Below are 288,358 nucleotides of genomic sequence, written 5' to 3'. Positions count from 1 at the left end.
AAAGCTTTAATTTTCTAGAAGGATTAATATCAAATTAAACTTAAACCATTTCCTACCTTAGTAGAAAAAATTTAAACTCTCCAAGAGCGTTTCGGAGTTACTGCCATAAAGTAAATTCCTTTTACTTATATAGCTTTATATGCAGTTCCTGGTGTGAATACATCTGTAAAGAATGTAGAAACAGTAATTTTATTCTCTATGTAGTGCATGCCTGTAGAGAGTGAGGAGTCATTTGGATTTCACTCACTGTTAGTATTTTTAAAGATTAAAGAAGATTAGTCAACAGGAATGAAGTAATATTTAATATAAATTTCTCGCTATAATGAAAATCTGCCTAAAAATAAAGACATCAGAAAGAAACGATAAATCGTTGATAATATTATCTACGCAGCGTGTCCATTTTTCTATGCAGTTCAGCCTTTTACACCTTAAACACTTCAAATACTATGAATACATTAATTGGACTCACACATTGTATTAGCATCGTGTCACAGTGATTTGACATTAGTGATTCAATTAACATTTAACATTATGACCACTTCCTTGTTTCTACACTCACTGTCCATTTTATCAGCTACACTTACCATAGAGAAGCACTTTGTAGTTCTACAATTACTGACTGTAGTCCATCTGTTTTTCTACATACTTTAAAAGCCTTTTTTCATGCTGTTCTTCAATGGTCAGGACTCTCCCAGGACCACCACAGAGCAGGTATTATTTAGGTGGTGGATCATTCTCAGCACTACAGTGACACTGACATGGTGCTGGTATGAGTGGATCAGACTCAGCAGTGCTGATGGAGTTTTTAAACACCTCACTGTCACTGCTGGACTGAGAATAGTCCACCAACCAAAAACAAGCGCCCCGTGGGCAGTGTCCTGTGACCACTGATGAAGGTCTAGAAGATGAACAACTCAAACAGCAGCAACAGATGAGCGATCGTCTCTGACTTTACATCTACAAGGTGGACCAACTAGGTAGGAGTGCCTAATAGAGTGGACACGGTATTTAAAAACTCCAGCAGCACTGCTGTGTCTGGTCCACTCATACCAGCACAACACACACTAACACACCACCACCATGTCAGTGTCACTGCAGTGCTGAGAATCATCCACCACCTAAATAATACCTGCTCTGTGATGGTCCTGTGGGGGTCCTGACCATTGAAGAACAGGGTAAAAGCAGGCTAAAAAAAGTGCAGAGAAACAGATGGACTACAGTCAGTAATTGTAGAACTACAAAGTGCTTCTATATGGTAAGTGGAGCTGATAAAATAGACAGAGTAGAAACAAGGAGGTGGTTTTAATGTTTTGGCTGATCGGTACTTCAGTTAATAAAAGCAAGTAACACCAGTCTACATATTTACATGTTGTTACTGATTGTGCACTATGAAGCATTGTTTTCTACTTTCAAGGCAAAGTTAGCTTCCTGGACTTTATGATTCCCTTTAAGTCTATCCAAAACAGGACAACAGTCCAGTGAACTAGATTCAGTCTAGACTTTTGTTCTGTTTGTAGAGAAATGGCAGTCTGTTACGTTCATACCTTCTTTGAATGGAACTTTATTGTGTGATTTATTTCTGTGCTTATAGTTTCTTAAAGGTAAAAGAAAGTGAGCAAGAGCTTCATGAAAAGCAAATTATTTATTAAGAAATCATGTTAACATAGAACGAAAGTCAGGTCAGCCGATTGCTTAAACATTCTAACAGTGATTTCTGATCCTGGTTTAACATTGAACAACTCACACTGCCAGTCACAGCATCTCCCGATTCTGATTCATTAACAAAAAATATGGTAAACTTGATTTCATGTTGCTGTTTCTGACGTGTGGTTAAGAAACAAAGTAAAATTCATGTTTGCTCTGATGCTTCCTTTGTGTGTCTGATGATTCCAGTAATAACTTACATATATTCTGTACATAATTACAGCAGGCTGAATGCCTGGCACATGACTCAAAAAGTCAGAATACAGGTGTGAAAAGAAGCATTTTTTACAGTGCTGACCTACAATGAAAGTCTGAAAAACACAAGCGATTAATAGTACACTTCAGCAGAATCCCTGAAACGAAGCCCTTTACACACAGCTTACCTGCTATCACCACGTGTCCTGAAGTAACTGCTGGACCTGGTTGTGTTTGGTTGATCTGTTCTAAAGAAAAAGGAATGCTGGGACAAGAAGTTCACTTCTGCATCACAGTACACAAGTCACTTTGGAAATCAGCACCCCGATACATTCAGCTTCAAGAGCGACACAAGCTAGCTTAGGCATGAGCGGTCATATCATCTTACCAAAATAAAATCAAAGATGAGATGAAGACGAGCACCAGAATCCGAGTCTCGGCGGTGACACCGGCCTGGGCGGGCGCTCTACAGACACAGTTGGTCGTGTACGAGGTAAATAAGGCAGGGTGGGGAATCACCTCTTTGCTCCTGCTGTTTAGTCAAGGTGCTGAAGCGAGCTGTGGATAAATACAGAAGACACAGTGTGTTCCTCTGTGTGAGTTAGGGGACTCTGTAGGAATCTTTTCACATGTCAGAGGAGACGTGTGCCAGGCTGTACGTGGGAAAGGGGCTGCCAAATTGGGACAGTGCGAAAAGGGGCGAAAATAATCAGCAGAAACACAGAATGTGTTACGTAAGCTTTCAGCCAAGCTTGAAATGATAATTACACTCTGATCACGTTAAAATACTGACTTGGTCTTGAATTGCACGCTTAGCTCAAAGATAAATAAAATACATGTACTAAAAACAGATATCAAACTGTCCACAGCTGTCAGGTAATTTTTAAGACTCATCCTGGAACACAAATTACATATTAAGTTCAATGACTGAGTGGTTGAATGTCTTCTTTGTTGGTATTAAAAGCAAAAAGCTGTACAACACTTCACGCAGCTCTCATGGTTTCCATTCACATATAATAGCCCATCTATAAAGCATAATGTTGTGACTGGATTGTTCCCCCTTTATCTCCCTATCTAGTCATTTCCAATTCCCCTTAACGTGTCCAACCTGTGGCTGCTTCCTATCACCTGCCAGCATTATGTATGACATACAGAAAGCCACACTAAGCTCTATATTGAACCCCTCTTTCCACTCACGCTGGTGCCCGGAAAAGTTCCGGAAATGTAATATAGGGGGGCAGGGGGAAGAGACCCAGTCTGACCTTCCCTCCCTCATACACAGTGGTAGCTCAGTGGTTTAGGTACTGGACTGGTAATCAGAACATTGCTGATTTAAGCCACACCACTGTGAAGTTGCCGCTGTTGGGGTTTGTGTGGACGTCAGATCAGGGTTGTGCAAGCGGCAGCGGATTCACAGTTAGGAATCAGAAATGATAAGATCAGGAGTTGGGGGGGAGGGGGGGAGTACACCTGCATTAATTGATGTGGGTTTCAAGTGTAAAATGGATCATAGCAGAACCAAATGATATATTACTTTATATGTGCTTAAATTAACACTAGTTATGTGTTGTAGTCTCTCTAACTAGGGTAGTGTAAGCTCAGCGGTTAAGGTTTTGCACTAGTATACAGAAGGTTGCTGGTTCAAATCCCACAACAACCAAGTTGCTTCTGTTGGGTCTTTGAGCAAGGCCTTCAACCCCTGATAGTTTGCACTACAATAAGCTACAACTGAATGTTGTAAATGTGTGTTTATGTGCAACGTTAATGTATAATGGCTTTTGTAAACAAGTGAGAAAACCTGCAAAATTGAGATTTAAACGTCAGCTTCACTACACAGCCAAAGTATGTGGACACTCCTTCTAATGATTGAGTTGAGAAGTTCAGGCAACTCTATAATAATCCATTGTATTAAAACCCAACAAGCTAATGGATAAGTATCCACATTCTTTTGGTCAAGTGGTGTATCTGAACAACGCTGCCCTTTTTCAGCTTTGAGTTTTGCCATATAATGAAGACAGGTTTTCTCACACTTCTCAGCGGTAGCAGTCCTGATAAGTGAAGACTTTTCTTCTGTTCAAGAGAACATTCGTCCTTTTACATTCGAGAATTGTAAAAAAAAAAAAGTGCTTATTTAGGATCATCATAAGTGTTCGGTAATGAAGAGTCATTGTAAATCCGCTCCTTTTTTTCCACTGATTTGGTGCCGGTGTCTATTCAGGGAACCAGATCACGTTTGTAAATACCGTCATGCATTTTTACCAGTTTTACAGCTGGACAATTACAAAATCAGGGACCTTTTACAAACTAGCTACGAATCAAATAAATGATTCCTTTCGGCTGCTCCCGTTAGGAATCGCCACAGAGGTTCATTTATCTGCATACTTAATTTGGCACATTTTGTACATCAGATGCCCTTACTGAGGCATTTCTCCCATTTATCTGGGCTTGTGACCGGCTCTATGGGTGCACTGATGTGCTTCTGTATTTGTAAGCCAAGCTCAAGAGCCAAACCCCCGGGAACTCAAGCATGGTTCTCACTATCATACCATAGGAGCTCACTAAATATAAAATAGGTTTTTTTCCAATTCATCAAAAATATTATTAGTTGGTTTGTCTTGTTGATGTGGTCACTAAGGTTTTTCACTGTCCACATAAAAGAGTAAACAGTGCTAAAAAGTGAAAGTGCTATTAACTGAGCTTATCAGCTAGCATATGCTCGCCTTCCATGTTTTGTAGTTGCCTTCGTAGAGTTCATCTATATGTACCATGTCATCCAGACCAGCAGCAGTTGTGCGCTGGAACCAATCAGATTTCACTATTTGTGTGGATTTATTTGTACAGAACTTGTACTGGCACCCTGTCAGTGGAAAAAGGGCATTTAGATTGGCACAGACACCTGACAAAACCCTGGCACAGACTGGTAACTTGGAAATAATGACAGGACAGAGAAAGGCTTGCCGTCAGTCGTTCGCGTGGATGAAATGAAGAGACACCGTTTCCTGTCACTACAGTCTTCATAAAAAACACACAGGCTGCATAGTTCATTCGTTATGTGCAGAACATGTCCGTCTCTCTGGCTCTCACATGTTGTAGGCCACGTAGATGGGGTCAAGCTGATCGGCGAGGAAGCCGTCGCGCAGGTGCATGCGCTGCTTCTCGCCTCGCGAGTTGATGGGAATGACGCCAGGGTCCACCACCACCACCACGCCCACAATCAGATAGTGCTCCTCCAGAACCACATTGGTCACAAGGGGGACTAGATCCAAAGCCTCCTGCTCCAAACCTTCCAGCTCTACCACCACCACCAGCAGGTTTGTCCATGTAAACACCGCACTGTGGGAACACAAATACGTCATAGGTACACTATATGAGCAAAAGTATTGGGGCATCCCTTCTATTTATTAATGTGTTTTAGCCACAACAATTGCTAACAAGGGTACAACATTGATTCAGGAATTCTGAAAAATCTTTCAATCTGTGTAGGGCAAGGCCAGAAGCCCACGTGACCTTTGGGCCCTCAGACAGCACTGTGTAAGAAACCGTCATACTACTGTGATAAATTTAGCCATAGCGGCTCAGGTGTACTTCAGAAAACCACTGTAACTTAACGCAGTCTACCGCAGCAATAAAGAAATGCAACTTGAAAACTCCTGAAAGCTGAAACATCTCTGGGTCTGAGTTAATCTCAGATGGACCAAAAAATTTGTGCTGTGGTCTGATTAGTCTGATTAGGTTGTGCCAGCTTGTTTTTGAGAAACATGAACAAAAAGGAACATCCTGATTTTAATCAACGAATGATGCAAATGGCAACATCTGTCCGGTTCTCGGTTCAATCCATTCTACTGCCAAATTGCCACTGTTGGACCCCTGAGCGAGGCCCCTAACCCTCAGTTGCTTTCATGCTATTCTATCATAACCTCAAGTTTCTCACCACTCAGCAATGCTCTTGTGTGATCTGATGACTGAGGTTTCGATGTCGATGGGGTGATAGCGCATCCCTCTGAGCTCCAAGGTCTCATCCAGAGAGCCCACCACGTACAGAGCATCATGTCGTTCTGCAATGGAACAAATCAAAGTCTGTCACTGATGTTATACACTATACGCATTTTACAGCGTATAGCACATCAGTTCAACATGACTTCAACCTCAGTGTAGCAGCAACGTTTTTACTTAAACAGTGACGCTGGTTTCTACATGTGGACATTTGTTTTGCTCGTTTACCTCCAAGGGCGTCTGTGAGTTCAGTCCTGCGCAGGAAGCCCAGGTAGCCCGTCCGTGCCCACACCGTCTGTGTGTCACCAAAACTTAGTTTGGTGCAGAAGTGATCGGCGTGCAGCGCCTCCTCACCATAAACCGTGTAATATCCAGTTGCATTGTGGGGACTGCTCACCCAGATCTGTTTAACAACGAAAGCACACACATCAGACATTTGTAGAGGTTAAAATGTTTATAGTGATGTATAATTTAATTAAGTTAGTAAGTTTTGGTTTCTCTCTCACCTCTCCGAGATGCGAGTCTCCCAGCGGCCCTTTGGTCTCTGTGTGGGCGATTATTACCCTTACACCAGGCAGGATCTGCAGGAAACAACACACAGGGTTTTACAGATTCTGCTCAGAGCTCACAATCGCCAACTGATTTTGGGGAGGCGCCTGAGCTTCTGCTGAATATATTTAATTCTAGATTGCAAAATTGTGCAGACATTTTTCCATCACTCAGTAAAAATCTTACAGAATGTTTATAGGAATAATGGACACTGCATTTTCTGGGCCAAAAACAAGAAAAAACACCAGTATAAGGTTTAAATTACAGGGTCTGTTATGGTAAGTGGTAACTGGCACATCTGTGCAACCACCATTTTTTTTATCAATTCTTTGATTCTTTAATTGAGCATTTTTCCTCCCAGTCCAATTTTTTACCCAATCCAATTGTAGCCAATTGGGGCTTATCTGTCTTACATCGCTGCCACCAACCCACCCCCAATCAAAGGGGCAGAGGCTTTTACATGTTCATACAACACATGCACAGTCGCTGATCGCTACTTCTTGTGAGACACGCACTGGTCAGCATTGATTGTAATCGCCCAGCAATGAGGAACCCTGTTTCAGCCATTGTCCCTTCTCTACATACACACAGCCAATTATGTGTCCATGTAGGCGCCCGACCGGCTAATATAAGAGCTGACACTGGTGGGCTAGCATGTTTTACTGCAGAACCAAACAGTGTGTGTGTGTGTGTGTGTTTGTATACTCACCTTTCCTGATTCCATAAATGGCAGACTGTGTGGAGAGCCTCGCTCAACCAGACGCACTCTGGAACAGAAGGAAACATAAAAAAACGTCACAAACATTTATTTAATTTCATTTTCATCAACAACTTTATCCTGGACAGGGTCACAGTGAGCCATGTTCCACCAGGAAACACTAGATGCAAGGCAGGAATACCCTGAACAGGGCGCAATAATGTCAGGACATGGCCAATCGTCTGAGCAGATGCCCGATTGGCAAACAGCACTGCTGAGATTTGATCGCAGTGGTAGTGCGCTTGCATAATAGATGGTTGCACCACCCACGTGCCTTAATTTAAATGGTTAAATCCTCGTCACAAGTGAGTTTGTTAGCTTGTATACAATAAACAGCAAACTGGCACACTCAATCCACACAGACCCTGCATTTGATTTATCCTGAGAAATGTGTTCTGGGCGTGAAGAGAAGGATTTACCGGTCATGTCGTAGCGCTCTCATATCCACATAGACAGTGGTGGGATCAGGACCAGCTGTACCCTGCAAGAGAAGAGTGTTTACAATCAGATCTATTAATATTAAAACATTATGAGTGATCTAAAAACAACCCATAATGCCCCTCGGAGAAGAAGCTATTTGGACAATCGTCTGTGTAGACACTTTACCCCTCAGTACTTCTGCTGTCCACTGTGGCATGTTAACTTAAAATTATTCACCGTAATGTGCAAATCAAACTCTGAACGTAGCTGTAAGCGTTAGTAGCGGCTGCATCTTACTAAGCATAATCGGAGCAGAAAAAGCCCAAAAGCACTCAAGCCACACTCGCATTCCTTTACTGTCTTTAACACACCCATGCCAACTTCCCATTAGGGTGACAACTTTTTCAATTTTCCCCACTTTCCCAATTTAGTCATGCCCAATATCACATTGCACTTTCGACCTTCACCCCATGAACTGACCCAAGCTGACTACAGAGGGTAGTACTAATGCCATCTCTGGCAGGAATAAAGCCACGGCCCTCTTTTTTTTACCAGCCAGCAGTGAAAATCAATGCTCTGGGTATTTCTCTGCTACTCCTGCAAGTGCCTGGACCAGACAGTAGGCATCGCTGTTCCAGCTACATCAGTAAAACGGCCTACCAGGCTAGTGGCACAGCATTAGCCCATATAACATTGTTCACTTCTTTTATATTTTTGTTTATGCATTTTCTTCCCTTTTTCTCCCTTTTTAGCGCGTCCAACTGCCCAACCGCGTCATGCTTCCTTTCCACCAATGCTGATCCCTGCTCTGATTGAGGAGAACGAAGCTAACCCACGCCCCCTCCGACACGTGGGCAGCAGCCGTATGCATCTTGCAATGCGAATCAGCACTGTGTATGGAGAGACACACCCTGACAGCACTCTTTTCCCGTCTCTGTGCAGGCGCCATCAATCAGCCAGCAGAGAAAGACCCTATCCGGCTATATCATATCCCCTATCTGAACAACAGGCCAATTATTGTTCATGTGGCCACTCAGCCTAGCCGGCAGGCAGAGCCGAAATTCGAAACAATGTATTCGAGATCCCAGCTCTGATTCCAGCGTGTGTTTTACCACTGCGTCACCTGAGCGGCTTTTTGTTCACTTCTAATGTGACCTCCACAATAAGGAGCCATTTTTTATTTCCACAGGCAGCACCTCTATTTATGTATTCTATAAATTTATGATGGAAAGTTAGACAGGGTAAATAAAGAAGAGCAAAGGACTGCTATGTAAAAAACGTAAAGATGGTAGCATGAACAAAAATGCGTTTAATAGCAGCCCAAGCTCCATCAGTGATTGACAGCATAGGCCTTAATGGATGCAGTCAATGTCCTCAAAAAATAACCATGGGTTTAAAACACTGGAGTGGCTTCTGTTTAATCATCTGTTGATTGTGGCAGTTCACAATCCCTTGTCATTTATTCTAACAACGCTTGAGAGGATCTGTTATAAAGAATGGGATAAACTGCCTAAATCCAGGTAGGATTGATCACAAACCATGTAGATGTGTATCAAAGAAGACTTGCAGCTGTATTTGCTGCCTACGGGGCTTCCACAAAACACTGAACAAAGGGTCTGAATACTGTAATAAAAGAAAATACATTTCCCATCATAAGCAAGAGACGTGAAGGAGGAATGCAGTAAATCAGATGTCCGGTGTGAAGCAGCTTTTGATGGTATGCAGATAAGCTACTCATGAAATACACAAAGAGACACACACACACGTAGAAAGCACTAACGACTGTCTACAACCGTCCCCCCAAACACACTGTACCTGATCAGCCAGGTTACCCAGTCTATTGGGCTGACGGAGTGGGACGGAGCAACACACACACACAAACAAAAACATCACAAGAGGACACACATTAGACAAACAAAAAGAAAAAAAGACATGTTGTTCAAACTGTAACCAGGGCTGTAATCACACTGCAAGCTAAAGTGTTTCTGTTTTATCAAATTAGTTTTATTTCATGTTTTACTATCACTTAATTCTGATCAGGGTTGTGGTGGATCTGGTTTCACCACAATCACTGGGCGCAATGCAGTAACATCATATTTTATTCTTACAGACATTCTGATTTCAGACCATGAAATTACTGACATAATTTACAAGCACACAGTGTGGTGTCACTGGTGTTTGAACAGTCTGTGGTGGTTTTGATTTAAGTTCATTTACAAATGCAGGAAGTCTTTTTTTGCAGGAACTGGCAGCTAGACCGGCTTAAAAGTTGCATAAATAGCCGTAGCTCCAGTGTTGATCAGATTTTAGTACTACGTATTGGAAAAATAGCCCAGATTGGAGTTAAAAATGTCATAACAAAGACAAATCAAGGTCAAAAATAAGGAAACTTATATTTGTGCACTTTTACCTGCCGTGTGAACACAGCATGACAATAGTCATTAGTTATTACGACTGGAACTCAAGGTGTTTTCACACCTGCACTTTTTAGTTCGGTTCAATCCGACTATCATATTCATACCGAGACCCTTGAGATAAGGAGGTGGTCTCAGCCCGGTCCCAAACAAACTCTGGAGCTATTTGTTTGTGGTGGGAATGTGGTCCGACCTCGATCCGTACATTCTTAACATTAACTTGCACGTCTTTTCCCAAAGTCTGAAGCAGTAATGCATTTCCAAGACGTGTCGTCAAAGTGAATTTTACATTCTGCAGATGTAGTTTAGCCTGGAATATCACCCAGATTATTACCACAGCTACAAACAAATATTATCTCTGCAGTTCCTCCATATTTCATTGTATAGTAACATGAGCATGAAGTCCAAAACACAGGATATTTTTTTCTGTATTTACTTTCCTGTTCCCGCCTCAGACACATCAGACCAATAAGCGGAATGATGAATTAACGCTCTCTTCGTGATTTGTTGTGATGGCGGTTGGTGCGCTTAGACCTTTCTGTGTGAAAAGAAACCGAAACGCTAAAAGCTAACAAGCACATCAACCATCAACTGATGTTGTGAAAATGCCCTTAAACTAATAATAGTACTGATTTTAATAAAAATAGTAAAACTTATATTTACAGTAGATATAAAGAATCATAATTTACAAGCTGTGGAATTTAAACATAGTTTTAAACAAGTTGCTCCATTTTCTTAGTAGGTGTTTAATGGGACTATGATTTTTTTAATCCACTGCTGACACTGAAGCAAGCAGTAAAAGCAAACAATTTTAAAATCAGTATATAACTAGTACAGCTTTAAAAATACATAAAATATTAATAAACAAGTCATTTGTTTCCTCCTCACCTGAAGGCAGATGGCTACATTGACTCTGCAGCCGAACGTGGTGCTGACGGCTCGAGGTGAGAGTCCCAAATCCTTAAAGATCTTTGAGAAGGACTGTGTGAGGGTGATCCGTGGCCTCTCCTCAGCTACCACCATACAGGTTCGAACACACGACAGGTTGATGTTACGTAACTACTCAAAGGAACACAGAAAAACACAGGGATTATAGAAATGTAGTAGCACTGACTGAAAAAAGTCGACTAGGGTGTTCTTAGGGCATACTTCTCTAAAACTGTATATAGAAAGTCAAATACATATTAAATACTAAATGTTAGAATTTTGTATTTATAAGGATATATTACTGAAAAAGACTTGGCCATCATATTAAGATCATGGTGATCATGCTATTTAACTATTTCTACACCAAAGCCTAAACATCTGCAACAAACATGCAAAATACAGGTGCTTTAAATGCCCAAATGCCAAACCAAAAATATTTCAATGTTTACAGCTTTGTTTGGTCTGAATGGTTGCCTATTATTGGCCAATTGTGCTAACTAGACAAGCCAAAGCCTAAGTCGCTTTCCTGGGCTTTCTTACAAACTGGACTAGGCCAGTATTGAATATGTTACCTGTAAATATAAAAAAATCTAGGTAAAAAAAGTTCTGTGTCCAGCATCATCTCATTTGTGGGCATGTTTACTAGTTCTATTATTCCTTCACTCCAACTTCCACCTTATTTTTGAGTTGATGTGGTTGAGTAGCTGGTTCTCAAGGGCGTTTCCAGAATGTGGTTCTGTTTCACAAGCATATGAAGTAACCACACTGTCTCAACATTTCTCAACAATGCCGGTTGTGTTCCCCATGTTTTATCTGTTTTATTATAGATTACGTCAAAACAGACCAACCCGTCCCCTATGTGGGCAGAGCTATAATGAACTGAAGTGTGTGAAGTGTGTGTGTGAGAGAAATACTGACCCTCAGAGCTTCAGTCTGGGAACCCAGACCTTTAGTACACATCTCCATCACTGAGTAGGAGCAGAAGGTGACGCGCACTTTATACTGACTCACAGCCGCCAACCACACTGATACGTTACTCTCCAACTCCAGAGGAGGAACCAGAATAGACTGATGTCCAGAGTATACACTACACACACACACGCATAAATATAAACTGTGTGTACTTTCAAGTGCTGAAGTTTTTGTGTTTTGTGCTGGAACTGGTTCTGACCTGCAGAGGCACCAAAGGGCAAAGCCGAGGCCGCAGTAGGGGTCCAAGCAGATGGCGATCTGTCGCGAAGGGTACAGCTCGCACTGCAGCTTTATAGAGCGACACAAGGCACTGGTGGCAGCATGGGACATCTGAAAGGAAAGAAAACACATGCGATAAACTGTACTCAACACAACATCACACAAAGCCACCAGTCACGTGTAGTATTCTAGATGCCCACTAAGGTCACTTTAAAAAAGGACGTGCTCAATGTACACAGGTAACATCTACACTAAACCGATGTACCCAAGCAGCACCCGCTGGTAACGCCCTTCTAAAATCAACAACAGCCATGAATGGACCCTACAATCCACCTACATTATTCTACAGTATAGTAACCGGCTACTTTTAAAAGTAATTGTGGTAGAAAAGCCAGTTTTTAAAAAGGGCAGACACGCTGTGTGTTTCCCAGTTGTTTTTGCTTCCTAAACAAACCATTCACACATTTCTTTACTAATTAACAACTACAGTTCCCTATCCATCACCTACAACACTATACTTACCAGATACAGATACAGTAAAATCTGTTTTTTCATCAGAACCCATCCTATCACAAACCTACAACACTACACACAATGATACCCTAAAAACACCAGGAGCACCCTACTCGCCGATTACAATATCCAATATCCAAAACATTAGAAAAATCACAAGGCACACCACCAAACAAAAATGTCACAAAAAGTATATTTATTGAAATATAATGAAAATCTAGTCTCAATTTACTCAATTTACTTACTCAGTGTGAAACCTGGGCCTGTTTAGTACGAAAGTACATAGTCATGCTGCGAGTGAGACAACGCCGCAGGTAATAAGCCTTAGAATACCAATCAGGTGAAATTGGATAATCTTCCCTGGCACACCTGATGATTTCTCACGGCACACTTATGTGCCGCGGCACAGTGGTTGGGAAACACTGCAATAGACTGTCCAATGTTGGCTTTGTGTTTCTTTATTTATTATAGCCTTGACATTCTTAGTTTTGTTTGCTTTAGTTACCTGTTTGTTAGTGTTTTGTCTAGTTGTAGTCTTGTTAGTTGTTTGTAGGGATTTTTATTCCCTTTGTACATTTCACTCCAGTTTGTATGTTCTTTCTCCTCTGGGAGGGTAGAACAGGTAAGACGTAGGTATTTATCACTGTATTAAAAACACTAGGTAAGAGGGCAGGTACCATTCCATGTATTTTCATTAGCCTTAACTTAGGGTATTTATATACAGCTTAGTGTAGTCTTGTTTTACTCTTTTCTTTTCTCTGGTATTGTCCACGTTCTCCCTCCTCAGGTTTGTCTCTCACGCTACATATTGTATATACACTGATTTGTTGTATATACACTTTGTTACAGTTTTGTACAGTTTGGGTATTCTGATTAAATGAGTAAGTATTATACTTACTGGCCTTGTTTGAGTTTGTGCACTGCCTCACCTATTACTCTTTGTCCACCTACACACCATAGTTACGGTCCCTACTATACCCTTAGACCAAGAGCCACATAGCAGGGGCATAACAATTACTTACCGCCCCATGACCACCAACAGTACACAATGATGCCCTTTTACACACCTTCTATTACGAGTCTCACTTAATTGATCCAAAATAATTGTACAATACCTTCACCCCAGCAAGTATGCCTGTGGTGGACACACTGAAGTCCAGATATGCCAACATGTCCGGTGATTGTGGCTTATAGATCTGGGAGAGTTTCTTTCTTGGGAGATCATCTAGAAGAACGAGAAGAATCAGAAATCAGAAATCTAGCAATATAAACCAAAACATCTTCTCTTTATGACACAGATGTGGGTGTGCAGGAGATGAAGCCAATAATGCAGACATTATACTCAGCCGTTTGTAACACTTCCCTTCGTACCTGTATCTAGAACCATCGGCCATGTCCTCACATCGACAGCGGCTGCTGCTTCTTTGGATTTCAGGAGCTTTGTTATTGCTTGTGTGGTCAGAATACAGACAGACTTACTGACCTACAAAATACACACACACACACACACTTCACCAACTACACATCATTACTGACCAACACCATATATAACTACACACACACACACACACACACTTCATTTACAACTAAACCACACACACACACCAACAGCTACACTTAGTTACTAAACAACCAGGTAACTATACTCACACCCACTCACACACATGCACACACACACATTTCAACCACACACAGACACAGTAAAAATACACATCTGCACTGAAACAGCTATACATTTATCATAGGGCTAAAAATATGTAACCGCCGAGGAAAAATGTTGGATGAGAGGTCCTGAATTGTAACTGACATTCCATTTTTTCCCAAAGCTGCTCTATGAGGTTAAGATCGAAGGTCCTGCACACCAAACCTATCAAACCTCATAGACCTTGCTTCATGCACAGGGGCACAAATTGTTTTAGTAAACTGATTTTACACACCTGTTAGCAATGTGTGGGTGTCCACATACTTTTGCCCACACAGAGTAGGTTCCACCCAGCAAAATAACTATGTACACATTAACAGGTCAAACAGTATACACGACTTACAAAGAAATAGGCACACCCAAATCCAGCTGTAACTTGTATTTACCTCGACAATCATCTTGACGGTTGGAAGGGTTGTGGCCAGATTCTGCGGATGTGGTGGACGAACTGTTACCGGAACAAAGCCGGCATACAGACAGCCATAGAACGTAGCAATCAGGTCAATACCTGCAGCAAAGCAATGAAAATGTTCTTCAGCACCGAGGACTAGTTTACACTTATTTCAAGTAGTATGTATTTGTACTGGTAAAGCGGTACAGGGAATTACTGGGGGACAGTATGTTACTGGTAAAGGAAAAGTTGAATGGCTTATATCTAGAACATTATTGTATATTAGAAAATGTTTAGGAAAATTTATTCAGTTCTCTTATATCCGTTTTCCACTGAGCAGTACCCTGTAATACAGTACATTTTTAAATGCGTGATCCCACACTGTGGTTGTTTTTATTGCCATGTGACCCAAACTGTACCCTTCTTAGCCAGGGACCCAGCGTCTGTCTTTTATACCCTGTGTAAAAAATTATCATTGCTATTATAAACTTTTGGTTAGTCATTAATGACAAGACAGGTTAATGACAGGACAAGTTTATTGCCTTTATTTTCATTTTCGTTTTATTAACAGCTTCCTCCAAATCAGGGTCACTGTTAGTTAAAAGCCAAATATATACAGTGAGTAGAGGGTGTAAATGTGTCTTGGTTAGGGTACCAACACTCATACCCACATACATATTGAGGCAGTTATTGCAGCCAATCAACTATCTGCATGTTGTGTAGAAAACCAGAGGAAACACATGAGGACAGAAGAGAACAGCCAGTGGTGACAAGGATCATGCCAACGTGTTTGTATATTGTTTTTTTTAATACAACGCTGCTGTTTATAAATGCATCTACACTGGATTATGAACGTTAAAAAAGTTGAATTCTTACCGGGTGGGTAAACAAGTGCTACATGATCTCCAATATTCAGTCTGCATCTCTCCATCAGAGCCACAGCAACACGTTCAGCTCGCTTATGAAGCTGCACACAGGACGCACTGCTCGCCACTGTACCCTGAACACACACCAAACATCACAATATTCACTGCTCGCCACTGTACCCTGAACACACACCAAACATCACAATATTCACTGCTCGCCACTGTACCCTGAACACACACCAAACATCACAATATTCACTGCTCGCCACTGTACCCTGAACACACACCAAACATCACAATATTCACTGCTCGCCACTGTACCCTGAACACACACCAAACATCACAATATTCACTGCTCACCACTGTACACTAAGCACACACTGTGATCAGTGTTTAGGACTGGATGGCAGCAGTAACGAACCTTGGAGTTAAGCAGGAGGAACAGCGGGTGATCTGGTGTGGCCTGAGCTCTCCACTGCAAAACATCCTGCATGTACAGGAACTGCAAAAACACAACACACACAATGTTCTTGTTTGTCAAATTAAAACCCTAACCGTGGTGCTGTTGCACTACTTATTAGCCACAGACATTTCGCTAAAGCCATTATAAGCTTATCATGCTGGCTAGCTAAAGGTACAGCTTTACTATCAAAGTCTCAAAAAACATCAGTAATTTATTAGTGGTTCATTTATATACATTAAGAAGTTAAAGAACATTGAGAATAACTGTGATTTACTTATAATAAATAACAAATGCTACCATCTTCTGCAAACCATCTTTTGCAAACCCTCTAGGAACATTCACACTGTTGGTGAGGGTAAAAACACTTCAAAGCTCTTCTGGAGTTAAACATGGGCAGGTTTAGGAAGACTGTGGGGGTAGCTGTGCTCATAACCAACTTTTACAAAAACTTTGACCAGACATGTATCAGAGATCACAGCTGATCCTGTGAGACTTAAGCGTGTGTTGCATACCTGGTCATGATCCTCCAGCTGACTCATGTCCCTCCCACAGGCCTGAGCAATTCGCTTTCCTGCTACCAGATTCCCAACAACCATGGAAGCAGGACCCACCTCTGAGAGGGAACAGATAAGGATAAGGTGAATAAGTCTGCAGCAGATTAGCAAAGACAGGTTCAAACAGAACAGTCATAGGAAAAGGTAAACTGGTTAAGGTCGGCAGGTACCTGGTTGTTTTTGGCGTGGTTTGGGCAGATTGGTGATGCAGGTATGGGGACTCATGAGAACGGTACAGGGGTGCAGCGCCCCTTCCAGGAAGCGCTGCTTGGTCTCTGAGACGTGGATCCCACCGAGTGCTGCTTTAGGAAGCGTGTTAGCAGGAACCAGTGCTAAGCAATACACCCCCACCTGATGGATACTGTCTATCGCCTATAACGCATAAACGAGAGGACATAAGGACACACTCAAACACATTCCAGTAAATAATTATCCTATCCTAAAAATTGCTATACAAATACATTTGACTTGATTTGGCTTCTTCTGACACATGAAGCAAGTCGCAGCTTTATTTTAAACTGCTGCCCTGGTCTGCTTTTCCCAAAGCATTGTGAAATAAACTAGTACAGAGAGCTTTCAATGTTTGCAAGAAGTCTTTCTGAGGTTCTAGATCTCAGGAATGTTTTAATGCTTTTAATTTTTCCTTATGTAAAGCACTTTGAATTGCCACTGTGTATGAAAGGTGCTATACAAATAAACTTGCCTTGCCTTGCCTTGCCTAATAATCACACTAAAGTTTATAAAAGTCTTGCCACTTCCAGTATCATTTCTGCTGTGCTTTTAAATACTACGTGGCAAAAATGGTTTGCACTGGCTCATTATCTGACTGTGTCAGCGTGAAGCCAACATACAGAGCTGAAACATATACTGAGGAACACACTTTACTCCTAATATTCCTCAGCTGAGTGATGTTGGGCTAGAGCAATGGACTGCTGCACCAAAAACCATTAAATAATGTGTTAAAAACTAAAGACTGTATGTGTGTAAGTGTGTGTGGTGTACCTGCAGCACTCGACTCATCCACTGAAAGCTGTCCTCCTCTGAAGCATCCGGTCTCTGCTCTGCTATCACCACAATCCTCTCATCATGCAGGACAGACACTGAGAACACTGCAATCCTGACCATACAAACACAAACACAACAGCAAGCATCATGTACAACTGCTTCACCATAACATTTTCTGTCCTGGACACACAGTGATCATCCTGGTCACAGTTACACCCAGTGCTTTTTAAGGTCACTGGTTTATGCCCCACCACTGCCAAGCTGCCACTGATGGGTCTTAGAAAGACCCTCAGGCTTCAATTGCTTGTACAGTATTGGTCACATCTCTCACAATGAGTCACTTCAGGATGAAGCTTCTGCTGAAAGTTGTAAATGTAAATTTAAAACAATATAAATGTTTAAAACGGGGTGGTTGGGTGGTGCAGTGGTAAATTAGGCTGGACCACTACCACAGGGATCCAGGGTCTAAATCCCCTGAGAGTCTACATACCGACATGACTGGCGATGTCTGATGGGGAAAGCAGACCCACTGTGATCTTACTGTGTATGTGCATGTGTATGTATCAGATAATTCTATTAAAGATCATACTGCTCACCGTCCTCTATAGACAAATTTCATTGGCTCCACTGCCAGTGCAGTCGCCACTACATCATCAGCATTGTGTCTCCGCCCACTGACGACCATCAGCCCGTCCATCTTTCCCACAACAAACAGCAGGTTGTCCTGGGAATAACAGGATGGGACAATTTAGACCAGTGGTCAGGGCACCCTAAAACAATTCTTTATAATATGGTAAAATAATAATAATAATAATAAAAAGAAGCAAATTAAAGATATTAATCACTTCGTAAAACATTAAAAATTCTTTAAATATATAATAAAACTATAAAACACACTGTAGGCCAGGATGCCGACTTTGGGGACCACTGACTCAGACATGTTGTTTGTACAATGCTTAAATTCTAGCTAGAGATTTCTATTGCCTATTAGCTACATTATAGTCTTGCAGCTACTATTAAAAGAACACTTTGTAAATCTGTGCCAATGTTTAAATGTTATTTTATGTTTAGCAACTTTAACTAAACAGTTACTATTATTAATTGCCATCCAAGGTACTATCAAGTCCTCACCAGCATCAAGGCTCAAAAGCAACATTATTCTTCCTGTCTCTTTTTTATGGTCCAATTTTCACATTCATAAAGAACCAGAGAGAAGTATATAGTCCAAAGATGGATAATTATATAGATTATTTATTATTGTATATTATTTTTGTATATATTTATATGGATTTATAAAGATCATTCCCAGTTCCTTTATTCATGTTCTGGGATGTGCCAGTCTATGTCGTATTTCCTGCTGGATCCTTCGCTGTTAATAATTTATCTAAATAGGTAAGAGCTGTCCACCATGTCCACATCTTCTTCGTTAAAGGTAAATTTAGTTGTTTTTTCTGTTGTCATGTTGAGCTGAAGTGCCATATTTTCTCTCTTTCTTATAACATGCCATATAATGAACTTCAGATCTTTGTAATATTTTGCTATAAGTGTCGTGTTATCCACATGAGTCATATTACTGAATCATATATTATTTCATATATTATTTTTAAACTGTTAAGTTGACTTGTGAACTGACCGGACCGATGAAGCCGAGTAGAGAGGTGCGAGTGTACGGCCGATCGCTGATGGGAGTGCCTGATGCAGTCATAGGGAACGTCTGTAGACAGAGATAGGAGAGCAAAGCCCTCATACACATCACATCTTACAGACCTTCACACAAGCAAACACATCCTCATCTAAAAACCAAAGACCAGCTCAAATCCACGACACAGAGTGTAACAATTCAACTCCAAAATCCAACAGCAGTTGAGCGTACTGATTTAAAACCATGATTAAATGTTTGACTGGGTGTAATCAATAGCTGTCCTGTTATAAAGAATTAATACAAACCTACCAGCCAATCAGGAACAGGCATTTACTGAAACCATGGTTTACATTAACATATTACAAACATCTATTCATAAGGGAAGAAAGTGTCCATGAGCAGGTGGGGTGGTGGATGGATTGCATAGACAAACAGATAGATAGATCATTCAGTCCTCAGTGCCTCCATGCCCCCTGCTGGATAGTAGTGACATGGCAGGTAGGCATGATACTGTAATCCGCACACCTACCAATGTTTAAAAATATAAACTGAAGTGAATCTTTTAGATCCATGGACTCAGGTCAGCTAATTGAGCCCAAAGTCCAAACTAAACATTGTGAAGTAGCATTTAGCTTTAATGCTGCATGCAAATAGAACAACCTGTCAAAAGATCTCAGACGTTCCCCAATTGTAGCACATGTGGTTTCTCTGAGGATGTCAACAGCTGTATTATTTCTCATTATTTAATGCTTTATTTTTCTGTGTTTGTGTAAAGCACTTGAGTGAATTTCCACTGTGTAAAAATGCTACAATACAGGTAAACTCGCTTTTAAAATTATTTCCACAACTCAAAATCAGTCTTGGATTTTGTATTTCTTCTTACCTCAAAGACATTTTTGGTGATACCTGACAGTCCGTAATAGGAGACACCCGTGGTGCAGGAGCTCACACAGATCTCGCCCACTTCATCCATTTTGCACAGGTACGGTCGACCATCCGGACGCACCACACAGACCGATGCTGCCACACAAACGGACATCATTCTACATCGCACCGATGCCACAAGCACAGTGTAAGATCTCGAACCACTTTTAAAACCTCTCTGATTCTCTCACCTCCAGGCATCACCTGTCCAACATCCTGCAGTGTAAGAACGGACAGTTTCTCCTCTGTGTCCACTCGTATCACGCCGTGACTCAGACTGCTCATGGAAATAACCGCTTTGCCCGGTGGGGGCACGCCCATCTCTGGAGGCCTGATAGCAGAAGAACCAAGTCCTTACAAATATACACTATATAGTCAAAAATATGTGGACATCACATTCAATAATCATGACCATTGATATGGAGTTGTCTTTTCACAATATTTGGGAATGTGTCTGTGGGAATTCTGGTCATACTGGATGAGAAAGGCTTGGCTCACTATGAAGGTTTCAATTCATCTCATAGGAGTATAGTGAGGTGGAGGGCAGGGTTACTGTGCGAACCAGTGGACGTCCTTTATATCTAACTTGTTAAACCATGTCTTTATGGACCTCACTTTGTATACAGTTAAGCTGGAACAGGAAAGAGCCTTCCCCAAACTGTTGCCACAGATTTATCAAAAAACATCAACATGTTTCCTGTGTGTGTCATTTTACAACTAATATGTTTTCAAAGAAAGTTGACTAAATATGACTAAATACAACTAAAGCAAGCGAGGTTAAGGGACCCAGCAGTGGCAACTTGGTAGTGGTGGGGTTTAATCCAGCAACCATCTGATTACTAGTACAGTACCTTAATCTCCAAACTACCACTGGTGAACCTTATCTGGCTAGTTAAGGTACCTACAATAATGGTGGGGCATTTAAGGACTTCACAGCGTGACTCTGTACACAGTACAGCTCTCTGTGAGACTCCACCTCAGGCAGGGGGAAAAGAAGCAGCCAGCAGCTGCACGTGTGTCGGAGAGGGTGCGTGATGGTCTGTGACTCTCCTCGGTCAGGGCAGGGGTGGAAGAGGCAGCGGAGTTGAAATCCGGAGTTTGAAATGTCTAGATTTCCTACCTGCGGATAGCGACAGTAAGAGCCTCGGCTGACGTAGCACACGGGCAGATCACTTCCGGTCTCAGACCTCGAGCCTGGAACATGTTCAAGAAGGCATCGCAGGAGGAGATCGACCCTGCACATACACACACACACAACATAGCATCGCAATGCCAATCATCATGCACATGCCTGCATTATCATATAGTCTTTTATATACACAGACCAGGCATAACATTATGACCACTGACAGGTGAAGTGAATAACTCTGATTATCTCCATCACGGCACCTGTTAGTGGGTGGGATATATTAGTATATATATAGTAAGTGAACATTTTATCCTCAAAGTTGATGTTAGAAGCAGGAAAAATGGACGAGCGTGAGGATTTAAGCGAGTTTGACCAGCGAGGGCCAAATTGTGATGGCTAGACAACTGGGTCAGAGCATCTCCAAAACTGCAGCTCTTGTGGGGTGTTCCTGGTCTGCAGTGGTCAGTATCAATCAAAAGTGGTCCAAGGAAGGAACAGTGGTAAACCGGCGACAGGGTCATGGGCGACCAAGGCTCATTGATGCACTTGAGAAGCGAAGGCTGGTCCGTGTGGTCTGATCCAACAGACGAGCTACTGTAGCTCAAACTTCTGAAGAAGTTAATGCTGGTTCTGATAGAAAGGTGTCAGAATACACAGAGCATCACAGTTTGTTGCGTATGGGGCAGCAAAAGGGGACCAACACAATATTAGGAAGGTGGTCATAATGTTATTCCTGGTTGGTGTAAATACACTTTTGCTTTTTGTGCTTGGTGTACTCACAGGGATTCGCTCCGTCTGCCACGATGAGCATGCGTAATGAACTCAGACTGACGTCCCTCTGATCTCTCTGAGACAGCAGAGACCAGTGCATGTCCCTCGACTTCACCACGGCAACGTCGGCTGTGGGACAAACCAAACACACGGAAACCACGTCAGCAGCGTGCACCCGCAACACACACTCCGACACACTGCGAGACGGCAACACACAACACTCACCTTTGTATGTGTGTACTTTCTGGATCCAGGACAGAGGGTTGACCTTCATTAGGGAGTAAGGGATGCTGATCACATGCATCCGGTTCATCACACTCTACCACATGTCACCATGGTTACGGGCACCAGGTTTCATCAGCACCAGATACAAAGATGTTAAGAATTAAAAAGACAGACAAATCACAAAACCTTTCAAACAAGACGAGCACTGTAAGTGTGTGTGTGTGAGCATCTGTGTGTGTGTGTGAACTCACAGTGAGAACACCATGCCAAAGACCTGCATCACGCTTAAAGTCCAGAACATTAATGATGGTCTCACCTGTAGAGAAAACACACATCAGAATACAGCCGTCATTGAAGACTGTTTTATGTCACAAACAGCCAGGAACACACCCTGGACGGGCACCAATCAATCACATGGAACTATGCATGTGCCCATCCACCTACACCTAGACCTAGTGGTTTTTAGGAGGTAGTCTGAGATTAGGGGAATCTTGAGAAAGGAAACATAGGGTGCTCTGGGAACATAACATTGTGACACTAAAGAAAACAGGTCTTTTTTTAATATATTTATATATATTTTTTTGTTTATGCATTTTCTCCCTTTTTTCTCCCTTTTAGCGTGTCCAATTGCCCGATTGCGTCATGCTTCTGCTCCACCAATGCCGATCCACGCTCTGATTGAGGAGAACGACGCTAACCCACGCCCCCTCCGACACGTGGGCAGCATGCCGTATGCATTTTATCACCTACACTTTGACGAGTGCAGTGCAGCTCAGCGTTGTGTACAGAGAGGACACACCCCGAGAGCACTCTTTTCTCATCTCTGTGCAGGTGCCATCAGCCGCCCAAATCTGAACAACAGGCCAATCGTTGTTCATGTGGCCGTCAGCCTTAGCCGATAGGTAGAGCTGAGATTCGATATGATGTATTCGAGATCCAGCTCTGGTTCCAGCGTGTGTTTTTACCGCTGCGCCACCTGAGCGGCCCTACAATTCAGGTGTCTTGAGTATAAAGTATGGGGTCCTGGCTAAGTAAAGGGGTTTTGGAAAATAGGCCCCTGGGAGTGTAGGACTATGAAAAACATAGGACTATGAAAACATGGTACCTTGGAAAAATCGTCTGTTTAAAGCGTTTTGGTACATAAGCAGTAAAAGGAATATGAAATCTGGGGTATATTTGGAGGGAGAGATTATATTTTGTTTGTAAAATCCCTGGATGAGTATTAAGTCCTATTAAAGATCATACAGACAAATACAGATATGGTGAATCTGACCCTCTGTGTAGCCGCAGGCCTGTGATAGTGCATGGCAGTGAGCCAGCATGGCAGCGTGTGATACCGTGATGCCCATAGTACTGCCCTCCTTACTGGTTTTATACTGCAGGGAGAGAGAGCGAGAAAAAGAGAAAGTAGAAGAGTGTTAAATGTCATGTATTGATTTTTCACCATTTATTAAAAGACATCAGCACACTCACCTCGATGTACGCCGTCTCATTGCTGCTGTCTCTGATTGGAGGATTCCAGTCTTTAGGAGGCTTTACAACATGCTTCCCATCAGTAACAAACCACAGCAGCCGAGGCCAGCCTGTACACACACACATAGCAGAATAATTCTGAATTATTTTAAAGTAATCTAGACTGATAGAGACATTGTAAACATCCCAACATACACTGATGAACCAACACATCAAATTCGCCTGTCTGATAGCGCTGGTGCATGTGAGGGTCATTAAACTTTTAGATGTTGGGCTGTTGGTGGTTCCTCGTAATTCACATGTTGAATGCTGGTGGTAAGATCAGTCAAAGTGCCATGCTAACTCCGCAGGCATTGGAATAGTATATCAAAGCAACAGAAGAAGGTCAACTGGTCCAACAAATCCAGTTTTGAATGGCCAGGAATGTGCACCAGGATTCACTGTCGGATGATCCACCACACAACGTACAAAGATAAAGGGCCTGATGGCAATATTCTGGAACAGTATACCTTCAGATGTCTTGTGGAGTTCCTGTCTCGGCAGGTCAGAGCGGTTTTGGCAAACTATTAAGCGGATAGAAAATGTTTTTAAGTATCATACTGACCTTTAAACGTAGCGACTTCTCCGGTGTGAGCTTTAGGAAGACCTTTCTGACACACGTCTGTCGTTAAAGCTAAAGTCACACCACAACTGCCTAGCAGAAATCCAATCTGCTGACTGCCAGCATCCTACAGACAGAGAGAATAAACACAGCAGTAAAGACAGGAGTCTCTGCAAAAGCATTTTCTACTGCCAAGGTCTAATCTGTCTGATGGTGTCCAACACATGCCTGAAACCTGACTGGTATTTAACATTAAACGTTCAGGTGGTGAGCCCACAAGATGGTGCCACATTGCACAACCAGTTTGTATTGGCAAAGTCTAATATGGGTACCAACAGTGGCATCTTGGTGATGGTGGGGCTTATATACTCACTTACTTTCTTAACCGCTCATCCAATTAGGGTCGCGGGGGAGCTGGAGCCTATCCCAGCTTTTCAATGGGCGCAAGGCACACAGTAACACCCTGGACGGAGCGCCAGTCCATCGCAGGGCAGACACACACACACACACATATACACACCCATTCACCTATAGGGCAATTCAGTGTCTCCAATTAACTTGACTGCATGTTTTTGGACTGTGGGAGGAAACCGGAGCTCCCGGAGGAAACCCACGCAGACACGGGGAGAACATGCAAACTCCATACAGAAAGGACCCGGACCGCCCCACCTGGAGATCAAACCCAGAACCTTCTTGCTGTGAGGCGACAGTGCTACCCACCGTGCCACCCCGGGGCTTATATAGTGTGCTTTAATATTATATAGCTATATAGTGTATAAACTGTTGAGTTGTAGCATTGGTGAAGCTCTGTACAGGAAGCAGAATAACAGGATGCAAACAGAAGTGCATTAAAGCACCTCCAAGAGGACTAAATTAAATGGTAAGTCTATTTCTGTAACATGCAGTTTGAGACATGGTTTGTTTACTAAAATGATACAAGTTTCAATAGACTTGTAAATGGACCAGACTCTATTTCAGCAGCATTCATAACCAACATTTAGATTTTACCCCAGATGTCAACTCTCTAGAAGAGCCTTTACAAAACCATCTTTATCTATGTATCTTCTCTTCCACACACATTAAAGCTAAACTGGTTCAGTGCTGGCATAAATTCCCCTTCTGTTGTCTCGTTCAACTTGGAGATGAGACACCCGGCAGACTGTTTCTCGCTGTTACCAGCTAAGTAGCAGTCAGCGTGGAACTTGGCAGAAGGAGAAACATAATCCAATTCCACTGCAGGCTCGAGAGCAGCATTAGTGTTTCCACCTGGTCACAGTATGACGCAGAACACGGACAGATGGATTCTTCAGCGTCCCAGTGTGAAGGCCCAGTCACAACAAGCTTTTGGATGCAAAATGCGACAAGCGAATTTACTTTTATTTTGTCAGGATTTGCAGCGATAAGCAGGTACAAATAACAACAACTTCAGGGGCAAATACAACTAGCTGGAGAGATCAGTGCTTGAAATTTACATTTGTTGAGTTTTGACCCAAATATTTCGGTCTCTGAAGAGACTGTTTCTCTGTGCTGACCTCCAAAGAAGCTGTTCTCATGTTGTCATGTTTTATACACAGTTGATCTAAGAAGGTCCTGGGTTCGATCCCCAGGCGGGGCGGTCCGGGTCCTGTCTGTGTGCATGTTCTCCCCGTGTCTGTGTGGGTTTCCTCCGGGAGCTCAGGTTTCCTCCCACAGTCCAAAGACATGCCAGTGAGGTGAATTGGAGATACAAAATTGTCCATGACTGTGTTTGACATTAAACTTGTGAACCGATAAATCTTGTGTTACGAGTAACTACCGTTTCTGTCATGGATGTAACCAAAGTGTGTACAACATGATGTTAAAATCCAAATATGTTTGTTTGTTTATTAGGATTTTAACGTCATGTTTTACACTTTGGTTACATTCATGTCCATGTGCACGTAGAGAAAAATAAAAATGTAAACAGATAAGTGTTCAGAAAAAACACAGAGCAGTGTTTTACATGATAAGTGTTATACACCTCTTCTACCAGCAGAGGGCGGCAGTGCATCTTACACGGGAAAAGCATTTATCGTGCGTGTGCGTGTGTGTGTGTGAGTGTGTGTGGTTACCTTTCGTGTAAGTGGCACTTCTATTGGCACAGGCACTAACTCTGCCAGAAGACAGCCATAAAACGCCACCATGAACATCACCGGATCATTGTTGGGGAAAACAAGGGCGACCTGTAGAAAGGTAAATAAAAAAGCATGTTCTGATTATACAGAGCTGTGAAAAAAAATATGCTGATCGTAATTATGCTGAAAAAAAGGGGGAAGACTGGTGTAAACTCCAAGGTTTTACAGTGCATATAACCCTGATAATCAGACTCCTGCCGTTCTGCGATTTCTGCACTTATCGGATCAGTGCAGATGTGTGTAGGATGAGGAGTCTCACCCGGTCTCCAGGTCGTAGCAGGGGTTCATTTCGGGTGCTGAGTTTGTTGAGGAGTGTGTAAGCGAGCTTCTGACTGCGTGTCCACAACTTTCCTGCACCACACACACACACATATACACACACACACACACCAGTTGTATGTGTTGTCTCATTCTTAAAATCACAAAAGCCTTGCATTGTAACAGGGGTGTGTAGACATGTTATATCCACGACATCTTTAAAAAACAAATGAGGGTTCGTGTAATTCCCACTAACCACTATTCATTTAATCTAAATAAATAAGCAAATAAAACATGTGAGAATAACTAATGGTAAATAAAGTGTGTTGGTTTACCGTATGTGAGTGTGTGAACAGGTTTGCCGGTGTTATCCAGCGAGGTAAGACAGGAGCTTTTGGGATGTGAGGTGCCCCATCTATGCAGACAGCCAAGGAGAGATGGAGGCCATTTGGACCCCACTTCTAAGGGCCCACCGTACAGAGGTGTCATCTGCACCCCTTCAGGTTTGGGCTGGTTAGGGTCTGGCTGCTGGACTACAGAGAGACAGAAAAACAAAAGTATTTATTTATATATGTTGTGTTCATATTTTTCATATTAATACACTTTATAATGTATACTACACATTACTGTACAGTCATGATGATTGAATAGATCAATGGATGGATGAGTGACTGGGTTAGTGGATGTTTGTATGAATTAGTGAGTTTATTAGTGGTTAAATAAGTTCGAACCGATTCAGCATTAGATAAATCATTTTAAAATTAGATGAACAAAATTGGTAATAAATAATAATTGGAGAAAAGAATAATGTGGATTGTTGGAAGATAAATCAATAGAAGAATGAGTAGATGTATGGATGTATGTATGGATGGATGGATGGATGGATAGATGGATGAGCTGGAAAAAGGGTAAAAGCAATGGGAGGATGGCTGAAGTGACGGATGGATGAATAGATGGATGGGTGGATGAATGAATGGATAGATGGATGTATAAGTGGATGGATGAATGGGTGGATGGATGGGTGGATGAATGAATGAATGGATGGATGGATGTATAAGTGGATGGATGGATGGGTGGATGGATGGGTGGATGAATGGGTGGGTGGATGAATGGACAGATGAATGGATGGGTGGATGGATAAATGGATGGATTAGTGGATGGATGGATGGATGGATGGATGGATCGATAAATAGATAAATCAATGGATGGACGGGTGGATGGATGGACGGGTGGATGGATGGACGGGTGGATGGACGAATTGATGGACGGATTAATGAGTGGATGGATGGATGGATGGGTGGATGGATGAATAGATGGATGGACAGGTGGATGGATAGATGGATGGATGGACGGATGGATGGACAGACGGATGGATAGATGGATGGACAGATGGATGGATGGATTGATGAGTGAATGGATGGATAGATCGATGGACAGATGGATGGATGGATGGATGGACGGATGGATGGACAGATGGATGGATAGATAGATGGATGGACGGATTGATGAGTGAATGGATGGACAGATGGATGGATGGATGGACAGATGGATGGATAGATGGATGAACGGATGGATGGACAGATGGATGGACAGATGGATGGATAGATGGATGAACGGATGGATGGACAGATGGATGGACAGATGGATGAATAGATGGACGGATGGATGGACAGATGGATGGATAGATGGACGGATGGATGGATTGGTGAGTGGGTGGGTGGGTGTTTGGGTGCTTGGATTAATTAACTGCATAAGCCAATGACTGAAGAATAAATCGTTGCCAGCAAGCCAAAATTGTAGATTAACAGAGCAAGAAAGATCTGAATGGTGAGAGCAGAGACATGTTGGAAAAAAACATGAAGGTTTGAAATAAATCTGTAAGTGTGAGACACGGAGAGAGAGAGAGAGAGAGAGAGAGAGAGAGAGAGAGAGAGAGAGAGAGGGGGAGGAGAATGTGGAGGATTTATGTTTCAGTGTGGTAGATCTGTCAGACGTTCTGCAGTGACATATGTGACCCTCAAACCAGATGAGATAGGGCACGGCTGTAAAAAAAAAATGTGTGTGTATGTGGTGTGTGTGCAGAATTGTGTGCAGGATTTATTTCAGGTGACTGCACTGGTTGTACCATGCACTTCATACAGCATCCTGAACAATAAACCAGTGCTTCTTAACCAGTTGGGACTGAAAGTCCAGAATAAGGTCCGACCAGCCACAGGCAGGAAGGAGAATTCGGACATTGGTTTGGTTTGGAACGGAGACAACTGGGCGAAGATTTATTATGAGAACGTTGTTCCAGTCAGATCAGTAGAATCAATGCCAGAGCAAACTGAATGTTCTGGCTTTTCGAGCTGACCCAACATCTACAGTCTCCAACACAAATACTGGCACCACAGAAAAGACTGTTTTCATGATTTTAATGGTACTTCTGACAAAAGGAAGGAGGGGGGGGGGGGCAAATGTTAAATATACCTGGGTGTGACGGGGGTGGGTTTTTTGGGGGGTTTCCTGCCATTCTAAAACATTCCTGGGATGGGAACACTGATAGATCCTAACATAATGCAAAGCTAGTGAGTGGAATATGTTTATCATTTTTAAATCAGTATTTGCAAGGGGCGTTTTGAGCGTACCCGAATATTAGAGGGGGGGGGGGGCAAGTTCTTAGATGTTTTTTTTGGGGGGAGATGTTTCCTACCATCCAGAAGCTCCTCAAAATCGTCCACAAAGAATTCTCGCAGCGGCGGCCGCTTGGGTCTTTTCAGAGTGTTCAAGAGCTGCTGGATTTTAGACGAGACACGACTGTTCACGGGGACACCTTCAGATTAAAGAAAAGACAGAGAGAGAGACAGAGAGAGAGACAGAGACAGAGACAGAGGAGATATACATGAGATGAGATGAGACATAAATAAAAGGACGGGTCACTATGAAGATGGTGAGGACGCTTTATCACTAGTCAGACAAACCCAGGCAGAACCTCATTAAGAGTCAGTGGTGTGAGAGGTATCGGTCTGTTACTGAGCGCGCTCAGCAGAGACACTTAGCTCCGCCTCTCCGGCGCTCTCGGGCTCTGTGATTGGACCAGTTCTGATAAGACTACACTGCCTGGCAACAAGCTGCTGCCCACCAGCGCATTCATGAGATCTACTGAGACTGAGAGAGGAGGATCTGTCATTATCAATGTGATGTAAAAAATATTCATCCCCCCAACAAACACTTTCCCCCAAACACTATGCGGCCAAAATTGTGTGGACACCCGGCTGATTATTCAGGTGTTTAAGCCACACCTATTCTTAACAAGTGGGTCAAATTAAAATACATGGTTTTAGTTTAGTGTAGAGAAACTCCACTGATCACCTTCCACCTGCCACTGTTTTCCTTTTAACAAATGATGCTACACACATTATAACTTAAATCACAACAACAAAATAACGTATCATAACAACACAAATCACAACAACAAAACAACACAACAACAGATTACAACAACAAAACAACACAAGAAAACATCACAACACAACAAGAACAACAAAACACAATAAGAACACAATAAAACAACACAACAAAACAATACAACACAACAACAGATTACAACAACAAAACAACACAACAAGAACACAACAAAATAACACAACAACAAAACAACACAACAACAAAATAACACAATAAGAACACAACAAAACAACAAAACAACACAACAAAACATCACAACAAAACAACACAACAAGAACACAACTAAATAACACAACAACAAAACAACACAACAAAACAACACAACAACAAAATAACACAACAACAAAACAACACAACAACAAAATAACACAACAAAACAACACAACAACAAAATAACACAATAAGAACACAACAACAAAATAACACAACAAAACAACACAACAACAAAACAACATAATAAGAACAACACAACAACAAAATAACAACACAACGACAAAATAACAAAACAACACAACAAAATAACACAACAAAACAAGAGATGACAACAAAACAACACAACAAGAACACAAAAAACAACACAACAGATTACAACATCCAAACAACAAAACATCACATCAAGAACACAACAAAACAACACAACAACAAAACAACACAATAAAAACACAACAACTAAACATCACAATAAGAACACAACAAAACAACACAAGAAGAACACAACAAAACAACACAAGAAGAACACAACAAAACAACACAAGAACACAACAACAAAACAACACAAGAAGAACACAACAAAACAACACAAGAACACAACAAAACAACACAAGAACACAACAACAAAACAACACAAGAAGAACACAACAAAACAACACAAGAAGAACACAACAAAACAACACAAGAACACAACAACAAAACAACACAAGAAGAACACAACAAAACAACACAAGAAGAACACAACAAAACAACACAAGAACACAAGAAAACAACACAGGAAGAACACAACAAAACAACACAAGAAGAACACAACAAAACAACACAAGAAGAACACAACAAAACAACACAAGAACACAACAACAAAACAACACAAGAAGAACACAACAAAACAACACAAGAAGAACACAACAAAACAACACAAGAACACAAGAAAACAACACAGGAAGAACACAACAAAACAACACAAGAAGAACACAACAAAACAAGAACACAACAAAACAACACAAGAAGAACACAACAAAACAACACAAGAAGAACACAGCAACAAAACAAACAACAACACAACAGATCACATCAACAAAACAACAAAACAAACACAACAACAAAACATCACAACACCACAACACAGATCACATCAACAAAACAACAACACTCAACAACAAAACAACAACACAACAACAACACAATACATAACAAATCACAATAACAAAACAACACAACACAAATCACAGCAGCAACAAAACAACAAACCACAAAGACCTGCACTGAACAGGTCTCACAATGTGTGTGTGTGTGTGTGTTTGTGTGTGTGTTTTTGTCTGTAACCACAGGTAAAAGAAACACCTACAGTGTGCACCCACAACAGCAAACACACACACACACACAAGCACACTGGCATGCATGCGTTCACACACACTCACACACACACACACACTCACACAGAGTCATATTGTGTAGACATGATGGAAATCACATGCTGTGTATCTCACATCAGCAGATCTCAACTCAGTTCAGTATTCATGGGAGGAATGTGTAGCGTCGTGCTCGGCTGCTTTCAGCTGATGAATGTTTTGTACTTTGTGGCAGATTCACGTGTAAAGAAGTGAAGCATAACAAATAAGTTGACTATAAATAAGAGATGTGCTTTTAAAAGCTTGTTTTATATGATAAACATGTTTTATAAAACATCGTATAAGATAAATCACTCCGTATTCATCTGTTTTCATCATATATTTCATGTCTATTTCATTTCATGGACACAATCAGTCAGATGTGTGGATACACTTACTTTAAAAGGTCAACGACAAACAGCGTCATAATTTAATGACATTGAACCTTAAACTAATTAGCAAAGTGACAAGGAGGTGAATTTAAGCTGTGCATCAAGGTCCAGAGGAATCATGGTAAACAGAAATGCTTCATCTGTAGGAAAACAATGACAGTCAGTGCAAAGCAGTTTTGTCATTTATCATTTGAAGGCAGAGTCTCCACCACCATGTGTTACAGAGACTTATAGACTCCATGTCAAGGTGCAATCAAGCTGTCATGAGACAGAGCCCTATTTCGCAGGATATTTAACCTAGGTAGAACAAAACTGTGACCAAAAAGGCACAAAATAAAGGTAATAAAGTAATAAAGTAATAAAGAAACACAAGAAAACCAAACCATGAGGCCAAAGTCAAAAGAGAGAAAAATAACCAGTGACAGTTGTCACCTATGTGCCAGCTGCTTAACCCACCAATGTGAAAAAAGAATAAAAAGAGGAAACACATAAAAACTGGCAGCAGCTACAAAAGGGACAAGAAGGCAAAACAGCCAATCCACCTACTGACACTGCTTATGCTGAGCGTGTATTTCTGTGTAGGGACTGCGTATTCTGAGGCTGTTCAGGTGGCGCAGCGGTAAAAACACACTCTGGATCCAGAGCTGGGATCTCGAATACATCGTATCAAGTCTATCGAGCGGCCACATAAACAATGATTGGCCTGTTGTTCAGATATGGGTGGGATTAAGCCGGATAGGGTCTCTCTTTCATAACTAATGCAATTACGACCTGATGGCGCCTGCACAGAGATGAGAAAAGAGTGCTCTCAGGGTGTGTCTCTCCGTACGCAGTGCACAGTCAAAGTGTAGGTGATAAGATGCATACGGCTGCTGCCCACGTGTCGGAGGGGGTGTGGGTTAGCTTCATTCTCCTCAATCAGAGTGGGGATTATCATTGGTGGAGAGGAAGCATGACGCAATCGGGCAATTGGACACGATAAAAAAGGGAGAAAAAGGGAAATGCATAAACAAAAAATATTTTAAAAAAAAAGACTGCATATTCTGATGCTGTCTCGCCACCCCTGAAGGCAGCTCACATCCAGGGCAGTTTCTCCATGATGACAGAAAGAGCCAGAGGCAAAATAGTGCCACATGGAGGGTTGAGTTCCCAAAAATGCCCTACTGTCTGGTCAAGGCAACTGCACGAGTGGTGGATCAGTGTGTTTCTCCACTGTCTGGTAAAAAGAAGTGCCCAATGGCTTCACAGTGACGAACGGGACGTGATAGTCTGTGGTCAGAGATAAAAATGCAGTGGGAGGTGGAGTGGGATGGAATTAAACTTAAGAGGGAAGGACGTTACTCACCATCGGCTGTTTCCATGACCGCAAGGGAAGGTGTTTGTGTGTGTCCACGGGATAACCCTCTCACCGACGCCACCTGTGAACGCTCCGAAAGTCCCGTCACATCCGGAGGAGCAAAGTGGTTTTCTGTCACAGGTCAAACAAAGTAATTTCATTGGTTAATTTGCCTTCATTAGTACATAGTTCATCAAACTAGCTTGGATGTCGGAGGACGAACTACATAAATCCAGTTCTGTGGGGTATTCCGACTGTAGCTGGCATTTATGGTGTACCATATGAAGTTAGGCAGATTTAACCAATGTAGTAAAGTGGTGTTTATGTATTCATTTATTTTATTAAGTTTTTAACATCATGTTTTACACTTTGGTTACGTTCATGACAGAACAGGTAGTTACTGGTTACACAAGATACATGAGTTCATCTCCAGTTTACCTCACTTGCACGTCTTTGTACTGTGGAAGGAAACCGGAGCTCCCGAAGGAAACCCACAAAGACACGTGAGGCGACAGTGCTACCCACCGAGCCACTGTGCCGCTAGTACAGATTGTTTGTATGTTTATTAGGATTTTAACGTCATGTTTTACACTTTGGTTACATTCATGACAGGAACGGTAGTTACTCATTACACAAGATTCATCAGTAGAGAAGGTTATATCAAACACAGTCATGGACAATTTTGTATCTCCAATTCACCTCACTTGCATGTCTTTTGACTGTGGGAGGAAACCGGAGCATCCGGAGGAAACCCACGCAGACACGGGGAGAACATGCAAACTCCACACAGAAAGGACCCGGACCGCCCCACCTGGGGATCGAACCCAGGACATTCTTGCTGTGAGGCGACAGTGCTACCCACCTAGCCACCGTGCCGCCCCGCTAGTACAGTAGTAAACTAGGTCGTAGAAGGTAGTAGAAACTGGTACTGACCGAGGTGTGTCTGAGCCATGACGTCAGCCAGAACAGTAGCTGCGGTGCCAGAGTTGGTAGCAGAGTTGGTGCTGTGCTGGCTCCGCCCCCCGGGGAAGGAGGAAGTGGAGGAGGCGGAGGAGGAAGTGGATGAGCAGTGATGATGGATGACCCGGTTGAACCAGTGTTCAACGTTGGGGTTCGAGGCCAGGTACGGCGAGGACGACGCCAACCGTCCCTCATCTTCCGAAGCCGAGGACGTATCTGAGGGACGGAAAGGACAGTGTTACAACATCCACACCTACAGTGTGTTTACTCAAAACCACACAATTAAAGGCTTAATCAGAGGTTTTCAAGAAAGCTAACTGTTTACAGCTGAGGCCCTCATTCATTTGAACACAGTCGACAGGTCGGTGAGCCCCACTGCGCTGATTGGTTGAATTTAGCTTTTTGAGTCAAACTTATATTTATACACAAACATGTACTGTGAGCAGTTTATCAAAAAGACCTTTCTGGTACATACATTCAGTGGTTATTTTATAAGTTGCACATACCACACAGACTGACTTTGTGTGTAAACAATTACTGCCTGTAGCCCATATGTTCCTCAATGCATTTTACAACATTGGTAATAACATTGTAGTGTTTGTTTTTCTGGTATGAGTGTAGAAGGTGCAGCAGTGTAGTTGGTATTTTTAACACCATTTCTCCGGGGTATTTTTTACCAATTCAATCATGGCCTATTGGTGCTTATTTGTCTCTCGACCCTGTCGCTACTTCCGATCGAAGAGGGCCAAGGCTGTCACGCAGCCCCTCTGAGAGCTTCTGATGAGTCGATCAAATCCACCTGCTGAAAGTTGTCTGATCAACAGCTTCAACAGACACGATCAGACTGAAGCAAATCTGATCAGTACAAAGCAGCTTTGTCGCTAATCATTTGAAAACAGAGTCTCCACCACCATGTTTTACAGAGGTGTTACAGAGACTTATAGACTCCATGTCAGGGTAAAATCAAGCTGTCCTGGCTGGTTTGGGGTGGAATGAGACAGAGCCCTAGTTTACAGGACATTTAACCAAGGTAAAACAAAACTGTAACGAAAAAGACACAAAATAAAAGTAATAAATAACAACAAAATACAAAATGGCCAAAGTAATAAAGGAACACAAGAAAACCAAACCATAATCCACAGGCCAAAGTCAAAAGAGAGGAAAATATTCTGAATTTTATATACAGTATTTTTTAAATATTCAGATTGCTTTGCTGTTTATATGATTTATAATAAAAAAAAAAACATTGTATGAAAAGTGCAAACTAGCAGTCTTTAGCCCCCATTGTGTATAATTACATTATTTAAAGGGCCCGGCTGAGTGTCCGAGGCCTGTAGAAATGTTCTAATAATGTAGTTGTTTAAAAACGGTACCGGTGGTCCTGAATGGTCATGTTCTAAAACCCCAGTAATTACTTTAACTCCATGTAATTGATAATATGCCACATGCTGATTAACATGAATTAACATTAAGCTAACGTGAGTGTAAAGACGGAGCGATGAACCTCCTGATCTGCATTATTAGAGAAATCAACCATGAACATGTTGGAGATGAAGAATCCCTGTGATCTGAAGCAGACGGAGACGACTCAGAGAAACACCAGAGGTTGAACAGTCAGAATTCACAAATACTGGAACTTTTCAACAAAACTGTTACAGTCTGCTACTTGTTTTACCACTTTCATCATGTCTTCTGCTAACTGGACAGTACAGTGGGCAGTCCATAATGGTTTGGGCATCAATCGTCCAACATCAGCGCCTGAGCTCAAAAATGCTCTTTTGCCTGACTAAGCACAAATTCCCAAAGACACTTTAAAATCTTGTTAATCTTGTTGAAAGCCTTCCAAGAGGAATCTGCATGTATGTCTGTGTTGGTACTCACCAGGCGGTGTACACGCTTCTACAGAGGACTGAACCAGAACTGATCGTCTCTTCGAGGGCATCGGCATCTTCCGCTCTTTGTATTTGGCCAAGGCTGCTTGTACAGCTTCAGTGTGCAGATCTGCAGAAACAGCAAACCCACAATCATCTGTTTATGGGACTGAATGATCATGTAAGAGGCATCACACCTCACCACTGAATCAAAAGGTAAAGGCATAAAAGTTCCAACAAAAAACTGGATTACGCCAATGGTGATCATCTTCCTTCATGCAATTTTCTACAGTTTTTTTTATGCACTTGTTCTTAAAAGCCTGAAAGGGTTTTTCTTCCTCTTTCTTCAGTGTCCAGGCTTCATATCCATACGTGGCTACTGGCCAGATCAAGACTTTCATAATTTGTAGCTTGGTGATGGTGCTAGCTGACTTCATTAATTTATTTATTGATTCAAAGATTCAAAGATTCAAAGTAGCTTTATTGGCATGACTGTAGGAAACAATATTGCCAAAGCATTACAACAATAATAAAATTACAAAAGAAGCAAAAGATTACAATACAACAATAAACAATAAAAGATAACAAATAATAAATAATTATTGTCTGTTTTACCACCGCTTTATCCTACTCAGTTGTGGTGAATCCAATTAACTGGACAAAAGGTAGTAAACACCCTGAACAGGTCACCAGTCCATTATAGGGCAAACCCACACACATTCACACCTAAGGGCAGTTGTAGTAGCTCCAATTAATCTGACTGCACGTCTTTGGACTGTGGAGGGAAACCGGACCACCCGGAGGAAAACCATGCAGCCACTGGGTAAACATGCAAACCCAGGACCTTCTTGCTGTGAGGTGACTGTACCCCTTAGCTGTTCTTGTCTGTAAGACGCAATGAATGGGATTTAAATAAGAGTTGAACGTGAGCATGGTATAATGCAACAAAGTAATGCTAGTTCTACATCCTGTACCCATCAGTACTGATTAGACTGAAGTGTCAAACACAAAGTGTGTTTACCAGATCTGAATCGTTCATCCCGTGAGTTCGCCGTTCTGGGTTTGTTGTGTCTGGAGCTGAGAGGACCAGGGTGAGGTGGGGTGGGGTTTCGGTGATCCACCTGTAGAGAAGGATCCACACCTGTGGAAAGCATGAAAGAGAAAAACATGACCATCTCCAGCGTGTATTAATGAAAGTAGGAATTCATGAGACATTTCAGACTGCAGAGAAACTACACTATGTGTTTCTTTTTCTTCTTCTTTTTTTCCCCCCTAGTTTCCCCAACTTTTCCCCCCAATTTTTCTCCCCTAATCTAGTCGTGTCCAATTACCCTGACTGCGTCCTCTATACTGATTCGAGTCGAGTTCATACACTGACGGGCACTGTGTATGGAGGGTCACACCCCCATCAGAATTATTCCTCAGCCCTGTGCAGGCGCCAACAGTCAGCCAGCAGGGGCCGCAGTTGCACCAGTTATGAGGACCTATGATCTGACTTTTTTACCCTCTAATCCTGAATAACAGCCAATCGTTGTTCATGCTGCCTTCCAGCCCAGTTGGAAAGGCAGAGCTGAGATTCTATCCAATGTATTCGAAACTCTGGTGCACTAGCGTACTTTACCGCTGCGCCACCTGAGCGGCCAACTGAGGCTTTCTTGACCAACATCAGTGCCCAGCCATACAAATGCTGTTTGTACTGAATTGGCACAAATTCCCATAGTTTAAAAGTCTTTAGTTGCTATTTCTGAAAAGATCATAGAGATCACTTTTTGACAAACTGGTTATTTTAAAATCACTGGTGTAACAGACTGAATAAAGATTCTGGTTCTGTCCAAAACTAGCATTCGTAGTGACAGTGGTTGCTGAGCAGTAATAGACTTGTAATCAGAAGGTCCCTGGTTCAAGCCTCACCACTGCCAGATTGCCACTGTTGGGTCCATAAGCAAGGCCTGTAATTGTGGGTCGCTTTGGATAAAACCGTTCACTAAATGCCATAAATGTAAATGTAGCACTTTGGAAATCTCTTACTAAACTAAAAAAAACTCAAAATCTAACTATTCTGGGAAAAATCCACACATCTGAAGCTAAATATAGAACACATACACACCCGCAGTATAACAAAAGGTAAAGATAAACGCACCAAAGAAACATTACATCACTGTCTCAGGAGTAACCAGCACTGTGGTTAGCTTTGTGTCGCGATGTGATGGTAAGTGTTACAGGTCACTGATGCATCCAAACCACAAATAACAGGCCAGTCCAAGCCAACAGAATTCCTCCGACCTCTAAATTTAGAAGAGGAACTAAATCCAGTTTACTCTTTAACCAGAGGATGAAGTCTGATGAGTCACACTGTTGGACCAGTTATGTAAGTCCTTCCTGAAACTCATGAGGATGAAGAAACCACAAGCGCTAACCAGCATTCATTATCCACCTTGATTTCTAGCCAACAAACTGGGTCAGATAAGGGCCATTTGCATTTTTATAATGTAATACCACAGTAAAATATATTGCAAAAGTAAATGGCCCCTGGGTTGTGCAAAAAATATTTTCCTCTGTTGTTGCATATTTGTTACAGTGAAACATTCATTCATTCATTTATTTTCTTATCCGCTTATCCAATTAGGGTCGCTGCGGGGAGGGGGGTGCTGGAGCCAGCTTTTCCCAGCTATCCCAGCTTTTCGATGGGCGCATGGCACACAGTAACACCCTGGACGGGACGCCAGTCCATCGCAGGGCAGACACACACACACACACACACACACACACATTCACCTATAGGGCAATTCAGTGTCTTCAATTAACCTGACTGCATGTTTTTGGACTGTGGGAGGAAACCGGAGCTCATGGAGGAAACCCACGCAGACACGGGGAGAACATGCAAACTCCGCACAGAAAGGACCCGGACAGCCCCATCTGGGGATCGAACCCAGGACCTTCTTGCTGTGATGTGACAGTGCTACCCACTGAGCCACCGTGCCACCCTACAGTGAAATTTTCCAAATAATTAAACAGAGCATTAAATGACACAAGTGATAACAGCACATTTTGTACAACACTGCTTTTATTTCATTTTCATTAAACTTTTTATCCAGGGTCATCACAGGTCCGGTTCCACTGGAAAACACTGAGCACAGGGCAGAAATTCCCTGGACGGGCCACCAATTAATTGCTGGGTTTTAACCACTGCAGGGTTCGACTTCGACTAGTACTCAGTTTGTCTCTCTGAAGAATCACTACAGGACTGGAGTGTCATGTCATGTCACTATGATCTCATTGCTTTGTGATGGTTGGCTGCATAGACCAGCGTTTCCCAATCTTGCACCACGGACCGGTTTCATATAAGATATAATTTCATGGACCAGCGGGGGCAGGAGGATTTAATAATATTGCTCACAAAAAATTTAAAATGAGCTGTTTTCGCTGCAACGCTGCTCCCACCTAGGGGTGACAATAAGACAATAACACCCAAAATAGAAGCAGTGAAAACTGCTTTTCTAGTGATCTCTAATTATTTATTCTTTCTGTGCGGCCCGGTAATAAATAGCGCACGGACCGGTACTGGTCCGCTGCCCGGTGGTTGGGGACCACTGGCATAGTTGAATCAACTTTTTCCAATGCCCTCTGTCTCATGTCACATGTAGCAAACATGCTCCTAATAATGAGATGCATGTCATGACGTTATCCATCCAGTTTATTCTTGACCCTCCTCGTCTTCTAAATGTTGTCATGTGGGTGAATCATCACAAGCCCAAAGTAATGTAACTAGTAGGACCTAATGTGGCTCAGTAGCTCCTTCTGTTCTGGCCCTCTTGTGCACTTGCTCAGTGGTGATCATCTTCCTGCATGAGATTTTCAGCAGTTTTCGGATGCACTTGTTCTCAAAAGCTTGAATTTGTCTTTCTTCTTCTTTCGTCCAGGCTTCACATCCTTATGTGGCTACTGGCCAGACTGAGGCTTTCATCAATTAAGAATGAAGACATACAAGCTAAACAGGATTGTAATGGTGGATAGAAATGGCTAACAACTTTGATTTGTTGAAAGGAAAAGCTGCTAGTCTGTGGCCATCCTTGCTACTGAGTAATTGTAAACTGAAACTGGAATTTGCTACAATATATTGTGAGAAGGGGGGGGGGGGGGTGGATACAATTGAAACATGGACTACCTAGGAACTGAGGGTAATATACAGTGTATCACAAAAGTGAGTACACCCCTCACATTTCTGCAGATATTTAAGTATATCTTTTCATGGGACAACACTGACAAAATGACACTTTGACACAATGAAAAGTAGTCTGTGTGCAGCTTATATAACAGTGTACATTTATTCTTCCCTCAAAATAACTCAATATACAGCCATTAATGTCTAAACCACCGGCAACAAAAGTGAGTACACCCCTAAGAGACTACACCCCTAAATGTCCAAATTGAGCACTGCTTGTCATTTTCCCTACAAAATGTCATGTGACCTAGTGTTACTAGGTCTCAGGTGTGCATAGGGAGCAGGTGTGTTCAATTTAGTAGTACAGCTCTCACACTCTCTCATACTGGTCACTGAAAGTTCCAACATGGCACCTCATGGCAAAGAACTCTCTGAGGATCTTAAAAGACGAATTGTTGCGCTACATGAAGATGGCCAAGGCTACAAGAAGATTGCCAACACCCTGAAACTGAGCTGCAGCACAGTGGCCAAGATCATCCAGCGTTTTAAAAGAGCAGGGTCCACTCAGAACAGACCTCGCGTTGGTCGTCCAAAGAAGCTGAGTGCACGTGCTCAGCGTCACATCCAACTGCTGTCTTTGAAAGATAGGCGCAGGAGTGCTGTCAGCATTGCTGCAGAGATTGAAAAGGTGGGGGGTCAGCCTGTCAGTGCTCAGACCATACGCCGCACACTACATCAAATTGGTCTGCATGGCTGTCACCCCAGAAGGAAGACTCTTCTGAAGTCTCTACACAAGAAAGCCCGCAAACAGTTTGCTGAAGACATGTCAACAAAGGACATGGATTACTGGAACCATGTCCTATGGTCTGATGAGACCAAGATTAATTTGTTTGGTTCAGATGGTCTCAAGCATGTGTGGCAGCAATCAGGTGAGGAGTACAAAGATAAGTGTGTCATGCCTACAGTCAAGCATGGTGGTGGGAATGCTATGGTCTGGGGCTGCATGAGTGCAGCAGGTGTTGGGGAGTTACATTTCATTGAGGGACGCATGAACTCCAATATGTACTGTGAAATACTGAAGCAGAGCATGATCCCCTCCCTCCGGAAACTGGGTCGCAGGGCAGTGTTCCAGCATGATAATGACCCCAAACACACCTCTAAGACGACCACTGCTTTATTGAAGAGGCTGAGGGTAAAGGTGATGGACTGGCCAAGCATGTCTCCAGACCTAAACCCAATAGAACATCTTTGGGGCATCCTCAAGTGGAAGGTGGAAGAGCGCAAAGTCTCGAATATCTGCCAGCTCCGTGATGTCGTCATGGAGGAGTGGAAAAGCATTCCAGTGGCAACCTGTGAAGCTCTGGTAAACTCCATGCCCAGGAGAGTTAAGGCAGTTCTGGGAAATAATGGTGGCCACACAAAATATTGACACTTCAGGAACTTTCACTAAGGGGTGTACTCACTTTTGTTGCCAGTGGTTTAGACATTAATGGCTGTATATTGAGTTATTTTTAGGGAAGAATAAATTTACACTGTTATATAAGCTGCACACAGACTACTTTTCATTGTGTCAAAGTGTCATTTTGTCAGTGTTGTCCCATGAAAAGATATACTTAAATATCTGCAGAAATGTGAGGGGTGTACTCACTTTTGTGATACACTGTATGTGTTGGATAATTCTGTCCGTGACATTAATACAATTATGTTTTACTCCAGTTTCCTTTGTGTAATTTCATACCTCCTCTAACCTTCTCACCACAGAAAGCTAAACATAATTCACACAGGACCATATAAACCTTTTCCTGACCTGCTTTCTGGAAACAAGCCCTAGCTGACCTTTGAGACCTTTGACCCAGAGTGCAAAGGCAAGGGACATCCATCTAACCGAGTTTCTTCATGGCAGATACGGACTTACTGACAGAGCTAATCACTTTGTGTTGTATTATCTACCAGGCTTTACAAATATCATACAAATTGCGAATTGCAATACAAATTATGAATATCACTCAATCTGACAGAGAAAAGAGAAAATATGAAGACAGTATAAGACAAGGAAACCCTCTTTCACCAGACTGACAAACAGGCCTGGCAACCACCACTTTCTGATTAACCCCAGATGTAGTGACAAATAAGGCTCTTTAGTGAAGACAAGGGGGTGTAATCGGAAGTGAAAGCAGGGTTAGGGTTATACTCACCCTCTAGTAAAACTGTAAAGAACTACAACAAGAAATGTCAAAGGAAAGCATCTACATCTACACTGTTCCAACCTCTGCAGTCTAGAAAGAGGCTCTAGAACAACAACCAGAACCACCAGATTCAAGAACAGTTTTTACCCACAAGGTGTTAACAAGGTCACACCATATAAACAACATCATTCCTGGGAATACAGACTGACCAGAACCCATGACACATGAAGGTGTGAGTCTCAACAATCCTGTGACCGCTGATGAAGGTCTAGAAGATGACCAACTCAAACAGCAGCAATAGACGAGCGATCGTCTCTGACTTTACATCTACAAGGTGGACCAACTAGGTAGGAGTGTCTAATAGAGTGGACAGTGAGTGGACATGGTATTTAAAAACTCCAGCAGCGCTGCTGTGTCTGATCCACTCATACCAGCACAACACACACTAACACACCACCACCATGTCAGTGTCACTGCAGTGCTGAGAATCATCCACCACCTAAATAATACCTGCTCTGTGGTGGTCCTGTGGGGGTCCTGACCATTGAAGAACAGGGTGAAAGCAGGTTAAAAAGGTATGTAGAGAGCTGATAAAAGAGCTAATAAAATGGACAGTGAATGCACAAACAAGGAGGTGGTTTTAATGTTATGGTTGATCGGTGTATACTTTCTATGAATCATCAAGACCCATGAGGACTGTAATCACTGCTGTGGCCTGTTGTCTCCCAGCTGAGCAAATTTAAGAACTACTTCCACAGGAGTCAGCAGTCAAGCCCTGTTCCATAGGAGCACTTATGAAGAAAAGCCTAGAGTGTTTAGGTGGTTGATGCTGGGGTGTTTGGTTATGGAGCAGTCAGTGAGTCTTGGCCGCCCATGACCCTGTCACCGGTTTACCACTGTTCCTTCCTTGGACCACTTTTGATAGATACTGAGCACTGTAGACCGGGAACACCCCACAAGAGCTGCAGTTTTGGAAATGCTCTGACCCGTCTAGCCATCACAATTTAGCCTCTTTGAGGATAAAATTTTCACTTGCCGCCTAATATATCCCACCCACTAACAGGTGCCGTGATGAAGAGATAATCAGTGTTATTCACTTCACCTGTCAGTGGTCATAATGTTATGCCTAGTCGGTGTACGTCGTACAGACTTGTATTCTGGCAGCTACCTTTGTTTGTGCTCTGACTCAAGAACCTTAGCAGGGAACACCCTCCAAACAAGGTTCGAAGTATCAATAATGTGAGATTCTTTAGCTCACAGGTACCTTATTTTTAAAAAATCACTTCAAATTCCAGTGATGTATCCTACAGAAAAACAGTGTGAAAGCGTCCCGCAAAAAGTTCAGCTGAGAAGTTACGTGTCCCAACAGTTTAAAACCACATGGTTCAATTCCAGCAGTCACAAGGCAAAGATTTGGAGAGCTCCTAATTCACATCTGACATTATACAGACAGGAAAAGGAGTGTATGGAAGGAGGGACAGAATGTAAACATAAAATGAAATCCTTGTTTTATTTTGGAGGAGGTTCCACTCAAGTCTCACTGGTCCTGTGTCAGTGGAAAGCATTTTAAGTAAAAACGTTGCAGATTGGAATGCGCCAATCCCATTTTTCTATTTTTTATACAACAGCAGCAGCAGAGCCCAGAGTATTCTTAGGGTTTAGAGTATCTTCAAATAAAGCTGAAGTTCAGCAAGTTCAGCAAGCTTCTGCCACCAAGTTACAGAAAACATCACTGCCAGTGCCAGTGAATGACACGTTTTAGAGATACTCGTACTTTACTCGGAATGTCACTTTTCACACTTTTGGATAGAGAACCGTCCATAAGTACAAAGGACATTAAACAGTGGTCTCCCTGCCAAGGTTGGAAAAATCTAAAATGTCTTTATATACTTAAATAGATTTGTACAGATGTCAAATGTAATTAAAAACAACTTGCATCTCTAGTGAATTTATTGCTATATTGTTGAAGCAGCAGTTCAGTCCACTATTTATGCAGGTCAGGTCCAGTGTATAGAAATTTGGGTTTGCATGAACTAAGAATTTGACTAAAATAAGAAACCTGAAGAGATTAGCTGCCTTCCACAAGGGACAACATTTATCTCAGAAGAACGGCCTTACTTATATTGTGATCTTCCCAGTTGGCTTGTTTTCTGAACTCACACACTCAGAGAAGTTGAGACTAGGGCTGGGTATCGCCACCAATTTCCTGGATCGATTCGATTCCGATTCACCAGGTCCCGATTCGATTCGATCTTCGATTTTCGATTTTCGATTCGATTTTCGATCCAATTTCGATTCAACACATTTAGGCATATTTGAGTTACATTAACAGGTTTTGTTTACATATGTACAGATGTTCAGAGAACGAATGTGATAATTGTACAAAGAACACTCATTATTAAAAATATTTGTGTATTTTGTTTACATAAATAATTAATCCAAAACAGAAAACAGTAACATTCAACAGCCAGGTGTATGTTTACATTACATTTACAATGTTGTAGCATGTCAGACAAATGAAATAATAATAAAAAATGAATGTTACTGTTTTCTTCCATTTGTCTGACATGCTACAACATTGTAAATGTAATGTAAACATACACCTGGCTGTTGTACAGCTTATGCCAAGTTTACACTACACGACACTCTGATTAACACGTGGTCGCTGTAATGTTCACACTACACGACTGATCGGCGATGGGGAGTTTTACACTACACCATCCATCACCAGGGGGAATCACAGGCGAGCTTCTCTGGTTTCCAAAACTACGTTTTGTCACGAAAACACACGTGAGAAGTGATGAAAGGTTTAATGATACCACGTCCAAACATGCACATCAACAAGTAGCGAGCAATCAAAGTTTGTGCGCTGATGAAATAAATGAATCTGAGTGGATTTGGCAACACGAGCAGCATGGATCGTTCTGTAGTGAGTTGGAGGTTAATAAATATTTTGTTTTGTAGAGAACGATCTCGCGTGTGCTGATGTATTCTGATAGAAACTATATTGCGCTCCACCACCTGTTTCCAACCTCTCCCCTGTGTTTCCCCTCGCTGTTTCTCACATTGATTGAGAGCCGAGTTTTGATCGCAGAGCGAACACCGAGTTCCTCCCGAATCCAGAGCCGAGCGAAAATCAGTGCAGAAAGTTGTGTAGTGGTCATAACTTGAGCTTCTGCCATGCTAAACTGATGTGCAGGTCAGATCTCGTTGCATGAAAAAACAGTGGCTGGTCACGCGAAATTAAAGGGGGTAACAATAGTAATAGATTTCCGTGTGCACCGTAAAAAGGGGCGTATTTAAAAAATCGATCTCGCATTTATATGAATCGATATCGGATCGTTCAAATAAAGATCGATTAAAATTTTATAAATTTTATAAACCCACCCCTAGTTGAGACTCTGAAGGAAAAGCAAAGATAACAAGAACTTTCTGCTCGCTGCAGTCAGAAACCTTATTTTAGTCAGGTTAGGGGAAAACTGTCATCATTTCTATACCAACCAAAGCTGTACTGGAGTAAAGACTGTAATTAGCACTCAGTGTGCTGGAGTCTTCACCTTAAATCAACTCTGCTTCTCTCACAAACTTCCTCTCTCACACTAACAAGAGAGAAAATAAAAGCTGTTATAGTTCTGCTAAATGTGAGTCTATATTCTTAATCAAACACCCACCAGTCACAATCAGTCACCTTTATTCTTAATCAAAACAACAGTAATGCCAGTTAAACATTCACATTCTCTACCAACTACTAATTCACACTAAAATTCTCCAATGAACACCCATCAGTCTTAATCAATCAGCTGTAAGCTTCATCAAAACACCAGCAATTCCCAAGAAACACACACATTCTCTATCAACCACTAATACACACCAATATTATCCATCAAACACCCATAAATCACAGTCACCAATATTCCTCATCAAAACACCAGCAATTCCCAATATCCACACACATTCTCTATCAGCTACCAATAAACAGCAATTTTATTCATAAAACACCCATCAATCTTAATCAATCTGCAGTATTCCTCTTCAAAACACTAGCAGTATTAACACCCACATTCTCTTTCAACTACCAATAAGCAGCAATTTTGTCCATCAAACAATCTTAATGAATCAGCAGTAATCTTCATCACAACACCAGCAATCCCCAACAAACACACACATTCTCTATCAACTACTAATACACACCAATATTATCCATCAAACACCCCTTAATCTCAATCACCAATATTCCTCATCAAAACACCAGCAATTTCCAATATCCACACATATTCTCTATCAACTACCAATAAGCACCAATATTGTCCATCAAACAATCTTAATCAATCAGCAGTATTCTTCATCACAACATTAGCTATTCCTAACAAACACACTGACCCATGGTGTCAGTAGCTTGCAGTTGTACAGAAAAACATCAGTCATCTTTTCCTCTGTCAATCATCCATTCCACTGCCATCAAATCTTGTGTACAGACATTAAGTAAGACACAGCATGCTGACACTGGGGTCCTAACACAAATTCGCTCTACCTTCACCAAATCTGTGTTCTGATATGAGTATAGTAAGAATGTAAATGTATAAACTTTCAATTTCAGTTTTAATGTTGCCATTCCTATATACCTATATATATCACTTTACCATTCTAAAGGAATTAAATTGTCTTATAAGCATCCCCAATATACCAAAATACAACAACAAAATAAAACAAAAAAAACACACCAGTACTCGTTATCTTCCACACCGTCTCTGTGAATGTGATGAAATGGTGTTTACGGATTCCATAGTGGAAAAACTAGTCTCCAGCGCAGAGTTAAGTTGAAAACAGTGGCCTTACTTCCTGTCTGATGACCAAACCAGAAGTCCAGGACTCTCATAAAGAATTCATAGCAATTCATTCAGAACTGAACTAAATATAAACACACACACACACACACACACACACACACACTGTAGCAGCTCCTGTACTTACGTCCCTGAGGAAAGGTTAAATCAGACAGTATAGATTGATGTGGGAGAAGAGATTCCCAAAAAATGCTATTGATCTCGTTCTGTGGTTCAGAGTAAGAAGAACCTGTACTCACTGGCCTGGACTAATTACTGCAATGACGAATACAAGTTCCTTCATAAGTTTAACTGCTGAGTCACTTTTAAAAACCATCAGCAAACTTCTAGCACAACACTGGTCGAATCAAATTAAATTTTTTACTTTAACTTGTTAAATTGTGGCTAGAGATGTAATAGGTCCACCTACTGTGGAGACATGGTTACAGAATAATGCCCATCTGCCTTGCCATTTATGGATGGCTGAGAAGGCTCAGAGCCGCAAGTGATTGACATGTTGGTTCCTCTTAAGTGACGGTCACCAATGTCTACCTGAGTGTAAATTCACTCCAGGTGGAAGTGTTTCTATTCATCATGGTTTCTTTCTCACAGAGTTGTTAACTCCTCTGTTAGCAATCAGCTTTCTCTCAGAACCATAATGCCAGACTCGATCCGCTCTAGTTTTCCACCCGTGCAGAACTCTCAAAGTCTGAATCTACACGGAGTTCGAGCAGCGCCAGCTGGTGGGGTGGGGTGGCGCTCTTTATTATGTAAAACTGCAAAATTGAGCATTCACTGCTCTCACCCACTTCATCTGTCTCATTAGGGGCTGATTAATCATCTGATGAACAGAATTAGCATGCTAGAGAAAAGATGCAAAGTAAGCTCAACTAAAGTGCATAACCTCCGTCCGCACATCATTTACAATCTGCAGCATCATTCAGATCTGCTCTGCCATGCAGATAATGTCTGTTCCCAGGACGAGAGAGAGAGAGAATGTGAATGTGTGTGTGTGTGAGAGAGAGAGAGAGAGAGAGAGAGAGAGAGAGAGAGAGTAGATGGAGAGTAGAGAATAGTGAGGAAAGCCAGACTGTATCAAGGTGAAGTAAAAGTGACAGGGTTGAGTGCTGTAACATAATGAAATTAAAGTCAGGACACGTCACTGCAGTTCACTCGTCCTCTCACTCGTCCTCAGCTCCAGGTCACAGATGATGATGGCGATTATGCTGATGTGTACAGAATAAGAGATACACGGCATATTTACCCTGAATGTGGGGTATGTAGGGCGCCAACAGCTTCCCTCGTTTCTTCTCATATCCCTTCTGGGTGATATCTCCTGTACAGACAGAGAGAATGTAATGAGTCAGTGTGTCAGGTCTGTTTACTGCTAGGGATGCAGTATTTTAACCTAGTGTGAAAACAACTTCAACCCCATGCCATTTTGAAGCAACACATGATGCCATCTAGACCAGGGTTTTTCAAAGCCAAGCTATACACCGATCAGCCATAACATTAAAACCACCTCCTTGTTTCTACACTCACTGTCCATTTTATCAGCTCCACTTACCATATAGAAGCACTTTGTAGTTCTACAATTACTGACTGTAGTCCATCTGTTTCTCTGCATGCTTTGTTAGCCCCCTTTCATGCTGTTCTTCAATGGTCAGGACTCTCCCAGGACCACCACAGAGCAGGTATTATTAAGGTGGTGGATCATTCCCAGCACTGCAGTGACACTGACATGGTGGTGGTGTGTTAGTGTGTGTTGTGCTGGTATGAGTGGATCAGACACAGCAGCGCATGTCAGTGTCACTGCAGTGCTGAGAATGATCCTCCACCCAAATAATACCTACTCTGTGGTGGTCCTGTGGGGATCCTGACCATTGAAGAACAGGGTAAAAGCAGGCTAAAACAGTATGTAGAGAAACAGATGGACTACAGTCAGTTATTGTAGAAGTGCTTCTATATGGTAAGTGGAGCTGATAAAATGGACAGTGAGTGTAGAAACAAGGAGGTGGTTTTAATGTTATGGCTGATCAGTGTATTTTGCATGTGTTATAATAGTGTGGCTTTGCAGGTGCTAGACTGACCTGCCTGCAGTCATAAACATGTAAAGTATTATGAAATGCCATAAACAACAACATAGACCCCAGACTGTTGAGCAGCCAAAGTGTTATATCAAACAAGAATGGGAAGAAAATCCACTTTCACAGTGACACTTGGTGTCCTAACCCTAGTGCCCAACCGATTACAGAACACTGTTAAAAAGAAATGTGATATAACTTGGTGGAAATAATACAGCTGTCCCAACTTTTTAGGACAATCCTATATTCATAAAAGCATCTTCTAAAGAAGTCCAGAACTGGTCCTGGGTATCAGGTACTCAAGTATTTAAACCAAGTGTAAAAATACCCTATACCTATAGTATATTTGTATGATGTGCCCGCAAAACTCTCCTTCAGAAAGGTTTTCCTTGACCATGTGATCTAAGCAAACTTCACTGGAGGTTTAAGGTGCAGATTTTGGAGCAGAAAACCAGACTGTAGCTGAATCAGTTGGTTTATCCCAAAACACACTGCCAGAGCAACACTGAAGACCATAATCCCCTTCTCCTACTAACAAAAGCAACATACTGCATTCCTCACATTCTGAATATGTAAGCCATTACTCTGTGTGATAACACTGCAAACAATTCCACCCTCCCTAACTATGTCTGCCCTGTACAGAGCCTTTAAAAAGTATTCATCCCCTGAACTACAAATTGCACATGGATACATGGGTGGGTGGATGGATTTTTGGATGGACGGTTGGATGGTATGAATACATGAATGCAGTGGAGAGACTGTAAAGTTTATAATTACACGGTAAAGTATTTTGTTGTCAAACATCATGGCCCAGAGATTCGGTTTATCACGATAACATACGGACACACAATTAGAACATAAACCTCAGTCATTTAGGCAGAAAATGAGAAAACGGAAAATTAAAGAGTTTAATTATAGTTTGTCACTTATTTCCAACTACAGGTCTTATCTAATCACATGCCATGAAAGTAAATCCCAGCTCAGTTTTTTTCTCTCTTTCTCTTCCTTGTCTATTCCACTGTTCCATTTGTTCTTGACCAAGGTAGGCCAGGTAGAGGATACTGTGCATGAGCCAAGTTACCACAGCATTGTTACCCACAACACTGGTGCTATAGCAAATTCTGGAGTTGTGGCTAAAGCAACCTCCACTCTCCTGTAAAAGCTTTCCACAATATTTAATAAAACGTCTGTAGGAATCCATGACCATTCAGACCATTTAGGAGTTCCTCCACACCAAGTTCATAAAACCGTGTCTTTATGGACCTCATTCATGCTGGAACTATAAGGGACCCTCCCTTAGGTATTGTGGTAAGATGTTTATTTCCTCTGTTCTCTCCTGACCACTAAAGACTCTGGTAGATCTTTATTGTCTTATTCTTTGAATCAATACAGCTTTTGTTTTAAAACATTGATGCAAATGCATCACTTTGGGTTACAGTGAAACATCGTCAGGTGCCTCAGACACACCCCAGTAACTTCAGTGGGCTGCACAGAAACCTTCAGACGAAAGTTCTTTATGAAAAGGACAATCAGAGACCGAAAATCTCCAGAGACTTTATTACAGGAGCACAAAGCAAGCAAAAATGCTGTTTACTGAAGTACCTGTTGCCTACTTGAACACAAAAACAGCATCCATCAGTATGTTAGTATTTACTAGGGTGATTATACATCCTCTTCTTCCCATTTTTTGGAGGGCGTGAGACTTAGTAAGCCTGCAAAACCAGAACAGATTTTCTGTTGGCTAATGCTAATATGCTAAGCTACAGCTATTTTGCTAACTGAAGCACAATGGTGGACTGTTTCTGACCACGCCCACTTTAAATTCCATCAACAGCACATTTTAATAGAATCTGAACCCTGTTTAACCTTCACATTCAGCACTCTTCATTCTACAATCACACGATATTCATTACACACACACACCACTGTACACACTCTTTGTCTCACACATGCACACCTACACATTCTCTCTTTCTCTCCTATACACACACTTTCATATACACTTCTACACACCATCTCACACACACCACTATACACACTGTCACACACACACCCAAACCTACACATATACACTCTCTCTTTCTCTCTTATACACACACACTATCATCCACACCCCTACACTCTATCTATTTTTCTCAAACACACACACACACAGTATCATAGACACACCCCTACACACTCACTCTCATACACAACCCTACACACAATCTCTTTTTTTCTCTCTTATACACACACATATCACACACACCGCAACACACTATCTATCTCTCACACACACTATCAGAATTACACCCCTACACAAACACACACTTCCTCTCAAACACAATCACACACACACCTACACAAGTTTTATCTCTCTCACATACACACTATCACAAACACACACCTACACTCATACAAATACTCTCTCATACACAACCATACACACACCCTTACACACACACAAACACACACTATCATACACACACCCTTACACACACACAAACACACACTATCATACACACACAAACACACACTTTCATACACACATCCCTACACTCATACAAATACTTTCTCTCATACACATTCAAGTCAAGGCAAATTTATTTATAAAGTGCTTTTTACAATAAAGCAACTTTACAGAATTCAGGACCAACAGACCAAAACCCCTGTTGAGCAGGCCGAGGGCGACAGTGGCAAGGAAAAACTCCCCTAAAATTACAGGAAGAAACCTTGAGAGGAACCAGACTCAGCAGGGACCTATCCTTCTTGGGTGGCCTGAAGAATACCCTTACACACACACACAAACACACACAAATTTTTACTAACACACAGACTAACTGACACACAGACATGAACAAACTTGCACACACACACACACACACACACACTGACACAAACTCTTTTGCACACATCTGTTGATGCATGCTCAATAATCCAGGTACACAAATCCACAAAGTTGAATCAGTTCATCTGGACACAAGTTTGTTGTAGAGATATTGAACTGAGATGTTGTAGAGATATTGAACAAAGTTGAACTGATTCAACTTTGTGGATCTTTTGCACACACAAAACACTGTTACAGTGGACTTTCAGCAGGACTGTGCCATGACTGAGCCAGCTATACCAACATGGTTTCACCAGTCTGAAGTGGAGGAATTCCAATGACCTACACAAAGCCCTCAGCTCAACCCCACTGAAAACTTCTCAGAGATAAATTGGAACATCCATCTGCGAGACACGCCATAACGTCCAACAGACATGCTTTAACAGACATATTTTCAAATCTTATGGAAAGTCTTCCCAGAATAGCTGTTATAGCAGGAAGAAGTGTGAAAGCCTCTGTGTCCTTTATGAGATACAGCTGGTGCAGTGGGTGTTGGTGCACTTGAGAACATGGGTTCGATCCTTGTCAATCCTTTTTGGTAGGTTTAGCATGATCTCGTTCTATTTCCTCTGGGTTTGTGACTTCACATTTGACTTTAAGAGGTTATTAAAATGAGTGAAAAGATAAATTAGGACTAATTCGTTGATGTTAGGACTGATTCGTTGAGTGTTTATGGGGGGTTTGGGGGCAGGATTTGGGGGGGGGGGGGTAGGGCTGCAGGGTTTGTCAGATTTATTTACAGACACCGCTGGAGTAAATTCTTTCCTAATTTGGAGCACAAAGTATTTCAGAGAGGAACGGGAGTCTGTTTATACACACACGGCACCCCCCTTACACACACACACACACACACACACACACACACACACACACACTTGAACATACACAGTCATAGACACACACAGTAATTTAATTATTTAAATATTATTAAATAATTTATTTTATAATTTTATAATAATTTTTAATTAATGTGTTCCAGCTACAACAACTGTAAACAGGTGTAATAAATCAATTATATAAAGGCAGCTGTAGCTAAGTGGTTAAGGTACTGGACTAGTAAGCAGGATTGCTGGTTCAAACCCCACCACTGCCAAGTTGCCACTGTTGGGCCCTTGAGCAAGGCCCTTGACCCTCAATTGCCTGGACTGTATAATGTACGTCGCTTTGGATAAAAGTGTCTGCTAAATGCCAAAAATGTTAAATGGAAATGATATGCTTTTTACTTTGCAGCAACAGTTTAGGGAAGGCTGCAGAGTGTCAGAAATACACTCACATATGGAAGGTCTGCTACAAAAACTCGGAAACTTCATCCTGAATTCTACACTCTCACCAACACCCAGAAACTGAGTATCATGTTGGCAGACTGAGTTCGATACGTGCATGTATTTTCTGATCTTTTATACCATGTTTTGCTGATGGCATTAAAAAGTTGGTACGAGGCCGGAAAAATGCATCGGAAGGTGACGATGTAGAAAAGTGATGTGATTTGTTTTTGAAATTCTTAACAAACAGAGTTTAAAAAAGTGTGGAAACCTTTTGAAGAACCTTCGTATATAATTGTCTTTTTAATGCTTTGACAATACTGGAACTACTTCAACAGTAAGGCTAATAAAGCTCTGAGAGTGAGATATACAGGGAGTGAGAGTGAACTGGTGAGAGAGAGTGAGAGTGAGAGATAGAGTGAGTTAATGGAGAGTGTGTGTGTGTGTGTGTGTGTGTATATATATAAAGTGAGTGTCTATGTGAGGAAGATGAGTGATTTAAACACACACTTCCACCATCTGCACTTCTCTTCTTCCAGAGGAAGCGGCAGCAGGGGAGAATCGTCTGGGCCGGCCTCGCCTAGTCTCTCACCCTCAATCACACACACACACACACACACACACGCACACACACTCACACACACTGACACACAAACGCAGTGACAAAGACGATTAATTCAGACTCAGATCAATCAAAACAGAAACCGCAACCTCAGCCAAAATCACGGCCCAATTCCTCACAGCACTGAAGGTGTTTTTATTTCATGGTACATGAAGCCCCGCCTCCAAAATCTGGTACTGGTGTATCTGATCCACGTCCAGGTAACACTGTATTTGCGCTATATGGTCAAAAGTATGTGGACACCCCTCCCTATTAATGAGTGTTTTAGTCGTACCCATTCCTAGGTGTAAAACAATCACTTTATGGAAAAAAAACTTTATGCCTTTGACTCTATGGCATCAGTTTAGGGAAGGTCTTTTCCTGTTCCAGCACAACTGTGCATTAGTGCTCAAAGCCTGATTCATTATGACAGATCTCCACAGAGCCCTAAACCTGACCTCACAAATACTGATTTGAATGTATCATGTGTGGAAAGCATTTCCACAAGAGTGGAGACTGTTATAGCTGCAAAAGGGGGGCAGGATAGGAATTGGCAGCCACGTTTGTCCATACAGAGTATAAAAAACACAAGCACAATGTGAGAGCCTGAGTAACTATTCTTTTGTGAGGCACAGCTGGTGCAGTAAATGCCATGTACTGCCCGAAACTGGATTTGATCCTTATCTCAGTGTAATGTCGGTTATAAATTTGGTATGTTCTCTTTCCATTTGGTAATCTGGAATTGTCATTATCCTCCATAAGAACACTATATGGACAAAAGTATTGGGACACCCCTTCTAATTTTTGAAATCATGTGTTTCAGCTACAACAATCGCTAGAGGTGTAACAAATCAATTATATAAAAGAAAATGATATGCATGCAACTGTGCAGCAACAGTTTAGGGAAGGCCCTTTCCTTTCCCAGCATGACTGTGCCTCTGTAACCAAAGTGAGCTCTATAAAGACATGAAGGAAAGTTTGGTTTAAAGAAACTCCAGTGTCCTGCACAGAGCCCTGACCAGAAGAGCTTTAAAATGAACTAGAACATCAACTGATCTTCTTGACCAGCATCAGTGCCCAGCCATACAAATTCTCTTTTGACCCTCTCTCTCTATTTCCTCGGCTTCTCCCGTTAGGGGTCGCCGGCGGATCGTGATCCGCGTTATTGACTTGGCACACTTTTTACGCCGGATGCCCTTCCTGACACGACCCTCCCTATTTATCCGGGCTTGGGACCGGCACTACAATGCACTGGTTTATGCATCCTAGCGCCTAGGTACCTATAGGACAATTCAGTGTCTCAGTTAGCCTGGCTGCATGTTTTTGGACTGTAGGAGGAAACCGGAGCATCTGGAGGAAACCCACGCAGACATGGGGAGAACATGCAAACTTCACACAGAAAGCACCCGGACCACCCCACCTGGGGATCGAACCCTGACCTTCTTGCTGTGAGACGACAGTGCCACTGTGCCGACAAATTCTCTTTTGACTGAATGGCACAGATTCCCACAGACGTATTTCAAAGTCTTGTGAGAAGCCTTCTCAGATGAGTGGCTGTTATTTTATCTGAAAGGTTCACACAGAGGTCACTCTATTTTAATATTGTTTGTTTTTTAAATGAGATGTCCAACAAGCTCACGGTCAGGTGTCCAAATACGTTTGGCCAGACAGAGTATCTGATAGGATGTAAAACAGGGATTGTGTTTCACATTTTCCTCAGCTGTGCTGAAATCCAGTTGGTTATTGACAGGTCGCTTCAGTCATCGTTTGCTTAAAATACAAATAAAAGCAGAAGCCAGTGGTTTGTGACTGCCTTTTACACATATCTAAAAAAAAAACTGAGCTGATGCTGGACTGACTGGAAAGAGTTTTGAGATATTTGGACAGTTTGGAGCAGTATGGTAAAGTTTGGGACCTTTTTTCTGGGGAAATGCCTATTATGTCATAATGTAATTTGGGGAGTGGGTGGTTTTTTCGTTGGGTCCAACATTAGGAATGTTTGGAACCTTTTAAATGGTTTGGAACAGTATTAGGCAGCTTTTCTGGGGGGTCTGGAGGCTTGATTTATTTATTTCCTCTTTTGTGTAGAATGTTGGGCAGCAGGGCAGGAAGTGTTTCTGTTGTTTTACCTCCTTCCTGTTGGCTGGACACTGCATTGTGCTGTACTCTGTTGTGGTGTGTGTGTCTACAGTGATGGTGTGTGCACTATTGTGTGTGTATGGTGTGCACATGAAGGAAGAATTTGTACTGTGTGTGTGTGTGTGTGTGTTGTGTGTCTGTTTGCCGTTTGTTTATTGTGGTGTGTGTGTAAGAGAGAGAAAGAGAGAGAGAGAGCAAATTGGTCTGTCCATAGTGTATTGATGTGTGTGTGTGTGTGTGTGTGTATTGCGCACATGGAGAAAAAGAAAGATTTATAGTTTGTGTATATGTGTGTGTGTGTGTATGTATGTGTGTGTGTGTGTGTGTGTGTGTGTGTGTTGTGCATTGTGATGTGTATGTAGTGTGGGTGCAAGCCTGTATTGTGGTGAGTGTGTTTGTGTGCGTTTCAGTGTGTGTGAGCGTGAATGAGAGCTGTGGTGTGTGTGTGTGTGTGTGTGTGTGTGTTGCAATTTGTGTGCCTGTGAGTGTGCTGAGCACATGGAGGAAGAAGAAAAGCCTGTGTTGTGTGTGTGTGTGTGTGTGTGTGTGTGTGTGTGAGCATGTAGAAGAGCTGTGGTGTGTGTGTTGCATTTTGTGTGTCTGTGAGTGTGCTGAGCACATGGAGGAAGAAGAAAAGCCTGTGCTGTGTGTGTGTGTGTGTGTGTGTGTGTGTGTGTGTGTGATTACAGGAAGAACTTCTTTACTGCTACACTGGGTCAGTGAGTGGAACTGAAGCATGTAGACATAAATAAACACACAGAGGGAGGAAGATGAGTGAACAGCAGGGTTCGGTGAGGTACAAAAGGAAACGGAGACACAGGAAAAATAATAATAACAATAATTATCTTTTACGTAGCACCAGGATTTATTTTAATCAGCGGGTGTGGCCGTCCTGCTAAAACCTTTACAAGGGCTCGGCAACAATTCAACCAGGAGGCCACAATAAAGATTCCTGGTGGGGTAGCAAAGATAAAACCCCTTCTAACCAAGAGATAAATGCAAACGTGAACTTTATGGACAGACAGGCAAATACATAAAACCAAACATGTTAAACACGGTGACTTTCTACTATTAAGATAACCATGATTTCCAATTTTTATCCAAAAAGTCTTAATCATAAAAGTAAAATCATCTGTCCATGAGCTGAAGTTGAGGTATAACTGTTATGCAGCAGATCAACCATTTCATACACAAACTGAGGGTTAAGTGCCTTGATCAGGGCGCCCAGGTGGCACAGCAGGATATTCTGCTAGATCTCCTCAGTTTGAAACTCGGTGTTGCCACCGGTCGGCTGGGCACCATCTAGCGAGCATAACTGGCAGTGACACGTTTCTGCCAGGGCAGGGTGACCGGACTATGTGGGTGGGGTCTTCAAATGCTGTGTAAGGACCCTGATTGGCAGATAGAAAGGGAACCTGTGCAGAGTGCATGGGTGAAAGAGGGTTCCGTTAAGGGTTGCGCAGGTCAGAGCAGGCGTGAGCAGCAATAAACCCACCTCGACTGCAATCAGGGATCCCCCAGCAGCGGAAAAAAAAAAAATAAAAAAAAATAAGAACCTTGATCAGGGGCCCAACAATGGCAACTTGGCTCCACTGCTTAAGTCTATTAATTCGAGTCCAGTGAAGATTGTGGTGAGACCAAGACTAAACAGCTCATGTTCATACTGTACAGCATCACATTCCTCCACACTGATGTGAAATACGAATCTGAAGTGTTTAGCTGAAGTGGGTAAATCGAGGTGTGAGGTTAGTGGGGCAGTAACCTGGCATGACTTTTCCACAGGGGTGGTAAAGGTCTTGAATAACTTTATTTCGTTTACTTAAGGAACCAGAACTTTGTTCAAACCATTTCTTCTGTAATAAATGATGAACAGTTTCAGTAATTATCTGCACATATTAATTCTTCTTTAATATTTATAAACAGATGTCACACTAAAACATGAGTTAATAACCAAAATGTTGATTAAATTTGTGTTTATTTTTCATTTATTTACAGAATAGTTTTTTCCCATTTCATTTCATTTTTATGGTTGTCCCTAAACACTGGATGTAGTCCAGTAACACTTGGTGGACACGATGACAATCCACTGAGGGGCCTCGGCCAACTCACATATAATAACTAGGGGTGGGTTTATAAAATCGATTTTTCGATTCGATCCGATATCGATTCATATAAACGCGAGATCGATCTTTTAAATACGCCCCTTTTTACGGTGCACACGGAAATCTGTTACCCCCTTTAATTTCGCGTGACCAGCCAGTGTTTTTTCATGCAACGAGATCTGACCTGCACATCAGTTCAGCATGGCAGAAATCTTTTTGCACTGATTTTCGCTCGGCGACGGGTCAGTGCTGGATTCGGGAGGAACTCGGTGTTCGCTCTGCGATCAAAACTCGGCTCTCGATCAATGTGAGAAACAGCGAGGGGAAACACAGGGGAGAGGTTGTAAACAGGTGGTACAGGTGGTAATATAGTTTCTATCAGAATACATCAGCACACGAGTTTTACAGTATTTCTGACCTGATCGTTCTCTACCAAACAAAATATTTATTAACCTCCAACTCACTATAGAACAAGCCATGCTGCTCGTGTTGCCAAATCCACTCAGATTCATTTATTTCATCAGCCCACAAACTTTGATCTCTCGCTACTTGCACACACACACACACACACACACACACACACACAATTAATAGATGTAGAACTTAATCTGATCTTAGACGTGATGGTGTGTTTATTGTGCTCCGTCAACTGTAATAATAATGAGACTTTTTAATGTCAAGCACAAACACAAAAGCCACGCTGTAGTAGCACGTAGAGGAAGAGGCCTGGCATTGTCTCGCTGAAATGGACTTCCCGGAAAAAAGACGTCATTTTATGTCAGCATGTGTTTCTCTAAAATCCCACTGTAAGTCTGAATGGTCTGAATTCACACATAAGCAAGTCGCCCAATTCGACGAGCGTTTTTTCATAAAAACAAGCTGAAACATGGATTCATCTGAACACAGCAGGTTTCTAGTTGCATTTCTTAATGCAGCGGTGCGCTGTGTTAAGTGAAAATAGTTTTACGAAGTACTCCCGAGCATATGTGGCTATATTTATCAAAGTAGCATGATGGTTTCTCTTGCAATGTTATTCAACCGTTGTTCTAATTCTTGCCCTAAAATAACTAAATAAATGTATCAATTTACTGTACACACACACACACACACACACACTCTGAAACTCAGACATGTCTAAATAATCAGACCAGTAACACACACACGCATACACACACTATCCGAAACTCAAACAGACACTGCTCGGACCAGACACACATACGCACACACAATCCGAAAGTCAAACATAAACGCTGCTACCTAACTAGACCTCACACACACACACACACACACAAAGTCTGCATGTTATTTTAATCAACAAATTATTAACAAACACATACTGTCACACATACACACACACACACACACACACACAGCTCTCACACTGTGATCTGCATTTTAATCTAGTTAAAATTCTCAACACACACACATGCAAACACAAACTTGCCAAACACATGCAAGCGCGCTCACACCCACACACACAAATACCCCCCTCCCTACACACACAGCATGCATGCTCACCTAACAATAATTCCTAACACACACACACACACAGACAACTACCAAAGATTCTTGCTACTCTCGTTTTGCTCAGTCTCAGCCACAGACACAAACCATCTGCCTCGACAGTGGCTGTTCCCCTCGAGCTGTGTGCTTTTTTACACAGAGAAATATGTTCACCAAAAATACTAAAACAAAGCCGAAGCTTTTCACCAAACCTGCACACAAAGTCTGAGTGTGTTGTTCTGAACGGTGTGTAGTTTTAAAGATGCAAGATTTCAGTATTTGCTCAGACTTGTTAAATACTGACTAACTCAAACTGGTCTTTGTTAAACTGGTGTTAGTTTTGTATGGTGCATTTGATTGGATCTTGTGTAAATACACTCATCTCACCTCTCAAGAGGTTCAAGCTGCAGAAGCAGAGATTGGTGACATGCTGATATTTACGGTCTGATGATAGGAAAGTGTTTACAGCACGTCACACTGCTAAATATCATCAACGGTTTCATGTCAATTACCATGTCTGGTAGCATCAGACCTGTTATAACTGTAATAATAAATAATTATATTTTTATATTATAATTATATATAAATAAATATTAATTACTAAATAATAATTTTTCCATGCTTTATAGGATTTCTCTGTGAGATGTGGACAGAATCATTTTAGAAACCATGACAAATGCGTCTTATAACAGTTTTTTATTTTAATATATATATATTGTTTATGCATTTTCTCCCCTTTTTTCTTCCGACTTTTAATGCGTCCAATTGCCCGATTGCGCGCTTCCTCTCCACTAATGCTGGCCCTCGCTCTGATTTGAGGAGAATGAAGCTAACCCACACACCCTCCGACACGTGGGCAGCAGCCATATGCATTTTGTCACCCACACTAGACGAGATCAGCTGCGGATCAGCTCTGTGTATGGAGAGACACACCCTGATTAACGCACTCCTTCCACATCTCTGTGCAGACGCCATCAACCGGCCAGCAGAGGTCGTAGTTGCATCAGCCATGAGAGAGTCTCTATCCAGCTTGATACCCCACCCCTATATAAACAACAGGCCAATCATGTTCATGTGGCTGCTCAGCCCAGCCGGCAGGAAGAGCTGACTCGATATGATGTACAGTATTCGAGATCCCAGCTCTGGTGTGCTAGCTTGTGTTTTTACTGCTGCGCCACCTGAGCGGCTTGTCTTATAACAGTTTTTAATTTGAAGACACAGCGGGGCGCGCAGGTCTGACACTCAAGAGAATCAGAGACTCTGCAGTGCAACCGGCCTGCTCGGGCACTCGACAGGACATAATTGGCCCTGCGAAAGGAAGAGGAGGGCGGGTGAGGAATCACCTCCTTGCAGCTATAACGGCGACCCTTACAGTCTGGTTGAGATGCATTTACATTTACATTGTAGGCATTTAGCAGAAGCCTTTATCCAAAGCAACTTACAGTACAGTTACAGTTTACAGTCTGATCAATTACGGGTTAAGGGCCTTGCTCAAGGGTCCAAAAGCAACAACCTGGTAGTGGTGGGGCTTGAACCAGCAACCTTATGATTACTAGTCCAGTACCTTAACCACTAGGCTACGGTTTGCATACACAAACAATAGAAGCATACAAACACAGTCGAGTCATGCTGTCTGTGCTGTGACTTTGTAAGAATCCACTGCTGGCAGGTGTAAAGAACTGGAGGAACTAAAACCAGAGAATTAGAAACAACTAAACAAGAGGAAAAGGAAAGGATGCTAAAACGTATTTAAAAAAACAACTGAGATGCAGGTATGACACACTAGCAGCATAGAGTGTGACTGTAGTGCTGAAGACCGACTTGCTTCGTTTAAGGCAAGGGCCTTGCTCAAGGGCCCAAAAGCAGCAACCTGGCAGTGGTGGGGCTTGAACCAGTGACCTTATGATTACTAGTCTAGTACGTTAACCAGTAGGCCACTGTTTGCATACACAAACGATAGAAGAATACAAACAGAGTAGAGTTGTGCTGTCTGTGCTGTGACTGTAAGAATCCACCGCTGGCAGGTGCAAAGAAGTGAAGGAACTAAAATCAGAGAATTAGAAACGACTAGACAAATGAAAGGAGGGGGGGCTAAAATATATATAAAAAACATGTGCTGCAGTGCTGAAGCCTGACTTACTTTTGTAGCTGTTACGCACTCGTGCTCTGACGTGTGTGCACAGGATGTCAAATTTCAGTTGAATTAGTGTTATCACAACCTTTCACACCTGATAATTAGGAGCCCGATTATGATGTATCATTTGAATCACAAATATAGAGATGATTGTGCATTTAAATCATCAACAGGGAAACTACTACAGATCACTATCAGTGGTTAAGGTACTGGGTTAGTAATCAAAGGTTGTTTAAGTCTAGTTGCCACTGCCTAGCTGCCACTGTTGGGCCCCTGAGCAAGGCCCTTAACCCTCAATAGCTCGAATTGTATTCAGTCATAATTGAAAGTCGCTTGGAACTGTAAATGTAACTCGTGTTGTGAGAACTTACTTTGAGGTACCGGGTGCATCTATATTTTATTAGCACATATAGCTGTACCGAGCTGCTAGCTACAGACTTCATCTACACACCTCTGAATCCTGAACTCGTTCTGGTCACGATGTTCATGATCATGTTCATCATCTCTGCATTATTGTCACATTAAACTGTTTTTATTCATAAAGCCTGAAACTCAGTAAGGTGTGAGTCGATGTGAGCTTAATGGATGACAGTTAAAATAATTGGGCAAAATTTGCATACCTAGTTTACACACACACATACACACACACACCACAAAGACACAAACACAACCACATGTTCTATCTTTACCATATACGGTTATAAAATGCTTTATGATCCATAAAGCAATGATTTGTTCTGGGCTACATCAGTGGATATTTTCACAAGGCCGTCAGAGCTTAAACACACACACACACACACACACACACACACACACACACACACTCCTTAACTAGGCTACAGCTCTCATGCTAGCCAAGGTCACGACACCTGATGACATCAGAGCTGAAAAACCTCAATAATAGAGAGTTTAACTCTCTATGAAAGAAAATGTAAAGATTAAAAAAAAAATCTGATCACCCAACCTGAGAAACAGTCAACCACTTTTACTGACCTATCTACATACCTACAGCTTCTACCTACTTCTCTACCATTTCTACCCACATATCTATCTACCTAACTACCTACCTACCACTTTTACCAATACACCCACCAACTGCTTCTACCTATCCACCTACCTACCTACCTACCACTTCTACCTACCTATCCATTGTTACTTCTACCTACTTACCTTCTAACATCTTCTACCTACCACTTCTACCTACCTATTTACATACCTACCATTTCTACCTACCACTTCTACCTACCTATTTACATACCTACCATTTCTACCTACCCACCAAACTGCCATCTTCAAGTTTATCTGCAGATGTTCTATGATCTTTAAATCTGGGGCTTGGCCTCTCAGGGACAGTCAGAGACTTGCATAAAGCCACAACGGTGTTGTTTTGCTTTTTGAAGGGTGAACCGCCGCTCCAGTCTGCAGTTTAATTTAAGGATGTTCCTGTATTTGGCTACATCCGTCCATCCCTCAATGTTTACATAATGCTGCCACCATCATGTTTCACCCTAGGTATGGTATTAGTATTCACCAGACATAGTGCTTAATGTTCAGTCGAAAGAGTTTTCATCTCATCAGGCCAGAGAATGTTTCTCCCCATGTTGCCAAGGTCTTTTACAAGCCGGCGGTCATGTGACTTTTACTCACACTGGCTTCCGTCTTGCCTCTCTGCCAAAAAGACCTGATTTATGGAGGCTGCAGAGATGGCTGACGGTACAACAGGTGCTCCCATCTCTGCACAGGATGTTCGGAGGTTCAGAGGTTCCTGACTCTACTTGCCTGTATGCCCAGTTTGGCCAGTTGGAAACTATAGAAAAGTCTAGGAATAATTGAGGACATGCTAAAGAGAGTTCATTGGAGGTCATGGTTGGGTTTTTGCAAACGGAATTCACCTGATTAAAATGTGGAGAGTCACAGCAAAGGGTCTGAGAAATTTTTAAATAAGATATAACATAACTAAAGATACACCGATCAGGCATAACATTATGACCACCTCCTTGTTTCTACACTCACTGTCCATTTTATCGGCTTCACTTGGTAGTTCTACAATTATTGACTGTAGTCCATCTGTTTCTCTGCATACCTTTCTAGCCTGCTTTCACCCTGTTCTTCAAAGGTCAGGACCCCTACAGATTAGGTATTATTTAGGTGGTGGATCATTCTCAGCACTGCAGTGACACTGACATGGTGGTGGTGTGTTAGTGTGTGTTGTGCTGGTATGAGTGGATCAGACACAGCAGCGCTGATGGAGTTATTAAACACCTCACTGTCACTGCTGGACTGAGAATAGTCCACCAACCAAAAATATCCAGCCAACATCGCCCCATGGGCAGCGTCCTGTGACCGCTGATGAAGGTCTAGAAGATGACCAACTCAAACAGCAGCAATAGATGAGCGATCGTCTCTGACTTTACATCTACAAGGTGAACCAACTAGGTAGGAGTGTCTAATAGAGTGGACTATGAGTGGACACTGTATTTAAAAACTCCAGCAGCGCTGCTGTGTCTGATCCACTCATACCAGCACAACACACACTAACACACCACCACCATGTCAGTGTCACTGCAGTGATGAAAATCATCCACCACCTAAATAATAGCTGCTCTGTGGTGGTCCTGTGGGGGTCCTGACCACTGAAAAACAGGGTGAAAGCAGGTAAAAAAGCATGCAGAGAAATAGATGAACTACAGTCAGTAATTGTAGAACTACAAAGTGCTTCTATATGGTAAGTGGAGCTGATAAAATGGACAGTGAGTGTAGAAACCAGGAGGTGGTTTTAATGTTATGGCTGATCGGTATATTACATCAAAATCGAACGCACAACACAACAAAGTGAACTGGAAACACTAGAAATATCTACTGTTCTACTTTCCTGTCCATCTATTTTCAGACTTCATGCTTGTCTATTCACTCATCCAACTAACCATCCATCATCCTGTCAGCTATTCTTCTACCAAGTCATTAATCCATCCACTTCACTACTGAACCAGCAAATCATCTCTCAAAGCAACTAAATCCAAGGACACGTTACAGATACAGTTCTTTATCTTAGACTTGTATGAAATGTGGAAAAAGTGGAAAAAGAGAGCTCATGTTATTCCACTGCTGGGTCGTTTGAACTGCAGACAAGGACCTCACACACACAAGACCCTCACACACACACACACACACACACACACGTTTGTTTTCGAACTTAAGTGTGTGGGATCACATAAGTTTCCATTATGTATGACACCTCTATTTTACACTGAACACACCACCGTGTGATAGGACCTCTCAGATAAAGACATACAGGCAAGTGTGTGTGTGTGTGTGTGTGTGTGTGTGTGTGTTGAACATGCTATATAAGGGCAGTGTGAGTGTAGGGATAGTCACAGCAAAAAGACAAGATAAAAAGGGTGGAAAAACAGCCTGTGAAGGGTTGCAGCTAATGAACCCCTGTCTACTCTGCACACACATAAAAGTGGTGACACAACTATTGCTATATGGCCAAAAGTATGTGGACATTCCTTTTAATTACTGAGTTCAGGTGTTTCAGCCTCAGCCAACATCCTGCTAACAGGAGATAAAAAATAATAAATGATACGCTGATATGAGTTTGGGGCGGCACAGTGGCTTAGTGGGTAAACACTGTCGCCTCACAGCAAGTAGGTCCTGGGTTCGATTCCAAGGCGGGGAGTTCCGGGTCCTTTCTGTGTAGAGTTTGCATGTTCTCCCCGTGTCTGCGTGGGTTTCCTCCGGGAGCTCCGGTTTCCTCCCACAGTACAAAAACATGCAGTCAGGTTAATTGGAGACACTGAATTGTCCTATGGGTATGGGTGTGTGTGTGTGTGTCTTCCCTGCAATGGACTGGCACCCCGTCCAGGGTGTTACTGTGTGCCTTGCGCCCATTGAAAAGCTGGGATAGGCTCCAGCTACCCTACCCTAACTGGATAAGCGGTTAAGAAAATGAATGAATGAATTATATGAGTTTGAGGAAGGCCCTTCCCTGATCCAGCATTACTATCCCCCTCTGCACAAAGCAAGGTCCGTAAATACATGATTTGACAAATTAACTGAGGAGAAACATCATTAAAAAATACCAGCTCATGGTCAGGTGTCCACATGCTTTTGGCCATATAATGTATGTATGTTAAATGTCTTCTAAGTTCTCGATTGCGCATGTGGTAGGGGCTGCACCGTCTACATTAGACTTCTAATTGAAGAACCAATGGAAAACCGTTTGGTGTCCGTTTCCGCAGGTTGCTTCCTCCGTGAGGATGTTTGTGACCTCGAGAGCCTTTCATCCTCATTAAAACACAGACATGCACTCAGTAAAGCTCGGGTCCGGTCAGGGGTTCGGGGGGAGCGTGTGACGAGGAGAGGAAATGACTTGGAGACTCTCAGAATCTGATCAAACAGCTCAATGACAGATATATCCTTCTGCTCAAGGGCTGATAACCCTGTTTATACCGCTCGCCACCATACTCACGCAGCGATGCTTCATGAGTCGGCCTCTTTGACAGCTTCCTCCTGCCTTTGTCACTCAGTCCTACCCCCTAAACCCCAGTCTTTAACCCCCAAGCCCTGGTCTCTTATCCCTCACCCTTGAGCACTAACCCCGGGTCCCCTGAGGTTTAGATTCTATAGAGAGGTCAGGAGTGTGTGAAAGGAGGAAGGGAAGCAGATTTGTTACAGTGTGCTATTCCCATCATGCACTAAGACAAAAGGAAGAGGGGGATCATCTTCATACACACCAGGAAAAAATCTTTATATGGCCAAAAGTATCTGAACACCTGACTCAAAAGCTTGTTAAACAACCAATTCCAAAAATTATTATTACTATGGACTTTCACTCTTTCTACAAAATTTTGGAATGTGTCTGTAGGGCTTTGTGGCCATTTAGTCAAAAGAGTATTTGTAAGATTAGGCGCCAATGTTATGAGGCTAGTAACTGACGTTCCAATTCATCCTAAAGCTGTTCAGTGGGGTTGAAGTCAGGACTCTAAGCATGCCACTGGAGTTCCACAGCAAACTTGTCAAACCATGCACAAAGAGACACACGGATTGTCATCCTGTCCAGGGTGTGTTACTGCATCGTGCATCTATGAAAGTAGTTTTACGGAAACTAGACCCACATCAACCCTGGCCAGGATAAAATGGTGGTAAAACATGAAAATGAATTGAAATTGAACATGAAAAATTTGCTCTAAGCGTCTACATGCTGTCACAGCAAACTCCACCTTATTTCACACCACTCGAATACCCAAAATGTAATTACACCCCCCAATTGGTACTACTGTAGTAAAATCTGCTTCGGATAGAAATGTCCGCTAAAAGCCTGAAGATGCACAACAAGCTTTGCCTGGCATTAAAAAGTCCTACTATGATGCGATGCCAACCTGAGCATCCTTCTCATCTCATGATTCACCAGCCATTCATCATCTCTCTCCAACCTTCTCACAAGCATCATGATCATGTTCTTCTCAGCACACCAAGCATCTGCTCTTCCTACAGTCTGAATGATACACTGGATCCTTCTGATGAGTCGACATGGACCAGCACAATTCCCAGAATTCCCTTCAATATTTTTCCACTCTGAACCTCTGTCACCATAAATTTTCCTTTATATGGGTCTAACTTGGAAGAACCGAGACAAACCTCAGGGGACGCACCCCCCCACCCGTAATGTAATGACCTGATGTGTCTCTTCATATCTGCCCTTGGTGTTAGTGAGTGAGTGGGTAAGTAAATGTGTTGACCCACAATAGATTAGCACCGGGGACAGTGGTAGCCTAGTGGGTAGAGCTTTGAGCTATCAATTGAAAGGTTGATAGTTTGAATCCCAGCTGTGCCATGCAGCCACTGTTGGGCCCTTGAGCAAGGTTCCTTAACCCTCTCTGCTCCAGGGGTGCCGTACGATGACTGACCCTGCGTTCTGACCCCAACTTCCAAAAAAGCTGGGATATGTGAAGAAAGAATTTCGTTGTACTGTACACCTGTATATGTATGTCAAATAATATATAATATATACACATCCATTTCCAAAAATAAGTAAATAAATTAATAAAATAAAAATACACTTTGGTTCTAACAGGTTTCAGCAGATTTGTGTTCTTCGACTGTTGTTTACTTAAACTTGAGAAATGATATGTTCACTATGGAAGCACTTCTGTAAGTCGCTCTGGATAAATGTAAATGTAAATGTAAATAAAGACATTCTATTCGCTGTCCAGGGTGTATTCAAGCTAATTATTTTATCCAGTATCATTATTCAGTTGCGCTGGATCACCCAAGACCCTGACCAGGATAAATTGTTTAATAAAATGAATGAATGATTGAATGAATGAATGAATGATAAAATGTGGCTAATCAACCAGTAAAATAAGAAATAACAGCAGGGTATTATGTGGGGTGCTCAGGCAGTGATTAGTGGAGATACACATGGACTGACAACTTCACACACGTCAGAGGGAGCAGGTGCTAGCCTTAGGCTCTCCTCGGCCACCCTAGGGGAGGTGCAGGTGGTAAAGAATTGATGATAACAAACTGGCAATGAATAAACTGGAAAAAAGTAAGTAGGTGTGGGGGGCAGAGGTGCAAATAAAGAAGAGTGTGTCATTCAAACCAAATGCCAGAGCTTTTTTTTCCCTCAGCATGTGTGTGTGTGTGTTCTACAATGTACTGACATGTCATCTGCAGGTCTTTCACACAACACATCTCAGTGTTTATAATCCCACCATTGGAAGAAATCAGACATCCCTGTGTGTATGTGTGGGTGATCTAGCAACCTCACACACGTCAGAGGGAGCAGGTGCTAACCCTAGGGGAGGTGCAGGCGGTAAAGAATTGATGAAAACAAACTGGAAATGAATAAACTGGAAAAAAGTAAGTAGGTGTAGGGAGCAGGGGTGCAAATAAAGAAGAGTGTGTCATTCAAACCAAATGCCAGAGCTTTTTTTTCCCTCAGCATGTGTGTGTGTGTGTGTGTTCTACAATGTACTGACATGTCATCTGCAGGTCTTTCGCACACCACAACATCTCAGTGTTTATAATCCCACGATTAGAAGAAATCAGAAAGGGGGCAAATAATTTTTCACATCCCTGTGTGTATGTGTGGGTGTGGATATCAGCAAGAACATGCCAGTCTAATCCTCTAATCTGGCAGTGCACATTGACAGCAGGCGCGAGATGTGTTACCCACACACACACACACACACACACACACACTTTCCACAAAGTTCCAGCTACCCTAAACTCTACGGTCTCTGCTCTAACACTGTACATAAAGAAGGTAGGAGTGTCACTCCTAATGATCAAAGACTTCATGATACACCTGCTTCAGTCCATAAATCTAATCTACATTCATAACAAAAATAGACTTTTTTAAGTGTATAAATTCTTCTTTCCATCATGTGATGCAGTGTTTTGCAGCATAGGAGTGTGGACACATTACCATAAGTCTGTGAAATACCACATTCCAAAGCAAAACTCCTAAACCTTAACCTGCCTGGGCAGCCGTTTTTGGGTAAGTAATGCAACTGGAGCTGCAAATGCGTTCATAGCGAAGAAGAAAGGTGGCGGAAAGCGGAGTAAGACAAACATTAAACATGTTATGATTTAGTTCTGAATAACGTTATGTGCAGCTTTGTGGACAACAACAACTAATTTTGTCTGATTTTAAAATTGTTATAACTGTGGCGATGAGACGTCATGCATCACGTGACGTTGGTAAGATGTCAGACGTTGTACGTACAGGTTGCGTGCATACTGCACACTTGCGTACTGAAGGAGCGGACTGCTTTACTGACCAAGCAGAGTATACTTCCTCGAATCTAGTACATACCTAGTAAGTATTCATTTACATTTACATTTAGTGGACGCTTTTATCCAAAGTGACTTACAGCACTGTGACAGTATACAGTCTAAGCAATTGAGGGGTTAAGGGCCTTGCTCAAGGGCCCAACAGTGGCAACCTGGCAGTGCTTAAACCTGCAACCTTTAATTTACTAGTCCAGTACCTTAACCAGTAGGCTACAACTGCCCTTATTCGATTTCGGACACAGCCCATGTCTTTTTGGACTTCGCTTCTTTGCACAGGGGCACAGCCATGCTAAAAAAGGAAAGAGCCTTCCCCAAATTGCTATCACAAAAACACCACAAAAAGGAGTGTGGATGGAGTGTCTACATACTTTTGATCATGTCATGCATCTTAAAACCAATTCTATAAATATCAATACATAGCCTGGATGATCAAGTACACAAAAATCCATTTTAAAAAGGACATGAGGCTAAATGACCACTTCTCAAAGATTAATGTCAATGACTCGTGTGTAAATGTGATTCATATTTATTATCATTTCAGTGTGTTGTATATAATGGATTTGCGTTTGTTGAATGGAGCTGAGCTTCCTTCCCGTCCACAGTAATGTCTCGACTCCTCTGCTGAGAAATGAACCAGTAACACACACACACACACACACAGTTTCATTTCAGGTATGTGTATATCATCTGCCAAGAATGTTCTCGCCGGGCTCACCTCAGCCCCAAGACACTCGGCAGTGTTTCAACTGTGTGTAAAAGGTTTCGACTCTGAGCTCACTTTCTCTTGTTCTGCCTTGAGCAGGATGAAGCTCGGGTCACGACAATTATTCACTTTCTGTATATTGTAGAATTTTAACCACAGAATTTAACCTCCTGAACCGCCGGTGGGAATCAAATCCGTGAGAAATAACAGATAACGTTTCAGCAAAGTGCCAATTTGTATCAGCCATCCATAGATGAACTGATCTACTGTGTGTCTGTTTAAACAGGACGTCCTTCAAGCTGCAACACAGCAGATCCAAATTTTACCCAAGTGACTTCATTACTCAATAAAATGCAGCAACGTGGTTCACAGTCAATCATACGATGAACTACTATACGTGAAATCAGATAAAAGAGTGCTTAGCTGTCTTTGATGGTTGTGCTTTTTATGACATACAGCAACTCCAAATGGCAAGGCAGATAGCCAAACGTCCAGTGTGCAAAACCATGTACAAGTTTCCCCTGCTACCTGAAAGTAGAGCGTTCCGATGGAATCTTTTGTAAGCCGAAATAGCAAACAATGACAAACCAAGGGTAGGAAAGATGGAAGAGAAGGTAAGAAATAGGGCTGTGTGATATGACTAAAAAACTCATATCTCGATATGCTTTTGAGAAGTGGCGATATATGATACGATACAATAGAATGTAGACTTAAAGTACAATGGCAGGCCACTGCCCGTATTTTGGTTTATTTTGTTTATAATTTATCTTAAAAACACAAAACACTGTAGTTCTGATGCATTCTGACAGAATTACAGTGTTCACATTTTGTATTATAACAAGGTATTTGTATTAATATTGACAATAGTAATATTATATCTATATTATATATACATTTTGACTTCTTCTTCTTCTTCTTCTTCCTATTAATCAAACCAGCAGAATCTCACAATCACATTTATGCTGTCCGTTTTACTTCAAATAATAAGCATAAAAAAACCACAATATTTGATAATGCTTTGCTATCATTGCAAAATGAAAGCGCACGGTAAACAGCAGAAAATCATAACCGATGCTTACCTGAGCTTCTCTTCTTCAAATTGAGACTATCTACAGTATAAAGATCAATCTATATCCGTATGTTGTTCCATTAGGGATATAATCCATTTTTTTTCTTCTTGGAGGCCATCACGTATGTTTCCAGAATATTTCCAGAATATATAAATCCATATCCAACTGTTTTTGTCCTCTTAACTAATGAAAACCGTTTTAGATCGTTGATTCTGTCGGCTTTCGCGGTAAAAAACTGAAACTGGTAATTCGTTCCCTAAACTGTCACTTATCCAACAACCAATAAAGGGAGAGATTGAAATTCCGCCCAAAATCTTAATTCGGATGCTCTGATTGGTTTATACAGCTGTTTATCAAGGCCTGGACCACGACTGAATCTCTTTAACAAATAACCTGATTCATGAAGTTGTTTACGCACAACACCATAATGAAATAGAGTGAACAAAATGAATGAATCTTTGCCATAGATAAGAGCACAGCTCCCTGATTCAATTCCAATGAATAATTCGTTTGAAAAGAGTCGTTTCTGACATATTGACTCAGTGATTTCGTAGTGTTTCAGTTTCCCTGTGTGTGCGTGCACGCGTCCACCTGCTCATATGCAAAGGAAAGCGTTCTGCACAGAGTATTTGTGCTCTGTTTTAAATGTTCTCAAATGGTAACCTGTGTATTCTATGCATACTCGATATATCGAATATGGTTATTTTAACATCGTGTAAAAAGTAATATCGAATATAATGATATTTGCGATATACCGCCCAGCCCTATTTGGAAAATAATGAAAGAAACACATGGAAAAAATGGAAGAAAGAAGAAAAAATAAAGCTTATGAAGAAAAATCTATTTTTCATAACTTCTGAATTCGAGTACACATGCACACACACACACAGCGAGAGAAAGAAAAAACAATTGATGAGTGTGCTGACAGCCATGACCTCCAAATATGAACCTGTGAAATCCTCTCTGACTCTCTGACCTTTAAACCCTTAACCTCTGACATGAAGTCCCTCAGGCATTCTTAAGTTATGTATAATATTTACCCACAGTTCCACAGGGAGCTGATAGTGTAATACAGTATGAAAGGAGAAGTGTGTGAGTTTGTATGTATAATGTGTTACGTATTGTAAGTTGTGTATAGTAGGATTTGGGATGAATTGGAACATTGATTGTAACTAAGTGGGCACAAATTTTCAAATCCTTCAAAATCCTTTCCAAAAGAATCTAAGTAAAATGTTTTTAGTTTATATTTTGGACAACATTACCTGCAATAATGACATCATACGTGTAATAATTAAGCTCTCACCATCCGACTACAATCTGTGGCACGTTTGAAAATGCCAATCATAACCATGTGGCTTCAAAAGGAAAAAATCGAGGTGAAGTTTATTGGTGCACAAGCCACCACAGATGCTGGTCTACAGAGAAATGCCTAATCTGGTCGTCCATTATCATAGACTGTGTGGCATACACCAAGAGAACAGTCCAGGCCTAAATACTTGACCCCTACAGTGGTGAGGGTCATTGAGCTGGCATAGTTTGGGTTCACTTGTCCAGTGTTGCTTTTGTGATACATCAAACGTCTATTGGCTGTTTAAGTTATCTGGTCATTGTAGGTGGATTTACACTATATGACCAAAAGTATTTGGACACCTGACCATGAGCTTGTTAAACATCCTATTCCAAAGCCAACAACAATAATATGGAGTTCCTCCTCTTTTCATTGTGGCTATAACAGCCTGCACTCCTCCAGAAAAGCTTCAAGATTTTGGAGTCTCTGTGAGAGTTTCTGCCCATTCAGTCAAAAGTGTTCTAATTCATCCCAATAAAATTCACTGGAGTTGAGGTCAGGGATCTGTGCAAGCCACTGGAGTTTCTTTACACTAAACTCATCAAAACTTATCTTTACAGACTTGCACTTAGGTAATGCAAGAACACAGTATAGTAAAGGACTTAACACAACTGTTAGAAATAGGTGTCTGAAACATCAAAACTCAATAATAAGAAGGGGTGTCCAAACACTTTTGGACATATAGTGCATGAAGAAGAGAAAGCTGCCATGTGAGATAAATGGAAGGAGACAAAGATTATTCACAGGATTAAACCAGGACATGATGTTCATGTCATCCTTTAACCACTTCATTCTTCTTTTAGTGTCTGGCCCTCTGATTGGCTCTTACAAGTTGTTCTGATGAGCTGTGGACCAATAAAAGAACATTTTGTGGTGTGACAGATGGTGACAGTGAGAGGTTCTGAGTGGTAGATGAATCGGAAACTGAACATCTCTCCACACCTTATGGTGCTCCGAGAGGGGTAAATAGAGCTGAACAGTGTGAGCTTCCCGAAATAAGAACCTGCTTCATGACGACTGTAGAGAGTTTTATTATTAGCAATGAAGAAAAGTCTGAGGGGTTCAGTGTGTCTGTAAAATGCAGGTATGTTTTTGTCTGGTTTGGTTTGGTTTGCAACTTTGTTTCCAAAAAACACAGGTTACTCTAACCAAGTACGTTGGGTCAGATTCTAGCCTTGGTCATCCTAAGGGTTCTTCCTTACAGTGTTTTGAAACTTTTTATTTCCCACTGTCACACTAGGCTGCTTATTTGGGGGTTGTCGACCTGGATTTATGTAAAAAAAAATATTATTATAAGTTCTGTACAAATACATTTAAATCGTCTGCACTAATGTAGATGTAGATCCATTGAATTTCCCCACTAATTTCTGGTGGTGGTTATGTATTCTAGATAGTAAATAACTTAAGTGATTTGGAACACATCCATAAAGGTATAATGAGTTTTTGCTAGTGTAATGTAAACCATAGAGTGAATAGGTTGACCTGATGAGTTTTTGTTGTTGTTGATGTAATCTATATAGTGATTTAGGACACGTCCACTCAGTGTGATTTAGGACACGTCCACTCATCACAGAGTGATGAGTTTCTGGTGGTGTATGTGGCCTGAACAGTGAATAGTGTTTGTGTTGTGCAAGCTGTAGCCTAGTGGTTAAGGTACAGGACTAGTAATCAGAAGTTTGCTGGTTCAAGCCCCACCACTGCCAGGTTGCTGCTGTTGGGCCCTTGAGCAAGGCCCTTAACCCTCAATTGCTCAGACTGTGTACTGTAACTGTAATTGAAGTCGCTTTGAATAAAGGCGTCTGCTAAATGCCGAAAATGTAAATGTAATGTAATGTTGTGGGGCACACCCGCTGAGTACTAATGATGTTTGTGATGTTGCTTATGTGACCTATATAGTCAACCCATATAGTCAAGGGTGTGCCTACATAGGTAAGTGGTTTGGGACACGTCCATTGTTGTTCACCACTTATGTTACTGTTGATCGTTCTCTCAGCAGGTGCATGAACACACACACACACACACACACACAACACGTACAAAATATATAAACAGCCTAATATAAAATCTTCAAAGTCTCTCCAGCTTGAAGAGGTGCAGGTCGGTTTGCTACAGCTACTGAGAATCACATCACTCACTGCATTTCAATCAGAAGGCAGTTCCATAAGTGTGCAGCATTCTGGGCAGCAATGAGGTCTCAGGATCAGACTCTACATTTCACCAACCGCCTGCGGACTTGAGATTGTTGATGCTTAATGGTGGTGCTAATTGGGGCATGTAGGTAATTAACGAAGAATGTCAGTGCTCGCCTAAGAACGTTGTTGCTTAATGGTGGCACTAATTGGTGCATGTTTGTAATTGATGGAGAATGTTGGTGCTTACTGGAGAATGTTGCTGCATGTTGGAGAAGGTTGGTGCATGTTGGAGAAGGTTGGTGCATGTTGGAGAATTCTGGTGCATGTTAGAGAATGTTGGTGCATGCTGAAGAATGCTGGTGCATGTTGGAGAATGCTGGTGCATGTTGGTGCATGCTGAAGAATGCTGGTGCATGTTGGTGCATGCTGGAGAATGCTGGTACCTTAATAGTGGTGCTAATAGCTAATTGGTGCATGTATGTAATTAACGAAGAATGTCAGTGCTTGCCTAGAAATGTTAGTGCTTAATGGTGGCACTAATTGGTGCATGTTTGTAATTGATGGAGAATGTTGGTGCTTACTGGAGAATGTTGCTGCATGTTGGAGAAGGTTGGTGCATGTTGGAGAAGGTTGGTGCATGTTGGAGAATTCTGGTGCATGTTAGAGAATGTTGGTGCATGCTGAAGAATGCTGGTGCATGTTGGTGCATGCTGGTGCATGTTGGTGCATGCTGAAGAATGCTGGTGCATGTTGGTGCATGCTGGAGAATGCTGGTACCTTAATAGTGGTGCTAATAGCTAATTGGTGCATGTATGTAATTAACGAAGAATGTCAGTGCTTGCCTAGAAATGTTAGTGCTTAATGGTGGCACTAATTGGTGCATGTTTGTAATTGATGGAGAATGTAGGTGCATGCTGGAGAATGTTGGTGCATGCCGGAGAATGGGGGTACCTTAATGGTGGTGCTAATTGGGTGCATGTTTGTAATTGATGGAGAATGCTGGTGCTTGCTAAAGAATATTGGTGCATGCTGGAGAATTCTGGTGCATGCTGGAGAATTCTGGTGCATGCTGGAGAATGGGGGTACCTTATTGGTGGTGCTAATTGGGTGCATGTTTGTAAGTGATGGAAAATGTCGCTGCTTGCTAAAGAATGCTGGTGCTTAATGATGGTGCTTATTGGTGCATGTTTATAATTGATGGTGAATGTTGATGCTTGCTGAAAAATGCTGGTGCTTTATGACGGTGCTAATTGGCACATGCTGATGGATGATGGAGAATGTTGGTGCATGTTGGAGAATGTTGGAGAATGTTGGTTCATGCTGGAGAATGCTGGTACCTTAATGATGGTAATTGGTGCATGCTGGTAATTGATGGAGAATGCTGGTGCTTGCTAAAGAATGTTGGTGCATGCTGGAGAATGTTGGTGCATGCTGGAGAATGGGGGTACCTTAATGGTGGTGCTAATTGGGTGCATGTTTGTAAGTGGTGAAAAATGTCATTGCTTGCTAAAGAATGCTGGTGGTTAATGATGGTGCTTATTGGTGCATGTTTATAACTGATGGTAAATGTTGATGCTTGCTGAAAAATGTTGGTGCTTTATGACGGTGCTAATTGGCACATGCTGATGGATAATGGAGAATGTTGGTGCATGTTGGTGAATGTTGGTTCATGCTGGAGAATGCTGGTACCTTAATAGTGGTGCTAATTGGCACATGCTGATGGATGATGGAGAATGTTGGTGCATGTTGGTGCTTATTGGAGCATGCTTATTGCTGGAGATTGTTGGTGCACGTTAGGGTTTTGTGACAGAATGTTGATACACAATATTGAATGCATTTTATTATTATGAAGAATATTTGTGTCTTGCTGTAGAATATTGTGTATTCTGGGTAATGCTGGTGTGTGGTACTGAATGTTGGCTTTTGGATAAGAAGGTTGGATTTTTGATGACATCCAGTTACATTCTGGAGTCCCATTTTAAATATTTAATAGTCTAGTTTAACATGGCATCAAGTATATTGACGTTCAACTGGTTTCCACTAAACAAAAGGAAAACCAAGTTCCTGTGTTAAACCATCAGAAACTGATGCAGATGAGGAATATCAGAATCGTCTTACAACATCAAACCACAACACTACAGGTCTAATCATAAATCAGATAAACTGAAGGCAGTTGCAGTGTGCTTCTATTCAATATTCCCATTGTGCAATCTGAAAAATTAATGTTCCATCTTACAGGATGAAATAAAAAAAGATCTAAAAGCAAAAATAAACAGCAGCATGGAGAAAAACTAACACTGGAAAAAAGCAGGAGTAAAACACTCCAGGCCAACTCACAGTTTCAAAGAAGCACAACAGGACTCCAAAAAATGCCGGGAGCACAGACAGAAAGCAAAACACTCATGATGTGCAGCCGGAGACTCTGAAGTCTGTCCATGCTCTCAGGAGCAATCCTATATTTACAACTCTCTCAAAAGTTCTTCTTCACTTCGAGCCAACAACCGCTCACCTCAAGCAACATTCCCAGTGGGAAAGATTCCTGGAGCTGGGATCATTTTAGGAACATACCACACTGACCAAACATCCTCCAACAAACATCACAAATGTTGGGAAATACTGTGGTTGAAACCAAATCCAATGTAAAAAAACAAACCTACGCATTAGGTTAGTTGGGTTTTGGTTGTGTGGCTGGAATGTTCTCACCAATACACGATATAGGCAGTGGTAACTCAGCGGTTATGGTACTGGACTAGTGATTGAAAGGTCGCTGGTTCAAATAGCGAACATCAGTGTTTAATGGAGAGTGCTGAGGCAAGGCAAGTTTATTTGTATAGCACCTTTCATACACAGTGGGAATTCAAAGTACTTTACACGAGGAAAAATTAAAAGCATTAAAACATTCCTGAGATCTAGAACATTCTGAGATCTAGAACCTTCTGAGATCTAAAACCTTCTGAGATCTAGGCTTTTGCAAATAAAGTTACAATTAAAAGAACTTGAAATTGGCACCCCGGTGGTGCAGCGGGATATTCCACTAGCAAACCAGCACCGAGTTTCTGAACTCCTCGGTTCGAAACTCGGTGTTGCCACCGGTCAACCGAGCGCCATCTGGCGGGCATAATTGGCAGTGCCTGCATCAGATACTAATTGGCCACCGTATCTGCAGGGTGGGGGCCGGACTATGTGTGGGTGGGTGGGTCTTCATACGCTAAGTAAGGACCCTGATTGGCGGAAGAGACGCCTGTGCAGAATGCAGGGGCAAGAAGAGGAGGGCTGTTCACGTGTCGGAAGAGGTGTGTACAGCGACGTGCTCTCCTCAGATGCAATCTGGTATCTCTCAGCAGCGGAAGACGAAAATTGAGTGTGCTAAATTGGGAGGAAAATGGGGAGAAAATGCATTAAAAAAACCTTATTGAGGCAGTAATAACAGAGTGAAAATTTAGAGCTCAATCATAGGCACAAGAAAGGCACAAGAAAGTTTTTAACCTGGATTTAAACTTTTCTACATTTGAGGCACATCTAATATCTCCTGGCAGTCTGTTCCAGTTATATGCAGCGTAACAGCTAAATGCTGCTTCACCATGTTTAGTTTGGACTCTGGGTTCCACTAGCTGACCTGAGGGAGGAAAATCTTAGTGGAGAATCTTAATGTTTGCTGGGAAATCTCAAATTATTAAAACTGCTGGTGTTTGATTATGTATTTCCATGTCTGCGAGCGCTGGTGTCTGATTGAAGAGTTGGTGTTTGGTTGAGCATGGTGGTATTAAATAGAGCTTGTTAAGTCTGTAGGCAAGAATGGGGATTTTTTTTCTGTTGATTGTTCATGTTTGATGGTATTTGTCGGTTTCTGATTAAGCATGATGATGCTGGTTTATTTTTAATCAAGAGCTTCAAAGTATGGAGGTGTTTGATGAAGAACGGCGAGTTGTTTTGGAATACATCCATGTATACTGCACAAGTAAATTATCATATTTTTATAACAGAATAAAAGTGAAGATATGCTAGTCAGTACACTGGTGACTGTAATTTGCCCCTCAATGTAAACGACTGGGTATGAGATGGACTGTTGAGCCTGTTCATGGTTTATCTCCAACTGGCGCCCAGTGTTCCCAGGATAAGTTGTGAAGCCACTGTGATTTTGATCAGAATGAAGAACATATTTTGACATTTTGACATTACAGTAATGTTACTGGAAACTGTAAAGGAAACTGTACCACATTCTTCTTGGTTTACACTAAACACTACAGTATTTCTGACCACATCATTCTTTTAAGGCCAAGTTTCTGTGCTCAGACTTAAAAAAACACCAGCATCTGAACCACAATGCTGCAAAAATGCCATTATTTCTTGCTGTAGACTTTTCAAAGATGTAGAATAACAATGTGATGTACTGTTTGCCAAGTGTTGGGACACCTGACCATAAATTTGTAGGACATCCCATTCCAAAAGCATAGGCATTTACATTATGTTGCTCTCTCTCGCTCTTATTTGTAGCTTTATGATCATCCACTCATCTGGGAAGCCTTTGTACAAGACATTGGAGTGTGTCTGTGGCAATTTGTGCCAGTTAAGTCAATACAGTCATTGAGGTTAGGCACTGATGTTGGAAGAGAACACCTGGCTCACAGTACAAGTTTAATTCATCCCGAAAGTGTTGAGTTAGGTTGAGACCAGGGGTCTGTGTAGACCATGTCTTTGTGCCTAGGGTCATAATCATTAGCATACTTACCTAAGTTCAGTTATTAGGAGGGGTGTCCATTTACTTTTGGCTATATGGAGTTTTTGTTCACACCAATGAATAGTGTATATATTTTTTAGTTGATAACCATAAGGACAATGCTAAAATCCATAATGTGTGGATCGTTTGCTTAAACTGTAGCTGTGTGTGTGTGTGTGTGTGTGCGTGTGTGTGTGTGTGTGTGTGTGTGTGTGTGTGTATTTTAGATATGATTAAGCGTTTCAAACCATAAACTCCGGGTGTTGTTATGGCCCTACTGGCAAGGTTGAAAAGTATAAAGATGCATTCACAAAATGATCATGACCTCATTGTACCTTAAGAGTGAAATATTATCCACCTGATATCATACACACACACACACACACACACACACACACACACACACACACAATGGTTAACATGTGGCACTTTCTGGTAAGGGCACATTCCAGAGTCGAGCTACAATCACACCCCCACCGCCACCAGCACTGGCACCAGCACCCACACCCACAAACACAATGTTCTTCCCATTTCCAGTCCACAGTTATCAGGTTTTATAACAATCCCATTAAAAAGGAATCTGTCACAAGCAGTTAGTGTCGGTCATGTTCAGCTTTCCATCTAAACACCAGTGTAAACCACACCAGTGTTTAACTAAAGCTAACTGCTAACAGAACTTTCACAATACCAAATGCATGAAATTTGATAATTCCAGGTACCGGTTTAAGCACCTTTTATTAAATCTGTATAAATAAACACCAAAAAAATATTTAAATGTATTCTACCAACAGAGGACTAGTAAATGTTAAGGGGTACTGTGTAGCCTAAAACAAGATCTACAACATTTGTAAGCACAGGATAGTTATTTATTTGAGGAGCTGCAGATGAATACTCAATCTAATCATGTTTTATTGACTACTGACTTTTGACATTTTGGAGTATGTTGATGTTTATCGGTGTTTAATGGAGAATCTTTGAGTTTTATTTGAGATTATTGTCAGGTGGAGAATGTTGGTGCTTCATGAATCAGGTTTTGGGATTTTCACACATAATACCTGTGTGTGTGTTTGTGTGTGTGTGTGTGTGTGTGTGTGTGTGTGTGTGTGTGTGTCTTTAACAAGTCTGTACAACTTCAGGAACTATGGTGAAAAGATAAAAACACAGAGATCTTCCTCTCTCTCTCACACACACACACACACACACACACACACACATACATACACACATTCCTGTACTTATACAAACACAGAAACCACTTTAATACAATAAAATGCAAAAGTCTGGACGCCCTGCTTGAATTCCACATGCATTTATACACGTATATATAAAGATGCAACAGGGGTGGTCCAGGGTTTCCCAAACTTTTGCATAAACCTGAAATATAAATCTAAAGATCACTTTCATTGTCTAGAATTAGAACCACATTTTCCAGGTTAGATCCTGCAGTGTGTAGTACAAGATCATGGAAAACTCGTCTTCAGTCCGAGAGTGCAGGTTAACGTTTACAGAGAGCTGCTGATGGTAGCGTCTTAGAAATGAGACTCTGGAGAAAAGATGAAAGAGACCAAACAAACATATGGAAATACCATTACATACAAACACACACACACACACACACACACACACACACACACACACACAGAGGAAGGGAAGGAAGTGTTCACCACCAAGAAGAGTGATTATAATGAAAACTAGACCTATAAAACAATAAAAAAAATCATAAATAACTAAACTTTTATAACTTTCTAATAAGAATCAAACATATAAACATAGCCACATTTCATCTGTGTTTTTCCAAAATGGGGTCTCTTCCCACTGCTGCAGGACTGGTCCGGGTGCCTGCACAGGTTTGGGGGGGTGGGCAGGGGGTTACATGGTTGCATGGAGCCTATATGCGATATGTTTTGTGCAGTTTTACTTTGCTATGAATAATCTAACATGATTAAACAGTCATAAAGCTGCACGCCATTAAAATTCACAAATGTTTTATGACATTATCAAGCACATCAGAACCATAAATATAAAGCCAATGTTTTTTAACATGTGTAAACATTTCAAATCCAGACATGAAACATCTAGACAAATGAAGCCACTTCTGAAGTCCTGGATCTGGTTTTCTTCTTATTCATGTATTCTTCCCAGAGATTAGCATATTGGGGTCAAGTGTCCAAAACTATATCAGCCGCCACCTCCATGCCAACAGATTATTTGGAAGGCTTGCTAAGCAATAGACTGAAACCACATTCTACAGTCAGATGAACGAAAATTTAACTTCTTAGCAACAAACACTCAAGGTGTTTTTGGTTTAAAAAGAAGGATGAATAAACTAAAAAGAACCTGATGCACACTGTGAAGTATGGTGGAGAGTCAGTGATCAAAATCAACCTTTTACCATGCCCATCCATCATGGATGGATGGATGGATGGATGGACGGACGGATGGATGAATGGTTTGATGCTTTATTGATCCCAAAGAAAATTTAGGCAGCCAGAAGCTTAATACGTTGGCATTACTCCATAAAATTATTTACTGATTAGTGAAGAATTATGGAGGCTTGTTGGAGAAATTGCATTTGACATAGATGCATCATACCGAATGTGCTTTATTTTTAGAGACATTCTTTCGAAGAGTTTTTGTTCTGTTCTTATTTAAACAGTAAATGTGATTAATGTGTGTACAGTAAAGTGTTAGTAGCTCATATGTTGTGCTAGCAACAGTGCATCAATAACAATAAAGCTGAGAGATGGTACTTAATGAACTGTGCCGCTTTCAAACCATCGTACACATGAATAAATAACCATCCTGAGAGAAAAACAAACAGGACAACAGGGATGAAGGAACTTTGCCAAGAACACATCCTGAGTGATTTTTGCTCCTACAATTAGATGAGCATGTTTTAAACTATTAATTATATTACAAAATATTCCAGGTTCCTTGGGAATGTAAATCATTCTCAGATTGATTGATAATTATAAATATTAGAGCAGAAATTCTCATCAACATTCATGATTGATAAAACCACAATCCAAAAAAAACAATCTGTACCAAGTTGGAACGACGGTAAACAAAAAACTTTCAAAAGCTTTCTTATGGTTTCTTCCCCCTTTTTCTGAAAGCTTCACTGTGTGCTTGTCATTTTAACTCTGTGTTTAGAAATGCAGGAGCAGTTCGTTTCTTTACATCCTTTAGCCCTGAATAACAAGCTTCTTTGCATATTAATAGTGTGCATGTTTAACTGTCATATTGCTGAACAGCTCAGAACTTAATTTTTCTGGTTTAATTATAAAATCATTATGCTTTGAACAAGCTGTTTCTGTTTCAGGACGTTCTTCAAACAGCCATGAAACGTGAGACTGATTCATTAATATTCATTGAAGAAACACAAATATTTGAACAAGGCTGAAGGCAAATAACAGTATTAAGATCTTGTGGAAAAGTGGTGTTTGAGTTTAGACTTCACCCAACAGTCTATCGCCTTGTGACTGTGCTACAGCTGTTCTTAGCTGGAAGCTGACTGACTGGCCGTAATTAATAGATGGGAGGAACAGCCTTCTTATCTCCCTGCCAATGAAATTAGCCAATCATGGTCATCTCGTAAGGATGTGGTTGGCTGGCTAAATGCGTCTCAAAGGACACATCCCCTCAAGGACTCCGGAACAGCTTGTTTGTTTACATCAATAAACCCCTTTTGAATATTGATTTTCTCTACATCAGCATCAGTGTAGAAGTTTGACTGACATACTGATTATCAGCTGAACGTGTTTCTCATTCAGAAAGTCCTCTCACTGAACTCGACACTTTGGAATGGTTTTATAATGTTAATAAATAAGAGACACAAATCTTTGAATGAGATTTACAGAGGGAACCCCAGTATAAGGGTTTTATGAAAGAGTTTATAAAATTTTACTTGACAATTATTTGATTTATATTCATTTCTCTTTTTCTATTTTATTTATGCATTTTGTCCCATTTTCTCCCAATTTAGTGTAGTCAATTTGTCTTCCGCTGCTGTAGGAGCCTTGATTGTAGTCGAGGCGGGTATATTGCTGCTCAGCCTCCTCCGACCCGCACACAGCCCTTTGCGGACCCCTTTTTCACCGATGAATTCTGCACAGACGAATTTGGACCAGAAACGTTTAGATTACTAGCCCTATACCTTTAAAAGCTTAAATTAATTTGAGGTACCAAACTAATACCCCAGGTAGGCACTTTTAAGCAATGCAACCTAAAACCACGACAGGATACAATTTCAGCAATTTCAGGGGTAAAGGACCTTTCTTAAAAGCCCAACAGTGCCAGCTTAAATCCTCCACCTCGAGCCACCACTGCCCATAAATTTGGCTGCACATTACACCTGCAGGTTTATTACTGCAGCGCATCAGTGATCTGAACAGGTCGTTCTGTCCGTTTACCAAGTTCCAACTCTCATCTTAATTATTCATCTTAATTGTGCATGGCTCAGTGGCACTGAAGTGCAGTTTGATGCAGCTAGCACAGCACAAAAAGTTATTAGCACTATTACCATTATTGTGGGTGTTCTGCCACCGGAGATAAAATGTATAATTACCTGATTTTTATTTAACTGCAAGCTTTATGACAACCTGACAAAGGATTAAAAAACTAGAGAAGATTATAAAGAGAACTGTGAGAGTTCTCTTTATTAGAATTCTGCAGTGCTTTTGCTTTTCTTCACTTTAAACAACAGCAGCGTAACAGAGAAAAGGCAATACCTCAATTAAACATGTGCACACAGACATCCCATAATAACGCTCCAGGGTTTTAGCATGCCAGTGCAGAAGCTAATATGTGGTGGATGTGCAGATTATTTTGTACTTGGGGTGAGAGAAAACATTCAGTACAGCAGGAAGTGGGAAATACCACCGCGGGATGCTAATGAACACCCCTGCGTCAGGGTTCAACCGGGCTGACACGTTCACTATTGATTCTATTTATGTTTACTATGTAAGACTGCACAACAGAGACGGGAGAGGTTCACGTGTGGGATGTTATTACATATACAAACAAGATATATAGAAAAAATGAGATCATACGGCAGAGATGTTCACAAGTCACAAAATACGAGTCCGAGTCACGAGTCAATATATTATACACAAAACATATATTGGAAATGTAGCGTAGAAATAAACAAATAATCTGTAAGTTCAAATAAAAAACAACAACAGATTAGCGAGTGTATTTAGCCATTTTACTTCGTGCCTTTCCTAGGTACCAGTTAAAAGCTTAAACTGACGTTTTGTTTTCATTGCAAATTACGGCACAACGGCCAAAATCCCAAACACAGCAAAAAATCCATAACCACTGCTTACCTTAGCTTATGTTTCTCCAGACGCTATTAAATTTATAAGCGTGTGTCCCATTAGGAATAGAATCCGTTATTTTGTAAATGTGCTTATAATTAAAAACCTCCAAACTTTTCCTGGTTGTGAAGTAAAACACGAACTCGTTAGAAAGCCAATCAAGCGTTTCATTGACACATCATCTGTGTGACGCTGCAAACTGAATAAATGCTAATAACAATTCACATCTTATGTCATCTTATGTCACTGGGAAGTGCACTATGTAGGGTATTCCACCATTTGAAGTATGGAGTGACGCTTCATCACTACACCGGAAGCTGGCTGGAACATTTACCCATTGCGTGCGTTGCGGGTTAAGACGGCCGGAGCGTTATTAGAGAGCAGAAAATGACATGATCAGAATGATGTCGGATCTATATACATATACAGGTCCTTCTCAAAAAATTAGCATATTGTGATAAAGTTCATTATTTTCCATAATGTAATGATAAAAATTAAACTTTCATATATTTTAGATTCATTGCACACCAACTGAAATATTTCAGGTCTTTTATTGTTTTAATACTGATGATTTTGGCATACAGCTCATGAAAACCCAAAATTCCTATCTCAAAAAATTAGCATATCATGAAAAGGTTCTCTAAACGAGCTATTAACCTAATCATCTGAATCAACGAATTAACTCTAAACACCTGCAAAAGATTCCTGAGGCTTTTAAAAACTCCCAGCCTGGTTCATTACTCAAAACTGCAATCATGGGTAAGACTGCCGACCTGACTGCTGTCCAGAAGGCCATCATTGACACCCTCAAGCAAGAGGGTAAGACACAGAAATAAATTTCTGAACGAATAGGCTGTTCCCAGAGTGCTGTATCAAGGCACCTCAGTGGGAAGTCTGTGGGAAGGAAAAAGTGTGGCAGAAAACGCTGCACAACGAGAAGAGGTGACCGGACCCTGAGGAAGATTGTGGAGAAGGGCCGATTCCAGACCTTGGGGGACCTGCGGAAGCAGTGGACTGAGTCTGGAGTAGAAACATCCAGAGCCACCGTGCACAGGTGTGTGCAGGAAATGGGCTACAGGTGCCGCATTCCCCAGGTCAAGCCACTTTTGAACCAGAAACAGCGGCAGAAGCGCCTGACCTGGGCTACAGAGAAGCAGCACTGGACTGTTGCTCAGTGGTCCAAAGTACTGTTTTCGGAAATCAAGGTGCCAGAGTCTGGAGGAAGACTGGGGAGAAGGAAATGCCAAAATGCCTGAAGTCCAGTGTCAAGTACCCACAGTCAGTGATGGTCTGGGGTGCCATGTCAGCTGCTGGTGTTGGTCCACTGTGTTTTATCAAGGGCAGGGTCAATGCAGCTAGCTATCAGGAGATTTTGGAGCACTTCATGCTTCCATCTGCTGAAAAGCTTTATGGAGATGAAGATTTCATTTTTCAGCACGACCTGGCACCTGCTCACAGTGCCAAAACCACTGGTGAATGGTTTACTGACCATGGTATTACTGTGCTCAATTGGCCTGCCAACTCTCCTGACCTGAACCCCATAGAGAATCTGTGGGATATTGTGAAGAGAAAGTTGAGAGACACAAGACCCAACACTCTGGATGAGCTTAAGGCCGCTATCGAAGCATCCTGGGCCTCCATAACACCTCAGCAGTGCCACAGGCTGATTGCCTCCATGCCACGCCGCATTGAAGCAGTCATTTCTGCAAAAGGATTCCCGACCAAGTATTGAGTGCATAACTGAACATAATTATTTGAAGGTTGACTTTTTTTGTATTAAAAACACTTTTCTTTTATTGGTCGGATGAAATATGCTAATTTTTTGAGATAGGAATTTTGGGTTTTCATGAGCTGTATGCCAAAATCATCAGTATTAAAACAATAAAAGACCTGAAATATTTCAGTTGGTGTGCAATGAATCTAAAATATATGAAAGTTTAATTTTTATCATTACATTATGGAAAATAATGAACTTTATCACAATATGCTAATTTTTTGAGAAGGACCTGTATATATATCATTGTCACACGTAACTATTGTTGCTGACTTTTGTTGTCCACAAGTCATTTTTTGAGTCCGAGTCATTTGAAACGAGTCTGAGTCGAGTCTGAAGTCGCTGTGTGTGCAGACTCGAGTCCTTATCTCTGTCATACGGCTGTGTTTTGGTACCTTAAAATATTCAGAACAACAATCACAAATGATTATGCACCATGCAGTAAGGGGTGAAACACCCAAATTATATTTTGGCATTCCATTAGCTGGGTAATAGACCAAAAGCTTTTTATACAGCACCAAAGTGAAGAAGTAATAAACCAAAAACTATCCTTTGATGTCCTACAGCATCACACTAACTGGGTAAAATACCCAAAGCTTCTCTGACAGCATCCACCCAAATAGTACTTTGGCTTTAGACCAATGGTGCAGTAAACCCAACACTTGTCCCACAGTATTATACTAGTGGGGTAAATGTCTTGCAAAAATAACATTTCAGTCATATGTAGGGTAAAACAGCACCGCTACAAATGTCAGTACTGGATAATATATTCTGCTGCTATTCCTGCCTCACACACATTTACCGGAATAGTTACAGTATGCCATGCTAAAACTGGCCGAAATGAGCTGCTGCTGGAATCCCACAGCTATTCAGATGCAATATGGGTCACAGCAGGAGAATTTGCACTCAGCACAGCCATTATTATTGGGGTGTGGAGAAGATATGTAAAAATGATTGACTTGGCACCAAAATATCAACCCAATTCCCACAATCCTGTCTAACTCACAGCAAGAACTGCTGAAATGTCTGGCATTTGGGATTCAGGTACATATGAGGATTAGCTTAGAAATTAGAAGTTAGCATGGACATCATCACAAGTGGGAAAAGTTAAGTCTGAGCAATGCGGAGTGTTTTGTGGTCTGATGGGTTGATGAGTCTCACCACATACCTGAAGAGAACAACCCATTTTACTCACTCACTCTTTTAACCGCTTATCCAGTTAGGGGTGCTGGAGCCTATCCCAGCTTTTCAATGGGCGCAAGGCACACAGTAACACCCTGGACGGGGCACCAGTCCATCGCAGGGCAGACACACATACACACACAGACACACCCATTCACCTATAGGCCAATTCAGTGTCTCCAATTCACCTCACTTGCATGTCTGTGGGAGGAAACCAGAGCTCCCGGAGGAAACCCACGCAGACACAGGAAGAACATGCAAACTCCACACAGAAAGGACCCGGACCGCCCCACCTGGGGATCGAACCCAGGACCTTCTTGCTTCGTGCCGCCCCAGGTGCATATGAGGAAATATATAAGCTTAGAAATTTGAAGTTAATTAGTGTAAAAGTGTACTTTTACACTACATCCATCACTAAAACCAGCATGGACATCATCAGGAGTGGGAAAACACTGATAATTTTGTCACTGCATTAATAAATGCAAGTTAAGTCTGAGCCATACTGAGTGTTTTGTGGTCTGATCTCACCCCATAGCTGAAGAGAGCAACCCATTTTAATACTGAAAAATTTGAAATACAGACGTTGTTAAAGAAACTTCCTTTACAATGTAGAAGACAAATCAGTAGAACCAGTGAACCAGTAAAGCGCTCAGATCAGGATTAGACACAAGTTCATTATCCTCTCTGACACTCTACAGGATATTTAAAGTGAACCGGATGATTGAAAAGATTCATGGGCACTCCCTGACGGCTGTGTTAGCGTGGCACATGACGGCGGTATTTCTGGAATGCAGCTGTTCTTCATTACTTAACGGAAAGAAGTTTGCTGCAGCCGACTTTACAACCTTCCATCCCAGTTTTTTTCCAGCAGTCTAGTGCATTAAACACACCTCAGGCCCATTAGCATCCCAGTGCTGAGAGCTGAGGAACCAGACCTGAAACTGCTCCAGATATCCCAGACAGATATCACGACGGTGTTTTGGGGAATGAATATGCATCACAGTTGACGTTGTGCTGCTGATGTGATGGCTGAAGAGCTGAGAAGCTTTTGTACAGCGCATAAAACAGGTTGATTAGTTTAGTTCAGCTAGAGTGTTCCGTTTCCTCCCTGCCGGTCCGGGACATGATCTAGTTTGGAAGAGGGTCATTCTCATTCAACACACTGCACATTCAAACCCAAAGTCCCACCAGGATCCCAGAGCAGAAGTGAATTAATCATACTAATGCATTACAGATAGAATAGCTGATTTAACACACTAAAGATGTGAGAAATACGGAGAATCTCGATATGGAGAAAAATATTCTATTGATCAATGTGCTACACTGATCAATCTTATTGTTTGATATACTAGGATTTAGGATTTTAAAGACTATCCCTCTAAATAATGCAAAATAAATAAAGCATTTTATTTTACTGTATAAAATAATAAATAATGATTCGAAAATTTGACATTCACAGCATACACTATATGGCCTAAAGTATTGGGACACCTGACTATGAGCTTGTTGGACATCCCATTTCAAAAACAAGTGTTACTAAAAATAAAGAGCCTCTGTGTGATCTTTTAGCAATAATAACAGCCAATATTCTGAAATAGCTTCTCAGACTGTATAACAAGTATGTCAATGGGAATTTGTGCCAGTTCAGTAAAAAGAGCATTTGTATGGCTGGGCACTGATGGTCAGGAAAACCTCAATTGATATTCCAGTTTATTCCAAAGCTGTTGGCTGTGATGAACTGCTGCTGCTAGCTGACGACTTTAAAATCACATTTAATCATTAAATCATCATGGTTTTGATATTTATGTTCATGTTACTGATCTCCGTTACTGCCATGTTCTGCTTGTTGGCAATAATTGTTGTTAAATCATGGCTTATTTGCTACTTGTGCCAAGATTAACCGGTCTTAACCGGACCATTCACGCTTCATAAACTGATAAGGTGACCACAACTTCCTAGTGTGACCATGGCTTAGAAGAACATAAACAATGATTTACTAAATTTAAATAAATATACAAACACTGCAAACGTACTTGTTGCAATCTGAATTGATTGGACAAAGCTTTAAAAGGCACACCAGGCTCTGTAAGGGTCTACAATTGTCAGGGCAAAAACCATCATAAATCATAAAGTTCAAGAAACTGTCTGTGGATCTTTATTGACAAATGTTGGCAAGCCATAGATCAGGACAAAGATATGAAATAATATTGGAGTTTTTGAGTTCCCGGGATAACAGTGTCATCAATCATTTTGCAGCAAAGCTTTGCACAGTCAGGAGTCGACCGTCCAGCTCAACCTAACAACAAAAAACTGCAAAAAAAGAAGTCCTGTGCAGAGATGGAAGAACCTGTTGGACTGACAATCATCTCTATAGAACTCTCTAAATTAGGGCTTTATGGCAGAGTGGCAAGACAGAAGCCAGTGTTAAATAAAAGGCACATGACAGCCCGCTCTGAGTTTGATAAACAGCATGTAAAAGACTGAAAAAAATCATCTGGCCTGATGAGCTAAGAATTTCAACTCTCTGACAGAACTGCAAGCACTATGTCTGGCAAATCGGACACTGCTCATTACCTGGCTAATACCACTGATACTGTGAAACATTGTTGTGACAATATCTCCCTATGAGGATGCTTCTCAGGGGTACAGACAGGGAGAACAAATACAGGAACATCTGTAAAAGAAATCTCCCTCAGAGCACATACAGACTCAGACTGGATGACAGTTCCCCTCTCAACATGACAATGAACTGAAGAATACAGGCAGAAAAAAAAACCCTGGAGTGGCTTTGGGAAAAGTCTCTAAACGTCTTGGAGTGGCTTAGCCAGAACCCAAACAAAAACCCCACTGAACATCTGTACAAATCTGTACACAGACTCTCCCAATCCAATCTAACTAAGCTTGAAAGAATCATGGTGAATGGGATAAACTGCCCAAATCCAGATGTGCAAAGCTTGTACAGACCTATTCAGGAAGACTTGCAGCTGTAATGATGTCACGAGTACTAATTCTCTCCCTGCTTCTTCCCATAATCCCACGGACTCTCACATGACGGTCACATGTCCACTGTCTGCCAATCCGTATTGGTCCTTTCGGTCCTCACCATCACCTGAGTTTTGATTCGCTTCAGCGGTGTGTAATTCCATGAACTTTATTTAAACACTCCTGTTTGTTTGCCTCATTGCATAGTTTTGCCGACTTAGTTTTGCACACCGAGCGTTCCTTATTGCTGATTATTGCCATTACCGTGTATGACCTTTTTTGCCTTCCATATACCATTTTGACTACGTTCTTTGGTTTTGTCTGCCTGTTTGTTGATCTTCCAGTTTTGAACTCTGCCTGACTTTTGACGCTGATTTTTGGATTGCCCTTTAATATTAAACTCACCTTGTTCTACATTCCGCGAGCGTCTGGTCCATTTCTGTCTCGTGACAAATGCAACTTCTAAATGTGATTCTTAAAATCATTAAACAAATTGATTTATTAGATATTATTTATAATATATGTTTATTATATATTTATAGCCAATGAATAATGACATCTCATTTTCAAGAAAATATGAATGCAATATAAATGAAGACATTTATATTTAAATGAATGAAGACATTATTTTAACATTTGACACTAGAGCAGACATCCAATGATAATCCGTTTTATTTATTGCCTAATCCAGTGAGGATTTAAGAAACGAGTATGTCGATAGGTATGACGACAACGTTAAAATAAGCAAACAGCTTATGTCAACAGTTTATATAATGAATCATCAAACTAGGCTTGTAAGTGAAATGAATTTGTGCTATTGTCTGTAGTAAACCCTGTTAAACCTGTAACACCATCATTTAAAACCACCTAAACAAATTGTTACACACCCTACACACATCATCAAGCTGTGGAATTACAGCACCAACAACAGGTCCAGCATCAGCAGCTCAATAACATAAACACTGGAATACACCAAGAAGGTTTTACACCATGTTTGGTGGCTACATGTCAGGGAACGCAGTGTGGATGTTGTGCAACCTGACTAGGGTTTCAATGATCATTGACTGTGTGAACACCCTTCCACAAACTACTTCCACAAACACTTACTTACTTACTTACTTACTTACTATTTTAATCCTGGTGATGAGAGGAATGTACCATAACATACAGTGCATTAAACCCTTCCGTGTACGGGACTGCATACACGCAGGACAAAATGCACATGCTAACTCCTGCTGACCATCAAAAGTACCTAAGGGGCAGACAGGCATTGAAACTGGACATCATCACAATGGAAGAAGGTCAACTGATCCGATGAATCCCGTTTTCTTCAAGATCACGTTGATGGCTGGGGACGTGTGCATTGCTTATCCGCAGACGAGATGGAACCAGGATGCACTGTAGGATGGTACACATTGCAGCGTTCATCGGTTGAAGGACCTGCTAATAAAGTCCTGGCAGCAGATACCACAGGTCTCCCTTAGATGTTTTGTGGAGTCCATGTCTCGGTGGGTCAGAGCTGTTTTGACATGTTAGATGGATGATTGCAAGTGAAAGTTATATAAATATATAAATAACCTCTTACTAACCCCATAGTGTCAAAAAAACATTTAAAAACCTGACTGATCCTTTCCAGCACTTACTTACTTCAAGAAACACTAAAGGCCCCCAAACAGACCAAACCCTCATAATACTTTACTAAATAACCAAATCACAAACGCCCAGCAAACCACCCCAAAACAACAAAAAGCCCTACATGCCTGAAATGGAGCTGAACTTGGCTCAGGAAGAAAGCATTTCATGATAAAGTGCAGATGTAATCACACCTGAAGCTTTAGCCGTTCATGCAAATCCGAGTGCAGTTGTACCAGTCTGAGCATTTACATAAGCAAGGAGCAGCAGCGGGAACACAGTGAGACATTCAGAGTTATTCAGCATGGACCTGTGAAATCTGCAACACCACATAGCACATCATGGCTCTTATGCTTTAAAGCTGTGTCAAAACACGCTCAGATTCGTGTGTCTAGCATGCCGTACAAACGTCTCTACCTAGGATTCATAAAACTGTCATACCTCGTCAAAGCGAGCTCTGATTTAAATGCGTATGATGCAGCTACAGCTGTGCGTGGTGAACTCGCCCCTTATTTACATACAGTTGACATCTGGCACACCCCAATTTACATGCAACCTAAATTTATACAGGTGTAGCAAAGTACTACACAGATCCACCAGAGATGAATAGAAAAAAGAAACTAAATCCAAGATGATAAAGCAAAGCAGAGCAGAACTATAAAGTAACATGTTAGTTGTATTAAAGGTGGCAGATTTTCAGACATAAATATGACATGTAGGCCCAGTGATCCCAGCTTCAGATCCAGTGTGACCTTGATCATTATTATCATCAAAGAAATCTTCTTTCATGTTGCACTCATGTTTAGTAAGTAAATATTTATAATAGTCCCAGTCAGACAGGTGAGCAGTTTGAAGTCTGAAAAGAAAACAAAATCCACAGGTTTCAGGTTTTAGTCCATCTTTCAGAATCTCATCTAAGTTTGAGTCTAGGTCTATTTTTAGAAACCTCACTTAGTTTGAGTCTAGGTCAATTTTTCAGAACATCATCTCAAGTATGGATCCTGGTCCAGTTTTAGAAACTTGCCTCACCTAAGGATGGGTTCTTAAAGGTCTTAGGTTTGAATTTTAGGTTAGATCTCATCTCTATGAGAGAAAAGGCCATTGTAAAAGTCTCCAAAATAAAGACAAAATTAGCAGGTGACAGGTCGTGCAGATTTAAAAAATAGCATTGTAATAAACATTGTAACATAGTAAATACTGTTTCCACCCATACTAACACAACAATACTGGTGCCGCAGCGGCCCAATGCACTAACACAGCGCTGCAGAGTTCGAATCCCAGCGAAGCCATCAACCAGACACCCACACAAATGCCAATGGCCGTGTTTGAGGGAGGGAAGGTCAGACTGGGCCCTTCATGCTGCAGAAGCTATATGTGATCTGCGGGACTGATCCTGGCATCTGTGCAAGTGGGGAGGAAGGTGACCACATGGAGCTTAGTGTGGCTCTCCATACATGATAAGGTTCCGTGTGGAAAGGTGATAAGAAGCAGCTGCTTGTGCAAATGCCTTAACCAGACCAATAAAGGCGGCATTTGTATCAGCAATGAAAAACACCATACACATCCCTCCCTCAGGCACAGCCAATTACGTCTGTTAGACGCCTTGCCCAGTTGCCCAGTCAATAGTGCAGCTGAGCTTTGAACCCGAGAACATTGTGCCACCTAAACACTAAGTAAACTTATTCTTGAAGAAAAAAAATAAAATGAGAGGTGGAGAAACAGCAGTCGGCATCCTGCACTGTTTTCTGTAAGCATTTTCAGTGTATCCTTAATCAGATATCCTACCTGCATGTGTCTAATCTGACCTCAAGATCTCGCTGGGCTTTTAGAGTACATAGAGGACCAGAACAAAAACGACACCCACACTGAACAATGCAAACTGCAAGCATTTCAAACCTGAGAACAAACTGTATAAAAGTTTTCCATCTCTTCCTCCATACAAGAACCACAAATCACAATTCAACAACAAAATTGGGCTCTTTTAAGGGAAAAGATCTTCTTTAACATAAAATGATACCCTACCATGGGGTCTAGGAAAAACCCCTGCAGCAAATGTTTGTTCATGGTGCCATAACTCTATGGAAAAAGACCAGTACAAGTTGTATTAAAACCACAAGAAACCAATATAACCATCATAGACCACCATACCCGTGTAGGACAACTAAATATTATGATTCAGCACACACAAATCACAGGTCATCATGACTGTGATTCAAACTTGTATGGAAAACACATATCATTACTGACCACTACAGACCAATACATACACCACCAACTACTAATCTAAACCTATAATGGTTTCCATTGTCAGACTCCAACAGGGTTTTGGGTAACAGAAAATCTTTACAGTAACAATATGTTCTGATTTCTAGTTAACAAACCCACATATGAAGGTTCTACAAGAGGAAATGACCCTACCTGCACCTTTTTCCCATTCAAAAAACCCTACACAAAAGCAAAGAGTCAAATTTAGAATTGCTCTTCAAGAAGAAATGGTTAAACCTGGTTTAAACTGAGTCACAGGTCAGATTTTGAGCCATTAGGCTTCCATACATTGTGTTGTAAACCCGTAAGGAAAGACAACATAACATTACAAGCCTACAGACGTAAACCAGCAGGATTCTGTAATGTTTTTACCAGCAGGAAAACAGAAACAGTTTTACGGCCCAACCAACCAACCATTCAGAATAAAGCATCCAACCAGCAACCACAAATCACCAAGCATTACAGGAAATGCCTTTTACACTTGACACATGAAAAAAGGTTCAACTTACCATCCTAAAGTGTTCCTCAGTATGGTCCTTTGTGGAACCGTGAAATGTTCTGTGTACATTGTTAAGTATTTAATGTACCCTCAGAAGCATTAAAGAACACGTTTAGTGTCCTGATGGCAACTGGTACCTATGTCAAATATTCATATATTGTATAAGTAATAAGGAAGTTTAACCTAACTAGAACTGTTAACCCTGCAAAGAACACATTTATCTTTAGGGGGTTCTTGAAGCAGATGTTTTCCCACATGGAATCTGGATCTATGCAATAAACCTGGTTATTTTTTACATGGTTCTTCCAGTTGATATTGTTCTACCTGGAACCGATTACTATTAAAATAACCCTCAGCAACAGCACAACTTCTGACAAAGTGTTCAACCAATAATATCATGTGCGTGGTGATAATTAAACCAAACAGAAAAACTAAATACCATTACAAACCCAAACATACCAGGACCCATAAAGGTTCAAGCTTTTTCATGGTTTATTCAGCAGGTGAGTAGACATTTCTCAAAGGTGCTGAACTTCTCACCTTTACCATGATGCTCAATACTATGCTCGAGAACATTGGCACCATTAGCACTCAAAGCATGATGATATCAACCAACATTTTAAAGATATCATCACTGACAATAACCAACCATTAAATAAATAGCAGGAACCAGCAGAACATCTGTCATGGTTTTCAGCAGAAACGGAACCATAACCCATCAAAAGACATACCAGTATATTCATGGGTGCACTGACACTACTGGGAAAACTGGATGGATGGATGGATGGATGGATGGATGGATGGATCCCTTACAGGAAATTTCTTAATCTGATGGCAGCTGTTATGAAAGACTTCCAGTAGCATTCATGGTGAGTTCAACTCATCAACCCATACCAAAACAATATAGTATTACTGACCAGTACAAAATATTACAGACCACCAGGATCCAGCAGAACCATGTGTTTCCATGATTTTGCAGCAGGTATAATAAGGCACTACCTTAATCCGTTAACCATGCAAGGAACCCATGAGGAACCCTGAGATGTGAGGAACTGCTGACCTTGACCATCATGTAAAGCATCACGCAGCAGAAAGCAATCAGTATTACGCAATGGAAATAAGATCATGTAGATGTTCCTTTACCTTCCGAGAGCTCCAGCTCCAGCTCAGCCAGCTTCTCGCGAACCTCGGCCGGGAGGCTCGGTTCCATCATCATCATCATCATCATTCCAGTAGAGTTGCGCTCTGCCATGACTGCCAGGTTCGGTTCCAGCGCCGGTTAAAGGTGTTGGGAGCGCGCTATGGAGAACAGGCTGGGTGGTGTTATTGGTTGCATAGAGATTGTACTGTAGAAATGGTCGGAACCGCGTGCATGAGCTCAGGTTCGAATCCCTTCTGTTGTTGTCTCAGGTAGTCCTCAGTGTGGGATTAATTCATTCGGTTAATTCCGGTGTAAATCCTGAACTCAGCACACCCCCATCGCCGGTGCAGCAGCAGCGCCAGCACGCAACTGACTGGGCGCAGTGCGATTCCGAGCGCGCTCACGATCCAAGCGCGCTCACGATGCGACACGCGCGTTCACTGCGCACTGCGCGTCACCGTGTTCATTCACAATTTAACACTCTGCCTGCTGTACTAGCGCCTGCTGTCGATGCTTCACAATACACGTTTCTAACCATACTGACTGTGCAACAAATTATTCCATTAACAGCCTTGTCCTGGTCAGGGTCCCGGTGAGTGCAATGCCTCCCAGGACACACCGGGCAAAAGCAGAAATACACCCTAGACAGGATGCCAATCCATCAGATCCATCACACAATCACGCATTCTAGTGTTAGATGTTTTAGGAGATAAGAAATGTGAGAAATTTAGAACGCATGGAGAACATGCTAAACTCCTCGCAGACTTGTGAACTTATTTTTACTAACTTTATTTGTATTAGTTTGTCTTCTTTTGCTTGTTAAACTACTGGAGACCAATATTTCTATCTATCTATCTATCTATCTATCTATCTATCTATCTATCTATCTATCTATCTATCTATCTATCTATCTATCTATCATTAAGTATTGTGTCTTTGTAGTGTTTTTACTTGAATGCAGGCTAGATTTTTTTCTATGGTCCCAACTTTTTTGGAGCATCGACATAAAACATGCTGAAAGTGATCACTACGAAAAACATCTAAACTAATATTTTAATTGCATTTTTAAGGTTATATGATAAATCTGGGTTCAGATACCACCTTAAGTAGTAAACTGTATTAGCTCTAAACGCTAGTTTTTCAGTTCTGACCTTGACAAAACACAAAAAAAAGGTCTCACATATACTGCCCAATCATTTCTTAAAAGCATAACAAAATAAAATATATTTGGTCATTTGATTGAATTACATTACAAGAAATAAAATATGTTTTGTAGTGTATAAAGGATTTAAATCATTGGGTTTGACTGTATTTCTTTTGTTCTGTAGTGTATAAAGGATTTAAATAATCGGGTTTGACTGTATTTTTTATGAATGGCCGCGTCTCTGATCCTAAACATAAGCGTTTAGCTTCATCTAGTGGTGATTATTACAATTACAGCTGAAACCTCGAACCCAGTCTCTCCCCACAAAATTTCATTCATTCTTTTATTCATTTTGGCTAAAGGTTATGTTCTGATCGGGGTCGCGGTGAGTCGGGCACAACCCAGAAAAACTGGGTGTCTGTAGGAATTTGCCTACAGTCAATACAGTCAGTGAGGTCAGACACTGATGCTGGAACAGACCTGGCTCACAAACCAAGTTTAATTCAGTTGTAAGCAATTAGATCTCCTTTGCCCACAACTAGTCAGATAATGTCTTTTTGGAGCTCGCTTTGTACTCAAGGGCTTAATTATCCTGAAAAAGAAAGGGGAAGTCCCCACGATTGCCACGATTTTGTGTTATTCCAATGCAAACAAAAGAAATCAACATGTGAACACCAAAGTATTTATAATTGCAACAGTTTTGGGAGAAGTGCAGAAGTGTCAATATTGAGTATACAGATTTCCTTCTATCTTCCAAAACATGTCGGTAGGTGGATTGACTACTGTGAATTGGACTGCAGACGGAAAAAAGGAAAAAAATGATAAAAGTACACTTTACTGTGAGTTTTGTTTATTAAGAATATGAAAATTGTAAATTTTTATAGATTAAATAACAAATAAAAAATATATAAAAGCAACATTTATTAAATAAAATACAAAATAGTAATTAAATATATGGCCAAAAGTATTTGGACACCTGACCATAAGCTTGTTGGACATCCTATTCTAAAACAATAGCTTAAATGAAGTCTCGTTTCCCCCTTTTTAACTAGAACAGCCTTTACTCAACTTATAGGCTTTTCACCAGGAAAGATTTTTAAATGATTCTGTAGGAACTTTTAGTAGCAACCATTCAGCCATAAGAGCGTTTGCGAGGACAGGCACTAATGATAGTGATAATGCCAGGCTGACAATCAAAGTTCATATGTGTCAAACCCCGTCTCTATGGACTTCGCTGTGTGCATAAGGCACAGCCATAGTGAAACAGTAAAGGGCCTTTCCCAAACTGTTGACACAAAGTTAAGCATATAATTTATTGTATATAATTGATGTTACACGCCTGTTAGCACTGGGCGTGGCTGAATCTAATGAACTAAATAATTAGTGAATGTCCACATACTTTTGACCATGTAGTTTATATGTGCGCATTTGTGAACATAAATTCAAAAGCTGCCATGTTTAAGAGACACGTGACCTTATTCATGTTATTACGCTGCTGTGAAGAAAATCTGATTCTCAAAAACACAAAATACAATCATCTGTACTAATAACTTCTGCTACATTCACAGTATAAATTAATGCTAACTGTGCCCCGATGGGGACATAAACACAACCTCACAACTTCATATAACACTGAGAGCTGAATACAAGCTGCATCTAACATTAGTGTTCAGTTCACTAGTCCTGTAGCTCAATGAGCAATTATGGTTCATCTAGTAAGTGCATGAAAAGCTAATAATCAAACATACAAACCAAGTTTCCAGAACAGTTGGGACATTTTGTAAATGCAATAATAAAGATTCTGTGATTTGTGAAGTCCCTTGAACTTACAATTAACTGACAAAACTAGATAAAGGATGCAGCAGGATATTCCGCTAACACACCAGCGCTGAGATTCTAAACACCTCTGTTCGAATCTCGGCTCTGCCACCGGTCCGCTGGGCGCCATCTAGCGGGCACAATTGGCAGTGCCTGCAGCAGACAATAATTGGCCACCGAGTCTGCTGGGTGGGATGGCTGGACTATGTGGGTGGGATGGCTGGACTATGTGGGTGGGGTCTTCAAACACTATGTAAGGACCCTGGTTAGCAGATAGAGGTGCCTATGCAGAAAGCATGGGCGAAAAGAAGGGGTCCGCTAGGACTGCGCACGCATCGAAGGGCACATGACCAGCAATATACCCTCCTCGAATGCAATCAGGGATCCCCAGCAGCAGGAGAGAAATTGACTACGCTAATTCGGCAGAAAAAGAGGAGAAATTGCATAAATACGTAAAAAAAAAGTCAGTTAACTGCTGTATTCGGTCAGATTTGTAAGCATCTCTGTCTGCTAAATGACATAAATGTAAATGCACACAACATGTAAAGTGCATGCTTAGGCCTGTACACCTGTCCATACATCAAAACATGCAAGGTTATTTGTGCTGAATGTATCTCTAGTGGAATGATGTGCAATTGTCCTCCAATGTCCTCCACTGCCTGTCTTCACTGGACCTTCTGAGACCTCCCATAGCTACAGTGAGTCATTATCAACCTACTAAAACCACATCCAATCTCAGCCAAACTCTTCAGCCAACATCAGCTTATCTTTGTCTGTCTGTCTGTCTGTCTGTCTGTCTTCTGTCTGCCTGTCTGTCTGTCTGTCTGTCTGTCTTCTGTCTGCTTTCTCTGGCCTCCTCTTGCCTGCCTGCACAAACCCTACTGTCCAGTCACCCGCTAACACATACCTGTCTTTCCAATCGCCCTGCGGTCAACCTTGCAGAACATTTCGGGTCAAAATTATCTCGTCCTGCACATGATTTTTTTACAAAGCCATAGCTCGTAAGAAGATTGGTGGAAATAAAGCTCCATCACTGATGCTCACAAGGAAATGAGACAGTTTAGAATATAATCTTGCAGTAAAAAGATTTCTAAATAGTAAATCATGCATCCCATCAAATCAGGAATCCCATCAAATCAGGAATCCCAGTATTCACTATTTATTCCTTCAGCGCAGGTAGACTTGTTTCCTCAGCGTGTGTCGCAGGTTTATATGATACACTGATTCTGGATGGTTGTGGTTATGATTGTACACTGTCTGGTTCACTGACGTGTGAACATCCACCAGATGAATCCTCCTGCAACACACACACACACACACACACACACAAAGATAGAGCTCAAAATTAAGTATCAATAACAAGATCAATAACAGAACATTCATTTATCCATTCTGATCAGAGTCTAGTTGGATCAGAAGCCTATCCTGGAAACACTGGGATAGTATACACTACAAAATAATAATACATATAATATTTTTATATTTTTTTAGCGTGTCCAATTGCCTGATTGCATCATACTTCCTCTCCACTAATGCCGATCCCTGCTCTGATTGAGGAGAACGAAGCTAACCCACGCACCCTCCGACATGTGGGCAGCATGCCGTATGCATTTTATCACCTACACTTTGACGAGTGCAGTGCAGCTTAGCGTTGTGTACAGAGGGACACACCTTAAGGACGCTCTTTTCTCATCTCTGTGCAGGCAACATCAATCAGCCAGCAGAGGTCATAATTGCACCAGTCATGAGAGAGAGACCCTATCCGACTTAGTCCCGCCCATCTGAACAACAGGCCAATCGTTGTTCATGTGGCCGCTCAGCCTCAGCTGGCAGGCAGAGCTGAGATTCGATATGATGTATTCGAGATCCCAGCTCTGGTTCCAGCGTCTGTCCTCCGGTGGTAGGTTTCTCTCTACGCCTCTAACTAAACTGTCCTCAATGGGCGACAGATCTTTCAGTGCTGTTGCTCCTAAGCTCTGGAACTCTGCCTCAATCCCTGTGAGATTGCTCTTCTATCTCTTCTTTTAAGTCCCTGTTGAACTTTTCTTTTCGAACAGTATTTTTGTTCACTTTCTCCTGTAAAGCGACCTTGTGACTGTGAAAGACACTATATAAATAAAACTTATTATTACTATTAGTAGTAGTAATAAAACAATAAAAGCAATAATGATAACAATCACCCTTAATCATTAGGAGAGGTGTTCACATACTTTTGAACACATAGTGTAGAATATGGACAACTAAAAAGCTGAATTACCGTCTCAGTCCTTCAGTTAAACCTTCTCTCAGGGACTGTAAGTAGACAGACTGATGATTCCTCTTCTCCAGCTGTCCCTCATCAGTCCAGCAGTGACTCCAGAAGATATCTGCATCCTCCGCCACCTCCACCACCCTGCAGAGGTTCTGCACAGGACTGTCCATCTCCAGCATTCCCTCCTCAGAAGCTCCACCCACGTTCCGCACCTCAGAGATCTTATAGGTCTGGATGAAAAAAAGTTTGGGTTTTCCAGCCAGCCAGGGGCAGAAGCTGGAGTTAAAGAAGTGTCGGACGTATTTTAGCTCGAGTCCCCGACCACCAGGGTTGGTACCGAGCAGCTGAGAGGATCGGGATCGGCTGATGATGCAGCAGATGAAGGCATCACCACTGTAATGCTCCATTTTTCTGGAGATCTGCTGCAGGGTGGAGAGCACACTTTCAACACTCAGCAGCATGTGGAGACTCACAGCGAAGTTCAGACTCTCAAAAAAGTGTTTAAGAAGCCCTGAAAAAGGGAAGAAGGGGGGGGGGGGGGGTTAAATGTTATGGCATTACAAATGTTTATTTTAATTACCTGCTTTATACTGGTCAGAATTATAGCGAGTCCATTTTTTTTTTTAAAACACTGAGAACAAGGCAGGAATACCCTGGACAGACTGCAAATCCATAGTAGGGCTTTGATCACTAGGTCAACTAGGTAGGAGTGTCTAATAGAGTGGACAGTGAGTGGACACGGTATTTAAAAACTCCAGCAGCGCTGCTGTGTCTGATCCACTCATACCAGCAAAACACACACTAACACACCACCACCATGTCAGTGTCACTGCAGTGCTGTGAATGATCCACCACCTAAATAATACCTGCTCTGTGGTGGTCCTGGGAGAGTCCTGACCTTTAAAGAACAGCATGAAAGGGGGCTAACAAAGAATGCAGAGAAACAGATGGACTACAGTCAGTAATTGTAGAACTACAAAGTGCTTCTATATGGTAAGTGGAGCTGATAAAATGGACAGCGAGTGTAGAAACAAGGAGGCAGCTGACATTCAAACTTGGGAGCTGGAGATCTCAGCGTTGGTGAGATTGAGCATTAAACCGCTTCAAGAAACTCAAGCGCCCCTGTCTGATTACTTTTGACCCAGCAGATTTAATTCTTCTAGATGAAGAATTAAACTTCTACTTTAGGTACGTTAGCATCTCCTGTAGTGCAAAACACATGGGGGGGGGGTTGTTCCCTTGTTCCCTCACCTCCTTCAGTTCCGACACAGTCTATAATCAGACACACTCCTCTGGGTTCCGCCTGCATCCGGTACACCTCCTCCTGTCTCTGCTCATTATACACAGTCCGAACAGGTGCATTCTGGGTACATATGTGTGCCTACAAACAACAGTGCATCAGTTTATAATTGGTTTTCAACCAGTGGGCACACAAATACACGTCAACATACAAAGAGCACACAAGAGAGTGTCAAGTAATGTCACTGTGAAAGTGGAGGCTAAAATGAGGCTTCAATTTCAGTGTTGTTTATTAGATATGGATAGATAGATGAATGGATGGATGAATGGATGGATGGATGGATGGATGGATGGATGGATGGATGGATGGATGGATGGATGGATGGATGGATGGATGGATGGATGGATGGATAGATAGATAGATAGATAGATAGATAGATAGATAGATAGATAGATAGATAGATAGATAGATAGATAGATAGATAGATAGATAGATAGATAGATTTGTAACCAGTTCTTAAGGAACATTGAAACATTCAAACAGACAAATTAACGGTTTTGTTTACAGAGGTTGGTAAATATTTGCCAGTCTTGATCATCACATTATTAGATGAATAAATAATTACTTAAATTATATACTTCCAACTTTTTAGCAACAGTTTAGGAAAGGCTGTTTCCTGTTTCAGCATTGACTGTGTCTCTGTGCAAAAAGTGAGGTCTATAAAGACATAAAGAAAACCTCGGTTTAAAGAAACTCCAGTGTCCTGTACAGAGCCCTGACCTCAGCCTCACTGAACAGCTTCGGAATAAACTGGAACATCACATGAGGGTCTCTTGACCATCAATGCCCAGCCGTACAAAAGCTCTTTTGACTGAATTCCCACAAACATGCTTCAAAGTCTTGTGAGATGTATCTCAAAAAGTTTACTGTTATAGCTGAAAAGATTAATCGGTTTATATAAGTAATAATTGACATTTATTACCTGACAGGATGTTCTGAATGGGACAGCCTGGAGTGTTACCGTGCTACCTGCTGTGCTCGCTGAAAATAAAACACAGTATGAAATAATTAACCCTACTGGTACTGTTTCCAGAATACTAAACAGAAATAGTTCTTTGTTTAAATCAAGCACAATAAGATTATTTCACTAAGTAAAAAAAAAATATTTTTGTGTTTAAAGACAACTCATTCATGAAGTCAAAAAAGACTCCAGAGAAACAGCAGACGTGTCTAGCCTAGGCTAAGCTCAGTGTTCCCAACTTCACAGTGGTTAACAGTAGTGTTATTGTTGTGGGAGGGTAGTAACAATAAAACTACTGTTAACCAGGAGAAATGTCAGTGTTTGTCTGCAAAAAGCTTGTGAACAATCAGACAAATCAAGTTTGGCCATTTTTGGATCACGAAGGAAGTCTTTCCAAAACAGCATTTAATAGTAAGAGCATTATACCGACAGTGAAGTATGGTGGTGATAGTGTACGAACACCATTTCCGTAAAAATTTAGACATTTTAGAAAAGAAGAATTTGTGATTTGTTAACCCTCTTAAATCGGATGAATTTAAAAATGTTTTGAAAGGACTGCAGTGAACATTTCTATAATTTACTGTGTAAATCAGCTGATTATGAATAATAATTAATGATTTTACATTGTATTAAATATGTTGATATATACACCGATCAGCCATAACATTAAAACCACCTCCTTGTTTCTACACTCACTGTCCATTTTATCAACTCCACTTACCATATAGAAGCACTTTGTAGTTCTACAATTACTGACTGTAGTCCACCTGTTTCTCAGCATGCTTTCTTAGCCCCCTTTGTTAGCCCCTTCTAATAGAGTGGACAGTAAGTGGACACGGTATTTAAAAACTCCAGCAGTGCTGCTGTGTCTGATCCACTCATACCAGCACAACACACACCAACACACCACCACCATGTCAGTGTCACTGCAGTGCTGAGAATGATTCACCACCTAAATAATACCTGTTCTGTGGTGGTCCTGGGAGAGTCCTGACCATTGAAGAACAGGGTGAAAGGGGGCTAACAAAGCATGCAGAGAAACAGATGGACTACAGTCAGTAATTGTAGAACTACAAGGTGCTTCTATATGGTAAGTGGAGCTGATAAAATTAAAAGTGAGTGTAGAAACAAGGATGTTTTAATGTTATGGCTGATCAGTGTATATCGTTATATATAATTATATACAGTTATATATACAGTATAAGTTGCTTAACATATATATAAGAACATACCACAGGGTTTGGAAACAACTGGTCTCACATTACAGGAAGTGGAACTAATTCCGGAGAAGGGAACTGTCTAGATAAGAAACAAAAGAACGGATGTGAGGAAATGTTCAAAAATCCACTGTCAGGCCTCATCGGAAATTAATATTACGTTTAATATTTACTTATTTTCACTATATAACACTATATATACACTATATATACACACAAAATAAATGATATGCTTACAGCTTTGTAGGAACAAAACATGACACAAGGCTGAGTTTAAAAGATGGTTTGACGTGTTTGGTTTGAAGGAACTCCACTAGGGATGAATTGGGATTGCTGTTGTGAGCCAGGCTTTCTCATTCAACATCAAAGCCTGACCTCATAAATGTTCTTTTGATTGAATAGGCATAAATTCCCACAGACACACTTGAAATTTGTTGGTATGGATGAGTTCCTGGTCAGGCTGTCCTGTTTTACCTGATAGTTCATGACTGTAAGGTGGATATAGATGAATACTGTACTCACATCTCTGCATGCCAGCCAGTCGTCTCTGTTCTGTACTGCTATAGATGTTGGTGATCGTGTTTCAGCTGTAACAAACACCAACATGTAGATTTATTAATTCTGTTATTATAAACACATGGAAGAGCTGAGATGAGTTCATCAGAGGATACGACGTTCGCTGTATGAATGAGGACGTTCTGTACTTCCTTCCTGATTCAGTTACATAAACAGAGATAAGAACTAAAACAAACTACAAGGTGCAGGAGGAAGTATGCCATGATTTAAACAGAAATGCCATCGGTCACTTGTGTCAGTTGCAGTTAACCATTATACGGAAACAAAAGCAGTGAATTATGAACTTACTTTTCAAAAGAAAGACAGGCTTAGACCAGCAGAAGCTCTCGAGAACTCACAAGATCATCTCTACAAACAAATGGCTATAAATGCATGTAAAAGTACATGGAACAGTGGTTGCCTTCTCAGGTACATTTGGGACCTCCTGGATGAGTATTAGTAAAATTTTGATAGGCCGGCCATTCCTGGGAAGGTACACCACTGTTCCAAGTTTTTTCCATTTGTGTATAAAGACCCTCACTATGGTTCATTGGAGTCCCAGAGCCTCAGCAATGGCTTTGTAACCCTTTCCAGATAGTTGGATTTTAATGTTTCACGTTTGTAGTTGAATCTTTATAGATTGTTTGTTTGTTTATTAGGATTTTAACGTCATGTTTTACACTTTGGTTACATTCATGACAGGAACGGTAGTTATTCATTACACAAGATTCATCAATTCACAAGGTTATATCGAACACAGTCATGGACAATTTGAACGTCTTTGGAATGTGGGAGGAAACTGGAGTGCCCGGAGGAAACCCATGCAGTCAAGGGGAGAACATGCAAAATCCACACAGAAAGGACCCAGACCGTCCCACCTGGGGATCAAACCCAGGACCTTCTGGCTGTGAGGCGAGAGTGCTTCCCACTAAGCCACCGTGCCACCCCTTTTTAGATTGTGCAATCATGTGCTGTTTTTTAAGCTCTTCTAACTGCCTCACGATTCCAGACAGGTTCTATATAAGTGATGTTTAGATTGGTGAAACTAAACCCAACTGCCAAATGAAATTGGTAAACTAGATGGTTTAATACCTACGGGGGCAGTTACTTTTTTACTTAGGGCCAGGTAGGGCTGAACAGCATTTATTTTGTTATAAAATGAAATCATCACGTTTACTCACGTCTGTCAAATATGCAAATACTGTAGAAGCACTGTACATCACATCAATAATTACTATTAACTGCACTTTCATTTCTCATTTATTTCTCTATTAATAGGAATGTCAAACATGTGAGAACTGATTCATTAGAAAAAAAATTCCACTCATGTGTGACACCAAGAATGAGGAACTAAAACTACTTCATGAAACGGATCCGTAATTTCCCACTGTGAACAATAAACCAAAATGACGGCAGCAATCTATGATGATGTTAGTAGTGAAGCAGTGATGCAATGCGGAGGCATTTCCTACCTCTCTTATGGCTCTGGAACTGGTTGAGTCTCCTGGCCAAGTCAAGACGGTGAATAGCCCTAAAATATTTCTCCATCACCTCCATTCTGGTGCTGGAGATCTGATCCAGCCTCTCTAGTTCCACTACGACGTCCAGAAAACTCTGTAGAATCCATCACACAGTCATAAATATCCACATTATTATTACAGTACATAATTAGGATCAAAGAGTAAAGGTTACTGTCAACAAGAAGTAAATAATTTAGGCATGAAACCACTCCCCCAGTGGTAAAGGCAATGGCATTCATTTTTAATTTGGATTAAATGTTTTTGCTTGATGCAGTGAAACCTTTGACATCATCATCATCAACATCTCTAAAGCGGTGATATATTTACCCCCCAACTAGAACAACTAGTACAACTAGTATCTCAGATAAGGTGGACTAGAGCATTAGACCACTGCACCACCCAAGCACCCCCCTGGCTTTTGATTACAGAGGTAGACTAGTGTTAGCGTTATCTCTATCCATAGCCACTGTACACTTAAGCAATACAACACGAGAGAGAGTGTGTTATCGCGAATAACATCACGACCACAAGTGTTCTATTGCTTTTATACAACAGTTTTTACAAAAAAAAAAAAGAAAATAAATCAAAGAAGCCCTGAATTTCATATTGAATATGCTTTAATATTGACAATACCTTCCGCCAAAAAGTAGTTCCACAACGAATTAGTTGCTGCTATGCAATGGTAAAAATTCCCTACTCTGTGTATGAGCACAAATAGGCCTACAAAACAACCGGCGGCTTGTGTGCATTAAGCTTGTTGTTGCTGGCAACGTGTCAACGGAGTAATACAGTTGTGGTGTGAAAAGGCCGTGCTGTTATAACAAATATCAGCACGGTTAGAACGCTTCTCAACCAATCAGATTGTAAGGTCGGAACTAATTGTTGTATAATTGCGAACAGATAGTCCACTTGCACACTTGATGTATGATATGGAGAGCTTAGCATGTCTGTCTGTAAGCAATGCAGCTCTCTGTAAGCAGGTATTAAAATGTGACTGGTTACTGAGTCTGAGGGGACATGTATGGTACTGTCAGCAAATTTCCAATGGGGGAAGAGGCAAATGAGGGGAGAAAAGAGAGGTAGGACACCCAGCATCAGAAGAATTCTAACTGTTTTAGCTAAATCTAATAGTTGACTCATTATCATCGTCCGCTCGGTTTTCAGAACCATTACCTCACACATGAAGGCGTTCAAACACACCTCCAGTACTGACTGGTTGATTTATTTTTTTCCTAGCACCTCAGTTTTTTTGTTTTTTTTTTAATATAATGCCAGGTGCACCCACAAAGACCTTTTTTCCCCAGTAAACATACATATGATGTCAGTTTCTAGAATGTGTGGACAATTTTACCAAAAATTCTGATGCAGTTTTAACCACACAAAAAAATAGGTAAGGTTTTTACCACAGGGGAATTTTACTGATATTTTCAAAACATACCAAGGTCAAAACACACTCATCCTACTCAAGCCTGAGGGTTTAATTTACAGTCAGCAATTGGCTAGTATGTCATACTAAATTATCTGGCAAAATGATGAAGATTAGTCCTCTGCCTGGAACCTGATAAGCTAAACAGTGATAACAAAACACAAATGATCATCAAGTTTAATTAAATAAAGATTTTCTTTTGCTCTTACCTCTAACTTTTCCAGTTTCTCTTTAGGTAAAGTGCCTCTCAGCAGAAAAACTAGTGATTCTAAATCCTTCGATCCGACTTCCTCACTCACCTCTGCCATGAGAACCCTAAACACAGTCAGTGTGATAAGGCAGTTTAAAGATGTTTAGCATGTGAACTCAAATATAAGAAAAGGGAAACATCGTTCTGCTCTTAATTATATATTAATCCAAACAGTCTTGTCTTTTACAGCTTTTGCCCAGGCAGGAAAATCCCAACAGCAGCTGCCTGTGCCATAACCGCCTGTTTTAATAATGTTTTACATCATAAAATGTTGACCTCTACATCCAGTGAGAAGCTAGTTACTGCCAGAACACTGACAATACACTGACATCAGACTACACGTAGGTACATTGCTGTTTCCAACAATTTATCCAAATGCTTTGAAATCTTTTTAAAATACATTTTATCTCTCAGATAAATCCAAGGTGACCATCGTAATAAGGTGTGTTCTATCTCTGAAAGGTGTTTACTCGAGTACTTGGTGACATGGAGAGACTTGTAATTTTAAGAGACTTCAAAGTCCTCACAGTTTACCATCCACAGCCAACGGGAAATTTTGTTCCCCACATGGTTGCAGAACATAATTAAACACCTTGATGCTCATTTTCCCTCAGGTCTGATGGACTGATCAAGTCAAGTCAAGCCTGAAACTTAAGACTTCAAAAACGTCGTAGATATAAATAATTACTGAAATTTTACTTTTCTCCTTCCTGTTTAAGATTCGTCACCATCTACAATAGATTATTTTCCGCTTTACTTTAGATAAACTCTAAATTTAAACCATGCAGCTATCACCACTTCTGACACCGCTCTACCTCACTTCTGAACATATAGTACATCATGGGCAAAGGAAAAGAAAGTACATAGTAAAGACGTCCTTGTTTAAAGGTAACAAGAGGTAACCCAATCGTTTAACAAAAGGGGAAGTTCATGGCAACACCTACGTGCAGTACAAACAAAAGCTTTGAATCCTGTCATCCTTGAGTGCTGAGCGGTGAATAAAAAAAATAAAAAACAGGTTGGTGGTTTGAGGTGCAGAAAAGGGTGCGACATGAGCTGTCAGTAGTGGTCTAGTCACTGTGATAGATCTGATATACAGTTTTATGTGTAGACCAGGATGGCCTTGTGAGTTCAAACTTCTTCTGGTTCCTCAGTGGTTAAGATACTGGACTATTGACCAAAAGGTCGCTTTTCCCTAGGCAAGGCCCTTAATTAGAAACTGTTAATTTCTAGTTGTACTAGGTCTGCTAAATGCCATAAATGTAATGTTCAGGAAGCTGGAAGAGGGAACACAGAAGTTAAGTGATGTGGAGGTACTGTGTGGATTTAATCACTACTCAGAGACTTAAACATGGGTTTTGAGCTCTGTGGTGTTTCTACCAAAACACAGGCGTGTCTCTGTTCGTCTGACCTTAAAAGCTTCTTTATTGTGTGATATCTGTGTTCAGTCCATCACTACTGTCTGATAATGTTTGACATTTATTCTGGATGAACTTAAATCAAAAGTAAAAAGACAAAACTTTAGCAGCTTGGTTGTGAGGTCTATCAGTGTGGTAGAGACTGTCCGCAAAACATTCAAAACATTTAAAGCAAGTCTGGAATGTAAATAAAAGAACCAAATTATGAAGAGGGATACAAGATCAACTAAAAGCACTGAACATACATTGGGGACCAGTTGGGTCCATCATAAAAAGCCACGGTAACACCAGCTGTCACTGTGAGTTGCAAAAGCCAGTTATTGTGACAGTAGAATGTGTTCATGTATTAACCATATCCAAGACACCACTTACTGCAAATGCATATAGTCTGAGATCTTTCCAGCTCAGGTTGCTGACTCTGGACACACCCTTATTATAGAGTAATGTATAATATGAAGCAGAAGACACTTACCTGTATTCAGACAGACTTGTTTTGCAGTTTTTCAGAAGCCCCTCAGCCTGTGATTTGGTGATGTCCAGCACCCTTCTGAGTAGATCAAACCGTCTCATCTTGAGCAACAGCTCTATCAGAACAGTCTGATCCGACTGATCCACCAAGCAATGCAGCATTTCTCTGATGTTCTTCTCAGATACTGTAGTGTGAGGGGCTTCACACAGGTAGGAGAGTCGCTTACACTCCTCAGGACTCAACTCCTCTACTATCTGATTAATGGTGTGGGAGATCTGCACTGATGCTGACATCATTCTGAATTACAACAAAAGACAAAACGAGTTTAAGAGAGACAAGTCAGCCAACTAAGACCAGAGTCAGGTTTTCATTCTAATCCGAGTCTTGGTGGGTCTGGATGGGGAATCACTTTCTTTGGTGGTGGAGGAATAAAAAGAGATAATCATGGTTCTCTGTTTGAGGCTCTCTGTTGACACCTGTCAGAGCTTCACAAATATTGCCAGTGGAGTGTGCCCTGTCCATTTGAATAAAGAAAACCACAAGTGACTGTAAACCTTGTAGTTGATATAAAAGCTTAATAAATAAAAGCTTAGATAAATATTGGCAGTAATATTCACTATACTGAAGAACTCGGCGTCTTTCTATGTGGCACTGTCACAGTGTCACGGTGACAATGACAAGCACAGTTGATGGAGAAAGTATTCGCACCCTTTGGACTTCTGCTCACTTTGTGTTGTGGGTTTGTTTTTGATTCATATAAATACCATTTTAACTACACTTAAAATTGTATACCATCAATTGAATATCATCTACACTTAATCACTAGGAATGATGAAGTGCAACTAAGCATTAAGCATTAAGTATTAAGACCCTTTATTTATAGTTTTATATATTTTGTAGAAGCTCCTTTGGCAGCCTTTACAGCTTCAAGTCTTCTTGGATATATCTACAAGTTTTGCTAATCAGGAGTCATTTAAAGAAGCTTTAAATGTTCATAAAATAAAAAAAATCCTAAAAAAAAATTTGCATTTTCAATTAGTCTTAAAGCATTAAACAAAGCTTGTACAGAATCTTCTGCAACCCTGCCAACACCCAAGGTGAGAGCTGCTGTGCTTGAGCCTTCACCCTGGAGCCTTACATTACCATAGTACTCCCATGGTTACCTAACAAAGTACTGCTTATAGTGGACTGATTCAGAGTACTGCATGCAGGAGAGGTTCATTAAAAGAACACAAAAACTTCTATTTAAATAAATAGTTTTACATTTTTTACTAATTTTCCTTTGTGTAACATTATGTTTTGCTTAATGAGTTGAGATAATTTAGTATGTCAAAAGCAGGTGTTTAAAGTCAGGAAAAAAACAAGCCAGTTGTATTTTTAATACTGATTGTATACAAGGTGCCTTTAAACTGGAATGCATTGACTTGCCAGTCCTGCTCATGTCTTACATTCCATTGGTTTCCATCTCTTTGCTCATGCATTCATTCCAAACCACACATAACTACATATGCTGCAGCTGAGGATGATGATGGTGATGATGATGGTGATGATGATGATGTCAGCCCTCATGCCAAACAGCATCACCATCACAGTATAAATAGTACAAACACAATAATCTGAATAAATGGTCATTTTCGAGTGTAGATGGATCATATACCAGTTGAAGAATAATAAAGGCTATAATTAGACAGGGTGCGTCAATGTGCTATATAACAACTTCAGTACAGAAATATGACCATGTATACAATTATATACAGATTAAAGTCTTAATGTAATTCAAACAAGTCTTACCTTCAGACTGGGAGTTAAGAGTAAAAGAGAAATACCCATTACACATTTCCGTTTTAAAGTACTGCGACGTAAATGAAAAGTGAAAGCAGGGAAATCCCCCCCAACGATCCCATTACAACAACCTATTATCCACATCCACCCACACTAAACAGGGGCGGACAGATAACAGGATGAGCTCAAGACCCCAAAAAATCATTCACACCCCGCTGTGTTACTCCTGTTCTATAATAACATATTATAATGTCAGAATAAAGTCCAGGACACGATAAATGAGCAGTTTTTCCTCCCTGCGTGGACAGAACAGCGCTCCAGTGCGTGTGCGCTCCTGTAGAGGCGCAACAAGTATGCGCAATTCAACCGACTGCGACCGCACAGAGACCCAAACACAGAAACCCAAACACAGACCCAGATCACCGCTTTCAGACCAGACGACACGTCGCAGGTTTTTCTCACTAGTTGTTGTTTTCTGCGTGGACACAAAAGTCACTTCCCAGTGTCACCACCGAGGGGCGCTGCAGGTTTGTTTATTCTAACCAAATAGCGCATGCGCAGCTGATTCAACCTGGTATTTAGTCTCCAAATACCTACCTGAGATGTTTCTTGATCACGATTACATACAGTATACACCGATCAACCATAACATTAAAACCACCTTCTTGTTGTGTAAAATGGTGTGTCCATTTTATCAGCTCCACTTACCATATTACTGACTGTAGTCCATCTGTTTCTCTGCATGCTTTGTTAGCCTCCCTTCACCCTGTTCTTCAATGGTCAGGACCCCCACAGGACCACCACAGAGCAGGTATTATTTAGGTGGTGGATCATTCTCAGCGACACTGACATAGTGGTGGTTTGTTAGAGTGTGTTGTGCTGATATAAGTAGTTTAAATACCGTGTCCACTCACCGTCTGTAACTCCTGTATGCTGTTTGTCTCTCAGAATCAGAATCAGCTTTGTTCGCCAAGTATGTTTACACACACAAGGAATTTGTTTACCTCTGTAAGAACCCACTGGTGACTGGTGAAAAGAAGTGGCTCTCCACAGCCAGCTTGGAGTGGAGCAAGCGATCGTCTGCAGAGTGGTAACTTAAATAAATGCACATTTATATCTAATCATCATCACTTTTGAATGTTTTTGTCCCAACATTACACAGCCTTTCTGATTCTAATTCACTCCTGTCCAAACTTTTGTGTAACGAGTTGCTGGCTTTACACTTTGTGTATTGAAACAAATCAGTCAAATTCATCAAAGGCTGAACATTACCTTATACTAACTGTCTTCCTGTGTGTTTGGGCTGTAATAAACAATAAAACAAAAGATAATAAAATACCAACCTAAGCACTGCCACATCACCCCACTGCTGCGTTCTCTTCACTGGCTTCCTGTAGCTGCACGCATCCAGTTTAAAACACTGATGCTCGCCTACAAAGCCAAAAATGGACCAGCCCCAAGCTACCTTCGTGGTCTAATCAAACCCCGCTCTGTACCACGCAACCTCCGAGCCACTAGTCTCGATCGACTTGATCCTCCACCCAGGACTAGAGGAAGACAAGCATCAAGGCTCTTCTCTGTTCTGGCACCCAAATGGTGGAACAAACTTCCTCTGTCCGTCCGAACATCTGAGTCTCTTGCTGTCTTTAAAAAAACGATTAAAAACCTTCATCACCTTTTTACTAAACACTTAAGCTGACTTGTACTTACTTACTAACACACTTTTCCATTTTTAAAAAACAAAACAAACAAAAAAAAACTTTCTAACAGGTTTTAGCAGATGTGTTCTTCGACTGTTGTTTACTTAAACTAGAGTAATGAAATGTTTACTATGGAAGCACTACTGTAAGTCGCTCTGGATAAGATTGTCTGCCAAATGAAAATGTAAAATATGTAAAAATGTAATATTTTGCCATAACAAGCATAGTAAAGTTAGAAGTCTGAGCATAATCATTTTATTATTATTTTACTACAACGTACAGGATAAAACGATGACACCAAGAATAGTACAGATAGCTTAGTAGCCTGTAGCTAAATCAGAGTCCGGTAATCAGTGGCTCTTTCGGGATCCTGGTATTCATGTGCAGACGTTTCTCTCCTTAGTGCTCGGACTTCTTTGGAGGGAAGAAGGTGTACTCCACAGCCAGAGCCACTGCAAAGGCGATGAATCCTGTTCGAAATCCACGCAGCAGAACGTTACCGAAAGTGACCGGTCGGCCGAAGGTGTACCGCCATGCTTCGTTTCTGTAAAGGAAACGAACACAGGCATTTAGAGTTTAAAGAGGAAAATGACACCATTCAAACAGTTAAACAGAGATCTGATCTGTATGGGCTATATGGACCAAAAATACCATCCCCAGGGAGAACAGGAGAAAAGTGTTGGACTATGCATCCCCTTTAACGCATGTGCAGTTACTCTCTGTGGTGGATTCTCACAGTGCTTTATTTGTTCCTTCATTACCTGTACCAGTGCCTCAACTAGATGGCAGAGCTCACTTTTTTTTGCTGCAGTAATGAAAAGAAAACTCATCTGATCTTCCCTTGCTTTATTGTATGACGAGTAGAAATGGTTTCATTGCTGCCGTACAATTGCACCCACTGCTGTGTAGTCAAGTCTGCTGCGAGACTCCACCACTGGTGGGTAAAAAGATCTGGCCGGCAACTGTGTGCATGTTGAAGAGAGCAGGTGCAGGGAAACAAATTGACAATGGGCAACAATCCAAAATCCATTTTACTTCGTTTCTGACAAAATTGCGTGTTTGACTGACCGTGCCCAGGGATCCTTCAGTCCCCTCCGAGCAAGACGCTGCTGGGTCATTTCCAGTGGAGTTCCTTCCCACTTCCATGTTTTGTGGTCTGGGATGGCCAGATTACTGTGTCCATGATCTCCACCCATACCTGTACATTGAAATATATATAAAAAATAAAAATAATAAACAACACTGGGCATTTAGGAAACGTTGCACTATAACCATTAACACAATTATTATAAAAACTATAATGCTCAACAGTTAATGCTAAAATCCCAAAAATGTCCTAATATGAGGGATCTTCAAAAAGTTTCAGCACTTTTATATTTCGGTTGGAAGCAGTGAGGGTGTAGTAGGAGGAGTAGTAGTCGGTCGTGTCCGAGAGACCGAGACGCTTATAGTTCGGATTTAGCTCCATCTGATTTCCACCTTTTTGGACGCTCAAAGAAGCTTTAAGGGGAAGAAGATTTTCACGTGATGATGTAAAAGCAGTGCTGCATCAGTGGCTACACGCTCAACCAAAAACATTTTTTGCTGATGGCATTAAAAAGTTGGTACGACTTTGGTAAAAGCGACTATGTAGAAAAGTGATGTTATTTGTTTTTAAAATTCTTAATAAACAGAGTTTAAAAAATGCAGAAACTTTTTGAAGAACCCTCACAAATAATTCTCATCCCAGTATCGTTATCTCTGCCAGTTCCAGCTCTTTCGTCTGTCTCGTCAGTGCCACCACCTCCAAAGCGTACAACATAGCAGGCCTTACTACTGCCCACAACCCATCGTCCTTTGTAAAGACTGAGCCTTTGGTGGATCCTCCTTTATATCCAATCATGATTCCCTCACCTGTTTACCTGCTTATCGTGGAATGTTTTAAAACAGTGTAACTTGAATATACTGTAAACGTTCCCGTCTTATTTCGCCTCTGTTCCAGCAGTTTTTAGAGTTCGTTGCAGGAATCAAATTCTAAATTTGTTTATATTCACAAAACACATGTAAGTTAATCAGTGAAAACATTGTAAATCTTTTCTTTGTGCGTTTGTCAGTTAAAAAGCATGTAGGAGAATTAACAAATCACAGATTCTTCTTTACAAAACGTCCCAACTTTTCTGATAAAGGGGTTTGTTTACCATTACCACGGTATAATATCAAGCAGTTCGTGATAGAGGATTTCGGTTATATCGCCCACACCTAAAACAGCAGGTTTTTTTAATTTTTTTTTAAATCTTTGACTTTAACACAGTGGGTTAGGATATTATCTGTTTCATTCAGGTGGAGTTTAAACAAATTAATAAGTCTCACACTAAATTTACGATGACAGAAACAAAAATCTAATCAAACACAATTTATTATTGTAAATATCACCGACATACATAAATAGCTACAAGCTAACCAAACCACCCAGACAGAACTAACCAAGGTCACAGAATATTCTACACGACTAAAAAGTGAATAAATAACTAAAGTTAAGTTAAGATAAATACTAAGTCATTTATTAATCAACTACCTATTTAATAAAATGCTGCTAACCCTGTAACCATGGACTTGCCTGTAGTTAGCTTAGCAATGTAGCTCATTAGCATGTATCCTTACCTCACGTCAGTTTTATTGCTTTTTAACTTATTAAACCATCAATTTTATTATAATTGGTAGTATAATGATAATAATCTGAACAATAATTACCTCCAATGAGTAAAAAACGCAAACTTCTCAGTGACCTCCAGACTAAATAAACGTTCCGCTTCTTCTGCTGGAGGTATAAATCGAGATCTGATGCTTTACTGACACCCACAGGACTGAAACATCAGCAAAGTTCGGATGTCTAAAAGCATAAATATTTACATTTTTAGCATTTAGCAGAAGCCTTTATCCAAAGCGACTTACATTACAGTTTCAGTCTGAGCAACTGAGGGTTAAGGGCCTTGCTCAAGGACCCAACAGCAGCAGCCTTATGATTACTAGTCCAGTACCTGAACCACTACATGGATTGTTCTATAGCGAGTTGATGAATCTTGTGTAACGAGTAATTACCTGTCCTGTCATTAATATAACCAAAGTGTGTAAAACATGAAGTTAAAATCCTAATAAATATATAAATACAGCAATTCTTCCACTGTAATTGTAACCAACTACAATGCCCAGTGTCCCCAGCTCACAGTTCCAACCTCAGCTTCTTCATCATCACTTTTATTTATAGCTCCTTTCCCAAACTCAAGGAGGCCTTACAATCAAACTTTACCATTCATGCTAATTTCTCTCAGCATGAGGTGTCACTTTGGATTTTCTTCCCAAACTTGGAAGAGACCACTGTTCCATGTTCCAGCAATTCTGAGCCAAGCCTTTTCATCAGAACAAAAACCCAGACTGTCACTTGATGTTAAGAGAAAAAAAAGCCTGGACAGTCAGATGTTTAACCATCACAAGCTGCAGTTAAAAAAGAGGCAGTGCTCGCTTTCACATTCTTCAGAAAAATGCACCATGACTCTCTCATGCCCCCTGAAATGTTTCAGCAGCTGGTTGTAAAATAAACGAAAGTTTCCTGTTTACTGCTGCACTTCTTTATTTCACTTCCTTCACTTCCGTGTCTTTAAGAGCCGTCAGACTCTGGTCATGATGCTAAAAGGAGTTGGAGCTTTCACTGTCCAGACACTGTCCAATCTAATATAACTGTGAGACCATGTAACAGAGACCAGGAGGACAAGAGCAAGTACGAGAGGAACCTACAGATGAAATAGTCAAACTGAAGACTGTTTATTGATCTGATGATGAAGGTAAGTGTTTTATGGCTGTTATTTTTGATGAGTATAATTTATACAACAGTTTAGAGAGAAGTATTTGTTTAATTCAGTTTTCATTTAAAATAAGCTCTATGTGCAAATATCATCTTTGCATTTAAATCCATTATTTCTATTAGCTTTCTTTATATACACTTTAAAATGCACTATATGGGCAAAAGAATTGGGACCCTTCTTCTAGTAATTGAGTTCATGTGTTTCAGACATAACAACTGCTAACAGGTGGAATAAATTAATGATATGCTTCCAACTAGGGCTGGGTGGTATGACCAAAAATTTGTATCACGGTATTTTTTAAGATTCTGTGACCCCCGCGACCCTAATTGGATAAGCAGATAAGAAAATGCATGAATGAATAAATGATTGAATCATTACACTTGTTATTCATTGTTGTGACTAAAGCACATAAATTCAAAATTAGAAGGGGTGTCCCAATACTTTTGTCCATGTAGTGTATATACCTTTTATCTGTTCAGTTGATACAGTTTTTGTTTCTGCGTTTTGAGGTGATTGAGGTGGAGATTCTTTAAGCACCAGGATGGATTCTTTAGATCAACATGACCAGGAGAAACTTATCTTCATCATCACTTTACCTCTATCCTCCGTTATCATCCTCACCAACCTCCTGATCATTGTAGCCATTGCCTGTAACCGCCAGCTACACGATACACCAAACTACTTCTTCCTGAGCCTGCTGGTGGCTGATCTGTGCACGGGCTTCGCTCTACCGTTCATCCCACGCATGGGTCTCGATCGATCGCTGCATTTCATACCTTGCCTGCTGGTCCACATCTTTCCCAACTTCCTCTTTCTGTCCTTCCTCTTTAACCTGGTCATGGTGCACTACGAGCGCTACCTGTGCATCGTCCATCCGTTGCACTACAGCCAGTTCTGGGTGCATCGCCGCTTCCCGGCTGCACTTTTGGCTGTATGGATTCCACCACTGCTTTTTGCTAGTCTACCAGCATTCGGATGGAATAACTGGACTGTATTCAATGGAAACACAACAGAGATGAGGAACTGTACTGGACACACGTGTGACAGTGAAGAACATTGCTCCTACAGGCAAATTTTCCCCAAATCCTTCATCTACATGGAAGTCTATGGTCTTCTTCTTCCTGCTATCATATCCATCCTGGTCATGACTGGCCGCGTTCTCTGGATTGCCCACAAACAGGTACAGGACATTTGTAAACTAAGCCGCTCTGTGGAAGCCTCAGAACATGAGCACCATCTCAATCTGCGCTATGCAAAGTGTATTGCTGCTGTCTCACTCACGTTTCTGGTCTGCTGGGTGCCCTACATTGTCTACCTGCACTTCTCAGTTGCAGCCTTTCGAGGAGGTGGAAAACGCTCTTCCATTATTATCATCCTCTCGTGTACGGGTATCGGCAGCATGGCTATTATTCCCATCATACTCAGTCTAGCCAACCGTCAGTACACACAACCAGTACGAAATATGCTGATGAAAATGACCACTGTACTGGACCGCTGTAAATCAAGAAATATTTCTTCCTGATTACCGACATCACTCTATTCCCCAATTTGGATATACTCAGTTTCCCTGTGCACTGTGGCGACCTCTGTGGGTTGAACAACACTATTGCTGGGTCAAGGAGACATGTACACGCCCCTTCCAGGACACACAAAGCAGCTCATTGCATTTGTACAGTCTCGGCCTATAGGGAGGAACACACTACTGTCTTTGTTTTCCTCCACCACTCGTGCTAAAACAGTAGGAAAAGGTGAAATAAAATGCCAAACAAATGCATGGTGAGGTGTCCAAATACTTTTGGCCATATAATGTATATCGACACTGACTGTATCGTCCCATTCATGAGCATGACCAATCAAAACAGTTTTTATTTTCACTTTCTGTACAGAAATCTTTGCTGTAACTGATGCGATGCTACAGATGCTACAGTAACTGTTTGTTTGTTTGTTTGTTTATTAGAATTTTACCATCATGTTTTACACCTTTGGTTACATTCATGACAGGAACGGTAGTTAATCTTCACACAAGGTTAATCAGTTCACAAGGTTATATCAAATACAGTCTTGGACAATTCTGTGTCTCCAATTCACCTCACTTGCATGTCTTTGGACTGTGGGAGGAAACCGAAGCACCCGGAAGAAACCCACGTGGACACAGGGTAAACATGCAAACTACACACAGAAAGGACCCCGATGCTACAGTAACTGAATGATGAATGTCTTACAGATGGACATAATTTTTTTCCCTGCAGTTAATATGTTCTCCACACTTTTGTTCACATGTGCAATTGCCAACTGCATCTTTTCACCTGCACAAGGCGACGCACTGGAAATTTCAGTGAAATTTTTACCCATGCAGTCAGAAATGCATTTGTGAGGACGGTTATTAATGAGGGACGAGAAACTTTTGTCTTGCAGTTAATGTTTCAGTTAATCTCAATAGTGTTCAGTGAGGTTAAGGTCAGGTCTCCTGTAGGTCACTGGAGTTCTTTTACATGAAATGTCATCAGACCTTTAAGGAGTGAATGTACTGAGTGAATGTACATAGGGTCAGTGATGTGGGATGATGGGAACTGGGAGCAGATTTTCCCAGAAGCTCAGTCCCGCCACTGACTCATCCAACTACTCACGGATTAATGGATGGTGAATCGCTTTTGTTTGTGGGCTGAATAGAGAAAGAGTAAGACACAAACCAGCAGAAATAAACTCTCTGTATTGAGATAAATGAGGTTGTCATAATGGTTTGGATCATTCAGAGGCATTAGAGCCAATGACCAAATACAGCCAGTTAGCATTCGTTATCTGTGAGCTTTAAATATCCAAACATCCTCTGCTAGTATTAAAATCATATATTTTATTCATCTGTAACCTCGTTATAAACTTTGTTTTTTCAGTTTGACTGAGCACATGCTGTTAATAAGATCTGAATCAGGACGATTACAGTCCGGAAGAAAAGTCACAGCAGACTAAATCATAGTGTTTAGTCATAATGTTTAGTCTCAAACTTCGGATTATCAACAGTGAGGAACAAAGTCTTGAGAGCACTTGAAAACATTGTCATTTCTATTTTCCTTTTTTTTTCAAATGTATTTATTTTAATTTTCTATTTTATTTATGCATTTTCTCCCAATTTAGCGTAGTCAATTTGTCTTCCGCTGCTGGGGATCCCTAATTGCAGTCGAGGTGGGTATAATGCTGCTCACACCTCCTCCGACCCGCGTGCAGCCCTTTTGTGGAACCCTTTTTACCTATGCAGTCTGCACAGGCGCCTCTCTATCTGCTAATCAGGGTCCTTACACAGCGTTTGAAGACCCCACCCACATAGTCCGGTCATCCCGCCCTAGCAGAACCGTGTCTGCTGCAGGCACTGCCAATTATGCCTGCTAGATGGCCAGCCAACCGGTGGCAACACCGAGTTTCGAACCGAGGCCTACTACTTCTGAATCTCGGTGCTGGTGTTCTAGCGAATTTTCCCGCATTTTCTCAAATGTAATCCATGAATCATATGAATCACATAAGCAGCAAATCATTACTAAAAGTGACCACATTAGTTCATTTGAGAAGATCAGATGTCCATTAGTCTGATCCTTTTCACTAAATCAGATGATCAGTCGACTTCAAACGTTTAAGTTCATGCACTGATGGGTCAAAACATTAGGATTACTTGCCTACTATCCTGTCAGAACAATTCTAAACCCACTGAGATATCTGAAGGAGTCTGTGGTATCTGGTGCATGGACATTACCAGCAGGTCCTTTAACTCGAGTGTATCCAGGTGCATCTCTACAATGGCTAAATGATTCAAACATGCCCAGCTTTTTACATGATCTTGGCAGAAATCTGCCTTTTTCTGTTGCTCTGATGTCCAGTTTTGATGCCTGCATCGCCATTGTAGGTGCTATCAACAGTGGACAGGAGTTAGCATGGGCACTTTGACTTGATCAGCCTGTAACTGCACAGCCTGGTACACAGAAGGGTTTGATCCACTGTGTGTTGTGACACCTTCATCTCATGAGATTAAAAATGATCTGCAGTCTGAACCACAGCAGATTTTCTGTTGGTCCGTAAAGGACGCCATAGCCATCATGTCCCCAACTCAGTCATTTGGTCCTTATTAAAAAAAATCTGCTGCATTCAACACGTAAACTATGAGGAACCACCATCAGTCCAACATCTACCATATCACTCACCCTCACATGCACCAGTGCTACCAAATAGGCATTGACATGAACTTTTTTGGGTGGTGGTGCTAATGTTTTGGCTCACCAGTGTATTCATTCATTCATTTATACATTCATTGTCTGTTTTACTAACTCTATCCTTTTTTCATCAGTGTATTTTTGCATTCATTGTTTACCTGTTAGAAATATAAACATACCTAAAAATTCATAATGTAATTTTAGTAATTATATGATTTAAAATAAAAAAAGAAAAGAACAAAACTGAAGCATTTTCACTGGTTTGTTCAGACTTTTGGCTTCTGCTGTACATCTGCAAGGTGTTTATTTTCCTCTTAATGAATATGGGGTTGCATGATGGCGCAGCTGGTTCAGGCAGTCTTGGGTTTAATCCTTGCTTCCAGTCACTATCTGTGAGGCATTTCTCATGTTCTCTCCACATTTTTCCTTTACAAAAGCTGCATTTGCCATTTTTGGTTATGGTGGGTATAGTATTGTTAAAAAAGAGAGGAGTAATGGCATTCAACGTGTGTCTGTGTCTGAGTGTGTCTATGTTTATACATCGAGGGAAAAGACGAGGACAGGTTATTAATGTAAATTTGCATTAGTGGCTATCAATGCTAACAGCCTTACTGTAAACACGGCACATATATTAAAAGGTCCACTTCACTTCGAAAGCACTCCACTTAAAAACACTCTTAATGCAGTGATAGCATAAATCAAAACGGAATTTAAATAGTTTATTCCTTAAACAGAAATGTCATTTACATGGGTTTATTTAGCAGAACCTTCTTCCAAAGTAAAATACAACAGAGCTCTGCAGCTAAGGGCTAAGTGCCTTGCTCAAGGGCCGTAACTAATTGTATATAATTCAAATATGATAATGATTAAAGATTAATAGGCTAAAATAGACTATAAGAAACAGATAAAGCTACAATAGCAACCTTTGTTGTCTGATCATGGTGTCAGCACATTGTATGTGGTACCGCTCTTTGTGAGAATCCTTCTCTGATTGGTGTACAAGCAATAGGGTGTTGAAAATGACTTCATTATGAGAATAGTGTTATCGGGGGAAATGAGTGGGGGAGAAAAATGCAAATAAATATGGATGGAATCAGGCAGTGGGATGATGTGTGCGTTTGTGTTACACACATCTGTAGTGTTGTATCTGAAGGTTTCTACTGCAGCATATTGTAAACATGCATACAGTCTTGTAAAAAAGTATTCACCCCTCACCAGATTTCCTCTATTTTTGCTAACTGGTCACAAACAAACAAACTCTAAATGAATAAAATAACAAAACCTGAGAAATAAACACCACAAAACCAAACCATAAACCTCATCCTGAAGCAAGACTCTAGAATAGAAAAGGGAGGTGATTGCATCACTGGAGAAGAAACACTAAACTCCACACACCAGAAAACACAGGAACAACCTGGGGGAAGAAACCAAAGAGCACCAGCTACTCAATAACAGATCGGGGAACTCCACAACAAAACCTGAGACTGAAAAATGAACATCACAGCTACACAAACAGATTGTTGCTTCCATTCCCATGTACTATAATCCCATAATACATAATCCCATGTACATTTTCAATCTGTTGCCTCCAGGCTTAGTGAGTAATGTTTGATTAGACGCAGGAAATGCTTTAAGGCGAAGTTTCAGTCCAGTCCAACTGTGCCCTTTTTATCTGCCGGGTGGGAACGTTACAGTGAGCTGCTTTAACTGACATGTCTAGCACCAAGTATCACAACCATCATATTTTCATGATATGTGACATCTTTTTCCACAGACATTTACTCTTTCTTACACTGTTCTTGTCCAGATCCTTCTCTGTAGGTTACGTTTTTTTTTTCCAACAGTTTTTCTCAATTGGTAGTTATGTACACACCCTACACTCAACACTTGGTAAAACTGTTTCTCGGTCATTCTCCTCAGATGGTCTGCTGCACCATAGCAAGAGACAGGAAGGAGCAGGTTGAGGTTGCAGGAGCAGGTTGCTTTCTGACATTGGTGCTTGGTCCCTGAACCACTGAAGTTTATGGACAAATGCTAAAAGTCACTGAATGGACAATAATACAATTTCAGACATCTTATAAAGACATTTATGCTACTTGATAAGAATTAAGGGCTGTCAGAAAAGATTATTTCATTCAGGAAAGTATACAAGGGTATAAATAGAAATGCTACGCACATTTGTAGCAAACATTAAACAGTTGTTTTGGGGCATGTAAGATGTTAATTGAAAGGGGAATAGCATGATCTGGAACATAGGGGTTGTGGTGCCATTTGTTATAGTCTTGATAAAAACCACGGTCATAAAACAAGCTGCTGCTGCTGCGGTGCATCACACATCAGTACTGAGGTTTAATAAAGCAGCTGCAGGAGTTTGAAGGCAAGTGTCAATATTCTACATTACATTCTTGGAATCTATCAAATTCTTCAATCAAAAGCCACTTACAAATGTAAGCAAGTAGGAGTTAAAGTCTTGTTTTAGTAAAGTAAACTTACAGTATGTATTTAACAGTACTGATTGATACTGAGTTATACTGTAACTTAAGAATTAGTACAAGCAAACCAAACAGACATGATAACAATACGAGGAACTGACCTGCTTAATAAAAAAAAAAAGATAAAGTTATTTCCTTTTAAACCACTTATAAGAAAAGGCTAAAAAACTGAACCAATAATAACAGTGTGCATTTCAAGCAAAGGAGGAACCCATCATTCTTCCTCTGTTTGTATTTTTACTGATATGGTTACAGTCATAAGTTTAGACAAAACTAATTTTATCAGCATCATGTTGTGGGGGTGCTTTGCTTACCTTACAAAACAGATGGTGATATGAGGAAGGAAACTTTATTCTACCACAGACTGAATTAAAAGATGATGAATTTAATTCTTTACACTTTTTATATCTTGTTATATTGTATTATATTATTTCTTTTGCTAGAAATTATTTTATATATACAGATCTATTTAATTTAATCTGGTTCTAATGCATCGAGTTTATTTAATAATTTTCGACCACACAAGAAGTATGGAGATGTCAAGTGAGTCTGGTTTATCTCAAGGTTTCTTTCTTGTAATACTTAGGGGGTTTTTCCTGCCACTGTCACCCTCGGCTGCTCATCAGGAGGGGTTTTGGTCCTAAAATCTGTGAAGCTGCATTGAGAAAATATCCATTGTACAAAGCGCAATACAAATGAAACTGACTTGACTTTGAGTTCACTTATTTATCTCATATTATAGTAAAATCTATTATTGATACATTATCTTCATGCTTTTTAACATTTGGGCTTTTATATCCCGAAAAAATAATTAATATGCACCGTCTTTAAACGTATACAATCAGCCTTGTACCAGCAGAGGGCAGTAAAGTACCACCAACTCTAAATACATATCCAATATTATTTATATTGTATTAAAATTATTTGTACATTAAAACATCCTTGTTTCTACACACACTGTCTATTTTATCAGCTCCACTTACCATATAGAAGCACTTTGTAGTTCTACAAATACTGACTGTAGTCCATCTGTTGCTCTACATGCTTTGTTAGCCCCCTTTCACCCTGTTCTTCAATGGTCAGGACCCTCACAGGACCACCACAGAGCAGGTATTATTTAGGTGGTGGATCATTCTCAGCACTGCAGTGACACTGACATGGTGGTGGTGTGTTAGTGTGTGTTGTGCTGGTATGAGTGGATAAGACACAGCAGCGCTGCTGGAGACCTCACTGTCACTGCTGGACTGAGAATAGTCCACCAACCAAAAATATCCAGCCAACAGCACCCGTGGGCAGCGTCCTGTGACCACCGATGAAGGTCTAGAAGATGACCGACTCAAACAGCAGTAATAGATGAGCGATCGTCTCTGACTTTACATCTACAAGGTGAAACAACTAGGTAGGAGTGTCTAATAGAGTGGAAAGTGAGTGCTGCTGTGTCTGAAGCAGGCTAAAAAAGAGATGTAGAGAAATACAGATGGACTACAGTCAGTAATTGTAGCACTGCAAAGTGCTTCTATAGGGTAAGTGGAGCTGATAAAATGGACAGTGAGTGTAGAAACAAGGAGATGGTTTTAATGTTATGGCTGATGAGTGTATATATAATTATGTATTATTTTAGATTATTTTGTCATTTAAAGATCCTTCATTTTGAGTGTAAAACTACTACCAGACTGTCATTCGTTTTTACTCACTGCTATATTCTGTTCAGGATCACTGTGTGTCCGGCCCCACCCAATGCAGTAACACACTTTACACAGGGGACCAGGTCACTACCCTGCAACACGCACTCAGACTTAATGGGAACTTACCTAATGCATTGCTTTTGGGAGGTAGGGGAAACCAGAGTACCCTGAAGCAACCACTAGGATGTGGCAAGCCTTCATCACACATCCTGTGTGGCACCCACTCTACCAGCTGTGCCACTGTACCACCTCCACTATATTACTATATTATATTGTGTTGTATGATAGAAAGGGCTGATCAGTGAATTTCAGGGAATGCACTCCATAACCAAAAGCATGTGGACACCTGGCAGTGAGCTTGTTTGACATCCCATTCCAAACCCATAAGCATGGGCATGGAGATAAAATAAACCACCCATCACAAGATTTTGGAGTGTCTCTCTGGGAGTACAGGCACTAATGTTGAATGAGAACGCCCTGCTCGCAATCAATGTTTTAATTCATCCTGAATGCATTCAGTGAGGGTCAATTCAAGCCAGGACACAGTGCCGACCCCTGACGTTCCAAATCACAGTTCTAAGCCCCTAAGTGTGAGCAAGCGAGTACATTTGTGAATAAAAGTGTGATGTCCTGTGATGGACGGGTGGCTTGCCCAGGGTGTTTTCTTGCCTCCCGTCCAGTGTTTACGAGTAGTGCCGTTTGTATGTGTTTTCACGACCCTGACCAGAATAAATGGTTAGTAGAATGTAATAATGTAAAAGATTATTTATATATTTGATATATTTTCTTCCTGTAGCTATAAAATACTGCATGTACTCATTCACTCATTTAGCTAGATCCAATCTACAGTATATAATAATAATATAAAAGACACAGACAGGCCACACTACTCCAAATCACAGTTCTAAGTCTGTATGTGTGAGCAAGCGAGTACATTTGTGAATGAAAGTGTGATGCCCTATGATTGACAGGCGGCCTGCCCAGGGTGTATCCCTGCCATGTGTCCAGTGTTTCCAAGTTTGTGTTATCACGACCCTGACCAGAATAAATGGTTAGTAAAATGTTATAATGTAAAAGTTCATTTATATGTTTGATATATTTTCTTTATGTAGCTGTAAAATACTGCATGTACTCATTCACTTCAGCTGGATACAATCAATATGAGGGCAGCACGGTGGCTCAGTGGGTAGCACTGTTGCCTCACAGCAAGATGGTCCTGGGTTTGATCCCCAGGTGGGGCGGTCCGGGTCCTTTCTGTGTGAAGTTTGCATGTTCTCCCAGTTTCTGTGTGGGTTTCCTTCGGGAGCTCCGGTTTCCTCCCACAGTTCAAAGACATACAAGTGAGGTGAATTGGACTTGTGAACTGATGAATCTTGTGTAACGAGTAACTGCCTGTTCTGTCATGAATGTAACCAAGGTGTGTAAAACATGACGTTATAATCCTAATAAAATAAAAAAAATCAATATGATAATGATATAAAGGATATTTCGTGTTATTAGGTTTTTGTGCAATGAAGCACAGCTTAAATAATAAATAAATGAAAAGTAGTCCTTTAAATGCATGTTTGTTTAAATTGTTTTCATTAATGCATTCTCAATTAATCAATTAATTAATTAAATGTATAATTGTGCTCAATATCCATGTGCACGTAGTGTGTACAGTCTGAGCAATTGTGGGTTAAGGGCCCAGCTCAAGGGCCCAACAGCAGCAACCTGGCAGTGATGGGGATTGAACCAGTGACTTTCTGATTACTAGTCCTGCACCTTAACCGGTAGGCTACAACTGCCCAGAAACTGTGCACTAAGATTAGCAGTTAAAAGTTTGTTCAGTGTAGAGAAATTTGTCCAGGGGTGCCGTGCGTCAGTACAGGAACAGCCACCGCCCCCCATACACACACACACACACACACACACACACACACATAAGGGTGGGGTGGGGTATAAATAGAGCAACAGTAGGTAGCGCACCTGACAGCTCGTGCGGCTCTGCGTCTTAGCGCACGCTGACAGCTACAACTGCGCACAAACACACACACACAAACACATTAAACACACACACGCATTCCCATCATGTTGCCTCTAAATCTGCGGGCATCTTCACGTTCGCGCAGCCCGGTGCGGTTCAACCCGAACTTTGCAGGCGGCCGCGTTACTGGTACCAGTAGCGGTACTGGTTCATGGGCCATGGTGAACTTTCCCGGTGAGGAGAAGGAGACGATGCGCTGTCTGAATGAGCGGCTGAAGGATTACCTGAACCAGGTGAAACTGCTGGAGGAGGCGAACACCACCCTGGAGACGCAAATCAAACAAGTGTTAACCCAGAAACGCTCTGTGGGGGACCGAGACTGGAGCGGGTACCACAAAACCATCAGCATCCTCCGACAACAGGTCAGTACCCTTTATACAGCACTAAAACATTCACAAAAGTGGTAAATATACAGAATACTCATCAAAGTGCAGCTGCTTTAAGAATCACCATCTTCAAGTTGCCACTGTTGGTCCCCTGAGCAGGTCCTTAATGCTCTATTGTTGCATTGGGTTCTGTCACAACTGGATAAAAACATCTGCTAAATGCAGTGAATGCTCCAACTGTATGTCTGTCTATCTATCTATCTATCTATCTATCTATCTATCTATCTATCTATCTATCTATCTATCTATCTATCTATCTATCTATCTATCTTCCCGAACAAAATTGGTATGTTTGGTAAACTGTAATTTGTTAATTCTCTTTTATTAAGGGTGGCACCGTGCCTCGGTGGGTAGCACTGTCGCCTCACAGCAAGAAGGTCCTGGGTTTGATTCCCAGGTGGAGTGGTCTGGGTCCTTTCTGTGTGGAGTTTGCATGTTCTCTCCGTGTCTGCATGGGTTTCCTCCCACAGTCCAAACACATGCAAGTGAAGTGAGGTGAACTGGAGATACAAAATTGTCCATGACTGTGTTTGATATTAAACTTGTGAACTGATGAATCTTGTGTAATGAGTAACTACCATTTTTGTCATGAATGTAACCAAGGTGTGTAAAACATGACATTAAAATCCTAATAAATAAATAATATTTTATTACATTGCATTTATATATGTAAATATAACCACATTTAGAAATTGATGCCTGCAACACAGGTGTCATGAGTCATAAAAGGAGGATTCACCAAAGGCTCAATTTTTACAAGCACAGGTAGGGTGTGGCTCACAGCTTTGTGCCAAACTTCATATGATAATAATTGTCAATTAGTTTACAATAAACATTTCTTTACGCAAAAATGCAAATAATTTGGGTCTTTAATGATCTACTGTACATAAAATTGTAAAAAGATTTTAGTATCTACAGATCTACATCGTGGTCCTTGTAGGGTAAAGACCTGTGAGATTTATGAGCTCTGAGATAGCATTGCATGAGAAATCTAGCCACATGTGCTGTACTTTTAACACAGAACGTACTTTTAACACAGAAATGAAATCAAGAAATGGCACCTGAAACTTTATTAATCAATTCTATGCAGAAACATGCTAAGAGCTTTGGGTCCAACCTCATCTCAGATGACTTATAAAAAAGAGGAAACATGCTGTGGTCAGATTAGTCTTTGTGCCAAAGACTATCAAAACTGTTATCAGCGATGATATGGGGGTCCTCACAAGATGGGTAGCCTGTATATGCTTCAAAGTACCACTGACACTGAGGCGTATATTGGGATTTTAGAGAAACAAATGCTGCCATCTTTCTTTAGTGCTACAACACTGTGACATTATAGTCACAGAGTGTGTGTGCTTGACTGACTTGTCTGCAGTCCAGATCTGTCTACTATTAAAAATCTATGTCACATCATAAAAATGAGAACCAGATAACAGCAACCACAGACTGGTGAGCAGCTGAAGACTCTTATTAAGCAAGAATGGAGAAAAAAACTTGCAAAACTGCAACAGTTCACAAACCATTAAAAAGCCTCATTAATGGGAAAGCTGATGGAACATAAATACTAAATACGCCTAGATAGCTAGCTAAATAGATAGCTAAATACGCCTCTGTCCCAACTCTTCTTGAGTGTGTTGCTGGAATTAAATTCTGAATGTGTTTATATTTACAAAATACAATAAAGTTGTTCAGTGAAAACATTGGAAATCAGTAAATAAAAATTCGGGAGGGTAAAAAAAATCACAGATTCTTCATTTTTATCGGCTTTACAAAATGCCCCAACTCTTCTAGAAATTACGTTTATATATACAATAAATGTTATGGTTTTTAACTTTGTGGTAACAGTTTGAGAGAGGAGATCATTACTGGTTTCAATATGACTGTGCTCCAGTAAACAAAAACCTGGCTTGGCGTGTTTGGTATGGAACGTGTTTGGTTAGGTGACCTGCACAGAGCACTGATATTAAACCCATTGAATAACTTTTGAAACAAGTACCTGCCAGGCTCTCATGTTTAACATCAGAGGATGATTTTGGAAAATTGAAGGCTGTAAGAGCCAGAGGGTGGGAAAAGTGAGGTATGTTGGTACAAAGAGATGGTTAGAAGGTGAACAGAAGGTGGACAGAAGGATAGGCAGGTAGGAAAATGAATGGGTTTGTAGGTTGCTAGGTAGGCAGACAGAAACATAAACTGATATGTATGTAAATTAAGGGTTTGGTAAGCTGATGGACAGAAAATAGGTAGGTAATTTAGTAAGTAGGTTGGTGGACAAATAGGTAATTGGATATTTAGTTAAATAAATAGGTAGGTAGGTGTGAAGTTGGGTAATGAATGGTAAGTAAGTAGAAGAATATTCTGGTATGTAGGTAGATAATTGTGTTAGTTTAAAGGACAAATGGGTAGGTAGATGGTAGGTAGAAAAGTGGGTATGTGAAACGATGGGTTAATAGGTATGTAGGTAGATTAAAAGCTAGGCTGCTTGTTGAAAGTGTTGGTAGGTTGGTGGATATAGGTAGTTAGTTAGATAAGTAGGTACAAAATATCTGTTAATAGGCTGGTTATTAGGCAAATTAAGTGAATGGATTGGTAGGTTAGTATGTTAATATGTAGATGAATATAATCTCCAGTTTAGTTAGTATTATTGTTTTTATTTCATTTTTATTTCACTGTGTTGAATGTATGAGTGGTGTTTTAGTTTCCAGGTCTTTCTGGTTAGAGCCTGAAGAACCTTACAAACCTGCTATGCTAATTTCTCCATCATTCTTTACAAAACAAAAAACATAAAACTACAAAAGTATCTGCTTCAGGGCTGTAGATTAAACGTAGAGTTTGTGCCGAGCAGATTACTGGAACTAGAATTATAGGTGAGCTGAGCCACTCCTAAGGACAAATCTCATGCAAATGTGTGAGGAAGAGCTGAAGCTCTGCTTTACATAACACTTTAAATAAATGAACCAGACGCACAGAAATTAAGTGCAGATTATACCAACCTGAGGATATTTCCGATAGAGCTAAAATGTTCAAAGTCATGCCATGCTTTTTTTCTGACATGCTTTTTTTTCTGATTTGAATTTATTACTCTAAGTTTTATCAGTGAGATGAAATGCAGTTTGGTTTTAGGGACCAAACAAGTTCAGTTCAATTTAATTCTTACAGCTTTTAAACAACAGAAACCAGAGTTACTTTGCATTTAATTACTGAACTGTTTATTATTTTTTGTTTTAGCCTGGTTTTGTCATGTTCTTATAGTTTGTTTTTAACCTAAATTCAAAGTCAATCCAATTGTTTTACATATTTTAGTTTCAGTTTTGTTTTTTGAAAGGTCAGCTCCCTCTCGTCATCCATTTCCATTTCTCACACTGAACTAGAAATCAGTTCATACAAAATCTGACAGAAAAACAAAAACAGACATGAATGAATATCTGCTGTTTCATTTTAGTTTTAGTGTTAGTTCAGTATTTCTAAATTCTGATTTATTTTAGTGTGTGATTTGGAACATAGCCATTCTTACAAAGCAGCTTTCCACATTCATACGTCTTTTTTAACCGCTTATGCAATTATGGTCACGGGGGAGGAGGGGGGTATTGCTGGAGCCGATTCCAGCTTTTCAACGGGTGTAAGCACACAGTAACACCCTGGACGGGGCGCCAGTCCATCGCAGGGCAGACACACATACACACACCCATTCACCAATAGGGCAATTCAGTGTCTCCAATTAACCTGACTGCATGTATTTGGACCGTGGGAGGAAACCGGAGCTCCCGGAGGAAACCCACGCAGACACGGGGAGAACATGCAAACTAAGATAAACAATAGTTTTATTTTAAATAAGAGCCAGGGTTCTAATGCCAGCAGTGCCGGTTGGGTGGGGGTTGTGATTATTAAGTTGCTCGTTCATATTAAACACAATAATATAATAACAATAATTAGGTTTAGGGCAACTAATTTCTCGTGTTGTTACTGTAAATTAGAAAGCTCTGGGAGCAACAACAGCTCAACTGTAGGCCACACAAGCTCACTGAATAACACCTACTGTGGAAATCAGCTGTCCTTTATTATTATTGTGTTTCCTCTAAATACCCCAGTTTCTTTTTACCTCCTGAAAACATGCCAGTAGGTGCAATAACAACTCTTAATACATGTGAAATGAAGTATTGAATAAATTAATTTGAATAAATGAATACATTTTACAAGCTGTTTTATAATGTTGCATTTACTTACGCAAACCCACAGGCAATTTAGAGCAGCCGGTCCACCCTCTGCATATTGTGGGAAACCTGAATACCCCGAGAAAACCCATGTGGACACAGAGAAAATGTGAAACTGAATACAGCACCTATTCTGCCAGCTGTGCAAAATATAATAATTAAATCTGTGATAAAATAAAAACCCCAGTTAAAAACGATTGAGCCCGAATGAGACGGGTCGCCACTCTTGACTGAAAACACCTGGAGGGTGGTACATGTTCTGTTTACAGTTCACCCGAAGCGAATTCCCATCAAAAAGAGCCGCATACATTAAATATCATTTCCATAACTGTAAATGTAACAGAAAGAAAATACATGTTCTTGGCACACAAGCCCCAAGTTACAGAACGGCAGATAAAAAACATACAGATAAAAAGGTAACAACTTAGGCGTGGCTATAAATATTTCAATAAACCTGCAAAAAAAGTTGTTTGATTTATTAATAACTTATACCATGACCTATCATTTGTATGTGGACAAATTTTCATTTTCATTTTCATCAATCACTTTACTGCTGTGCCACCTGAGTGTTCAACACTGATTATATTTATTAATTTAATTATTTTATTCCACCCACTGCTAGAAGCTGCATAAATCGAGCATATTTCCATCCATATTTTTATAGATAAACATCGGCAGTAGAATGAAATGCACAGAAGAACCGAGATGCCACATGCATACAGACATGTATAATGCTACCGACCATTTTTTACACCAATCAGCAAGCGATTTTTACCCAGACAGGTGATGAGGTTCTCTGTGTTCCTCCACCACTCAACCAGACAGTAAGACTTTTTGTTGCAGTAGCATGGAGGTGACCATTTGACCAGTCTGTAAAGCATCTGGCCAGGCTGGTGGCACTGCTTTATTTGTATTACTATAGCATTCCTGCCAGGTTAATCCATGTTCTCTTTTTCTTCTAATGTTTGTTATTTACAACCTTTGTGTAAAATCTAGACACTGTTGTGGCAAAACCGAGAAGGTGTGGCAAAAGTTTCTAAGACAGCCAGACACCAGACAGTCTGGTGCCAACAACCACAGTCAAAGTCACTCACATGACAGTTCGTCTCCATGTAACAAGGCTGTGGCCATCAATGAAACAAATCTTGGGGTTTGATTTGATCTGCCATATCAACAACTGATGGATCTTAACATCAGTTAGTAAATAGAATTTACAGGTAAACACAGGTAGTAAATAGAATTTGTTTATTCATAATTATTACATTACTATGTTGGGGGGCATTTTGAGCATATCTGAATATTGGGGGTTATAAATACTGTGATTATGGCCTTGCCATGTCTGTGTATGCTGTATAACTTACTGCATTGTCATGTCTTACATGACTGGATAATTGGAAACCACGGGAAACCGGACCCATGTGCAAAGATACAGGTGTTGCTATTAAAGTGGCTGATGATATAGTATGACTAGTTTGGTATTGACATGGTGGAAATGTATTTTACTTTGACTTTGCAGGCTCAAGCTATGACGATGGAGAACGCCCAGATCATGCTACAGATTGATAACGCCAGACTGGCTGCCGAAGACTTCAAAGTCAAGTATGGATATTAAAATATTCCTACACTGACTCGTATGTTTCCTGTGCTGTAAAAAACATTTCATTTCATTTTCATGTTTTACTACCGCTTTATCCTGGTCAGGGACCAGTTTCCCTGGAATTACCAGGCACATTGCAGTAACACACCCCGCAAAGGACACCAATGACTGTTGCACCACCTGAATGCTTGAACTAAACTATTAATAAGCAAAACTGAAAATTTTTGGACAGAGTTTTTATGATCTGAATTAACAGGGAAATCTTGGCATTTCAAATTTTAAATGGGGGTTTTTTTCCTCCCAATTTAGCTCACTCAATTTTGTCTTCCGCCTCTTCCGACACGTGCACAGCCCTCCTCTTCTCGTCCCTGCATTCTGCACAGGTGTCTCTTCTGCCAATCAGGGTCCTTACACAGAGTATGAAGACCCACACATAGTCCGGCCCCCACCCTGCACATACGGTGGTGGCCATTTAGTATCTGCTGCAGGCACTGTCAATTATGCCCACCAGATGGCGCTCAGCCGACCGGTGGCAACACCGAGTTTCAAACCAAGGAGTTTAGAAACTCTGTGCTGGTGTGCTAGTGGAATATCTCGCTGCGCCACCTGGGCGCCCATTAAATTGTGTTTAATGGGGTTGAGTTGAGTTTGGAGTGTTTAGTTTTGTGTGGGTTTAATAATATCTGTGGCGCAGGTGTAGGTGTTGCTCCTTCAGACAGAGAATAACTCCTTTGTACTGAAAGTGGCTTGTAAGAGGAGGACTGGTGCAGACAGAGTGATTTATTCTAAACCGAGATGTCCAAATCCACCCGTGAAGGGCTGTAATTAAATCAGCATACCATGTTGAGCAAACACAGCACTGTGTACACATGGATTACTGACGAACTAAAGCATAAACCTGTGTGTGTGTGTGTGTGTGTGTGTCCTGTGTGTGTGTGTCCTGTGTGTGTGAGCAGGTTGGAGTCAGAATCTGCTATACGTCAGGTGGTTGAACTGGACATCGCAAGTCTCCGGAAGGTGATAGACGACACACATTTGAGCCGCATGCATCTGGAGAGTCAGATTGAATCTCTCAGAGAGGAGCTCATCTACCTAAGCAAAGCTCATGAAGAGGTACGAGCAGGAATCACACTGACGAAATCTTTGTACAACATATATTAAAGGTGAAATATGTAGCTTTAAACCAAAACCGAACATTTAAAGGATATTTCTATTTTAAAACAAACATCTCATTTTTAACCACTGCTTTATCCGAGCCAGGTTACGGTGGGTCCGGTTTATACCCGAAATATAGCACAGCTGGGGATTCGAACCCTTGATCCCAGTACTAGTGGGCTAGTGTAATGTAACTGTACCCACGTACACACAAATCATAGCTGCACAGTGGTTATAAAAATAACACCAGGAGGTCGTGCATCAACTACAATGTCACATTTCTACAGGAAATTATGAACAGTAAGAGCAGGTACTATTTAAAGCACATCAACGACCCTGCTTCAATTCTACTGTTAAATCAGGTAGAAAACCCACATACACAAATGCTAGCTGTGCAGTGGCACAAGAAGCATTAAAGTCATTAAAGATGCTGTAAGAGTTATAAACAATACAAGAAGGACATCAACAATTTTTCTAAAACACGGTCATCCACTAAGAAATCAGGCAGAGAAACATATGCAACAGTATCCACGTACACAAATCATAGCTGCGCAGTGGTTATAAAATAACACCAGGAGGTCATGCATAAACCATAATGCCACGTTTCTACAGGACAGTCATTAAAGGTGCTGTAAGAATTATGAACAGTAAGAGCAGGTACTACTTAAAAAATCAACAACTACTGTTAAATCAGGTAGAACACCCACATACATAAATGCTAGCTGTGCAGTGGCACATGGAGCACAGCACCATGTTTCTACAGGACAGTCATTAAAGGTGCTGCAGGAGTTATAAATAGTAAGAGAAGGTACCACTTAAAGCACATCAACAGCTATTCTAAAACACACTCATTAAAGGTTCAGCTGTCTAACATACAGTATATAGTAAAAATATATATGAACATCCCACCTAATCACTCACCTCAAGTGTTTGAGCCTCACCTACTACATACAGACAGATTTCATTTCATTTTATTTTTATGAGCCACTTTATCCTCATCAGAGTTGCAGCAGGTCCTGTTCCACCAGGAAACAGTGGACACAAGTAAGGAAAACCCTGGACAGAGTGCCAATCCATCACAGCTACCCTCCCCTTCCCAGACCAGCCAGCTGATAGCACAGTGGTGGTCTAGCGCAATAGACAGTTGCACCATGAGCGCCCACAGACTTTAAGAAAGGCCATAAACACTTCAAGTACAGCCTATAAAGACATGGTTTTATGAGTTTAGTTTGGAGGATCTCCAGTGGCCTGCACAGAGCTCTGACCCATTTAACACCTAGCCAGGCTTTCTCATCCAACATAAGATTAAATAATCTATTGACTAAATGGGCACAATAGCCCATATGCACACTCCAAAATGTTGTAGAAAGCCTTCATAAAATAGTGGAGGTGGTTATGGATACGTGGATGATGGGCAACTTTGTATTACTAAAGATTTTTGGCACTGAATGGCCAGCAAGCTCATGGTCACATGTCTTTATACTTTTGGCATGTTAAAATGTACTTTTAGCCCTCAAGACAACAACTGGATCATTTGAATGAAATTGTAATATTTACAAGTTTATTTTACTTGTCGTTATTTGACATCAGCCGTAGGAGACCTGTGGAACAAGAACACGTTTCCAGCCAAAGGAAACAACACACTGATGGAAATTAAAATGTATTTACTACAGCATTGAACCATCCTGGAGTCCTGGAGACCTGGGTTTGATCCTAATTTCTTTTCTGTCTATGAAAAGACTGACTCCAGTTTCCACACATCACTCAAGTCATGTGAATCCAATATAGGGCTTTCGCTGCCCTTTATTCACTGCATAGCAGAGTAGCTTGATGGTCAGTGAGAAAAGTACTAAAATATTTACATGCATGTGAACACAACCGTTTTATTTTGTTTAGGACGTGGCTGAGCTGAAAGCACAGATCCAAAACTCCAGCGTGAATGTGCAGATGGAGGCGAATATGGGTGTAGACCTCACTGAGACCATCGATACAATCCGGCAGCAGTACGAGAGAGCGGTCCAGAAGAACCGGGAGGACACCGAGGACTGGTACAAAGCCAAGGTCAGAGAGGTCTTTTAAAACGTATGTCCAAAAATATGTGGACACCCCTAGGTGTTGTGGCCATGCATGTAAATCAGATTATTAATTTTTACCACCACGTTATCCTAGTCAGGGTGGCGGTGGGTCTGGTTCCCAATGGGAATACTGAGTACAAGACAGGAACACACCCCAAACAGGATGCCAATCCGTATGTGTGTGTAGGCACCTGGCCAGCAAATAGCAAATGCTGAGACTCAAACCCAGATCTTAGCAGTAGTGGGTTAATATAGTGGACAGATGTGCCACCCTAAATTAAATTATTTTGTATAATAAAAACATACTTCCAACTTTTTAACAACAGTTTAGGGAAGGCCCTTTCATCTTCCAACATGACTATGCCCTGAAGACATGATTTGTTTGGTGATAAAGTTTGGAGCTCCAGTTGGGATGAATTAGAACAAAGATTGTGAGCCAGATCTTCTTGTCCAACATCAGAGCCCAACCTTTAAAATGCATTTTTGACTAAATGGGTACAAATTGACACAGACATGTAGTGTATGCAGTAATAATGACTTACATCACCTGATTGTAAAACCAGTCCCATCCAAAAAGGACCTAAACCATCATAATGTAAAAATAGCCTCCAATTATATGGCATTTTCTTACAGTTGTTTGGTGTCCTTTTCCTTTGCTGTACAGTTTGATAGCATCTCAGCGGAGGTGAGTAGGAGCAGTGATGAACTAGAGCAGGGGAAGACCGAGCTGAACGAGATGCACAGACAGAAACAAGGAATGGAGATCGACCTGCAGACCCTGCACAGCATGGTACAATAAACACACACCTAACACACACCACATCACACTGGGTTACAGGGGTGTCCAAACTTTTTTACAACAGGCCAGTTACTCTAAGCAAATCAGTATTCAGGTTTTATTAATCAAAATCATAAAGACACTTAAAAGCTGTAGAACTGTATTGGGGGGTAGGGGGGGGGGGTGTATTAGTGTGGTGCCCAATGTGATATCCTTTCATGTGGCCAAAAATCACTGTTGTAACAGTATAGTTCTAAAGTAGATCCAGTCAAAAGAGTGGTTAGGCATGCTCGAGTGGCACAGCGGTCTAATAAGCTAGCTTATCACCAAAACCCGACACTCGAGGTCCAGTCTAGGTGGTGCCAAAAGCAGGTTCACTACCCTTCCGCTGCAAAAGTGACTTGGTCTGGTCAAGGCACTGACACAAGTGGCGGAAGTGTAATGAGGGAGTGGTGATGGCTTCACGTGTGTCTGAGGAGGTATGTAATAGTCTGCTGCCTTCATTAGCCAGCGTAGGCATCATGTGGTAAGCAGGGGTCACTAGAGTGCACATGACATGGAAATTGAACACATGTATATTATGGGCAAAAAGGGGGGGGGGGGGGGACCTTCCCCCTCCCATAAATAGCATAATTTAACAACCATGTAGTATTGTTTTGCTAAACTTGAACAATAATGATGAAACACTTGTTCCAGACCCTCTCTCTAGAGGACACACTGCAGGAGACAGCTGGACGTTACGCCCTCGATATGAACAGTTACAATGTAGTTCTCCAGCGGCTGGAAGCGGAACTTGGTGATGTCCATGTCCATGTGGCCAGACAGAGAGCGGAGTACCAGGCTCTGCTTAACATCAAGTGTAAACTGGAGGAAGAGATTGCCACCTATCGCCGACTCCTGGAAGGCATAGGAATGGCTAATTTCGATATTACAGATGCTGGATTTCGTCAAAATGAAGATCTCAAGGGATTCGGAGCACAAGATCCACCAGGTCTACCAAGTAATGCTGAGGCGATGGATGACAACAGTTTGGCTGGTGTAGACGAAAGGTAATTGATCACTTCACTTAAGAGGGGTGTAGTGAGGCATTTATTCATTTATTAATTTTCACTAATCAGTTTATTATATTCAGGGTTCAAGGTGGGTCTGGAGTACCAATCCACACACACACAGCTGTTCATTCACTCACATCTAGATGCTATTTAGTGCAGCCAATCTCAATTCTGCATGTTGTGAAGATGAAGTATCAAAATGAAACTCGGATCATACCCAAATGTATGTGGCCCTGTTTCTGTGCAGCACCCACTTATCAGCTTTGCCATGTGAGCTGATGTAATGACATATTCGCATAATGATATACCGTGACAAGGATATCCGACTCAGTACTCAGTACAGATCATTACAGAACCTTCACAGACAAATGTCATTTCCACGTGTGTCCATTTATTAAATAATTCTACAGGAAGCCAAAAGTTGACTGGACTTGTTTTGAAAGTATGTATGAAGCTAAAGCAGCTGTCACAACTTGAGTTTTCCTTGATTATTAACGTGGTCCTGGTGTGATGTAATTTGGGAAGAAACGCTAGCCCACTACTGTAGAGCCCTGGGTTCCAGTCTCTGCTGTACCATCTTCTGGTTGGGTGCTTTGCAAACTAGTGATTGTGTTAAGGAAAGGAAGGCCTGTTAGGGAGCAGCAGAGGAATACAGCAAGCAAAGCATGGTCCTCAGTGATCGTTAAAGCTCTCTGTAGGAATCGGCTGTAGCCAGTGTGACATTAGATCCCTCTTACAAGGGCATAGCAGCACAAATGCTATTACCTGGAAAAATGTCCTTTTTACCTCATGTTCCCCTCTTTTCCCAGCTACACACAGCTCCAAACTCTATTTCACCTATTAAATCCTATTTTATTGGGGTGTAACATTGCCACCATTACAGCAGTTAATACGTAATAACATACAACAGCTTAAGCACCCACTGGTAGTGTCTCTGTACCAGATACCACAGAACTTCTTCAGATGTCTTGTGGAGGCCATGCCTTGGCAGGCCAGAGCTGTTTTAACAGCATATTTGCCAAGTGGTCCTAATGTTACATCTCATTGGTGTATAAACCTTTATACCATTTGGCTCGGATGTAAACAGTGTCCTAATACATACCCAAAGTCTGTCATTAGCTTCTTAAAATTGTTCCTTTGTTTTATTTCTTCTCAGTGTGGAGTTCTCATTGGACCAGGCTCTGTATGCCAGTAAGTACCTTCTCTTGTTTACTGCCTCACTATCGCTTGAATCATTTTGTCATGTTGGCACTCTGCCTGGCACTCATTTGAATTTAAAGTGATCAAATCACTTGGCATCCGCCTTTCAAGACCTTAAATCTTGCACTATTCAAACCTGCAAGTCAGATTATTAATCCTGTCACTTCTACACCCATTATTGCTGATTAAGAATGAGTTACCAAAAGAGAACATCCGCCCATTAGCTTGTTGGACATCCTATTAAAAAAAGGGGACATTAATATAGAGTTGCCCCCCTACTAGCATCTATAACAGCCTCAGTAAAATGGGTGTGGTCAAAACAGCCCTGTTAATTTGGGTCCATAAAAAGCACCAGCTTTAGTTAATCATAATTGTGGATGAGAAATTAGGAAAAGGGTTTTTTTTTTTTTGGTTAAAGAGTTTTTTGCAAAGGCTGCAATGATGTGCGAGGTGTATGTAAACGTCTGGTTTAAACTTCCTTTGCCATAAGCCCTAGTTAATAACCTTTTTAAAAATGTAACTTTGATCTCCTGGCCCGCAGACCGATACAGTTACTGCCCAAGTCAAATCTATGGTTTCCTCTTGCTTGATTGACAAAAAACCAATGTCTGCATTCAGTTGTGCCATGTCTAAATCCCTGTACTGATCTCTGCTTGAACTCCTGCAGAACCCCCTTGCCCGACTTCTGACTCAAGTTTGATGAATGAGATGGTAGAGGAGGAGATGAATGCTACCAACTCCGCCATGAACCTACAGCACAACCACGAAGTAACAGGATCACACGAAAAGGAGTGTCCAGTGATCATGGGGGTTGTGCCTCCTGAAATGATCCCTTTGGTGTGCCCACTGTTTAAAGAGTACAGGGCGAAGGTACATGAGGATGTAAACAGCATTGTGGAAGACAGTGGCATAGCTAAGGATGAGGTCATGGGAAGTAATGGGGTAGACAAGGAGGAGGTACAAAGCATTGTGGTTGGTGAAGTGTTAGGGCAGGAAAGGTTTGGCATGGAGGTACAGCAGGAAGGAAACACCATTGTGGAGTGCAGGGAAGTGGCAGAGGAGCTGAACATGGAGAGCAAGGAGGTAGAAGAGGCGGAAAAAAGCATTGTTGTTTGTGCAGGGTTAAAGCAGGAAACGTTTGTCATGGAGGTACAGCAGGAAGAAGACACCCCTGTGGAGTGCAAGGGTGCAGCTGAGGAGCTGATCATAGAAAGTGAGACAGTAGGAGAGGAGGAGGCAAAAAGTGTTGTGGTTTGTGCAGCGTTAAAGCAGGAGATAACCCCCCCTATGATTTGCTTGGAATTCCAGCAGGAGATAAACACATTTGTTGAGTTCAAGGGTGCATGCGAGGAAGAGATGAAAAGCATTGTAGAGTGCGAGGAGGGAGCTGAGAGGGAGGGAGACGGCACTGTGGATGGCATGGAGCTAAAGCAGGAGATCACCCCTCCTGTTGAGTACAAGGGGGCAGCCGAGGAACAGATAAACAACATTGGGGTTAGCATAAAGATACAGGAGGAGGTTCATATCCAAGAGGAGGCAGGAGCACACGGGACAAAAGACGGCAAACTTACTGAAGTGAATGGAGGGGCAGTAGAAGAGGTGGTAAAAACAAAGGGTATGGGGGAAGCTGAGGAGATCTGCGTGGTGGAGGGCAAGGCAGCAGGACAAGAGGAGATCCAAAGCATTGCAGAGTGGATGGGGGCAGATTTTAAGAATGAAGAGGAGCAGAACCAGTAATTTTGTCACTGCTGAGTTTCACAGTGTCCTACCTTGGTGTTGAATTACTGCCTCAGGGCAAATGTCTTAGCAAACGCTTCTCTCTATTTTTCTTTCTAAAAAATGCATGTCTGCTCCTTTTTAACAATAAATGATTTGTTAACTGACCTCTGACCCAGTGTTTGGCATGTCTTGTATGCTCAAGGTTTTCCATATTTGTTTTCCAAGTTGCCCTTGACATACTCGGGGTACAATAGACTTTACAGTTTAGTGTCTAGGGCACTAGTGGTTGTGTACAGCAAAAAATTGGGGACTTTGGACTAAAAAAACCTAAATATATCTTCAGACTCAAGGATAGACTATTTCTCATCTACATTCTTTACATCTACAAGGTGGACCGACTAGGTAGGAGTGTCTAATAGAGTGGACAGTGAGTGGACAGTGAGTGGACACGGTATTTAAAAACTCCAGCAGCGCTGCTGTGTCTGATACACTCATACCTGTACAACACACACTAACACACCACCACCATGTCAGTGTCACTGCAGGGCTGAGAATAATCCTCCACCTAAATAATACCTGCTCTGTGGGGGTATGTAGAGAAACATATGGACTACAGTCAGTGATTGTAGAACTACAAAGTGCTTCTATATGGTAAGTGGAGCTGATAAAATGAGTGTAGAAACAAGGAGGTGGTTTTAATGTTATGGCTGATCGGTGTATAATCGTATCACTTTTTCTGATAAAGGAATGTTGAGTTTAAACAGCATCCCAGCTCAGTCAATCACTTTTGGTCTTTTGACTCCACTGCCATGTATCTTCAGGTTCAGGAGAACAAACATTCTAGCTCCTAGCCCAGAGGCTCCCAGTCCCAAACCAAGGATCTGGCCAGGCAAGACTTGGTTTGATTATTGAATATTGAATTATTGAATATTTTTATAAAAATAAGATAACACAGTCAGTGAAACACAACTGTAGTGAAGGAATAACAATGTTAAACTAGTCTTACCAAGAACAGCTATTGCAGAGAGAAATGTATGACTTCAAACCTCTCATCGTCTATCTGGACCATTTCTCAGACATCAAGAATTGCAGCAGCACTGCAACTATTAGTGGTCTGAGCCAAAATCAAATCAGTGTTTTCCCTGGTATCCAATATCTAACCAATATGAACCAACTCAATCATCCATCGGCTTCTCATGACAGAGTAGACATGAAAGTAGATTAACTAGTTAAAAGATGTAAGACGTTTAATTGAAACAAATCAATACCCATCATTATTAAAATACTTCAGACAGACGAACTGGCACAAAGACTAAAAAACTCTAAAATCATGAAGCAATACTGCATCCACATCACTCAGACATGATGTGTTAGATCACAGAGACAAGGCCAAATACAAAATAACAAACGTTCAATTCAACATGAGACGTATAAAAACCGGTCGCATCTTGTAGTCGAACTGCATAACAAATATTTAAATGCAAAATGCGGAGAACATCTTCTGAAATCCTGGGTCCTGAAATCCACTGAGTACTTGGTCCGTAACGGTTGGTCTCATCGTGGTCGCTGCGAATTCTTAGCGGGAAAATGTCTTGCCACTGGAAAAGGAAATCAGAAATATAAATAATATTACTATCAAGAAGATAACAAACGTTCATTTAATTAACAAGCCACGAATGTAAAGTGCAGATGTAGCCATCATATCTGTATTGACTCCCGGATCTCAGTGGTGGTGATATTAAAGGAGGAATATGAGGGTTAAGTAGTGAGTGGTTACACCTGTGGTGCTAATTACTGCCATTATTTTTAATCTTTTATTTATTGGTTTTCCCATTCAAGCAAGTCTGAATATCGTTCTCATGAACCTACTGAAATGCACTAAAGCAAAGAATGATCAGCAACATTTAAATTTGCACTGGAATTGAGCAGCTGCAAACATTGGAAACATCCAAAATACATTCATTACAACCTTCTATTTATATGCTGACAGGATTTCAAAGGTAGGTTGGCAGGTGCGTTGGTCCTGTTAAAATATTTATAAGCAGTCAGTAAACAGAAGAACAGCTGAATGGATACTGATGGATTGGCTAAGACATCTCCTCCCTAAGCAAAGAGCAGTGTGATTGTGAAAAGAACACTATTACAACTTAAAATAAATAAAAAAGTTAAGGAGCAAACAAACGCCCCTCTACTCTGGAATTCAGCCAAATCAACCAAAATCCAACTGCTTCCTTATGAACAACATACAAAGCACATCCACATAATAATAATATGATCAGTGTAGGATACTCACGAGATGGTCTTCATCTCCTTCTTCTCAGCGTCGGGACGAGCACGATTCAGGACCTTCAGGAAGTCGGAGGTCTTGGCTCTCATGCGGGTATGGATGTAAGCCTAAAATAAGCAGTAAGCAATAAACAATAATACACAAAAAAAAGAATGAAAAGAAGAAAAAAGACAATAAGAAATAACAAAAAAAAAGAATAAAGAAAGAAAGAAAACAAAGAGAAAAGGATGCAGTAAAAGATGCCGTAATCCAGAGCTTGTAAAAAAGCTGTACCTACCTTGGAACACTTAATATGGTAATGCAGGTAATCACGAAAGGTGTGGATGAGGTTGATGGTGTTGTCTCTGGCGTTGGCATTAGTATGACGAGGAAACAAGACTGTAAAAGATAATCCAATATACATTTTATTTATATAGTGAGTTTCAGTACATCCTTAATTGTTTTTGTTAGGTACAAAATAGCTGAATGTTTATTTTACACAGTTCATTTATACAGACATGACAAAAATATTAGTACATTTTATTCATCACTGTTTGCTCTCAAAAGCATTCAGATTAAAACAACTTTTATTAAAAGAAACAAGAGTCAGAGTGTGAACAGAAAAATAAGTCAGAGTGGGAACAGGAACAGGAGTCTTTGCTGTAGATGACTGCACAATGAGGTCAGGCCACTGACTTCTTACTAACCAGTGTCGTTGTTATGGACCTCAAAGTGTATTTTAGAAACCCACAAGCAATCAGTGTGTCTGAAACACCTGAACTCAATCATTACAAGAGATCTGAACACTTTTTGGAATTGAGCCTGTGTTTCACGATGGTGCCAAACCCACCCTGACCCTGACCAGGATGAAGTGGTTACTGAAGATGAATGAATGAGTGTAAAGGCAGAGTTACCAAAGGTGATGTAGCCGATGTTGTCTCCGACTGCAGCGTCTGTGTCCTTCAGCTCCAGTGGAGGCTCTCTGTGATTAAACAGCACCTGAGGAGCAGTGTGACTGGCACGCCGGCCCTCCTTAAACTCCTGCGTTAACACACACACACACACACACACACACACACACACACACACACACAATGTGCATTAGCACTAAATATTGGAGACACAACTGCAAGTGACTGAGCTGGAATTTTCTCTTATCAGAAGTTTCAGAGTTTAAATATTGGACAAAAGTATGTGGACAGCCCTTCTAATTACTTCAGATTTTCCAGACATACAGCTAACAAATGTACAAAATCATTTAAATAAAAATAATTTATAAGCCTCCAACTTTCAAGTTTGGTGTGAAGATGAATCTGTCCAACATCAGTACCTGCCCTCAGAAAGGCACAGCAGATCATCTGCCAAATACCAAAGTCATTTTCTACACACAAGACCTGATTTGGCTCCTTAGTTAATTCATGAATTGTAGCTTGCAAAACCAGAACAAATTTCCACCAGCCTTTATTTATTTATTAGGATTTTTAACATCATGTTTTACACATTTTAGATTCATGACAGAAACGGTAGTTACTCGTTACACAAGATTAATCAGGCAAAGGTGGCAAAGTGGGTAGCGCTGTCGCCTCACAGCAAGAAGGTCCTGGGTTTGATCCCCAGGTGGGGTGGTCTTGGTCCTTTCTGTGTGGAGTTTGCATGTTCTCCCCGTGTCCACGTGGGTTTCCTCCCACAGTCCAAAGAGGTGCAAGTGAGGTGAATTGGAGACACTAAATTGTCCATCACTGTGTTTGATATAAACTTGTGAACTGATGAATCTTGTGTAATGAGTAACTATCGTTCCTGTCATGAATATAACCAAAGTGTAAAACATGACGTTAAAATCCTAATAAACAAACAAACAACACAGGATTATTCAGTTTACAAGTTTAATGTCAAACACAGTCACAGACAATTTTGTATCTCCAGTTCACCTCACACGTCTTTGCACTGTGGGAGGAAACCCATGCAGACACAGGGAGGAGGACATGCAAACTCCACACAGAAAGGACCCGGACCGCCCTCCACCAGCCTTTAAACCAAGTTCTCATGTTCCCAGAACTGAATGTGTGTCAAAAAAAGTAATATCTAGTTTCTAATCATCATGTCAGTGCTAATGAGCGTAACACCAGGGGGTCGGTCTGCCAGCTTTCAGAGGAACTCAAACACTGAAAAACATGGTGAATTTGGCAGTTGGGTACAGTAGGACTAGTGTGGGCTTGTAAGAGCTGTTCCAAATAATAGCACTCTACACCACGACCCGTGTTTCCATCGGACCCTGAGAACACTTTCATGGTTGGTTTTGTCCGTCTTGATAATCTCCATGGATACCAACCTGCATGAACACCTTTCCTATGATGACATCGTCGTCGTCCTTAAAGACGGTGCTGAATACCACGGTAACACGATCTTTCTTCGCCTCCACGTACCTGAAACCAGAGAAAGGAAACGAGCAGAGGGGGCGGAATGGTGACAGTGAAAAGTCAGAATTCAGCCCCGCATGGACAAATACACTACAAGCAGAACAACACCATTTAACCAAAATTATGTAAACACTATTTTTATTAGCAAATTCACACAGTCATTAAAGCGGCAAAGCATCCCCACAGTATCAGCTTTTGGTATAAGGAACCCAGTTGACCTTCCATCTTCAAGCACTGTCGACTGGGTCAGATGGACACCCGGCCAGGTTAACAGCACAGCTTACAATGGCCATTAGACCACTGCACCACCCAATCAACCCCAACTTATTTTTCCAATTAATAAAATCCTCATTTAAAAACTATAAACTCCTGTGCAAACAAGGCTAAACATTAAGCCTTTGATGGTCTTCATAACGAATCATTAGCAAAAATTAAACAAATAAATGAAACAAATATAGACTTTTCACCAGTACCAGCAGCTTTTAAAAAGCCTTCCACATTCTTCTGTCACATGATATAACGTAGTTTTCACCTCTACACCTAATGCTATTTTTCTATTTTCACGAGGACACTTACATGGTCTCGTCATCTCTGTAGTGGACAACAGCTCTTTGTTCTCCCTCACGTCCTTCCTCCTGGAACTTGAAGTATTTCTCAAACACAGTGGCAAAGCAGTTTCTCTTCAGCATGCCGGCCTGGTGAATCATCTCCTCTTTGTTAGCTGGAAGCGCTTCCAGGTCAAACAGCAGAGATACGTTATAGCCTACAAGAAACATACACGTTTAAAATCGGTTCAGCTAAGGCACCTGAAGGAGTCCTGCATGTCCTTCAGTTAATCGTGGTACATCTCTTTCACTGGTAAACAATACACCTGCCCGGACGTTTACCTGATTTCTTAGACCAGTTGACCTGCTTCCATTGTCCAGTTTCAATGCCTGTGTCTCCATTGTAGGTGCTTTCGACAGTGGACAGAGGATAGCATGGGCACTTTGACCAGCCTGTGACTACGCAACCCCATGCATTGTGTGTTGTGACACATTCACTTTATCACCGAAATTAAAATGATCTGCAAGCTGAGCCACAACATCTCTTCTGTTGGTCTGTACCAAACACCACAGACTTAACATCCTCTGGCCATTCAACAACCCGTCCGGCGGTTTGTTATTTGCCCCTCCTCAGACCACTGCCTGTGACACCCCTTGCTGTAATGCAGTCGTCTAGCCATAAAAAAGTCTCTATGAATGTCCCTTCAGGTCTTCATGCTGGTCAGATCCGCTGCATTCAACTCATGAACCATAAGGAACCTCCCTCAGAACCACAACGATTAAATCCCTCACCCTCACACCCTCACCGGCACTATTCGTAACAAACAATAACTGCTATGTACATTTGAATGGTGGTCCCAATATTTTGGCTCGTAAGTGTGAATAAGGAGCCTATATTCACTCACTCACTCACTCACTGTCTGTCTTAACCGCTTATCCAATTAGGGTCGCGTGGGGTGCAAGGCACGCAGTGACACCCTGGACGGGGCGCCAGTCCATCGCAGGGCAGACACACACACATACAGTGTATCACAAAAGTGAGTACACCCCTCACATTTCTGCAGATATTTAAGTATATCTTTTCATGGGACAACACTGACAAAATGACACTTTGACACAATGAAAAGTAGTCTGTGTGCAGCTTATATAACAGTGTACATTTATTCTTCCCTCAAAATAACTCAATATACAGCCATTAATGTCTAAACCACCGGCAACAAAAGTGAGTACACCCCTTAGTGAAAGTTCCTGAAGTGTCAATATTTTGTGTGGCCATCATAATTTCCCAGAACTGCCTTAACTCTCCTGGGCATGGAGTTTACCAGAGCTTCACAGGTTGCCACTGGAATGCTTTTCCACTCCTCCATGACGACATCACGGAGCTGGCGGATATTCGAGACTTTGCGCTCCTCCACCTTCCGCTTGAGGATGCCCCAAAGATGTTCTATTGGGTTTAGGTCTGGAGACATGCTTGGCCAGTCCAACACCTTTACCCTCAGCCTCTTCAATAAAGCAGTGGTCGTCTTAGAGGTGTGTTTGGGGTCATTATCATGCTGGAACACTGCCCTGCGACCCAGTTTCCGGAGGGAGGGGATCATGCTCTGCTTCAGTATTTCACAGTACATATTGGAGTTCATGTGTCCCTCAATGAAATGTAACTCCCCAACACCTGCTGCACTCATGCAGCCCCAGACCATGGCATTCCCACCACCATGCTTGACTGTAGGCATGACACACTTATCTTTGTACTCCTCACCTGATTGCCGCCACACATGCTAGAGACCATCTGAACCAAACAAATTAATCTTGGTCTCATCAGACCATAGGACATGGTTCCAGTAATCCATGTCCTTTGTTGACATGTCTTCAGCAAACTGTTTGCGGGCTTTCTTGTGTAGAGACTTCAGAAGAGGCTTCCTTCTGGGGTGACAGCCATGCAGACCAATTTGATGTAGTGTGCGGCGTATGGTCTGAGCACTGACAGGCTGACCCCCCACCTTTTCAATCTCTGCAGCAATGCTGACAGCACTCCTGCGCCTATCTTTCAAAGACAGCAGTTGGATGTGACGCTGAGCACGTGCACTCAGCTTCTTTGGACGACCGACGCGAGGTCTGTTCTGAGTGGACCCTGCTCTTTTAAAACGCTGGATGATCTTGGCCACTGTGCTGCAGCTCAGTTTCAGGGTGTTGGCCATCTTCTTGTAGCCTTGGCCATCTTCATGTAGCGCAACAATTCGTCTTTTAAGATCCTCAGAGAGTTCTTTGCCATGAGGTGCCATGTTGGAACTTTCAGTGACCAGTATGAGAGAGTGTGAGAGCTGTACTACTAAATTGAACACACCTGCTCCCTATGCACACCTGAGACCTAGTAACACTAACAAATCACATGACATTTTGGAGGGAAAATGACAAGCAGTGCTCAATTTGGACATTTAGGGGTGTAGTCTCTTAGGGGTGTACTCACTTTTGTTGCCGGTGGTTTAGACATTAATGGCTGTATATTGAGTTATTTTGAGGGAAGAATAAATTTACACTGTTATATAAGCTGCACACAGACTACTTTTCATTGTGTCAAAGTGTCATTTTGTCAGTGTTGTCCCATGAAAAGATATACTTAAATATCTGCAGAAATGTGAGGGGTGTACTCACTTCTGTGATACACTGTACACACACTCATTCACCTATAGTCTCCAATTAACTTAACTGCATGTTTTTGCAATGCTCTATGTATTATACACATCTATGTAACGTTTGACCTAAAAATAAAGAAGTTATGTGAGATATTAAAGCTGATTTACCATCTTCCGGTGATACCAGGATGCTTCCATACACTCTTTTCAGCAGCTGAAACCAAACAAAGCAATAATCTCAAATTATTTACCTGAACAATAAAGATCAGAGAGTTTCTCACAACAGCTAAAATATTTCATTTTATTTTCATCAACCACTTCATCCTGTTCAGGGTTGCAGCAGGTCTGGTGACACCAAAAACACTGAGGACATGGCAAGAATACCTTTGGCCACCCCCCATGCACAAAGAAGATATGCCATTTATGATTACATGTGTACTATACCTATATCTGGTATGTGATTAGCACCAGGTACTTTCCTTAACTTACATGAAGTGCAGGAAAAACAAATACAGATTATTTATATTACACATTTTACATGACAAACATTTAGAATTTGATGCAAACATCACAAAGTTGGGACAGAGACGCGTTTTTCTCTGTTAATGAGACTTTTTAATGGAACTGAGGACACTAATTGTGAGACAATAGTAGCCTAGCAAAGAGAGTTTCTTTGTTTATTAGGATTTTAACGTCCTGTTTTACACTTTGGTTACATTCATGACAGGAACGGTAGTTACTCATTACACAAGGTTCATCAGATCACAAGATTATATCAAACACAGTCTTGGACAATTTAGTGTTTTCAATTCACCTCACTTGCACGTCTTTGGACTGTGGGAGGAAACCGGAGCGCCCGGAGGAAACCCACGTGGACACGGGGAGAACATGCAAACTCCACACAGAAAGGACCCGGACCGCCCCACCTGGGGATCGAACCCAGGACCTTCTTGCTGTGAGGCGACAGTGCTACCCACTCTGCCACCGTGCCGCCCGCCTAGCAAAGAGAGCTTTGGGATATCAATCAAAAGATTGTCGGTTCAAATCCAGACACTGTTGGGCTCTTGAGCAAGGCCCCTAACCCTGTTTGCTAAAAACAAACCACAGATTTTCTTTTTACTGCATTTTACAATAAAAATGTTCCTAGGTGTGGGGTTTGTACAATACTACTGCTACTACTAATAATAATAATACTAAGAAAGATTTGGGGTTGGCCAGTGAGCCCATTTTAAAAATTGACTCAAGCATACCTTCTGGGCACGATATCATATCATGGCATGATGTCTGAGGCCCAGGCATTGTGCGGGAGGTCCCACCTCACTTGTTTCCTGAAAATTTGCATTAGGTTTGCACACAGAATGCCCACGACTCCTTCTGCAGAAACCTGCTTTGAATGTTTGTTTGCATTGTCTGGGAACGGCAGGACCCCACATCCTTATGCCAAGGAAGTCCAAATAATCTCAATCCTCATTTAATCATGGTCCGAATATTACAGACAACGCAGAACAGTTCTGAAGAGCAACTCTATATGGGAAGGCCCTTTCCTGTTCCAGCATGACTGTGACACTAATCCTAAAGCAAGTTTCATAAAGTCATGGTTTGATGAGTTTGGTGTGGTAAAAACTGTGGCCTGTGGGAAGCCCTGCTTACAACCCTGCTGAACATGTTTGGGATGAATCAGAACCTCAATTGTGAGCCAGGCTTTAGCGTCCAACATCAGTGCCTGATCTTACAAATGCTCTTTTGACTGAATGGGTAGAAAGCCTTCTCAGTAAAAAAGTGAGACTGTTATAGCTGCATGGCCAAATAACACTCATGGTTTTGGAATAGGATGTTCAACAATCTGATTATAGGTGTTCACATATACACCGACCAGCCATAACATTAAAACCACCTCCTTTTTTCTACACTCACTGTCCATTTTATCAGCTCCACTTACCATATAGAAGCACTTTGTAGTTCTACAATTACTGACTGTAGTCCATCTGTTTCTCTACATACCTTTTTTAACCTGCTTTCATGCTGTTCTTCAATGGTCAGGACCACTACAGAGCAGGTATTATTTAGGTGGTGGATCACTCAGCACTGCAGTGACACTGACATGGTGGTGGTGTGTTAGGGTGTGTTGTGCTGGTATGAGTGGATCAGACACAGCAGCGCTGCTGGAGTTTTTAAATACCGTGTCCACTCACTGTCCACTCTATTAGACACTCCTACCTAGTTGGTTCACCTTGTAGATGTAAAGTCAGAGACGATCGCTCATCTGTTGCTGCTGTTTGAGTCGGTCATCTACTAGACCTTCATCAGTGGTCACAGGACGCTGCCCACGGGGCGCTGTTGGCTGGATATTTTTGGTTGGTGGACTATTCTCAGTCCAGCAGTGACAGTGAGGTGTTTAAAAACTCCAGCAGCGCTGCTGTGTCTTATCCACTCATACCAGCACAACACACACTAACACACCACCACCGTGTCAGTGTCACTGCAGTGCTGAGAATGATCCACCACCTAAATAATACCTGCTCTGTGGTGGTCCTGACCATTGAGGAACAGCATAAAAGGGGGCTAATAAAGCATGCAGAGAAACAGATGGACTACAGTCAGTAATTGTAGAACTACAAAGTGCTGTTGGCTGTTTCGGTGTATATGGCTTTATGATGTGACTAGCTCACATTTGTGATTTACTTGCTTTGATCAAATTGTTTTAATAACTCTGTTCCATTACGACTGGACATTTACGATGTCCAGCATGTCTATCGTAGAAAAAATGATTCTTATTGCCAAGTGCACCTTAACTGTGTAATTGTGTATTTAAAGTAGGAGGCACGTGTCTTGCTTTAATAGGGCGTTCCTCTCTTCATCTGTCTATTCGTCAGACATCCTGTTGCAAAACCACAAAAGACAACAAACTGGTGCTCATGTCAAACAGGGACATGATTAAACCAGCGTGACTGAACCAAAATATTTATTTTGAAGTACTGCAAGTGAGGTCATGGGATTGACCTCCACTTCCACATTAGAAGACTCAGCCGAGTGACAAATAAAAGGAAAAAGAAAGTTTCTTTATAGCATATAGCATTATAAAGTAAAAGCATACAGCCCTTTGTCAAGCTCCCAGATGGCATGTAATGGATACACACTATTTTGCATAGAAAAATATCTAGACACACCTTCTTAGTAAGTGCAGGTGTTTTAGCCATACATGCTGCTTTGTGGCAAGGCTCTTTTCCATTCAGGCATGGCAGTGCCCGTGTGCTTAAAACACAGTCCATAAAGACACGGTTGATCTTCTATGTGGTTCTTCAGGCATGGTAAAGCTTGACAAGTAGAACTTTGCTGGCGAGAACTTTTGAGAGCTTTGTTGGAAAAGAAGACAAACAAACGGATCCTCGACCAAATCAAACCGAACCTCTCACTCCAAACCCAGATAACCAAAATGAAGCTCGGTTATTTTGGACACATAATTTACTAGAAAACACGATTATGCTTGAAAGAGTTGAGGGTAAAAAAACACTCAAAACAAGCTTAAAATCAGTTTTTTTCATACTTTTAGACATATAGTTAGGTAGTTTGGAACAAACAGTGACGGCATGAGTTCAGGACTGCAGGTATCAGGCTGATTCACATCAGGTGACATCATCCTGCTGACTTTCGGATTTGCCTAAAACTGGCAAAGTATTCAAATATTAAAACACCTCTTTTGCATTTTAGCCAGTCCTTTCATCCCTCAGTGTGTAAACTGGCTGAGTTCATCCCAAAGTAAAAGTGTTCCAGGTAAAGCCTGTCTGATAATGTACTAAACTAAGTAGAGATGGGACGATCGATCGGCTACGAATCGGTATCGGCCGATTTTTAATCAAAATATGCTATCGGCGATCGGCGATATTTCCTAAAAGTAGCCGATCCGATCGTGTGATATATAAAGATCACGTTAAGTTAACAGCTCAGTGGATCGATCCAGACTTTGAGCTACGAAGCACCAACCATCACATCACCATTCATCAACCATCGTACAGAAACCATCGTGAAAGCTCTTACGATGTAATTTTGCTGATTGTAATATTTACTTTAAAAAGATAATTCAACCCGGTCACATCTGAGTGGATTCTATCAGCACGTTATATAAACTCCTGGTTCACTTTGGTAAATCGTAAGCGGTTCTTACTTGTGATGTAGATGAGAACAGAAGACGTTACAGAGCCAATCAGAGGCAAAAGTTTATTCATTACCAAATTCGTTAGTTCAGGATCATCTGCTGAACTTTTAGAAAACTTTTAGCTCCTTAGACGGAACGAGTCTGACTCGGTTACAGATCTGTGGTAATAGCAGTTTAATTCAGCTTTTTAATGAAGCTTTTTAATGTAAGAGAGTCACACGAAATGTTCTGTAGTAGCTGGTGTTTATTTAAAACCACGACATTTAATTAATAACAGTAAACACGGAGAGATAACCGAGAAGAGAAACTTACGCTTCACATAAAAACGAATCAACTCATGAATCAATGAATCACTTATAGCGATACTGTGAGCTCTGCGTCTCTGTAACTCTGTAACTGCGTCTCTTCTAAAGGCACAAACACACACACACACACGTGCGCGCTGCTCTGGTTTATCTTTACTGTGAGGCTCTTTTTAAGTTTATTTACTGCTAATCCAGTAAGATAAGATAGGTAAGCCTATCTAGTATGTCCATAGTGTATCCCAACAACACGTCTGCACCTGCTACATTCATACCAAAACAACACACACTATGTCATTACCATGTAAATGCCAGTGCAGGTCCGAGTGAGCCAGCACTCAAACATCTATTCAGTAAGGGTCCAATGGACGTCACTTCCTATTTGTACAGTGTGGTGAGATAGGGAACAGAGCAACAGGTGGGCTACAGTCAGTAACTGTATATCCAGAAAGTTCATCCATATGGTAGGTGTGGCTTACAAAATTATGAATGAGTGTATGTAGCAGATAGGTGTTCCTTATAAAGTGCACAGTAAGTGTAAATATTAATATTTTAACAAAACCCAAAAAATCTCCAAAGTTCTAGGTGCCTGCATGGTCGACAGGTCTTAAGAATCCTGTTTTCTCCAAAGTCACGTGGACGTTTAAGCATGTGTGTATTATTAATCCGGGGTGGAGATACACCAGGATGCACTGCAGGATGGATTTACCTTGCAAAGTACAGAAGCTGAAGGAGCTGCTGGTAATATACTGGTACCAGATGCTACATGACCCCTTCTCATGTCTTGTGTTTTGCTTTGACATTATATAAGCTGAGTTATACACCGATCAGCCATAACATTAAACATCTGTGGTGGTCCTGTGGGGGTCCTGACCATTGAAGAACAGGGTGAAAGCAGGCTAAAAAGGTATGTAAAGAAATAGATAGACAGTCAGTAATTGTAGAACTACAAAGTGCTTCTATATGGTAAGTGGACAGTGAATGTAGAAACAAGGAGGTGGTCATAATGTTATGCCTCATAAGTGTGGTGGACATGCTATTCCAAATGCATGGAGGTGTGAATCGGTATCTGGGTTCGAATCTCAGCAGTGCTATCAGCTGGTTGGGCATCTACACAGACAAAATTGGCTATGTCTCTAGAAGGGGAGTGGCTGAAGCCCTGAGATGGACCGACACCCTATCCAGGACCAGACCTGCCCCGACTCTGACCAGGATAAAGCCGTGATGAAAATAACGATTTCAGGGATTTGTTTCTGTGATAAACGCAAAATCTGTCAAGTCTAATTAGGGCTCCGTACCTCATCAGCACCATGCTCCTGCAGCTCCTTGTAGAACTTGAGCGAGATGCTGATCATCACCTTTGTCTTGTCACCATTTGGATTTGAGATGTGGTAAAGAACGCCATCAAAATCTAAAACACACACACACACACACACACACACACACACACACACACACAGAAATCTCAGAAGGTCAGATCAGCATTCAGTTTAATACTTTATAAATATTTCCAATGCAGCCTCACTTGCACAAAACCATGTAGAGTTTTACACACAGGCGCTGGTTACCAGTTCATTTCAAGCACTAACTTAACACACTGATCAGAGAACAGAGATGCATTGGTGATATTAAAGCTTATTATAAGATGCTAATCAGAGTTTCTACCGTCCTACTAGAAGATGATGCAAAATCTCCACATCACTCCACACAGATTCACATGTGCAGAATTTAACATGCAGCTCAACTCCATACTAACACACAACAACTTCATGGCTTCTGGACTTAATTTGGAACAGCTCCATCTTTCAGGATTTATATAATATAAATGTATTCAAGTTGTCCTGTTGGGGTTTGAATCTTACATAAACAGAGCTGATGCTTTAGCACTGAATGTGCTTTACAATCTCTCCCAGCTGCTGGAAATGAATCAAAACGACAAAACAAAATGACATTTGTAACCGACAGCATTTACAGAATGATCCACTTCTTTGTTGGATGGTTGGGCTTCCATTTTGGTCTGTTCTCAGATGCATGTGCAGCCTCAAGAACTTAATTTTGTAAGAATGCAGCCTGGCACACATGGCACAGTTCAGAAATCTGATTGAAGAATAAGAGTTCCACGCGCTGATTGACCTGATCATCAAACTACAGTTCGGCCGGCACCGTCCAATATTTAACTTGGTGAAGCAGTGGTAGCTCAGTGGTTTAAGTACCGGACTGGTGATCTGAAGGTTCATGACAGAAACGGTAGTTAATCATTACACATGGTTCATCTCCCCGTGTCTGCGTGGGTTTCCTCCGGGTGCTTGGGTTTCCTCCGGGTGCTCCGGTTTCCTCCCACAGTCCAAAGACATGCAAGTGAGGTGAATTGGAGATACTAAATTGTCCATGACTGTGTTTGATATTAAACTTGTGACCTGATGAATCTTGTGTAATGAATAACTACCGTTCCTGTCATGAGTGTAACCAAAGTGTAAAACATGACGTTAAAATCCTAATAAACAAACAAACACATGGTTCATCAGTTCACAAGGTTATATCGAACACAGTCATGGATTTTGTATCTCCAATTCACCTCACTTGCACGTCTTTGAACTGTGGGAGGAAACCGGAGCACCCGGAGTAAACCCACGCAGACACGGGGAGAACATGCAAACTCCACACAGAAAGGACCCGGACCGCCCCACCTGGGGATCGAACCCAGGACCTTCTTGCTGTGAGGCCATTTGTTGGATATTTTGACGGCTTTTATTTTTGGTGTGTTCTCAGATGCATGTCCAGCCTCAAGAACTTCATTTTGTAAGAATGCAGCCTGGCACACATGGCACAGTTCATGTTCCACGCAATGATTGACCTGATCATCAAAGTACAATTCGGCTGGCACCATCAAATTGTTTAACTTGGTCAAGCAGTGGTAGCTCAGTGGTTTAAGTACCGGACTAGTGATCTGAAGGTTGCAGGCTTAATCCCCACCACCAACCTACTGCTGATGGGCACCTGAGAAGACCTTTAACCCTCAACTACTTGCATTGTATTTGGCTGATGGATGTAATATAGGTATTCTTTTTAAATTAGTTTTGGATTCTTGAAGGACTGCTGCATCAGTTCCCCCTTACACACACACACACACACACACACACACACACACACACACACACACACACTTACCAGCAAATGTAACTTCAACTGTATCAGGCTTGTTCCTGGAAACAAAAAGGGATACAAAATTTAATACCATGGTTCAATATTAGCTTAATGTAAACGTTAAGTTACTCTCACATATGTGACAATCCCCGCTTTAGTGCTGGTATTGTCCTTGTTTCAACTGGCACCGGGCGCAGCGCGACCCTGACCAGGATAAAGCGGTTTACAAAAACGTGTACAGTGAATGCAGTGAGGTTGGACTGGAGAGACTTGTGGAGAAGCAGATAAAGAAAAATACCGCTTGTATTTGTGTTACTGACTTTAAAGTGAATAAAAATATTTTATGGTAGCAATGCGCTAACCGGTTAGCAGTTAGCTGATTAGCATTAGCTTTAACACTCACCCGTTAGCTGCGCTGTCGAACTTCAGCCGTAAGGTCTCTTCAACAATACGATTATTAATTTCCAACAAAATCATAATGATTAGCTGCTGAAGTGCAAGTCGTAATAAAAATACTTTAAATGTGATCGATGTGCTAAATGCGCTGCAGTAAATCTGCCTTTCCTGTCAGCACAGATAGCGCTCAGTCAGCATACTAGCGTACTAGCATACTACACAGTATGTACCACAATGAGAGCGCTGTGTATAGTGCACACTTACTACACATACTAGGTAGGACGGAATTATGCAGCATACTACAGACTGTTCTGAAACTCGGAAGACAGAAGGAAGTTCAGAACTCTGTCTGCACTGAAATATCTCCATCAGTGTGAGAAAAGTACAATATATGACCAAAAGTATGTGGACACCTGACCATGAGCTTTTTGGACCTCCCATTTCAGAAACAAATGTCAATGATTGTTTCTTTGTTTATTAGGATTTTAATGTCATGTTTTACACTTTGGTTACACTCATGACAGGAACGGTAGTTACTCATTACACAAGATTCATCAGTTCACAAGGTTATATCAAACACAGTCATGGATTTAGTGTCTCTAATTCACCTCACTTGCATGTCTTTGGACTGTGGGAGGAAACCGGAGCACCCGGAGTAAACCCTCACAGACACAGGGAGAACATGCAAACTCCACACAGAAAGGACCCAGACCTTCTTGCTGTGAGGCGACAGTGCTACCCACTTAGCCACCGTGCTGCCCCAAATATTATTGAAATAAAGTGATCTTTATATATATATATATATATATCTTTTTATGTGTGTACTTGCAAATGTATATATATGTGTGTGTGTGTGTGTGTGTGTGTGTGTGTGTATTTGCATATGTGTATATGTATGTATATGGGTATATATGTGTATGTATATATATGGCTATATTGGCCTCATTGTGCAGTATTGTCACATGTCACTTTACTATTAAATAATTTAATTACTATTCAATCTTTACACTGAAACTATACCTCATGCATACCTCATCTATCTATCTATCTATCTATCTATCTATCTATCTATCTATCTATCTATCTATCTATCTATCTATCTATCTATCTATCTATCTATCTATCTATCTATCTATCTATCTATCTATCTATCTATGATATTTTCAGCTATAACAGCAGCCACTCTTCTAAGAAGGCTTCTCACAAGCTGTGTTGCCACTCCTTGGGATTTTTTCCCAAAATCTTGGGATTTGGGGGATCTATTTGAGATTTGGGGATTTTACCATTAATCTTTGGATTTTAACTTGCAGTCAAGCAATTAAAATCTGCATGCCATTTTATGGTCTACAGTCATAAATTAGGAATGACAAAACGTACTACTACTAAATAATAACCTTTGATTGTCGCTGGCCATTTCTACAGCTTCTGTAAATTTACTTCTTTACTTACGTACAGCTTTGGGCTATCAACCGGAAGATTGGCGGTTCAGATCCAGACTTTGCTATGCAGCCACTGTTGAGCAAGGCCCTTAACCCTGTCTGCTCCAGGGGCGCCATACAATGGCTGACCCTGCGCTCTGACCCCAGCTTCCAAACAAGCTGTGATATGCGAAGAAAGAATTTCACTGTACTGTACATCTGTATATGTATATATTACAAATAAAGGATATTTTCTTCTATCTTCTTCTTTCTTGGACTCGCGTCTGTTGTCATCCGTGCATTTTACTTCCGTTTTTTGGTAATTGTTGTAATAGACTGCAGGAATAAATCACAATTGTCAATTGTGAAAATACAGTTACTTGGGATTTTTAGTATAATCTTGGGATGTTTGAGGCAAGATCTTGGGAATTCTTGAAATGGAGAGTGGCAACACTGCTCACAAGACATTAAAGCATGTCTGTGGAAATTTCTGCCCATTCATTTACAATAGCATTTAAATGGCTGGTCACTGATGTTGGTCGATAAAGCAACAATTGATGTTCCAGTTCATTCCAAATGCAGGCCACTGGAGTTTCTTAGTTTAAACCAAGTGGTTTGCTTTGTGCACAGTGACACAGTCATGCTAGAAAAGGAAAAGTCCTGGCCTAGCAGAGCGTTCAGGTATCAGGTAAGCATGTGCAAGCACAGTGAGCCTGTGGTGAGGTGGCCAACAAAGCCAGTATATACAGGGCTCTGTGGAGTAATACTAATAAGGCGCATCAACAGCATGATTAAAGGAAACACCAATGTCAATAATCTGCGCCTACATGCCCCCTACCGGCAATGATGGCATGGCAGGTGGGCATGATTCTGTGACCTACACTCCCTGCTTTATAAACTTAAATTCTAGGTTTATAAAGCTCAAGATGTCATCAAATTTTGTAGATCATTTTTTGGCTGTACATTAGGGTAATTGAATAACTATGCTTTAAATTAAGGTTTATTTAAGGTATATTTTCTGATGTAATTTATCCATGTTTGACATTTCCTTTGAACTTATTGGAAGGTGTAGCTCATAAAATACCAATGAAAGTATGTACCAAATAGGTAAACCTAATAAAGTGGTTGGTAGTTGTATATGGAACTGGAACCTTTGTTTTATTTTTATGGATGAGGTATAAACAGTGTAGGTTTAGTCACACAGAAAGAACATACCACTTACCTTGATTGTGCTGAAGGTGGGTGGATGGTCCATGACGTACTGTCCCAGTGTCACCCAGTAAATGGAAGGGTTACATTATTCTCAGCTGTTTGTTCAGTCATGAGATCATGAGAGGTATTTTGAACCAACTGCATGTCTGTCATCAGATTCAAGTGGAAGTGCATCAGGAACTTTCTGTTTAAGCAGGACATCATAGGGGTTTTTGTATCTGTTGGTCCTGGATTTTGTAAAGTTGCTTTGAGACAATGTCTATTGTAAAAAGTGCTATATAAATAAAGTTGACTTGACTTGACTTTTTACACAGCATCTACAAAAAGAGCCTCAGCACTCATAAAGACGGTTACACCATCTAATCTAGCTAACACAATCTCCTACAAATAGAAATTAGGGAAGTTGATAATGAATTGATTGTGTTGTGGGTGACACGCTGAGGGTTGAGCCCAGGTTCAGGTGTCCGTGTAAAACAGTACAGTAACACAAGCTCTTTGTCTGCTGTTGACTTCAGCAACATTCCTCTCACTCTTTCCTGAGAAAACAGGCGTGTCCTCACCTGTCCAGATGGATTTTGGGACTAAATTTACGCCTTAAAATAAACATGCTTATTTTATTTTCTGATAAAATGTAGAAATGTAGACCAAATGCGCACCACTGGTAACCCCCCCCCCCCCCCCCCCCCAACCCCCCCCCCCCCACACACCCCCCGGTTGCGTATGCCAAGCGCTGCTTCCGCCACACCCCCTCCCCTTCACGAAGCACGGCTCAAACGCAGATGCCAGGCACGACTTTCACCACACCCCCTCCCCTTGGTGAAGCACGGCTCAAGCGCGGATGCCTGGCACGTCCTCCGCCAGGCTCCCCTCCCCTCGATGAACCACCGCTCAATCTCGTGTGCCACCAGTTCATAACAATAATCTCGTAATGCCACGTCCCCCTGGTCAGCCACTCGCGCCCCCTCAGACAAGTGCTCCTGTTCTAATGTGCTGACCCACCACCACTGAGATATTCAGCTCTAGTTTTTGAATCTCTGTTTTCCACCAGGCATCTTTACAGACAATATTGGCTGTGCCTGAGGGAGATCAAACAAATTTTATATTGCTGCTGCAATTGCAGCCCCTAGCTGGTCAAGGCACATGTACAAGAAATAGATGATTCACAGAAAGCAGTGCATGAATCTTGTAGCGACACTGCTTTCAGATAAAAAACAGTTGGTGACTGTGGGCATGCCAGAGGAGGTGTGTGATAGTCTGTGAGTCTACTCAGCTGGGATAGGGGTCTGCAAAGGGTGAAGATGTTACATTTGAGGACTTGTGTAAGAACTTGATTGTTAGGAAAAGGAAAAAACACAAAGATAGGGTGTTAAAAAAGGAAACACCAGAGAAGGAATATTGCTTAATTTCCTTGTTTGCTCATAGGAGGGTGATTAGTGGTATTTTCCAAACACTGGGCTGGTTTTTTTTTTTTATGTTTTTTAATGATCACATGCTAAATATATTCAATCTTATTATTGGGGTCAACTTTATAGTATAGTATATACAATTTATAACGATATCTATCCATCCATCCATCCATCCATCCATCCATCCATCCATCCATACAAGGTCTATGTCTAAGACATGGCTTGAGTGTAAAGGAAGTCCAGTGATCTGCACAAATTTCTGACCTCATTAAACACTAAATTTGGACCTCATTGGAATTAACTAAAAAGTTCATTGCGAGCTAGACCTTCTTTTTGGAACATCAAATCATGATCTTAGATGGTCTTTGGGCTTCATGGGTACCATGTCCCAAAATCTTGAGGAAAGCCCTCCAAGAAGAGTGGATGCTCCTATAGCTGCAAAATCGGGACCAACTTCATATTAATGCCCATTGTTTTGGCACATGATGGCCAACAAGCTAAAGTACAGGTGTCCACATGCATTTAGCTGACAGTGTACGTGTATGTAAACTTTTGACTACAGCTGTATTTTTAATTTCTTCAATTCCTGCGGTTAAAAACACATTTAAGGGAAATCCAGTTTGTTTTTATCTTTTATTTTCCTCTTAGTTTCACTTCTGAAATCACATGTGTGTCGTGTATGGTTTTGCTTTGAATGACATGGTCATACTGACACCCCAGGTCTGACACGAGTGAAGGTCTTGTGACTAAATGAGTGCTAAAAACTTCCCCACTCAGTGTTTCTCATCACCACGGTGATCTTCTGCTTTTCTTCTATCACAAACATGCAACATCCTTCAACATCCTTCACTTCTTCATACACATCACCAGCACACACCAGGCTGTTCTGATTCTACGTGATCACATCAGCGTCTAATGTTTTATGTTATATTTGGGGTTTTTTTATGTGGAGAGAACTGCCCAGGCTTTTTCAGTTAACAGGTTATAGCATCACCTCTGATGGCTATCTTCACTGCTCTCTCAGCACTTCTGTACATCACTACTAAGCTTTAACAGCCTGATCTACCAGGACGGAAGCCACAATGACCAGTAAGGCATTATTATCTTCATTATTTATTCATTATTACTTTTTATTTAAATAGACTATAATAGATGTATACACAGAGCCAAAAGTATGCGGCCACTTTTTTCCTGAATTTAATCTAATGTTCTTTTATTACAAATTATATAACCATCATAACAATTGAAGTAAAAGGTTAAATCTCTGAAAATGATTTATGACAATTTTATAATTCCTTAGTATTTGGTGGGTTGTATTTATAACAGGTTATGAGTGATTGTTGATTTATGAACTAAACCAAATCTAATAAGTCAATCAAATCCACCTGCTGAAAATCGTCTGATCGTCTGCTTTAATAGAAACAATCAGACCAAAGAAAATCTGATCTTTTGTTTAAGAAACTGTAGTGGTCACTTTCTAAGAATACTAAGAAATTCAGAAAGTCATGGAAATATTTCAGCTTAGACTTTACTAAGATTGTTTTGCTGATTATATGATTTATAATAAAAAACATTGTATTACATTAAAATAATGCAAAATAGAAGCATGTTTATGAGTGGGTTTAGGGTTTTTATATGACATAAAATATGACAAAATCTATTAGGTCAAATGTTTTATAATATACACTGATCAGCCATAACATTAAAACCACCTACACTCACTGTCCATTTTATCAGCTCCACCTACCATATAGAAGCACTTTGTAGTTACTGACTGTAGTCCATCTGTTTCTCTACATACTGTTTTAACCTGCTTTCACCCTGTTCTTCAGTGGTCAGGACCCCCCCAGGACCACCACAGAGCAGCTATTATTTAGGTGATGGATCTTTCTGCACTGCAGTGACAATAACATGGTGGTGGTGTGTTAGTGTGTGTGAGTTTTTAAATACCGTGTCCACTCACTGTCCACTCTATTAGACGCTCCTACCTAGTTGGTCCACCTTGTAGATGTAAAGTCAGGGACGATCGCTCATCTATTGCTGCTGTTTGAGTTGGTCATCTTCTAGACCTTCATCAGTGGTCACAGGACGCTGCCCACGGGGTGCTGTTGGCTGGATAAATTTGGTTGGAGGACTATTCTCAGCCCAGCAGTGACAGTGAGGTGTTTAAAAACTCCATCAGCACTGCTGTGTCTGATCCACTCATACCAGCACAACACACACTAACACACCACCACCATGTCAGTGTCACTGCAGTGCTGAGAATGATCCACCACCTAAATAATACCTGCTCTGTGGTGGTCCTGTGGGGGTCCTGACCATTGAAGAACAGCATGAAAGGGGGCTAACAAAGCATGCAGAGAAACAGATGGACTACAGTCAGTAATTGTAGAACTACAAAATGCTATATGGTAAGTGGAGCTGATAAAATGAACAGTGAGTGTAGAAACAAGGAGGTGGTTTAATGTTATGGCTGATCAGTGTATATTAACTTTGTGGCATGGCCTACAAATTCATTGAAAAAGAAGAAACCCACCCTTCAACATGAACTCAGCACTATACTAACTTCTAAACTTTGTCTATTTAATTGCAGATTTGAGCTCCTCTGTCACGGATTACTCTGAATTTTACCTAGAATTCAACTACACGGACGGGCTGAACATAACCGAGTTCATTCCTGATGAGAAAACCATCCCATGCACGCCCATCGCCACATCAGATGCCATCAACATTGGAGTGTGCGCTTTCTTTGTTCAGGTCTTTCTCCTGGCCATTCCGGGGAACCTGATTGTTGGATGTGTAATCATCTCAAACCGACGGACTCTCTCTCCATCAGACATTTACTTGGTCCATCTGATCATCGCCGACACACTGCTGGCACTCATCCTTCCCTTATCAGCCACCTCCATCATGCTTGGGTGGATCTTCGGAGACTTCATGTGCAAGCTGGTCAGCTTTGTAAAGGAAGCAAACTTCTACACGAGCATCCTCTTCTTGGTTTGCATCAGTGTGGATCGCTACATGTTGATCGTCAGAGCTATGGAGGCGCGGAAAGCCCATAGAATTTTCTGTACCTGGACCGTTTGCATCTTGGTCTGGTTCATGGGAATCCTACTTTCCCTGCCTGCGTTCTACAACGAGGTTTTCTCCATCGAAGGCTACGAGGTGCAGATCTGTGCAGAACGTTTTGAATTAGAAAGCTCAGACGAATGGAGGCTGGCGACCCGAGCCATGCGTCACCTCCTGGGGTTTCTGCTCCCTCTTGCTGTCATGCTAACATGCTACGGCGTGACAGTGGCCAGGTTGCTACGTACAAGAGGATTCCAACGCCAGAGAGCAATGAAAGTGATTGCAGCAGTGATGATAGCATTTTTACTGTGTTGGATGCCCTTCCATATAGCCACCATGGTTGATACGCTGCTGAGAGCCAAGCTGGTGGAGAATGGCTGTACGGCTCAGCGTGCTGTGAGCTTTGCCATGTTCGTCACACAGAGCCTGGCACTGCTTCACTGCTGTGTAAACCCGGTTCTGTATGCCTTTGTGGCTGAGAAGTTCAGAAAAAGGTTATTTCGTATGCTGGGAAGAAAAGGTGCCTTTGACAGAGAAGTGCCATTAAGGTCCACCAGGGTCACCTGTCAGAATTCAGAGGGCACGTCCAGTTTCCTCTAAGAACTATATTTGGGGATTCAGTGGTGTGGAACCGTCGAATTCAAAGACATTTTTTAATGAGTAGGATGCCAATGAGTGTGGACACTTATGCCCAATTTATGGAGTCACTCATGCTTAATGTAGATCAGGTTTACTTTAGTGCTAAGCCTACTACTTTACACAGCTGGAACAAACTTTATTCATCCACGTATTCATTTATTTATTAATTAATTCATTAATTCATTCATCTGTCTTCTGAATGTGCATTATCCTAATCAGGGAGGTGAGTCAGCAGCCTATTATGAATGATGAAAAATGACTTTTTAGAGCTATTTGACATAGTTTAGTTCCCATTGGTAGAATAAAATGTAAAGGACAGAACTGATTTCTCATTGGCTGGGATCCCTTAAAAGGGTATTGCTGGGGATACTTTTGGTAAGGTCACATCACTGTTATCAGCAGTAAAAGTGATGTTTTAAACCAGAGTAAAACACTACTGTTTTATCCTCTACATTTAACTAGTAAGACTTTTCACCAAATATCATTAAAATGTACATTTATTACAACCAGCACATGAACTGGCTGAGTTTTTCAAGAGAATGTCTCAAATTAAGCTCATATTTATTTAGTTTATTACTGCCCTTTGTGGTATAGTGCAACACTGTTAGGGTCAGGGTGAAACAGCAATAGCTTGAACATCAATCAAAACATAATATGAAAAACCCAGAGATAGGTTGGATAGCTCTTATATAGTCAGATAAGCTGCCACCCAGAACGCAAGGTGTCTGGACAGGGCGTGGGTCTGTTGTAAAGTATGACACCTGTTTACTTACTCCTGATGGGAGTGTTATAGGCACTTAAGCAGTGGTTGGAATGTTGCAAGTTCAAGCCCAAGTTCAAGAGTTCAGTAGCTCAGTGGTTAAGAGAATGTACAAGTACAATGTATTTAGTCACAACTGTAAGTAACTAGATAACAATATCTTCTAAATGTGCTAAAATTATATCTACCGTAAATGTGATGTATTTTTAATGTATGTTAATACTTTCTGAAGATTTTTATATTTACTATTAAAACATTAGAAAAGTTTATGCTGTGGTCATTATTATTATTATTTATTGATTGGTTGTATTGAGCCCACTTGCCATGGAGATCGACAGCATAATTTGATTGTGGAATCGTGTCCTTCTGTCTTCCCAAATTTGGCTGACAGGGGGAGCATGGAGGTGCAGATGAGCGGTGTCAGCAACACTGCTTTGCTCAGTTTGGTTTAGTTTTCTGCTGGTGTATGATGCCAGCATAGTTTTTCAGCACGAACGGACCACCCTGAATGAGCGAGCTGCCCCAGAGGCCCTTTCCTGGAGCGCAACCTATGTTACAAAGCCACATTGGGCACAAGCTGCGGCAGTCCATGATTTGGAGGGGCCGCTTGTATTCCCTGTCCCCGGCTTGTTTTAGGGTTTCCTTTCTTTCCTCCTTTCTGAGACTGTCAGTATTCAGGCTCTGCGCTATCCCTGTTCTGTCCACTTTCTCTGTTGTGGCTGTGGATATTTTAGTGTATTGTGTGCACCGTATTTATTTGTGTTTATTCCTTTTTTGTTTGTGACTTTTAACAATTATAATAAAACTTTCCTCATGTTTGGTAAGCATAAGAAACATGCCTGTCTGTCACGTTTAAACGCCTGGTTGCATGTGTCACAAGAATTTTACTAGATGTAAGCTTAGGTGAAAAATGTTTGCTTTCCAGACTAGAAAAAGAAAGAAAATGCTCCATCAACTTGAGATTATTAGTAGAAAAGATAATACAATGACTCGAACATAATAAAGTTACTGTGTCCTGTCATGGGTTACTGCATTGTGCCCAGTGTTTCAGGAGAAGCTGGAACCAATACAACCCTGACCAGGATAAAGCAGTGATAAAACATGACAATTAAATCAAATCTTTTCAGCTTTTGCATGTTTTAGGAAGAGAATGAAGGATCTACACGGACAGAAAAACTTTATTCAGTATTCATAGCAAGGATCAAACCCAGGTCTTCAGAAACGTTGCTGTGCAGCAGCCCATTTACCAACAGCATCACTGTGTCTACAAAGATAGTGTGTGGTTGCCATCTGCTGGACTTAGCGGATCTTAACTGTAGATCTGTTTTTAACTGGAGAAAATGAACCAGATGCTGGATCTTCCCTCTGAAGCCTTGTACAAACATGTCTTGCAGCTGGACGAGAATCTTGAAACAGGTCTTTGTTGAATTGTGGACAGTACACACATTACCGTAAGTACTGAATGTATACTATGCTGTATACCTCGACCGGTCAGCAGAGGCCGCTGTTGCTCCATCAACAAGGAACCCTGCGCTTAATCTTTAGGAGCTTGGAATTAAAATCGAATTAAAACCCTACCACTGCCAGGTGTCCTTACGGCGTGTGTTTTATATCGTGTTTTTAGGTGTTAAATGTTGGTGTTTCATATTGTGAATTTTATATTGTTTTTATAGACCAGGATGGCCGAGTGGTTAAGGCGTTGGACTTAAGATCCAATGGACGCATGTCCTCGTGGGTTCGAACCCCACTCCTGGTACTTCTTCTGAACTTCAGGACAAGATTTAATTTGGAATTATAATTGGTAGGTTTCTGAATTAAGCCCCACCATTAACTGGTGTTTTACATGTGTTATGTGTTTTATACGGTGTGTGTTTAATTATTGTGTATCACGTGTTGTTGGTATTGTCGTTGGACCAGGATGGCCGAGTGGTTAAGGCGTTGGACTTAAGATCCAATGGACGCATGTCCTCGTGGGTTCGAACCCCACTCCTGGTACTTCTTCTGAACTTCAGGACAAGATTTAATTTGGAATTATAATTGGTAGGTTTCTGAATTAAGCCCCACCATTAACTGGTGTTTTACATGTGTTATGTGTTTTATACGGTGTGTGTTTAATATTGTGTATCACGTGTTGTTGGCATTGTCGTTGGACCAGGATGGCCGAGTGGTTAAGGCGTTGGACTTAAGATCCAATGGACACATGTCCTCGTGGGTTCGATCCCCACTCCTGGTAGGTGTCCTAGGCTTTGAAGCTGTATTAACAGTCTTTAAGCATTTGGAATTATATTTGGTAGGTTGCTGGTTCAGGTTACATTACTGCCAGGTTTCTTTTGGTGTGTGTTTCTTATTTTTAATTCATGAATGAACGAATGAGACAGACGTTACACAACTAACATGAGACACAAAAATTAGAAACACAGGATAAACATGCAACAGTAACTTTAAACATGCAAATATAATAATAAATTTTATTTATATAGCGCTTTTCAAGATACTCAAAGACGCTTAATGACGCACAACATGACAAAGCAGGTCATGCATGATGGGAAGGATCATGCCTTATGGATCATGCCTTATGCCTAGTTCACACTACACGATTTTTGCCCTAATTTTTCGCTCGCCGACTGGTCGGTGCTAGATTTGCCGGCTCGAGAGCAACTCAGCGTTCGCTCGGCGATCAAAACTCGGCTCTCAATTGCTATGTGTGAACTACTCAACAACTCGATCTGAGAGGCTTGCCGAAGGGAGATATCTAGCATGTTAAATATCTGGATCAGAGTTGCCTGACTGGCAATGAGTGCAGTGTCGAACAGCCAATGAGAACGCAAGATACGGTGTGAGGGGAAACGCAGGAAAGGAGTTGTAAAAAGGTGGGACAGGGGCGTAATATAGTTTATATCAGAATACATATATCAGAACACCGACACTGCATTGCAAAAAATATTTATTAACCTCCAACTCACTATAGAACTATCCATGCTGTTCATGTAGCCAAATCCACTCAGATTTATTTATTTTTCCTCTTTTTTTTTTACGCTGCACAAACTTTGATCGCTCGCTACTTGTTGACGTGCATTTTTGGATGTACTGTAGTATCGTTAAACCTTTTGTCACTTCTCGCATTTGTTTTTGTGACAAAACATAATTTGGGAGACCAGAGAAGCTCTCCTGTGGCTCCAGTTGGTGATAGATGGTGTAGTGTGAAACCCCCTATCACCGATCAGTCGTATAGTGTGAAAGCCACACCGACCTGAAAGACTCCCGATTACAAGAGATCCAGTCATGTAGTGTGAACTGTACAGCGACCTGACCACTTGGAAAGTCGTGTAGTGTGAACTTGGCATTAAGAAACATGCAACAAAAGAAACACCAGTAAGATCACATAGAAGTCACTCTGTTTTAATAACATTTGTTTTTTAAACTGGATGTCCAACAAGCTCATGGTCAGGTGTTCAGATATCATATATACACAATAACCACACAAATGGACTAATGAGGATGTGTTTTAATTATTTATTCACAGAAAAGAAAGAGTAGCAGAAATCTTCAGGACCTGAATGGTGTACATGTTTCTTATGTGTGTGTGTGTGTGTGTGTGTGTGTGTGTGTGTGTGTGTCTGTGTGCTGCTTTATTAGAGAACATTGGTACTTTTTGAAGACTGAAGGAACACACGAATGAGCGCTAGTCTTAACTGCACCACAAACCACGTTTCTGTTTTTTTTCCTCTGTTGTGACTGATTAAATCTTTGTGTATGGGTTGACTGCGCACGACTCTCTGTGAGCAGACAGGAAGAACCTGGCCATCACCATCATCAGTTTTTCTGCATGAAAAGACTGTCTTCATAATTTTAGTGGCACCAGAGGAGCTCTTACACTCGAGCAGAGCTGGACATCCATCCTAACTGAGCTTATTTGCTACACTGGAGAGAAAACTGCAGAATGGTGAGAAAATATACAATAAATTAATACTTATTATTAAAACCACTGAATATATAAAAACCTTTATTATAGAAAGTCTTTCATCTTTAATTAATATAATTTTAAATAGATTCATTAAATTGCACGTTTGGAATTATTGGTACTTTTGGTAAAATGGGCATTATTGTCATTAGTAGTGAATTTTATTGCCACCCCCTGCATTTAAACCCATTTAATCCCATTGGTCACAATTGTGACCGCAAAAATATTTTTAAGTTTTAGTGCTGTAAAATGCTAAGAAATTATTATATATATATGATTTTAGCAAAAAAATAAAATATAAAGGGTCTGAAAAATATATGTGCAGTGTCATACATGTTGTGTAAATTGTCACATGACCAAAGCTGTTTATTTCCTGCTTGTTCCATGAAAAGAGGATGGCTACACCACAGCTCCCCAAAAAACAATTAGTAATGTATGTTAATATAAAGATAGAATAAAGATTTTTGGAACATATCATCTTTAGGGTGTCTAGTTTTGATATTTGCATTTGCAATAACTCAATTATTTTTTAATGAGGTCACAGAATGAGCAAATATGTTGATGGCAACAATAGTGACCGGCAGGATAACACAGTGCATATATACTGTACATATGCACATACAGTATATTAGTTCTTTTTCTGGCTAACCTTATTATCTACTCTTTCTGTTAGTTTCACTTTGAGTCAGGTTGGATATTTTGGATCTAGGTGACTCCCCAGACAAAACATGCAGCATTGCAGATATTCCTCTAAATGAGAAAGATGCTGTCTTCAGTGATTGTGATAGTGATGGGTCAGATATGGAGTACGAAGGTGAGACAGCCATTTGCCAGCCAGGCTGTTGAATGCATATGCTGAACTTATGCAAGCAGAGCATGACAGAGACAACTTTATTAGTGATGATGACCTCCCACCCATCACCACCTCTTCTCCATCCACGGCACCACTTCCTTCACTCCCTACCAATGTCCAATCTCTACTCAATCCAGACCAAAGACAAACAACTGTATCTGAGTATGGATGAGCTCCTTATATTCTATGGGATCCTTATCACATCTGGGTACAGCTCTGTTCCACGAAGACACATGTACTGGTCACATGACAGTGATGTACATAATGAAAGCATTTCAGATGCCATGCGGAGAAATCATTTTGATGAAACAATGGCCTCAGTTTATGTTGTTAACACAAAAAAATCACTAACGACCCATGTTTTAAAGTTAGACCTATCTTCTCTGAGCTCAATCAGTAATATAAAGTCATGCCATTTCAGGAATGGTTGTCAGTGGATGAGAGCATGATCCCATACTATGACCGACATGGATGTAAGCAATTTAAAAAACCAATCCGCTTTGGTTACAAGCTATGGAGCCTTGCCTCATCCAGTGGTTGTATGTATCACATGGAGCCTCATGGTGGAACCCATACTCTCCTGCCTGAGACTGGCTTGGGTCAGAAACCCAGCATTGTCCTTGGTCTTGCAGAGCAAGCTCAGGTGCCTCAAGGTTGCAAGTTTTTTCATGACAACCTCTTTACTTCACTTGCACTCCTTGATGAAATGACAAAAATAGGATATGGGAGCTCTGGAACCATGAGGCACAATCATCTGTTGTTCGCCCTGCATTGAGTACTTCAAGAAATACCACGGGCAGTAGTTCAAAAGTGTGATGCACAATCTAATCGTGCAGTTGGTTCTGAATCATACGTTTATGCCTTCATTTTATTGATTATTTTATTTTATTAATACTTCTATCCTTAAATACACTGACCAGGCATAACATTATGACCACTGACTGGTGAAGTGAATAACACTGACTATCTCTTTATCATGGCACCTGTTAGTGGGGGATATATATTAGGCATCAAAGTTGATGTTAGAAGCAGGAAAAATGGACAAGCATAAAGATCTGAGCGAGTTTGACAAGGGCCAAATTGTGATGGCTAGACGACTGGGTCAGAGCATCTCCAAAACAGCAGCTCTTGTGGGGTGTTCCCAGTCTGCAGTGGTCAGTATCTATCAAAAGTGGTCCAAGGAAGGAACAGTGGTAAACCGGCAACAGGGTCATGGGCAGCCAAGGCTCATGGATGCACGTGGGGAGCGAAGGCTGGCCTGTGTGATCCGACCCAACAGACGAGCTACTGTAGCTCAAACTGCTGAAGAAGTTAATGATGGTTCTGATAGAAAGGTGTCAGAATACACAGAGCATCACAGTTTGTTGTGTATGGGGCTGCATAGCCGCAGACCAGTCAGGGTGCCCATGCTGCCCCCTGTCCACCGCCGAAAGTGCCAACAAAGGGCACGTGAGCATCAGAACTGGACCATGGAGCAATGGAAGAAGGTGGCCTGGTCTGATGAATCACATTTTCTTTTACATCACGTGGATGGCCGGGTGCGTGTGCATTGCTTACTTGGGGAACACATGGCACCAGGATGCAGGATGGGACGAAAGCAAGCCGCCAGAGGCAGTGTGATGCTTTGGGCGACGTTCTACTGGGAAACCTTGGGTCCTGCCATCCATGTGGATGTTACTTTGACACGTACCACCTACCTAAGCATTGTTGCAGACCATGTACACTCTTTCGTGGAGATGCTATTACCTGATGGCTGTGTCCTCTTTCAGCAGGATGATGCAGGAATGGTTTGAGGAGCACAACAACCAGTTTGAGGTGTTGACTTGGCCTCCAAATTCCCCAGATCTCAATCCAATCGAGCAACTGTAAGATGTGCTGGACAAACAAGTCCGATCCATGGAGGCCCCAACTCACAACTTACAGGAGTTAAAGGATCTGCTGCTAACATCTTGATGCCAGATACCAGAGCACACCTTCAGGGGTCTAGTGGAGTCCATGCCTTGACGGGTCAGGGCTGTTTTGGCAGCAAAAGGGGTCCAACACAATATTAGAAAGGTGGTCATAATGTTATGCCTAATCTGTGTATATGTAAAGGCTGCCTCTATCCTAAATGCTATCCTTATCTTCAGTGTAAATAAACCATATGACTGCAATACTGTTGTTAGTGAATGCATCACATTATCCCACCGGTCACAATTGTGACCACACATAAAATAGAATTTTTTACCTATTTTTTCATGGAACTTTAAAAAAATAATGATGGATTATTTCAAAGGGTTACTCATAACACATGATTTGGATGTTTTCATGTCTGGGAAAAATTCGGGATTAAATGGGTTAATACTTTGTGCGACCTCTATTCAGCAACATGAGAGCACTGAGTCTTTTTCTATAATTCTTAGTTGCAAAAAATCTAAATGTTCTCCTAAACCCAGAATATCTCCAGATCCCTCAGGATTCTAGGTCCTCGATTGTGGACTATTTTCTGTAGCTCATCCCACAGCTTCTCAGTGAGTTTAGATCAGCATTTTTTCAAGCCACCCACATTTTGTCTATGGTTTTTATGATTATGATTATGGGGGCAATCGGGTCCCACTGCGGTTTACAAGATGTAACATAAAGCCTCCACAAATGAGCTTACATGCACAAGTTCATTCTGTGTTTATGTGCCTGTTAAAATTTGTTTATTATTTTTCTCTGTGACCCATTTTTTTTGGCTCACAACCCTTGGTTTAGAAAAGTCCAGCTTTAGATCACTGGACTTGGATGACCACTGCAAAAGTTTGATGCTATGCCGCTCAGGTGGCGCAGTGGTAAAAACACACGCTGGAACCAGAGCTGGGATCTCGAATACATCGTATCGAATCTCAGCTCTGCCTGCCAACTAATGCTAAGCGGCCACATGAACAACGACTGGCCTGTTGTTCAGATTTGGGTGGGGTTAAGCCAGATGGGGTCTCTCGCTCATGACTGGTGCAATTACAAACGCTGCTGGCTGATTGATGCCGCCTGCACAGAGATGAGAAAAGAGTGCTGTCAGGGTGTGTCTCTCCGTACACAACGCTGAGCTGCACTGCACTCGTCAAAGTGTAAGTGATAAGATGCATACGGCATGCTGCCCACGTGTCGGAGGGGACGTGGGTTAGCTTCATTCTCCTCAATCAGACCAGGGATCGGCATTGATGGAGAGGAAGCATTCGGGCAATTAGACATAAATGCATGTATGTTTTGGATTATCAGTCTGAATAGCAAGTGTATAAGATGGCTAAAACAGAGAAGGAGCTACTGAACAACAATAAGTCCCTCAAGTTACGTTACTTTGGGAATGTGATGAGACACCCACATGACAACATTCAAGTCAGTGTTATGACAGGACTTGGGGAAGAACTCAAAAGTATAATCACGACATGGAAAGCATTATCAGGGGCTAGTTTGCTACAAGCAGCACGAGACAGAGGCCATTGGAGAACACTGACCCATCTGTGCAGCCAGCCATTGCAAACAAATAATGGTGTAATGATGTGTACTATTTAATGGAGTTCACGGTGCCATGTCTGTCAATAAGGTTCATCTGGCATTGGCTGTGTCTGAGAGTGGGAGGCTCGAACTGATTCCTCATTGCTGATACAATTGTGGCCTCTGCTGGCTGATCGAGACACTGCATGGAGATGGTGAATAATGGAGAGCAGTGCATGCCTCTTCGTATATGATACTGATCTCGTGTAAACCCACCTTGGGCAGGTGAAAAGAAGCAGTAGCTTACTACACACATGTCAAGAGGAAGTGTGTTAGGTACGGCCCCCTCTTAGTTAGGATCAAAGTCTGCAGCAGTATACAACTGGGGAACTGGATATGACTAGATTGGGAGAACATGTATTACTGTTTTAGTTTAACACCAACCTTTCAGCCTACAGCATTTTAGCCCTGTTTACTCATCCTGTAGACGTTCATCCCTGTCTAATGGACAACAAATATCTCGGCTGACTATTACTAGTGTAAGCTACAAATGTACATTTAATTTCTTGCCAAGTCATCTCTTGATTAATTGCTTTGCTTCTTCTTTTCCAGTCTAACATATCAAACATAGATGAGAACTATTGCGATGATATCGATGGGTTACCCACGGCATGTCCCAGTACTCTGGAGGGAGTGAACGGGCTAGCAGTCGCAATCAGCTATGTCCTTGTCTTCTTCGTTGGATTTCTGGGGAATACAGTAGTGATCTATGTGGTATGGACTATGGAGAAGCACAGAACATCTACAGATGTCTACCTGATGCACCTAGCCGTGGCTGATTTGCTTTTCTCCCTCACGTTGCCTTTTTGGGCCATCTACGTAAACAAATCGAACTGGATCTTCGGCAGCTTTCTTTGCAAGCTGCTGTCAGGTGTCCAGGAGGCGTCATTTTATTGTTGTGTGTTCCTGCTGGCCTGTATTAGCATTGACCGCTATGTAGCGATTGTCAAAGCCACACAGTTCCTCTCCCAACAGCGCTATGTTGTCAGGATAGTGTGTGCTTTAGTGTGGCTGGGTGCTATTGCGTTGTCCATTCCCGTCGTGGTTCAACGGGAAGCACTGCTAATACAGAGCTACGACAACATAACTCAGTGTTACGATAATTTTACAGCTAACACGACAGATGCTTTGCGAATCCTTCGTCACATCCTGGGCTTCTTTCTTCCCCTTACGTTCATGCTGGTGTGCTACGGCTGGACGGTGGGAACCCTCTTCCGCTCCCGTAACAGCCAAAAGCACAAAGCAATGCGAGTGATTTTGTGTGTGGTGCTGGCTTTTATAATCTGCTGGCTGCCAAACAATGTCGCAGAGCTTCTTGATACACTGATGCGGGGTAAGCTCATTGAGGACACTTGCAAGCATCAGGACAATCTGGAGGTAATCATGTATGTCAGTCAGGTTTTAGCGTTTACACACTGTGCCATCAACCCCATTCTCTACGCCTTTGTGGGCAAGAAGTTCAGGAACCATCTGCTTCAGCTGCTTTCCAAAAAAGGACTGGTGAACACAGACACACTCGTCCGTTACCGACTGGGTTCAATCTACAATTCTGGAAGCTCCAGACAGACCTATGTCACAATGTAGAGCATCTAGTCATGTGACTCTAAAACGGCATTGCTTTGGTGGCCAATAACAGTGCTTGGAATGTTATGCCTTTGTGGTCAATCACAAGACAGCAGGGTTAAACACAGGATTTGATCTTATGATGTGCTACACTGTATGATATAATAAATAAAAGGAACATAAAGGGAAGCATTTCCACTTTAAACTGTATAAAACTGTATCTGATCTGAAATATCTGTTTTTGTCCTTTCTTTGGTTTTGACAGTATAAAACTGATATGATAATAAAGTAATACATATGATAATAAAGTAATACATATGATAATAAAGTAATACATATGATAATAACGTAATAAAGTAATACATTTTTGTTTACATTTTTACATACCGTGTTTAAGGAGAGCTCTTAGAGAACCTGTGATGATGGAGAAATAATCTTTAAAAGATCTGTTAAAACAACCTTATCTTGCTTTGCAGGAAGAGGTAGCTTCCGTAGTAAGATCAATTCAGTACATCTGTATCATCCATCAGGTGTTTCATCACATACTAATGCTAATTAGGTAATCTCCCAATGCAAGACTGATGTTCTTCTACATATAAACCACATGTCTAACTGACTCAATACATTACTCCTTAAATTATTAACATCTGTTTGGAGGGGGCATTTTTAACATAATACACATATCAATCAGATAGGACTAGGTTCCTCAAGTGTTCAAGCTAGCTGTTGGTAAGCCTCTTCTACAGTAATCAAACCTCAACCTTTCAGGTCTATCCAACTATCATCAATTCTTAAACATGACTGTTCAATATTTTAGAAAATGTTGCTTAACAGTTTTATTTTTGATCAAACAAGAATAACAAAGATATTATATTTTAATCTGGCTTGCAGAAGCATTAAGATGAATTGACACTCGCTAGCTGACCTCTGCATTGCCTTAGATCATGGTTGTGTTTCTGCTTAGTTGGACTTAAGAGCAACATTTAACAATGAATTTTATTTAAAAGGTTTTAAAACATTGTTCAAAAGATTGTTCTTACAGTAATTTCCCTCACGTACAACGGTCCCTCCTTCTGATACTGCATTACAAACGATAAACCTTAAATACACAGAAATAAAATACATAAACAATTATAATAATACTAAAGTGAGAAATCTTGCCAGACATCCTCAGACATAATCTATTGATGATAAACTCAATACACATTTGATTTATTACAAAACTCATATAGTGACCTTGAAAGATTGTGATTTTATAAGAGTTAATTTAAGATTAATTAAAATTTTCAGGTGGCTCAGTGGGTAGCACTGTCGCCTCACAGCAAGAAGGTCCTGGGTTCGATCCCCAGGTGGGGTGGTCCGGGTCCTTTCTGTGCGGAGTTTGCATGTTCTCCCTGTGTCTGCGTGGGTTTCCTCCGGGAGCTCCGGTTTCCTCCCACGGTCCAAAAACATGCAGTCATTGGAGAAACTTAATTGCCCTATAGGTGAATGGGTGTGTGTATGTGTGTCTGCCCTGTGATTAACTGGACCGTCCAGGGTGCTACTGTGTGCCTTGCACCCATTGAAAAGCTGGGTCAGGCTCCAGCACCAACGACCCTTATTGGAAAGGCAATTAAGAAAGTAAGTGAGTGAGTGAGTGAGTGGATTACAGCTGGAGTCGATTCCAGTGCCACTTCTCTCGGCAGGGAAGTGGTTTCTTACTTTACTGATGAAATATATGAACATTTGATCAAGTACTTTATTATTAAACAGCAACAGAAGATTGCTGTTGCTGGAAACAGTGTCTCTGTTTCTTGAGCTGAAATAATATCATAGTATTACATTTTAATCGACTCCACAGAATCGGAATCAGTTTACCGTAACCGAAGCTTAAATTGGTGAATCGACTCTTTAGGGATTGATTCCCAATCCCACCCCCAGTGAAACGGATACCGGCATCCTGCAGCTGTGTGTTTGCATATCGTTGAGCAGTCTCTCTGCTCTGTAACGTTCATAATAAACAGGTAGGTTGGATTTATTTAATACGATTTATTTAATACATACTATGTATTAGCAATTAGCATTAACTCTAGCTTTACATAATTGAACTTTTGTTTAGCTAGCATCGTAGCTTAGTTATCATAAATACGTCTGAATAAAGGAGGGCTTATAAATGACTAAATATAAATATAAATACATGCGCGTAGTGTTTATTTACACTATTGCTAGTTTGCTTAATATTTTTGTATCCATGCCCCATACTAGCCAGCTCAGTCTGTTATTTACACCCGTTTTCAGTCATGTCCTCATTTCTCTTCTATGATTGGCTAGATGTTGACACTTCACACGCTCTCATTGGTTCAGAAGATGCGATTGTAAACTTCTAGCCAGTCGTAGCTTAATAGGCGGGACTTGTCGGAATACGGGTGGGAGAAAACTAGTCTTGGGGATCAGTTTACGGAAAACTGATTTTGTTTTACAGTTCAGTTTAATAGCATAAAAATTTATTTACGAAAACATTTTGGTTATTGAGCTACAGAAATACCCAAACGTTATTTGTTAAATTGAATAATGATATAAATAATAATAAATAACAGTAAAGGTGATAATGTTATCCATGTAGTAAAATACTCCTCCATCAGACCGTCTGGTACAACTCGGGTTCAGTCTTCAAACACTCGAAATTGTTTAAACAAATTACTTGGTTTTCTGGCACTGAACTGTCTATTAAATAATATTCACACATTCCTGATAGGATTCAGGTCAGGACCTTGGTTAGACAAGCTATGAAAAGCTTGATTATAACCTGATATGTCCATTCCAAAACCAGTGTAGACTTGGTGACCCAAGTGCCCTTTGAGTCCAGTCAAACCACCAAATTTATATGGGCAGAGAGAAAAACACCAGCTGTAGACAACAATTTCTTCCCACGAAACAACTGTAAGAACTCCAAAAGTCCAAAGTCTTAGTTACAACAAAAGAAGTGTAGGTGCAGGTGTGGGACCCCAACACTGACAGGTGATTAAAAGCGGCTGCAGATGGGACGCGTGTCGGAGATGGCATGTGGTGACCTGGATCTCCTTTATCAGATGGAAGGAGCAAGCGGCAGCGGATTTTTCAATTGGCAATTTTAAATTACTAGATTGGGAGACACAGGGAGAATATGCCAGAAAATAAGAACATTCATAAAAAATAACATTGAAATCGTCAGACTGGAGGGTTAGATTAACAGATATTATCACTATGCACAGTACATGTAGTAGTACAATAAAATGCAGCTGTTCTATCCTAACACTAAAACACTGATCATAAAACAAGCATTTTCCTGCACATCCTGCTGCCTCCAGGCTTCAGGAACCTACTGTAGATTGTGTCAGTGTGTGGTGACCCCACCTTATGTAAACAGCTATGTTTGCTAGTTCTCTGCTAGTCTGTAAGGTCTTACAGGTCTTGCTCATGCCGTTCTTACATTTGTGTCCACTCAGGTTTTCTCAAGTCAACTTTCTGCAGTCAACTGCACTGTTTGAGCCTATGTAAAAAAATATCTGGAATCCTGGAATTCTGAAATAACCTGCATCAACAAGGATTCAGAAACCAACCAAGCAACCATGCTGATATTCCAGGGTGGTGTCAAACCCTGGAGGAGAAACCTGCTTTATCTGCTTGTACTAACATGGCTGTTGGGGACTATTCATTCAGATGAGGATTATTATAAATTACTGGGTATTTCCCGGGAAGCGAGCACCCGTGAGATTCGACAGGCCTTTAAGAAGCTTGCACTTACCATGCACCCGGACAAAAATCCAGTAAGTATCAGAACTACAATGAAGTTAAAGGGCAGTAGTCATGTTTGTAAGGCCAGCTGTCTGTCTGTTTCTCTTGATGGTTTTCCGTCTGTATTGCTCTTTCTTTGTCTGTTCTTTTCTTTGTTTGTACATCACGCTGTCTGTGCATCCCTCTGTCTGAATATCTGTCTATACGTCTCTCTGTCTCTGCCTTCTTTTGTATGTTTCTCTGTACGTCTCTTTCTCTCACTCTCTTTCTGTGCATCCCTTAGTCTGTACTTTTCTCTGTCTGTACATCTGACTCAGTGGGTGGCTCAGTGGGTAGCACTGTCACCTCACAGCAAGAAGGTCCTGAGTTCGATCCCCAGGTGGGGAAGGTCTGGGTCCTTTTTGTGTGGAGTTTGCATGTTCTCCCTGTGTCTGCGTGGGTTTCCTCCGGGAGCTCCGGTTTCCTCCCACAGTCCAAAGACGTGCAAGTGAGGTGAACTGGAGATACAAAATTGTCCATGACTGTTTGACATTAAACTTGTGAACTGTTGAATCTTGTGTAACCAGTAACTACCTGTCCTGTCATGAATGTAACCAAAGAGTGTAAAACATGACGATAAATTCTAATAAAACAAACAAACTCTGTCTGTCCATCCCTATGCCTGTTTTTGTGCATCCTCCTGTCTGTATGTTTGTCTTGTAGCTCTTGTACGATCATGTATAAAAACATTTTAGAAACCGAACATGTCTCAGACGCTCGATTACGTTTGTGCTAAAGAATACACTGTGTTGTGGGCCTTTTATTTTAAACCAAACTTTTGCTACAAGTCTAAATCCTGTTCTATTGCACACCTAGAATGACGAGACGGCACACGACGAGTTCCTAAAAATCAACCGAGCCTATGAGGTGCTAAAGGATGAAGACCTGAGGAAAAAGTATGATAAATATGGGGAAAAGGGACTGCAGGACGAACAGCAGGGAGGCCGATATGAAAGCTGGAACTACTACAGATACGATTTTGGTAAGTTCACCCTTCTGCTGAAGGTCTGAAGGTAGGGGTGCATGAAAAGTTTTTTTTTTTTTTTACTTCACAGATATATCAGATATACAGGGGTTGGACAATGAAACTGAAACACCTGTCATTTTAGTGTGGGAGGTTTCATGGCTAAATTGGACCAGTCTGGTGGCCAATCTTCATTAATTGCACATTGCACCAGTAAGAGCAGAGTGTGAAGGTTCAATTAGCAGGGTAAGAGCACAGTTTTGCTCAAAATATTGCAATGCACACAACATTATGGGTGACATACCAGAGTTCAAAAGAGGACAAATTGTTGGTGCACGTCTTGCTGGCGCATCTGTGACCAAGACAGCAAGTCTTTGTGATGTATCAAGAGCCACGGTATCCAGGGTAATGTCAGCATACCACCAAGAAGGACAAACCACATCCAACAGGATTAACTGTGGACGCAAGAGGAAGCTGTCTGAAAGGGATGTTCGGGTGCTAACCCGGATTGTATCCAAAAAAACATAAAACCACGGCTGCCCAAATCACGGCAGAATTAAATGTGCACCTCAACTCTCCTGTTTCCACCAGAACTGTCCGTCGGGAGCTCCACAGGGTCAATATACACGGCCGGGCTGCTATAGCCAAACCTTTGGTCACTCGTGCCGATGCCAAACGTCGGTTTCAATGGTGCAAGGAGCGCAAATCTTGGGCTGTGGACAATGTGAAACATGTATTGTTCTCTGATGAGTCCACCTTTACTGTTTTCCCCACATCCGGGAGAGTTACGGTGTGGAGAAGCCCCAAAGAAGCGTACCACCCAGACTGTTGCATGCCCAGAGTGAAGCATGGGGGTGGATCAGTGATGGTTTGGGCTGCCATATCATGGCATTCCCTTGGCCCAATACTTGTGCTAGATGGGCGCGTCACTGCCAAGGACTACCGAACCATTCTGGAGGACCATGTGCATCCAATGGCGGTGCCGTGTATCAGGATGACAATGCACCAATACACACAGCAAGACTGGTGAAAGATTGGTTTGATGAACATGAAAGTGAAGTTGAACATCTCCCATGGCCTGCACAGTCACCAGATCTAAATATTATTGAGCCACTTTGGGGTGTTTTGTAGAAGCGAGTCAGGAAACGTTTTCCTCCACCAGCATCACGTAGTGACCTGGCCACTATCCTGCAAGAAGAATGGCTTAAAATCCCTCTGACCACTGTGCAGGACTTGTATATGTCATTTCCAAGACGAATTGACGCTGTATTGGCCGCAAAAGGAGGCCCTACACCATACTAATAAATTATTGTGGTCTAAAACCAGGTGTTTCAGTTTCATTGTCCAACCCCTGTAGATCAGATAGTAAAATTCTTACAGGAAGCCAAAAGACTGTGAGTGTTGTTGGTTTCATGACACATATGCAGAATGTCAAACCTGATTCACTGTTTCAGGGACAATTTTAAGTCTGATATTGATATACTATCATATCAGGCAGTACTAGTTTGATGTGTCTGAAGGTTTCACAGAGAATTATGGGACTGTGTGACTAAATTTGTGGTTTAAGTTCTGGTCTGTGTGTTACAGGTATTTATGATGACGATCCAGAAGTCATTACTCTGGACAGAGGAGACTTTGGTAAGGAAGGGAGTGTATTCTATCTCAAATTGTGTGTTTCTCAGTCTGTAAATCCCTCTAATGCGAATCCTGCCAATCACGATTAAACACATACTAACTGAGTGCCCTAAATACCAAAGGGAAAGACAAAAATCCTCAATAGCTGGAACGATGAAAGACATTTTTAACCTTGGAAAAGCAGAAAAACTTTTGAACTTCATTACAATCACTAAATTAGGAATACACATATAATATCAGAGACTACCTAACGGATACAAAGCACCCACATAAACCTTTCCTGCCGTGAATTTAACTCACAAGAGTAAACACGGCATTAAAAGATAGATCGATAGATCGATAGATCGATAGATAGATAGATAGATAGATAGATAGATAGATAGATAGATAGATAGATTGATAGATAGATAGATAGATAGATAGATTGATAGATAGATAGATAGATAGATAGATAGATAGATTGATAGATAGATTGATAGATAGATAGATAGATAGATAGATAGATAGATTGATTGATTGATTGATTGATTGATTGATTGATTGATTGATTGATAGCTAGATAGATAGATAGATTGATAGATTGATAGATAGATTGATAGATAGATAGATAGATAGATGTAAATCCCTCTATCTGTACATCCCTCTGTCTGTTATTGTTCATCAGTCTGTACATCACTTTTTTATCTTAGGTGTCCATCTCTTGGCTTTCTGGTTTTATTGTTCACTCCAGAGAGGGAAAAGTCCCTTATGTTAGTGAAGGGTTATATGTTGTGGATATGTAGAAAACCATCACTGTTATTGCTGCTGTTCAGAACAGGATCAAAACAAGAGGTCAAAATGTGTCTGTAAATGTTATGTTTGATACTCGTGCCCTATGATTAGTCGGTTGGTTCTACCGGAGGTTTGTTTGTTTGTTTGTTTATTAGGATTTTAACCTCATGTTTTTACACTTTGGTTACAGTCATGACAGAAACGGTAGTTATTCATTACACAAGATTCATCAGTTCACAAGTTTATATCAAGTACAGTCTTGGACAATTTAGTATCTTCAGTTCACCTCACTTGGATGTCTTTGGACTGTGGGAGGAAACCGGAGTACCCGGAGTAAACCCACGCAGACATGGGGAGAACATGCAAACTCCACACAGAAAGGACCTGGACCTCCCCACCTGGGGATCGAACCCAGGACATTCTTGCTGTGAGGCGACAGTGCTACCCACTAAGCCACCGTGCCGCCCTCTACCGGAGGATTTGTCACCGAATTGCCTTATACCTAATTACAAAAGTGACACCTTGTTTTGCGTATATGTAGGAAATGCACGGCCATCTGTTTTTTTGTACTGTCTGTATATTTTGAGGCAGTGGTAGCTCAGTGGTATTATTTGGAAGGTTGGGGGTTCAAATCCTGGCTTCACCAAGCAGTCACAATTGAACCCTTGAGCAAGGCCCTTACATGCTGTGAAAAAGTCCTTGCATTAGGCAGAAGTATACACTAACTGAGAATTTTGTAAACATCTACCTGGTACATACATTCACTGATTAATGAATAAGCTACACCTATCATATAGATGCAACTTGGGGGTGTACAGTTACTTAGTGCAGCCCATCATTTACTTTAGAACATTTGGCAATCCCTTCTACCCCATCCCTAAATGGAAAGGGACCTCCACTGACCAGATGATGTTTGGGTTATGGAACATTCTTAGCACTGCAATGCCATGACATGGTAATAGCGTGGTAGTACTGGTGTTGGTGTTGTTCTGGTATGAGTGTAGCAGGTGCAGTGTTGTGATTTTAAAACCCAGTTTAAACATACTTGACTCTTTATTAGGAACACATACCCTGTTAGCGCTGGTTGTAGTTGGAGACGCAGTGTGTGTTCATTCTCCTTAGTCTTATATCAGCTCTGCTGGCTCTATATTTTTGGTTGGAGTGCTATTATTTTCCCTGTATTAACAGTGAGGTGTTAATCCCAGCAACACTACTGCACCTGCTACACTCATACTAGAACAGCACACACTGCCATGATATGTTGTGTCACTGCAGTGCTGCGATCCACTGTCCACATTTGGTGAGAAAGTGTACAGAACAACAAATTGCCTCTAGTCAGTAATTGTATACCCACAAGGTTCATCTGCTTGGTAGGTGTGGATGTAATTAATTTGTCCCTTCGTCTCGCTAAGTACTTTTGCACATCTGTGTTGTAGTTTGTTTATCTTGTTTGTGTATCTGTTGCTGTCTGTTGATCAGGCACGGTAATAGAAGCAAACCCACATCCTGAATGAATTACAGTTGTGTAACATGTTATCTGTGATTTTATATAGTATGACATTCTTTATCTTCTTGTTTTTTTATGGACAGATGCAGCAGTAAACTCCGGAGAAGTTTGGTTTGTTAATTTCTACTTTCCCCGATGCTCCCACTGCCACGAGCTGGCTCCCACGGTGAGCCTGTTATTATCATAACAGACCAATAAGGAGACACAATATAGGCAAATCTAAAGAATGATAAGATAAACGTATACATTATGTGGCTGAAAGTCTCCAGATTATCTGATTGTTAGCTTGTGGAACTTCCCATTCCAAAACTGTGGGCATTATAATGGCAAAGGCTTTTCACAATACTGTGGAAATTGTCTGTGGGTGTGTTGACTTTTCAGTCAAAAGAGCATTTAAAAGGTCAGGTGTGGATTCCCATTTATTCAAAATGTGTTTCTAATAATTGTGCAGGCCACAGGAGGTTTTCCACCAAACTTGTCAAAACATGTCCTCATGAACCTTGCTTTGTACACAACGCCACGGTCAAACAGGAACAGGAGATGGCTCAGTAATTTAAAGATAATTATTAATCTTATTCATTTTGTGCACCTGTAAGCAAAAAGAAATGCTGAAAAACCCGAAACTGATATTAGAAGAGGCGTCCACATACTTTTTGCCATATAGTGTAAAAAAGTTGGCATAGGCTGCTAATGAGATTCATTTTTAACCATTTGCTTGACTCAACCTTTGTAGTGGCGTGAGTTTTCTAAAGAGATGGATGGAGTGATCCGGATTGGAGCAGTGAATTGTGGGGACAATACCAGACTGTGTCGCAGTAAAGGCATCAGCAGCCACCCGAGCCTGTTCATCTTCAGAGCCGGCATGGTGAGAAACACTCGTACACCTTGTTATCACTCGGCTCAAATACAATCAGAGAAACCCTAAATCCTGGGTATAAATGGGGCACTAACGATAGGTTCTTTACAAATAATGATGAGCTGAGGTACAACACTGGGGAAAAAACCACAAGTGTGAATATTCCCAACAGTTCAAAACATTTTACATTGCACAGTTGCTAGGAATTTAGGGATGGATTTTACCATCTACAGTTCACGACATTAGTAAAAGATTCAGAAAAAACAGAGAAATCTTTGTGAGTAAAGGACAAACCTGCAGTGTGCCCACCTGTCGAGATTGCGGCTGTGAATCACGTCCTTCTGCACTGCCATTTATGGCCAGCAGACGAGCCATGGAGGTACAGATGATTGTGCCAGTTCCTCTTAACTGACCGTCATTAGCGCCTCTCTGCTGCATTAATTCACTCCAAGTGGAAGTGCATCTATTTATTGCGATTTCTTCCTCACATATTTGCTGGCTCCTTTGTTGGCAGTGGAGCTTTTCAGAAGAAAAGCTTTTTATACCTAATTTTGTCCTGAAACTGTGATGCTGGGCTCAATACGGTCTGGTTTTCTGCCACTCTTTTTCTGGGAACCCAGAAATATTAGAGTCTATAAGACCAGTGAATAAAAGGAGGTGCGAGTATAGAGCTCACTAGACGTGCTGTGGACTAAATCCTAAAATCTGTGCTTTGCTTCTGTCTTTAGAATCCAGAGAAGTACTATGGAGACAGATCCAAGGCCAGCCTCACCCAGTTTGCAATGCAGTTTGTGACCACCAAAGTGACCGAGCTGTGGCAAGGTATCCTTTTAAGCTATCCTTTCTTACAACGTCCTTCTTTGTTGATCCCTGACCTTAGTGTTTCTTTAATTTTTTTTTGTAAGGAAACATTTTCACTGAGATTGAACAAGCTTTCGCCTCTAAAAACGGTTGGCTCATCACGTTCTGCGCCCACACCGGAGGTAAGATTTCAGCACTTCAGGACATTTATCTGCTCTTATACAGGTCGGAACAAACTGCATAATATGAATAACATCACAGATTTAATGACCAAAGATACTCTGTTTTGACTCGTATCTGCAACTAAAACGTAACTGCTTTAATGTTCACTAAACAGCTGATTCTTCTTTTTATAGACTGTCTGGAATCACAGACAAGACAGAAGCTCGCTGGAATGTTGGTAAGAATTTCATTTATTATTAATTTTTTTCCTCATTTGTATCAGCTAGTACAATTATTCAAGCGAATCGATTACTTAGTCACTAAAATTAATCTTTTTGTTCCATGCACTGACAAACTCAAACTCGAGTTCATTATGAATGGGCTGTTTGTGCTCTATATCGTAGGAAAGTCCATATAATTAATTGCTTGCTTTGCGCTGAAACTGTGAATCCTACTGTTTGGTTGAGGTGCTGAGATGATTGGTGGAGGAATGAAAAGAGCAAAGTGTGTTTCTCTGTGTTGATGTGCTATACATGAATCCACTGCTGTAACCTGATGTATTGTACTAAGCAGCCTAGTAGTCGTGTTTAATTCATCCTGGGGCCTAGTAGTGAAAGCCTTGGAGTCATTATGAATCCTTTTAAAACTGTTGTTACAACATGAGTAATACTTCAGGTGGTGATCTACTTATTTTGGGTGCCCAGGTGGCACAGTGGTAAAATACACGTCTTTACTCACTCAGATCAGCCGCCGTGATCAGTAATGTTGTGTTTTATGTGCTGTAGAGTAATCAAGAGCTTTTTAATTCTGTGTTTGTGGTATGTCTTTGCAGGACGGTCTGGTAAAGGTGGGCTGGATTGACTGCACGATGCACACTGACCTGTGTGAAAGTTTTGATGTTACAACCAGCACGACGGCTCTGTTTCCCCCCGGCAGCTCTCTGGCACAGAAGGGCAGCGTACTGGTATGATTTACATGAGTTTATTATTATTATTATTATTATTATGGTGTACTTTAAATTCAGTCCTGATGATTGTGGTCAGGGCTGTACTACGTAGAGAGAGCTCCAAGCTCCATTCACACCCAGCCCAATCTGCCCTCCAACCTGTCCTCTCACTGACAAGCCACTCAAAGCCCCCCATCCATTTCCCAGCACTGGACTCTACATCTCTTAACTACACACATATGTACTGTATATATTTACATATAGATTATATAGTGTTTTATCATAACGTTGTAATTGTCATACTGCTGTTTAATAGTAATTGCATTTCATAGTTAATATTTTCTTTTTTTATGTATATATGTATTTTTATTATTTTTATTCTACCCTTTTTTATTTACTCTATTTACTGTACTTACACTGCTGTAACACTCGAATTTCCCCCATGGGGATCAATAAAGGATTCTTATCTTATCTGACCTTATCTTTTCCCAAACTTGCACAGGCTACTGGACAGTCCCAGTGATCGCATAGCATAGCGGTAGCAGGAAGAGACCCTGTCTGCCCGTTCCTCCTTTACACATGATTTTATGATCTTTGTTGGTTTTACCACTGGGGTCTCAAGTGCACATTACCTGTGACCCACTATCCAGGTGGTCTACTATAAGGCGCGGCAAAAAACCCACAGCAGATCGCAGGGAGAAATGTGTCTTGTGTTATCTGTCTATGTGTGTGTGCGTGCCTATACGATCTTTAGAACTTCTCATGTAGGTTCAGAAGACTTTGGTGGAGGACAGGATGTCTTACTGTAAACTTAGTCATGTCACAATGCCAGCTTTGCTTTATCGTGGTTAGCGCACAGACTGGTCATTTTCTTGATTGCTCTCTGTCTCGTGTTGACGGCATACTCTGACGTTTTGAAGATTTGATGCACATTCTATAGGTCTGTTCATTCTGTCTAGCCAAACATTTTATGGCAGTTTTACCAGGTTCTGGGAGTGTTTTTGGCTTGTGATAGCTCCTTTTGTGCAAAAGTATGTGATTACATTGAGAACAGTAACTAAAGTTCAGGGAAAAGATTTAAAGATGCATTGGAAGCATTTGTTGGGCCAGATGAACTTTTGAGACATGATTCTCTTAATCTTCTTGCAGTTTGTGACGACTCTGGATGCCAGAGAGATCTACACACAGGTGCTGCAGCACATGCCTGATCTGGAGATCCTCACCAAGCAGAGCTTCAAGGTAAACGCATCAAACAACTTGATTGTGGTCCATTTAGATCCACAGACGGTGTCTTGGTCATGACAATGCAGTGTAAATTGTGACTGTGTTTAGTACACGTGTATAAAGTCCTTGTTTTGTTGGTGTTTGTTTACAGGACAAGTTGGCTCAGCATCGCTGGCTGGTCAGTTTCAATTTCGGAGAGAAGAGTGTGGCCTCACACGAGTACAAAAAGCTCAACGCACTTCTCAAAGACTCTCACATACAGGTTAAAGCTCAGAACTTTTTAATGAAACACTTGGTGCTTGGGACAAGTCAGGACTGTGCACCAGTCATTTAAAAGATTAAAAGTGTTGTTGGAGGTGATTATTCCGTATCCCTGGCTCCTCCTGTATTACATATATGTTCTCTGTGCTGTGCTGGTTCAGGTTGGGAAGGTGGACTGTACATCAGATGCAGAACTATGTGCCTCCCTCTACATCCAGAAGTCCTGTGTGGCTGTTTTTAAAGGCCTCGGCGTTAATGACTTTGAGATCCATCACGGTATGATAATAAATAATGGCAAAATTCTGGGATTTTCTTACTGTTTAAATGTAAGCTGTCAGCATTTTAATCATTCTAAATATGCTTGTAACTTGGCCCCAGGTAAAGATGCTCTGTATAACATCGTGGCGTTTGCAAAGGAGAGTGTGAGTGCTCACGTTACCACTCTGCGACCAGAGAATTTCCCCCGGGACGAGAAAGAACCCTGGCTAGTGGACTTCTTCGCTCCTGTGAGTTTTTACTTTTGTAAAGGTAAACACTTGGAGAAAAGATACTCAGTATTCAAAACCCACTCAAGTGTAATGTGTGTGTGTGTGTGTGTGTGTGTGTGTGTGTGTGTGTAGTGGTGTCCACCCTGCCGTGCTCTGCTGCCTGAGCTTAGAAAAGCCTCCATTCAGCTGCATGGTCAGATGAAGTTTGGGACTCTGGACTGCACCATACATGAGGGTCTCTGCAACATGGTGAGACTCATGCAGATTGTCCTCTTGTGTCTACATGATCACTTCATTCAGAGGTTTACAAGAGCTCCTACTGCAAGTTCACATGTCCTCTCAGTACAGCATTTGTGCATTTTATTGCACAATTTTTACAAAAATTACAGGAGTGAGAGATGCAGTGTGCACACTTCATTCTAAATCTGCACCTATTGTGTTCTTCCAACTTTTAGCTCCCCCTTATTGTCTTTTGAGGGTTTTTTGTGGATCTTTTTGCTGCCAACATCGTTGTTGAGTCTAAAAAAAGTGTCATTATTTACACTTTAATCCAGGAAATAAACAGTAATTGTGCATAGAAAAAGTTATTCCCCCTGTTAAACAGACTGTTAAAGCCCAGGGGTGTGCATACATTTGATTTGGACTGTATATCTCTTAATAGTCACACTAAGCTCTTCATACTGGTCATTTCTTTCTTTAATCACTACTGAAGGTGACAATAGACAGGAAACAGTTGAGGGGGGGTATATTGCTGCACACGCCTCCTCCTACCTGCACGCAGCCCTAATCGGAACCTTTTTCCACCCATGCACTCTGCACAGGCACCTTTATCTGCCAATCAGGGTCCTTACACGGTGTTTGAAGACCACACCCACATATTCCGGTCATCCCTCCCTGCAGGCACTGCCAATCATGCCCGGTAGATGGCGCCCAGTCGACCGGTGGCAATGCCGAGTTTCGAACTGAGGAGTTCAAAATCTTTGAGCGAAATTCAGAGTAGATCTACTAGGTGAGGACTTCCAATCTTCATGAGACAGACAGAGAAAGACACACACAGAAATAACGAGTTGTAGCCAATTATTATAGAAACAGTTCATCAAGATCCTATATTTATATTTTTGACCCTGTAGCTTCAAGAAAGAAGTCAAATTTGTAAGATTTGTTTCCAAAGACGTTTGTTCAGTCACAATAACAGTAGTTGCAGAAATCACTGAAATCCCATGAATGGCACGACAAGCATAAGCCTCACGTGTGTATGTAAACCTTTGAGTTCAGCTGTGACTTCTGCTTGTACACATTTTGATTTAACGCTGTGGTATTCACCAGATTTTAGCTGTAGATAAATGATGCCCTAGCTTTTTCCCGTCAGGTTTATCACTGACGATCATCTGCCACTGCAAAGGTGTTCTGAGAAAACATCAAAGCTCTGTCTGAAAGATCAACAGACTACAGCGGAACATTTGAAACATCTGAAAACTGAAACTTACATAAAATAATAATAATAAAAAAACACAATTGAAATACAACCTGAAATCATAATAATAATATTAACACTGACACACAAACAAGCAGCTGATCGCTCGTTTTCTTTTTTCAGTACAACATTAACGCCTACCCAACCACTGTCATCTTCAACAAGTCTAGCATCCACGAGTACGAAGGGCACCATTCAGCCGACGGCATTCTGGAGTTCATCCAGGTGAGACACATGCCCTTTGCAGAAGCAGTTTTTATTATAAATGTGCATCATTTCACTTTGACATACTCTGTGTGGATAAATTTGACATTTGCTTTCCTGAAGTTTGTACACTGAGCTGTTTCTGTATAATGCCTAGTTCATTCATCAGTAACGAATGAGGTTTGTTCCAGGACCTGGTGAACCCTGCAGTGGTAACCCTGGACCCTGACTCCTTCCAGCAGCTAGTGAAGAAAAGGAAGCAAACTGAGACGTGGATGGTGGACTTTTATGCCCCGTGGTGCGGCCCGTGCCAGGCTCTGCTCCCTGAGTGGCGGAGGATGGCTAGGGTACTTGGTTAAATACTTTCTGTTTGAACTGTCTTTATAAATATTTATGTGAAATGCTGATATATCATGAACTAATTCACTGATTGCCTGATGACCTTTGACAGACACAGTTGTGTCTGCCGAGTGGCAAGTCGGTAGACTGCTTGCACTCAGGCTAGGGAGTTTAAACTCTCCGTGGGGGTGCATGTGCAGAGATGAAGATATGAGAGAAAGATTAAAGACAACAGAAAAATAGAAGATTAACGATCAGTGTGGAAACAAAAAGCTGTAGAGCTGGCATATACACTGATCAGCCATAACATTAAAACCACCTCCTTGTTTCTACACTCACTGTCCATTTTATCAGCTCCACTTCCATATAGAAGCACTTTGTAGTTCTACAATTACTGACTGTAGTCCATCTATTTCTCTACATGCTTTGTTAGCCCCCTTTCATGCTGTTCTTCAATGGTCAGGACCCCCACAGGACCACCACAGAGCAGGTATCAGGGCCAGTGATAGCTCAGTGGTTAAGGTACTGGACTAGTAAACAGAAGGTTGCCGGTTCAAGCCCCGCCACCACCAAGTTGCCACTGTTGGGTCCCTGAGCAAGGCCCTTAACCCTCAATTGCTCATCGTGATCCACTTATTGTGTAAGTCACTTTGGATAAAAGCGTCTGCTGAAAATGTAAATGTAAATATTACTTAGGTGGTGGATCATTCTCAGCACTGCAGTGACACTGACATGGTGGTGGTGTGTTAGTGTGTGTTGTGCTGGTATGAGTGGATCAGACACAGCAGCGCTACTGGAGTTTTGAAATACCGTGTCCACTCACTGTCCACTCTATCAAACACTCCTACCTAGTTGATTCACCTTGTAGATGTAAAGTCAGAGACGATCGCTCATCTATTGCTGCTGTTTGAGTCGGTCATCTTCTAGACCTTCATCAGTGGTCACTGGATGCTGCCCACGGGGCGCTGTTGGCTGGATATTTTTGGTTGGTGGACTATTCTTAGTCCAGCAGTAACAGTGAGGTGTTTAAAAACTCCAGCAGCGCTGCTGTGTCTGATCCACTCATACCAGCACAACACACACTAACACACCACCATGATGATTCACCACCTAAATAATACCTGCTCTGTGTGACCATTGAAGAACAGGGTGAAAGCAGGCTATAGAAGTATGTAGCTGCTTGTGCAATGGTTAAATTATTTTTATTTACATAATCAACCGGGCGGCACGGTGGCTAAGTGGGTAGCTCTGTCGCCTCACAGCAAGAAGGTCCTGGGTTCGATCCCCAGGTGGGGCGGTCCGGGTCCTTTCTGTGTGGAGTTTGCATGTTCTCCCCGTGTCTGTGTGGGTTTTCTCCGTGTGCTTCGGTTTCCTCCCACAGTCCAAAGACGTGCAGGTGAGGTGAATTGGAGACACTAAATTGTCCAGGACTGTGTTCGATATAATCTTGTGTGATGAGTAACTACCGTTCCTGTCATGAATGTAACCAAAATGTAAAACATGACGTTAAAATTCTAACAAACAACATAATCAACCCTGGAATCCTGGAATCAGTTTGATCCTGCCGTAATGAAGCTGTCCCCACACACCTTTTGAATTAAAATCATTATGACTTTGTATATTTATATATTATTTATATGCTTTGCCTGTGTGCAGCTGCTGAGCGGGATGATAAGCGTGGGGACGGTGGACTGTCAGAAGTACCACTCGTTCTGTCAGAGTGAAGGTGTGCGGGCGTATCCAGAGATCCGTCTCTACCCCCAGAATAGCAACCGCCGAGACCAGTACCAGTACGAGCATTCACAAACACATTCACATGTCTTACACAACCATTAATAAACACACGAGGGCAGCTCTCTATGGTTTAGTCATTGCAACAGCAAGTGCGTCATCTGCTGGTTGAGGTATCTGCATGCGGGGAGGACGGCCAACATGGGTTGGAGGGGACTGTGGTCGAGGCCCTGTGATCACTTGGGTGTCCTGTCCTCATTGTGTTGCTGCATTGCACTCAGTGATTCCGGGGAAAACGGACCCACTGTGACCCTGACCAGGATAAAGCAAGGGTTAAAAAAAATGGGGGGTCAGAGCGCCCCCGTTTTTGGGGGGGGTCAGAGCGCAGGGTCAGCCATTGTACAGCGCCCCTGGAGCCTTGCTCAAGGGCCCAACAGTGGCTGAATGGCAGAGCTGGGATTCGAACTCTCAATCTTTTGTTCTACCCACTAGGCACTGTCCTCATTCTATTCTATTATATAATATATAATGTGTGTGCATCAGATAGCAGGCGTGCACATTTCACCATGATACTTTTATTGGGTAACATGTACACGAGCACCAAGGGGGTGTTGAATTCTTGCTTAGTCAAATATCTTTATAGCACCAGATTTCTCTCTCTGTGTTGAGGTGTGTGGAAATGAATTCAAACAACCCTTTTAACCGGTAGTGTTAGTTGATCAGTTACTGTTGGTTGTCAGATGATCGTTTATTCATTATTGTTCTTATTTGGTTAAATTTGGTGTTGCACTGGTTTAAAATCTGTATCTATTTCCTTTTGGCCCACAGTAGCTATAATGGCTGGCACAGAGACACCTACTCCCTCAAGACCTGGGGGCTCAGGTAAGCTTCAATAAGTCATTTCACTACAGTATAGAGAGGTGGTTTCTAAACCTTTTGCTGCACTAAACCCCCAAGGCGTTAACCACCACTCGAGTACTCTACATACTTAGACACTTAATGATCTTGGGCACCAAAATAGGAAAAACCAATTCTGCTTTCTTTTTATTAGCTCTCTGCCACGTGTCTCGGTGGATTTGACACCTGAAGACTTTAGGAGGAAGGTTCTGGAAGGGGAGGAACACTGGGTGCTGGACTTCTATGCCCCATGGTGTGGCCCATGTCAGCAGTTTGCCCCAGAGTTCGAAATCCTCGCTCGGGTAAGATCGTCTGTTACTTTTTGTACACATCTAAAAAAGGATTGGTGCTTTTTAATCCCCCTTGTTGACCTGCCCTCCCCCCCCTTGTGTAAATATTTAATGAAGCCTCCTCGCTTCCCCAGGGTTTGATAAGTGCTAAGTAGAGATTTGTAATTGCACATTGTCTACATGACCTGACATCATGGACTATGTGTCTCTTTTGTCATGTGACCTGCAGATGCTAAAAGGTACAGTGAGAGCAGGAAAGGTGGACTGCCAGGCCCACCATGAGATGTGTCAGCGTGCTGCAGTGAGGTCTTACCCCACCGTTCGATTCTACCCCTATCTGGGCACCACACGGGTTAGTACCACCTTTATGATTTTCTTACTGATCTTGTTCTCCAAAACCTGTATATAATCGTGTCTCTATCTTTCACTCATCTGTATTTCCTCTCTCTCTACAGAGAGAACAGGGAGGAGAGCTCATCAACAGCCAGATCTCTAACGTCATCGCTGATATCATCCGTCAGAGACTCCAGCAGCACAACACACAGAACAAACCCAAACTCAAGGTAGAAATTCCCAGTGCTCCCAGTACTCAGTATTATATTTCTAAAACAGGGTCACACAGCTTTCAGTTTCACATTTAGACTTTTTGCAGATGAATCCAGTTCATATACAAATTTGACTTTTCTGAACCAGTGTCTCGTCTCCTGTGTAACTGTTTAGTGAATACGAATAAATTAGAGCAATGATTCTCAAACTTTGTGAAGCCGGGGAGCTCAGTGTATGCAAAAAATCCACACCCCCTTAGATATATTTTATTAAAAATATGTTAAATAAAAGCAAGCAATAATTATAGGGGTTTTATGGGCGGGCAAATACTGACATGCTCACTCGTCGGGAGTCCTCTGACATTAACAGCAGTCTGAGGCTAAACACCGCCCTCTTGTGACAAGTACAGTACAGGCCAAAAGTTTGGACACACCAGCCAAAAGTTTGGACACACCTTCTCTTCAATGTTTTTTCTTGATTATTTTTATTTTCTACATTGTAGATTAATACTGAAGACATCCAAACTATGAAGAATTATGTAGTGAACCAAAAAGTGTTAAACAAACCAGAATATGTTTTATATTTTACCAACTCTACCTCTGCACAACCCAACTGATGGTCTCAAACACATTAAAAAAGCAACAAATTCCAAAAATTCACTCTAGACAAGGCACAAACATTCATTGAAAACCGTTCCAGGTGGAAACCTAATAAAGCTGGTTGAGAAAATTTCAAATCTGTCATTAAAGCAAAAGATAGCTACTTTGAAGAATCTAAAATATAAAACATATTCTGGTTTGTTTAACACCTTTTTGTTTACTACATAATTCCATATGTGTTCCTTCATAGTTTGGATGTCTTTAGTATTAATCTACAATGTAGAAAATTAAAAAAAAATTAAGAAAAACCACAGGAATGAGAAGGTGTGTCCAAACTTTTGGCCTGTACTGTACATTTACATAATATTTGTATATCATTTACATACAAGCCCCAATAGAGGGCAAAATTAGGGGCAAAAAGCATACAGTGGATTTAGAAAGTATTCGGAATTTGTTCACACATTATTGTATTATGAAGGCAGGATTTCAAAAATTAGAGGGGGGGTCAGCGCCCAGGTGGTGCAGCGGGATATTCCGCTGACGCACCAGCACCGAGTTTCTGAACTCCCGGGTTCGAGGCTCGGTGTTGCTGGGCGCAATTGGTGGGCATAATTGGCAGTGCCTGCAGCAGATACAAATTGGCCACCGTATCTGCAGGGTGGGGGCCAGACTATGTGTGGGTGGGTGGGTCTTCATACGCTGTGTAAGGACCCTGATTGGCAGAAGAGATGCCCGTGCAGGAAGCACGGATGAGAAGAGGAGGGCTGTACACAAAGAAGGCGTGGGCAGCGGGGTGCTCTCCTTGGATGCAAATCTGGAGTCTGTCAGCAGCGGAAGACGAATTGGATGCGCTAAATCGGGAGGAAAATTGGGGAGAAAAATGCATAAATAAAATAAATAAATAAATAAATTAGAAGGGGTGTTCCAATACTTTTGTCCATGTAGTGTAGCAGGCCTCACTACCGGCTCATAGACTTCCCCTTAATTTCTGGCAAATACCCTTTTATTACGAATCAATCCTGCCACTTTACGCCACCCACTATACATAACAATAATTATAAAGTGGCAACTCTAACTTGCCCATGATTTTTGGAATGAGACGTCCAACAAGCTCATGGTCGTGTGTCCACATACATTTAGCCATAGTATAAGCAGGCATGTTGAGTATATTACACTAAACATGACAAAACGACAGTCAAATCGTTAATTATGTCTGTGCATGATGGGTAAGAATCAGACAAAATGTATGTAAGTGTATTTGGGAAATTACCGGAACGTTTTATCTGGAATCCCAGTTCTGAGGTGGTTCCTCGTTGTTCATCTCTTTAACGACTCTGTTCCTCTTTTTGCTTTTGTTTCAGGATGAACTTTAACGCTCCATGTATTAACTCCAAATATCCACCAAATCTACACACTACACGGGTGCGAATAGACTGAGATTTTTATTAACGGAAGCAGCACCAAAGCAATTGTGGGTAAAAAAAAGTCGTGCAACCTCAGCTGTATTTCGGATGAAATGGCAGGATGACGAAAATCCAGACCTCCACGATTCCTCCAGGCACCTTCAGTATAACGTTTACTGAGAGACGTTTGTAAATATGTAAAATGTACTATTATATTATAAAGTTTTACTGGGACGGTAGGAATGATGAACTCACACAGTGTTGTTTTTAGTGGAGGGAACATGTTCGTGCTGAAGGTTTTTATTTAATGCTGCTTTTCTGTACTACAGATGTTTCTGTGAAGCTCTGTTGTTTAAATACGATACGGTTTCTGTGGTATTAATGTTAGAATAATCAGCTAAGCTTGATCAACAGACGAGCATCAGTGGGATTTGACCTTTTCTCATAATTTTCCTACGATTATTACTGGACGGACTGTAATGTAGGATTCGTCTGGTGCAGTGTTGTGGTTAGTAAGTGTTTCTGATTGGAAGGTTGGTAACGTTCTCATTGATGCTCATTTATCAGGTGATCATGGACTGCCGTTTTGCACAGATACATGGTGTCGAATAAATGTTTAACAAATAAAATTTCCTGGTTTTGTTTTTGACCAGATCAGATTATGGCATCGCAACAAGATTTACGAGATGTCATAAATGACATCGAGATGTGTTTTATTAATATATTGTTGTTGGAGGTGGCTTAAACTAAAGACATTAAAGGTAGACATTACACAGCTTTAGTTATACAGCAGAAGCCTTCGCAACACCTAATCAGAAACCAAATGCTGGAAAAGATACAAAAGCTTACCAAAAGAAACCATTACATAAAATGTACTGGATACCAGGATACTGCAGCAACACAGACCAGGCAGCCAGAAAGAAGCATAAACTCCCACCTTCAGACCCAAAACCAGTAATAAACAGCTATATCAGAAACAGATGGCAGGCTGAATGGGAAACCCAAGAACAAAACAAGCTCCGAACACGAATATGCCCGAAAGTTAACACCCAACAAAACTTCCAGTTAGAAAAACGCAGAGATCAGGTGGCATACACTGGGTGCTAACACACTCACTCAGTAAGAAGAGTAGAGGCTCCATTATGTGAACCTTACCAAGTACTTGTCTTCATCAGGCATATTCTAACTGACTCTTCTAATTATTTACAAGAGCTGCAAAGACTTGAGTTTCTCCAGACCATGTTTGTTTGTTTATTAGGATTTTAACGTCAGGTTTTACACTTCGGTTACATTCATGACAGGAACTGTAGTTACTCATTACACAAGATTCATCAGTTCACAAGGTTATATCGAACACAGTCATGGACAATTTAGTATCTCCAATTCACCTCACTTGCACGTCTTTGGACTGTGGGAGGACTTTATACCAATATACAACTGAAAGCACACACAGAAAAAAACAAAAGCTGAACAAAGACTATGATTTGATCTTTTATATAAATATAAAAAAAAAAGAAAAGACTAAACGATTCTCTCATGATTATAATCAATGTGTTGACATGCCATTAAACCAATAAATAAACATTAAAGGTAGAGACAATTAGAGTTTGTTTGTTTGTTAATTAGGATTTTAACGTCATGTTTTACACTTTGGTTACATTCATGACAGGAACGGTAGTTACTCATTACACAAGATTCATCAGTTCACAAGATTATATAGAACACAGTCATGGACAATTTTATATCTCCAATTTACCTCACTTGTACGTCTCTGGACGTACTGGAGCACCCGGAGTAAACCCACACGGACACAGGGAGAACATGCAAACTCCACACAGAAAGGACCCGGACCGCCCCTCCTGGGGATTGAACCACCAGGACCTTCTTGCTGTGAGGCGACAGTGCTACCCACTGAGCCACCGTGCCGCCCAGACAATTAGAAAAAAGAAACAAATGTCAAAATTAATAAACTGTAATTTCTTTTTTTAAGAAAATCTTTGTTTTAGTGTGTTGATGAATTTGTAAGTTCCTTCTCTCTGATACCTTTGTGTCCACCACCCAAATTTTCCCTCTCCAAACTACTTAAATTTATTTATTAAAACGGCTAGCTAAATGTTTGTGCCTTTCTTGCATCATGAGGTGCCTCTGCAGCTGTGGAAAAACAAAATGGTACGAGTTCATTAAAGAGACACAAATGCTTCCTTCAGAAAAATAGTAGAAGCAACATGTACAGGAATCTTTATGTTTACAAGATTTATGAGATAAATTATGTATAATCATGCACGAGACAAGTTCACATGGGGCTCAGTCTCACGCAAGCACAGAGAGTCACGCACTGATCCCCATCATCCAGAGGTCATCATTGCATCTCATGAGGAATCCCTTCCGGCATCCAACCCTGACGAACGAGCCAATCATTGTTCGTGTAGGTGCCCAACCAACAAGACAGTTTTAATCTTTAACCAGCTCGGTTTTATATCAGCAACGTTTATGAAATACATTTCTTTCAGCAGCACAAGCTAACAGGGCAAAATTACACTAGTGGGTACTTACAGAGTCAGGATTGTCTGATGGGATTATGGGGTTGGCTGAAGCCTTCCTCTGTGGCGACTCCTAAACATGCATGAGCAGCAGAACGAGGAGAAACAAAGTAAACTTAATTTAAACATTGCAGCTCTCATTAACACTGTCTGCTGGTGTCTGTGTGTACCCATACCTGGAACATGTTCTGCAAATTTATTATTTTTCCCTTTTGTCGCTCTGTGAGTCTCCTCCGCACCTGTGGAAAAACAAAATAGTTCATTAAAGAGACACAAATGCTTCCTTTAGAAAAATAGTAGAAGCAACATGTACATGAATCTTTATGTTTACAAGATTTATGAGATAAATTATGTATAATCACATAATTATTGTAGTCAACTTACTTTTTTTAATGTACTCAAGCTGTAAACCTGAACTAGAATGAATGTGTCAAAGTTAAATAATGTAGAAGTTTTGTTCTTTTGTTAAATCTTTCTTAAAAATAGTTGTTTTTTAAGTTTCTATAAGTATAACCTCTATGCAGATTGGGAAATTACATAAGAACGAGCAGCTTTTCCAAGCAGTAAACAACAGAATACATGTTATTAAATCCAACTCTTTTTTTTGCATTTTCCCCCAATTTTAACCCTGACTGACTGAAGCCGTGACTAACACACGACCCCCTCCGACACATGTGCAGTAGCCCGCTTATTTTCACCTGCATGAGACGAGTTCACATGGGGCTCAGTGCATCTCATGAGGAATCTCTTCCGGCATCCAACCCTGACGAACGAGCCAATCATTGTTGGTGTAGGTGCCCAACCAACAAGACAGATTTAATCTTTAACCTGCTCGGTTTTACAGCAGCAACGTTTATGAAATACATTTCTTTTAGCAGCACAAGCTAACAGGGCAAAATTACACTAGAGGGTACTTACAGAGTCATGATTGTCTGATGGGATTATGGGGTTGGCTGAAGCCTTCCTCTGTGGCGACTCCTAAACATGCATGAGCAGCAGAACAAGAAGAAACAAAGTAAACTTAATTTAAACATTGCAGCTCTCATTAACACTGTCTGCTGGTGTCTGTGTGTACACATACCTGGAACATGTTCTGAAAATTTATTATTTCTCCCTTTTGTCGCTCTGTGAGTCTCCTCCGCACCTGTGGAAAAACAAAATGGTTCATTAAAGAGACACAAATGCTTCCTTTAGAAAAATAGTAGAAGCAACATGTACATGAATCTTTATGTTTACAAGATTTATGAGATAAATTATGTATAATCACATGTAATTATTGTAGTCAACTTACTTTTTTTAATGTACTCAAGCTGTAAACCTGAACTAGAATGAATGTGTCAAAGCTAAATGATCTAGACGTTTTGTTCTTTTGTAAAGGCCTTCTTAAAAATAGTTGTTTTTTAAGTTTCTATAAGTATAACCTCTATGCAGATTGGGAAAGTACATAAGAACGAGCAGCTTTTCCAAGCAGTAAACAACAGAATACATGTTATTAAATCCAACTCTTTTTTTGCATTTTTCCCCAATTTTAACCCTGACTGACTGAAGCCGTGACTAACACACGACCCCCTCCGACACATGTGCAGTAGCCCGCTTATTTTCACCTGCATGAGACGAGTTCACATGGGGCTCAGTGCATCTCATGAGGAATCTCTTCCGGCATCCAACCCTGACGAACGAGCCAATCATTGTTGGTGTAGGTGCCCAACCAACAAGACAGATTTAATCTTTAACCTGCTCGGTTTTACAGCAGCAACGTTTATGAAATACATTTCTTTTAGCAGCACAAGCTAACAGGGCACAATTACACTAGTGGGTACTTACAGAGTCATGATTGTCTGATGGGATTATGGGGTTGGCTGAAGCCCTCCTCTGTGGCGACTCCTAAACATGCATGAGCAGCAGAACAAGGAGAAACAAAGTAAACGTAATTTAAACATTGCAGCTCTCATTAACACTGTCTGCTGGTGTCCGTGTGTACACATACCTTTAACATGTTCTGCAAACGTAATATATTTTCTAACTCTGACAGAGATGAAAATGTGTCAACTGTTGTGGCTGCAGAGAAATAAATAAATAATGCATGAATTCAAACACACAAAAACCCAAAGCTTTGACCCCCTACAAATAAAAACATGAACATTCTATTTTTCGAAGTGATGGTTTTACCTGGTCTGTTTAAAAGAACAGCATCTTTTAAGTGGCAAGGAATTTTGTTGAATTCCTCCTTAACAAATTCTTCTACGTGTATTTTTAGCTCAGAGACCGCTTTCTTCACTTCATCAAATGACAGATGTTGATTTGCAGTGATGGCAGGAGACGTGTCAGATTCATAATAGGCACCAACAGACATGAAACTCTACAGAGAGAGAAAGGTAAAAAAAAGCTGATGGGTGTATTTTCAGTTTCCCTAAAGACAACCTAAACATGTGATTTTAAGCCAATAAAACATCCATCACCTGGCCGGGGAATCAATAGATGTAACTGGCTAGAGCAGTGGAAGTTAATCAGTTCATGTACTGGACTAGCAATCAAAAGGTCACTGGTTCAATCCTCACCACTGCCAATGTCGCTGTTGGGCTCCTGAACAAGACCCTTAACCCTCAATTGCTTGACTTATTAACTATTAACTCCGGAGGAATCCCACGCGGACACGGGGAGAACATGCAAACTCCACACAGAAAGGACCCGGACCGTCCCAGGACCCAGGACCTTCTTCCTGTGAGGCGACAGTGCTACCCACTGAGCCACCGTGCCGCCCGGCCATAAATGTAAATGTAAACTGGTTGCAACAGCCACTCCTACTTTCTGGCTGAGGCATCGACATGTAATGCAGAGAAATACAGAGAGAACAGTGTGGTCTTCTGTACATATTAAAGCTGTCCATAAATACCACTGGATGCGTATGTTAGCCTGTAGTGCTACTCAGCCAGCATGTGTGTTGTGCAACCAGCAGAGGTCGCCAAAAAGAACAGGGAGAATTATGCATATCCAAGGACAATTATTTAAAACAATCTTTAAACTTCAAATCTTTAGCCAGATGCTCAGGTGACACAGTAGTCTGTTTTAGGAGGTTGGGGGGGACTACAAGCCTTCTTGTCCAACACCAGTGCCTGACCTCACAAACTTTTTATCAAGAATTAATAAAGGCTGAATTGACTAAATAATGTCTATAAAAACTGATTCCTGTCACCATTACCTGGAGAAAGCGAATGTGATCCTCCGTCTGTATAATCTCCTCTAACTCAGTTGCTCTCTGCTTAAGATCACTAATCTCCTTCTCCAGTTTCTCCAGAAGCTGTTCAGCCTGACTCAGTTCAGACTTCTCCTGAGCTCTGATGAGTTCTGACACCTCTGCTTGCTTTCTCTGTATGAAGCGTATCAGTTCCTCAAAGGTCTTCTCACTTTCTTCCACCGCTTTCTGTGCTGAGCTCTGTTGGGAGATTTGATCATTAGACTGAACTAAATGATTTGATTATTGGACTGAACAGAATGTTACACCAGGAGAACCGCTGAAGTTAGATCATGGTCAGATCATTAGTTCTGATATACACTCCCATTAAAAACGGGCAGAGTCTGAGGAGGCAAAACATTTGATGGTCAAATATAATAAATATTTGTTTGCTAACACTGCCTGCAGTTAAGTGTTTAGGTACAAAATCCAATCAGGCCCACTGCAACACTGAGCACGATAAAGTGGTGGCAAAATATGAAAATGACATTACATACAGTTGTGTTCAAAATAATAGCAGTGTGTTTAAAAAAGTAAATAAAGCTCAGAATTCTTATAATAGCTTTTATTTTCATACACACAAATGCATCGAGAACACTGCACATTCTTTTCCAAATCAAAATATGAATTAAAATTGATCAAATTTGTTATTACTTTACAGAAAGTGAAGAAAAGGGAATATTAGGCTGTTTAAAAAAATAGCAGTGTCTGCATTTTTCTTTACAAACTCAAACATTTACTGTGTAAACGGAAAAATGCTTCAATATTAAGCTTTCCTGTAAATCACTAAACTAATATTTAGTTGTATAACCACTGTTTCTGAGAATTGCTTCACATATGTGTTTTCTGGAGTCAACCAACTTCTGGCACCTGTGAACAGGTATTCCAGCCCAGGACGATTGGACCACATTCCACAATCCCTCTGCACTTCTTGGTTTTGCCTCAGAAACAGCATTTTTGATGTCACCCCACAAGTTCTCTATTGGATTAAGATCCAGAGATTGGGCTGGCCACTCCATAACGTTAATCTTGTTGGTCTGGAACCAAGATGTTGCATGCTTACTGGTGTGTTTGGGGTCATTGTCTTGTTGACACATCAATTTCAAGGACATTTCCTCTTCAGCATGAGGCAACATGACCTCTTCAAGTATTTTGATGTATTAAAACTGATCCATGATCCCTGGTATGCGATAAATAGGCCCGACACCATAGTATGATGCTTGCACCACCATGCTTCACTGTCTTCACAGTGTACTGTGGCTTAAATTTAGTGTTCGGGGGTCGTCTGACAACGGCCCCTAGACCCAAAAAGAACAATCTTGCTTTCATCAGTCCACAAAATGTTGCGCCATTTCTCTTTAGGCCAGTCAATGTGTTCTTTGGCAAATTGTAACCTCTTCAGCACATGTCGTTTTTGCAACAATGGGACTTTGCGGGGGCTTCTTGCCGATAGCTTGGCTTCACACAGGCGTCTTCTAACTGTCACAGTACTCACAGGTAACTTTAGACCTTCTTTGATCAGCCTGGAGCTGATCATTGGCTGAGTCTTTGCCATTTTGGCTATTCTTCGATCCATTCGAATGGTAGTTTTCCATTTTCTTCCACATCTTTCTGGTTTTGGTTGCCATTTTAAAGCATCTGAAATCGTTTTAGCTGAGCAGCCTATAAGTTTCTGCACTTCTTTATATGTTTTTCCCTCTCCACTCAACTTTTTAATCAAAGTAAGCTGTTCTTCTGAACAATGTCTGGAACGACCCATTTTACTCTGTTTTTTAGAGAGAAATGCACTATAACCAGCATGTACAACATCTGCTGCTTCTATACTTTAATAAAGGCCACCTGTTTGACACCCATTTTTTCAGATTGAATGACCTCACTAATTGAACTTCACACTGAACACGCCCCTTTTAGTTAATTATTCATTTACACAGAATCAGCAGCATGCATGTCATGATTGACTACACCTAATAGTAAATTTTTTGCCATGTATAAATATAATTTCTACCAAAAACAGTGATTGATCTGGTTAGTGATGTTGGACTGCTATTATTTTGAACACAACTGTATATATCATAGTACACAAAACAACTTTTTTATATATTTTTGTTTATGCATGTTCTCCCTTTTAGTGCGTCCAATTGCCCGATTGCGTCATGCTTCCTCTCCACCAATGCCGATCCACGCTCTGATTGAGGAGAACGAAGCTAACCCACACCCCCTCTGACATGCCGTATGCATTTTATTACCTACACTTTGACGAGTGCAGTGCAGCTCAGCGTTGTGTACCGAGAGACACACCCTGAGAGCACTCTTTTCTCATCTCTGTGCAGGCGCCATCAATCAGCCAGCAGAGTAACTGCACCAGTCATGAGAGAGAGAACCCATCCGGCTTAGTCCCGCCCATCTGAACAACAGGCAAATCGTTGTTCATGTGGCCGCTCAGCCTTAGCCGGTAGGCAGAGCTGAGATTCGATACAATGTATTCGAGATCCCAGCGTGTGTTTTTACCGCTGCGCCACCTGAGCGGCCTCACAAAACAACTTTTAATAACAACATTTAGCAGAAGGATGGACAGAATTAGAAAGTTTATAAGAGGAACGGTGCAAGTAGGATGTTTTAAAGACAAAGTTAAGTAGGCCATATTGAGATGGTTTGAGCATGTGCAGATGGATCAGAGAGATAATGGCTCTATAGGGAGAAAAGTTCTGAGAAGAGGAGAAAGGCCAAAGAGAAGGTTTATAGATGCAGTAAGACATGCAGGTGGTTAGTGTGAAAGACGGAGGATGTTCAGGACAGAGCAAGATGGAGATGAATGATTTGCTGTAGTGAGCCCTAATTGGAGCAGCCAGAGGAAGAAGAATGTAGACACAGAACATTGAACTCCTTATTGTTTGCTACACTCTAAAACCTCTGTTCAATACTTACCTTTACAGTGATCACAGACTCTTTCAGCTCATTCACTGTCTTCTGTTTCTGCTGAATCCCCTGCTGGAGGTTCCTCTGCAGCTCCTTTGCCTGATTCTAGGTACAAGTATGAAACAATCACACATTTAAAGAGTATTTAAAACATTATTTCATTACAGTTTCTGTCTCAATACATCTTTCTGAATAATGTTTGAATTGTAATGGTTACTCGTTTAATTGAACAGGACATAATATTACAAAAAAGTAATTTTGTGGTCAACTGTAATTCCATTTATTTAAAGAACTAAATTATTCACCCACATCAACCCACTTCTGAATGTAAAAACTCAGAAATGACTAGAACAATCTTGTGAGAAGCCTTGTCAGAAGAGTGGCTGCTGTTATAGCAGAAAGGATCACACAGGGGTTACTCAATTTGATCTCCAACAAGCTCATAGTCAGGTGTCCAATTACTTAATAGCATACCATATATTGTACGTTCATAATGAAGACATACTGTTGTTACACATGTATCTAGATTAAATCTCAAATCAACATAAACATTTTGTGTAAAGATTTCAGTTCTGGTTCTCACCTGCTTCTCATTTCTCTGTGCTGCAACTGAGACTGTTTTATGATCTTTGTGGTTGTCCACCATACACAAATAACAGATACAGCTCTGGTCAGTCTGACAGAAGATCTCCAGAAGTTTACCATGCTGACTGCAGAGCTGTTCCTGTAAATCTGCAACAGCATCGACCAGCTTGTGGTTCTTCAACACTGGAAGAGTGAGATGAGGTTTAAGGTGAGTTTCACAATAGGAAACCATGCATGTCAGACAGGACTTGATGGCTTCTTCTTTTCTCTCAGTACAGTAACCACACTGAAGGTCTGCAGATCCAGCATTAACAGTTAGTTTCTCCACCATTTCAGCCAGCATGTTGTTCCTGTGTAACACAGGCCTCGGGGTGAAAGCCTGTCTGCACTGAGGACAACAGTAAACTCCGGTCTGATCCCAGTATATATTTATACACTCCATGCAGAAGTTGTGTCCACAGTTGATGGTCACTGGATTCTTCAAGAGATCCAGACAAACTGGACAGTTTAATTCGTCCTGATCTTTGTAAAATCTGGCCTCCGCCATTTCTCTCCTCGCTTCTCTCACAATCAAAACGAAACTTCCAAATCGGTTTCCTTTTCTCTGTAACGGGGGCAGATTGTTTGTTCCTGGGTAATTGGGCGTAGCAGCTGTGTGGTAGTGTTTTACCACCAGGTGGGGCATTAAATAATCATTTTAGGCAAAAATATATTAATACTACGGAGCCCCTGAAGGGACATGAAGTATTTTTAGTAGTATTTTTAAGAAGAAAAAAAAAGTGTAAAAATATTTTTAAGTTTTGATTTCGAGATTAAAGTCAAAATATTATGAGAATAAAGTCGAAATATGATGAGAATAAAGTCAAAATATTATGAGAATAAAGTCGAAATATGATAATAAAGTCAAAATATTATGAGAATAAAGTCAAAATATTATGAGAATAAAGTCGAAATATGATGAGAATAAAGTCAAAATTTTATTAGAATAAAGTCAAAATATAATGAGAATAAAGTCGAAATTATTTCGAGATTAAAGTCGAAAATATTATGAGAATAAAGTCGAAATATGATGAGAATAAAGTCAAAATATTATTAGAATAAAGTCAAAATATAATGAGAATAAAGTCGAAATATCATGATAATAAAGTCGAAATATGAGAATAAAGTCGAAATATTATGAGAATAAAGTCAAAATATTTCGAGATTAAAGTCGAAATGATTATGAGAATAAAGTCAAAATATTATGAGAATAAAGTCGAAATATTATGAGAATAAAGTCAAAATTTTATGAGAATAAAGTCTAAATTACTTCGAGATTAAAGTCGAAATGATTATGAGAATAAAGTCGAAATTATTATGAAAATAAAGTCGAAATATTATGGCCAAAGAATGTGCAGCCGTCGTAGGCTTGTCAATTCAGAGAAGCACGGGTCTCAGTACCTGGATCGGCACGGTTTCCTCCCACAGTCCAAAGACTTGAATTGGAGATACAAAATTGTCCATGACTGTGTTTGACATTAAACATGTGAACTGATGAATCTTGTGTAAAATGAGTAACTACCATTTCTGTCGTGGATGTAACCAAAGTGTAAAACATGACGTTAAAATCCTAATAAACAAACAAACTGGCTCAGTGGGTAGCACTGTCGCCTCATAGCAAGAAGGTCTTGGGTGCGAGCCCTATGTGGGGCGGTTTGGGTCCTTTCTGTGTGGAGTTTGCATGTTCTCCCCGTGTCTGTGGGGGTTTCCTCTAGGAGCTCCGGATTCCTCCCACAGTCCAAAGACGAGCAAGTTAAGTGAATTGAGATACAAATTTGTCCGTGACTGTTTGACATTAAACGTGTGAACTGATGAATCTTGTGTAAAATAAAACCTGAACTCTCCATACTGTTTTGAGATTCTTACTTACATTTACATTTACATTTCCAGCATTTAGCAGACGCTCTTATCCAGAGCGACTTACAGAAGTGCTTCCAAAGTGAACATTTCATTTCTCAAGTTTAGGTCAAACAACAGTCGAAGAACACAAATCTGCAAAAACCTGTTAGAACCAAACCAACCTTTTTTTTGGGGGGGTTTTTTTGGAAATGGAAAAGGATGGAACAAGATGTTAGTGAATAAGTACAAGTCAGCTTAAGTGCTTAGTAAAAAGGTGATGAAGGTTTTTAATCGCTTTTTAAAGACAGCAAGAGACTCAGATGTTCGGACAGACAGAGGAAGTTCATTCCACCACTTGGGCGCTAGAACAGAGACTTGATAGTACTTGATAGTACTTGATAGTACTTGATAGTAAAATGGCGGTGTGTGTTGTGGTAGTGCACTAGGTAGGGATCAGGAGTGGATTGGGACACAGCCCTGCGTTACAGAGGAAACGGGACAACACCTAGAAAAATACAGGATAGGAGGATAGTGTAGTGTAGCAGGATTGATCCCGGACTATGGAATCCATGTAAACACCGAACCTGACCCGGGTTATTTATTTCTCTACTTTTACACTACACACAGCGGGATATTGTTCCAGAATCCTGACTTTAATTGATCATTATCCGCATAGAAAATGTCTCGGGGTGTGATGCAGCCGAGCCAGCAGAAACTGGCGGAGAAACTGACCATCCTGAATGATCGAGGAGTGGGAATGTTAACCCGCATCTACAACATCAAAAAGGTAGAAAATTCCTCCATCAGCTTCTCACATTTACCATCTAATAACTGCACTTTTTATACCGTTACCATGGTTTCCATGTAGCTAGGACAGCCGTGTTCAACCCCGGTACAACCCCGGGCCTGTCATTCAATTACAACCAAAAACACCAATAAATACCATTTTAGTCACTTATTGCACACATTTTTCTTTCATTCCGCCGAGGTTAGATTTTCCACACTGCGATATTTCTCATGTGTTGATATTCGGTTGCTGGTGGGTAACGCTAGCTATGCTAAACGAATGCTAACATGCTAAGCCTGCATTTTTAACACAGTATTTAAACAACCCCATGTTGTAAAATAAAACGAGTTATCTTTGGAATTAAGCCGTATGCTACATGTAATTTGTAAATAAATGACATTTTGACCGATATATGTGTGCCTGTTTGGATTTATAGACGCTTTGTAAAGATAGCTAGCATGATAGCTAATGCTAACGTAATCATACATCAGCTAGTGCAGTGAATTACAGCAAATATTTATGACATTACTACTGTAGATTAATTATATGTAAAATATAAGTATAACTTTAATTATAATTATTTTATTAAGTAGCACTTGTTAGAAATACGAATATATATAAATATATACAACGTGTTTGTTAAATGAATTGTAATTATTTATTAAATGTATTACTGTAGTGTATTATTATAATTTTAATTATTTCTAGTCAAAACTAAATGTGTTTATTTATTATATGAATGATAGTGTATTACAGAAGTACCATATATTTATTACATGATTAATAATAACAGTAATTATTAAATATGATAATAATAATATCATTTTTTTTTGCTTGTAAATACCAGGAATATTATCAATGATCTAAAATGTATTTATTATTATTATTATTTATTGTATCATTTTCCAGCCCCTAAATTTTATAATATTCCTTTATGGAAATGGCTGCACAATCTGTGTTTTATCCAAAGCGACTTACAATTATGACTGAACACAATTTTGAGCAGTTGAGGGTTAAGGGCCTCGCTCAGGGGCCCAACAGTGGCAACTTGGCAGTGGTGGGGCTTGAACCGGCAACCTTCTGATTACTAGTTCAGTACCTTAACCACTGAGCTATCACTGCCCTTCAATCAAATATCAATATCAATCAATATGAAATGATCAATATTTTGTCTTTGTTAATGTACATCATAGACGTGTGAGGTTGGCGTGATTTTCACTTCTGACTCAGACTCCATGTTGGCTCTTCATGGCACCAACTGACTGTCAGTCTTTGCCCTACAAATTTTTAGTAAAGGTTTAATTTCTTTAACTTCTTTTGTCCCAGTTTGCTGTAAGATGTTTCGAGCGATTTCACAATCCAGCGTGTGCTCGAGTTATTTTGTCCGGATCTTGCAGCTCTGTACAGAATTCTGTAGCATTAATGATGTCTGATTCACCGATGCATAAAGCAGTGATTGTGCTGTTTTAATCCTCTGACAGACACTGATGATCAGTAGTTGTTTTGTGCTGTTAAATCTACATTGCATCTCAATACCACTGGATTTTGTGCTTGTTTGCTGTTGTTGTGTGATTTATGGAAACATTTATATTCGATTTCTGAGGCAGGTGGGTCGATGTAATGGGGTGAAAAGCCATTAAGCAGACGTATCAGGGTCTGAAGGGCTACAGTATTCTGCGCTAACACATCTGAATCAGATCATTATAACAGATGTTAGGCCAAGTTCATCATGGACATTTTGGCATCTGTTAAGAATAATTAATGTATTGACTGATTACATGTAAAGAAATGATGCCACGGAATTGGAAGTATATAATTTATTTAATATTATACATTTCTACACCTGTTAGCAATGGGTGTGGCTCAATAACTAGGAGGTGTGTCCACATACTTCTGACCATATAGTTTTTTTATTTTATTTTATTTCATTTCACTTTCATGTTTTACCATCACTTTATCCTGGTCAGGGTCATGGTGGGTCTGACTTCTCCCAAATCACTGGGAGGAACAATCCTTGGCGAGACATAAACTTATGTGCAAGAGTAAAATAAACACGTTTGTGTAGAAAAAAAGAAAATTAAGCCGTTTAACTACAGCAAAACGTTCAGAATCATTTCTGGCAGGAACTTTGAATTATACACATAGATAAAGTTTATAGCATTACTACAATTCACAACTGAAAAGCTTGTTAGTTTTGCTGTGTGTGTGTGTGTGTGTGTGTGTGCGTGTGTGTGTGTGTGTGTGTGTGTGTGTGTGTGTGTGTGCGTGTGTGTGTGCTTCTCTGAAAGGCTATGTACTGGATTTGATCCAGTTGGCTGCAGAATGGATTTGTGGGATATGGTCTGTTTTTTGTCAATTCCATTCACCTCATGTTTCCTCTTCATGCCTACACACTCACATTTTTACACTCTCCCACACACCCACACTCATTGCTACTTATCTCGTCCTGTAGCATTTCTGTAAACTTCTGTGTAGAGTTTCCTGCTGAACTGGTGTGTACACGTGTTTCAGATTCAGTCTGGTCCAAGGTTTTTTGGTTGGGTTTGTGGAAAGCTGCACATTACTGTTACTGTTACTCATCATAAATCAGAAGGTGGCAGTAAAATAAATGTACATTCCAAGCATCCACGCCTAGTTTCAAACCCCCAACACTTCAAACACTCTCATTTTTGAACCTTTTTATTTAGGGGTGTCAATAGTGAACCAGCTAACCAGTAACCTATTAAAAAGTTGTTTATTCAACGTCGCTTCCGTTCATTTCCGACAGCTGGTGATCGATTTAAGTTGAGAGCGCCGTTGCAGATCTTCACCGAGTGAGAGCACTGATTTGTAACTGTATAAAGAGGCATTCTGAGGTTCAATCCCCAACAGGAAAACTTTGATACATTTATATAATATTAATCCTGAAGGACAGATTAATTCCACATTCAAATTATGAAGCTCTGTGATGTTTTTAATATTTTGATGTGACGTTATGAACTTTTATTAGTCAACAGTTATGGTCACTGATCAGTTGAAAGTAACAGGTGGAATTTGGTTTGTGTATAACAGAATTTGTTTTTTTTTTTCAAGTGTTTTGTTGCCTTCCTTCATTTATATGTCATGCTTTATATAATAAAAAGTGTGTATTGTAGTAAACGTAACAGTAATATGAGCGGAACACTGTTAGCAGAACCAAATCAGCATCCAAAATGACTTCTGACTCAAATTCCATGTTGGCTCTTCATGGCACCAACTGACTATCAGTCTTTGCCCTACAAATTTAGTTCTAAAATATTACAGTAGACCCTTGACTTACGAACCGGTTACCATACGAACATTTTGGGTTACGAGTGATTTTTTTTTAACGTAACATAGGAACAAATTTCGGATTATGAACCAAAATTTGTGAAACACTTCTCGAACAAGTTGACTCTCTCTCTCTCTCTCTCTCTCTCTCTCTCTCTCTCTCTCTCTCTCTCTATCTATCTATCTATCTATCTATCTATCTATATATATATATATATATATATATATATATATATATATATATATATATATACATATACATATACAGTGTATCACAAAAGTGAGTACACCCCTCACATTTCTGCAGATATTTAAGTATATCTTTTCATGGGACAACACTGACAAAATGACACTTTGACACAATGAAAAGTAGTCTGTGTGCAGCTTATATAACAGTGTAAATTTATTCTTCCCTCAAAATAACTCAATATACAGCCATTAATGTCTAAACCACCGGCAACAAAAGTGAGTACACCCCTAAGAGACTACACCCCTAAATGTCCAAATTGAGCACTGCTTGTCATTTTCCCTTCAAAATGTCATGTGATTTGTTAGTGTTACTAGGTCTCAGGTGTGCATAGGAAGCAGGTGTGTTCAATTTAGTAGTACAGCTCTCACACTCTCTCATACTGGTCACTGAAAGTTCCAACATGGCACCTCATGGCAAAGAACTCTCTGAGGATCTTAAAAGACGAATTGTTGCGCTACATGAAGATGGCCAAGGCTACAAGAAGATGGCCAACACCCTGAAACTGAGCTGCAGCACAGTGGCCAAGATCATCCAGCGTTTTAAAAGAGCAGGTTCCACTCAGAACAGACCTCGCGTTGGTCATCCAAAGAAGCTGAGTGCACGTGCTCAGCGTCACATCCAACTGCTGTCTTTGAAAGATAGGCGCAGGAGTGCTGTCAGCATTGCTGCAGAGATTGAAAAGGTGGGGGGTCAGCCTGTCAGTGCTCAGACCATATGCCGCACACTACATCAAATTGGTCTGCATGGCTGTCACCACAGAAGGAAGCCTCTTCTGAAGTCTCTACACAAGAAAGCCCGCAAACAGTTTGCTGAAGACATGTCAACAAAGGACATGGATTACTGGAACCATGTCCTATGGTCTGATGAGACCAAGATTAATTTGTTTGGTTCAGATGGTCTCAAGCATGTGTGGCGGCAATCAGGTGAGGAGTACAAAGATAAGTGTGTCATGCCTACAGTCAAGCATGGTGGTGGGAATGCCATGGTCTGGGGCTGCATGAGTGTAGCAGGTGTTGGGGAGTTACATTTCATTGAGGGACACATGAACTCCAATATGTACTGTGAAATACTGAAGCAGAGCATGATCCCCTCCCTCCGGAAACTGGGTCGCAGGGCAGTGTTCCAGCATGATAATGACCCCAAACACACCTCTAAGACGACCACTGCTTTATTGAAGAGGCTGAGGGTAAAGGTGATGGACTGGCCAAGCATGTCTCCAGACCTAAACCCAATACAACATCTTTGGGGCATCCTCAAGCGGAAGGTGGAGGAGCGCAAAGTCTCGAATATCCGCCAGCTCCGTGATGTCGTCATGGAGGAGTGGAAAAGCATTCCAGTGGCAACCTGTGAAGCTCTGGTAAACTCCATGCCCAGGAGAGTTAAGGCAGTTCTGGGAAATAATGGTGGCCACACAAAATATTGACACTTTAGGAACTTTCACTAAGGGGTGTACTCACTTTTGTTGCCGGTGGTTTAGACATTAATGGCTGTATATTGAGTTATTTTGAGGGAAGAATAAATTTACACTGTTATATAAGCTGCACACAGACTACTTTTCATTGTGTCAAAGTGTCATTTTGTCAGTGTTGTCCCATGAAAAGATATACTTCAATATCTGCAGAAATGTGAGGGGTGTACTCACTTTTGTGATACACTGTACATATACATACAGTGTATCACGAAAGTGAGTACACCCCTCACATTTCTGCAAATATTTCATTATATCTTTTCATGGGACAACACTATAGACATGAAACTTGGATATAACTTAGAGTAGTCAGTGTACAGCTTGTATAGCAGTGTAGATTTACTGTCTTCTGAAAATAACTCAACACACAGCCATTAATGTCTAAATAGCTGGCAACATAAGTGAGTACACCCCACAGTGAACATGTCCAAATTGTGCCCAAATGTGTCGTTGTCCCTCCCTGGTGTCATGTGTCAAGGTCCCAGGTGTAAATGGGGAGCAGGGCTGTTAAATTTGGTGTTTTGGGTACAATTCTCTCATACTGGCCACTGGATATTCAACATGGCACCTCATGGCAAAGAACTCTCTGAGGATGTGAGAAATAGAATTGTTGCTCTCCACAAAGATGGCCTGGGCTATAAGAAGATTGCTAACACCCTGAAACTGAGCTACAGCATGGTGGCCAAGGTCATACAGCGGTTTTCCAGGACAGGTTCCACTCGGAACAGGCTTCGCCAGGGTCGACCAAAGAAGTTGAGTCCACGTGTTCGGTGTCATATCCAGAGGTTGGCTTTAAAAAATAGACACATGAGTGCTGCCAGCATTGCTGCAGAGGTTGAAGACGTGGGAGGTCAGCCTGTCAGTGCTCAGACCATACACCGCATACTGCATCAACTCGGTCTGCATGGTCGTCATCCCAGAAGGAAGCTGACGCACAAGAAAGCCAGCAAACAGTTTGCTGAGGACAAGCAGTCCAAGAACATGGATTACTGGAATGCCCTGTGGTCTGACGAGACCAAGATAAACTTGTTTGGCTCAGATGGTGTCCAGCATGTGTGGCGGCGCCCTGGTGAGAAGTACCAAGACAACTGTATCTTGCCTACAGTCAAGCATGGTGGTGGTAGCATCATGGTCTTGGGCTGCATGAGTGTTGCTGGCACTGGGGAGCTGCAGTTCATTGAGGGAAACATGAATTCCAACATGTACTGTGACATTCTGAAACAGAGCATGATCCCCTCCCTTCGAAAACTGGGCCTCATGGCAGTTTTCCAACAGGATAACGACCCCAAACACAACCTCCAAGATGACAACTGCCTTGCTGAGGAAGCTGAAGGTAAAGGTGATGGACTAAACCCAATTGAGCACCTGTGGCGCATCCTCAAGTGGAAGGTGGAGGAGTTTAAGGTGTCTAACATCCACCAGCTCCGTGATGTCATCACGGAGGAGTGGAAGAGGATTCCAGTAGCAACCTGTGCAGCTCTGGTGAATTCCATGCCCAGGAGGGTTAAGGCAGTGATAATAATGGTGGTCACACAAAATATTGACACTTTAGGCACAATTTGGACATGTTCACTGTGGGGTGTACTCACTTATGTTGGCAGCTATTTAGACATTAATGGCTGTGTGTTGAGTTATTTTCAGAAGACAGTAAATCTACACTGCTATACAAGTTGTACACTGACTACTCTTAGTTATATCCAAGTTTCATGTCTATAGTGTTGTCCCATGAAAAGATATAATGAAATATTTGCAGAAATGTGAGGGGTGTACTCACTTTCGTGATACACTGTATACTGTATATATATATATATATATACACCTATATACAGTGAGCGAACATTCGGACAGCGGACGGTGTTTTTCCGGTGTTTTCTTTATATTTCGTTAAATTTATTATTAAAATGGCCCCAAAGAATGTGCAGAGGAAGCCTAGTGGTGAGAAAATGAACAAATCTATTACATTTGTTGTGTTGTATAATTACTCCTGCCAGTAGCTGTCACTGTGTATCAGACAGAGGGGGCAGTGAGTGAGAGAGAAGAAGGAAATAGCTGAGTAAAGTATTCTTTCTTTCCTGCAATTACACCTACAAAATACAACACTATTGAAATAAAGAAGGAAATAATAGAGAAATATGAGAGTTATTGTTGTTTCTGGTAGATACATTTTATAAAAAAAAAAAAGAAGGAAATGTATTATGGTGTATAGTACAGCACACGTACTGTACTGAGATGTGATGTGTGTTTATGTACAGTACTACTGTGTATTGTTGTTTATTATTGTTTATTACAGGAATGTCTATTCTATAATTTAAGATTTAAGGGAAAATATAGTTGTATTTATAACAGAAAAGAGCATTTAAGGCATTAGAAAGGTTAGGGGTAAAGGGGGTTAGGAAGGTCTGGCATGAATTAATTATATTTACATGATTTCTTATGGGAAAATTAGGTTTAACTAACGGACATTTTGATTTAAGAACAGCCCTTCAGAACCAATTAAATTCGTAAGTCAAGGGTCGACTGTACTCAATAAACCAATAAATAACGTTAATTCCAGACTTCATTTATCCAAGTGAATGTCTTAGTTATCAAAAAGAAATAAATCCATCATGCCTTAACATTTTTGTCTTTAAATTTAGGACGTCTGCATGTTTCTTTTACCCCAGTGATTTCAGGGCTTCCACCTCCCCATCGTTTCCGATGTTATAAGTTGATCTTATGTTAAATAGAACACGTACAATCATTTTGCTGTAGGAATCATATCAGTGATTTGTATCCTATAAGCCCAACTAAACCCAGTCATTTAGCTCATCTGTTCATTGCTAATTTCTTCCAGAATGTTTTGTAGTTCGGATCTGCTCGTTCATCAGAGCCAACACTTGCCTACTGCATGCTTCTGGCAGTCCTGTTGCTTAGCAACTGCCAGGCAGTGATGTTGGCGCCGTTAACTCCCGTCCTTTTATTTTTGTTGTGTAAGCTGCAATTGTGACAAGAATTTTTATTGCTGTGTGAGTTCATGGCTGAGAAGGAATTCCCACCATGAAACCAAATCATTTTAATCAGACAGGATTTCTTCTCATGTGTGGTTGCAGTTGGGTGGATAACGTTGCTGGTGATGGTTGCTTTAAATAATGATTGAATATGGTTGCTGTTTTTATTGGGAACTGACTGATATTACTGCATGAATAGCAAAAGTACGTCAGATACTTTCTGCTTTCTGATAATTCATCCATTTTTGGAAAGATGGCTTTAGGATGGATAGGGGATAAAATAGCAGGATGCATGGACAGACGGACAGACGGTCTCTGATCAATGAAATATTGAGGGTTGGATGATAATATAGATAATATGAATAATATGAACACCTAATATGATGTATGCAGGGCTGGATCTTAGTTGAATAATTGGATTGATATTGGCTTGGGGTGGATGGACAGATTCTAGGTTTGGTGGATGGATAGATAATAGGATGGGGGCGGCACGGTGGCTAAGTGGGTAGCACTGTCGCCTCACAGCAAGAAGGTCCTGGGTTCGATTCCCAGGTGGGGCGGTCCGGGTCCTTTTTGTGTGGAGTTTGCATGTTCTCCCCGTGTCTGCGTGGGTTTACTCCGGGTGCTCCGGTTTCCTCTCACAGTCCAAAAACATGCAAGTGAGGTGAATTGGAGACACTAAATTGTCCATGACTGTGTTCAATATAACCTTGTGAACTGAAGAACCTTGTGTGAAGATAAACTACCGTTCCTGTCATGAATGTAACCGAAAGTGTAAAATATGACGTTAAAATCCTAACAAACAAACAAATAATAGGATGGACAGAAGGACGGATGGATGAAAAAAGACACAGATAGATGAACTCATCATGGCATGGATGATAACATCTGATAATGAACTGGATGAATGGATGGTTAGATGTGTAAAGGTGGAGATAGATGAGTAAAATGGGTGAATAGATGGATAGATGAATATTGAGGTTAATAGATGGTTTTATGATAAGATGATTACAGTGATGGAGGATCGATGGATGAATGGAACGGATAGACATATTTGTTATACATATACACGTGTACAGTACAACGAAATTCTTTTTCCGCGTATCCCAGCTCGTTTGAAAGCTGGGGTTAGAGCGAAAGGTCAGCTATTGTACGGCACCCCTGGAGCCGAGAGGGTTAAGGACCTTGCTCAAGGGTCCAGCAGTGGCTTCGTGGCAGAGCTGAGATTCGAACTCTTAACCTTTGTATTGATAGCCGAAAGATCTACCCACCAGGCTACCACTGTCTGAATTATAAAAGTGTGCACCCACACAGTATTCACATGCATATTAAGAAGGAACTAAATACACATGCAGGTTCATTCCCACTGACAAACAAGGCCCTATAATGGTTTTAATGGTTTGATAAGGTCTGTAAGTAAACCAGCCAAACACTGCGCAGTTGGAAACGGAGGCTCAGGAAGTCGACACTTATGTGTAAAAAAAGTGAATCCTCAGAGGAAAGGGTTTGTTTTGGCTGAATGGGTGTGTCACATTCGTTTCAGAAGATTTGAACTTCCTCTCTGATAGCTGACTCCAGGTTATTACAGGTGGATCATTAGTGAGTTTCATTCTTAATCTTACCAGCTTGTGTTCTGTCGAATGATGAACAGCGAACAGTTCAGTCTGGAGGGTAAAACCATAAGCGTCCAAGTTCACTACCCAACATGCTAAACAGTTAAATAAACTGTGTGAACAGCGGTGACCTATTCTTTCTTCTCTTATTCTTTTTTTTATGCATTTTCTCCCCATTTTCTGCTGAGGGATACCAGATTGCTTCTGAGGAGAGCACGTCGCTGCACACGCCTCTTGCGACACGTGCACAGCCCTCCTCTTCTCGCCCATGCACTCTGCACAGGCGTCTCCTCCGCCAATCAGGATCCCTACGCAGCGTATAAATACCCACCCACCCACCCACACATAGTCCGGCCCCCACCCTGCAGATACGGTGGTTAATTAGTATCTGCTGCAGGGACTGCCAATTATGCCCGCTAGATGGTGCCCAGCCGACTGGAGGCAACGCAGAGTTTGGTGTTGGTGTGCTAGTGGAATATCCTGCTGCACCACCTGGGCTCCCTTATCTTATTCTTAAGAGTGCTTCTAGTGGTGATGTCGATCTATTTCACATTCATGTCCATGGTTTTGAACTTAAGCTCAGGTGTTTGTGTACTGTTGGCCATATAGGAAACGTTTGAGACGTTTAGGATTAAAATAAACTTTGATTAGGTTGCAGCTTCAGTGCAGAAATGCATGCAAACCTCAGAGCTTAAATATTAGATGATTGGTTACATCAGTGGCAATAAGGAAACTGAATCCACTTCGTTTCATCTGAACTATTTCTTTAGACTAGCACACAGTTAATGTAGATTCATACCAACGCCAGAAAAAAATGAATTGTTTTCAAAAGCAGATAGTGATCCGTCTGGTTTCCAAAACAGGTCAAATTTCTGACTCAGTGCACATAAGGAATGGTTGAGTTATAATTAAACAACATTTTTCTTCATTTGTTTCATCTTTTTGTCCTAATTGTGTTTTATTGTATTTAAAGGTGTTTTTGGTTGTTTTATAGCATTAAATTATTATTGTTTTTTTTTTCTTTCTTGCATGTCATGATTCTTTTTATTTAAAGTAAAATAAACAATCCCATGAATTCAGACAGACGTGGTTTGGTTTCAAGAGCTGATCAGTTTTGCCATTGATGTGCATGGTAGAGAATTTGGAAACGTTTGTGTGTGTTATTGTGTAATTCTCTCTGTTTTCTGTTACAATGCTTCCCCCAGCAAGGACAAGTTTGGAAGGTTTGCACAGCTTTTCCACCTTCCTAAACCCAAAAATCTCGTTTCCTCGCTCTCTCCGTCTCCCCTTTTTTCCTGCTTTGCTGCCAGTCTTATGCCCCATGATCTCTTCCTCTCCGTATTCAATACACACCCAGCTCTCTGTTCCCAAACTGCACTACTGTCAGAGAGCTTTCTGTCGTGGCTTCTATTTGGTTTGCTTGTTCATTTAACTCTCGAAACATTTTTCATTCAAAGCCGTTCATTATTTTGGCTGATTTTCTTCATTGTCGAGCTGTTTTGTGCCAACCATCGTAGGCATGTGCTGCTAATCACAATGTCACAACATGCATTGTTTCAAATTACTTGCACTACACTATATTTATGTGGACACCCCTTCTGAGTACTAAGTTCAACAGTTTGATGAAGGCTCAGGTTTAGGTTTGACAGCTTTTATATGGAGCTCCAGTGACCTGCACAGCGCTTGACCTCAGTCCCAACCAACACTTTAGAGATGAATCGGAATGTTGATTGCAAGCCAGGCCATCATCTCCTGAGCTCTTAATAGTCTTCTGTAGAGTAGCAGGTTAATACACTATCTCAGGTTCAAGTTTCAGTGGTGACAATGTGAACAGACGTCTCTGAAGGAGAGAGAGCCAGACGACCTTCTCACCACTGCAACAGCGACTTCTACTGTCTGCTCAAGGCACTGGCATAAGCGGCTGGAAAATACAAAATGAGAAGCATGATCCTCTTATGTGCTGAGACATGCTGGTTTAAGAGAAGCTCTGGCGTAGGTGTGTGGTAGCCATGTGGGTGAACTAAGTATATTCGAATTGGGACAGTGCAAAAATTATTAAACAGATACTCCTGTGAATAAAGGGCGCATATTTCCACAGACACATTAAAATAATGATGGCCTTCCCAGAGGAGTGTAGGTTTTTACAGCCAGAATTGGAGCAGGGTGGCAACTCTGTTTTAAAGCCTGTGGTTTTAGAATGTCAAGCAATGAGCTAACTGACAGGTGTCCACATACTTTTGGCTTAACCTAGATTTTAAAATGCCATCAATCGAGGCAGATCAAAGATCCTCTGGGATTTGGTTTGTGTGTCGTGTTGAAGCTAGAAGCAGTTCTGCAGTGTTTAGTTTGGATTCCAGGCCTTAATAGCTGACCTGTACTCAGGTTTCTGTTCATTAAGCGTATCAGAAATGTGTTCTGGACACAGAACATTTAACCAGTGTAGAACTTTTAGAATTAGATCAATGTGCTCCATTCTCCTAGTTCTGGTTAAGAGTCTTCCTTTCCATAATCCGAAGTTATATAAGGCATGTAAGGTTGTATTCACATTGTTGTTTAAATCAAAACCAGCGTTCATTTAGTTTTAAATTGATTAAGGGATTGATGAATGAACATCAGTATTTATTTTAGACAGATCTGCTTGAAAAAAAGCGTATTTAAGTCGTCTGTGCAGGTTTAGTTCACAGTCCCTCTGAACCCAGAAGCCCATAAACTTTAATATTAGTGTTCTTGTGTGTTTAATATAACCTAGTGCTTCTTTACTTTGTTTACTACTGGTTAGCAGCTTGGTCAAATCCAGTGTTTCAGACCAGTGTGATTGATTTCTTGTTTTATTTGTATCAATAATGCAGAATATTTTATACACCATTCTCTCTCTGGGATCTGCCATTAACAGGTCCTGTTTCCATCATATTTACTCTGTTCCTGGTCTTGGGGTCAGATTACTTTAGATGACTATAGATGCAGCGGCAATATTAAATTAGATATACTTTATTTGTTATTTATACATATACAGGTGTACAGTACAATTAAATTCTTTCTTCACATATCCCAGCTTGTTTGGAAGCTGGGGTCAGAGCGCAGGGTCAGCCATCGTACGGCACCCCTGGAGCAGACAGGTTTAGGGGCCTTGCTCAAGGACCCAACAGTGGCCGCATAGCAGAGCCTGGATTTGAACCGCCAATCTTCCGGTTGATAGCCCAAAGCTCTACCCACTAGGCTACCACTGTCCCAATGGATGCCAACACTAGCCACTACAGTCCTCCGCTCTACCAACTGAGCTATTAAAGGGAGGCATGCTCATGGTAGTTTCTACCTTTATACTAGATCATGATGCAAAATTTCCACATCATTCCACATGTGCAGATAATACTGACACACAACAACCTCATGGCTTCTAGTTTTAATGTGGAACAGTTTTATGCTTCAGGATTTATATCATATAAATGCATCATAAACTTTTCCTGTTGGGGTTTGAACTGCAGTGCTCTCTCTCTCTCTCTCGCTCTGAATGAGTTTGTAAATATCAGCTGGCGCTGCACACTGAGAGTGAGAAGCTATGTTCACATGATAAGTGGCAAAACTGCTTCGAGGTGGTGCTGCTTACCCTGCTGCTGCGCTGCCTTGAACGCGTTCCAGACTGCCCACAATCTCAGCTTTGAGGCTTGTTTGTTACGTTTAAAGTTTGTCTAAAGCAAAGCGCAGACACTGGTGAGAACGAAGCTAAACTGTTGGATTCCACTAGGTGTGGGAAATTTATGGCATGGTGATTAGTGACCTATGAAACTGTGAGAACAGGTTTACATTGTAGATAGTGACCCATGTTTTCTAATCCTGGAACTGCTCGTTGTAGCACTTTATTATGATTTAATGTGCCCTGTAATCGAAGCAATAGAGCTTCATGAAGCCACTTCCACTTTATCTTCTCCTGTATCAACATGACAGCACTGCAGAGCTTCATATTTTATACTAAAATACATTTCATACAAAACTGCATGTGAATAAATCGTCTGTACTGTCGGTCAATACTGCAGGCATTTGGGTGGCACAGAGGTAAAACACACCAGCCCACTACGTTAGGTGCTATCGACCCTTCAAGTGTCTACACAGACATGAATGGCTGTTGGATATGAATCCTCCTTTCCTATCTTCAGCTGCTTAGAGGAGAGGTCTTAGAGCTAAGTATCACATACGAAGAGCTCTGCACTGCCCTCCACAATCAATCGACCCTTATTGTGGCAACAATGAGAAACCCCTGCATGTCCGTTCCCCTCTGACACAGCCAATCGTGTCTGTACAGGCACCTCACCAGTCGAAAGCACAACTGAGATTAAAACTCAGATCAGACTCAGATCAGACCGCTGCACCACCCGAGTGCATTTATGTATTTTTTAACACACATATTCAACTCGGAATCCGATTAGAGTCAGATTTTCTATCAAAAGTGCTGATGTGGAACCGGCCTGTTTCTTTCCTTCCTTCTGTCTCACTGCATTCTCTAGCTGTGCCCAAATTCCTGCAATGTTGCCTCCTCATCCTCTCTCTTGTAACCTCTGATGTTCCTGTGATGTCTTTTCAACTCGGAGTTCTTTTTATCCAGCGTTCTTTTAATCTTCTCCGTCTCCTTTTATGTTCTTTTCAGGCATGTGGCGATCCCAAAGCGAAGCCCTCCTACCTGATCGACAAAAGCCTCGAGTCAGCTGTCAAGTTCATCGTGAGAAAGTTCCCGGCTGTGGAAACCCGCAACAATAACGTGAGTGTTTCAGGACAGACCCGAGGACAGTCTCATCTGTTCTGTTGAGCTTGACATGATGATGCTGAATAAAACGATCGTTCTGATTTTGTCTTTGTGTAAGAGATTTGTAGTCTGGCTCAAATGCGTATCAATGACTCTCTAAATGATTCTGCACGGATGCACAGTTTTATATCACTCTCAGGTTTATAGGTGCACTTATAGACGCCTCCACCACAGCCAGGTATCGATCTCAGGAGAAGCTGAAAACGATTGATTACAGGTTAAAAAAAAAAGTCACATAGATCTCAAGTTCGAGAGTCCAGGTCTTCAAGTGTGTAGAATTTCATTGAATGATCCTGGATCAGTTTGTAACTTAAGTTCCTTTGCTCATTTGTGTTTTGATGCATTTACACTGTCATCTCTGTGCCCGTATTTCTTTGTGTTTCTCTAATATCTGGTGGTGTTGTTGTATTTAAAGTCTGTTGTATTTTTCAGATGCTGCTCTGTTAGCTTTGTTGATTCATGTCTGAGATGTCTAGCTGCTTCTCTGAACGATGTCCTCCAGCACTATGTTTATAATTGTCGTTTTGAGTTGAATTTTGTGTTTATACATGTTTCTTTCTTTTTGTTTGTGTGTGTCTGTGTGTGTGTGTGTGTGTGTGTGTGTGTGTTCTATGTTCTCTGCATGCTTAACATGGCTGTTGTTCTGGATTGTTCTTGTGGTAAGTTTAAAGCCAGTTTGCTTTGTTTAGCGCTAACTCATATTTCTAACTTCATGCTCCAACCCCACAAACCTTGACAAGACTCAAGAAACCTCAGAATGCTGTTGCTGGTGTTTATTTTCTAAATTTAGTATTTACTCTGGTTATATCCAGGCACTTGTGTGGTGCAGCCGTTTATTACGCTAGCCCACCAACCTTGAGAGTTGAGATCCGGCTTCCGAACCTCGGCTGTGCTATCGGCTGGCCGGGCGTCTGCACAGACATGATTGGTTATGTCTGAGGAAGGGGTTGGCCAAAGCATTGCGATGGATTGGTGCCCTGTCCGAAGGGGGTTTTGCTTTGCACCCTGTAGAAACCGGACATCTCATACATCTCGTGTTGTACCACATACTTGTATTTGATCTTTTTAGCACCAGTTTGTCGATACTAATCCCTGATTCTGCCACGCTTGATTTTTTACATCCAATATGAACAAACATATTCTCATTTTTTGGCTGTGAGTGTGTACAAGGTGTTGTAATAGCAAATGTCCCATGTGACTCTGCAGTCTTTATAAACGGAGGCTCTAGACAGTGGTGCAATGGTTCTATTGTGTAACATGAAACTCTTACATCTGATGGTGTAATGCTGACATCCTAGCCAGTGGAAACATGAACTGGTTCTTAATGTGATTCACAAAAGAACCAGATGATCACAGGCTCAGGATCTGAATACCCACTGGACACATGATTGAATCTGAGTATGTTCTGAGGTTTCTGGGTCTGTAACTGCATGCTTACATGCTTTATTGACCAGCTCCTGATTTCTGAAGATCAGATACAGTTTAGGCAAGGCAAGTTTATTTGTATAGCACCTTTCATACACAGTGGCAATTCAAAGTGCTTTACATAAGGAAAAAAAAAATTAATTAAAAGCATTAAAACATTCCTGAGATCTAGAACCTCAGAAAGACTTCTTACAAACATTTAGTTACAATTAAGACAACATGAAATTCAAACAAGAGAGATAAGCAATTAAGAACATGAAGACTAAAAGAAAAAGAAAATATAGTAAAATATACCCTACAATTTAGAGAATATGAAAAGTTTAGCTCATGTTTACATTCATCATTTCCAAACATTATACAGAATAACAAGGACAGTGGAGTTTCTGTCACATTAAAGCTTTCAATGACATTATGCATCTGGGGAAAGTCGTTGGAAAGGTTAGATCTGAACACCACTGAAATCCAAAAACCCACAACACATAAATCTTTTTCATGTGTTAAACCTAAATATGCCTGAAATTGACTTACCATTTGCTTTAGAGCTTATAGAGGTGTTTTGATCCACTGTTATTCATTTTTGGATGCTTTCTCATGGGTAACGACATAGCATTTAACTCTGATACACTGTCATTTGCTTTTATTTCTTGTACTGAGTTTTCTTCTGCTTTTATTTTAATAACATAGGAAGGATGAGGTGTAGTATTTCTCAGTTGTTCCTATTTGCAAGACACAACGTCACACTTAATGCTAGTGATTTATTAGTATTTACACACATAATCCTGTACATCTTGTAAGTCGAAATGTTTTACAAAATGTTCAGACTTTCTCAGCACAGAAAATTCTACTTTTGTGAAACCTCATTAAAAAGATCATATCAGCTGCTAAAAATGTTACTCATTTTTTAAATGTATTATTATATTGAACATATTATAACTGCTAATTCATGATCATGGATTTCTTTTTTTCTTTTTTCTGGTTTTTCATTGGAACTGCAGTAGCACCTGCACATTTGGGCTTTATGCTTGTTGATCTTTTGCAGTGTAAGACTTGGTGTGAAGTCACCAGTCAGTAAGCATGCAGGCTTTAGTCGTGAAACAGCAGCCTGGCATGTCGAGACTCGCCGCAGGGTTCAGTCGCTCTTCTAATTTAGCTTCTGGATCCACTATGCAACATTTACATAATAACAGTAACACCAAGAGAAACTTTTCGTCCAGTTAACGATACAGTTAAAACAAAAAGTGTGCATATGTTTGTAAGGACGTGTATGGCAGTTTCCAGCCGTCCAGATGATACATGGCAGTGTTGAAATTTCAATGGTTTCTTTAGCAGAACATAGCAGAATATAATAATAATAGTAACTACGCTAATAGCAGGGAAAAAAATAATAGTAATATGAATAATGCTGATGTGATATTAACATTAATAAAGTGCTGTTCATTGGATTTTGGCTCCTGGCCACTGTATGGACAGTGTGACCACAAAAACACATGTGACCATAAACAAATCGTGTTCCGCTAGTGCGAACTGAGGATTTCACATCCCTTCACGACCACTGGATCAGTCTTAGGACAGTTTAGGAGGCTCTTCTGTCCAATGAGTGCGATAGAGTTTCATAATTTAAGAATTATTTTAACCAGAAGAGATTAATTTGTCTGTAGTGGTTTAAACAGAGCAGCTTTACAAAAATCTAAATGAGCTGTCAAATGCAGGAAAACACCCTGTTGAATGTTAAAATAAATAATTATATAATAATTCTGTAGAATTATATTCATAATTTTGTTGTTTTTCTTCTTCATTACTACAGCAACAGCTTGCACAGCTCCAGAAGGAAAAGTCCGAAATACTAAAGAATCTGGCCCTGTATTACTTCACCTTTGTAGATGTGATGGAATTTAAGGTAGGTATTTGTCCTCCAGGCATGTACTGATTTGCTCTATATGGCCAAAAGTATGTGGGTATTTTATCTGATGATTTAAGATCAGGTGTTACTACCACACCCATTGCTAATACAGTTTATTTATTTATTTATTATTATTTTTTTTTTTCCCCCACTTTTTCCCCCAATTTTTATCCCCATTCTAGTCATATCCAATTACCCTGATTATGTACTCTATACTGGTTCAACCCCTTGCCGCTGACTGAGGACGCCACTCAACCGAATTGCGCCCCCTCCGGCACGCAATCGGTACAGACTTGCATTTTACACCCGCACGAGCCGAGTTCATACACCGAGAGACACTGCGCACGGAGGGTCGCACCCCCCTCAATGTTATTCCTCAGCCCTGTGCAGGCGCCGTCAGCCAACCAGCAGGGGCCGCAGTTGTACCAGTTAAGAGGACCTATGCTCCGACTCTACCCGCTAAGCCCATGAACAACAGCCAAACGTTGTTCATACTGCCGCCCAACCCAGTCGGAAAGGTAGAGCTGAGTTTCGATACGATGTATCTAGAAACCCAACTCTGGTGCACTAGCGTACTTTACCGCTGCGCCACCTGAGCGGCTGCTAATACAGTTTTAATGGCTTTATTTTAGTATTTCCTGTTTTCTGTTTTGATTTTCATTCTTCTTAATGGCTTGTTCCTCTAACTTTACTTTTAACTCATCCAAGCATAATCATCTTTTTTTTATCTAATTGATTATTTTCTTAATGTGTCCAAAATAACAAAGCTTGACTTTGGTTGTCTGGGCTTGAAGTGAGAGGTTAGGTTTGATCTGTTGGTCTTCTTTGCAGTTGAAGCTGCTCTCTTAAGTTTTTGCCAGCTCCTTAGCCAGTTTAAATGCATCAACATTCTTCCTGTCCCACTTGTTTTTATTGTCCAGCTTTCACATCCATAAAGAACCACAGAGAAAACTAGTATCTGGGCAGTTCTGAGTCATGTTGGAGAGACAAGTTGTTGCATTTATAGATCTTTTCAGTTCTTTAATTCTAGTAGTGTCAGTCTGCGTTGTATTTCCTGACCGCTGGATCCTGGATAATTCTGAATGCTGTTAATAATTGATCCAAGTAGGTAAAAGCTGTCCACCACTTCCACATCTTTTAATCTTTTAATCGATTAAAAACTTTGTGCCAACAAGACAAGACTTGACAGGAGGAACTTTGACCTCAACCCTGTTGAACCCCTCTAAGATGAATGGTATAGGATAGAATGCTGGTTGCACTCTTCTAATAAAAAAGTGCTCTTTTAACAGAGTGGACACCAAGGTGTCAAGGCAGAAAGTGACTCAGTGTTATTATATCGCAGATATCGAACAAGCTCATGGTCATCGTCCACATACTTTTGGCCATTTAGAGTAGCTGTGATAACTAAAACAAGCAGCATTTACAGATTTTCTTTCTTTTGTTTATCTTTGCAGGACCATGTGTGTGAACTGCTGAACACTATCGATGCTTGCCAAGTTTTCTTTGATATTGTAAGTGTGCTGTCAGAAAAATAATAACGTTTGTTTCCTAACGCACTATTGAATTTTAATGCAGTCGTGTAAACAGCAACATTTTATTAGTTATAATACATCATGTTGCCTATATTCAGACAGGTCACAGGTCCAAAAGGAACCATGGTCATTTAGTTTACTGCTGGCAATCAGTGTATTATTGTTTAGGTTTAGTCAGTTACTTCTACCAACATGAACAGGGACAAGCCACGAACCGCTGCCAGGTTCTGCCTAAGGACATAAAGACTGTGGTGTCTGGTACAAACCAATAAAAGATCCACTGTGGCTCAAACTGCAGATCATTTTAAACCAGCTAATGAGGTGAATGCGTAACAACATGCAGTACAATAAACCCTTTCCTGTACTGGGTTGCATAGACTCAGGTGCCCCTGCTAACTCCTGTACACCAGCCACAGCACCTACTATGGGCACCCAGTCATCAAAACTGAGGAATGGAAAAGGGTTGACTGGTCCAACTTGTCCTGTCGGTTCCAAGATCATGTGGACGATCCACTCTGCAGTGTACAGAAGTTGAAGGACCTGCTGGTAATGTCCAGGATCCAGACACCAAAGGACTCTTTCAGATGATGTCAGATGAATGACTGAAGACAAATACCAGTCTGATCACTGGTCAGATTAGATATCATTTACAAGTTTGATTGGCAGTAGAGAAGTAACAAAAAAGCAGGGCTTAAATGCGAACAAAAAAATCTGACCAGATTTGAGCTGCTTGTCTGAACTTACAAAAACATGTTTAATAGCCCATAAAATCTGTTCATGTTATTATTGGCCTCTTTTAGATTTTTGTCTTTATCCTTTTTTTTAGACTGTAAACTTTGACCTGACGAAGAACTACCTGGACTTGGTGGTCACCTACACTACACTGATGATGCTGCTGTCTCGAATTGAAGAGCGCAAAGCCATCATCGGCCTCTACAACTATGCTCATGAGATGACACATGGAGCGAGGTATCACTAACCTCACAAATCATGATGACAAATGAACACAAATTCTGATTGCACGGTGCGTCCGGTGCCAGACACAAAACGCCAACCGAATGGCATTGAGTGAACTGTTTTGGTATTGTTTTTGATCCTCAGTGATCGGGAATATCCTCGACTCGGACAGATGATCGTGGACTATGAGAATCCTCTGAAGAAAATGATGGAGGAGTTTGTCCCTCACGGAAAGGTGAATTTTATGTTCCCTGCTTGTAGATGCCTCGCAGCCTCTAGTACTCTGAATTGTGTGTGTGTGGGGGGGGGGACGTTTATATGTCGGCTTTACCAAATTCAGAGTTGATCAATCTATGGATTAATGGGGAAATATTAAGACGCTTTGTTGCACTGAGGTGGTGGAATCGAGTATTAAACTACATTTTTGCCTCTCAAGAAAGTCAGTGTATCTGATGCCCCCTCTTTTTTCCCCCAGTCTCTTTCAGATGCACTGATCTCACTGCAGATGGTTTACCCACGCCGAAACCTTTCAGCAGACCAGTGGAGAAACGCTCAGCTGTTGAGTCTGATCAGTGCCCCCAGCACCATGTTAAACCCAGCACAGTCTGATACGGTAAGAGTACAATGCTGGAATCAGTAGTCACATCTCAATGGTTCACCACTACAATTTTTAAAATGTTGTTTTAGCACAGCCAGAGTCACACGGTGCCCTGTGCCTTTTTTTTACGACTCGTGTTGGGGTTTAATTAGGAGCTGCAGAAAACCAACAGCGATGGCATGATAGTTAAATCTAGGAAATATCTAACAGGCCATATATGGCTAAACTGGGTTCCCCATTCCTGGTTTAAAGGGTTGATGAAAAGTACCTTCTGTGTTCCAGATGCCATGTGAATACCTGTCCCTGGACACCATGGAAAAGTGGATAGTGTGTAAGTGTGACTTTAATACAGAAAATGCATATTTGAATGTGCCCTCCTGGTCCTGCACCAGGTCCTGTTTCTACATTTTTATATAATGGATCCATGCATTTCCACTGTTCACTTTCTCAGTGCAGTGCATTATTGCGATGATTCTTATTATTCTGAATGTGCTTGTGTGTGTAGTCGGGTTCATCCTGTGCCACGCTACCCTGAACACTGATCAGACCGCTCTCAGCTTGTGGAAACTGGCTCTGCAGAGCAGCTCCTGCCTCTGCTTGTTCAGAGACGAGGTCTTCCACATCCACAAAGCTGCTGAAGATCTGTTCGTCAACCTCCGCGGGTCAGCACAATCTCATGCTCAGTGTTTCCTGCTTTGTTTATTAGGGTTAAATGTGGGATTTTTTTTTTTTTTGCTTCCCAATCTGTTGATCTGATGCAGGTATAACAAACGTGTCAACGACATCCGCGAGTGCAAGGAGTCGGCGCTCTCTCACGCGTAAGTGAAAATCCATTACTGCGCTCTTTTAGAATGCCTCTGTTGTTTCATATTTCTCACAATAAAGAGTGGGTCTAAGATGGGATTTGACTTTTAATAATACAAGTTATACAACAAAGTTCCAACGATTTCAGTTCATATTTATCACAGAATGAGGAGTTTGCACTTAACTGTCACACAAAGAATTTAAATTTTATACATTTCTGCCGAAAGGTTCAATTGCTTTATTCTGGTCGCAGTTGTGATGGGTCCAGTTCCACTGTGTAACACTGGGCAAGGCAGGAATACCCTGGACAGACCGTCCTCATTCCTCAGACATTTATCTTTGTGTAGACGCTCGACCGTCCAATAGCACTGCCTGAGGTTTAAACCCGGATCTCCGGGGTGGTGGGCTAGCAAAACAGACAGCTGTGCCACCCAAGCTTCCACCTGCAGAAACTGCTGTTTGAAACTGAATTACACCTCATATAACGGTGGCTAAGTGGGTAGCACTGTCGCCTCACAGCAAAAAGATCCTGGGTTCGATCCCCAGGTGGGTCGGTCTGGGTCCTTTCTGTGCGGAGTTTGCATGTTCTCCCCGTGTCTGCGTGGTTTTTTTCCCGGGTGCTCTGGTTTCTTCCCACAGTCCAAAAACATGCAGTCAGGCTAATTGGAGACATTGAATTGTCATATAGGTACCTAGAATATATAAATAGGTACCGCTAGGATGCATAAACCAGTACATTGTAGTGCCGGTCCCAAGCGACCCCTAACGGGAGCAGCCGAGGAACTAGAGATAGACTACTAGTGATCGTATAAATGAGGACTCGATTACTTCAGCTCTATCTGATGGAAATCTATGTTTAATCATTTCAGTACTTTGTACTGTATTGATATACAAATGGCTTAAGCTTGTTCTAGGACAAGGAATTCACTACATGGCTTTATAATGCATGACCAAACACATTTTCTTATTCTCCGCAGAGGTTTGATGCACAGGGAGAGGCGTAAATTTCTGCGTTCTGCACTAAAAGAGCTGGCCACAGTGCTAGCCGACCAGCCAGGCCTACTCGGCCCAAAGGTACTGACCTATAAACCTCTGTCCTGTCTGATTCTCAGGCATGTGCTGTATATTGCTCTTGGGGTAAAGGGGCTCTCAGTATCTGCAGGCAGTGCTTTTTATTTTTTCTAAACATGTCTGATCAAGCCCACCTAGTGCCATGTAAAGAATTTCACACTGATTTTTTTGCTTTTTAGGCTCTGTTTGTCTTCATGGCTCTGTCGTTTGCACGGGACGAGATCATCTGGCTGCTCAGACACGCGGACAACATTCAGAAAAAAAGCACAGACGACTTTATCGACAAGTAATGCCACTGATTTTCAACACTGATTGTCACCCAGACCACCAGTATTTGAATGTTTAGGTTTGTTGGTGTATACAGCTCACGTTTATTTGTTTTTGTTTTTGTGTCTTCTCAGGCACATTGCTGAGCTAATCTTCTACATGGAAGAGCTCAGGGCCCACGTGAGAAAATACGGCCCAGTCATGCAGAGGTACTATGTGCAGTACCTGTCTGGCTTTGATGCTGTCGTCCTCAATGAGCTTGTCCAGGTGAGAGAACCCTGTAAGCCTAGTGAGTTCCAGATTCAGTTAGAAATATGATCCGTCTGTTGAGTGAACATTGTTTCAGTCGCAGATTTATTATGAACCCATCTGGAGGGAAATCTTCCCCCACCCACAAATACAATCCTACTTGTGAGAGGAGGTTGCTTTTCCATGGCATGTTATATTTAAGCAATAGAGCACGAGAGGGAGTGATGTTATTTGCGATAACACACGTCCTCAAGTGTTCTATTGCTTTTATACAACAGTTTTCACAAAATAAATCAAAGAAGCCCTGAATTTCATATTGAATATGCTTTAATATTGACAATACCTTCCGGCAAAAAGTAGTTCCACAACGAATGAGTTGCTGCTATGCAACGGTAGAAATTTCCTACCCTGCCTTAACACAGTAGGCTAAAAAAAGCAAATAGTTTTAACACTACAAAGTAACGCTAGTTTGGAATAAAAATAATAAGCGAATATGAATAAGCAAAGATGAAAGGAAAAGGAGAAAAAGCTAAAAATAAAATGAATTAAGAATTAAAAGATAGAATTTAGTTATAGAGTTATTGCGTTATTTGTATATGTTAATCTGCACACTTCCGTTCATTGTGCAATAAAAAAACTGACTGCTCTGTAGGATGTGCATCGGCATCAAACAGTCCGGCTTGTGTGCGTGAAGCTTGTCGTTACTGGCAACGCGTCAGCGGAGTAATACAGTGGTGGTGTGAAAAGGCCGTGCTGTTAACACCAATATCAGCAGGTCGGAACTAACTGGTGTATAAATGTAGAAAGACGCTGCACAAAGTACATTTTAGATTAAAACACATCTAAAGGTTTTTTTTCCTGAATTGAACGGGCCGACCGGGCGTCTACATACAGACATGATTGGCTGTATCTGGGGGGAGGTGGCCGAGACACATGAATAGTGTTCTTGCATTGCGTTCCTAGTTATTCCAAGAAAACTGGACCCACCGCGGCCCATGATAAAGTGTCTTACTGAATCTCTACAGACATTGTATTTGATATCTAACACACGGTCGCCTTCATTCCCAGTAGGTTAGACATATTATAGGTGCTGATGGTAAGGAACATAAACCACCCAGCATAACCATATCATGATGCCACAAGGCATATTGGGTGTGTCCCAAAACACATGGTACTTTCTACATATGGTAATGAGTCTGGTAGTAACCCTTTATAGTAACTTCAGTGTTTATTTGTAATATAGTTGAATGAGGATCTTTAAAAGTTTCAATATGAGTGGTTGATTTAAACAATTTGGCTGCTTCTGTTAGGGGTCATCACAGTGTATCATTCTGGTCCAAATACCTGATCTGGCACAGTTTTTGACCCGATCAGGCAACTCTGGCCAGATGATGTAACCCTCCTTGTTTTATCCAGGCTTTGGACCGGCACTGAGAGTGCACTGAAGGTCTAGGCTGTTCAAGGGGGGGGATATAGTCATGTTTAATGCTGTTTCTGTACTGTACAAACCCTATTTTCAGAAAAGTTGAGACAATTTGTGAAATACAATATAAAGAATAATCTGTGTAATTGTGACTAATAACCAGCTGGTAATTAACCATTACTCACTTTACCTGTCAGTGGTTTTAATACTGTAACTGATACAGGTGTGATTTACCTGTACTTGGTAGATAAAGTGACAGATATGACCACTAGATGGAGACAAATTGTTGCTTTTACTTCCCAATCTTACACGTCCTTTAGTGTATGCGAATAAATGGACTTTCTCATGTGTGTTTCAGAACCTGTCTGTGTGTCCAGAGGACGAGTCCATCATCATGTCTTCCTTTGTGAACACCATGACTTCTCTCGGTGTTAAACAAGGTACAAATCAAACTGCTGATGTATGTACTTTTAACCAGGCTGTGGCTCTGCTGAGACTTGAACTTTGTACCGAGCCACCCGGGCACTATAATGCACCTTATTTTATTGCATGATAACAGTGCACTGTCACTGGTCCCTTGACCGGGGGTGGTCGTGTGGGTGCTGGGCTGACACGTTCAACAGTCCTCTCAGTTTTTAGCGGTCATGTTCGATCTCCTGGGTCTCTGCAAAGCTCCTCTGGGTCCATTCTGAGATGTTGTCGGCCCACTTCTTTCTCTGCCTGCTTTTTCTTCTGGATCCCTGGACGGTTCCTTGCGGAATGACCTTCGCAAGGCTGTTGCTTCCTGTGACGTGGCCATACCATTTTAGTTCCCTCTTTTTAACTTTTAAGTGAGGAGGTCTTCATATTGTCTGATAGCTTGCTTGATGGTGCTGCGGATCTCTTCATTTGTGATGTGGTCTTTATAGGAGACGCCCAGGATGGTTCTGTAGCATCTCGAACTGTGCACTACTGACATTTTACACATGGCTCATCCATCACTATGAGTTCCTTACAATTATTTTTAATGTAGCGCAATAATTTTGTGATGTGAAATTTATATGTCAGATGAAGTAGCTTTGGATAAACATGTCTCTTAAATGTTCTAAAGAATGTATTTTATTCATTTGATAAACTCTCTTTGTCTCTCTTTCTCTCTCTTTCAGTAGAGGACGGTGAGGTGTTTGATTTTAGAGGGTTGAGACTGGACTGGTTTCGGCTGCAGGTAAGCAGAGACCACAGTGAGGTTAACCCTGTCCCATTGTGGTCCCATTGCTTTTATTTTGTATGGCATGTCCACGTTGAGTGCTTTTTTAATGGAAAAATGCGGCCTGAAACACTTATTCAGTGGATTACAGCATCCTTAAAACATTATAGTTGGTCTGAATTGGCTTTTTTGTGTTAAGCCTTAAAATATAGCACCAGTCACTGCAAAGTTCCTTATATTTCTCTTATTTTACTAATTAAAGGTCATGGGCATTCAGGGCATTCAGACTTGGTTTTCTTTCTTGCCCTTTATGCACAGATTTCATAAAATTCCCTAAATCTTTTGATAATATTCTGCACTGTAGGGTGTAATATCTACAAAAGCCTTGCAACTGCTTCTGAGGTCTGAAAATGGGGGAAACATGTGAGGGGGTTTTCAGAAGAACAAAAGGAAAAGTCCGATCGAGTATCTTACTGTCATTTTAAATAGATCTTTCCTAATGAATGTTTGGTAATGTGTAGTGGATGATGTGTCTTGGCGCGGTGTGCTTCTCAGATTTTAATCAGTCCAAACAGAGAACCGGTTCTGGTGTTCCATCACGTCCTGCTTCTCTATCAGGGATAATTCACTTGGCCCTAAAACCAATCCTGTCAGACAGAATCTAAGAACCTGGTCCTGCTCATCTATCAGACTTTATTAATCAAACTCTGGTGTGTGTGTGTGTGTTTCTTGAAAGTCTGATCATGCAGAAGGGGAAAATACTCTCAGTCTGAACTCTAATAATCAGGACACGTATAGAATATTTGACCTTATTTATGTGTGCGTGCATACATTTACTTACATGAGGGTTGGATTGGTCTTGATGTGTACCACATGTTTCTTTGTTGATTGTGCCTTGCTGTTTGCTGGACTGGACTCAAAGAATCTGCACAAAAACAAGGCAAGCAGGACGCACCCTGAGGGCCGATCCATTGTTTATGTTTTAGGAGAAATTTAAAGCACTTAGTCCACCTTCTGCATGAGAGAGCTGTGTACAGGGATAAAAACCCACAAAGGTCACCCTTTAAGACACTAAAAGAAAAGAAGAAGATAAGGAACTCTTTACAGATTGCGATAGACAGCAATTGAACACACATCACTGTGCAGAACCCACTTTACCAGCTGCCACTCCTCTGAACCAAAAGAACAGAGGTGGACAAGAAGAAAGTCCAGGATGTCAATCAGGCAGTGCAGTCAAAACTATCCGTGACTGACATGTGGACTCTGCTTTAATCGTCCTTGTCTACAGTAGAACTCAATCAGGAGGTACCTGACCACAATTTGAAATGCCACAACAAATGGTCTAAAAGGCTCTAAATGTGAGCGGTATATGAATAGTTATGTTTGTAAGTGGATTAAATGCTGAGTAAATTCCACCCAAATGATTTCAGACAGAAAGAGAGAGGTTTGGGTGTTGGAGAGATTCCCAGTGCCTCCAGGTCTTTGGACAGCAGCTGGATCCTAGGCCGTTACAAACCGGCTCTCTGGTTTCAGAACACCGAAACCTCTTTTTCCTCTCAGAATCACTGGAAGCAAAAGGAGCTCCAAAGGGAGCTCAAGCACGGTTCATAAACCAATGCGTTATGTTTTCAGAGAAACGCTGAACCTGGCTGGATTCATCTCCTTCTGCTTAAAACAACCATGATTTAAAAACTATATCTGCCATCATCTGATGCACTCTTCTGGGAAGGCTTACCACAAGATTGTGTAGTGTAGATGTGCCCATCCAATCGAAATCAAAAATATTATCCCGAATGAGTTAATTGGACACCTGACCATGAGCTTGTTGGACATTCCATTCCAAATTCATAGACTCTTTTCTTTGTAGCCGTAATATCATCCATCCTCTGGGAAGCCTTTCTACAAGACTTTGGAGTGTTTCTGTGGAAATTTTTGCATTTTCAGTCAGTTAAGGTCATTATTCATTAAGGTCAGGCATTGATGTTGGAGGAGAAAACCTAACTCGCAATCCAAGTTTAATTCATCCCAGAAGTGTTGAGTTGGGTTGAGACCAGGGCTCTGTGTAGGCAATTGGAGATCTTTGCATAGAACTAGTGAAACCATGTCTTTATAGAGCATACTAAGTGCTCAGGATAATAAACATGCTGAAAGAGAAAGGGGATTCCCTAAAGTTGCTACGGTGTTGAAAGCATATCATTAAACTTAAATTAATTTATACACTTGTTTGCTGTAGTTGTGGCAGAAACAACTAAATGTAGTAATTAGTTACTACTACTTCTGGTCATGTAAGCTCTCTCTAGATGACAGTGGTTATGGCTGCTGCATCACACCCACCTCAGTGAGTCTAGTCTGTGTATGTAAGGAACTTGTAGAACAGCAGAGTTCACTCAGTTCAATGTTTCCAGGCCTGCTGTACTGTTTGCTGCAGCGGCAGCCTGTAGAGGAAAAAAAAACCTTGAATGTTGAAAGCTCGGATGTTGAAGACTTTTCCTTTATTCCTGCTTTAACCTGAAGCTGAGTGCTGTGTTTATGGTAGAAACTGTGAATCCATCTGTCAAAAACACGGATGCCATTGATTTAATTAAAAATGATGTTCATGGCAGTGAATAGTTCACACCACCCGGGTGGCACAGCAGCCTAACGGCACTGAAACCAGTCAAATCTGCAGCTCTCGAGTTGAAATCCCAGCCGTGCTATCCTTCTGGACGCATGGCCAACAGACGGGTGGCACTGTCGCCTCACAGCAGGAAGGTCCTGGGTGCGTGTTCTCCCCGTGTCTGTGTGGGTTTCCTCCGGGCACTCCGGTTTCCTCCCACAGTCCAAAAACATGCAAGTAAGGTGAATTGGAGACACTAAATTGTTCATGACTGTGTTTGACATTAAAGTTATGAACTGATGAATCTTATTAACTGCTGTTTCTTTCATGAATGTAACCAAAGTGTAAAACATGATGTTAAAATCCTAATAAATAAATAATAAGTCTAGGAGCCTGCACGAGACATGTATGATTCACAGTGTTTCTCCGTATGAGATGCGGCTCTTTGAAAGGCTCCACCTTTGGCAGGTGAAAAGAAGCAAAAACACCTGGATACTTGTTTTGAATTATATAGTTGTGTGCAAAAGTTTAAGCACCCCTAGTCAAATGACATATTTTGTTCATTTTTGAAGCTCTGCAGCAACCTGGTGTTGAAAATAACATTTTCCAGTAAACTTTATTGAGCAGTTCATTTATACTTGATGAACTTGAAAGTAACTGCAGTTTGTGCAAAAGTTTAATAAATCGAATCTAACATCTCACTTCAATTCAGATAACCAGACTATTTTATTTGGACAACATTAAAAGAAGAGGTACTTACATCAAAGTACATCATGCGGTGGTGTGGCATGGTAAAGGAGGGTGTGTTTGGCATTCCGGGTGGGCAGGTCAGCCATGCTGTGATTTAGCAGGATCATGTTCATGCGAATTTTCCCCTTTCTGAACCTACACTTTCATTACAAAGAAAGAAAAGCCACACATTCCTCTGGCTGGCTCAGCTTTCAGTCTGTCTTTATTTTTAATAATGCTTGTGGTGTTTTTGCAGATGATTTTTGCCTGATTTTTCTGTGTATGTGTGTTTTTGCAGGCCTACACCAGTGTGTCCAAGGCTTCTCTGGGCATCGCGGACCATCGGGAGCTGGGAAAGATGATGAACACCATTATCTTCCACACGAAGATGGTGGACTCGCTGGTGGAGATGCTGGTGGAGACGTCTGACCTCTCTATTTTCTGGTAGAGTCACACTGATCCAGATGTGCATACATGAGAAGGCACACTACAAAGTGTGGCATGATGTGGCCATAATATGTGCGTTCAGTGTATGCTTACTGAGTAGTTTACTAAAGCTGTAGCTAATCTCTCAAACTTTGGGTGGCTCAGTGGCTTAGTGGGTAGCACTGTTGCCTCACAGCAAGAAGGTCCTGGGTTTGTTTCCCAGGTGCAGCGGTCCAGGTCCTTTCTGTGTGGAATTTGCATGTTCTTCCTGTGTCTGTGTGGGTTACCTCCCACAGTCCAAAAACATGCAAGTGAGGTGAAGTGGAGATATATAATTGTCCATGACTGTGTTTGACTTGAAATAACGAACCTTGCTGAGCTATCAGCTGCCGTTTCTGTTGAGCATTTTGTAGTCAAAGTGTTAGCCGTAAGATCGTCTGCAATATTGAAGTGTCTGTCAGCTGTGTGTCAGCATGATGCCCCATCCCATTCATAGGTCAACACAGCCGATGGTCCTTATCAGATGTAGACTTTAGAATGTGTGTGTCAATGTTGACAGGTTAAATCTCTATGATTTTTTTTTTTTTTTTTGTGGAATTCATTCACACGGTACGTTGGCGTTGCAAAATTACTTATCAGCACCCATCTGATTTAATTTTTCATACCAAAACCTGGTATCATCAGGCCTTAAAGTAGGTAAATAAATGGATCAGTGCGTCAAAGCTTTTCTCTCTCACCTCTGTGTCTACAGCTTCTATAGCCGGGCGTTTGAGAAGATGTTCCAGCAGTGTCTGGAGTTACCGTCTCAGTCACGCTACTCCGTCTGCTTCCCTCTGCTCTGTACCCACTTTATGAGCTGCACCCACGAGCTCTGTCCTGAAGAGGTGAGTTTTACACACACACACACACACACACACACACAAACACACACACACACAGAGAGAGAGGTAACAGGGGTCACAGTTCTGGTTTCTGTTAAAATTCTGGCTGTGGAACGCTGTTCACACTGAGTTTTGACTGTTCGAGAAAGTCCCAGAGAAAGGTTTCCTGCATGAAGAACAGTAAGATTAGATCCACATGTAGATTATAGCGATCAAGCTGCAAATCCAAATTGATTACATTTATTGCCATTAATTATTGTCGTTTACATTCATGGAATTTAGTGGACGCTTATATCCAAAGCAATTTACAGTTTGGACTGAGATATGGCAAGCAATTTAGGATTAAGGGCCCTGCTCAGGAGTCCAACATAGTGACCCTCTATCTGATCACTAGTCCAGCACCTTAACCACTGAGCCACAACTGCCCATTTCATCCCTCGTCATAGATTTGAACATAAGTTTGATTCTGTGTCTGAGGGTGGGTGGGTTGAAGGGATTCCTCATTACTGCTGCAACTACAGCAACTGCTGGGGCGGCACGGTGGCTAAGTGGGTAGCACTGTCACCTTACAGCAAGATGGTCCTGGGTTCAATCCCCAGGCGGGGCGGTCCGGGCCCGTGTCTGCGTGGGTTTCCTCCGGGTTCTCCGGTTTCCTCCCACAGTCCAAAGACGACGTGCAAGTGATGTGAATTGGAGACACTAAATTGTCCATGACTGTGTTCGATATACCCTTGTGAACTGATGAATCTCATGTAATGAGTGACTACCGTTCCTGTCGTGGATGTAACCGAAGGGTGTAAAACAAGACGTTAAAATCCAAATAAACGCGGCTCAGGTGGCGCAGCGGTAAAAAGAAATGCGCTGCAACCAGGGCTGGATTCTGAGAGCGTGGTATCGAATCCAGCCTTGCTTTACCGTTTCAAAGCTGAGTGGCTATATGAGCAACGATTGGCCGGTTGCTCATGTGGGGGGTGGGACAAAGAACCGGATGTGGGTCTCTCTCTGTCAGAATGCGATTACGTTCTCTGCCGGCTGATTGGAGGCGCTTACACAGAGATGGGAGGGGGTGCCCTTAGGGTGTGTCTCTCCGCATGCAACGCTAGGTGGCGCCAAACTCGTCAATGTGTGGGTGGCAAAGATGCATCCGGCTGCTGCTCGTGTTTCGGAGGGGATACGGGTTAGCTTCAATCACCTCCGTCAGGGCAGGGTTCGGCATAGACAGAGAGGAAGCACGATGCTAATTGAACAATTGGATGTGCTAAAAGGGGAGAAAAAGGGGTTAAAAAAAATAATAATAAATAAAAATTCCAAACAAACAAACAGCGTCTGCTGGCTGGCCGGGATGCTGCACAGAGATGGTGCATAATGGAGAGCGGAGCGCACGCGATACTGAACCCTGTGTGAACCCACATTGTGCTGGTGAAAAGAAGCGGTTGGCTTTTACACACGTGTCCGAGCAGGTGTGTGTTAGGTACAGCCCTCCTTGGTCAGGGTCGGGGGTCTGCAGCAGTAGAGCAGTGTAGGAAATACAACTGGAGAATTGGATATGACTAGATTAGGGTAAATACAGAAATAGAATAAATAATGATTAGCATGTGCCTCCGCCCCGCCTTGTCTGGCAGTGGTACTCACGATTATCCACCTGATTCTGCTAATCAGTAACTTAAAGACCAAGACCATCTGATTATGCAAGTGTATTCATAGCAACCTACGACTCTTTTTGGATACGAGTACCATCACTACATGTCTTCTCAGCCTTAGTTTTGAGGAGCACATTTGGAGAACTTTTTCTCACACACACACACACACACAGTCTGATTGCTCTCTATCTCATACAGCCCTGCCAGCTGAGGGGAACAGGACGTACCTGACATGTTTATAGTGAACGCTATTGATTTGTCGATCATGGCCCACGCTGCGGTTATTTTACAACCCCTTAATTACACACAGGGGAGCCGATGAATCCACTACACACCAATCCTTGTTTTTCACACTCCCCGTGTGGCTGTGAGAAATAAATGGTGCTCTGAATGTGACTATGATTTCAGGCTCTGGATTTTTTTTTAATACATGGCTCATAACCCTGCTGCTGTGCGTGCTAGTGTGTTTGTCTCCCATGATGCTTAACGTTTTTACAGTTTGGGCAGGTTTATTCAAATGAATATGAAAAATATCCGAACATACCCCAGTATACACCGATCAGCCATAACATTAAAACCACCTCCTTGTTCCTACACTCACTGTCCGCTTTATTAGCTCCACTTACCATACAGAAGCACTTTGTAGTTCTACAATTACTGACTGTAGTCCATCTATTTCTCTACATACCTTTTTAGCCTGCTCTCACCCTGTTCTTCAATGGTCAGGACCCCCACAGGACCACCACAGTGCAGGTATTATTTAGGTGGGGGATCATTCTCAGCACTGCAGTGACACTGACATGGTGCTGGTGTGTTAGTGTGTGTTGTGCTGGTATGAGTGGATGAGACACAGCAGCGCTCCTACCTAGTTGGTCCACCTTGTAGATGTAAAGTCAGAGACGATCGCTCATCTATTGCTGCTGTTTGTGTCGGTCATCTTCTAGACCTTCATCAGTGGTCACATGACGCTGCCCATGGAGTGCTGTTGGCTAGATATTTTTGGTTGGTGGACTATTCTCAGTCCAGCAGTGACAGTAAGGTGTTTAAAAACTCCATCAGCGCTGCTGTGTCTGATCCACTCATACCAGCACAACACACACTAACACACCACCAGAGAATGATCCAACACCCAAATAATACCTGCTCTGTGGTGGTCCTGGGAGAGTCCTGACCATTGAAGAACAAGGTGAAAGGGGGCTAACAAAGCATGCAGAGAAACAGATGGACTACAGTCAGTAATTGTAGAACTACAAAGAGCTTCTATATGGTAAGTGGAGCTGAGCGTAGAAACAAGGAGGTGGTTTTAATGTTATGGCCGATCGGTGTATGTTTCCTTAATCTGGTATTTAATGTTTGACGTAGAGACTCATGAAGTGTCCTGTTATTAGGAACACAGTGACTCTATGTCTTCACCTTCGGGGGTTGTTATCTCGATAACACCACAATCATCTGCCAAGTCTAAATCTGTGATTTTAATTAGGAAGGGTCACATGACTGCTCCATCAAATAAATCCTGCTGTGGTAAATTTCTTAATAGAAATGTTTTTCTCACTTTATGATGATGATATTTAAATGTTATTATTTTAATCTAAAAAATAGTTAAACACCACATTCCTACCTGCAACTGGATTCATTCTCCTGTTTGGATGTAATGAGATTTAGTCTGAGCCGGCTCGCCAGCCTCAGGGGGATCAGAGGTCGCGGGTGTGGGTCCTGAATGGACATTACTATCTAAACAGAGAATTCAGTGTTTGACAGCTACGAACCCCCCTAATCATCGTCTTTCACTGGGTTTCATTACCACATTTACATTTGTGGGGGGAAAATAATCAATAGTGAATTATCCAAACAGTAAAACATTAGTGGTTTATTTACTCCCAACTCATTTGCTTAATTGGTAGACATAAGCAAAACAGTGAGCGGCTCATAAACAGGACCACATGCCTGGCTAATTAGCCTAATACGCCTGTAAGTGCCGTGGCTAATGCTGTTTACTCAGGCTGCAGTAAGCATGTGTGTGTTTGAGTAAAGGGGGCTGTGTTCTCCGAAAAAGAGCTATTTTATGTGTCTCCCGTGTCCCACAGTGAATATAAGCAGTGTAGAGCAGTCTGAGAAAATGACTCTCAATTTCAGTCTGGTTGTGAGTATACACTGCATGACCAAAATTATGTGGACACCTCAACTTATTAGTGGATTCTGCTATTTAAGACGCATTTAGGGCACTTAGAAAAGCTTTATAGCTATGCTACGAACTGTGGAATTGTGGAGTGGAAATGTCTAGGAGCAACAATAGCACAGCCATTAAACATCACAGCCTTTTAACATACAGCCAAGTGCACAGAGACGCAGAAGCAGTCGTAGTTTGCTCATCATTTGCATTTAGTTGCAGACGACTACTGTCCAAGCTTCCTCTGGATTGCACTGCATTTGGAGGGTTGCTTACATACTTCTGACCATATAGCCATGTCACACACATTGTTGAATGTGTCGCACATGTGTCTTTTATAATAACGTACAGTAGATGGTGAGGATTATTTGCATTTTCTATTGGGAGAACTTGCTCTTGAAGTTTGGCACAAAGTGGTGAGCCACGACCTATCTTTGTTTGTAAAGACTGAGCCTTTGGTGGGTCTACCTTTTATACCCAATCATGATTCCCTCACCTGTTACCAGTTCACCTGCTGATTGTGGTAACTTTAATATTCTAGAAACCTTTCGCTCTTATTTTGGCCGGTCCCAATGTCCAAATGTGTTCATAATTATGAAACACAGTGATCGGCGGAAACACTGGAACTATTAAAGGTAAATAAAGCTTCTTTTTATTGTGTTTTACAAAACGTCTTAACTTTTCTGGAAACAGAGTTCATAGATTACAGTAACATGTTGTAGTTGTGGCCTAGTGGTTAAGATGCTGGTCCAGTAATTAGAAGGTTGCCGGTTCAAGCCTCACCACTGCCAGGTTGCTGCTGTTGGACCCTTAAGCACGGATCTTAACCCTCAATTGCTTAGACTGTATACTGTCACAACTGTAAGTCGCTTTGGATAAAAGCGTCTGCTAAATGCTGAAAGTGTAAATGTGACGTAAATGTCTTCTGAGCCGCCACTTTTCCCTAAAGGTACATTGTAATAATTTAGATTTTAGTACATATAGAGTGAATTACAGAAGCAGATTGTGTTTTCCCAACAACCGTTGTGTAATGAGATACTTGCCATTTAACCAGTTAGTCTGCCAGGGAGCTTGGGTGGCTCAGTGGTCTAATGCACTCGCCCACCGCTGCCGCGAATTGACGCGTGTCGGACAGAGCACACGAGATTCTGTGGACTTCCTCGGTCAAAGTGTGGGTGGTGCAAACGGAAAGAAATTACATTCGGGGAATTGGAGATGACTAGATTGTGAGGAAAAAGGAGAAATGCACCAACAGATTATAGAAAGACAAGGGATGTGGGGATGTGTCCACAACCTGACCAGCACTTAGAACGTGAATAAGTCAGCGAGGCTTGGTTCATGTTTATTATTGAATTTTTAGGTGCTTCATGAGTGGAAGGAAAGTGGAATCGTTCCCCAGCCAGCGAGAGGTTGAACAGGCAAGGCTGAGTAATTCCACCATCAGTTCCGATCTCGTCAGGGCCACAAGCTGTTTTTCATTTTTAAATCTTTGGCTCGACTCGTGCTCTGACATTGACTCTTCAAGGGAGATTTGATTGATTTATTCTGAATCCTAAATTCAAATAGCTGAAGATTTTGGAGGTGTTCAGTTTCAGACTTCGTCAATATGTATAAATATTGTGGAATTGCTGCACTCACGTTAGTCTGTCTGTCCTGAAACTACTTTTACTTGATATTTCTAATTTCTTAAGGAATTGTTTTCAGATGCTTTCTTTTGGCTCACTTCTAAGGTTGTGAAATTGCTTTCTTGACCTTTTGTCTGTTTTTGATTAGACTGTGTTCTCTGTCAAAACCAATGTTTCATTCATTTTGGTGGAGGGCAGCCAATATAAAGATGATAATACCTGTTATTTCTACAGAGCATTCTCAGTTACTCACATCACATTACAAGTAATAACACAGTCAAACACGTACAGCTGGGTATCAGTGCAGTATTATCGAAAAGCGATGCCCATCCACTGCATTACAGGTGTTGGATTCATCACATGCCCCACATGATGCTTTTCCAGTACTTAAATCATAGGCATAAAATAAAAACAGTTTTTCATTCAGATATTTTCTTGTTTGTTTGTTTAAGGCGGTTTAAAAATGTAAATAAGAAGAGATAGATTCTAAATTCCTAGCTGACAATCTGGTAATTGTCTAATTTTTCATATTTTTTTGGTCATGATTAAGGATCGGTGATTTTGGAATGTAGTGTTGTTGGGCAGCCAACAATCAACAGACTCGTTGATGCCAGAGGACTTGAAGGCTACAGTTTCTGGTACAGATCAACAAAAGATCTACTGTTGATTAGATTGCAGTTAATTTTAATCCTGGTGATGAAGAGCATGTGTCGCAACACACAGTGCATTGAACCCTTCTGTGTACGGCGCCGTGCAGTCACAGACCAAAGTCCTTGTGCACTGGTTGTGCACCAGTATGCTTTGTTGGATGAACCACCAAAGCTGAAGGACCTGTTGGTAATGTCCTGGTACCAGATCCCACAGGACTCCTTCAGATGTCTTGTTTTCTATAGTTATAGTTCTATTGCTTCGTTGTAATTCTGCTGGTCTACTGCTGATGAAAAGCCCTCAGCCCAGATCTCCTGAATTCACCTAAACTAGCATGCTTGCTAAGCCTTGTGGTAGGTGAGAGCATGACAATCCTGTCTGATTCACCTTAAAGCTCTTCAGGAATAAAAGAGATTTATAGAGGGCTCGGAGGTTTAAGCTTCCCTTGTTTAAACATTGAACTCCCTCTCTCAGCAGCTGTGTGATCCATGTCCACTTCAGCAGCTCTGGACAGCTGCAGTCCATGTTTATATTGGAAAAGCTTTAAAAGATTCCACCTATATCTCATCATCACTCAGAAACTTGTATTTTTAGTAAAGGGGTTTACTGTAGCACATCGAAGAGCTCAAGTGAGGCTCGGATTTGTCTTTTCTGAGTTTTTGTGTGACTGCACTTGTCACAAGTTTACATAAACGTCTGATCCACATAGGGTCACCTGATATGCAGGTACATTTTTACAAAACCATTAGTATTAGTACTATCCACTGGGGGTTCCTAAGTTTTTTTTTGTGGTCGCTTAGCTGAGACTGTGGAATATACATGCATTTACAGTGGGGTTGTGGAGGGATCATGGAAATCTGAACCCTTGAAAGAGGGTTACTGAGACTGAGCTTTGAAACCCCTAGAGTTTATTTTCCCTTTATCTCCCAACTGAGTCATTTCCAATTCCCTACTTTAAATCTGAAATAAAGTACTTTAAGTTGAATGGAAAACGATGTGCGCTTGTACTGACATCTGTTTTTACCCAGTGCGGTACACTGATGTCTGCAGTCTCTAACGACGCTCTTTAAGTGAATCGTCTTAAGAGCCGTACACGTCTGCGGGGAGTAAAAATAACATAGGTCACACCTAAACTGATGTTTTCTGTCTTCCTTCTCCTTGCAGAGGCACCATATTGGTGATCGCAGTCTGTCCCTGTGTAACATGTTCTTGGACGAGATGGCCAAACAGGCTCGTAACCTCATCACCGATATCTGCACAGAGCAATGCACCCTGAGTGACCAGGTCAGCATCAATATGCACCCTCACCTTTCACCTCACCCGAAATATCTCACTCAATGTTTAGTCTCCTAACCTCCTAACCACTAGGACCCTGACCTTTAACCTTCAGCAGACTCGGGTGATGGCTATGTTTATGAGGAGCTTGGGGTACATTTCACCACGGCTTCTTCTCAATTATTTTTTGGACTTTTACTACCAAAGCCATCATGTTCTTAATACACAAAGTGATTTTTAATGAGGACAGTGGTTTGGAGAGTATTGATAGGACTGATTAGCAGATAATTCAGGATAACTAGTTTGATTTTGAGGCAAACATGACTATATGTGAATATAGCTTTTATAGAATGAATATAGCTTTTGTTTTTACGTCACCTGTTGGGCCTTCTTTGTGGAAAAAATATTTATTAGCATTAAAACAAAAACAAAGAAACACGGCGTATTCTCTTTCGAATTTAAGGAAAATACGTTCGTGTGATCAGGGTTGCGAAACACATAGGGTCAATAAACAGCTCAAAAGACAATTCGTGTTAAAGCTAAGCAGGTGTATGTGAAGTCCTCAGACCTTCAGGACGTTCTTTTTTTTTTTTTCTTTGTCATGATATTATTTGTCATGTAAGCCCAAGAATAAAAATCTGCTGACTTATGAAAGTTGCAGCCTGAAGTGGAACAAATCTGCCCTTTTGCAACCCGTCCTGTTCTCTCAAGAGTGTTTGGTGCTTCAGGAAAGCAAAACTTCCCCAGATGTTTTCTACTGCGCCAGGCACATATATCACCTCCTCCTCCTCATCTGTGTTTTTCTAATAGCATATTCAAACAAGACAAGCACTCGTAATTCTTCCAGAGAACGCACTTTTTGTCTCTTCGCTTGCTCGTTGGTTTATGAGGGTTAAAAATAAGAGCTCTCGTTTTTTTTTTCCTGACCTCACCGTGCAGCTCCTGCCAAAACACTGCGCCAAGACCATCAGTCAGGCTGTAAACAAGAAGTCCAAGAAGCAGACGGGTAAGAAAGGAGAACCAGAGCGCGAGAAACCTGGAGTGGAGAGCATGAGGAAGAACAGACTGCTCGTTACTAAGTAAGCAACACCGTCTTTTCCGACAGATCTGCCCCTCTGCCCCCATTGCTCTCTCATTAGGTGTGATTTTGCCCTCCTTTAGCCAAATCCATGAGCTCCTAGAACGCACCCTTAAAGCTGTTCTAAAGTTGAAACTCAGACTGGCAGAGGTTAGAAAATCCATCATTTTGTCAAAAGTATGTGGACACCGCTCCTAAATATTACGTTTGGCAGTTTCAGCCACATCTTTTGCTACAAAATTATTTAATCTAATTGGCATTTGACGTTGTGAAAACAGCTTGGGGAAGGTCACTTCTTGTTCCATCATAACTTTGCCACAGGATCCATAAAGACATGGTTTGATGAGTTTTATATCATTAAAACCCAATGGCTGGGCTGTGTGTGTGGTGCCTGACCCACTGCGAACCCTACCAGGATGAGACAAACAAATAATGGACGTTGTAGCCTAGTGGTTAAGGCACTGGACTAGTAATCAGAAAGTCACTGGTTTAATCCCCAGCACTGCCAGGTTGCTGCTGTTGGGCCCTTGTGCAAGGCCCTTAACCCTCAATTGCTTCGACTGTATACCGTCACAAGACTCTAAGTTGCTTTGGATAAAGGCGTGACTTGAGTTGAATCTGTTAATACATGGCTCATGTGGACGCCTAGCCAGGAGCTTTTTGGACATTCTAATGCAAATCTATGGCAGCTATAACAGTCTGTACTCATTTGGGAGGGCTTTCCATGTGCCCGTTTAGTCAGTTGTGCAATTGTGAGTTCAGGCACCAATGTTGACCAAGAAGGTCTGGTTCACAATCAACATTCCAATTCAACCCAAAGGTGTTCAGTAGTGTTAAGGTCATTGAGAGCAGTTGAAAAATAGTGGCCAGCATTTATGTGTGTGACTGAGGGGACATGCGAGTCTCAGCCCTCCTCGGGCGGTGCTAGCGGCTTGATTCCAACAACAGGGAAATGAAGGCAGCTAGATTGTGGGGAAAATGTAAGTAATGTGAACAGAATTCCCTAAAGGCTTCTTCTGTTTTATTTTACTCCAACTCTTTGGTGGTCTTTGAAAAATCAGACCTTCCTGTAACCCCCCACACACATCAATTTTTCACCAAATAGAAAGAGGATCGAATTTTATCCATCAAACTCCTCCACTAAGACACTCATATGTGCTGGGCTCAAAAACATGATTCTTTTGCGGGCTCAGCTGCGTTCTGTCTGGCCAATTTTGCTTCTTTAATCTGACAGAAATGAGTTTTTAATGCTAGCTGGTGGTTAACGTTGAGTATTTTTATTCCTAGCCTGGACAAGCTGCACACAGCGCTGTCAGAGCTTTGTTTCTCCATCAACTATGTCCCCAACATGATGGTCTGGGAGCACACCTTCACCCCACGAGAGTATCTGACCTCCCATCTGGAGATCCGCTTCACCAAGTGAGTCAATCTCTCTCTCTCTCTCTCTCTCTCTCTCTCTCTCTCTCTCTCTGTCTTTTCTTCATGGGCACAACCATTTATTTACAATATTGTATATTTGGAGGGTAGTTCTTGGACTGAGTAAAACACTATAATAAAGTGGCATTATATTGGCTGAGTATCGACAGTATTAACTGACAGGCTAATGGATGCAGTCAAGCTAGATCTTTTGATATGAGCATAAAGAAAAGGCTAGATGTAGTTACCTCAAAGCACTGCAGAGGATTTACAGAATCATGCTACTTATGTACCAAACATTAAATTCAGCTGTTGGTCTGTATGTCATGATGTCTGTGGGATTTCTAAAATGTGATGGGTCAAAAATATGCTCGCAAGTCTTTTATGGGTGTATGTCAACTTTTGAGCTCAATCAATGTAGTTAAGGGGCCTGATCCAGGAACTGGGCAAGAAATGACACCTCAGTTCTCTCAGCTCTAAACCGTCCACATGCCCAAGCACAAATTATCTCCCTACTTCTGTCGGAACGGTTCCTCTCACAGTTCCTCTCATCATTCTGCGTCCCTCTAACACCGGAGGTATCGCTGTGGTTCTGTACGATCTATAGACTTCTCCACCATTTCATTAGGCTGTAAATTAGAAGAAAAAAACAGCATGATGGGCTCTTTTCGCCGTTCTGGTTCGATCTGTGATTTATTGGCTTGGCCGACAGTAGTTTGGATTAGAGTTGCTTTTTGACTCGGCTCCAAATCCGAGCCCTGTCCAAGCACATAAACACAACCTGAGGAATAACAGGTATTTTCCACTGCGGGATTCAGAAAGTCTGACGTGTTTAGGCTGGCCATGCATGTGAACCCTCTAAACGCTCGAGCTTCTCGCCGGCAAGAGGCTCAATTAGCGTTGTTCCCCACTACGCCCTCTGCTAGTTTCCTATCAGGTCATACTGGGTAAAATAGATTTTACTGCATGATGGACCTCAATAAACTGCCCACAGTGTGCATATGGTGATTACTGGCTTGTGTGCTGCCATGCAGAAGCCTATCAATAATTATCTGCACGGTTGCTTGGTCATCACTTTACGCGGCAGATGTAAAACGACCAAATAAGGAAAATGTTCAAAAAGTATGTGTATGTCCTTTAAGACATCTTATCTATAACCAGACTTACGAATGTCTATGTTGGCTTCACTACACCTTATCCCAAATAATTAACCTTGCATCATAGCCATAAGAAAAATACTTATTTCTGATTGGCTGGTAGGTGTGTATTAATCCTGGGACCTAAAGGAGATCCTGGTTAAAGTTGAATAAAATTAAACATAACCAAGTAGTGTCTCAAAGTAGTGTTCGATTCGTCCCTCACCACTGCCAGGTTGCAACTGTTAGGCCCCTGAGCAAGACCCTTAATCTTTAATAGCTTAAGTTATTTGGTCACAATTGTAAGTCGTGTTGGATAAACATAATCCTTTAGCAGTGGTATCATTACAACAAGCATGAATTAAAATTAGATCCAAATTATGATTTTCCAATTGGGCCTTTAAACAAAAAGAAGAATAAAGAAATGACTGGGATATTCCCCTCAGCAAGACATCAGAAATACCATTGAGAAACCAACAAAACCACAGTGAGAAGACATTTATGATCTGGTCAGAGTTCAAACAAAGCGCAGACAACAAACTGGAACTCAAATGATTAAGATTTTCCTTAAGAAAATGAGCCTGGACCTGGTAACAGACTCTGCTACGTTTCTAAATCTCACCAAGTCGATCATTTGGTGAAATATTACTGTTGGCCCTTAAATCCTAAATCTTATTTGTGAGTCCCTTTGGATAAATAGTCTCTTAATGACATATTTATTTTCCCTGGCTGTCGTTTTCTATTTTAATCAGCCGGCCTCTTTTGAAATCACCATGAGTTCTCCAGAGTCCGGAGTTGGTTATATTTGTAACAACCAATACATTAAAAGCATTTAAACAACCTGCTGTATTACTATGTAAACAAAGGTTTTATTATTAGATGTTTAACAGTGTTCTCATCGATTCTGCAGGTCTATAGTCGGAATGACCATGTATAACCAGGCCACGCAGGAGATTGCAAAGCCGTCTGAGCTTTTGACCAGCGTGAGAGCTTACATGACGGTGCTACAGTCCATTGAGAACTACGTGCAGATCGACATCACCCGAGTGTTCAACAACGTCCTGCTGCAGCAGACGCAACACCTGGACAGCCACGGAGAGCCCACCATCACCAGCCTCTACACTAACTGGTAAGTTCTTCATGTTTAACTGGGATTATCACAATGTTGTGGGTAAATGTAACAGTACAGAGACTCAATTCATGTACATGCTAAAACTGTCCTGGACGTTTAAGGTTGTAAGGATTAGACCAGACCAGCGCCAGAGATCACATATTGCAAACCACATTCTATATTCCATCCACAGGTTAGGCCAGGTTACTAGCACTGCTGAGACTCCACCTCACTGGCTCGAACACACAGTAATACAGTCCAAACAGTTGATGGTTAAGGGTTTTCCTCAGTGGCCCAACAGTTGCAGCCTGGTGGTGGTGGGGCTTGAACCAGCAATCTTCTGATTAGTACCTTATTCACTGAACCACCCATATCTGATATTAGATTGAGGTAATGATATGCATGTACCTGAAAGCTGCTGTACTGTTGAGGAGGCTGATCTGCTGTGGAGTTAAGAAAGTTCTGACTCTCCTGCAGGTATCTGGAGACTTTGCTTCGGCAGGTGAGCAACGGCCACATAGCATACTTCCCTGCCATGAAGGCTTTCGTCAATCTGCCCACTGAAAACGAGCTCACCTTCAACGCTGAAGAGTACTCGGATATTTCTGGTAACCTTTCTAATATGTTTAATCCTACTTTGCTGATGCTGCTGATAATCTTAACAAAAGCTGATTGTTGTGCTGGTGTGAATCTAAAATATCGCTCTGCTTTACACTATTCAGAAATGCGTTCCCTTTCCGAACTGCTGGGTCCATACGGGATGAAGTTCCTCAGCGAGAGCCTGATGTGGCACATCTCTTCCCAGGTGGCTGAGCTTAAGGTGAGAACATCAGTGATCTAAGTGTTAGTGGTTTTAAAAAGTGCTTTAATACTCAACATTATGATTATTATTCTGTCCTCCAAAATATTGATGTGCATAGTCAGGCATCTGCAGGAATAGTGATCCAGGTTGGGCATCTGCAGGATTAGAGCTCTATGGTCCCTGGGTGCTAAAAGTCAGAATAAAGTGTCTTTAGCTGTTACAGGTCAATTTAAGATGTCCTCAGGTATTACAGTTTAGAATAAGGTGTCTTCGGGTAACACAGGTCAGATTGAGGTGTTCTTGGGTGATACAGGTCAGATTAAGGTGTTCTTGGGTGATACAGGTCAGATTAAGGTGTCCTTGGGTGATACAGGTCAGATTAAGGTGTCCTTGGGTGATACAGGTCAGATTAAGGTGTTCTTGGGTGAGACAGGTCAGATTGAGGTGTCCTTGGGTGATACAGGTCAGATTGAGGTGTTTTTGGGTGATACAGGTCAGATTAAGGTGTCCTTAGGTGATACAGGTCAGATTAAGGTGTCCTTAGGTGATACAGGTCAGATTGAGGTGTCCTTGGGTGATACAGGTCAGATCAAGCTGTTCTTGGGTGATACAGGTCAGATTGAGGTGTCCTTGGGTGATACAGGTCAGATTGAGGTGTTCTTGGGTGATACAGGTCAGATTGAGGTGTCCTTGGGTGATACAGGTCAGATTGAGGTGTCCTTGGGTGATACAGGTCAGATTGAGGTGTTCTTGGGTGATACAGGTCAGATCAAGCTGTCCTTGGGTGATACAGGTCAGATTGAGGTGTCCTTGGGTGATACAGGTCAGATTGAGGTGTTCTTGGGTGATACAGGTCAGATTGAGGTGTCCTTGGGTGATACAGGTCAGATTGAGGTGTCCTTGGGTGATACAGGTCAGATTGAGGTGTCCTTGGGTGATACAGGTCAGATTAAGGTGTCCTTGGGTGATACAGGTCAGATTAAGGTGTTCTTGGGTGATACAGGTCAGATTGAGGTGTCCTTGGGTGATACAGGTCAGATTGAGGTGTTTTTGGGTGATACAGGTCAGATTAAGGTGTCCTTAGGTGATACAGGTCAGATTAAGGTGTCCTTAGGTGATACAGGTCAGATTGAGGTGTCCTTGGGTGATACAGGTCAGATCAAGCTGTTCTTGGGTGATACAGGTCAGATTGAGGTGTCCTTGGGTGATACAGGTCAGATTGAGGTGTCCTTAGGTGATACAGGTCAGATTAAGGTGTCCTTAGGTGATACAGGTCAGATTGAGGTGTCCTTAGGTGATACAGGTCAGATTGAGGTGTCCTTGGGTGATACAGGTCAGATCAAGCTGTTCTTGGGTGATACAGGTCAGATTGAGGTGTCCTTGGGTGATACAGGTCAGATTGAGGTGTTCTTGGGTGATACAGGTCAGATTGAGGTGTCCTTGGGTGATACAGGTCAGATTGAGGTGTTCTTGGGTGATACAGGTCAGATCAAGCTGTCCTTGGGTGATACAGGTCAGATTGAGGTGTCCTTGGGTGATACAGGTCAGATTGAGGTGTCCTTGGGTGCTACAGGTCAGATTAAGGTGCCCCCTATGTTACAGATAAGATTGAGGTGTCCTTGCGTGTTACAGGTCAGATTAAGGTGTCCACCGGTGTTACTGGACACAGCAGGTATTATAGTTTACAAGAAGGTGATGAAATGCTTGCTGAGATGATTGTTTACCTCTACATGGTCATGGTTATTTTGCTATGATATTACTGGACATTTGTGTAATTGTCTCCAGGTATTAATTTGGCGAGGGAAATGAAGAGAAACCAGCATTAAGTGGTTTGTTTTTCTCTCTGCTGGCTGAGGAGGTTCCAGCATGTGGAGCCCCTTTCTGGAAATGTGCCTGCAAGCAATTAAAGCATTTCTTGTTATTCTTTATTGAGGCGATTCCCAGCAGCAGAAGCATTTACGTACTTTTAACTTTTTAGTAGTACATGGTGTTTTATATCGCCCTTGTTTTAAATTATTGGATCAAACGTGGCAAATATCAAGCAGTAAGTAGATGAACATAAAAAACTGCTCCCAGAACATAAACCTGCTGTTTAGTGTTTATATAAATACAGTAATCATGATCTGATTTTATTTATGCTCGGAGGAACAGAAAACCCTGTTTTTAAAGATTTCTTTTCTAAGATTTTCTGCAGTTAGAAATGTTCACAGTCTAACAAATGGCCTGTGACAGTTTCTGAAACCTGAGTATGATAATGTTGTAGCTGCTCTTTCTGAAATGTAACCGTACGTGCAAAACAATTTAAATTTATGATCTTTTAGCATGCAAACCCAGTCCTCTACACATGAAAGTAATTTACAGCTGGAAACGACAGTGGTGCTCTTCAATTTCTTTTACGGTTCCCACTTTCTGCATCATACTGGATCAATTATTGTGAAACAGTCTGAACCCTGTATGCTATCTTTTTCACTAGTCAAAAGTACATACACGACCTGCTATGTTATTGAGATATTATTGCTATTTCTTGTTCCAGAAAAACTGTGACTTTGTGCACACAGTGAGCTCCAGAAAGACATGGTTTGACAAGTTTGAAATCAAGGCAATAAAATAAAATGTAAATGTCCTTTCTTTCGTCCAAAATAGGCACCTGACCTCACAAATGACCTTTTAACTGAATAGGCAAAAAGTCCCACAAACACACTTGTGGAAAGCCTCCCAAAAGAGTCGTTCTCCCCGTGTCTGTGTGGGTTTCCTCCCACAGTCCAAAGACGTGCAAGTGAGATGAACTGGAGATACAAAATTGTCCATGACTGTGTTTGACATTAAAACTTGTTAACCATTGAGCCGCTCAGGTGGCGCAGCAGTAAAAACACATGCTGGAACCAGATCTGGGATCTCAAATACATGATATCGAGTCTCAGCTCTGCCTTGCCGGCTGGGCTGAGCGGCCACATGAACATGAGCAACTGCGACCTCTGCTGGCTGATCGATGCCGCCTGCACAGAGACGAGGAAAGAGAGTGCTGATCAGGGTGTGTCTCTCCGTACACAGTGCTGAGCTGCACTGCACTCGTCAAAGTGTAGGTGACAAAATGCTTACGGCTGCTGCCCACGTGTTGGAGGGGGCGTGGGTTAGCTTTGTTCTCCTCGATCAGAGGAGATTGGGATTGGCATTGGTGGAGAGGAAGCATGACACAATCGGGCAGTTGGACAAGCTGAAAGGGAGAAAAAGGGGAGAAAATGCATAAACAAAATCTAAAAAAAATTAAAAAAAATAAACTTGTGGACTATTGAATCTTGTGTAACGAGTAATTTTCGTTTCTGTCATGAATGTAACCAAAGTGTAAAACATGACATTAAAATCCTATTAAACAAACAAACAAACCAAAAGAGTTGAGGCTAAGGAAGGGCAACACTATACTAATATCTGTTCTTTTAGAAATGGGATGTCCAACATGTCTATGGTCAGGTGTACAGATACTTTTGGCCATATAGTTGATTTCTTTTGAGTGATAGTTCCATTATATGAGAGGCATGCAAGCCAAACACTCGATCATCCAGAAATGGGCTTCAGGTCCACCAAAATCCTAGTCAAGATGAAGTGCTTACTGAAGATTATTAGATAAATGACATTCCAACGCTTCACCTGAAATAAATCCATATTTATGATTGCTTTAAGATCAGATTTATGTTCTTATTAGAAAGAAAATCAATATATACAGCACCAGGCACCATAAAAACAAAATATTTTCCATTTATTATTTGAACATTTTGGCTTTGTGCAACATTCCTCAAACTAATGAAACAACATTGATAGAATTACTTAATGTTGTGGAAAAAATATGGAATTACCTTGTAATATAAATACTGGCACAAGTCTGAAAAAGCAAAGTAGCTTGCACTTAAAGTGCTTACAGATCTCAATGAGCTGCTGGACTGTTGGGCTAATTAAAAAAACTCCAACAAGAGAAGAAAAGAATGGAACCAGAATTAAAAGTTCAGTTATTAAAATGGTTTCTGTCATGTTAGTTATTTGTTTATTTGAATTACACTGAATGGGTGGCACAGTGGCTAAGTGGGTAGCACTGTCGCCTCACAGCAAGAACGTCCTGGGTTTGATCCACAGGTGGGACGGTCCGGGTCTTTTCTGTGTGGAGTTTGCATGTTCTCCCAGTGTCCGTGTGGGTTTCCTCCGGGAGCTCCGGTTTCCTCCCACAGTCCAAAGACATGCAAGTGAGGTGTATTGGAGACACTGAATTGTCCATGTCTGTGTTCGATATAACCTTGTGAACTGATGAACCTTGTGTAAGCAGTAACTACCGTTCCTGTCATGAATGTAACCAAAGTGTAAAACATGACGTTAAAATCCTAATAAACAAACAATTACACTGAAAAACAAAACGGTTGGGTGAGAAAGTGTAGTCAGAATTGATGCTTAATTTTGTCTCACTGGTGTAATAGTATGTGCACCGAATCCCGCAGAGTACCTGCAGCTTTTGCGGCTACTGAAAATCAAGCCAGTAAGTGTTTGACTTACAACCTGTTGTTTTAATCTGCTTCTCTAAGGACATGGCAAGTTTGTGCTTCGGTTTTGATCTCAGCCTTGATCTTGGTTTTAAATGCAGCAACCAGATTTGTAATCATAGCAACCAACCTATAAAAGACATTAAAGCTGGGGGACTTGAAGGTTTCATGTTTACTTTGGAAGTCCAACTTCCAAGCGCTGGGGTGGTGCAGCGGTAAAATACGCTGGATAGATTGTGATATCTGGAGTTTGAATCTTTTGAGCTCATGAGCTTACATCTCAAACGTGATTGGTCGTGTTGAAAAGGAGGCTCCTAAAATGAAGCCAGCATAAGTATGGGATGAACACATAGGGCATAGCAAGAATTACTGCACTTGACTTGGGTCTCTGTGAGAATCCAACACCGCTGGCGACTCCACAAGAGTCAGATGGATGGAGGATGGAACTTTATTGTCATTGCTCAGTACAGGTACAAGGCAACGAAATGCAGTTAGCATCTACCAGAAGTGCAAATAATAGCACTGTGCAAAAAACAGAGAATAATATTAAACGTATATACCTATGATGAATATATAATTATAACTATAGCTACTTACATATATGGTATTATGTTTATGTACATAGTACTATATACATACTAGTAATAATAATATTAAGCATATGAATAAGAATGGGATTAGTTAGGAATGTATTCTAATAATAATCGTAGTAATTAAGATGTGTAGAATAAATAATTATACAACTGTAACTATAACTATATAAAGAGGCTGCAAATAACTATACACATACAGGCATATAATTGTGCAGATAAATACCTGAATTTAGTAAATTCTATTTAAAGAGGTGTCAGAGAGGTGGGTGCTAGTCTGCGGCTCTCCATGGTCAGCATTGGAGTGGTGCAAGTAGCAGAGGAATTGCATACTTTCATTTTTATGCACCACAACTGCCATTTCCAAGCCTAAGAGTGAGTCAATCACTCACTCTGTCAGTTTCTGGTGTTCTGTTGGATCAGTAATCGACATAATCAGGTCCGAGGGGCAAAGTTAGTAAGAAATCTGTTCTTTTCCTAATTCTAATCAAGCTAAATAGAACTAAATTCAGATAGTTTCATAAAACAAGCCCGCTATTATTGTTTTACATTTGCTGCTTCTTAATATTTGTCCCATTTATTTCGACACAATTTGGTTCTGTATTTTTTCCAAAGCCTTGGTCCATGTTTTAATTTTTGTCAGTAGGCATATGATGAATAGAAGATGTTTACCATGTTGTTGCCTTATTTTGCTGATTCTACTCTTTTCGTTCTGCAGAAACTGGTGGTAGAGAACATGGAGGTTCTGACCCAGATGAGGACCAGCTTCGACAAGCCTGACCACATGGCAGCACTCTTCAAGAGACTCACATGTGAGTGTTTGGGGGTATAATGGTTCAAAACTTTAAAAATGCATTTACTTTGTGTTACACCATGATTTAGGGAAGATCCTGGTTTATGATTGGCTTGTAGGTTTTTAAATGATCTAGATGTGTATAAAGTGGCATAGGCAACGAACTCCTAATGAGTGGTTTCTTGCAACCCTTCCCGCATCTCAATGCGAGCCCACGTGTGGTTTGGGACCCCAGGATTGAGAACCACAGGGTTATGGGGTAAACACTGTAATGCGTCAGATCATTACTAGACATGGATATTGTGACACTGCAGCATGCCTAGCGAGTGTGTAATAAAGCACTGTGGGTGTGGGTGGAATTCTCTCAGACTGCAGCTCAGGACCTTGCTTACTTTTCAGCTCCTCGTGTTTCGTTTTTTTGCGTGAGTTCACTTTTGACTAAGTGAACAGTAATTCCCACAAAAACACTGAAAAAAACACAAAATATTGACAGGATGGACTTTCTGGAAAAATAGAAGCTGTTATAGATTAAAGTTAGGGGTTGCTCTATATTAAGGCTGGTTGTTTTAGTGTGTGTGGGGGGGGGGGGGGGGGGGGGGGGGGTTTACTTCATACACAGATCAACCATAACATTAAAACCACCTCCTTGTTTCTACAATCACTGTCCATTTTTATCAGCTCCACTTACCATATAGAAGCACTTTGTAGTTCTACAATTACTGACTGTAGTCCATCTGTTTCCCTGCATGCTTTTTTAACCTGCTCTCACCCTGTTCTTCAATGGTCAGGACTCTCCCAGGACCACCACAGAGCAGGTATTATTTAGGTGGTGGGTCATTCTCAGCACTGCATTGACACTGACATGGTGGTGGTGTGTTAATGTGTGTTGTGCTGGTATGAGTGGATCAGACACAGCAGCGCTGCTGGAGTTTTTTAACACCGTGTCCACTCACTGTTCACTCTGACACCCCTACCTAGTTAGTTGGTCCACCTTGTCGATGTAAAGTCAGAGACGATCGCTCATCTATTGCTCTTCTAGACCTTTATCAATGGTCACAGGACGCTGCCCACGGGGCACTGTTGGCTGGATATTTTTGGTTGGTGGACTATTCTCAGTCCAGCAGTGACGGTGAGGTGTTTAAAAACTCCATCAGCATTGCTGTGTCTGATCCACTCATACCAGCACAACACACACTAACACACCACCACCATGTCAGTGTCACTGCAGTGCTGAGAATGATCCACCACCCAAATAATACCTGCTCTGTGGTGGTCCTTGGAGAGTCCTGACCACTGAAGAACAAGGTGAAAGGGGGCTAACAAAGCATGTAGAGAAACAGATAGACTACAGTCAGTAATTGTAGAACTACAAAGTGCTTCTATATGGTAAGTGGAGCTGATAAAATGGACAGTGAGTGTAGAAATTGTTTTGGAATTTTGTGTCCAACAGGCTCATGGTCAGGCTGTCTACATTATATTTTGGCCATATTAACTGATGTCTCTTTTTGTGTCCTGTAGCTGTGGACAGTGTGCTTAAAAGGATGACCATCATCGGTGTGATCCTGTCCTTCCGCTCTCTGGCACAGGAGGCACTGCGAGATGTAAGTGTTACTCCAGGTCGTAACCTGATCTTGATTTACCAGACGCTTCCCAAACCTAAATTACTGGACATTTCTGGATGTGTAGGGTCCCCTTACAAAGTAAAAACCACCGGTCTGTCTAGGCACTTAACAATAATTGTAAGAATGGTCGGATTGGAATTGACCTCTTTGCCACTGTAACGACTTCTGCTGTCTGGTCGAAGTGTCAAAGCAATCCCTTGTAAGTGTTGAGACTGCTGGTTGGTGTAAAGATGCAGCCAGCAGCTCGAAACATGTTGGAGACTCTCCTTGGATAGTCATTTGGCAGACAGGAGCTGCCAGAGTGCCTAGGGAAATTAAACATGCCCAAGGTTGGTGCAGAGAGGTGGGAAAACAAAAAATCAACCCCTCAAAAATGATGCTCTTGTTCTAAAATACTGATTAGTAGTGCTCAGTAGTACGGATCATTTCAATATTCAGATACCTGTGTAGTTTATGTGGCACGTTTTAAATATTTTGTTTTGTCTTGTGCAGGTTCTGTCCTGCCACATTCCTTTCCTGGTCAGCTCAGTGGAGGACTTCAAGGACCACATTCCTCGTGAAACAGACATGAAGGTAGATGAACTGCTTGCATGATTTCTTATGGGGTTATGTCTGGGGAAAGTCTTTGCAAAGGATGGATATGAATACAGTTGAAACTTAAGAAAAACTTACTCTCTAACATTAAGAAGCAACCTAAATGTGTCAGAAATAGGCTTATCATTTGATTAAATTCTCTCTGAGATGTTTCAGCACTGGTCCTGTTTTTGCATTTTTTCTCATCACAGTGATATCCTGGCTCTATCCTACACCACATCTTATGTGCTACACAGTGTATAACTACATCAATGATGTTGTGCTAATTATATATTCAGTTTAATACAACAATAGTACAAAAGCTTGTTTCCATAAGCTCTGCCATCAAAGGACTTTAGGAGCCTTTGTTCCCAAAACCTTTAAGTCAGACAAGTTCCTTCACCCTTATTAGAGATAAAGACTTGCCTCTACCGAGCTGACCCTTTCTCTCTCTGTTTCCCTGAATCTGTCTCTCAGGTGGCCATGAATGTTTATGAGCTCTCCTCAGCAGCAGGTTTACCCTGTGAGATCGATCCTGCTCTTGTAGTTGCTCTGTCCTCCCAGAAATCTGGTAAGTAGTTTCTTCACATCACTTTCTGTAACTGCATTAGCTCTTATACAGTGGATTCCGAAAGGATTTAGACCCCTTTGAATTGTACAGGATTTCTTCAAGGATCTTCCTGTATTTGGCTGCATTCATTCATTTTTTAATTTTTTACCAGTCTCCCTGTACCGGATGCTGAGAGGCACCCCTCACATCATGATGCTGCCACCACCATGTTTCACAGTAGGAATGGTATTAGCCAGGTGACATGTCTTGTCTGATTTTTATCAGTCCAAGAAGGCAGTCGTGTGCTTTTTACTGAACTTTGGGTTTCGACTCGCCACTCTGTCTTAAAGACCTAATTTATGGAGTGCTGCAGAGATGGTTGTTCATCCAACAGGTTTCTCTATTTCTACACATGACTTGGAGTTCTTTTGGAGTGACTGTTAGGTTCTTTCTTTTTTTTAATTTTGGCCAGACAGACAATTGAGAAAGGTTTAAGGAACAGACAGTTCCTTGGACATGGTTTTGCTTTTGTCATGACGATGCTGTGTAAACTGTGAGCCCTTAGAGGCCCTGGTGTTCCTTTGAAAACTACGTCTAATTGATTCAGATCACAGATGGATTCTTATTCTGGATTTAGACTTAAGGATAATTAAAGCAAAATGGGTTTGAATACGTCTGTAAATAAGAGATTTTATTTTCATTTCCTGGAATAGAACGCTGCAATGTTAAAAAACGAATCAACACAGAAATATATAAAAGAAACAGCATTACATAGAGCTTTAGCTAAAATAGAACAACATTAAGAATCATGGGGTTTCATCTCAAAACATCACAGATCTTATAGTGATCTGTAACTTTATAGAATTCGATCTTAGTATGCTAGTCTGAGAGATCAAAAGGAGGACAGATCCCTATAGAAGTCTCTCCAAAGATAAGACTGAGCTTTTAATTAAGACCACACAAAAAAGGAACTCTAGAGGTAATAAAGCTTCTTCTGATAGTACAAAACATCATAAAGCTTCAAACAACTTGTGATGTGATGCAGTCAAACCCAACAGAATTCTGATTAATACCTTATAAAACTCCATAGATTCTAATGCAAAGTTTAATAGATGTCTTTCTAACACGATGGAAACTTTTTGGTTATATAGAAAGCTGTACACAACCATAGAATATTATTCAGTGTTACTCCATAGAGTTCCATTTCCAGCTCACAGAACTTTATAGTTTCTAAATTTGTCTTTTAATAGTATATTAATAACAGTTTAGATCAGTTTAGATTTCTGGTCAGATCCATACAGCTCCAAAAAGCACATCACTGAGTAGAAAGAGTTATCCAACTAATGCTGTTAAACTCCTAAAGTTTCTTCTATATAAAATAATAAATGTAATTCTATAGAAGGTTCTTTATGATAGTATGGAACTCTAAAGTAACTAGGAGAGTATTTTGGCCAGCCTGTGGTCCGAGTCTCTGAATTTTAACACAGTCCTCCAGTGTTTACTGTCAAAACAGGACGTCAGGCCCAAACTCCACGTCACCCACCCGCTCCCTGAGGGTTCTCCTAATACAAATACAAGTTAATTGTTGGGCATTAGCTGCGTTTTTATTGGCTTACGGTGCTGGATTTTGGACTAGGCCTGCTGAGAGGGAACGTTCTCTCCCAAGGGTTCCTTTCCTCGGCCAAAATCGTTGTGTGTGAGGAGGACTGGTGGAGTAATTCTCTCTCTCTCTTCTCTTGCTCTGACTCTTTCTCTCTGTGCCTCTTTGATAACAGAGAACATCAGCCCAGAGGAGGAGTATAAGATTGCCTGCTTGCTGATGGTGTTTGTGGCCGTTTCCTTGCCGACCCTGGCAAGCAACGTGATGTCTCAGTACAGTCCTGCCATCGAAGGTACGTATTCCTCCAGAGGAACGATAGCCTTTCCATAGTCCTTCGACTTTTAGGAGTCGTAGGCGTCACTGTTGTAGCTTTGTAACATTTTCAGCTGCTCCACCCAAGTGCTTCTTTATTCTATTTTCTATACATCTGATTCCTCTATACTCTGACTCTCCTGGCTGAGGAGTACCACAGGCTAGCATAAACCTGCTTTTGATTTGTGTGGAGCTCTCAGTAACTCTGAAGGAACATCATATGCTTCCTGTATTCCTCCACCACTCATGCTGTCCTGTACATGCACTTGTACGAAGCTTGTATGTAATGCCAGTCTCTGGATTTCAGTGATCTGCAGTTATGGCCACAGCTGCTCCGTTCAAAAATCTACATACAGCAGTTTGAGTTACTAATGTGCTGGTGTAGTAAGTTCTATAATATCACCCTTCCTGCTTTCTCGCTAGCTCATCACTGCAGTTCCTGCTCTTAAATTCCAATCTCAGCTTTGCTGTTGGCTGTGTCTGACAGAGTTGGGCTCAGATGGGGTTATTTCTTCTTGCTGCTGCAGAAGCGACTCCTGCTTTCTGGTTGTGGCATCAGCACAAGTAGTAGAGAAACACACAGAGCAAAGCATGACTGTGAAAATCCAACACTGGCTGGTGTAAAGAAGTGACTTCATTGACACCTGTCTAAGGTGCGGGTTCTAGTCTGCTGCCCTCCACGGCCAACGCTGGGGTGATGCAAGTGGCAGAGGAATTGTAATAGGGAGTTGGCAATGACTAAATTGGGGGAAGATATTAAATAAGCATATAAGGAATACAAAGAGGAAGTAAGGTGACCTTTCACATCTGCTTTCTCTATGAATACACTGCTACCTGGTATAAAGAGGCAAGCAGCAGCTTCACACAACGTAGGCCCTCCTCAGCCAGTGTGGGTGTCATTTGGCCAACAGAGGTTGCCAGAGTGCATCAGGGAATTTAGGACAGTGCAAATTATAATGACGAGGCATAACAATATGACCACTGACAGGTGAAGTGAATAACACTGATTATCTCTTCATCACGGCACCTGTTAGTGGGGGGGTATATTACGCAGCAGGTGAACATTTTATCCTCAAAGTTGATGTTAGAAGCAGGAAAAATGGGCGAGCGTGAGGATTTGAGCGAGTTAGACGAGGGCCAAATTGTGATGGCTAAACGACTGGGTCAGAGCATCTCCAAAACTGCAGCTCTTGTGGGGTGTTCCCGGTCTGCAGTGGTCAGTATTTATCAAAAGTGGTCCAGGGAAGGAACAGTGGTGAACTGACAACAGGGTCATGGGCGGCCAAGGCTCACTGATGCACGTGGGGAGTGAAGGCTGGCCCGTGTTATCCGATCCAACAGGCGAGCTACTGTAGCTCAAACTGCTTAAGAAGTTAATGCTGGTTCTGATAGAAAGGTGTCAGAATACACAGTGCATCGCAGTTGCAGGGCTGTTTTGGCAGCACAAGGGGGGTCATGTGTGTGAAGTCTTTTTAGCATAATTAACTCATATGCCGTTTCTGTGTCTACTGTCTTAGGCCACTGCAACAACATCCACTGCCTGGCGAAGGCAATTAACCAGATTGCTGCTGCTCTTTTCACTATTCACAAGGGCAGCATTGAGGATCGGCTGAAGGAGTTCCTTGCTGTGAGTTCTACATCTCAATCCACACCACACCTCTATTGCTCTAGTGGCATGATTCCAATAGGATGGAATTGAAGATGACTACATTGAGAGCAAATGGGGACACAAGATCCCACACACACAGTCCAGAAAGCCTTTCCAGAAGAGCGAAGGCTGATATAGCTGTAGAAACTCCATAATAATATCCATGGTTTTAGAATGGGATGTCCAAGCTCATGGTCAAGTGGTCCACATATTTTTAGCTAATTAGAGTATTAATAATAATTATTATTATTATTATCATATATCGTCTTGATTATGCATAAAATTGGACTTGTCGAAGGATCTGTTACTGTTTTTTCTAACCTAGTGTGTCTCATTTTCTCTTCATGCTGTTCAGCTGGCCTCCTCCAGTTTGCTGAAGATCGGTCAGGAGACGGACAAGACCACCACCAGAAACCGTGAATCTGTTTATCTTCTCCTCGACATGGTGAGATTCTCACACCGCCACCACTCACAAACGTCCAAATCTGGAGAAGTTGCTTTAGGTTAAAGAACTGAAGAAGCCTGTTTTTATATCAGATCTTTTAGCAGTCCTGCAGTGTGTGTCTGTGTTCTTTTGATCAGAGGAGCTTGTGTGGGATTTCTCTAGAAGATTAGCAGCTCTTTGAAGTGTAATCTACATGCGGCTGGTCTTTAATGTGTAATGGAAAGTGATGAAGGTCTCGATCAGTCTGAGGATGTCTGTTTTACCCACCCACTGTCCGAGCTCATGTCTGACTCAGATGATCCAATCCCACAGAGCAGTTTATATCTGGGTTGGTTGTCTCGAAATGCCTTTACAAGTTTTACCTTTGGCAGCATGGCGGTGCAGTGGGTAGTGAGTCCTGGGGACCTGGGTTTATACTTTGGTCAATGTTTTCAACTCATTAACATTCATTTCCTCCAGGTACACTGGTTTCTAGCTGCTCTACATCTAGATTAACTGTAAAAGAAATGTGTGAAAGAGAGTTACCCAGTAGTAGTATGATGCCTTTTTTGGGGTGTATTCCTGCCTTGCACCCAGTGTTTAGGGTGGCGCTAGACCCACTAGTAGAAGAAGAAAATATACTTTATTTGTCATATATACATATACATGCATAGCAGGGCCTGGATTTCAACCGCCAATCTTCCAGTTGATAGCCCAAAGCTCTAGGTTACCACTGTCCCTAGAAACTGTCCCTACCACTGTCCCACTGTGACCTTAATCAGGATTATGCTTAGTACAAATGAATTTATTAAGTTAAAATGACTACATTGTAACTGGTGTTCATCAAGTGATTGTATAAAAGCTCCTGATAATCATAATTTAATGCTATAGGTGTGCTTTTCTATAACAGGTCGCACCTTGATTCTAGTCTGTCAAAGCCTGCTGTTTACATGAGCGTTTGAGTAATCTGTTACTTTAATCTCTTTTTGTGTGTGTGTGTGTGTGTGTGTGTGTGTGTGTGTGTGTGTGTGTGTGTGTGTGTGTGTGTCGTAGATCGTGCAGGAGTCTCCGTTCCTCACTATGGACCTGCTGGAGTCATGTTTTCCGTACGTGCTGCTGAGAAACGCCTATCACGCCGTCTACAAGCAGTCGATATCTGCCACCGCGTGAGATCTGACCAAACCCATTCCATCCACTCTTTACTTTGTTCTCACAGTCGTGCCACTGCAACACTACGTAGAGGATCAGTCCTTCTTTACCAATCAAAAAAAATGGAAATAAATAAAAAAAATACTAAACTAAGAGTGCAAGATGTTTATTGAGCTGTTAGAGTAATCTATGAGTTTGGTTTGTCAGGGACCAGTAACACTAAATATCATTTTTGATCTGTATTACTTTTGTGATTTGGGTTTTGTTTTTATTTTTTTAGGGGGGAGGGGGAGTTGCAATGGTTAAAAAAGAGAAAACACAAGTATTTGAGTCTGTCTCTCTGTGTATGTGTGTGTGTGAGGGTGTGTGGGTGTGGGTGTGTGTGTGTGTGTGTGTGTGTGAGGGTGGGCTGCGTTGCGTGAAGTGATGAAACACTACGTCATGCTGTAAAGCTCTAATTGCTCTGAATCACGGTGGTTCATATTTCGGTGTTCTAACTTTAATCTGTGTGGGTGCTGCTTGTTCTCTCTCAGTTCTTTTTTCTATGATCACGCTGGTTTTGTGTTTCTTTGATGCATTTGCCAAAATACTGATGAACTGACACGTTTCATCTCATTTCAATCTAAACTACATCTTCTAAAAGCCAATGGTGGTGTTTGTATAAAGCATATTATAATTTTTTAACTAACGCTCCTTCAGAGACTCCATTCTACCCTCTGTGTGTTCTGATAAACATTCGTACGTATTTATTGAATGTTTAGAATCGTCCCCCCTTTTACCCATTTTATATGTTCTGGATTTTTTGGAAATGACCATGTATCTTCCATAACATGAATAAACATTGGGTCATATGCACACTGTGTTCTCGTCTTTTTGGTACTTTTTCTTTTTGGTCTTTGAACACCAGCTCTCCTTCAGGCTGCACTTATTTAAACTGATGGAAGTGATTTGTTGTAAATGTGATTGATGTGATTTATTTGATTTAACCATCCTGAGTTTGCAGATAACACCCAAAAAATAAAGTTCACCCTCTAATTGTATGACTGGTTGCTCCACCTCAAAGCAGCCATGACTTAAGGCGGTATTGATGCCATACAATTCTAGGTTTTAGGTGACTTGCTTAGTTGTTATTTATTTTTGCTATTTTTTCGATTTCCTATAACCTTTCAAAATCATAGGCAAAAAGTGGGCGTGTTGACTACTTCTTTATTTGCTCATTTATCTAATCATTTGTTTGTAGTTACCTCTTTATCCTAATCAGGGGTAGCATTTGGTCCTGGAAACACAGTGTGCAAGACATGAACACACCCTGAACAGCGTCCTACCAGTTTACCTACAACTCAGGAGGAACAGCAGCCACTGTTTTTGTTCTTCACCACTAGTTTCCCCCAACAGGATTTAAAGTGGTTCCTCAGTGCAAGTGGAACATGCGAGCTTTGATCATGTCAAACTGACTCGGACCAGTTTGGAGGAGACGGTAGTTTGGCTGTCCCAACTTTTTTTTGTAAATTTATTGCAGGCATTAACTGAGCGTAGTCTAATAAAGCAGTAAATCTATTCTTGGCACTGTTTTCATATGGACACCTGTACAAGACAATACAAGTTCACAATACCAATTTACTTTCAACTCATAAGCTGTTAATCCACCTTCTGAATGTTTCTGCAAAGTGATTGGAGCCTTTTGCAGACGGTGACTGTAGAATCAGGTCAAACCCTGGACCCTGCTGCAGGGGCCAGTGATAGCTCAGTGGTTAAGGTACTGGACTAGTAAACAGAAGGTTGCCGGTTCAAGCCCTGCCACCACCAAGTTGCCACTGTTGGGTCCCTGAGCAAGGCCCTTAACCCTCAATTGCTCATCGTGTTCCGCTCATTGTGTAAGTCGCTTTGGATAAAAGCGTCTGCTAAATGCTGAAAATGTAAATGTGTCACTGTGTGTGTATGTGGTGCTTGGTGACCCTGATGATGAAGCAGTTACTAAAGTGCAGCTGTTGAAGAGGGTGGTCACTCTTCAGCGATCTTCTACAGACCAGTAGTTCCAAAACTTTTTACAGTCTGTTTCCTACATATTTACACATACAAACACAAGGGGCACATAATGAGGGGAAACTTTTGGTTATATTTAATATACAAACCCAACTGCAGGAAAGTTGGGACAGTAGGTAAAATGTCTCTTTATCAGCTGTTAAAAACAAAAAGGTGTCATGTTTTACCTCATTTGCAAATATGTGCTAATATTGTTCATTTGATTCTTGCAATGTTTCAAAGATGAATTGGTAACAGATGATGCTGCCATGATTACGTTTAAAAGGGCATTTAAGTTGTTCTCAGTTGTTTATAAGCAGGGATGGTTTGAGGTTTGCCACATTGCAAAAGGCCTCTCAAGCAAACAGCAAGAAATGTACATATTTTACCATCTACAGTCCATAACATTATTAACAGAAATGTGAAAACCATTATAGAATTCCTTAGATTCTTAAGACAGAATTGCATTAAAACCCGACATGCTTTTCTAATGAAAGTAACCACACGGGTTTGGGAATGCTTTGTGAAACCCTCGTCAGTAAACACAGTTCATCACTGCATCTACTAATAAAAGACTTCACTGCACAAAGTGAAAGTCATATATCAACAACATCCAGAAATGACAACACATTCTCGGGGTGTCGGTGGCATAGGTAACTTGCACATCTGTAATGGCACCAATGCTGATACACAAGGGTGATGTAACACTGTCATAAACATGCCCCTGTTCTAACTTTTTTGGCATGATTTGCCACAATCAAATGTTGCATAGGGCTGTATAAACAATATATGAACTGAATCTTTTCACTATATTATGTATGGTAGATGATAAATCTGAAATATTTACAAGTGTGCATTGAGAAATGATCTTTCTGAACTAATTGACAACTCTCTCATGAAGTTTGGAACAAAGTGGTGAGCCACAACCCCCCCCCCCCCCCCCCCCCCAACATGTCCTTTAATTCTGTAAATGTTTGAAGTCAATTGTAGTTTATCATCTTTCTTATCTCGATCTAATCAGTGCTCTTCACACCTCAGTGTACTTCACTAATTACCTCAGATCTGACCCTTCATAGATGAGAATGAGTTAGCTGAGTGAACACCCTGTGTAAATACCCCCTGCACTAATTGTGTGTAATTGGAACAGCTCTGGCTGCATGTTGACTCTTTACTAAACGTTTGTTGGGCTGCAGTGGTTCTGACCTGCTGTTTTTAACCTCAGTTTTTTTCCAGGTAAAAAAAACAAAAAAAAACAAGCTGAATGAATCCGGTGTGTTTTGAGGGGAAAAAAAGTCTCCTGAATTAGATTTTTGACTTTCCATGTCAGGGTCTGATTTTGGAAACTTGGAGAACCTGGGACTGAAACAGACTGGGTGAGATTGTGAATGCTGACAGGAGGCTGAATGGCTACAGCGGGTGCAGAAATAGTAAATCAATATTGATTTAAAGTAAACAAACAGCTCTAAATGAACTGCAAATGTGTTCCCTCCCCATCCAGATCATCCACTCTTCCCTAAATTTGAGCTCCTGCCCGAGGGTTATTTCTTTAATGTAAACAAATCTAAATGCACCGACTTTATTTATTGAATTTTTGGCGCCCATGTTATTAACATCCTAAACAGACTGAATGAAGCATTTATTTATTTATTACCTCTTAAATGCTCCAGCAGCATTAAACTACATTTCCAAGCAGTGATGCGGTAGCAGAATAACTTATTGAATCAGGTGGAAGCTCATTGACAGGGATGAATGTTACTAAAACCCCTGAAGTTCCCCATCAACTATCTTAACATTATTAAAAAAGAGAATATAATCCCGATTTAACAAAACACTGTGGTCCATAATCATTTATTCTTCTTTTATATAAACATTAGAGCCATTATGCAAAATTTGGATGTAAGTAAACAACACAATTGGGCAATAAAATCATTAAATGGTCTGATGAGTAAATGTTTGTTTATTAGGATTTTAACGTCACATTGTACACTTTGGTTTCATTCATGACAGAAACAGTAGTTACTCATTACTCAAGATTCATCCGTTCACAGGATTATATCAAACACAGTCATGGACAATTTTCATCTCCAATTCACCTCACTTGCATGTCTTTGGACTGTGGGTGGAAACCGAAGTTCCAGGAGGAAACCCATGCAGACACGGGGAGAACATGCAAACTCTACACAGAAAGGACCCGGACCACCCCACCTGGGGATTGAACCCAGGACCTTCTTGCTGTGAGGCGACAGTGCTACCCACCGAGCCACCGTGTCGCCCGATGAGGCAACATACACCATTAATATTTCATATAATTGGGCCTTATTCATATTTGGATGATGCCAAACCCACTGCAGTAGAGGATCCATAATGAATTGAGCAGCATCTGGTGCAAGTCATCACGTCCAGACGTTGCTTTGTACGGTCCTACTAAATAGAAATTCCAGCTTTTGTAAAGCTTATGATAAAGTTTTTGTTCAGGCTGTTTTAAAACTCTGTTAGTTGCCTTATGTTGCTTAGAACAAAGTGCTGATTATCAGAGCTCGTTTTTGGCAACCACCTGCTGTGATTGTAATTGTTTTTGCTAGATCAAAGTCAGGCCTCACCTTCTTTAGGCAACCCTTAACAAGGTCCCAGTGATTGTTTCAGATTAATGTAGCAGATCTGATCAGAACAAAGACCTGGGTGACTTTGATAAGGACCAAATCTTTATGACCAGACATCTGTGTTGAAGTATATCTAAGACACCAAGAAGTGAGTCCCCACTGACAGTGGTCCGAGGAGGGACATGACATAAACTGCTAACAGCTTGTTAGGTGGATAAAAGTCAATTAGCGACCAGTAGAGCTGCTGTGGCTCAAGTTGCAGATCATTTAAGCCTGGTGATGAAGTGAATGTGCCACAGCACAGTGGATTAAAACCTTTTGTGTACAGGGGTCATGCTAACTCCTGTCGACTGTCGGAAGCACCTTCAATAGGCATGCAGGCATTGGAACTGGACATCAGAGCATTGGAAGAAAGTCAACTGGTCTGATGAATATTTCTATGTCCAGAGCGTGTTTCAGCCATGTACCCATCGTTTCCGACTGGGGCTGGATCAACTGCGACCCTGACCAGGATTAAGTGGTTAAAATGAATCAACATAAATGATTGTGGGGAACCTATAAAGTACCTGGTTAAACTGCAAGACTGTGCTCACGTCCTGTTAAACCAAGCTGGGTGGCACAGTGGCACAGCTGGTAGAGTGGGTACGTCACAGCAACATGGGTCCTACAGAGCTGTGTCTGTGAGGAGTTTGGCATGTCCTCCCTGTGTCTGCATTCAGATTTCATGTTGAAATTGAATTTCTTACTCTAAATTGTCCCTAGATGTGAGAGAGTCAATGGTTGAGTGTGTGATGCCCTGTGGTAAATGTGTTTAGGGCATACCTATGTTTCTGGGCAGTGCAGGACCACTGTGACCCTGACCAAGTACTTAGTAGAACTGATTGAATGAGTAAATAAATAAATGTAGCAGGTACACTATATGAACAATATATATGGACATATCCTTCCTTATATAAAGGAAATTATATGCTTCCAGCTTAGCAGCAACAGTTTAGGGAAGGCCCTTTCCTGTTTCAGCATGACTGTGCTCCGTACACAAAGTAAGGTCTGTAAAGACATGAAGAAAAACTTGGTATATAGACACTCCAGTGGCCTGCACAGAGTCCTGACCTCAGCCCCACTGAACAGTTTTAGAAAGAACAGGAATGTCAGCTGAACCTTTCTTGACCAAGATCAGTGCCCAGCCATGGGACAATGGGCACAAATTCCAACTCACATACTTTAAAGTATTGTGAGACGCCCTCTCCAAAGAGTGGCTGTTATAACTAAAAAGATCTCAAAGAGGTTACTCTATTTTAATAGCATTTGTTTTTGAAATAGGATGTCCAATAAGCTTATGATGAGGTGTCCAAATAATTTTGGCCATATAGCAGTACCTGGCCTGCTGGTACTGAAGCATTGGTGTTTAAACTGGAACCAGTGGAATTAGGAACCAATAGAATAAGTATAGTTCCAGTGCTTGTGCAGTGGTAAGAGCCCTGAACACACCCTGCTCGCTTGGTGCAGAGATGAGAGCTGTAGTCTGTAGGAGAGGGCTGGAGGTGGATGGAGGTGGAGGCAGCATGCAAAAAAACCACCCCTAGTCCTGCCCAGTGACGTCACTGTGGGACTACACCTGAGGACAGCAGTGCAGGAACAGAGAGAAGCGAGTGGAGGAAGGAGGAACAGCAACCACTGTTTTTGTTCTTCACCACCAGTTTCTCCCAGCAGGATTTAAAGTGGTTCCTCAGTGCCACTGGAACATGCGAGCTTTGATCAGGTCGGACTGACTCGGACCAGTTTGGAGGAGAAACTCTTTGGCTTGGTTCTGGATCTCAGACAGGACAGGAGCACCACAGACAAATCAAGCAGATCTTGGAGAGCATGGCGCGTACTGGTTTGCCCGGGCTGCGGGTGTCTATAGAGGTACTGTTGGTACTGGTGTACCTGACCCGGTGTCCGCGGGGAGCGGCGGGAGGAGCGTGTGAGCCGGTTCGGATCCCGCTGTGCAAGTCCATGCCCTGGAACATGACCAAGATGCCCAACCACCTGCACCACAGCACCCAGGCAAACGCTGTGCTGGCCATCGAGCAGTTCGAGGCTCTGCTGGGCACCGGTTGCAGTCCCGATCTGCTCTTCTTCCTGTGCGCCATGTACGCGCCCATCTGCACCATCGACTTCCAGAACGATCCCATCAAGCCCTGCAAGTCGGTGTGTGAACGTGCCAAGAGCGGCTGTGAGCCCGTGATGAACAAGTACAACCACAGCTGGCCTGAGAGCCTGGCATGCGACGATCTGCCCCTCTACGACCGCGGGGTGTGCATCTCACCCGAGGCCATCGTACCAGCCGACTCCAGAGGTACCACCCTGTTCCCTTCTTTATTCTTTATTCTTCATTCTTCATTCTTAATGTTGGGTGTCCTTTAATGGGAAATTGAAGGAGATACTTGGTTAAAAATTTGAAAGGGTAAAACTGCACATTAAATCCATAAATTAAAAGAATAATAATACTTTAAAAGATAAACACTTCTATGTAATACCTTAAATATATTTCAGGGAATTATGTTCTTATTATTTATTATAATAAAATAATATAGGGGCTGGATGACAGACATCCAAGTGGAAATAAAGAGGTATGTTCATAAATCAAAATAGAATAGATAGAACGCCTTTATTTGTCATATATGCTTATACAGATGTACAGTACAACAAAATACTTTCTTCACATATCCTAGTTTGTTTGGATGCGAAGGCGAAGGGTCAGCCATTGTATGGCACCCCTGGAGCAGAGAAGGTTAATGTCCTTGCTCAAGAACCCAACAGTGGCAGCATGGCAGAGCCAGGATTTGAACTCTCAAACTCAATAGCCCAAAGCTGTACCCACTAGGCTCCCACTGTATCAAAGCTCCCTAATATGTTGTGCATATGTTAGGGGCCAATTAGTAAATTAGAGTCCTTAGTAAATTTGAAAAGACGGTGTGTTCTATACACTATGAGAAATTGATGTACTGAAGTGTACCCTGTCTTGTCACGGCTGGCAACCCCTGATGGTACCACTCCACCCACAAGAAAATGCACATTTCCATGCTTATACTACTAAAAGTCTTGTGTAATATTTACACCTTCAGTTATACACTATATGGACAAAGGTATTAGCTTACTGGACAGCCTATTTCAAAAACAAAGTGACCTCTGTAGTGATCTTTTCAGATATAACAACAGTCGCTTTCTGAGAAGGCGTCTCACAAGACCGTCAAAGACAAAACTGTTTTTGGGAATTTGTGCCTATTGAATAAAAAATGCATTTGTATGTATGGGCACTGATGTTGGTCAAGAAAACCTCAGTTGATGTTCCAGTTCATTCCAGATATGTTCACTGTGGCTGGGGTCAGGACTCTAAGCAACCTACTGGAGTTTCTTTAAACCGAGCTTTGTCCATGTCTTTATAGACCTTGCTTTGTGCACACTGGAACACATAAGGGCATTCCCTAAACTGTTGCTACAAAGTTTGAAGTGTATAATTTTCTTTTATTTATTTATTTTATTACACCTGGCTAAAACATATGAATTTAATCATTAGAATGGGTGTCTTAGGAATTTTTGTTCATATAGTGTAAATTGTCCTGTCCAATTTATCCTGGTCAGGGTCTCATCAGGTATACACACTGTACAGGGTGCCAAACATTACAGCAACACACACACACACGTTTATTCGGTCACTATCTTTTACACTTGGAAGCAAACCACACTGACCAAATATAAACCTTATCATAGACAGTGACCAGAGGCAAGGCTCAAACCCCGGTCCTCAGGACAGATATTGCTGTGTGGCACCCACTTTACCAGCTGCACCACTGTGCTTTCCTAAAATATATGCATCATTTACATTTATGCATGTGATGGAACTGATGGTTGGATTTGGGAAATAGTACAATCCAAGCAACTGAGGGTTAAGGGCCCTGCTCAGGGGGACCAGACAGCAGTGTTGCAGTGTTGAGGTTTGAGCTCTACATTTACATTTTCGGCATTTAGCAGACGTCTTAATCCAAAGTGACTTACATTACAGATACAGTATACAGTCTGAGCAATTTGGGGTTAAGGGCCTTGCTCAGCAGCAACCTGGCAGTGGTGAGGCTTGAACCAGTGACCATCTGATTACTAGTCCAGTACCTTAACCACTAGGCTACGGCTAGTGTCACTTAGGCCTATCATACCTGCTGACCTGAGAATCTACACTGTAATTACTTGGTGAGGAACTCCGGGGGCTCGGATAGAGCCCTGACCCTAACCCCACTCAACACCTTTGTGAGCTAGGACTCACCAGTGCCCGTCTTTACAAGTGGTGTCCTTTTTAGGAAGTTTGAGGCTGTTGTAGTTGCACAGGGGTGGGTGACTAATTAATGCCCATGATTTTGGAATAAGATGTCAAAAAAACCCATGGTCAGGTGTCCACATACTTGTTTTATTGTTAGTGTTTTATTCTTATGCCAGTGTATTGCAGGAGTGTATACACTATATGAACAAAAGTATTGGGACGCACCTCTTAATCACTGAGTTCCAGCGTCTCATTCAGTCCTATTGCTACAGGTGTAAAATTAAGCACTGAGCCATGCAGTCTGCCTTTACAAACGTATGTGAAAGAATGGGTCGTTTTAAAGAGCTCACTGAGTTTGGGAGTGGGAATGTAATAAGTTGCCCTTGTTACAAGTAGTCAGTTTGTAAAATTACTTCCCTCCTAGATATTTCACATTCATCTGACAGTAGTATTATTGTGGAAGTGTTTAGGAACCACAGCAGCTCAACCACAAAGTGGTAGACCACGTAAAGTTACAGGGCTGGTCGCAGAGGCACATAGTGCATAAAAGCTTCTCCAGTAACTGCTCCACTTCCGAAGCTCCTCTGGTTTTAACATTAGCACAAAACCATGTGCCAGGAGTTTCATGGCATGGGTCTCCATGGCCAAGCATGAGATGGAGTTGTGTAAAGCACGCTGACACTGGACTCTGCAGCAGTGGTAACATTCTGTTGAGTGACTTATTTCACTTTTCTAGCTGGCAGCCTGATGGATGAATCCAGGACGAATCCAGGTTTGGAAAATGCCAGAAGAACATTACCTACCGGAACAATTGTAAAGTTTGGAGGAGTAAGGATCATGCCATGGGGTTATTTTTCAGTGGTTGGCATTAGTTCCCTTAGTTCCACTGAAGGTACAGTTGTGTGCTTCTGAGTTTTTGGACATTGTGAGTCAGGTCCTCTCATACAACATCAGTGTCTGACTGCACAAATGCTCTTCTGGAAGAACTGGGCAAAGATTCTTAAGAACACACTCTAAAATCTAAACCCAGAGGAGAGGAAGTGGTTTTAACTCCATTTAAAGGCCTATGGATTTACTATGGGATGTTATAAAAGCTCCTGTAGGTGTAATGTGTGGGTGTCCCAGTACTTTTGCCCATATAGTGTATATTACATATTTAAAATCCACATTCTCATGTCTGTTACCATTTACATTTACATTTTCAGCATTTAGTGGATGCTTTTATCTAAAGCGACAGTACTGTGACAGTATTTTGTCTAAGCAATTGAGGTTTAAGGGCCTTGCTCAAGGGCCCAACAGTAGTAATCTAGCAGTGGTGAGGCTTGAACCAGCAACCTTTCGATTACTAGTCCAGTACCTTAACCACTAGGCTACAGCTCCCCTACAAACTGAACTTGGAATATTAAAGGCTACAGTGGGCACAGGCTCATTTAAGGGTGTCAGACTGAACTAAACATTTAAGGACTTGTGTGGTGGATAATGGGATGGTGTCTACTGTTATTACGGTGAGAATAGGGGCCACCTGATCTTATGTAGTGGAGTGGCTCTTTTTCATACAGCACTCCAGATAGGGCTGGTAGCTCATGTCTCTCCATTAAACTAGATTGTGGCAGTAGTTGGATTTGTGGGGTGAATAGTTAGATAGTTTACTGTTACTAACATGAGCGAATAAGGAGGGGCGCCAGTCTTTTATAGCAGCTTTTTTTCATACAGCGCTCCAGATAGGGCTGTAGCTCATATGTGATATCATTAAACTAACCCTTGGCAATGGATGAATTGGCACAGTGAATAGTTGGATGGTTTCCTGTTGTCATTGTGTAAGGAGATTATAAATCTTACTGATTGGCTATTTTCCATACAGCACTTTAAAAAGGACTATAGATTATGTCTGTTAGTCCTGGGTGGATTAGTGGTTTGGACTCAGTGCTCTCACCTGTGTGGCCTGGGTTTGTTCAAGTTGTTTGAGGTACAGTGCTGGCTCAGCTCTGGGCTCTTAATTTAGAAGGATGTGGGTTCAAATCCCAGCTGTGCCAAGCAGCCACTGTTTGCCCCTTAAGTAAAAAAATCCACTAACATTAATATCCTAACTATAAGAAGTTTTTCTACAAACATCATTTTAAACCATTTCTACTGTATTATTATTATGGTTACCTCCTACTTTTCAGTCAGTGCCCAAAGGTCTACTGGCTACTTGAAACTGCACCTAGAGCACCGTGACTCCAACCAGGATTCAGCAGTTACAGAACATGGATAAAAAAATAAGTGTAGATTTTAAATCCAAGATGTGCTGTATCAATGTTCTGACATTTTTATTTTCTTTTGCAGATACTCCACACTATCAAGACCCGGTAAAATGTAACCCAGGTAGGTAATTCATGTATTTCTAAAGTTTTAAATCTAACCTGAAGTTTTACTCGATCCTGATTAGTGTGTGTGGGGTCTAAAAATAACTGGTTTGAAATGTTATCTTCCTGAACTGAGTTCCAGTTTTTCCCACATAAAACAACCAAGTGTGTTTTTATATTGTTCTATAAGTTACTATTGCATTTAAATAAGGTAAAAATGCTAATGCTTGCTAAATGCTAGCTAAAACTCTAAACCTGCTTGTTCTCGATTGTAGAATTGAACCCTGACTTTGTGACTGAGGTGATGAACGGCAACTGTAAAGGAGTCAGTGGTACTTTGAACATTTTTATTCCTCTGCATGCTCATTATATCGAAGTATTAAGTTATTTTTTGCATTGTCACTTTCAGCTTCAGAAGTATTAGCACTTGACAGAAAGAGTTAAGGAAGTTAAGGAGTTAAGAAGTTGAGAGTAAAAGGAATTAAGACACTTATATATTTTAATATTTTATATAGACTCTTGTCCCAATTATTGACAGTTAACACGTAACCTGCATGTGTATAAACTCTCTAGCCATCATCTATGACTTCCTTTTTATTCTCTTTTTTATTTTGATACAAAATGCGATGGACTGGTGTCCTGTCCATGGTGTGTTACAGCATGAAATGAAATTACAAAAGAGATAATCAGAGCCTGAAGCCTGAATAATTAACTGATTTTTGAGAGAGCTAATCGACTCCCCAGACATTTTATGATCTGTTTTACCCTTCTGAACTGAGGGTGCCAATAATTGTGGAGCTGACTGTAAATTGAGATTGTATGATGAAGCTTTCTCAGGAATAAATCAATGGTGTCAGTTAGGATTGCATTTCTTTGTGTCATAAAGGCTGAGTCATTTAACACTGATAGTTTGCTCGTGGGTAATTTCTTGGACATCTGAAGTCAAATGTTAACATACACTTTGCACTATGACATACTATAAAACTGTAACATACACTAACACACACTAAATCCATATGTTTTTCTGCAACTGTTCTTTGTCTAGTGCATGGCAGCTTCTAGTTTTAAGTATGTTCTTGAAGAACAGCTGACCATGAGTACAACATTAATTTCAGCATTAGGTGACAGTCTGAAAGAAACCACTGTCATTTGTACAGATAAGTTTTGGACCTTAAGGGGCTTAGAAATGGCTTCCTAAAATCTATGAAGCACTTAAGGTCTGTACAGAGCTTTCTAGACTTCTCCACTGTAATGTTTGCAGCTCAGTTTAACAGGAGCAGTACTGGGAACCACTGAGAAGCCACCAGCTACATGTATTTAGAATTAATAGTGAAATCAAGAACGTTTGCTTTTTTGTCCAATATAAAAACATGCTCATGAGTTTGTGTTCCAGCTGTGCAGTCATAGAAAAGGAACATTAGTAGAAATCATAAGTATTTCAAGATTTTTTGAATGTATAGATGTGATTTTTGGATAGATTTGTGAAATCTTGTGTGTTTGTTGTTCCAGATCGGTGCAAGTGCAAAACTGTAAAACTCACTCAGAAGATCTACGCAAAGAACAATTATAATTATGGTAAGTCCTTCTGGGATTTTTTTTACCATCTAACTTACCTCTATTTATACAATCTACAGTAAAATGAATGAGTGTTAAAAATAAAGCTAGCTCACTACTAAGTCATTTCAATGTTATAATACCAAATAAAATGTAGTAAACTTAGACCAAAACCATCCAAGTAAAACATCAGTGCAGAGATTAGCAAAAAGGCAACTACATTTACATTTTTGGCATTTAGCGGACGCTTTTATCCAAAGCGACTTACTGTACTGTGACAGCATACTGTCTAAGCAAATGAGGTTTAAGGGCCTTGCTCAAGGGCCCAACAGTGACAACCTGGCAGTGGTGGGGCTTGAACCAGTGACCTTTTGATTACTAGTCCAGTACCTTAACTGCTATAAACCAACTAGAGGATGGTATGAGTGTATTGTATTTTATTTTATGACAAAGTTAAAACTTCTGTAAATGTATAATCAGAAAGCAAATGCTTTTTCACAGCACTGTGTATAAAATATTGACTGATTGATTTATTTATTGATTGTTTTATTTAATTGATTACCCTGTTCAGTAATCCGTGCCCGGGTGAGGGAAATAAAGAGCCGTAATCATGACCTCAGTGCTGTGGTGGAGGTAAAAGACGTGTTGAAGTCGTCTCTGGTCCACATCCCTCGAGAGACGGTGACTCTGCACTACAGTTCAGGTTGTCCCTGTCCACCACTCACAACCAACGAGGAGTACATCATCATGGGATACGAAAATGAAGAACGCTCACGGTATGACCAACACATTTCTTTGACCATTGTGTTATTTATTTATAAATCTATTTATCTATCTATATATCTGTCTATCCATCCATCCATCCATCCATCCATCCATCCATCCATCCAGGGATGTGGAACATCACTTGTTACACTGTTGTTGATGTTGTTATCACTATTATTAATAGTATTTTTATTGCTACTATATTTTGCTTTGTTAATAATAGAATAGAATAGAATCATGATTATTAAATGTATAAATGTTAATATTGTTATAAGTAATAATAATTATTATTAATATTATTATTGTTAATAAATAATTGTAATATTTAGGTTATTTTTATGTTATTGTTCATGTAATATTATAACATGACTTATTATTATTTTATAGTTGTGATATTGGTAATTTATTATTATTATTATCACTGAAAATAATAATAACAATAATATTAATTGTATTATTAATGGTCTATTATTATTAATATTATTATTATTCATAAAAATAAATAATTTATTGTTATACTTGTGTAATGAAGATTATTATTATTAGTTATTATTATTACTGTTGTTGTTATAATAATTATGTTCTTTCTGCAGGCTGCTTCTTATTGATAGATCTATTGCGCAGAAGTGGAAGGACCGTTTAGAAAGCAGAGTGAAGGTATTATTTGTTCATTCATTTAGAGTAGATGCAATTTAAAGTAGCCAATCCACCTTCTGTAAGTTTTTTGGAGGAAGATGGAAAACCACACAGACACGGGAGATCATGCAACACTCTTTAGTGACGAAGTGTTAAAGACAAGATTTAAACCTTTGTCCCCAGGACAGTATGAAACAATTAATAAAAATAAATGCATCATCATGATACTGTATATTAGTGGATATTTGCCAGAAGCACTAAATCAGTACTGAGTGGTTCAGACAGATGTTCCAATCTAATCTACTGAATTTTGAGATGTGAACGTGTGTCAGCCCCAAATGTAAAACTGATCACGCCTTAATAACCCTATTGAGAGACATTTCTCCTTTTTTATAAGTGTTCTAAATCACCACTGTGTACATTAAGTGAGCAAAAGTGTGCGCCAGCCTACCATATGCATTCATACAAACTACTGTTTTGAGAAGACTTTAACCAAGATTTAGGAGTGTGTCTGTGAGAATTTGTGCCCATTTACGTGTTACGAGAGTTTAAGGACAGCACGGTGGCTAAGTGGTTAGCACTGTTGCCTCACAGCAAGAAGGTCCTGGGTTTGATCCCCAGGTGGGGAGGTCCGGGTCTTTTCTGTGCGGAGTTTGCATGTTCTCCCCGTGTCTGCATGGGTTTCCTCCAGGTGCTCCGGTTTCCTCCCACAGTCCAAAAACATGCAGTCAGGTTAATTGGAGACACTGAATTGTCCTATAGGTACCTAGCCACTAGGATGCATAAACTAGTGCATTGTAGTGCCGGTCCCAAGCCCGGATAAATAGGTAGGGTTGTGTCAGGAAGGGCATCCGGCTTAAAAACTGTGCCAAATCAATAATGCGAATCATGATCCGCCGGCGACCCCTAACGGGAGCAGCCGAGGAAATTCAAATTGATTAAGGTGTTACAAAAGGTTAAGGTAAAACCATGTCTTTTTGGACCTTGATTTGTGCACAGCGGTGCAGGCATGCTGGAACAAGAGATGGTCTTCTGTCGACTGTTGTAAAAATGTTGAAATGCATGGGTTTTTTGATATAGTTGATTTTTACACTTGATGTACCTAAAACACTCAGGTATCCATGTACTTTTAGTTATTATACTGTACATAGTGGTGATGTAGAACAAAAGACAGAGCTATCTGTTAATGATTGGTCCTGCATTTTAAATTGAAATCTTAAGACCTTACATATATTGTGTTAGGCAATATAATCCTGTGATATGAAATGCTGTGTTATGAAACAATATTTGCTTCCTTCTGATTTTGTGCATATATGTCACACTGGATGATGTTGAACAGAACATGATGTTACATTTTCCAACCCTCGAAAAGCAACAGTGTGTATTAATGTTGTGTGTTTACTGTGGGTCTGAGTCACATGATTTTCTACTTGTTTTTTTCCAGCGCTGGAATCAGGCCTTGAGGAAACGAGACAACGACAGACGTGGCCGTCCCTAATCTCACACAGACACGGAGAGTATCTGAGAAACTAAAGAAAATTGCACTATTGTACGTTTTTCTCCATGTTTAAGAAATTGTAGCAGATTTTGTAGTTGCTTTGTAAGATATTGGTTTTGTTTTTAATTTGCCTTTGCACGAACAAAATGTTCATTTCAACATTGCTGCAGGTGTGTGTGCGTGTCTGAGTGTTTGTGTGTGTGTGTGTGTGTGTGTGTGTGTGTGTGTGTGTGGGGGGGGACTTGTTTTTAATGGTGAAGCGTTGAGGTCCATGTAAGGATCTGGAAGGAAAGACAAGGAGATTCAATTAGGCGTGAAGAAGTTTAAACAAATTTCTTGCCAAAATGGAAAGTGGACGATCTTCTGATTGTCTACCAATTGTTGGATTTTCACATTTGAAGGAAAAGATGTGAAATGGACAGCGGGGCGTCGTCTTGCACAAGGAGACACGAAGACGATCCAGCACTGTAAAGGAAATGATATCCAGGATGGAGATGAAATGTCCATTTATTTTAAACTGACACTGTTGCATAATACCGCAGTAGTCTTGATTTTAGAACTCATACGCACACGTTTAATAGATCATATGTCGTTTCTTAGGCTTGGTTCATGTACGATTAGATAATAACTGGCATGCAGGTAACATGGTCAATTAAAAGGTCTTTTTTTGTTTGTTTTTATGGACTGATGAATAGAAGGTGGCTCAGCAATATTCAAACCATATTCATATTTTCTGTTTCTTTACATTCAGTATTAAACATATCAGACTGGTGAACTGACTGAGTTACAGTTTGTCTGCATTTGTAGTGGTTTGTTTCTGTGAGAATCATCTTGCGGTGCCAGCTGTGATGTCTAATCGATCAGCCACGCCCACAGACTCATCACTGTTTTATTTATAACATTATGTTTTAGTAATAGGCCTATCATTTGATTCAGTTCTCTCTCAGGTGTTTTTAAAGCACAGAATTTCCTAACTCTAAGGAACAGAGTTCCTATTTAGAGATCTATTTACAAAACAAAGCACAGGACCCTGTTACCAGGGATAATACAATGTGGGTGAATAAAATTTCATCTGTAGTAGGTTGATCCAGGACAGTGACATTACACTACATAAATGAAATTCCGATGCAATAAAAATACATTTAAATATGTTGCTAATTTAATAGATGAAAAAAGAATAATATCTTGTATGTATGTTTGAATAACTGTAGACTCAATAATAATTGGGTGCCACACAGCAACATTTATGGAGTTTAGCAGACACTTTTTTTTTTATCCAGAGCAACTTACAGTTGTGACAGTATACAGTTTAAGCATTTAAGGGTTAAGGGCCTTGTTCAAGGGCCCAACCTGGCAGTGGTGGGGCTTGAACCAGCAACATTCTGATTGCTAGGCCAGTATCATAACCCCTAGGCTACAGCAACATGGATTGTCAGTCTGGGTTTGTTCCTTGGCTCTGGATCACTAAGAAGTTTCACATTCTTTCCATGTCAGTGTAAGTTTTTTTCTATTTAGTCTGTTTTTTCACCTACCAAAAACATGCAGTAGGTGGACTGGCTGCTAAAAATTACCCGTGACAGAGTAGATGATTGATAAGTGTGTGCTTTGTGTAAAATTAGTGTTGGAGGCAATCCACAATCAAGTTATTGCCTAGGTAATATGTTAGAAGACCACACATGACCACCAGAATGGAGCAGTTATTAAAAACAAATAAATAATACACCTTAACATATTGAAGTGTGGTCAGGAAATCGGTTAGTCAAGTTAAATACTTTTTAGGGTTTTTCTAATGACACAAATGAGATTGATGACCAAATTTTAGTCTTGGATTTCAAGCCGTACAACACTAGGCATATATTAATTGAGTGAGCTTGTACATTTTTGTATATTCCAAAAACCTGGGCATGTAAATGGCACTGATCTTCAATTATTGTTACTGTTTGGTATGAGTTGTTGTTGCTGAAGATGGTAAAATGGAAAAAAGTGTGACATGCAAAAAATAAGACACAAGACTTGGACAGAATGAGGCTGAGGCACGCTAAGATCCGCTGTCGGTGTCTAGGTGTTTAGGGTCGCTTTCCAATATACAGGTGGAAAAGCAGTCAGCAGAGTCCTTAAGGTAAGTCCTAGATTTGCTATATATATATATTTGGGCATAGTGGCACAACATACATGTAGCTCTGGGTAAATGGATTAAAATCTAGATAAATCTATGAGAACATATTCTCTGTATATCTGCATGGGTTTCCACTGGGTACTCCGGTTTCCTTCTACCTACGTCCCAAAAACATACAAGTAAGAAAACTGACTGCCCTTAATTAACCATCCAGGCAAGTTGTACATATATATGATGTCAGATAGATTACATACAGAAGCATACGGCAAGAAACTTACTCATACGGTAAGACACCAGAGACAAGGATCCTGGAGCTGTGCAACACCCACACTACATGCTGATTGTAACATTTACAATAAACTTTACAGTGTTTGTTATCAGGACTTGGTTATTATTAACTTTCAGATGAGTTAAATTTGTATTGTATGGTGATGTTGGCACAGTTTTGCTGGTAGACTGGGTGCCTCACAGCAAGACAGTTCCTAAAGTCCTGTGTTTAATCATTTTTATCCAATGTGACTGAGGGTTAAGGCTCCTACTCAGGGCCCAACAGTGGCAACTAGGTAGTTGTGGGGTTTGAACCAGCAACCTTCAGGTTACCAGACCAGTACCTCAACCACTAAGCTACCACTGATCCTGGCCTTTGTTTTCTGTCTGAAGGTTTCAAATGAGTTGGCTGTGTGTTGTCATGCTTTTAACCAGCATCTTTTAAAGTGTGTGTTCCTGCCACGTGCCCAGTGTTTCCTAGTGGCACTGGACCCAACACAACCCTGATCAGAATACATATAAAAGTAAAAATGACCGAATGGATGGTGTAACTTGAGTTTTATTACTTTGCTTCAGTCATTAGTCCTACATGCTGTGTGAAAATTCAGTGTGCGTATGTGTGTGTGTGTGTGTGTGTGTGTGTGTGTGTCTGTACAGTCCCATTCATAGTCCCACATGAGGTTTTGTTATATAAACACATTTTGCCTCGTCCTGCTCCATCACATGAAAATTCAGCCCATTTGTGGTCACAATGCACAGTTTGTCTATAAACCTTGATCAGAAGCGTCCACACACCCTGTCTTTAAACAAGCCTCGTAAAGCGGTGTAAAACTGCATGGAAATCCACATCACTCGTCTCTCTATTGTTGTTCTTTCTCCTTCATTTGTTTCCCTGAGACGTGGGTTTCCCACGGCCGGCGCTGACCGCCGACACCGAGCTGCGGTTTACGCTCTGTATTTATCCGCCCGCAGAGATAGGCTTGGTAATTACACCCCACCTGATTTATGTGCCAAGGGAGGTCACCGGTGCAATCATTTACTGCAGAGTTTATGGGAGAATTAACACGAAATGCAGGATTTATTGTGATAAACTGGCTGGCCTGACTCGCTCCATGGCTCCCCTGGTAAAGGTTCTCCTCGATCAGAGAGTTTTTCTCTTTCCTCTTCTCGCTTTACTTACGAAGCAACTCTGCCATCAATCTGTCCTGTTTAACGTGCTGAAATTACACAGCGTGTTGGAAGCGAGTGAAGGTCTCGGTGGAAGTGTCCATCTCCGGTGTCCTTTCCTTCCTTTTTTCAGTAGGAGTGGAAATTTCTCTTCTCCATCATACATGTTTGGTTTGCAACATACAGCTCTTTGTACTGAAACTACAACAGAAAGCAGATGGATTAGGCCGGATGTTCGTAACCTGCAGCTCTTTGGGCATTTGCAGCCTGTGAATTTGCCCATTGATCTGCTTGTCCATAGAGATCCAGCTTGCAAAAATCTTGGGAATCAATAAAGTCGGCTTTTTGGTTTTATTTTAGCAGATTATTTAATCCAAAGCGATTTACAGATATGACAGATACAATGCAAGCAACTCAGGAGCACAACAGTGCCAACTTGGCACTTAAACCAGCTACCTTAACCACTAAGCTACCACTAGTTTTTCAGCAAGACCATGTCAGGCCACATTCTGCACTGGCTAGATGTGCTTAACTGGCCTGTCTGCAGTCCAGTTCTGTCTCCTATTGAAATGTATGGCACAACATTAACAGGCGAATCAGACAATTCTGACTACAGAGCAGCTGAAGTTTTGTATAAAGCAGGAATAGGTATAAATTTCATTAGCAAAACTACAACATTTAGTATTCTTAGTTCCAGAACCATTCAGCCTGCCAGTGCTAAACAAATCCAACTGGTCATGTCTGCAGGATGGAGGGTTAATTAGGGTTTGTCCCAGAAATATTTCAAAAGGTTTGATACAGAGGCATGTTTACCTCTGTGTTACATCACCTTTACACAACATATTTAATAACCATTTGAGATTCTTAACACGATCAATCAAAATTATTTTGTTATGCAGGTATTTACCTGCATAGTATCCACCACAGGTTTTAAAAGGCAGTCAGAGCTGAAACCCTGGCAGGTCAGTCTAGCACCTGATAGCTCTGATTATGTTGTTAAGGTAACAGCTGTAGAATGTGGCTTGGTGTTATGATGTTGAAATAAGCAAATGAGAAATTAGTAAAAATTATTTTTACACACATAGAAGGATTCAACCAAGGGGAAATGTTGAGGGCAAGTAGATGAGGGCACAAAACAAACAGTATAAAACCACAGGTTGTCAAAAGGAGGTAAAGAAACACCGACAATGCTTTCTTATATGCCATTCCTGATGTAAACACTAATCCAAAGCAAATTGGTTCAGTCTAAAAGCCTGGTGAAATTCAGCATGTCTACTCATAACAAACCTTCACATTTGGTCAGCATGTCGGTGCATTTAATTACAGATGACGGCTAAATGTGGGCCTTTCAGTCTGTGTGAATGAGTGAGTGAGAGTGCAGCTGTGTGCATGTGAATACATGACTGTGCATATGCAGTGTGTTATAACAGCTGTAGAAAATGCCATCAATGCTTCACTGTTCCACCTCCATCCAGAAATAAACAACTTTACCCTCAAACAAGGGACGAGCCAAGTTCTCTACCCCCCCTGTTCTGTTTAGTACCCAGCAGTGTTGTATCCTACTGACCAAGATCATTTCTATAACCACTGTGTGGTTTCAGTGAGCTCATAAGAAAAATACTATAATCTTTCGGCCGTCCGGGCACCTGTCTGGAAAATAATTGGCTTGTCTGGGTGAGGGAAGGTCAACTGGATTTCTCGTACCTGCTGAAGTTACAACTTGTGCTGGCTGATCAGTGGAACCTGCACAAAGACGGGGGATAATGGAGATCACTGTGTGACTCTCCGTGCACGATACAGATCTCCATATGAACC

General features: G+C 41.2%; 12 protein-coding genes and 3 non-coding genes across 19 annotated transcripts; 10 read left to right on the top strand and 5 right to left on the bottom strand.

The window, feature by feature from the left end:
* Window positions 1-1,623: 1,623 nt before the first annotated feature.
* On the bottom strand, window positions 1,624-97,178 carry dip2a (disco-interacting protein 2 homolog A). Its single transcript, XM_063006183.1, has 39 exons — window positions 96,858-97,178; window positions 48,863-48,934; window positions 37,449-37,568; window positions 36,438-36,557; window positions 34,530-34,772; window positions 33,606-33,728; window positions 29,513-29,632; window positions 27,156-27,353; window positions 26,822-26,913; window positions 26,500-26,610; window positions 24,413-24,536; window positions 23,809-23,918; window positions 23,609-23,711; window positions 22,587-22,651; window positions 22,336-22,429; window positions 22,120-22,239; window positions 21,331-21,445; window positions 20,402-20,541; window positions 20,170-20,306; window positions 19,278-19,358; window positions 18,241-18,368; window positions 17,642-17,756; window positions 16,810-17,011; window positions 16,598-16,698; window positions 16,044-16,124; window positions 15,633-15,756; window positions 14,752-14,873; window positions 14,035-14,146; window positions 13,779-13,888; window positions 12,131-12,261; window positions 11,878-12,046; window positions 10,921-11,091; window positions 9,434-9,463; window positions 7,618-7,679; window positions 7,151-7,208; window positions 6,399-6,473; window positions 6,121-6,295; window positions 5,831-5,954; window positions 1,624-5,232 (listed from the first exon to the last, which is right to left on the bottom strand). Exons 1-39 carry the CDS (start codon window positions 96,964-96,966, stop codon window positions 4,980-4,982), a joined length of 4,740 nt encoding a protein of 1,579 aa, XP_062862253.1. The 5' UTR covers window positions 96,967-97,178; the 3' UTR covers window positions 1,624-4,979.
* Window positions 97,179-98,843: 1,665 nt separating this feature from the next.
* LOC134324548 (CASP8 and FADD-like apoptosis regulator) lies at window positions 98,844-113,428 on the bottom strand. Of its 2 annotated transcripts, XM_063006426.1 has the most exons (10): window positions 112,976-113,428; window positions 111,188-111,481; window positions 109,257-109,362; window positions 107,574-107,715; window positions 106,069-106,133; window positions 105,562-105,628; window positions 104,291-104,349; window positions 103,320-103,449; window positions 102,075-102,579; window positions 98,844-101,114 (listed from the first exon to the last, which is right to left on the bottom strand). In XM_063006426.1, exons 2-10 carry the CDS (start codon window positions 111,478-111,480, stop codon window positions 100,985-100,987), a joined length of 1,497 nt encoding a protein of 498 aa, XP_062862496.1. In that variant the 5' UTR covers window position 111,481; window positions 112,976-113,428; the 3' UTR covers window positions 98,844-100,984. The 2 variants fall into 2 exon arrangements, with proteins under 2 accessions (XP_062862496.1, XP_062862497.1); XM_063006427.1 differs by lacking the exon at window positions 112,976-113,428 and having other exon boundaries at window positions 111,188-111,692.
* A 1,369-nt stretch (window positions 113,429-114,797) lies between these two features.
* Window positions 114,798-120,027, top strand: gpbar1 (G protein-coupled bile acid receptor 1). Its single transcript, XM_063005704.1, has 2 exons — window positions 114,798-114,811; window positions 119,046-120,027. Exons 1-2 carry the CDS (start codon window positions 114,798-114,800, stop codon window positions 120,025-120,027), a joined length of 996 nt encoding a protein of 331 aa, XP_062861774.1.
* On the bottom strand, window positions 114,906-117,542 carry ndufb3 (NADH:ubiquinone oxidoreductase subunit B3). The gene is made up of 3 exons (XM_063005928.1): window positions 117,397-117,542; window positions 115,735-115,864; window positions 114,906-115,210 (listed from the first exon to the last, which is right to left on the bottom strand). The coding sequence occupies exons 2-3, from the start codon at window positions 115,860-115,862 to the stop codon at window positions 115,066-115,068; spliced, it is 273 nt and encodes a 90-aa protein (XP_062861998.1). The 5' UTR covers window positions 115,863-115,864; window positions 117,397-117,542; the 3' UTR covers window positions 114,906-115,065.
* An 8,921-nt stretch (window positions 120,028-128,948) lies between the features above and the next one.
* On the top strand, window positions 128,949-143,092 carry LOC134324052 (neurofilament medium polypeptide-like). The gene is made up of 8 exons (XM_063005703.1): window positions 128,949-129,266; window positions 135,015-135,097; window positions 136,052-136,208; window positions 138,147-138,311; window positions 138,990-139,115; window positions 139,800-140,152; window positions 141,312-141,346; window positions 142,023-143,092. The coding sequence occupies exons 1-8, from the start codon at window positions 128,949-128,951 to the stop codon at window positions 143,090-143,092; spliced, it is 2,307 nt and encodes a 768-aa protein (XP_062861773.1).
* A 1,208-nt stretch (window positions 143,093-144,300) lies between these two features.
* Window positions 144,301-159,110, bottom strand: arpc2 (actin related protein 2/3 complex, subunit 2). The gene is made up of 10 exons (XM_063005401.1): window positions 158,935-159,110; window positions 158,556-158,590; window positions 156,686-156,798; window positions 151,101-151,146; window positions 148,334-148,520; window positions 147,670-147,763; window positions 146,255-146,381; window positions 145,639-145,739; window positions 145,368-145,468; window positions 144,301-144,672 (listed from the first exon to the last, which is right to left on the bottom strand). Exons 1-10 carry the CDS (start codon window positions 159,006-159,008, stop codon window positions 144,651-144,653), a joined length of 900 nt encoding a protein of 299 aa, XP_062861471.1. The 5' UTR covers window positions 159,009-159,110; the 3' UTR covers window positions 144,301-144,650.
* Window positions 159,111-163,998: 4,888 nt separating this feature from the next.
* Window positions 163,999-166,632, top strand: LOC134324494 (C-X-C chemokine receptor type 2). Its single transcript, XM_063006361.1, has 2 exons — window positions 163,999-164,052; window positions 165,557-166,632. The coding sequence occupies exons 1-2, from the start codon at window positions 164,046-164,048 to the stop codon at window positions 166,630-166,632; spliced, it is 1,083 nt and encodes a 360-aa protein (XP_062862431.1). The 5' UTR covers window positions 163,999-164,045.
* Window positions 166,633-169,104: 2,472 nt separating this feature from the next.
* On the top strand, window positions 169,105-169,187 carry trnal-uaa (transfer RNA leucine (anticodon UAA)). Its single transcript has one exon. It is a non-coding gene; the product is annotated as a tRNA-Leu (tRNA).
* A 156-nt stretch (window positions 169,188-169,343) lies between these two features.
* On the top strand, window positions 169,344-169,426 carry trnal-uaa (transfer RNA leucine (anticodon UAA)). Its single transcript has one exon. It is a non-coding gene; the product is annotated as a tRNA-Leu (tRNA).
* A 155-nt stretch (window positions 169,427-169,581) lies between these two features.
* Window positions 169,582-169,664, top strand: trnal-uaa (transfer RNA leucine (anticodon UAA)). The gene has a single exon. It is a non-coding gene; the product is annotated as a tRNA-Leu (tRNA).
* A 5,842-nt stretch (window positions 169,665-175,506) lies between these two features.
* cxcr2 (chemokine (C-X-C motif) receptor 2) lies at window positions 175,507-177,493 on the top strand. The gene is made up of 2 exons (XM_063005702.1): window positions 175,507-175,602; window positions 176,314-177,493. Exons 1-2 carry the CDS (start codon window positions 175,507-175,509, stop codon window positions 177,343-177,345), a joined length of 1,128 nt encoding a protein of 375 aa, XP_062861772.1. The 3' UTR covers window positions 177,346-177,493.
* A 3,418-nt stretch (window positions 177,494-180,911) lies between these two features.
* On the top strand, window positions 180,912-198,873 carry dnajc10 (DnaJ (Hsp40) homolog, subfamily C, member 10). The gene is made up of 22 exons (XM_063005701.1): window positions 180,912-181,109; window positions 181,933-182,098; window positions 183,668-183,718; window positions 186,077-186,159; window positions 186,727-186,858; window positions 187,578-187,671; window positions 187,755-187,832; window positions 188,007-188,050; window positions 188,645-188,776; window positions 189,908-189,997; window positions 190,134-190,244; window positions 190,405-190,519; window positions 190,622-190,749; window positions 190,864-190,980; window positions 192,329-192,430; window positions 192,601-192,756; window positions 194,405-194,538; window positions 195,308-195,361; window positions 195,531-195,678; window positions 195,896-196,018; window positions 196,122-196,229; window positions 198,173-198,873. Exons 1-22 carry the CDS (start codon window positions 180,912-180,914, stop codon window positions 198,182-198,184), a joined length of 2,376 nt encoding a protein of 791 aa, XP_062861771.1. The 3' UTR covers window positions 198,185-198,873.
* Window positions 198,874-198,991: 118 nt separating this feature from the next.
* Window positions 198,992-208,037, bottom strand: LOC134324183 (E3 ubiquitin/ISG15 ligase TRIM25-like). Its single transcript, XM_063005880.1, has 11 exons — window positions 207,486-208,037; window positions 206,912-207,007; window positions 203,954-204,187; window positions 202,924-203,113; window positions 202,742-202,812; window positions 202,579-202,638; window positions 201,836-201,898; window positions 201,673-201,732; window positions 200,931-200,993; window positions 200,768-200,827; window positions 198,992-200,365 (listed from the first exon to the last, which is right to left on the bottom strand). Exons 1-11 carry the CDS (start codon window positions 208,032-208,034, stop codon window positions 200,303-200,305), a joined length of 1,509 nt encoding a protein of 502 aa, XP_062861950.1. The 5' UTR covers window positions 208,035-208,037; the 3' UTR covers window positions 198,992-200,302.
* Window positions 208,038-209,859: 1,822 nt separating this feature from the next.
* On the top strand, window positions 209,860-268,128 carry nckap1 (NCK-associated protein 1). 4 transcript variants are annotated; one of them, XM_063006166.1, is made up of 32 exons: window positions 209,860-210,152; window positions 220,964-220,981; window positions 224,398-224,508; window positions 227,789-227,875; window positions 229,333-229,389; window positions 230,237-230,379; window positions 230,512-230,602; window positions 230,843-230,980; window positions 231,248-231,296; window positions 231,471-231,627; window positions 231,727-231,783; window positions 232,747-232,843; window positions 233,020-233,126; window positions 233,242-233,374; window positions 235,138-235,219; window positions 235,925-235,983; window positions 239,589-239,734; window positions 240,468-240,600; window positions 247,842-247,961; window positions 248,892-249,031; window positions 250,318-250,449; window positions 252,493-252,711; window positions 253,171-253,301; window positions 253,416-253,513; window positions 259,327-259,420; window positions 260,920-261,002; window positions 261,516-261,596; window positions 262,074-262,167; window positions 263,922-264,038; window positions 265,576-265,685; window positions 266,062-266,151; window positions 267,184-268,128. In XM_063006166.1, exons 1-32 carry the CDS (start codon window positions 210,045-210,047, stop codon window positions 267,298-267,300), a joined length of 3,399 nt encoding a protein of 1,132 aa, XP_062862236.1. In that variant the 5' UTR covers window positions 209,860-210,044; the 3' UTR covers window positions 267,301-268,128. The 4 variants fall into 4 exon arrangements, with proteins under 4 accessions (XP_062862236.1, XP_062862235.1, XP_062862238.1 ...); XM_063006165.1 differs by having other exon boundaries at window positions 227,783-227,875; XM_063006168.1 differs by lacking the exon at window positions 220,964-220,981.
* Window positions 268,129-273,552: 5,424 nt separating this feature from the next.
* On the top strand, window positions 273,553-283,768 carry frzb (frizzled related protein). Its single transcript, XM_063005897.1, has 7 exons — window positions 273,553-274,239; window positions 278,521-278,559; window positions 278,816-278,872; window positions 280,050-280,115; window positions 280,666-280,870; window positions 281,453-281,516; window positions 282,940-283,768. The coding sequence occupies exons 1-7, from the start codon at window positions 273,765-273,767 to the stop codon at window positions 282,991-282,993; spliced, it is 960 nt and encodes a 319-aa protein (XP_062861967.1). The 5' UTR covers window positions 273,553-273,764; the 3' UTR covers window positions 282,994-283,768.
* Window positions 283,769-288,358: the final 4,590 nt, after the last annotated feature.

This window comes from Trichomycterus rosablanca, chromosome 12, assembly GCF_030014385.1.
Source record: "Trichomycterus rosablanca isolate fTriRos1 chromosome 12, fTriRos1.hap1, whole genome shotgun sequence".
Classification (NCBI taxonomy): Eukaryota; Metazoa; Chordata; class Actinopteri; order Siluriformes; family Trichomycteridae; genus Trichomycterus; species Trichomycterus rosablanca.
This window is presented reverse-complemented; position numbering and strand designations above follow the sequence as displayed.

What these genes read in the sequence shown, in the direction of transcription:
- dnajc10 (XM_063005701.1), top strand. Translation starts at nt 180,912, where the DNA reads ATGCTGATATTCCAGGGTGGTGTCAAACCCTGGAGGAGAAACCTGCTT. An exon ending in TCAAAGACTCTCACATACAG is followed by an intron (nt 190,245 to 190,404) that starts GTTAAAGCTCAG and finishes GTGCTGGTTCAG; the next exon opens with GTTGGGAAGGTGGACTGTAC. An exon ending in CTCAAGACCTGGGGGCTCAG is followed by an intron (nt 195,362 to 195,530) that starts GTAAGCTTCAAT and finishes TCTTTTTATTAG; the next exon opens with CTCTCTGCCACGTGTCTCGG.
- ndufb3 (XM_063005928.1), bottom strand. Translation starts at nt 115,862, where the DNA reads ATGGGTGGAGATCATGGACACAGTAATCTGGCCATCCCAGACCACAAA. An exon ending in CTGAAGGATCCCTGGGCACG is followed by an intron (nt 115,211 to 115,734) that starts GTCAGTCAAACA and finishes TTTCCTTTACAG; the next exon opens with AAACGAAGCATGGCGGTACA.
- dip2a (XM_063006183.1), bottom strand. Translation starts at nt 96,966, where the DNA reads ATGGCAGAGCGCAACTCTACTGGAATGATGATGATGATGATGATGGAA. An exon ending in AGAAGCGTGTACACCGCCTG is followed by an intron (nt 34,773 to 36,437) that starts GTGAGTACCAAC and finishes TCCGTCCCTCAG; the next exon opens with ATACGTCCTCGGCTTCGGAA. An exon ending in AGAGCGCTACGACATGACCG is followed by an intron (nt 7,209 to 7,617) that starts GTAAATCCTTCT and finishes CTTCTGTTCCAG; the next exon opens with AGTGCGTCTGGTTGAGCGAG.
- cxcr2 (XM_063005702.1), top strand. Translation starts at nt 175,507, where the DNA reads ATGGCTAAAACAGAGAAGGAGCTACTGAACAACAATAAGTCCCTCAAG. An exon ending in ACCCACATGACAACATTCAA is followed by an intron (nt 175,603 to 176,313) that starts GTCAGTGTTATG and finishes CTTCTTTTCCAG; the next exon opens with TCTAACATATCAAACATAGA.
- nckap1 (XM_063006165.1), top strand. Translation starts at nt 210,045, where the DNA reads ATGTCTCGGGGTGTGATGCAGCCGAGCCAGCAGAAACTGGCGGAGAAA. An exon ending in GCCAAGTTTTCTTTGATATT is followed by an intron (nt 229,390 to 230,236) that starts GTAAGTGTGCTG and finishes CCTTTTTTTTAG; the next exon opens with ACTGTAAACTTTGACCTGAC. An exon ending in TTTATCTTCTCCTCGACATG is followed by an intron (nt 266,152 to 267,183) that starts GTGAGATTCTCA and finishes TGTGTGTCGTAG; the next exon opens with ATCGTGCAGGAGTCTCCGTT.
- LOC134324052 (XM_063005703.1), top strand. Translation starts at nt 128,949, where the DNA reads ATGTTGCCTCTAAATCTGCGGGCATCTTCACGTTCGCGCAGCCCGGTG. An exon ending in GCCGAAGACTTCAAAGTCAA is followed by an intron (nt 135,098 to 136,051) that starts GTATGGATATTA and finishes GTGTGTGAGCAG; the next exon opens with GTTGGAGTCAGAATCTGCTA. An exon ending in TAAGCAAAGCTCATGAAGAG is followed by an intron (nt 136,209 to 138,146) that starts GTACGAGCAGGA and finishes TATTTTGTTTAG; the next exon opens with GACGTGGCTGAGCTGAAAGC.
- LOC134324548 (XM_063006426.1), bottom strand. Translation starts at nt 111,480, where the DNA reads ATGATGTCAGCATCAGTGCAGATCTCCCACACCATTAATCAGATAGTA. An exon ending in AGAAACTGGAAAAGTTAGAG is followed by an intron (nt 107,716 to 109,256) that starts GTAAGAGCAAAA and finishes TGGATTCTACAG; the next exon opens with AGTTTTCTGGACGTCGTAGT. An exon ending in GTTCCAGAGCCATAAGAGAG is followed by an intron (nt 106,134 to 107,573) that starts GTAGGAAATGCC and finishes TGTTTGTTACAG; the next exon opens with CTGAAACACGATCACCAACA.
- arpc2 (XM_063005401.1), bottom strand. Translation starts at nt 159,008, where the DNA reads ATGATTTTGTTGGAAATTAATAATCGTATTGTTGAAGAGACCTTACGG. An exon ending in TACAGAGATGACGAGACCAT is followed by an intron (nt 147,764 to 148,333) that starts GTAAGTGTCCTC and finishes CTCTGGTTTCAG; the next exon opens with GTACGTGGAGGCGAAGAAAG. An exon ending in TAGGAAAGGTGTTCATGCAG is followed by an intron (nt 146,382 to 147,669) that starts GTTGGTATCCAT and finishes GTGTTAACGCAG; the next exon opens with GAGTTTAAGGAGGGCCGGCG.
- frzb (XM_063005897.1), top strand. Translation starts at nt 273,765, where the DNA reads ATGGCGCGTACTGGTTTGCCCGGGCTGCGGGTGTCTATAGAGGTACTG. An exon ending in CCCGGTAAAATGTAACCCAG is followed by an intron (nt 278,560 to 278,815) that starts GTAGGTAATTCA and finishes TCTCGATTGTAG; the next exon opens with AATTGAACCCTGACTTTGTG. An exon ending in AAAGAACAATTATAATTATG is followed by an intron (nt 280,116 to 280,665) that starts GTAAGTCCTTCT and finishes TACCCTGTTCAG; the next exon opens with TAATCCGTGCCCGGGTGAGG.
- LOC134324183 (XM_063005880.1), bottom strand. Translation starts at nt 208,034, where the DNA reads ATGGCGGAGGCCAGATTTTACAAAGATCAGGACGAATTAAACTGTCCA. An exon ending in CACAGAGAAATGAGAAGCAG is followed by an intron (nt 207,008 to 207,485) that starts GTGAGAACCAGA and finishes ACTTGTACCTAG; the next exon opens with AATCAGGCAAAGGAGCTGCA. An exon ending in TGTTCTTTTAAACAGACCAG is followed by an intron (nt 202,813 to 202,923) that starts GTAAAACCATCA and finishes ATTTCTCTGCAG; the next exon opens with CCACAACAGTTGACACATTT.